The sequence below is a fragment of the Poecile atricapillus genome, chromosome 8 (assembly GCF_030490865.1).
Source record: "Poecile atricapillus isolate bPoeAtr1 chromosome 8, bPoeAtr1.hap1, whole genome shotgun sequence".
NCBI lineage: Eukaryota > Metazoa > Chordata > Aves > Passeriformes > Paridae > Poecile > Poecile atricapillus.
The window spans coordinates 5779427-6027620 of NC_081256.1; the positions used below are offsets into that span (position 1 = coordinate 5779427).

General features: G+C 48.0%; 8 protein-coding genes across 18 annotated transcripts; 5 read left to right on the forward strand and 3 right to left on the reverse strand.

Annotated features, from left to right (window-relative positions):
- Positions 1-1247: 1247 nt before the first annotated feature.
- On the forward strand, positions 1248-74931 carry FARP2 (FERM, ARH/RhoGEF and pleckstrin domain protein 2). 4 transcript variants are annotated; one of them, XM_058843794.1, is made up of 28 exons: positions 1248-1341; positions 6135-6358; positions 20653-20757; positions 22176-22218; positions 25716-25794; positions 27486-27583; positions 29594-29708; positions 37168-37315; positions 38069-38158; positions 39244-39407; positions 39539-39607; positions 41046-41103; positions 41771-42011; positions 52660-52838; positions 57026-57115; positions 58686-58819; positions 59674-59755; positions 61574-61811; positions 62627-62757; positions 63541-63609; positions 63980-64069; positions 64446-64466; positions 64726-64808; positions 66908-67026; positions 67813-67976; positions 70601-70708; positions 71435-71586; positions 72714-74930. In XM_058843794.1, the coding sequence occupies exons 2-28, from the start codon at positions 6155-6157 to the stop codon at positions 72799-72801; spliced, it is 3162 nt and encodes a 1053-aa protein (XP_058699777.1). In that variant the 5' UTR covers positions 1248-1341; positions 6135-6154; the 3' UTR covers positions 72802-74930. The 4 variants fall into 4 exon arrangements, with proteins under 4 accessions (XP_058699777.1, XP_058699778.1, XP_058699775.1 ...); XM_058843792.1 differs by lacking the exon at positions 1248-1341 and adding an exon at positions 1634-1928 and having other exon boundaries at positions 72714-74931; XM_058843795.1 differs by lacking the exons at positions 1248-1341; positions 71435-71586; positions 72714-74930 and adding exons at positions 1629-1928; positions 69886-69998.
- Positions 74932-76510: 1579 nt separating this feature from the next.
- Positions 76511-98428, reverse strand: STK25 (serine/threonine kinase 25). Of its 2 annotated transcripts, none has more exons than XM_058844126.1 (12): positions 98272-98428; positions 97306-97418; positions 90902-91132; positions 89733-89789; positions 88585-88693; positions 87187-87344; positions 86754-86939; positions 86078-86223; positions 85114-85228; positions 84757-84828; positions 81292-81428; positions 76511-78664 (listed from the first exon to the last, which is right to left on the reverse strand). In XM_058844126.1, exons 2-12 carry the CDS (start codon positions 97333-97335, stop codon positions 78625-78627), a joined length of 1281 nt encoding a protein of 426 aa, XP_058700109.1. In that variant the 5' UTR covers positions 97336-97418; positions 98272-98428; the 3' UTR covers positions 76511-78624. The 2 variants fall into 2 exon arrangements, with proteins under 2 accessions (XP_058700109.1, XP_058700108.1); XM_058844125.1 differs by having other exon boundaries at positions 98268-98426.
- A 162-nt stretch (positions 98429-98590) lies between these two features.
- BOK (BCL2 family apoptosis regulator BOK) lies at positions 98591-131979 on the forward strand. Of its 3 annotated transcripts, none has more exons than XM_058844151.1 (6): positions 98591-99139; positions 111422-111872; positions 112684-113062; positions 116833-116961; positions 125989-126152; positions 130868-131002. In XM_058844151.1, exons 3-6 carry the CDS (start codon positions 112840-112842, stop codon positions 130886-130888), a joined length of 537 nt encoding a protein of 178 aa, XP_058700134.1. In that variant the 5' UTR covers positions 98591-99139; positions 111422-111872; positions 112684-112839; the 3' UTR covers positions 130889-131002. The 3 variants fall into 3 exon arrangements, with proteins under 3 accessions (XP_058700134.1, XP_058700131.1, XP_058700132.1); XM_058844148.1 differs by having other exon boundaries at positions 98594-99139; positions 130864-131979; XM_058844149.1 differs by lacking the exons at positions 98591-99139; positions 111422-111872; positions 112684-113062 and adding an exon at positions 114595-116729 and having other exon boundaries at positions 130864-131979.
- Positions 131980-147745: 15766 nt separating this feature from the next.
- On the reverse strand, positions 147746-161018 carry ETV5 (ETS variant transcription factor 5). Of its 3 annotated transcripts, none has more exons than XM_058844232.1 (13): positions 160876-161018; positions 160192-160328; positions 159947-160034; positions 159752-159799; positions 159591-159641; positions 154574-154703; positions 154210-154461; positions 152298-152557; positions 151557-151616; positions 151079-151147; positions 150552-150721; positions 149692-149793; positions 147746-149539 (listed from the first exon to the last, which is right to left on the reverse strand). In XM_058844232.1, the coding sequence occupies exons 2-13, from the start codon at positions 160234-160236 to the stop codon at positions 149318-149320; spliced, it is 1497 nt and encodes a 498-aa protein (XP_058700215.1). In that variant the 5' UTR covers positions 160237-160328; positions 160876-161018; the 3' UTR covers positions 147746-149317. The 3 variants fall into 3 exon arrangements, with proteins under 3 accessions (XP_058700215.1, XP_058700214.1, XP_058700216.1); XM_058844231.1 differs by lacking the exon at positions 160876-161018 and adding an exon at positions 160641-160705; XM_058844233.1 differs by lacking the exons at positions 159591-159641; positions 159752-159799; positions 159947-160034; positions 160192-160328; positions 160876-161018 and adding an exon at positions 159027-159031.
- Positions 161019-162961: 1943 nt separating this feature from the next.
- LOC131581786 (diacylglycerol kinase beta-like) lies at positions 162962-187691 on the reverse strand. 2 transcript variants are annotated; one of them, XM_058844446.1, is made up of 25 exons: positions 187583-187691; positions 182373-182628; positions 180193-180269; positions 179108-179273; positions 178175-178414; positions 177290-177460; positions 176953-177002; positions 176299-176373; positions 176086-176205; positions 175107-175224; positions 174727-174815; positions 174251-174367; positions 174040-174138; positions 173755-173868; positions 173594-173667; positions 173400-173474; positions 173226-173311; positions 172938-173027; positions 172446-172606; positions 171424-171488; positions 170422-170512; positions 167599-167800; positions 166384-166504; positions 166240-166300; positions 162962-165818 (listed from the first exon to the last, which is right to left on the reverse strand). In XM_058844446.1, the coding sequence occupies exons 2-25, from the start codon at positions 182437-182439 to the stop codon at positions 165720-165722; spliced, it is 2628 nt and encodes an 875-aa protein (XP_058700429.1). In that variant the 5' UTR covers positions 182440-182628; positions 187583-187691; the 3' UTR covers positions 162962-165719. The 2 variants fall into 2 exon arrangements, with proteins under 2 accessions (XP_058700429.1, XP_058700430.1); XM_058844447.1 differs by lacking the exons at positions 174727-174815; positions 175107-175224; positions 176086-176205; ... (6 more) ...; positions 182373-182628; positions 187583-187691 and having other exon boundaries at positions 173755-173899.
- A 13069-nt stretch (positions 187692-200760) lies between these two features.
- PTTG1IP (PTTG1 interacting protein) lies at positions 200761-209980 on the forward strand. The gene is made up of 7 exons (XM_058844500.1): positions 200761-200887; positions 203345-203397; positions 204339-204447; positions 207067-207175; positions 207261-207326; positions 207682-207728; positions 209212-209980. Exons 1-7 carry the CDS (start codon positions 200809-200811, stop codon positions 209253-209255), a joined length of 507 nt encoding a protein of 168 aa, XP_058700483.1. The 5' UTR covers positions 200761-200808; the 3' UTR covers positions 209256-209980.
- A 7941-nt stretch (positions 209981-217921) lies between these two features.
- LOC131581535 (small ubiquitin-related modifier 3-like) lies at positions 217922-220789 on the forward strand. The gene is made up of 3 exons (XM_058843935.1): positions 217922-218079; positions 219406-219477; positions 219788-220789. The coding sequence occupies exons 1-3, from the start codon at positions 218056-218058 to the stop codon at positions 219848-219850; spliced, it is 159 nt and encodes a 52-aa protein (XP_058699918.1). The 5' UTR covers positions 217922-218055; the 3' UTR covers positions 219851-220789.
- A 620-nt stretch (positions 220790-221409) lies between these two features.
- Positions 221410-240779, forward strand: UBE2G2 (ubiquitin conjugating enzyme E2 G2). 2 transcript variants are annotated; one of them, XM_058844023.1, is made up of 6 exons: positions 221410-221543; positions 227401-227436; positions 227523-227568; positions 232810-232928; positions 235471-235611; positions 237461-240779. In XM_058844023.1, exons 1-6 carry the CDS (start codon positions 221501-221503, stop codon positions 237571-237573), a joined length of 498 nt encoding a protein of 165 aa, XP_058700006.1. In that variant the 5' UTR covers positions 221410-221500; the 3' UTR covers positions 237574-240779. The 2 variants fall into 2 exon arrangements, with proteins under 2 accessions (XP_058700006.1, XP_058700005.1); XM_058844022.1 differs by lacking the exon at positions 221410-221543 and having other exon boundaries at positions 227310-227436.
- Positions 240780-248194: the final 7415 nt, after the last annotated feature.

Consider the following 248194-nt stretch of genomic DNA (forward strand, 5'->3'; position numbering starts at 1 on the left):
GGAGTTGTCTAAAATGTTGTGTACACTTTTGCAACTTTCCCATTTATGTTTTTTTTTCTGTATCCATGAGATTCTTCAGCTCCACATAACTTTTTAAGGAGAACAAATCATGGGACATATTTTTTAAAACCTTGTGCCTTTTGCTCTTTTGAAGAGATGAGAATGCTGCTAGTCAGGAATTACTCATTAAATTTGCAAGTTGCCTTTCGGTGAGTGAGAAGTAATGAAGCTGCTTCTGTTTGAAAGGGCTGTTTTGCATAATTTATGTGTTTTTTATTACCAAAAGTCATATGCTACATTAATATTTTGTTTTCCATATTGCTGTGAAAAGATCAAGTTCTCAGAAACAAGGTGGCTCCATGCATTTCTCATGCTATTGGGCAATAATCCATATCTAGAGAAACCCAAGAATTTCTCTCATTCCTATTGCTTTTTGATTTGAAGAGGAGACTGTAGTAAGCTGTGGGTGATTCAGGGGGTGTCAAAGGTGGCCCTTTTCAGGAAGAGCTCTTTTCTTGGCTATCCTGTTATCTGCTGGCCTTGGCCTTAGCTTTAGAGCTGATGAAATCCAGACAGTGCAAAGATCTGTTTGTCCTGTGCTGAATTTCCTAGTGGTTTGCTCTTGTCTGTGTCAGTGAAGGATGGGCTTGCTGCCTGGGGAGTGAGGAGGATGATGCTGCTTTTGTGGTCTTGGGCTCCTTTGGCCAGCAGCACTGCCCAATACCTCTGTGCAGCACCCACAGTTTCTACTATTCTGTAGCGCTCAGTCTGTTTCTATCCCCATTTAAAATTTATACGTGAAAAATTTAACTAAGTGGAGACCTAAAATGTTCATTACTTGGCCTGGGGCTGGTTGCTGGCTGCCGTCCCCAGGGCAGTGTTTCACTGAGCAAATGAGGTCTGTGGAGTGTGAGTGATGGACGTTTGGGGTGTGCACGGGGGGATTTCATGTGACTCCTTTTTGGGCTGCAGGCCTTGGGCAGCAGCCTGTAAACGGGCTGTCCTTCAGCTTCGGTTGGAAATAGTCTTTTAAATCCTTCCCCGGGCTGGAAAACCACACCGCGGGTTTCACTTTGGTATAAAATCATCCTCAGAGCTCGGCGGAGCCGGCCGGGCGGTGGGGCAGCAGGAGGGCTCGCTCTGTGTGCCGCTCTCCGCGAAGAAGCTCGGTGCGCGGAGCTAAGGCCCCGCGGACCCGCCCCGGGCCCCGTTACCCGCCCGCAGGGTGGGGCCGGCCCGGCCCGGCCCCGCTGCCCACTGGCGGCGGGCGGGGCGGGGCGGGGCGGGGCGGTTCGGGGCCGGTGTGAGCGCGGGCGGCGGCGGAGCGGGCCCGGCCTGGAGGTGAGCGCGGGGTGGTGGCTCCGGGGCCGAAGCGGCGGCCGGAGCGCCGGGAGCGGGTGCGGGGAGGGAGCTGAGGGGGCTGGAGCGGCGCCCCCGGGCAGGGGGCTCGGCCCGCCCCGCCTGCGCGGCCGCGCTTCCGCCGCTGCCGGGCGGTGCGGCCCCGGGCCCGGCGCTTCGTGTGGGAGCCGCGCCGGGGAAGGGATCGCGGTCTGCGGCCCGCGCTCTCTTGGCCCCGGGACGAGGGCTCCGGCTCGCCGAAATCTCCCGGCGGCTGGCGGGGCCTGCGGAGCGGCTTCCTCGGGGTTCAGAGAGCGCCTTCGCTGGGGGCTGCCGTAGGTCGGGCCTGGGCGGCTTCGCCACTGCCCTCTCGGGCTGGGAGTGTATGAGCACCCGCGGCCCGGCACAGCCCGTCCCCTGCATCCGCCTCCATGCGAGGAACCTGGCCAGAGAAGCGCTCCTGAAGCACCGCTCACCTGGCAGGGACCGGCTGCGGACATTCCCCGCTGTCCCCGCCCATCCAGCCGGTTCCAAGCCAGCCGTGTGGCCGTGCAGCTCTGCAGGGGAGAGCCGTGAAACCCTTCCAGCCCGTAAGGAGCAGCGGTGGTCGTAGGGCAGAGTGAGGTCGCAGGGGGACAATTTGCTCCCTCTCACAGCTGGGCCCTCGGAATCTTCATCCCTCTTCATTGCGGTGGTGGATTTCTGGTGCATCATTTGTTGTCAGCTCAGTGTTGCAAGGCTAAGGGGTGGCTATGGCTTAGTGAGAAAGTTAAAAGAGGAAAGTTTGCTTTTTTGTACTTCCTTGCTTCTCTGTGTGTAGTGATCTCTTCCCATGGAAGGTGGGGACCACTTGGCAACTGGGAAACTGGCTTCACTTCAGATCTGCCTTCTGCATGGGTGAGGGATGGAACACAGATCCTGCCACTGTCCAAAAGACACCGTGCTCAGAGGATCTCCTTTGAAAGCTGCTGATATCATCCAACTGGGCAAAGCCAGATTGAATGGGGCTTGAAGTAAACTGGTCTAGTGGAAGGTGTCCCCACCCATGCAAGGGGTTGGAACATGTTTGCCTTTAAGGCCCCTTCAAACCCAAAGCACTTGCTGTTTCTATGATCTTGCATATCCTCAGGTATAAGGTTCCTTTCCAGATTTGCTGGTAGCTGAGAATGCTGTCTTGCTTCTGAAGAATAAGTCTATTCCGTCCATGCAGAAGATGAAAGTCATGGTGACTTAAAGGCTATTTCAAAAAGTACCTGATACAAAAAGTAGAAAAAAAAAAAAAAAGATTATATACAGCTACCCAATTTTTTAAAATTTTGTTTTGCTCCTTCATTTTGGACTGAAAGCAACACTCATTCAGTCACTGTGCTTCAGGGAATAGATTTAAGCTTTACTGCCCAGTCCTAGTTTGTAGGAAATTATCAGGATAAGCACAAGGTGCAAGCAAGTTCAGGAAGAGGCAATGCAGGGAAGATTTTTTTCCCCCAGAACACCAATGTTGTGGTAATATTACATTTTAGTTTTGCATTGTTGAGCCCTTGTTGTGGCTCACCCATGGCAGGAGGCTCTCGGTGTAGTGGGATGTTGTGCTCTGCCTGTAGAAATTCTGTGTTCTTGGAGCTTGCAGCCTGTCTATAGTTCATTTTCCTCCTCTTTCCATGTAGTCAGCCCCTTGGACTGAAGTATTTCCTAAACCATGATGTTATGGTTTTTGTCCAGAAATACCATATGTAGTCAGAGTACTTAAAACATGATATGTAACTCTGGTGATGAAACTGGAAATAGTGCTCGGCTTGGTTAGCTCTCCTCACACATTGGGTGTTGAAGGCAATGGGAACAGACTGGACTGTTTGGGGATTGTTAATAGTTGTGATGGCATTATGGGGTGCCTTGGGAGGGAACAGGATGTGGCATGGGGGAGATGCTCCCAGCTGGCACAGCAGGCCACTGCTCTTCTGGAGCAGAGCTCCTTGCTTCTGCACATCATATGCTCTGCCTAGCGCTTGTTTCGTCTTTAAATCTGAATATTGGCCGGCGTAAATATTTTTAGGAACATGTCATCAGTAGGACACAAGGTCAAGCCCCACTGAGTTCACTTTTCTGGTTACCACCTGTGGGGAAGGACTTTGACATGTGCAATTTCTGTTTGATATGACTTTGGTCTCTCCTGGCTGGTGACCAAAGCTAGAGAGATACCCAGGAGCTCCTCATGAGTCTGGCCTTGGGTGGCCTGCCTGCCTTGCCTTGGGGAAGCAGCTGGCTCCAGCTGGAGAGGAGGCTGCTGAAGGCTCTGCTGCAGGGCTGTTCCTTGTGCTGCCTTGGCTGTTGCTGCTTGCATTTTTTTCCTTTTGAGTAACTGCTGTATGTGTCTCTTCCAGGAGCTGTTTATTCAGAAGTGAGTGAGTGCTCCTGGAGCACTTGTTTTAAGAGCATGTGGCTAATAAAGAGCCTCGTGAGGAGTATGGCTGATCATGGGCTGCTCCAGTTGCTCACGGGCTCCTGAATGCCAGCAGTAAAAATTCACCATGCAATTAGCTGATAAGGGTCACAATATCAAGGGGATACAGATGACCAGATCAAGCTCTGGTTTCTTTTCAGATTAGCAGTCAGAGGTGTAACCTGGATATCTCTTTCCCTTGAATTTTGTTGTTAGAGTGGTTTTAAAATTCATGACCTGAAAATTTTTCTCCTTGGCTGTGTGGAAACACAAACCAAGAAGTTCAATGAAAGAATATGCACAAAACACCCCAGGAAAGAAACTTTCTGATTATTTGTCACCCAAAGCTGGGAGGTTGGCACTGGGCAATGTGTGCCCACTCTTAAGGTTAAGCTCATCCTTCATGCTGTATTTGGCTTTGGGTTCCTGCATGTGCAGAGAAGGGCAGTGAAGCTGGGGAAGGGTCTGGAGAACAAGTCAGATGAGGCACAGCTTGGGGGACTCAGAGAACAGGAGGCTCAGGGGGAACCTTCTTTCTCTCTGTAACTCCCTGACTGGAGAGTGGAGACAAGTAAGGTTCGGGCTCTGCTCCCAGGGAACAAGGAGCAGGACAAGAGGAAATGGCCTCAAGCTGTGGCAGAGGATGTTTAGAATCAATATCAGGGAAAATGTCTTCACTGAAAGGTTTGTCAGGCATTGGAACAGGCTTCCTAGGGCAGTGGTGGAGTCCCCATCCCTGGAATTGTTCAAACGTGTGGGTGGGGCACTTGGGGACATAATTTAGTGGTGGTGTTGGCACTGCTGGGTTAGGGGCTGGACTTGATGATGTCAGAGACTTTTTCCCATCGTCATGATTCTGTGATTGTCGCACTTCCTCGCTGCATGTTGCCAGCTGGGAGGCTGGCAGTGTCTCTGGGTGGTCTCAGCTGTGCTGCTTGGGCAGGGCTCTGCAGGGACTCAGAGGCCACACAAGTCTTGTGGTGGGTGAGATTAGGTGGGCATCTGTCTGCCCTTCTGGGATAAATTTATCTCTACAGGGATCTACAAGTATAAAACTAAAACCCCCAAAATGTTAAAAGGTAATGGGCTGCAAGCTAGGAAGACATTTGACCAGTCTTGATGTGTGTGCATAAACCACCCCCAACTAATTTGTAATGACACATGGGGCTGGCTTCATTCAAATCCTTGGAGCAGGCTGCCTACCTCCTCTGAGCACAGAGAGACAAAGGTGTGTTTTCATGAGATCTCTCTCTTCTTTTCTGACAAAACACATTTATTACAAAACAATAACCTATCACTCCTTTGCATGTGGAGCCATGTGAAGGCTGTCCCACTGCAGTACCCACATACTCTGGACTGCTGAGTCACAGTGTGGTGTTTGGGTAATTCACCCAAGGAGCCTCCCTGTGTGTTCCTGCTGGGTGCCTTGCACCTTGCTGTCAAATACTCGGTGCCAGCAGTGTGCATGGGGCAGAGGCTGTGCTGCATTTGGAGCACACAGGCCTCACCTTCGTGTACACCCCACTGTGACTCCCTGTGCAAATATCACCACTGCTCTGGTGGCATCAGAGAGCTGGGGAGAGCTGCATGGGACTCTTTCTCCATGTCAAATGAAACATTTGCTCTGCACAGCTGCCAGCAAGCCGTGACAGCAAGACTCATGCTGTAGGAGTCAGCCTACCTTCACTAGTGTCCATCTCTGTAACTGAGATTTTTGCCCACTGATTTAAACTGGGTGTAGATTTGCTAGTGAGGTGATGAACTGTTTCCTTGTAGCAGTGCCTGATGAAGGCTCTGAGCTGCCAGCAGTTAAGGTTTTGAATGAGTCATCATTTTAGGGATGCAGGAAGTTAATAGTTCTCGTTATCTGGGTGTGCAGTCAATGGGATGGTTGGGTATCCTGCGAGGTACCTGCCTTACCCTTCTCTGTCCCCAGTGCTCATGCTGTTGGTGGTAGGCAGCAAAACTCATCAGAAACTCAAATGTTCATGTTGGGAGGGCAGAAGGCACAGGTTTGACTATCCCATTTCTTAACCATGCTTCAGAATTTTTAGGTTTTTTTCCTCCTTCTTCCCAGCTGTTGGATTTTAGCCATTATAGAGTGGTTTGAGTTGGAAGGGACCCTAAAGCTCATTTTGTTCCAACCTCTCCCATGGGCAGGGACATCTTCCACTAGACCAGGTTGCTCCAAGCTCCGTCTAAGTTTCATTAACCTTATTACTGATTTTGCTAGTGGAATTAAGAGCGTTAAATAAGGATTTTGTGGTAGTGCTTCAGTGGGTAGTATTTTCATACAGAATGTCTGGAAAATCTTTCAGGCTGTAACCCTAACCATCTATTTTCTTCCATATTTCTACAGTCTCTGCCTGCTGTTGGAAGATGGGAGAGATAGAAGGTACATACAGAATTCTGCAGACACCAGGCTCTCGTTTGGGTGCCCAGAAGACCTCAGGAGTGAGTACCTTGGAGCCAGGACAGAACCTCTTGACTGCCATGGCATCATCACCTGCCAAAGTGCACGAGCGTGACCTCCCCATCAAAATAAAGATGTTGGACAACACAGTGGAAGTACTTGACATTGAGGTAAGAGATATTTAAACCTGATTCCAAATACACTGAGCCTCTGATAATTTAAAGCTCACAAGGATGTACCTCTAGAGAGCTGGGACATTTTGAGGCACCATCTGAATGAAGATTCCTGTTGGGATTTTACCTGCTTACAATGAGTGATATCAATTGCATGGCTTGTTTTTTAAAATATTTTAACAGATGTTTTGTATTTTTAAGACTTTAAATACAAGCACATACTGTAAGGAGAGTCTTTATTTGTTTTTTGCTTTGGGGAAACACCAACCATCTCCTGCCAAAATGTTCTTGCTTCCTGAACCACATGCAACTTTGTCAGTTTGGCAGCTGGGAGAGCAGAAGAGCTTTGCCTTAGTTACTGATTTATATTAATTATTTTAATGGTTTGTATCCTTTCCAAGTAAACTTGCTCCTGTTTCAAAGTCTTTGCTTGCCAGCACACTTTCAGAAGGATGCACCGAAGCAGTGTCAGTTCAGTGTTTCTGAAAATGTTTATTTAAAAGTATGCTTGGGGAAATCTGCCATAAGACATAGGAGCCATGCACAAATTAGAGAGATTCTGCTTTTAAACATTTTTTTTTTCTTCCAATTTTTGTTACATTTTCAGCATTAACCTCAGAGTTTAATTCTAGTTCGCCCGAGATCAGTTGTTATCAGATATTCTACATTAGTATCAAACTGTAGTCACTAATTTGTAATTAGCACTTGGAGCCTTGATTCGTTGCATAGACTCAAAAAGGGTTTTTCATATAGAGTGAAAAAGAAATCTGTGGAACTCTGAGGAAATAGTGGATTTGGGGATGTCTTCTACAGATTCTCTCCAGCTGTTCAAGTGTCAGACATGGAATCTGCTTTTTTTTTTAAGACTGAGGCCATGCCTGTATCCTTCCACTTGAGTACACAGTGTATGATACTGCAAGCCCACCCATCCCTCATGTACTGCATAGAACACAAAAGCCTCTTTTTTCCCTTTACATTATGTTAGAATATTTTTTTAGAAAATCCACTGACTTTGGTTCTTTTGAAGTATAATTTTATTTATTTTTCCAAGTTGATGTAGATGGTGTTTTTGTGTTTTGATTCAAAGAAGGAAAAAAAAAACCCAAGAAACACCCTCAGCTCTATAATTTTGAAAGACAGTGCAAAAGCAGGTTTATGGGGCTTTCAGCTGGTTATGTTGTATGTGTTTCCCATAATTAGGAGCTATCTTAGTTTTTTTTTAACCTGCAAAGCTCTCTCTGATTATGGCAACCACAAAAACACCCAAATTTGGGCACCACCATGCTGCAGCCATAATTAATATTGTGCTGCTTTTCTTTATGAGATCAGTTGGAACTGAAGAACTTAGAAACCTCATGTCTGATGCTGTGAGTGATGAGGAGAAAGGGTCAACCTTGGGTCAGCTTCAGAGCATTGAGCACAAAAAGGTCCAGAGTCAGCAGCTGTGACATTACAGTCCAGCTATCACTGCCTCCATTGCCTTTCAGTTTTGGCTAAATAAGGTAGCAAATGATAGAAAATAGTCATGAGGTATTAAACTGTGACCCTCTGCCTGATTTCTTTGGTGAGCTGTTGGGGTAGCAGGAGCTGCTGACTGCTGTTTATCATGGAAAATGGGAATTTTTCACTTGGGATGGAGGGCAGGAATCAGGAAAAGGCATTGACATTGCTGAATAGGTGGTGTGTGCTAGCACAGTAATTTTTCAAAAAGCAGTTAGAGAAACTGATGGCCAAGCAGCTGTCCTAGAAGAGTGGAAGTTCAGATTGCCATGCCACTTGCTCACTTCTCTTTGCTTTGGTAATTTTTATCACTAAATGTGGAAACAAGATGTGATGTTGTGGGGTTTATGTTTGATTCAGGTCAGCAGTAATTTGTCAGTGCAGTGGGACACAGCCTTTCCCATGGGGTTTTGGCACTGCCTGTTCAGGGAGATGTAGGTATGACAAAAAGTGACTTGGGGTTTTTCCCCCCACCCATTCAAAATATTTTCTCTTCTATCTGTAAGAACTATGGCAAGTGACTTTTTACTGGGAAAAATGGTGTATCAATGGAAGGACAGACAGACTGTAGGATCAGTGCCTGGAGAGAGCCTTCCCTGTGCAGTGTGATGGGGGAACCTGATGCAGTAGCCCTGTTTATTGTCTCCCTGCCTAAAATGAGCCAGAGTAGCATTTTTAACCACATGGGATAAACAGAGTAGCCACAGTAACAACTTAATCCATGCAGCTTTACCTTGTCATCCCTTCCTTTCTCCAAGATGTGTTTAAAACAGTTGCTTCTCTCCAGGCAGGAGATGATGGTTGCCCACTTGATTTTTTTTAACTTGCCAAAGAGCAAGAGACGAGACTGGCAGAGTGATGTAATGAATGGAGAGAGAAAAAAATGGAAAGGACAGTCTTTTCTATGTGTTACTGGTGTACCTGGAACAGTTTGCTAAAAGTTCCACATAGCTGCATCCTACCACCTTTTAAGTTCACTGTTTCTGTCCATTTTCCCCATCTGTTTTATAAGGCTTGATTTCTAAGTAAGAATTTTATTAATTACTAAGAGGGAATTATTCTTTAAAGTATGTTGGGCAGAGCCTTTCTCCAGTGAATCTGATTTGAATGTTAGGGAATGGAGAAATACTCAGTGTTTTCTAGAGTTTAAAAAGCTGAAAATGGGCTATTTATGGTTTCTCCTTTCTCTTCTAAAGCAGAAGAGAGAATGAAACATATCCATTCAAAGCTAGGCTGCAATATTCATTATTTTAATGAGTTGGTTTCTTTCCCTATTTATCAGCTCAAATCTTGCATGATTTTATGGGGTACCTGGCCTCTTTTCTCCACACTAAGTCTGTCCAAAGGGTGGTCTTGCAGTCTATGAGATAAATGACTGGCAATTTCAATTTAGTTCAAACTGTGGGCACACTACAAAGTAATCAGAGTTTTACAGTAGAAGTTCTGCCAGCTTTCCAGATTTTCTGAAGAGATTAAACTTGGAGGCTTTTGATCAGCACAAAAATGTGGCAGACTCTTAAGTAGAAGGGTCTGGGCTGGGTTGAATTCACCAAAATGACATTTAATGGAATTGCTGCCATCACATGATGTTTAATATTTGGTCTATGTGTTGGTCCTTGTGTAGGAAATATGTGTCATTTGGGAAATTATTTTACATTAATTATGCTCTATGCTATGAGGAAATGCCCCAGAAAAAGAAGTTTACAATATTGCAATTCAAGTTTACTGAATTGTCTGGGGAGTACTTGGTGCTTCTTCAGTGGCATATACTTCCTCTTCTGCTTGGATGGCAAATGAAATTTGGGAGTCTGCCTGCCTGCTCCACTCTAAGGGAAAATTTAACCTGGAATTTTTTTCTTTTGTGCAATCTTTGTTGTGTTGTTTTGAGAGCAGGTCTTTTTAATTTTTTTTTTAATGTAGTGAAGTAATGATGCTCTGCATCCTTGCCACACTGAGGTGTCTCTCTCCCTCTGACACTAGTGCACAGATAGTAGGGAGATGCTCCACTCCACTGCCATTCTTGAGAACAGTCTAGTTAGATAAGTTTACACTGTAATTCCCCCCTTTATAGTGCCCTCTCACTGCTCATCTACTTTGGTGTTCCTTGATGTACCTTGCAAAACTATTACATTACTACAAAACCAAAGTGGCTTATTCTATACTAATTGAAAATTGATGATTACTCTGATAGTGATACTGTCTTTGCTGGGCACTTCCTTGGCTTATTGAAATTTATAAATTGCATTAATAAAAGTGCAAAGCTACTCTCCATCCCTATGTTTAGAATGGAATAGAATAACTCTGATTTTTCTGGTTTCTGTGCAGTTTGCACTTATCTGTGATTGAAAAGGTGCAGTGAAAGTGACTTCGCTTTGGATGCCCATTGTTTTTGACCTGGCATTGGAGACCCTGAAATCAGGAGCTGGGCTGGGGCTGCAGGAGGTTTTTGGGATGGTAGAGGAAGCAATCTGACTCCAAGATCCTTCCCATGGTTTGGAGAGAGTGTTTCCCACTCGTGCACAGAGAAAAATGCTGCTCTCAGTAGCAATGTTTTGTTAGTGTTACTGCCCCCTAGAACTTTCATGGGGGTGATGCAGAAATTATTTTAACAGCACTTTTGACTGCTGTTAAAGAGCAATTTGAAGTAAGAAATGTGTGTATATTAAAAACTGTGATAGTGCTGTGGGCACTGAAAAGCACTTGCTGTGTGCCGTGAGGAGCCTTGGGTGCCCAGTCCCAGCTCTGGCACTGCCCTTCTCTCTCTGCCTTGCTCTGCCTGTGCCTGCTTAGACCTTCCCTTCATGAAAGCTTTTCCCCTCTGTGCTGTGAAAGTATTAACAGCTTAAATATGTGAGGAGTCAAGGGATAGTCTGCTGCTGAATCCTATTAAGTGCTGTGCTGGAGGAATTGAGGTGCTGTTGGTCAGCTCATTGTTTTTCTTCCCTAGCCAGGAAGAAATAGTCAAAATTCCAGAAAGAATCATAGCCAGATGTTTGTCATTGCTTCGGTTTGAGTCTCCTAAATATGGCAAATAAGCTGCCTTAGGACTTATTTTTATCTGACCTCAGAAGAGAAAGTTAGTAATTCACTATTTTAAATTTGCAATTATTATAGGGTTTAAAAAGAAGGTAACTAAAGCTTTGCATTTTGTGTACCATTTGATTCCACTATATATTTTTTAGGCCTGTTGTGTTTGGAAGCTTGACTTTTTTGATGCCATGTAGGAATGTGGTATTGGGTGGGGAAAGGTGAAACCACAACCATTTTATTGACAGACATTTAGGGTGTGTGTTTTGTTCATTTGAGTTTTTTTAGGAAAAATGTGAACTTAAACTGTATAAGCAAAAGTTATTATTTTACAGTTCTCTTGACCTTACATGTCATATTATATGTAAAGAAAATTGAGTTGTACTGCAGTATAGAAAAAACAGTCTGAATATCCCTTTACAAAAAGTTGATTATGTGCATATGTCTTAAAACACAGAAACCATTTAGGAAAATGGTGATCAAGTGTTATTACAGTCCTTGAAATATTAATGTAGTGGATTGAGTTAATAACAATTTGTATGGATAGGCAGGTTTTCCTTTCTGTTTTCATAATCTAGTGATGTAGGACAGTGAAAATCAGTTGAAATCAGTCTTATGCCATTCAGCAGAAATAACTGTAGGAAATACTGTATTCCACAAAAATACCGAAAACAAGAAGTCCACTGGAAACCTTTTTAACCTTGTTTGGGTGTGGGTGACATTCAAGGTTGGGCCCACATATGGGTAATTCTATAAAAGATATGAAGACTGAAAGGGAAGAAAATCCAAAAGAAAACCAAGAATCAACCCACAGGCAGCTAAAGACAGCTACATAAATTGTGTGGTAAGAGGCAGATCAAAGAAATTTTAGGTTTGTGCCTACTGGAAAAAGGGACTTGGAATTGAGCAAAGATGATGTGTCAAGGAGTTCTCAGGGTTCAGAGCAGCAGACTTGGGGATGTGCATTTAGCTGAACAGGGTTGCAAAAGCACACCTGTGTGTCAGCCCTTTCTCCTTGCAAACAAATTCATGTTTGGAAAGGGCAGCGCTGCCTACTTGGCTAAGAGAGAGACTGTATACATTGAATATTTAAAAAGCTGTGCTATGGTGGCAATACCATGAGAGATTTACTGTTCAAGGCTGGAGTGTTGGATATGGGAGGGGGGTGGGCCTCTCTCTCTGACAGAGCAGTCATTCATTAATAAAAACAAGAATTAGGAAAGGGAAAAAACCACAAAGCTTTGTAGAGACTCTATTAAAGCTGTCTGACATGTCTTCAACTGAAATAATTAAAGAAAAGTGTTGCTGTGCCCTCAGGCAGTTAGCCTGAAGCCAGTGGTGTAGGAAACGCCTGCTGGCAAGGGGGAAGTTAGAAAAGCTTGGCCTTATCTAATCTGGCCTGTAGGTATTTATTAACCCATCACTATGTTATCAAACCTCTGCTCAAAGTACAGTGGAGAGTGATGTTAGGGACAGCTGGTACAATTTCAGTTTTGCACAAAACAAAAGGGAATTTTGGCCTTTTCTGTAAAAATTTGTATTTGTCTTTTGTGCAGTCTGTCATAACTGTCTTCTAGATGTTTTAAACTATTTATTTTGGGCAGATTTCCTCAAAGCAGTGTGTCAGTCTGGAGTAGCCTAACACCTTGCAGGGGAAGTGCAGTACCTGGGTGCTGTAACACCTCTCCTAGGAGAGAAAGCTGGGAGAATTGGGATTGTGCATCCCAGAGAAGGAAGATCTCTGGGGAGACCATATCACAGTCTTTGAGCACCTAAAGGGGCTCCAAGAAAGCTGGAGAGGGACTTGGGACAAGGTTCTGGAGTGACAGGACAAGGGGAAATGGCTGCACACTGCCAGAGGGCAGGGATAGATGGGATATTGGGAAGAAATTGTTCCCTGTGAGGGAGGTGAGGCCCTGGCACAGAGTGCCCAGAGAAGCTGTGGCTGTTCCATCCCTGGAAGTGTCCAAGGCCAGGTTGGACAGGACTTGGAGCAACCTGGGATAGTGGAAGGTGTCCCTTAGTGGAATGATATGGTCTTTCAAGTCACTTCCAACCTAAACCATTCTGTAATTCTATGCAAGCCCAGATCAAATCTGGTGAATGGAGGCATGGATGATGGTTTTGAGGCAAAAGCATAATAAATGGAGAAAGACTTGCAATTTTATTGAGGTGTTGGTTTTTTTTTTCAAAGAACAGAGGAAAAGAAAGTACTTTCTGTGTTTAAAATTATTTAAAAAAATAGAGTTTTATGAAATGAAGCTGTGCAAGTTGCCAGAAGCATTGACAGTCTATGTGCGTGGAGTGGCCAGGCCTGTGTGAGGGAATGGCTGTAGAAAGGTTCAGGGGTTTGTGCAAGTAATGAAGTTCAAGGGGGGAAACTGAGATCAGTCTCCTGACTTCCAGTTCCTTCTCTTTATTAGCTTGTGTCAGCAATGGAGGTGCTTGGATTTTCTGTTATGAACCTGAATTTGGGATCAGCTAAGCAGCTCCTCTCTGTGATACTGCCACTGTTGTCACCTGGATGTTCAATTATTAACAAGGAGGAGCTCTGGTGCCACCATCCAGCAGTACCTGTGAAACTCTGTCCAAGGATGTGGCCCACGGTGTTAATTTATGCGATTTCCTTCTTCCCCAAGTAACCTACAGCAGTTTTATTCCAAATAGTCCAGGTATTTCAGCACAGCACCATTTCTAAAAACTTAGGACCATTTTTTCTCTCTACCTCAGAGATTTTCTACGTTTTCCAATCTCATTTGTGTAATTCCCTCCCTTTTGGGAATGCTTTCCCATGTCAGCCAATTGTTGTGTTCCTACTTTCAGGCACAGCAAGTCCAGCTGCTCTGGAAAAGCTTGTTTGTTGGGTAGAGCTGGTTCATTTGGCAGTGATATGCTTTGACACTGCCTTAAATGATCCTTTAAATGATTGTAATTTTAAAGCTAGCCCTAATTAAATGAGCCAGAGGCTTCCATTTCTGGAATAATTTGTCTGGCTGTGGATTCTGCTAAAAAAACACCAACAAACCCACATCAAAAGCAACCACTGAAATCTTAGGACAAAAAAAAAAAAAAAATCATGGGGAGGGAGTCTCAGATTTTTTTTTTTTTTCCCCTAAACAAAAAATGTATTAAACTTCAGTATGGAGTGTAATAATGGAACTTAAAATAGCTCTGAGATTTTTATTTGGGTTTGCAGCTTCCATAGTTGAGTAAATAGTATTTCAAGGCTGTGTGGAAATACTGTAACACAATAATTCTTCTTTCTGTAACATAATAACTTATTGTTCAAAAAGAAGAACCTTCAAGAAAGTGCATTCTATCTCATTTTGTGATAATGAAGCTGCATCCTGTGCTCTATAAGATGTTAAATGCTCTGCAGATTATTCTTGATGTGGTTTTAGTAAAGTAACCTGAGTTGGGACCTGTCAGTATAGAAAGGTGGATAAAATAAATGTATTTAAAATACCATTTTCTTCACAAGGAGTTAAAAGAAGATTTGAAGCTTAAAGTTATTGTTAAATGTTCAGGTGATCAAAATAAAATAGTATTTAAACAATTTGGCTGAGCACATGGAAACAGTGTTTGACAGAGTTGTTACCTGGTCCTTGTTTTTGTGGGAAGTATTTTCATTGGAGTTACTAGTTCCAATCAAAATTGAGAAAACTAGTAAAGTACTTTAAAGGAAGGCAGTTGTTTCTTGCTTTTCCAGTCTGCAGATTGAGTACTAGATATGGAACTGTAAGGTCATCTTGTTTTAGCCATGAAAGCACAAGGTTAATGACTCTTATTCCTTGCCATCTTAGATTATTTCCTTCTTTCTATTAAAGATTCTAATGTCCACCCTGTATTCAGAAATGCAGTTTTGTTTATATGTGGCATTAATGATGATTATTAACAGGGAGTTTGGAGGGTGTTTTTTCTGTCTCATGCTTCATTTGGACAGAGATCTAACAGATTACAAAAGGGTTGGAGATAAACAGAGCTATAAACTCACGAAAGTGTTTGCATATTTCTGATTAAGAAAGGAAATAACAAGTCTATGTTTAGTTGCAAATTGTCTATGTTTTTTTAATTTTCAAAAAAATGAAAAATCACTTTTTTATTAGGAAGACTTCTAAAGTGCCCAGAAGCAGAAAAACCAATAAAAATCTGTGTTGAAGTGGCCTTTATCTAAATCAGTTTAGTTTGCCTTGACCATTCACAGGGTGCTCCATGTTGCCTCTGTGTTGGCTGCTTGTGAGTGATGATGTCAAATCTAAACTTCTGCCTCATGCACATCCACTGTTAACTAGAGAACTTGATCTCCTGACAGTCACAGATTTTTATGACTTAAAATCCAAGGTGCTGGTGCTTGGGTCCAGTGGCTCTGGCTGCACAAGAGTTTCCATTGTATACCTCAGCTTTATAATGCTTTTTTTTCCAAACTCTTGACTTCTGGTCTGATTTTCCCTTCCAGCTTATCTGCTGCCAAAAGTGGATTTCTTTTTTGGAAAGTTGGAGCAAGGGCAGCTTGCCAGTTTTGGAAGATGAAAATACTACTCCTTATGAAAATACTGAGGTTTTTTTGGTTTTTAAATTAAAATATGTGGAAGCAGAAAGTTAAGATGTTCTGGAAGACAAGTTTGGGAGATAGAGAGGAGGTGTTGATTTTGATAATATTGAGCTATGGTCTACTGAAAATCCTAGACTATGAGTTTGTTTTTCTCTCTTCCTAAGCTCTGACATTATTGCAGAGGGGGAATCTGCCATGAGTGATATTTGAGAAAATAGCAAATAACACATGGCTTGATTCTCCCCCTCTGCTCTGCTCTGGTGAGACCCCATCAGGAAGACAAGGACCTGCTGGAGCGAGTCTGGAGGAGGCCATAGAGCTGCTCCAAGAGCTGGAGCCTTTCTACTCTGGAGCCAGGCTGGGAGAGCTGGGGGTGCTCACCTGGAGAAGGCTCCAGGGAGACCTGAGAGCCCTTCCAGTGCCTTAAGGGTCTCCAGGAGAGCTGGAGAGGGACTCTGGACAAGGGATGGAGGGACAGGACAAGGGGGAATGGCTGCACACTGCCAGAGGGCAGGGTTAGATGGGATAGTGGGGAAAAATTCTTCCCTGTGAGGGAGGTGAGGCCCTGGCACAGTTGCCCAGAGAAGCTGTGGCTGTTCCATCCCTGGAAGTGTTCCAGACACCAGGTTGGACAGGACTTGGAGCAGCCTGGGATAGTGGAAGGTGTCCCAGCCAATGGCAGGCGGTGGAATGAGATGAACTTTAAGGTCCCTTCCTATCCAAACCATCCTGTGATTATATGGTTCTATAAAACAAAAGTAATTACTGTTATTACTTTTTAAAAAATTATTTATATTTCTTTCCTCTGTCTTAAGCATTCCTATTATTAAATATGTTTATTCTTCTTATAAAGTAAAAAATACAGATATCTCCTTGAAGCAAGAAACTTCAGCTGGGAATGCTTGTTCCTGTTTGGTGCTGTCTTAGCACTGAGCAGGGTCTGAAGGTGTAGTTTCTCTTGCCATACAGGGCTCTCCATGCCTTTACTGCCTGTCAGGGTATCCTGCAGGCACTTGCACAGCTCTTGAGGGAAATTTTAAAGCTTGATCTCACTAGAAATCAATTTGAAATAAATCTATTCTACTGAACAGTCTCCTAATGATGACTTGTTAAAATTATCTACAGTACAGGTGGAGCAGGGAAAGCTGTTGTTATCTGCCTATTTAGTATTTTTACCCTATTTTTTCTTCCTTTTTTTAAATGTGAAATAATTCCGTAATATCAGTAGTCATTGTCTTGGCAGAAAATAAAGAGTAATTGAGAGGTTTGGAATGCAAAGTATGCCATGTTGTGAATTTGTATTGAAAGCAGGACCTTCATGAAATGCATTCATGCAGCTGCTTGCCCTGATGTCAAAATTACAGTAATTTAGAAATTACTTCAAATATTTTGCTTTGTGCTGCTTTTATGCAAATTAAACAATGACATGGAACTGCCTACTATGTTACTTTAATTTCTGTCTACTTCAAAATGTTCATCTCTTTGAAAAGGATGGTTATAAATGTAATAAACAACTTGAGGAACCAAATAGTTCTAGGAGGAGTTTTTCCAAAGAATTTGAGGCATAATAATAAAAGACTATGTTCTGTCTCAAGCTTTTGAACCCCATTTTTATTTTAAAATAAAATGAATACTGTTCTTTCAAAATGTGACATTTGTCTTTTGAAGGATGCAAAATGATACAGAGCTTAAACTGGGGTTTTTCTTTGCTTTTTATTGTAAATGACACCCAAAATTACAGTTGATAGTCAAAGCAAAATTATTTTACTCTTTTAACATTTGGATGGCACCTTTATAATTTAATCGGTTGCCAAGTACTTCCAGCTTCAGCCATCTTAATTTCTTCATCTTCAGTTTCTCTTGAAGGAGTGTGGACTTGAGACTGGAAGGAGAGAAGTGCCTGGGATCTGTGCCATACAGTCTCTTTTTTTGGGAGGGATGAAGGCAGCTAGATTGTCTTCAGGCATGGAACTTGATGGAGCTAAGAGACGTGGCTCAGTTTAAATGAAAGAAAGCTGTTTATTACAATCCAGTTGGGATAATTTTAATGCCTGTATGCAGATTCTTTGTTTTATCCTGCACACAGATTCTTTGATCAGTGCAGCACACAGTTTGATTGTAAAACGTACCTGATTGTTATCAGGCATCTTTCATGAGTTAATCCAAGTGCTTCAGTTCTAAAAGGTGGTTGGAACCAGAATCGCTTCTTGTTTCATGAATGAGAACTCGGGGATCTGGGTCACAGCACAGGTCCTGTTCAGAGGCTTCTAAAGGTTTGTAGGTCTGTCCATGAAAAGGCAAGGTTCATGTCCCATCTTCTGCACATGAGGTTGGTCAGGGTATTGCTGCCTCCCCACAAACATTGCTGGCTGAAAAGTGTTTCCTTCTTAGATCTGTGGGGTTTGGGAAGAGGAGGGGTACAATAACAGATGTGTGGGTATGGACCTTAAAAAACAAGGGTCCTACTATATTTGAGGATATTTTCTTCTGTTACTATTTGAAGATTTATGGACAAGTCCATAGCAGGAAATGTGTTTCAATTGGAATTAAAAAATTGAATTTCCAAAATGCTCCAATTTCTCCAGGCGTTTATGTCACCTTTGGCAGTCTGTAACCTGCATGGGAAATGTGCAGGAGACAGCAGAGAAGGAATGTAATTTACCAGAGATGTGGCTTGCCATTACCTGTATAATTCCTTATTTCATTGTCATCATTTAAAAACCAAAACCCATACCCACACAGTCTTCTGCAAGCACAGATTTTGGCTAAAAAAGTTCAATTGTATTCTTTCCAAGAAAATTCTTCTTTAGACATTACAAGACTTGTTCAGAAAAGAGATGAGTACTCATGTTCATGTACCATGTCAGCACCCAGCCTTGCATCTCTGTACCATCTGCAGTCACTGAGAACTGGATCATTTCTCCTGACTTCCAGTTGTATTTGGGGGTTTCAGCATTAGTGGCCTGAGCCAGTGTGATACCAAGAAACTTTCTGAACTACTGTTTTTACCAGATGAATTCACCTGTCTGAAGCTGTGGTTGCTCTTACAGGTACCATGGCTGGGGAAAGGCTGAGTGAGAGGTACAAACCCATCTTGTGTCGTTCTCTGTCCCCGCTTCTGTGCTTTTCTCTGAGGTTACAGGGTTGGATTCAGTCAGCTTTGCTCACACCATTGTGGATACCAAAGCTATTTCTGATTTCCAGTGCTGCAGGACTGTCAGACCTTTTCTCTATGAAATTCTGTGATTTTTTTTTAAGGTAGAGGCATTTGTACAATTCTAAAAACAGCGACAGTTTTTTCTTTTTCCTATAAGAGGCAATTACTTTTGAATTTTTTATGCATCTCAGTCATGTGAAACTATTTCCCCAATGTTCACCTTATTTTTTTATCTTTTAAGGTTAAAATAGCACATTCTTGCTCTCAGATATTTTAATTTTCATTGTATTAAATTATTCTAATTCTATAACTAATTTGGCTTTAAAATTAAGAAGGGTAGATTTAGATTAAATATTGGGAAGAAATTCTTCCCTGTGAAGGAGGTGAGGCCTTGGCACAGGGTGCCCAGAGAAGCTGTGGTTGCCTCTGGATCCCTGGGAGTGTCCAAGGTTGGACAAGGCTTGGAGTAAGCTGGGATAGTGGAAGGTGTCCTGCCCATGGCAGAGAGTGGAACAGGATGAGTTTTAAAGTCCCTTCCTACCCAAACCAAGCAATGATTCTGTGATAATTTATTATAATGCCTAATACTTTTATAGATGGTACTGTCCTGAGTGTATAGAGTATTACAAAATGTGCCTGCTTTGATGGGAAAATCATAGAGTCTTCCATCTGTTCCAAATAAACAAAACCCTGGTGGCACCAATGCTGCCAGTGTGTTCTGCTGGATAACCTGGCCAAGCAGAATGCTGCCACGCCCTGTCACCACAGCTGGGGGACTGCTTCATGGCCCAAGGTGGAGCTTGGTGGCCACAGAGCCTCCCACTGCACTCTGCTAGGTTTTGCTTGTTGCTGGAACGGGCTGTGCCAGCCTTTTGGATTCTTTCCTGTGTGATGCAGATGGATTGATGTGTGGGTTCATAAATGCTGTTTTTCTCCTGGTGCCTCACACAGTGAGAGTTGCTTGAGAGCAAGCTGGGTGATTGAACCAGCAGCCCCTAGTGTCGCTGGTTTGGGTGTGTGTCACACTGTATTAGGAGCAGTGATAGTGATGACACAGACTCTCAAGCTTAGTTGCAAAGAGAGACAGTTTTGTTCTTCCAGATCCTCTTTTATAGACAGTTCTGAGAAGGTCTGAAAAGATAAAGCTTTCATTGGCTTTCATCAAACCAGCACATCACCATCACTGGATAGTTAGGAACAGCACCCCTGGACTGCTTCTTGCAAGGAAACAACAAGGAGACAACCAACACTGCAAAGGTTGTTTTCCTTCTCCAAGGACTGTTTGAGTTCCTCACAATTTCTCAGGCCACACTTTCTCAGGCCAGTGTGACAAAGTTACATGACTTAGTTTCACACGGATCCTGTGCTACCTGCCTGATCTCTCGCATTCAGCATCCACAGGGTGTGTTGTGGAAGTTTCCTGTTCTCTTCTGTGTTGCTGTTGCTGCTTTCTGCTGATGTTTGTGGCTGTGCCCCTAACTTGGCTCTCAGAAAGGGTTAGTGAGTGAATTTCTTGAGGGAGAGATTCATAGAAGGGATTCCCCAGCAAGCGTGGTGTGAGAGGAGGTTTGGTTGGGTCCACAGGCATTTCCAGCGTGGTTGATGCAAAGGCTGTGTGTGGCCCTGGGGTTCCTGCTGTGGGAAGGAGTGAGGGGTCTGTGTGGAGCAGGGATTTGGCAGCTCCTGCTCTGTGTGCTGCAGCTGAGGCAGGCCACAGCATTCAGCTACACAAACAAATGTGTGGGTTTATTGAAGGAGCCGCAAATAGCCCGCAGCTGCTCTCCTCAGCTCTCTGCTGACCCTGCTGTGAGCAGGAGACTGGATGTAGGTGACCTCCAGTGGCCCCTTGCAACTTCAGTTCCTCTGGTTCTCAGAAGGATTTTTTATGGAGTTTTGCCTGTATGTTGGATATTTGTGTTACAGTGACAAGAACAATGTGAAAGATCTTTGTGATACTTTTCTCCAGTTTATAAAGATGCCATTTGTTTTTGCTGTAAACTTATTCTTGTTTATTCTTATTAATCTCACTGTAACTTCTTTTTATTACTTCCTTAGTCAAAATGTTATGGCCAGACGTTACTGACGGAAGTTTACAAGCATCTGAATTTGATTGAATCAGATTACTTTGGAATTGAGTTCCAGAATATCCAGTCATATTGGGTGCGTACAGTTCCCTGACAAATCTGCTCTAATAAAAAGGTTCAGTGAATGCAGTTCCTTGAGTGACAAAAATTTCTCAGTCTGCTGCAGTTTCCTGTAGTCTCCTGTGGGATTATCTCTTGGATCCTTGTAAATCTGTTTCACTCACCAGAATGAGGAGAGCTGTTAAAGCAGAAGGGAGGAATCAGATCCTGCTTCTTGTTAAATCTCAGAAATTGTAAAAAGCAGTTAAATAGATGCTGATGTTACCACTTGCAGGGACAGAAATAAAATCCTACTTTACTTTGAAAGGAGAAACATGAACTCAAAGCGTACTCTGCAGAGCACTTCTAAAATCAAATTATGGTGTGTAATTTTGGTAGTGTTCATATTTATCCTGAGTTAATTCAGTCTTCAATTAATTTTCCTGAAGAGCCATTACAAAAGTCTTTCTAATCAACACAAACCTCAGCAGGCACACAGGCCTGCAAGCTTTTTAAATCATTGATCTAGATCAATGCTGACACCTTTAAGCCTCCTATTCACTTATCCTTGCAAGGAGGACAGTGTGACTTCTAAACTAGAGAATGTTCTCCAAACTTTCCTTTTATTTTGTTTTGGTTTGGTTTTTTCAACTTATTTTAAAATTACTTTTTATAGTTTTAGGACTCACATGCAGAGAATATGACTGAGAACATAGGGAATGCTAATGGCAATAATCCATGCTGCTCTCAAGATGAGGAAATAGACTAAAGCTTGTTTTGTTTCTGTTTCTTGTGCATGATGCCCAAACTGTTTCTGCAGCTAGTAAGGCTCTTAAAATCCTCAGCTGTCTCACAAACAGAGCATTAACTTGTAAGGACCAAACGTAATTGTCTTGTAAAAATTTTCTGTTTGGAAGAGTGGAGAAAATAAAAGGTTGAGCTTCCAGAATATTTTGCATTATCTTTATGGATGTCCCTTTTACTAGAACAATAGTCTTTCTTTTAAAGTATGATTGTCAAAAGAGAAAAAATGGTGGGAAGTTAATATTGAATAAAAACCCTTAAGTAGGTAGAGAAGAGTGACAGAAATAGCATGGAAGGGAAAGAAAACATTGGACCTTTTCGTGTTCTGCAGACTTTCAGTAATTCTGCAGCCTGGCTCCTGTCAGACTGTGAGTTTTGGCACGACTCCTGCCCTCTTGGCACTGGGGCTCTGCTTTTGCTAACTTGACTGTTCTTCTGTCCAGATGAGCTTTAAGCACAGATCAATGGCTTTTCTATTGATGCATGAGAAATGTCAGTTCAAGCAGACAAATACACTTTTTGTAAAGCAAAGGAGTTACTGCATTGAGGAAGAAAAGCTACTCATAAATTACTGTTTAATTTGAATTTACTTTTGATGTTTTCATATTAAATAAGAATGTAAGTTTGTAATTTTTTTCTCTTCAATTTCAGATTTGGCTGGAACCTATGAAACCTGTTATTAAACAAGTACGGAGTAAGTAGTTTTAAAAAAGGAAGTTTTCCTTAATTTGCATCTTCTTTATGTGGGTTGCTTTCACAATTACTACTTGATTTACTGGTTATGCTTCCCTGTTAAATACACATGGCAGGGGTGAGAGTGGTTCCTGCTGGGGCATGCTAACCTGACATTTTAATAGGTAGTATGTGGTGGGTGGAATGGAAACTTCCTGTGGGTAGGGTTCTTTCTCTGATAAATATCTGGATAGGTTGGGTCAGCTGGTGTTATGTTGAAGTGAAATATAACACTTGCTGTGTTAGCTTTTGGGAGTTGTGTTGTCATACCGTGAGAAGAAAAAGGAACCTTTTGGCTGATTCCCATGTCAGCTCTTTCCACATGCTCAGGAGCAGCTTTCCTGGAAGAGCAGAGGTGGGGATCTCCCACCTGGGTGGTGGCTGCAGTGTCAGAGCCTCTGCCTTGGCTGTGAAGTGTGGTTGTGCTGCCTGGCCAGGAGGATCCTACAATAGTGATGCTGTCTTTTCTTTATACCACCTAAAAATTGTTAATGTGACAGGCACTTTAAAGGCCCAAATTAGTTGAAGAATGCAGGATGCTGGTTGGTTTTTCAGATGTTGAAAGATTAGATCCAACTTTTTGTTTTTTCTCCGTAGAACACAGTTAAGCAATTTGTTTGTTTTGTGGTTTTGATTGTAGAGGCTTTGTGGAAGAACAAGATCAGGAGGATGTGGTGAATTCCTACTCCTTTTCAAATCTTGATTGAAATATGTTGAAAATAAGTACTGGGAAGTAGCTTTTAGCTACTCTTCTGTCTAAAATTGATTGCCAGTAAATATGAAGTTATCAATTCTAATTTTCTAACTTTAAGGTCATGGTTTTTGACTTTTTTTCAACATTGTTCTTTAAGCAGAAGAGCCAAATTATCCATAAAATAAGGCTCCCTTAGGAGAGTACAGAATATTTTTACTCTGTTTTCCCTGCCAAAAAAATGCTGGGAGTGCTGTCTTTTTATATGCTCCTGGGTAGAAGGAATTAAAGATGTAGTGGATCATAGATCTCCTGCTTGGTTACTCCTTCTGTATCCTCTCCTGTACTAGATAAATTGTGGAATTTAGACCACAAAAAGACCACAGTTCCCTGATGATACAAATACTGTTCTAAAATCATTTGGAGGTACTAAGATTTATGATTGCTTTACAGTCTACCACCCATGTTGTGTTGCCAGTGAAACTGAAAGATTTACTTATTTTTTTAATTCATATTAGTCTGTAAGAGATACCAGTAAGTTGTCTGGCAAATGTTCATGTTCTGAAATCAATTTTAAATTGACTGAAATGTCCTGTTTTCTATGTATTAGGGTTTTTGTTTGGTTGTTTTGGGTTTTTTTTTCTGTAGAACGTAATGATTTTGAAGTGAAACTACTAACTTTTAGTCCAGTGGCAGGGAAACACAGATGTTATGGGCTTTAAGGTGATCTTGCTCAAACTTGTTGGTTGATGTTGCTGGTGATTGCTGTCTACCTGCAGAAAGGCACTTCTGAGTCTTTGATGTCCTCTCTAAAAATAAAAGTTATTGTTTTATTATTATATTTTTAAATTTCAAATGAATGCAATCAGTTTTACTTCTGAACCACTCCAGATGGGAAGGAGTTTGGATCCAAATTTTCAGCTTCCTAACAGGCACACAGTGTCAGGTTGACATTTGGGTACCTTCTCTGAGGTGCTACCACTTTATATAGTACAGTGCTGTATTCACCATTCCTGTCTGGGTGATTTTTCCTCAAATCCTTTTTGTTTCTTGCTTTTGCTCAGACTTGGCTGCTTAAAATAAATTCTGCATCTTGGTTAAGAGTGGGCAAATGTTCCTTTTCATCATTTGAATGGAACTTGTTCACAGAGGAAAGTCAAGACTGGCTAAACAAAAACGAAGGTTGTGCTACAGAAGCAAATATGCAGTATTATGTTTTTAATTTCTTTATATTTATTATTATTTGATGTAAGTGATGCTTAAAACACTTCCAACATTGCTCTCACTTCCACTTCCACTTGATTGGCATCAGTAATGTGCAGGACTGTTCTTAACCTTGTGAAGGTCTTCCAGAGGCTCAGAATAGTTTCAAAAATTTGATGTAAAATTTTGGTCTTTTAACTGGAATCATTAAAACTATTTATTTTCTCACTTGTTCTGTCTCCAGAACTGTAGAATCCTTAGTCACTGCCAAATGTGGGCTTTCTGTGTTATTATAGGGTGTTATTTCCAGCCTCCTTTCATTTCTAGATACTACACTGTAATTAGGATGTGGATTTTAGTTTTCTTTTTTTGCTCACCAAAGCTTTGGTAATTTTGGAATTGGAGCTGCTTTTGTCACAGCTGTGATAGTCTGTGAGTTCTCCCAGCTACTTGTCAAAAAGCAAAGTTTGTTATTCTCTCATTAGCAAATGAGAGCATGAGTGAGGGAATGTTTGGTCTGTGGGAATCAGGTATTCCAGACAGCAGAAATCAGTGTACTTTGGGGCTGATGGGGTTAAATTGGACTTTGTTAAGCTTTAAGAGATCTTGATGCTTAAAATAAATTAAAGCAGGCTGCTTGTGCTCCAACAAGTTTGATTTATTTACAATTTGGCTGTGTTTACTTTGAAACAGCAGTGACATGGGGAGTCCCAGGGGGCACTGCCTGGCTGTGGTCCAGAGGGTGCCTGTGGACATCAGGTGGATGCTCAGCAGGCTCCTGTAAGCACAGGCTGGCCAGTGCTTTGCCTGCCTCTAGAATACTTGGCCTCATTTGCTTTCAGGCAGGAAAAACAATGGAAAAACAGTGGTGCCCAGTCCTGGCATGGGGAGAGACTGTTGCACCCTGTAGTAATTCCTTCAGAAATCCAGGTGAAACAGGGATTGTGGTTCCACAGGCTGAGTTGTGATGCTGGAACTGTTATTTAGAGCATTGTGAACTGTTCCCAGTAGTGACCAAGGGTTCTCTTTAATTTTGAAAGTTAAATTAGTTTTCTGTCTGTTGTTGAGATGTACAAGAATAGTGTTGAAAGTGGGAGGAAATGGGTATTAGCAGGCAGGGAGCAGGCTGCAAACACCCTTTTATCTCTGTGGGGAGCCAGCCAGGTCTGCTGGCATCAGTCCTGGTGGTGGAGGTGGGTGTTGGGAGCCTGTGGGATGTGTCTCCTTTCTGAGACCCTGTCCCTCAGTCACCTCTGATGGTCTTTTATGGAGCCAAGTAGCTGCTTTGGTGTGTTACAGATTTCACGTTTTTTCCAGATTCCACTCTTTTTCCAGCATTCAGACTCACCTTTTCAATGGTATCCAAGTTCCTCTAGAATACAGCTGCTTTGTCTCACTTGACATGAACAATCTGCACCAGAGCCTGCTGTGGTTAGCTGGGGTTTGAAATCTGGCTAGAATTTCTTTGTCTTGTTTCTCTTCCTGTTGGCAAACAGAATATGCATGTGTTTATGAAGAACACAGGGTTTGGTTTTTTTTTGTGAAATGACCACATTTTCTTCTAGGACCAAAGACTACAATGCTTCGTCTGGCTGTAAAGTTTTTCCCTCCAGACCCAGGTCAGCTGCAAGAGGAATATACTAGGTAAAGTATTTTTAGAACTATTGGACTTGCTTTATGTACTGAATTAATGGAGTAGAAAGGCAGCAGAGCTGCTTCCAAGCAAAACTGAGGCAGAAGATGAGTGAAAGAGCACTTACAGTGAATGTTACAGTTTCAGCAGACATGTGTTAGCAGATGAATGTTATCAGAAAAAAATACTTTTCAAAAAAAGAAAACAGCACAGATTAGGGCTTTCCAGCATCATGGTGTCAAGGGAGTCACAGTATATAGAGAATGCTAATGTTTATAAGCAGTGTCTATAAGAAAGAAATATAAAATAATCTGTATATGCTTTAATAAGTGATTTAAACTTCCCAACACACTTCACTTGCAAACACAATTTACTGTTCACAATTTTAACCATGCTCACTGTGGGTTATTTTTGTGCATTGCTAATTGATCTGTGGTCAGTTAAGCAGCCATATCCACCTGCTATCACCTGGGGACCTGGTCTGAAGTCTGTGCCTCTAACAAGGACATTGATGTTGGTGTTTAAAGAGCTCATTTAGTGCTTTTCACAGTTTCACTACTTTTATTTGGAATTCCTCTTGGAGAGGTTCCTTATTGTCTTTCAGATGTGCTTAAGAACAAACCAGCATGACAATGGTTGCGATTGTCTCTTGTAAAGATAAATACTATCTAGATATTTCCTTTGCACCAAATTTTCTTAAATGATGTTTCATATAGGAAATTCATTAGGAATACAGATGTTTAGAACATTTTGTATTTTGCCTATTTTTTGAGTATTTATGGTCTGCGTTTAGAACATCTGGGTAGTTAATGATGCTGTTAATGATATTGTGTTCTTTATTGTGAGTGTACTGAAGAAACTGAGAGAGCTCATCAGTCATGCAGAAAGCAGAGCATACTTTTTGAGAAGCCTTTAATTCATATTTACAGGACTTAAAAATAAAAAAAAACCACCCTGTCATTCAAAATTTATAACTTTTAGTATTTTTTACTTTAGGAATAAAGTTTTAAAATAAATCCTTCTGTTAAAAAATCTTATTGCTATCTCTCAGGGTGCAATTCAGTAAAGAAAAAGGATCAGTCAGTTTGAGGGTTTATAGTAGTGAGTTGTTGCTTGTTTACTGTAGTCCTTACTGTACCATCTTCCAAGTAAAAGGAAATGATTCCTCTTTAACAGTTGAATGGGAAATATTTTAGTTAAACTTATATAGCATTGTAAGAAAAGTAAATTGAACTTCTTACTGTCTTTGTAGACTGCTAATATAGTTCTGGAAAATACAACTGCTGAGTAGATCAGTTGAGTGCTAACAGAAACGCTTATCAGTTTTCCTAACAAAATACTGGAATCAGTGATGTTCTTCATCTTTTTTTTCTAATAGATAATATCACTTGAAGTGATCTTTAGGTTTCTTTCCAGCAAAAAATGACAGCTGCTGTTACGGCACAGACAGAGACTGCTTAAAAAATGGTTTTCCTTCTGCTTCCTTGTTCCTTTGAGCCTTTTTGTGCTGATAAATTGCACTGGAGTAGTCACAGGTTATTCTGGTTTGATTTGACACTCCTTGGTGGCCAGGCTGTTGTGTTATTTGGAGAGCAGAAGGATCAGGAGATGCTGCTTTTATAACCTCCTGCTCAGTTGTTCTGTTGTCCTTTCATGTGTCAGGATGGTCTGTGTAACTCCAGCCCTTTTACTTCTCCTCCAGGTACCTGTTTGCATTGCAAATCAAGAGAGACCTGGCAGAGGAGAGACTGACCTGCAGTGACAACACGGCTGCTCTGCTGGTCTCCCACCTTCTGCAGTGTGAGTATCCCAGCTGGGCTGACACTGCTGACGGTGCCAGTGCTAAGCCACATTGAATCTGACATAGAAGCTTTGGTAACTAAAAGAGGTGTCTGTCTCTCACGGTATTTACTTCTCCACACACTCTAAATATGTTGGTTTTCAACTCTGGGATGGTCATCAGGGCTGTATTTGGGAGGAACAGCTGGTACCTATGTATGAGCTCAATTTGGCTTCAGGGGGGTCAGTACAAAACCATCCCCTTGCTGTTTCCCTGGTTCTGCAAGCTCTGTTGCCAGCACTCCACATCTTCCAGACAGCTGTTCCCACCTGTCTAGGTGCTCCCTCAGCTTCACTTCTCACTTTCCCTGTGCCTGGGAGGAGATGGCTGTACAGGAGCTGGGCTGAAATACAGCTAAGAACCATGCTGGAACAGGTTCTGCAGTGGGGCTGTCAGCAGCTTTCCTCCTCACTGGGACTGAAAATGGAAATGGGAAGCAATTTATTTGGAAGCACTCCATGCTGCTGCTGGCTCAGTCTGTACATGCTTAAAGGCCTAAAATGTGGCCTTTGAGACAGGAGGAGGTTGGAAACTTTGAGTGAGTTCAGACACCAGATTGCTGGAGCAGCAGCTGAAGTGTTCACAGGTCTGCATCTCAACCTGGAGACAGGGCCTTTGGTGACTCTTTGCTGGTTGGAAGCAAAAGCTGATCAATGATGCTTCTTCACATGTTACTGTTTGTCTAATTCTGCAATGCAATATAATAATACAGTTATAATAGTATTACTTCTGGTGATTTTATTGGGAGATCAAATCTACCTTGTGTGTGTGCCATCAGTGAGTGACACCATTAAAACCTGCTCATGATTTTCCAGCACTGTGGAGCTGATGAGCGAATCTCACCATCAGGCCTTGCTTAGCCTGATTTTGTTCTTCTGGAAAATGGGCTGTGAGAAAGAACAGATTTATTTTCAACAGAAATTATTTTATAAAAGCACTTTTCAGTATTTTTTACTTGCTGTTTCATGTGCTGGCTAGATTTTAAATACAATTTGCTGTGTTCTTGCTAAGAACAAGCCCTTTCCTTTCTCTGACAGTATCTGATGGCAGATGCCCTCAGACACAGAGTGAGCATATAGCAGGTCTTCCTTTGCTGCATCCATCCCATAATCACTGCACACACAGCATCACAGACTCACTCTGCAACCCTGTTTGGTTGCCCTTGTATTTGTCTAATTTTTGAATTTGCTTATATTTTTGGCATCCTTCCGCAGAGATGAGCTTCACAGCATCGTTTTTGGGAAGTTTTTTGGACAACATATGTCCTTTTATCTTTTGAAACCTTTTGGTTTGGAAATTTAATATTGGAACTTTATACTTTTTATCAGAAAAAGTAAATGGCTTCTTAAAATTTATTTATTCAACTTGTAATTTTAATACACATTTGCCATATGTTCTGCCTGCCTTGTGCTTTTGTATTCCAAGCCAAAGACTTCTGATCATTTCGTTTTGTATCAGGTGGAAGCTGTTCTGCACTTCACATTGATGCTTTTTTCTTCTGTAAATCTTCTTAAATTCACAGCATTGCATCTGAAAGACGTGGATATGTGGAGACCAAAATCCCAGATGTTATTTGCCATCTTCCCAAGTAGCCTTGGCTATTACTATTTTACATATATAGTGAAAAATAAATTGAAATATGCTATTTGGTATAAGGTATCTGTAAGGAAGAAATGTTCAGACCACCTCACAGGTCTTCTACAAGTCTCACACCTTGCACCCTTAAGAATTCTAAATTTTCCAGAAAATGTTTGAATACTGCTGTAATCCCCAGGAAATCAGCTTGGGATAAATGTGAGTTTGGCAAAATGAATGTGCAAAGCATCATGCACAAATTTGAAGCACTTAAAGGCTCTTCTGGTCTCTCTAATTCCTTTTTTTAAATTCCTTTTCTAATTCCTTATTTTCTGTCATTGTTCCTTTTCTGTTATTTCTTCTTACTCTAACATTGTTTTGTTTTTCTGTTGTAGCTGAAATAGGGGATTTTGATGAATCAGAAGATCGAGAACACCTTAAAACAAACCAGTATTTGCCAAACCAGGAAAAACTTGAAGGAAAGATCCTAGAATTTCACAGGAAGCATGTGTAAGTGAGGATTAAGGTAAACCCTGGGCAGCAGATGGGCTTGCCTGGGGGAGGTTGAGCAGCTGTGTGATGTTACAAGTGTGTAAATGAAACACCATTTACCTCGAGCAAGGAACATTTGGTGTTGCAATAGTTACATAGTCAGGATGGAGTTGTTGGACAGGAGTTTTTCTCAAGTGATTTTTGGCACCTTTAATAAGGCACCAAAGAAAAAGCTATCATTTAATAATGGGTTAAGGCAAAATAATTCTTCAGAATTTTCCATTCCACATAGTTTAAGTTCAGTTTTGCCTGCATATGCAGAGCTCTTGCTTTTGTCTAAATAATTAGAAATCAATTGCATTGTATTCTTTTGCTACACATTAAGCATAAGGGAGATGGAGAAGGATGGAGGGAGTGGGGAAGAAATAACTTCCATCAGAATTCATGCAATACCTTAGAGCTGGGTATTTTTGAAATAAGGGAAGATGATTGGTGACAAAGAAACACTGCCACAAATAAAAAATTAGTTCCAACATGGAGTCAGAAACTGCAGGAGCTTATTTTTCTGTAATTTTTGAGACCTTGCATATCAGGATTTGGCAATTTGAAGTTATTTTATAAATTGTGAAAGTCCACACACGCATTTTATTTGCATGGTTCTGTGTTTTAATCCAAACCTAGATTTTCCTTTGCTCTCCATGGGTGAACTCGTGGATTGTTGCTGATTTCCTTCTAAGACAGAACAAAGGTTTTTCAGGGCAGCATCTGTGTTTAAAGACACATCCTGTAGTGTTGGAAAATTAGTTCCTGAGAATTTCAGTAATTAATTATTTGCTGTTTATGATCAGTCATTTTGACTTGTTCTGAAATTATTGCTAATGATGAAATTTCAACTTCATCGATTCTTCATGAAATCAGGTGGTTATTTTTTCTGCTTTTGAACCTTTGAGGTGCATGTGGAAATGATGAAGAAACAAAAGAAATGTTTTTAAGTGATGTAAAGTAATTTTGAAGCAAATTTAAATATATGCTAGGATTCTTCACCTTGGGAGAAGGTAGCTGGAGGAGGGAAACCATTAATTTCATTATTTTTCTCTTATCTGAAGAAAAGTGGTGAAATAATTAGTAATTTCAAAGCAAATTTAAAGGGGGAACCTTTTCACAGAACTGGTAGTGACAGTGTGATACTGCTGCAAGGTGCTGTGGAGCCTGAAGCTACAAATGCAAAGCTTTGATGACACCATGCAGGGTAGGCTGATGGCTCTCAGATTTGAGGTAAAATGTGGGATTTTTGGATCTAATCCCCAGAGCATGGACAGAACAGCCCAGTGTTAGTCATGTACCAGGATTCTGTTGAGTTGCTTCTGCTTGTGGGGAATTTTCCTGGTTTGCTTCTCTTGATGGAAAGGTTGTGACTGTCTTCTGAGTCAGGGACTGGTAGTTTTTTTAAATAGATTTGAACTTATTTTTCAAACTAGTTGCTTCTAATCATTGGCTACAGTATGGAAAGTTTGTATTTTTGCCTGTCAGGAGGGAGTCAGAAGAAGGTTAATAGGTAAAGATTCTTTGCTTCCTAAATGTGCTTTTCAAAATTAGTTTAATGAGAATTGCATTCAATGCAGCCATATTATTAAAATGATTGTAAATCTTATTTTAAGGCAGTGTTGTAGAAAAGTACATACAAGCCACATTCAGATTAACAGCAGAGGCACAAAGTTAGAAAAGGTTACCTTTGAATATTAGCAATACCTGGGTACCTTGAAGGCACGTCTCAAATTTCCCCTGCGCCTTTGGAAACATTTTTGTTAGAGAGATGGCATTTTGCAGGCAGTGCAGTCTTAAAATTAGCTGTGGTTTCTATGGATAACCCCAGCTCAGCCCCATGCTGCTGCTGGCTCCCAGTTTGTGGGTTGAAGGAGAGATTTGGAAGGGTGAAAGTGGGAAAATTCATGGCTTGAGATGGTTTAAATAGATGAAGTAAAAGCCACACACACATGCAAAACAAAACAGGAATTCATTCCTTACTTCCCACTGGCAGGCAGGTGTTCAGCCATCCTCAGGAAAGCAGGATCCCATCACGGGTGACAGTGACTTGGGAGAACAAAGACCATCACTCCAAATATCCTCCCTTTCTCCTTCTTCCCCCAGCTTTATATGCTGAGCACGAAGCCATATGGGATGGAATATCCTTGGGGTCAGTTGGGATCAGCTGTCCTGGCTGTGCCCCCTCCCAAGTCCTTGCTCCTTTCCCAGCCCCTCCCTGCTAGAGCTGTGTGTGGAGCAGAAAAGGCTCTGGCTGAGCTTTGCTGGGCAATTAGGAAAACACCCCTGGGTTATCAACACATTCCCAGCTCAAACAGAGATCTCAGCCTGGTACCAGCTACTGTGAAGAAAATTAACCTCAGCCCAAAATAGCACACACATCCTTTCCCTCTTCCCCTCCTCGGGGAGTATTGACCACCCTTTCCCATCTCCAGTAGTTGAAGAGGGTTCTGAGTTTTCTCAGTGTAGACACGTTTTTCCTCATTCCTGTTCCAGTGAGCAGGCAGGAGCAGGGACCTGGACATTTGGCTTTTTCCTGGTGATGCATAGTGCAGTTGGACAGACAAAAATGCTTCTCTGTCATATTATCCTGGTGTGTCATATTTTTTACTTTTTTCATTTATTTTAATTTTTTATTTCCTTTAATTTACCTTATTCTTCCCCCACTTGCCTTTAGTAGACTAATATTTTTGAGGCCAGGTTGGGTGGGGCTTGGAGCAGCCTGGGATGGTGGAAGGTGTCCTTGCCCACGGTAGGTGGGGGGGACTGGATGATCTTTTAGGTGCTTTCCCACCCAAACCATCCTGGGATTCTGTGATTTTTCCCCTGATGATTGCTCCTGACAGAGATTTCTTGTACAAACCAGGTGTCCAGGCAGAGAAACCCACTTCTGACAGGATGGCTCATCTCCTCCAGATTGTTTCTGTGGCACTTTCTTTTCTCCCATTTTCCCTTTCTTTTTTTTTTAATTGCTTCACTGTAGCTATTAGAAGTGGTAGAACGTCATCACCCTCAATAAAACAGAACCTGTGTATCCAATCCATTCAGTAAATAGAGAATGTTGTAATTAGAAGGATGGCAATTGAATGATTATTTTCTATTAAACATACTTTTTTTCTTTTACATTTGTAAATACTTTCTTTGACTTTAAAAAATAATAGGAATATGGTTTCTATACTTTGCATATGTAGTAATGGTAAACAAAATCAGTTATATTTTTGGTGTAGCACATTAGTTATTGCTCCGGCAAGAACCTGAATTAACTTATTTTATTTCTATGGTTTATTAAAAATAAAAGATGTATATTTTGTAGATGGTGTATTGGTGCTGGTGCAGTTAATTCCTGACACTCAGACACTCAAAATACAATGTTTTCTGCCTTCCTGTGAGTAGTAGAATACTTGCTGTGAGGTGAGTGCAGGATTCAACATGACACATATTTCCTGTGTTCACATCTGTGGTTTGTTTGCCTGTACATACATAAATCAGGAAAGAAGTAGAAAATTTAATAGATTGATATTTGCATTTACTGTTATCCCTCACATCCTTTCACTCAACTAAGTTCTTGTTAGTTTAGTTGTCCATGAATTTAAATCCTTTAAATTGTGTGTAAATTAGAAAAACTCTAACTTGACACTTCATCTTTAAAGTTCTATATTAATCACTAGGTTTAAATGCTCTGTAAATCACCTGACACTTGACAGCATTTATTTTGAGTCTGTTGCCATGGGAATCTTGTATCACAACCAATATTTGTCTATCTGGATGGCTGTAAGGAACCTCTACACTAACACTTATTGCACTGACAGCAGTTTTTGCTGGAAATACTGATATTAGTGTGTTGTCCATTGACCTGGGGAAGATTAAGTAGATTTATCTGCTTAATGGCTGAACAAAATTAGAGCAGATTGTTTTGGGGCTGGGCTGTGCAGTTAAGCCTGCAGGCAGCATCTGAGGGCAATTTCTGTAGCTGCTTCTCTTTGTACTTGTCTATGGTACAGGCAGAGCTGCCTGGCTCTGCTCCCAGCTCCTCCACACCAGGCTCAGCCTTCTCTGGTGGGTACAGACAGGTTGTGTGCAAGTGAACACTCTTAAAATTGGCTGGTACCTTACTTTTATTTTTTTTTTCCTAAGTTGTGCTGTGCTTTGGATCATATCTAATGGTACACAAAATAACAGTCAGTGGTTCTACATCAGTTTCACCAGACAGTTCATGAGGAATTTTTAGTACTGTAGAGCTCAAATTTTCTAGTTGCCATTTTTTGTTTTTGCCTTCCTTCCCTTCCAACCCTCCTTCCCAACCTCAGCACCCTCTTTAAAAGACAAAGCCCTGCTTTCATTCTTAATGTCGCTGTATTCAGAAGAATTATAGCAGGAATTAGTGTGGGTGGGAGTTGCACACAGTGCTCTCAGAGTGTAACTCAGGAAGCCCTGGCCAAAAGTAGGATTTATGATCTACCTCTTTTGTCTTGTATATATTTAATAAATAGGAACTATGGTACTCCAGCTTTTTTGACGTAGTTAAAGAATCTGTGGTGGAAATGGAAGCAACAGTTAAAGTTAATATTAAAAGCACTTACTCCAGTGTTACTTGTTTCAGTGAAGGGAAGAAAAATCTGCTTTACCAGTTGAAGCTCTTAGACATAACTAGTACACATAGCAATAACTCTGGTAGAAATGCAGCTACAAGTCTCTATGGTTTGGCATTTCTGTTTCCATTTGAAATCAGGTTTTTGTGCCTCTTGTGTTCTTCCCTTTATATGACATGGTCACAGAATACTGACCTTTGGATAAGGGTGGATTACAGACTGAGCTTGTAAAGTCAGGAATGTCACTGAATCCCTGCCTTCTGCAGCTGGCAAAATAAATTTGTGATTTCCTGCTGTAGTGTTTTAGATTCTTCATTTTCCCCTCCAGAATGAACAAGGCAACAGAACTTTGTTGTCAAACATATGTGCATTCAGGCTTACTTTCTCAGGGCATTTTGTGTACATGTGTATTTTACACTAAAGAGAATTTTAGTAAGTATAAAAGAAGCATTGCTTTTTCTAGCAACTTCAATTTTTAAAATGATAGCATATGAAATAAGTTTCATAATTGTATTCTGAATTGTAGAGACAGTTCCTACTTGGAGTTAATTTGTATCATCCCTAGTTCTGTTAAATTCAAATGGAATAATCATTGACTTCAATATTCTCTATTTGTATTTTAAAAAAAATCTATACGGTGCTAAACAATTGTTTAACACATTTCTCTAGGTAGGTAGGAGGAGGTATTTTTAAGGAGTATGACTAGAAAAGCCACCTGAGGAAGCAGGAGAATTTATTTATTACCTATGTTGTGGTTGGCACTGTGTAGTACACAAAAATAGGTAATGCTAAAAATAGTTTGTCATCTGTTTTACTAAAATGAAATGCAGGTTTATGGAAGGAAGGCCATTATCTTCTTGAAAAAAAAGGCTTGTAAAATTTGCTTAGTCTGTGTGTGCAGGAATCTAATCCGGTTTCAGCACTGGCTGTTTGTAAATAGAATAATAATTTTTTAGCATCTGTGTCTTCCTTGTATCATTACATTTATCCTGGTGAACTTGCACATGAAAGTAATTTGTTATTTATTATTTCTAGTCATTGTCAGTAGTGATGTAGGGGGTCAGTTTATCCAGCTGTGGCTGATGCAGCCTCACTGCTCTGAACGCCCCAGCAGGTCCTGTGCTGCTGGTGTTTCACAGAATTCCATTGTGGTTTGGGATGGAAGGGACCTTAATCTTGCTTTGACTTGCTGCCATGAGCAGGGACACCTTCCACTATCCCAGGCTGCTCCAAGCCCTGTCCAACCTGGCCTTGAACACTTCTAGGGATGGGGCAACCACAGTTCCTCTGGGTAATCTGTGCCAGGGCCTCAGCACCCTCACAGGGAAGAATTTCTCCTAATGTAATCTTAATCTCATCTCTTTTAGTTTAAAACCATTCCCCCATGTCCTATCACCTTCTATCCATATAAAAAGTCACTCTCCCTCTTTTTAAAAAGCCCTTGCTAAGAACTGAAAGGCCACAATGAGGTCTCCCCACAGCCTTCTCCTCTCCCAGCCTGTCTCCATAGCAGAGGGACTCCAGCCCTTGGAGCATCTCTGTGCCGTCCTCTGGTCTTGACTCATACAGTGTCCACTTATGCTGGGGACCCCAGATCTGGAGGCAGTCCTGCAGTGAGGTTTCCTTGTGGTTGGCATAGGAGAAGGTTCTCCTGCTTGTCCTGGTTCTCCTGGACCATATTATGCTTAAAACTGGGTACTAACATTTTCTTGCAAGGTGTTTGTAGTTCAGAGACCTACTTGGGTGACATGCTTATGTTTGTGATAAAGACTTTTTTGCTTTGTAGTGCAACTGAGGCATGATCAATAGCAATGGTTGGACTTGATCATCTTCAATGTCTTTTTCAGCCTTAATGATTTTATGGTTCTATGATTCTAAGAATTCCTTTATTTCCACAGCACCATTTGCTCGTTCTTGGAGGATCTTGTCAGGACCCATGAACTTACAGAGTGTTTTGACTTACAGGGAAAAACTTTTGTCAGTAGAAGTACCCACTGAAAATGCACTACAATCTAATACACTCCCTCTAATGGAAAAAAAACCAAGGAGTATTGAGGAAATAAAAGGAAATGTTTAATAAACATTAATGTTTTATAAAATAAATGTTTTCATGCAGGAGAGCAAAATGTTAGTGGTTTGACATCAGCTAACCTGGGAAGCAATCAGTGAGGGCTGAAACTGATAGGTGTGTGCCAGAGTCATGACTAATCTCTCTGTTGCTGTTTTGGACCTTGTGTACCCTTACAGAGCAGTTGCTCCTGTCTGTGTACAGCTTTCTCTTGTTTTTAGAGTAATTTTGACAGCAAATGAGATTTCATTTTAAAGATCCTTCTCTGGATTCCTTGGCAGGGAGGGAATTATCCAGCCAATGGCTGGTGGGGGAATGTGTTGCACCTGGTAGTGATAGAGTAATAATTTTGTGGTCCCAAAACCTGACCTGAAAAGGGTCATTCTGTTGCAATATTTGCATTGTTTCTGTTTTGCTGGCTATGCAACTTCACCAGTTCTCACTCCTTATCTTAGTTAATGCTGATGTGTACACAAGCAAGCAGAAGGAGGAGCACTGGATTGAATTTGGATTTGTTCAACTTTATAGTTTCTCAACTGAAAAAACTCTGAGCTAATTAATCTCTCAGCATTTGTCTTGGGATGCACTTGACACTGGCCATCAGCTGTGTCATTACAGAACTTTCAGTGTAACACATGACTTGTAGTGAAACCACCCAACTAGATGAGACAGAAAATTCTAATTTAGTGCTCAAGTTCAGACTTAAGTGTGTTAGCCATGTTGGCAGTGTTGTAGAATCAGATTGTTCTTAAAACTTTGTTTTAATTCCTCATTATAGGAGTCAAACTCCTGCTGAATCTGACTTCCAAGTGCTTGAAATTGCCCGGAAACTGGAGATGTATGGCATCAGATTCCACCTTGCCTCCGACCGTGAGGGCACCAAAATCAATCTGGCTGTTTCACACATGGGTGTGCTGGTGTTCCAGGTATGGCAGGGATGGCAGACTGACTGTCCTTTAGCATGTCTTGGAGTAAGTCTCTCATTTTAACATCAGGTGTCTTGAAAATTTAATGTGTTCTGTGCTCAAGAAGTGTCATTTAAGCCCCCAGGGAATACTGTTTGATGCAGCTTGTTCTTGTGCAGAGGGCAGAACATCAAAAGCAGGTGACAGTAAAGTAGAGGGGCTTTGTTTGAAGTTAGGTATGTGATCAGAGAAAAACATCAATTCATTTGGAGCAGCCCTGGGACAGGTCTGTCATCCTGGAATTTTGGTTTGGTTTCTCTTCCTTTAATGTTCCAGTGGATTTTTGCTGGGATATTGTTGCTGTTATTATATAGGAATGCTGATTGATTGGGGTGATTGGACCAAGTAGTGTTACTTTGTTTGTTGTATTAAAGAAGCAGCTCAGTGCTCAGAGTCCTGTTTATGAATGCAATGGTAGAGTTTTTCTCTCCCCAAAACACAGAGGCTGCTGATTTACTGAAGTATTTCTGTTTGGCTGCTCAGCTGTGTCTTACCTGTTCTTTGGTTACTTTGGGGCAGCTTCTTTTGGAGGTGGATCAGCCCCTGCAGTCCTGCAATTTCTCTCAGACTGCTAAGTGGCCTCTCTTGTTTAAGGGAATATTGTCACCAGAACTAAAAATCCAGCTGGATGTGTCCACATACACATCTCTATACCCACAAGAGAATTTTGTTTGAAACTTTTGCTAACATTTGTTCATTCTCATTTTAATTCAGGGTAACACGAAAATCAATACCTTCAACTGGTCCAAGGTCCGTAAACTGAGCTTCAAGAGGAAAAGGTTCCTTATTAAGCTCCACCCAGAGGTCTGTGTAACTTTTACTGTAATATAGACTGGTCTGTTGGAAAAAATACCTATGCTTCATTTTATTATGAATGTTTCTGGAGTTTGTGCTTTTATAGAATAGGCTCAGCAGGCAGGCTTGGCTGCATCATTCAAGTGTAAATCTTTCCTTTCTCTCCCCACAAATTAGGATCTTTAGGTTTTGTGTTTCAATATCAGCTTATCCTTGACACAAGCTTACACATGTATAAATATAAGACAGAACCAAGTATTTGGTGCACCCTGTCTCAGTACTTCTACTTTGAAAAAGTTGCATCCACTTTCTTGATTCAAATGAGAATTACCTGATACATCTCAGGTAGGAATAGGTGGCTGAAGCTAAATTGTTGTAGCTTAATTTTAAGGATGGTGTAATTACTCTTGCTTCATCTTTTCTATACATCTCTATAGCACAAGTGTTATTTTTCATACTTAGCTAATTTACAGTAGATGTTTTTGATTGCAAATGTCATCAAAATCGTTGCTTCCATGCTGAGTGACTAAATTGCATTCCATTTAAATTATATTAAATTTATATTAAAATAGAGGAAAAAACCAACTTTGCACATAATTTCATGTATCAAGGGTACCTGAAACAGGACACACTGTCTGCTCATGTAGCAATGTATCTCACAAAGAGACCCTCAGAAATGTAATGTGATAACTGTACTCTGACATATGCAGTATTTTCCAGCTTTGTCTAGATTTCCAGGAGACAAGCATCAGAATTCCTAAAAAAAAGAATAGTATTTTAAAACAGATCCTATTTCACTTAAATATTTAAATTTATTTGAACTTTCTAAAGGTGGGTTATATTGAGCATGTTTCTAAATTCAAGTGATTTTTAAATATTTTTACAGTTTCAAGGTAAGAAAGCATTTTTGACAGCTATTAAATATTTTTTAACTGCATTCAGAATCACTCCCATTGTTTTAAGGCAGATGAAAAGTGATTTAGCAAAATCCTGAATCTTGCTGGAGTTCAGCTGTTTTGTTGGCACACATTTGTGCCTTCCTATTCTCTTTACTGTCATTTTAGGAGCCACTGAACTTTATGTTTTTTCCCCAGGGCCCATATCAAGATACATTGGAGTTTCTTTTGGGAAGTAGGGATGAGTGTAAAAACTTCTGGAAAATCTGTGTTGAGTATCACACGTTCTTTAGGCTCTTTGACCAGCCAAAGCCAAAGGCTAAAGCAGTGTTCTTCACCAGAGGCTCATCCTTCAGATACAGGTAGGGAAAAACAGAGCACACTCATTATGTCTTAGAAAATGAGATAAAAAGGAAGAAGTATGCTAAAGACATTCCATCTCTAATGCTCATCCCCTGTGTTTGATAACCTTTGTACTTCTGTGGGTTCACAGTGGGCGAACACAGAAGCAACTAGTGGATTATATTAAGGACAGTGGGATGAAGAGAACTCCATATGAAAGGTAAGATGAAATAGCTTTGTAAGGCAAAACATAGCTGAGACTTTCACAGTGCCCTTATTGCCTAAATTTCAGTGTTTTAGTGCTGCTTGGAGGAAGGCTCATTCTCAGGTACCAAAGGTAGCTAAACTAAAACGTTTAGCTAAAAAATGAAAGTATTATTTTGTGATGATATAAGAAGCTTAGGAAAGTTTTGGTACCATGTTTTGATGTCTGTGGACAATGTGTGGCTTAGCTGTCTGAAAGTTCAGCATGTACTGAAGGTTCCATAATGTCAGTGAGGACCTGTCTGTGCCACTGTAGCTGTGCCATCAGCAGAGCACATAATGGAACTTGGGATCTGCAAGCTTGAAACTATGACCTTAAATACTCAATTTTTTCTAAACATATAAATATATAAATTAAGAATATGTTTTTTCATTATAAAATTGTTTTTTCCTTACTTGACTCCAAAGCTGACCAGTCTACGTGTGGGAAACTCCACCTACTCCAAATCCTAATCCAAATGATGTGTGGGAAACTCTTACTCCTAATCCAAAAGATTATAGGGATTTAATAGGAATTTTAAAATTTTTGCATTAATCTATTATTCATTTTATTAATGTCTCAGACTCCAGTTGAGCTCCTTTTCTATTTGAAAATTTGATTTTCTATTTAATTATTGACATGGAATTAATCTAACCATGAGTGTAATGAAGGATACCACTTTCTGGGGTCTAACATACAAAATTTTATATGGTTGAGTGAATTTGTAAAATTGTTGCAGATTAGCTCATTTAGCATCATTTATGTTGCATCATTAGCATCATTCTTCTGTTGATGTTTATCATAATGATGCAGTTAAACTAAAATGTGCTGTTTAATATTCAGTTAGTATTCAGCCCCAAGTTGTTCTTAAAGTCTCCTTCAGTGGTACCAAGAAACCCCCACCAGCCCAGTGGGGGTCAGTCTCTACTCCCAGGTAACAAGTGACAGGACAAGAGGAAACAGCTTCTGGTTGTGCCATGAGAAGTTTAAGTTGGACACTGGGAAAAATTTCTTCGCTCTAAGGGTGGTCAGGCACTGGCACAGGCTGCCCAGGGAAGTGTTGGAATCATATCCCTGGAGGTGGTCAAAAAACATGGAGATAAAGCACTTGGGGACATGGGTTAGTGTTGGGGGAACAGTTGGACTTGATGATCTTAGAGGCCTTTTCCAATCTTAATGATTCTCTGATTCTGTGAATGATCTGGATCTTTATTCTATTTTTGTACATTTCTTACTCATGCATCATTTAATTTACATCTCTTTTGACCTTTTAAAACTCAAACTAGTTATTAACAAAACCCGATAAAATAGAGCTTGAGATGTTTCTATTGGCTACTGGCACAGCCATCAGTGGTGGGGGAAGGAATGAGGCTGATGCATGTCTTGGATGCTGACAGGCTGCTCTGTTCCACAGGAGGCACAGCAAGGTCAGAGCATCCACTCGCACCTCGAACACAGATGTGCCAAAGCAGGTCAGTTCTGCAGCACTCTCGGTGTTGTGCTCAGGGGCATGGACAAACAGCTTTCTGAGCTCATAGTGGAGGAGTCAACTCACCAGAATTGCTGCCACTGTTTGCTCTTTGTGTGGCTGCACAATTTTTTTCATTGGTGTTACTGATTTGATAGTTGTAGTCAGTGGAGTGTGAAGTGAGTAATATTTAACTCAAAGTTCCACTGAACCGAAAAGGAAGTGTTGGACTTTCTAGGATGTTGTTATTTTAGAGGATTAGTTTATCTCCAGGTACTCTCTGCTCTCTGGCAGTCTCAAAGCTGTTGTAAGATGCCTTCTGCAGGACGGGGCAAGAAACAATCCTTTCACTGAATACTCTTGTGTTACATGGGAGAGGTTAAGGAAGCATCACAGAATTTCACTGTCATTTTGTTTTTTTTCTTTGTGGATGCTTGTACAGCTATAAGATATATGCTTATAACTTTCCATCCAGTTATCAGAATTAAAGGAAAAAACCTCTGCCTTTTACATGGGCTGCTGGATCAGGTTCTGTACAGTGTCTGCTGTAAAGTGAGCTCCTGTGAAGGGTGTACTCCTTCTGCATATGGATGTAACTGAATGTTACATTTGTTTTCATGTATTCCAAAAACCTTTTTATCTGCTGTGTTCTGCTTTTTTTCCCCTTTTAGAGTGTCCCATTCACTGAGGGCTTGAGAACTCCAGGGTCTCCTGCCTCAACAGCTGCCCCTTTCCACTCGGTTCACTCTTTGGCCAGTCCCGCTTCTATTCTGCCCATGTTTGCTGAACCCAGCCCTTCCTCCTTGGACCCCCGAGCAGCGTACACGAGGATTCCAGACAAAAGCACTGCAGCACCAGTGGAAGAAGCGGGGAGGAAGCTGATGCAGCAGCCTGGATCTCCTGTGCTCCAAGGTGTTGGGTTTGGTAGTGTTGCAGAAAACTGTGACCCGTCTTGTCCTGTTGTTGAAAGTGGTTGCGGTGTAGATGTAGATGTAGAGAGGAGTAGTAAGGAGAGCAGGGTTGCTGGTTGTAAAAATGACAATGATGAGGATGACTTTACCACAGGTGTATTCATTGCTGAAAAAGAGCAGCAGCATGGCAGCCGAGGTGCCCCTCTTTTCACACTGACAAATTCCCCGTTACAGGTGTCAGAGGAGTTCATTGATGATGACCCAGCAGAAATGTCCTTTTTTGCTGGGGGTTCTGAGGCATTTTCCTTTGTGTACAGTGGGTTAGAATTAAAGGGTTCTGAGTTTTCTAAGTGTCTGTCAGAGTCAGCTGGTTTAACTGCACATGCCCTCCAGCAAAACACAGTCTCTGCTCAGTCGAGCCCTGACAGGTACTCAACCGAGGCCGTGGACATGAACATGGAAGAGTTTGAATTTGAAGAAGGGAGCGATTTCAACGGCAATGAGAGGCCATCAGATACCTCAGAGCTGTTTGAGGTGAAGGCCCAAGCCAGCAGAATGCAAAGCCTCCTGAGCCCCTCAGAAACGAGCTCCCTCATCAACAACCGCTCCGAGAGCAGCTCCCTCAACAACCTGCCGCTGAACGGGACCTCCTCGCTGCACACCTACGGCTCTGCCAACCATTCCGAGGCCAGCTCCATGCTCAACTTCCCCGCCTACTCCGTGCGCTCCGAGTCCAGCTCAGCCTTCCAGATCACGGACATTATCGACCAGCTGGAGCAGCTGAGCTGTCCACCCACCACCACAGAAGACTCCAGCAGCACGGACACCGACTCCTGGGACTCAGAAACAGCTGCACCTCCAGATGTGAACCTCTTCTTTAGTAACCCCTTTGCTCAAACCACAGGTGACAGCTATGCCTTTGACTTTCAGAATAATTTAAAAAATCTCACGCAAGAAGACTGGACAGAGAAGACACAAATCAATTGATTAGTCTTGATTTTTGTGATGGATCCCTCTATGCTTTTCAGGCTTGGAAGTCAATAGGGTGTGATATGAGTCAATCCAGTGGCTGGATTTAAATCAGATAACATAGTTGATTTTTAAATTTTTTTTAAATTTCTGTGCTTCTTCAGTGTCCATCGAAGTTTGGATGCTGTGTTTCTGCATCACACTACATCAAGAATGCGTTATAATAGGCTACAATGTTGGAAAATACTACATTTAGGAAAAGAACCACTGATTTCAGGGAATTGTAAGTATCAACTGGCTCATGCAGACATCACAACTTACAGTCTACTGAAGGATTTCTTCAGCTGTAAATATATCTGTAAGAGTCTCATATAATACGCTGTTCCTCCAAAATCCAAATAAAACAGTCACTTTTGCACATGCTTTTTAACCAGCAGCTGCATCCACTAAATTGCCTGTTTTCCTGTGCTGTAGCAAGATCCTCATTTTGGTTTTTTTTTTGTTTCCATAATCAAAAAAAACCGAACAATCTTCAAATCATCTCTGAAGGACAGTTTTAAAATACCAACCTATGCAAAGGTTCTACCTTCAAAACATCTGTGGTATGCTTTGAAGAATAAATTGCCTATACCTACCTTGGAAGGTAGTTTGGAAGAGGGAATGTGTATACAACCAAATGGAAATAGCAGTTTCCAAACTTCTTGTGAAGACAAGTTTATTTGCTGACTTCCAGGTGTCTTCAGCAGTCCAGCAGCAAACATTTTGCAGCACTTTGGAGATACACAGAGACTATAAAAGCACTTAATCCCCATCACATTTCCCTTCTTTCTCATTATTAATCACTCTGCATAAAAATCCTCACAAATTAATTCAGAAAAGTTTCCTGTATCTGTGGAGAACAGCTGGTGGTAAACCTGGTGTAGCCTTTAACTTTTTCTTTAAAATATGGACTGTATTCAGAAAAATACTGTAATTTTTCTGAGAAATTGAGTTGTTAGGAGAGGTAAATACTATAGACAACAGTCAGAGCTTCAGGGCTTTTGTAAATTCTTTTAGACAGAGAACTTTGATGTGAGGCTTGAGCTGTAAGTTTGGAAGTGTAATGGAAAGACAATTGAATTGTTGCTTAACTGGTCACATTTAATTTAGCAACATTTATTGAAGCGAAACAACAAAAGTTGTGAAATGACCTTCCCAACTGCCATGGATTGTGGGGGTGAAATTCTGTGCTTGTAAGAACATTTTTTACACTATATACAAGCAAGAATGGGAAATCCATAACACCTGACCCAAATCTCGTGATGGAAAGCATCATCTCCTTCAGCCACTTGGTTCTGGGGTTCCCTTCTGCCTGGTGTTCAGTCCTGTGCAGAGAGAGTGCAGTACTAATACAGCTGATGCCTCCAAAATAAGCAGCTTAGTTACAAACATAACTTTATGGTCAATATTATTGCTACCACTTTAAATATGGTCTTGATATATCATTAAAGACCTTCACTGTTTACTCAGACATTTAAAAATATACTATTATTTATCAAAAATCTGATCAGTAAAACTTTGATGGAATACTTTTCAACATGAGGCAGAACTCGAGGAGATAAAACCTCCTTTAGTCACCCATTTCTTCCAGGTTAATTTTACCAAGGTATAACTATTCTGCACAGTGCTTGCTTTTATCTTGTGCTTGAGTGGAATGTGTGTTGTCCCATGGGAAGTCTGTCCCCTTTGCCAGCAGCACAGAAAGACAAAGCAAATTGAGAACAAAATATTAGCTCAGACCTCCAGTAATGCACTACAAGATGCTTTTTTTTTTTTTGCTGTATGTTACCTCTATTTTATTTCTTTCCTGTTGAATGTGTGTTTTGGCTCTTTGTGGGACTTTATTCAGGCCTGTGGAGATGATGTTGTGGGTGTGTGGTGTGACATTATGAAACAGGACTTGGAGGAGGTCTGCAGTGGTATAGAGAGCCTTTATGTTTTTAGGTGATTTGTCTGATTTCTTCCCAGAATGAACTACATTGTGTAACCTAAGGAAGATAAAGAAAATCAGCAAAAGTAATTCTGTCTGCAAATTCTATAACAGGTGATAGCATAAGGGACAAGTATATAGCTGAAGATGTAGAGAAAGGCTGTTGATATCTTTGATCTTTAAAAAAAAGAATCAGGATTCAGCTATTACATATAACTGTGTCTGCCTCTGTTTCATGTCCTGTGCCCCAGTCACAAGCATTCCTTTAAATGTGTTAGAATGGGGAATAAATCCAACTAAACTCCCTTAGTTTTCAAAAGACCTTGGGAAAAAGCTGCCTTTTTGCTGTATTTTCAATGTACAGGCTTGCCAATTTGCCTTCTTGCATCATAGTTAATTTGAAAAGACATCTTCAATGTTTTTCTTCCTTTTAAATTTTAAACTGTGCAGATCTTTATTGGCAGTTCTAACTCTCAGGGATTCTTTTTTTCTCAAAGAAAACAATAAGATTTCTAACACAGTGCCCCTTTTGTTTTCCAGAGGAATGGTAGTGGCTAGGATTTCAATCTTCTATCTTAGGGCAAGCTGTGTGGATCTACAGGTGAGGAAGAGTTGAGAGAAGCTTTGACCCTGGTACAGATCTGTTTAGATGAAGGTTTTAGGTACAGAATGAGAGTTCAGAGCTGCTGCTGTGCCTCTGTTAGTTCTATGTGCTCTGGCTGACTGAGAGCATAGAGCTGTCATGGTTTCCTTCTGTGCTTCACTTGATTTCCAAAGCCATATGGCCTCTGATGATATCTTTGCATGCTGAGCTGTGTTGTTTTGTTCAAGGTTTCCCAGACAGACAGAAAATAGCAGAAAAATTGGTTCATAAGTAGAGCTTTTATTATAGCAAGAAAGCTGTGAGCAAAGGTTCTTCATCATTTCCTTCAGAGACATAAGTTCAGATTCACTTCCCAGCAGAGATGGAGAGAAAACCAGCTGCCCTCAAGGGAGCGTGGCAGCTTAGACCTTCTCAGGGAGCTCGAGTCCCATGTGTGGGTTATTTCAGTGCAGTGGAGCTGTCCTCTTCTCCCCAGGCTGTCTCCTGAGGTGGTAGAAGATGAGACAAGGAATGTCTTTCCCTGCTCTGTCCCCTTCATTTACTTTTGTGTAGCATGAGGGGAGTGATGAACTGGAGAGCAGTGTGGAGTCCTGGCAGTGTCACTTAATCCAGTGTTATTCCCTGTGGTTTGTTTTATTTTCTTGTTACGGTGTTGATACTAAAGCTTAGTTCCTGGTACTGATTTCAGTTTATTTCCTGAGAAATAGGAAAAAAAAGCTCTCCTTTCATGAGGGTGAGTGGTGAGCTGGCAGTGTGAGAGGCAGGAGCCTTGCAGACCCTAGGCACTGACCTCTGCTGTGGGAACCACAAGGGCATGGAAAACAACAGAAATGACTTAGGAAAAATGACCAGATCAAGAAGATCTTTGTCAAGTATCACATGCAAGAAAGCAGCATTTGAGGAGCTGTGGTAAAGCAGATAAAACCGAGGTGTAAACTTTGTGAGTCTGTGGCCAGCAAGGAGTCATCCCCTGCCCCTCTGCAGCTACATCCTTGCACATTTGCTTTGTGCCTCCCAGCCCTTGGAGAGATGGGGACACACACAGGTACAAACATTTCGAACCAGTGCAGAGGTTTTAGTGCTGTGTTTTTCCATTAGGAGAACCACAGGGCTTTCCAGGTGTGCTTTACACAGTGCACCCAGCAGCTGTTGCAGCACTGGCTCAGCAAAGGGAGTGTGCCAGGAATCCACAGTGAAGCAGGACTCCTTTCCACCCTTCCACGTCTCTCTGTTCAGTTTTAGCAAACACAGGCAGCTGTAGGATGCATGCCAGTATTAGAGGCATTTCCCAGTGAGTCAGGCTGCTGGGCTTAGCTCTCTGCAGTGCTCAGCTGAATGTTGCAGTGTGACTGAAAGAAAGCAAAATGGGTTTTGAGTGAGCAATTTAATCCCCACCTGTACTTCTCTGTGTGTGTACTTACAGCCCTTCTGATGCTTAAATGGAAAGTGCTACATCAGAGCATTTTTGTTCATCATCTATGCAGTTAATGAAACTTAATTTGCACAAAAAATGGGTCATGGAATATTCTCTGACCTATCCACCACCTGGTTAAGCTTTGTTAAGTTTACTAACCTGTGTTATCTATTTTGCATAGACTTTGTAATTTTAAAGTATTCATTAGTAAAATAATACATGCTGTATATTCCCAGGACTTGCCATATTTTATCTTAGGGTGGAATAGGGCAATATATCAATCTACCCTCAACTTTCACTTTAATTTCCAGTAAATTTCAGAATTGCTGAATAATCTGGATAATACCAAGTATTGATCTCCTTTTTCCTGTGCTTATTTGTATTGTGGTCATAGGTGATTTTGTTTAAGGGATTTTTATTTTGGTGCTTTTGGTGGCTTGGTTATGGTATTGGGTGTTTTTATTTGGTGGGTTTTTTTTGGTGGTGGTAGATTTTGTCTAGTTGCAAGTCTTGGTAGGGGTAAGATTTTGTGAAGACACTCTTAAAAGTTGTTATAATTTTATGGTTTTTTTGGTGCAAACCTGTCGGTAAGTCATTCCCATTATTGTCATTTTACAAAATGTTCTAAGCCATAATTACTCAGTACTGAATGAGTGTAATCACAGGTCTCAACATAGTCCTTTAGCTGTCATTGCCTGTCATTTTTAGAGACTCTTACACCTCACTTGTCACAAGGGCTGTGTGTATATGTATGGCTGTACATATACATTCTCTGTCTGAAGATGGGGAGACTTTACATTTCCAAATGCAATCATTAACTACTCTTAATTAATTACCTTCCCATGGGCTCTCATAGGATTATTCCAGTGGGTGAGCTGGAGGTTTGGAAGCTCAAATTTGGAACATGATTAATTGAACCTGGTCTGTGGGAAGGTTTCCTGTACATTTTCAAAAGTCATAATGTTCTGCAGTTGCTCGAATGCCAAATTTCCTGTTTATCGGTACATACAGGGGTACGTGTGCCTTGGTTAGAGGGACTCCCCAGTTCCATAGGTGCTATTCTTGCCAGGAAAAGATTACATTCAAACAAAGAGAGCTGGAATTTTTTAATTGATCTCTTGAACTTTTATCTTTTATATGGTAAATGTTTATTGAATTATATGTTGGGGTTTTGAGTATCTTTGTGTCTGTTCAGATTGCCAATTATGAACCTACAGATTTGTACTAATTCATAATTTTAATTGTTTATGCAATAAAACAAGGAAAACTTTGATATAAATGACAACATGGGCTTTTTAGCTTTATTTTCATTACCTTTACCTTTGAAATAGAATAAATACTTGTTCTCCTAGCCAAGGCATCTTATCTGTTTTATTCCCAGCTTTCTCCACACAGTTTTTCACCCTGTAGCACTTAGTTGAAAATAGAGCACAGTAGGCAAACACTGGTGTGTGGGTTTCAAATTCCTGGTTTGTTCAGATCATTTGCTTGGGATACAAACAGGACTAGAAGCTCAGATTTCTTTGTAGGAATTATATTTATTGTGGAGACCTTTTCTTTTAGACTGGATATATCCCTTGAACTCTCTTTCCTGTATATCTGATTCCATTGGAAGATTGTCCTTTTCTGCAAACATAGCATGTGAAGGTGATTGCATGTTTTCTAGCTGGCAGGTTCTCCTTCAGGTGTCTGTGGCCAATGTTTAGGTAGATCCTTTTCCCTGCAAACAGGGATTTTACAAGGTGGAAAGGTGGCAAAAGAAGGGTGGTTGGTTTGGATTGTTTCAGCTGTTTTATGGGCATCACCATAAAACGGGGGCCAACCTTAGGATTCTGGTAGGTTGGAGATGTGACTTCACAGGTACACAGCACTGGGGCACACACCAAGTGCTGTAAATGTGCTTTAATTTTCACTTTTTTTTTTTTAGGATAAAAAGAGACCTTTACATTTAAAGTCTCTTGCATAGGTTCTTTAGGTTGTTAGATAATTTTCGAGATTCTCTTATCTCCCAACTATTTCTCATCTTTTTAAATGGAAGATTTTTGCAGAGGGGAAAATCTGCTAGTTGTGATGTTTTGAAATAGGGAAAATATCCAGGATTTTACTTGTAGTCCATCAGCTTGCTAATGACTTCACTCTACTGTGTATTTTCACTCTAGAAATAACCATTTGGTCTGTGCATGTGATGGGTTCAGCAGGGCATTGGGTGGAAGGAAGGCTCAGAGCAGGCTCCCATTGTCCTCTCGTCAGCCTCTGCAGGGCTTTAGCCTGAAAAGCGTCTCAGCTTTTGAAGCAGTCGTAATAGCAATGATATAATAATAAAGTTGTATCTCTAAAGGTTTTCTGTGACATGCAAGAGACACTCCATTTGATAAGGAGCTGTTGCTGACATTTAACCCTCATATAACTTTTGTTCATCCCATAATGTTCAGTATTATTGAAGTACTATTTTAGTAGTCTAAATTATATAAAGAATCCAGGCATCTAGCTTACAGAACCTGTGTTTTTTGTTTTGGCCAGCCTGTACACTCAAATCTGGCTTTCTGTGTAGGAATTGAATTTAGATTGAAGAATGGAAATACCTGCTGAAAAAATAACTGGGAAGTGATGCCAAAAGCTTTTTATCTTATTATTCTGCTTGTTACTCAGTGAAAATTAAATGGAGCCTGTTTCTACATGACCAGTATTACACAGTAGCTGTGGAGGATATCCTCAGCATTCTCACCAGATTCTGTAGCTGTGCTCTTGCATACTACAGAGCTTTTGGAATGTTTTATTGATTAGTTTTTATTTTTTATTTCTATTAGATGTATGCTGGTCTTTATGAAACTGGGTTTATTTGCTTAAGGATACATTTCTAACTGTGTGGTGTGACTAAGAAGTATTAGTATATTTGAAGATCTTTGAGTATGTGGAATATTATACCAAACTGATGCAATTTTGGATGTTGCCTTAAGTGCATTTTTGTGTGATGTGGAGGCAGAAATTTCTTGTGTACAGGATTCAGCCATGTCTGACTGTCTGGGCTACAGCATTGAATTCCCACGTCATTGCATGGAGGCCTGGCTTGTGCTTACAGCATTTACAGACACCAGTTTGGGATGCTTGTGTGACTTATAGAGAACAAATTTCCACTTCATGCAGAGTATTGAAACACAGAAATATCCCTCTGAAAGAATAATCCATTTTAATAGAACTGGAGGATGCTGCCTGTGGGGAAGGGAAGACCTTGCAGTACCAAGGTTTGATGTCAAAGGGAATCATTCACATTTTTTGATCTTCACATAAATATTTTTACCTAATTAGGAGTTTTTTACATTGAACAGCTGTTGACATACCTTCTCCCTTTGCCATCCTTCTCAGTGAGAATGAGGAATTGCTGTACATCCTACCTTCTTGCCCTGATTTTTCCTGTTTCACTGGTGGGAGAAGACTTGGGTTATGAGAATTAAAATTGCACTCCTCGCTTGTAATACCATCTGCCAAGACACCATCACACTGAGCTTATATCAAATATTTCATGAAGCAAATGTTAGCCAAAAAGCTAACTTGAGCTGCTCTGTGACTTCTTAGAGCCTCTTCTAGATAAAAAAAAAAAGAAAGGAAGTGACAGGACAAGAGGGAATGGCCTTAACCTGAAGGAGGGAAGTTTTAGATGGAGTAAATTGTTCCTTGTGAGGGAGGGGAGGCCCTGGCACAGTTTGCCAACCAAAGCTGTGGCTGCCCCATCCCTGGAAGTGTTCAAGGCCAGGCTGGACAGGAATTGGAGCAGCCTGGGGTAGTGGAAGGTGTCCCTGGCCCTGGCAGGGGGGTGGGACTGGGCAGCCTTTAGGGTCCCTTTGCACTCAAACCATTCTATGATTCTGTGAATGTGCCTCTCACTTCCATTAGGCACTCTGGCTCTGGGGAGGGGTTCTTGCTTTCAGATTCAATGTTTGCAATTAATTTACTGGCCATCTTCTGTTGGGAGAGACAAAAGGTAGAACAACCCAATCAAAAAAGCAGGGTAGTTTATAGCAAGTTATATCCCATTTGCTTTCAGGCTGTCTGGAAGCAATTCAAGTTACAGATTCTGGAATTTGTTGCTACTTCATGTTAAATTCCAAGAACTTAAAGAAACTCCTCACCCCTGCAAACTCATTTGTTTGGAAGCTGTTTTTTCAGCATTCCTGGCATTTAAAAGAAAGTTGAATCCTGTGCCTGGATAGGTGAAACAAATGATTTTTTTAGTATTGCTTTCCTGGGGTGATATTAAAAGCAATGTGAATGGACAAAACGCTCAGAGAGAAGCAAAAATCTGCTCCAGAACTGGTGCTGGACTAGTGTACAAATAGTTAACTCAGCAGCCTGGATGATCTGAATCTCTTCCAGGTGACCGAGTGCAGCTCTGTTTAGCTTCCTGCGTTTGTCCATGTGGAATTACAGGCTGGGGCTGCCTCGCCCTGGGTGTGCTTTCCAAGCCTCAACAGCTGGGAATCGAAAGCTCCCAACTCCTCCTGCAGCACCCATGATGGTGTGAGGAGGTACTGGATATCTGTGAGGGCTGATATTTTTAAAGCAATATTTTTATTTTTTTTTTGCAGTGATTTCTAAATAGTCTGGGAAATGATGATTTGGCAGTTTGGGGTTGGCTGTTGATTTCCCCATTTTTCTTTAAGTGGGCGGTTTAGCATTTGTGACACAACAAATCCTGCTGGGGAGGCTTGGGAAGGTGTTTAAGTTGTAGTTGCTTAAGTGCTGATAGCTGTTTAGTTGACTGATAGGAGAAAACTCAATTATTTATGACAGGGAAGATCAGAAAAATAATATGTGAGGTTAGGAGGAATTCTGTGGGTGTAGTGTATCTGTCACCTTCCTTTAGTCCAAAAAAGCTGAAAAGAGAAGGCTTAAATTCACTGTGATGTGTGAGAAATCTGGAAAGAGTCCACAAAATAATAATAATGATAATAATAATGATGATAATGATGATGATGATAATAATAATAATAATAATAATAATTTAAAAATATGTTTAATAATCTAAAGCAAAGTGGTACCTGTTGCTTCTAACTGGAAGTTAGATTGTGTCCATCCAGTTAATACTCAGTACTGAAAAATTATTTTCCTTGAGATTATTCTGTTTGTATGCTTAGAAAAGCCAGGAATAGAATTTTTTCCATGTTCCCTCTGTATAGCAATAAGCTTTCCTTTCCCCTTGGACCAATTTTGGAGATACCCTAATTTCTGACTGTATTTCTAACATACTTTGTCTTCTGGAGTGGCAAATCATGGAATAATTTGTCCTAGCTTTTCCCTGGGTTGAAAAGTAACTCTTATATTGAAAGCAAAAATTAAAAGCTGTATTCCTGTCCCTGCAGTATAACCCTGTGTTGTGAACTGTGCTGCTACTCAGCAGCCTTTTTTCCTTGACAATAATCAGTTTATCCTTCCCTTAGCTGTGGTTGTTGCTGTGTCTGTCCTTACTGCATTGCCCTATAGCCCCTGGGATGCAGGGAACACTCCCTTTACTTTCAGATACACACTGAAGCCTTTGGATTTGTATGCCTTTTTGCTCTTTTTCTTTTATCTTTTTAAAAATAATTGAGATTGCAATTCTGGTTTGCTGTAACAGTGGATAATCCTGTTATTTACACTATGTTTGAAATAATTTTCTCTCCTTTTCCACTCCATTTTCTTGTTGTCTTCCCATCCAGGCCTCCCTGTGGACCAGCCCCAGCTGTCCTCCCTTGTGCTGAAGAGTCCCCTAGGCTCGAGCCCAGCCTTTCAGGTGAACCTGAATGCAGCCACTCAGGGCTCATCCCCTCTGCTGAGCCCCGTCCTCAGCGATGCTGGTGGGGCCAGGATAGAAGAGGATGATGAGATGAAAAGGAAGGTAAGATCATGGAGCTGGGGAATAATGGTGCCATGTGGGAGCTGTGCTGGGCACTGAAGGTGTGAGGTGGGAGCTGTGCTGGGCACTGAAGGTGCCAGGTGAGGAGCTGTGCTTGCTGGGTGCTGAATGCCAGTTGTGTTTTATTCTGTGATGGCTGTGGTCAAACTCCAGTGGAGGTTGGGTGGATGTTGTGGCAGGAGTCCCCAGTGCCCTCCTGGCATCTTCTTGTGTCTTCTTGCCATGGCCACTGGGACCACCTCCCTCTGTTTTAGCAGGAGCAGTGAATTAGGCAACTGTGTTCAAAATCCACATTTTGTACCCCAGAATGAAAATGAGTTCAGGTTGGTTATTAGGGAAAGGTTCTTCATCTCGAGGCTGATCCCTGGAACAGTTCCCTAGGGCAGTGATCATGACACCAAGCCTAACAAAGATCGAGGAATATCTGGATGATGTCCCTGGTCACATTGTTTATTTTCAGGTGGGTCTGGGAGCAGTGGGGAGCTGGACCCAATGATCCTCAGAGATCCTTATTTGTTAATGTGTACGGTGTTTGTTTCCTGGGTTCCTTCCTTCCCGTGCAGTCTCTTCATGGTGTCATTGGTCCATCTCACCATACGTTGTTCCTGCAGGTCGTGCTTTCTGATCATGACAGGACCTTTAGAGGGGTCCTCAGGTGTTCCCCTTGAACACCTGAGCTCAGTGTGAATTCTCTCACATCCATTTCATCATGGCCTTGCTCAGCAGAGCTGGCAGTGTTGTTGAAGTTGTCCTCTCCATAGCTGACCCTTCCGTCTGGAGAGTGGTGGGCAGTGCTCTGGCCTTGCAGAAGCTTGATTCTCACTTTCTGGAAAGAGGGGGACAAAAATGCCCCAGACTTTTCGAAAGTCCAGTGAGTCTCAAACCAGGAACAGCTTTGGGTATTCAAAATGTGCTTATGTCTGGGTACTGCTCCATGCCTGGGCTGCTTTCTTTCTGCCTACCAGTGAGCACTGGTTGCTTTAACCAGGCACTCCCCCACATGATGTGGGGTTTTCCTCACCCCCATGCAGAGCTCAGGATTTGCTGCATTTCTTCCACCAGGATAAAGAAGTCCACTCCAACAGTAGATTGTTTTTTCTGGAAGACTCTCTGCTCTCCTTTCCTTGCTTGCTGAGAGGTTTGTTGGCTCTGGTGCTTGAGAAGGATCCAGGATCTTCCATTAGAGTGCAAGGAAGGCTCCACTGTCCAAACTCCATTCCACACAGAGTCAGTAGCACACTGGGATCTGCTGTTTTCCAAACAGCCACAAAGAAGAAACCACTTTGTGTGGTTTTTGCTTCTGCTCTTCTGCTTGCCCCATCCAGTGCTCTGGTTGTCCTACCTCTGTCAGGATCAGGATCCTCAAGTAAGGAGGTCACAGGCCCCTGCTCTTTGGTGTTTTTACCGTGTTCTTGGGCATCTCCAGGCACTTCTGTGATGCTGTTGAGAAACACCCATGGTGTAGACATGATCTAAGTGCCAGAGAGAGGGAGGTTTAACCGGTAACTGGGAGCTGAGCTGCAGACAACCCACCCAACTGGCAGCTTCCCTGTCTCATTTAGACTTTTTGAAGTGGAGTTTATAGCTTTGGCTGATCACTCTACTATTAGTTTCCATAGTTATTTTAAAAATAACTCCTGTCATTTATCCTTATAGCTTGGAAATTATGAGCAGAGACTGTGTTAGCTGACCTAAACTTGAAGCCCAGCCCTTTCTGCCACATTCTGCAAGGTCTGGTGTTTTGGCAGCTTGTGTTCTTCAGGCTGAAACTGATTTATGAAAGTGAGACTCCTTAGAAGGGAACTTCTTTTTATTATATTGATCTTAAGCTTGATCAACTCCTGAGTATTCCAAGGCTTTGGTGTCTATTCAGAGATAATGTTTTAGGTGAAACACATGCAGGAGGAAACCAGTGTTAAATTGGTTACATTTCACAGTTACATCTTTACAGCTTTGTTGTACAAGAAAAGCGTAATCTTGCACTATCTCTCTGACTAGAGCTCTGATTTGAAGGTGATAACTGCTCTAGTTCCACCTGGTTAATCAGGGCATGTTCTGCAAACTCTCCAGCCCTCACAATGTGTGCTGTCTGCTCATTGCTGCCATGGTGTTGCTGGTCCAGTACTGCTACCTTGAGAAAGATGAGGTTTTTTTCTCTCTTTTTAAATCTCTGTGCTTTTCTTTCATCTTACTGGTAGACTTCTCCCTGTTCCTTTTCTAATGGAGGTTGATTGTAGCAACCCACTTTAAAAAGGGCTTTGTGGGGGAGTTCCTCCTCTCAGAGTTATTCTTAACACTTCTGAACCCTGGTGTTTGAAGTAAAAAGTTAAACATTTTTGGCCATTACAAGTTCAGAGTAGAGCTCTTCACTCCCCACAAGCTGGGGTTGCTGCATCTGGTGAGTGTTGAAGGTTTCCAGGTGGAATTGTTTGTACATTATATGGTGAAATACCAGTTTTTCCAAATGGGGATATTTGCCTTGATGCCTGCTATGGTTGTAGAAATATTTTCTTTGCGTTCTAGAAGGAGACTGCCACCTCAGAGAGTTCTTGTGTTTGGCTTTTGAGGCATGAGCTGATTTTCTTTCCCCTTGCAGAGCCTGAGCAGCAGTGAAGGTGTTTGGCAGGGCCCCTGTGCACTGACAGCCTTTCCACTCCTCTGCCCAGCAGCTGCTGCCAGCACTCAGCACAAGGGATGCAGTTAGGACTGGTGCAAGACTGAAAAAAAAGCAAGTTAATGGCACTAAATTCCACCAGGAAGCAATTTGGAAAGAGCAGGAACTTCTGAGAATAAACAGGGCTGATGTGTTGGGGAGGGAGAAAGGAAGAGGTGTCTGGGAAAAGAAAAGCCCTCTTGTACCCCAGGTTAGCACACAGTCAGCTGGAGAATGAGGCAGAAACCTGCAGAAATGCTCAGAGGTGGAGAAAAACACGATTCATGCAGGCTATGAGAAGTGACAGGTTATGACCATGGTGTGTTTTTAGTTTTTGAAAAGGTTCTCCCATCACTACCTGCCTGTGTAAAAGTCATGCTCCCATGTTTTCACACACCTTAATGCTCTGTAAGATTTCAAAGAAGTGCAATAAGACCCTGGACATAGTCCAGAAGGGGACGTAGCCAGAGCTGTGTAAAAACATCCCTGATAGCAGAAACTCTCCTGTCATGTAGGGAACTGCTGAGGGGAAGCCCTCAGTAGCTGTGCTGACAGCACTGGAGGCATCTCAAAGTGAATCTATAAAGAGATTTTTTAATTAACTCAGAACATACAAGGAAACAAAAGAAAGAATTTTCAAAGCAGTGTTTCCCTCAAGAGGGGCAGAGATGGAGGAGACTAAATTTTGACATAACTCAGTGGCATTTTGCATGGAACTGCAGCACAGCATAATGAGCTAAGGAGAAAAAGCAATTCCTTACCTTGAAGAGTGATTAATTCCTTAATATTACGTATTTTTTAGTAATATATGTTTCCAGGCTAATCCTGATTTTGTGTTGCAACTGCACAACATCTCTTACCACCACTGCATTCCTTTGTTCTTCCATATCCATTCTGTCTTCTCTTTAAAGAGTGGCCCAGAGCAATCATGCAGCCAACAACTGCTGTGGTTTGATTTTCTTCTTTTCTTAGTTAATATGGTCTTCAAAGGAGCAGCTTGAGTGAAAGCTGTAAGTGGAAATAAACAGTTTTGGGAAAGGGCTGTTTGCAAATCTGTTGGGCTATGTTTGGTTAGAGAAGTGTTTAAAATCTAGGAATCTTGGATTAAGTGTTTCCATGTTTCTGTAAAGTTCTCCCTTGATTTGAGGTGGAAGTTCAAGTAATGGAAGTGTCCAAGGCCAGGTTGGACAGGGCTTGGAGCACCCTGGTGTAGTGGAAGGTGTCCCTGCTCATGGCAGAGGGTGGAATGAGATAAGCTTTAAGGTCCTTTCTAACCTAAACCATCTGTGATTCTATGATAATTGACAGTATTTTTTAGTACTCTTGCAATATAAAGAATATTTTATAGTAAAGTCAGTATTTGAGAATGTGATACTGAATAAAAAGATGTCCTGTTGGTAATGAGCTGCTCCATTTGCACACAGCAAGGGGAAGTGGCTGTGAGGTTTGGGCTGATGCCCAGTAGGAAATAGAGGTTTGTGTTTCAGTATTTACTGATGGCTGTGTGTCCTTTCAGCGCTACCCCACCGACAAGGCGTACTTCATAGCAAAGGAGATCCTTGCCACAGAACGCACCTATTTAAAGGACCTGGAGGTTATTACAGTAGTAAGTGGGTTTGACTTTATTTCTTTTCCCTTTTTTAACAGATTTGTGATTGTTAGGTTGGAAAAACTTGGAATTTCTTCTTGTGATGTAGCATAATCCAGGAGCCAAGTAGCTGTCCCCTTCCTTGTTCCATAGTTTCTTCTGTGGGAGAGCAGATACCTTCTCTGGACTTCCATCGTTTGCTCCAGCAGCTACATCCTGTGCCATGCTGATGACTTTTGGTCTAAAAACTGTGAACAAGGAAAGCCTAAAAACGTTTTGCATTCAGTTTCAGTGATATTTGCCACCTCTACTTATAACCTGGCTGTCTTCTCTGTGGTTTTCCTTGGGAAGCTTTTATCCTTGTGCCTTTGGATCTGTGAGCAGATGACAGCTGCAAAGGCCATTGAACCTGTGGGGGTTTGAAGAGATTTTTCTTGTTTTGTTGCTTCTGTTTCTGCCTCCTCCTTTCACCCAGAATAGACAAGTGACTCCAGGTTTGGAGGGCAGCATGAATTTCCAGTTCATGTGCTTCTAAAAGAGCTTTTTTGTTCATGAGCTCCATGTTTGAGCACTGTGACTGTTGCCTTTATATAAGCTGTTGTTTTAATTTCATCAAAGAAAAGCTTGAGTCCCTTAACACTGCATGGCCTCAGTGGAGGTGTTCTCTGCAAGCTCATTGAGCACCATCTCACTCCAATTCCTCCTACAGGCTTCCCAGAACTTCTCCTAACAGAAGGGGGAACCTCAGAAAAATCTCAGAGGATTTTTGTAATATCCCCGTCCCCGCCAGAAAGCGGGGAAGCGATAAAGTGTGGAGTGTGACCTGCAACGAGATGTCTTCAACTGAGGGACTTGCACAGGGCTCCAGGCCTATGACAGCAGTTTTATCTGTGTGGAAGTGGAAGCAGCTGGGGCAGCCACTGGGTAACTGATTGTCACTCAGCTGTCCCCAACCATCCTATCATTGCATTCAGAAACAAGCTTGTGCCTAGAGCCAGCCATGAGCCTCATCTTCCTCATATCTTATAGATGCTAAATGCCAGCAGCAAGCAGGGAGCACAGTGCCTGTGCAAAAGCAGGCTGCATGACTTTCTCAGACTCTCCTGAGAAATCATAAGGAGGAATCAAAACAATCCTCAGAGATAAAAACCAGCCTTGCAGGTGCTGTTTGTCACTTTCTTGTTTTCTTGCAAGAGAAGGTCGAGGGGTGGTGTACCCCACTGACCAATGATGGTGATGTGTTAGTTCACTGACCAATAAGAGTTTTACCTTTCTGGACTTTCACGTATCTGTCTATAAAAGAAGATCTGAGGTAATAAACCTTAGGAGCTCTCCTGTTCAACTCACAAGAGAATCCATGTCATACTGCCTCACCACACCCAATATAGTGCGACAATATCTGGCAAAGAAAAAAATCCCATCTTTTCATTTTTCACAAATTATGTCTTCCCTAAATATTTCTTCTTCCTTCCTGCTGTTTCCCCATGCATACCTTCTCATCCCCCATCGCTGCAGGAGCAGGAATTTTCTTTCTAACGTTGAATTTCTGAAACAGAGAAATTGATGAGAATTTCTGGTTTTCTGGCAGTGGTTCCGCAGTGCCGTGATCAAGGAGAATGCCATGCCAGAGGGCCTGATGACACTGCTCTTCTCCAACATAGACCCCATCTATGAGTTCCATCGAGGCTTTCTGAAGGAGATTGAACAAAGGCTCTCACTCTGGTAAGCGAGCAGGGGGACCTTTTTCTCCATCCTCACGTCAAAACCAGACTACAATTGGTTTCTGCATCATTAGAAGCAAGGAGAAATCTTTTATGATATTAATGCTATTAAAAAAATACTAAAAAGTATTAAAGCCCATTTTCCAATATCATAATGTCCTGTAGTTGTATGACTTGTGCACCAGACCGAGGGTTTTTTAACCACAGAATCATTTAGGTTGGAAAACACCTTGAAGATCATCAATTGTTGATATAATCTGACAGTGTCTCTCAAGCCTTAGAAAAAGGAAGGAGCACAAGATCAAAAAGATGATGTGTGTGTTTTTTCCACACCTTCCACTTAATGAATGTCCAGATGAAAATCTAGGAAACATTTTTGTGATTAAGGTGGGAGTGTGGTTCTTGCAATGCAGTTTATATCACAGATGATGTTTTTAGTCTTTTCAACTTTGTATTATTTTCTCCTGAGGTGACATGTTAATATATTACAGTATAACTACCTTTCAAAAGGAGGTGGTCAACATGAACAAAGTATGAACAAAAATAAATTCACAGAATCAGGTGGGGTCGTGTTATGACATTTATGTGGAGGTCTGAAACTTAAAACTCTCAATCAGACCTTCACACAAGTTCCTTTCTAGTCCTTTCTCAGTTTTTTAAGCATGCCTTTATGTTTGCTGTTTTGTAGAGGATCCATATTTAATGTACCAAATTTTCAATTTGAACAGTGAAATAGGAATGCCAAATGGCTAAAGATTATCTCCTGAATTACAAGGGAAGATGGAGGGAGAAAACAGGAATTTCTTGATCCCCCATGTATGTTGCCTTCTTCTTTCCTCCCTGTGTGTGTTCCAGGGAAGGCAGAACCAATGCTCACGTGAGAGGGGAGTACCAACGCATCGGAGATGTCATGCTCAGGAACATGCGCACTCTGAAGGTAGATACAGGATTCAAGACGTGGAATTTGGGGATTATTGAGGTGTTTTGATTTGTAAAGGATCAGTGCTCAGGGTTAATATTTCCATTAATCACAGAATCCCAGGAGGATTTGGGTTGGAAGGGACCTTAAAGCCCTTCTCGTTCCACCCCCTACCATGGGCAGGGACACCTTCCACTGTCCCAGGTTATTCCAAGCCCTGTCCAGCCTGGCCTTGGACACTTCCAGGGATCCAGGGGCAGCCACAGCTCCTCTGGGCACCTTGTGCCAGGGCCTCACCACCTGTTACAGTCTGGTTCATAAAATTATTAGAAATTATTAGAAATGCCTCTGCTTTCATTAAGGTGCAAATGAGACTATATGCCAAAGTCAATAGTATGGGCTTTGTTTAATAATAAATATCAGAGAAAGAGAGAGAAAAGGAAGAGGAAGAAATAGAAAAGAGGTGGGGGGACAGAAAGAGAGGAACAGAGACAGATTAAAGAAAATATCACCACTCCATGCATCCTACCAGCATCCTGATGATCCTGTCCAGCTGGTCTTCTTGGTGGTGAGGGTCCCCCAAAAAAGCATAGAATCCAATGGATTAATATATGTTCAGGCCAGGTGGAATGCCCAGGAGCCTCTCCTAGAGGGGGGGCAAGTTTTACACAGTCTGTTGCAGCAGACTGAATCACTTTGCATCACGTGCAGTCCTGTGGTGCAAAGCCACAGGAATAAGTCTGGGGAGCACTTTTCAGGGGTTTTTGATGGATTATGCCACTCCCTCCCACATGCATGTCCCATGGATGTGGCCTTCCCAGGGCTGGGGGGGTTTTGTAGCTGATGCAGTTTGTGTAAGGGAGGATGGGTGTTCACTGTCTCTGACCGGAGGTTTTGCTGCACACCCAAAACTCTCCTCCTCTCCCCTTTGTTTTTGGGGTTCTGTGCAAACCTGGGCTCTTTGCCTATGTCCTCCCCCACCCAAACCCAGCCAGGAATGCTTTTCTGCTGGGTTTGACTTTCTTGGGCATGCATTCTTTTCTCTCTGCCTTGTTTGCTTCTCCCTAGACCTAAATGATTATTGAATAATAGTGTTCCCTTTATCTTATCAAGGCATCTTAACTCACAGTCCAAAGTTCCAGTCAGGCATCTTCAGGAAGGGCTGGACTTCTGAGGTTGTAGCTTCTTTATACAGTTTTGCCATAACAGGCAAAAGTTTCCTAACAATATTTAAGCCATGAACTATCAGATTCTAGTGGCTGACATCTTCCTCACAGGGAAGAATTTCTTTCCAATATCCCATCTAAACATATCCTTTTTCAGTCAGTCTTGAAGTAACTTGCAAACAGTTATTGCTGAGAAGGAATTTAAAAAGAAAACAGTAAAATAATTGCAGGAAGGTTTTGTATCACTGTTGCTTATTTAGTTACCTGCATTTACCTTGAGAAAAGGTGCTTGTTGGTTATTCAGCAGAAAACAAAATTTATTTACCTCCCTTATTGAGACCTTGATTCATAAGGTTATTTAATTAAAAAATATACATATTTTTTAAAGGCAGAATACTTTCTTCTGAAATGAAGTCAACTTTATTTGCAGCAGAGTGCCTATGTGGGACAGTTACATTAGTGCTGCAGTAGTGGAATAATTATTTAATTAAAACCAGTGGCTTGAATGGGAGTGCAGGAGTGGGGGACTGCTGTTTCCACCACCATTTAGTATTCCCAGCAGGCACAGGCACACAGACACCTACTTTGACCTTGGCTGGGAGCTGCCTTTCCTTTAGTTATGAAAGACTGTTTTCCTATGATCTAAGTAACTTTTTGTCCAATTCCACAGGAGTTCACCAGTTACCTGCAGAAGCATGACGAGGTCCTGACGGAACTGGAGAAAGCAACCAAACGCCTCAAGAAGCTGGAGATGGTTTATAAGGAGTTTGAGCTGCAGAAGGTTTGCTACCTGCCCCTCAACACCTTTCTGCTCAAACCCATCCAGAGACTGATGCACTACAAGCTGATCCTGGGGAGGCTGTGCAAGCACTACACAGCAGAGCACCACGACTTCGCCGACTGCCGGAGTGAGTGAGCACCCAGCCATGTCCTGCTGCCAGCGCCCCTTTCCATGGGCATCCAAAACTCTGAGCCCTGGGAAGACAAGAATTATGGAATCAGAGAATACCAGAATGGTTTGGGTTGAAAGGGACCTTAGAACTCATCTCATTCCCCTTCCACCATGGACAGGGATACTTGTACTAGACCAGGATACTCAGAGCCTCGTCCAACCTGGCCTTTGAATACTTAGGTTCACTTATGTTCAATTATGTCCATAAATTCAATGTAAGTGCTTCTTTTTCCTGGCATTCCAGGAAGTGGTTTTCTCATGATGGATCCCAGTGCTTCAACCAAAGCTGGAAAATTGGTACTATTCTTGTCTCCTAGCAGGGGGGAAAAAAAGAGTAGGTTTTTTTTACAAACTTTTTGTCATTTAGATGTAAAAATGTGACCAAAAAATGCTTGATTTGTAGCAACAGAAGTGTGGGTACTAAATTCCATTCATGACAAAATAATCTTTGGCAGAAATAGTTTGATTTGATATTTTAAATTTACTTTCAGCTACATGGTAACACTTTTTGTTTAAGCAAAATCTGACATTGACAACAACTTCCAGAAGCATAGGAAATGCTGTGAAGTTGCTTGCTTTATTTACCCTACTCTAAAATACACTTAAAGAAGTTGAAAGTTGAACTGGGTGATTGTTCCCTTCCATATAAACCATTCTGTTCTAAAATTTGCTATAAATTTGAGATCTAAATTTCAGATTCAGTTTTCCAGGGGTGAAATGGGTGGCCTGGGTTGCTGTGCTCTGCTCCCATTGCTGCTGTTCTCCACACAGATGCACTGAAGGAAGTCACAGAAATGACCTCACAGCTACAGAACAGCCTCATCCGCCTGGAAAATTTCCAGAAGCTTACGGAGCTGCAGCATGACCTGATTGGGATAGACAATCTCACAGCACCTGGCAGGGTAAGTGCCTCTGCTTAGTGTTTAGAGACTGTACTGGTTTTATTTCCATCCTTTGAAGCATGGATTTGCCATTGCTGCTCCCCCAGTCTATGGGACAGCTGTAAAGGCTTCATGGAACTGTCTCTTAGTGAATGCCATGGATGATGGGATCATCACCTTGGTGATATTCTGAGGAATATATCAGAAATGCTTCTGCTTAAACTCTGGCTGCAGTTTTGTGTTTCCAGTACAGATTCTGGGTATGCTGGGGTATGGTGCTCTGTGTGTGAGTGGGAACTGGTGTGTCCTACTGGAAATCCACTCCCAGCTCTGCTTGTGTCTGCCTGGTGCAAACTCAGAGAATGGAGGGATGGCAAGAGCCACAGCACTGGGCTAAACTGGTGTGGGTGCCTCTGCATTACAGGAGTTTGTGCAGTTCCTGCCTGGTTTTTTGTTTCTTTGTTTTTGATAGATGTACTGGGCATAAATACAGGAGCATCACATGTGCTTTGGGGATGCTATGGCAGTCACTACAGTGGGATGTAAGTGTGATAGGTGAACTGCTGGTGTCCAACAGGAATTCTACTCCTTTCCCTTCTCTTTCTTCACTGATTTAAATGCTGGCTGCTGCAAGGAGCTGATCCATGTCACAAAAAAGAAAGGAAAGTGTCATTGGGCCTCTGAGAAATCTGTTAGTGATCTTTGCTGGGCACCAATCAACATCTGTGTACTCTGGGATGAAAATAAAATTCCCTCAAGTCAGGAAAGATCAAACATTATCTAACTTTTTCTTTTCAACTGCAGGAGTTTATCCGGGAAGGTTGCTTGTACAAGCTCACTAAGAAGGGCTTACAGCAGCGGATGTTCTTTCTGGTGGGTGTTGCTTCTGATTTTTAGAAACCCAAAGTCTTCAAGAGACAGTTGTTGAGGAAGTGTGTTTTCTTGTTCTTGTGCTGAAAATCAGCAGCTGAGACTGAAAACTCACTCTAAGCAATGCTTTTAGAGAGTGTGGCTTTATTCCATAATGGCACAGAGTTGTAACAGAATTAAAAAAATTAATTTCCTGTCTTATAAGTAAACAAAAGAGAGGTTTGAAGGCTAGTTGGCCAAACTGACTGAGAAATCACATTTTTCATGTATCTACAGTGGCCTTTAAACAACAGATTTTTAAGGAGATATCAAAAAATCCTTGGCCCTGCCTGCTGCTTTCAGAACACTGATTGTTCTCTTCCTGCCTTTCCAGTTCTCAGATATGTTACTGTACACAAGCAAAGGGGTCACAGGGACAAATCAGTTCAAAATCCACGGACACCTCTCTCTGCATGGCATGTTGGTAAGTGGTTCCATGTTGCATCACAGGGTTAAGGAAATGGCTTTGCCTAAGGCAGGTTGAGGAATTCCTTCAGGGCACAAGGACCAAGGCCACAAATTGCTCCAAGATTGGTCTCAGCAGCAATTGGACCTTGAGTGTGTCAAACAGAGCTTTCTTTATCTGCAGGTGAGGAGTCTGTTCCTTCCACATTAGCAAAACAGCTGGAGCACATCCTGTTTCCCATTCATTTTCACACTGCTGTGAGAGGCTGATCTGGAAATAGGGATTTATTTACCCTGGTGTTCTGTCCCCCTGCACACACCTCGGCATGTAATCAATCCTTCTGCCTCCCCACACCTTTTCTAACAGGATTGTTCTTTCTGTCTTTGGTTTGCAGCTGATAGTGCTCGACCCTCCGGTGAGTAACGAGCCAAATCTGCTCCTGCCCCTTCCTTTCCTTGCCCTGTTGTGCCCCTGCAGTAGAAACACACCATAGATTTTCATATAGAGCCAAAATAGACTTGAAAGTAAGTGGTATTCATCAAAGAGTTGCTGTTCTGCACTTCCTGCTACCAGGTTGGAATCCTGTTTGCCTCCAGTCCCAGCCAGCACACGACAGTTTCAGTATTTATTGGTGACTGAGCACTGATAAGAAATAATCTTTTCTTTTCCTGCAGGTGGAGGAGAGTGAGAATGAATGGTCTGTCCCACACTGCTTCACAATCTATTCTGCACAGAAAACCATAGTGGTGGCAGCCAGGTAATCCTAGTTTTCCTGTGGCTTTGATGGATTCCTTCTCCAGAAAGTTACTGCTCAAGTGGTGCAGAGCCAGAGGGGTGTTTCATGCATCCTCTGGACCTCAAAATAAGCCCAGGACTCTTAACAGCTCCTTTTTCAGTGTTGAATTTTGGGAAAGAATAGTTTATCTTGGGCTGATCCCCAGCATGGGCAGCAGGAAAGGGATTGGGATTCTGCCCCTGTGCCCCTGTGCTCAGGTGAGACCCCACCTGCAGAGCTGCCCCAGCCCTGGGGCCCAGCACAGGGAGGACGTGGAGCTGCTGGAGAGAGTCCAGAGGGGGCACCAGGATGAGCAGAGGATGGAGCAGCTCTGCTGGGAGGAAAGGCTGGGAGAGTTGGGATTGTTCAGCCTGGAGAGAAGCTTTGGGGTGAGCTCACTGTGGCCTTGCAGTGCCTGAAGTAGCCAACAAGGAAGATGGAAAAAGACTTTGGTCAGGGGCCTGTAGGGATAAGACAAGGGGGAATGGCTCCCCACTGCCAGAGGGCAGGGATAGATGGGATCCTGGGAAGGAATTTTTCCCTGTGAGGGTGCTGAGGCCCTGGCACAGGGTGCCCAGAGGAGCAATGATGTGGCTGCCCCATCCCTGGAAATGTCCAAGGCCAGCTTGGACAGGGCCTGGAGCAACCTGGGATAGTGGAAGGTGTCCCTGCCCTCATGGGGTAGGATGAGATGAGCTTTAAGGTCTCTTCCCACCCAAACCATCCTGTGATTCTGTGGTTCTTTCTGACCCAAAACACAAACAGCAGCAATAAGGTTGCCATTGTTTTTGTTTATTTGGGAGTTGCCAGTGTCATCCTTCAAACCACTTCAGGAGACAAAATCTAAACAGAAATATTTTAGAGACTCAAAAGAATTAAAGTTCAGAACATTCAAATTGGTGTGAGGAGGGGAGAGTTCCTACAGAATCTCATGGAGGAAGCTGGGGAGAGGAAAAATTAAAGGCTGACTTGGAAATAAAAACAATCCCTTTTCAGCCTAAATTACCCCTGTACAGTGAGTTTGGTGCCTTTTTGTAATTAGGATGTCTCCTACACCTGGTGTCAGGATCAGCTTTAGGAGTTTTTGTCTTTCTGCTAGTCTGCTGTGAAAAGGCAGCAGGAATCAGGAATGCAAACAATGCAGGGTGGAAGCACTAAATCTCAACCTTAAATCACAGGGGGTTTTACTGCTTGATGACCTGTTCTTGAAAAATAACCACTACAGTATATTTATAAATCAGATGTGTAATGGCACAGGAGTCAATACATTTGGTATGCAGATGTATTTTTTTAAATTCCAACCTAACACCTGAGAATGCAACTTTTTTTTAAGATCAACCACTTCTCAGCAGCTGTGAGTCATAAAGTGCTTGAAAGATTATTAAATTTGGAAAAATAAATAGAATTTTTACCTTGTCATGACTTTAAATAGCTCCAAGGTTACCTGCCATATATAAAAATTGCTGCTAGGCTTAGACCATGTGTGGAATTTTCAGTCTAAATTAAAAACTTTCAGAAAAAAGAGATGGTTACCAAAACAAAGAAATGTTTTGGTGTGTCTAAAGCCAAACCTTCCACTGTTGCATCCCCATGGATACAGATACACCTTGAAGGGCTATGAAGGGCTCACCTTGTAGTGGATCCTGGAAGGGGGGAAGGAATCTTCCTATTCCTGCACTCTGGGTTTTATTTGCTTGTGATGTCAGGTACATCTCAGATGCCCTTTAAAATACGGGCTCTGCTTCAGGTTGCCAATAATCATTCAAAAAAATCATGGCTCATTTCCTCCATCTCCAGAATTCCTCTTCTGATCCCTGCCAGCTGTCTGTTCATTATATTTTCTGTAAAGTCCAAGTGTTAAATTGTTAGTTTAGTCTTGTTTCAAGGCTTGTATGTAGAGGTGGAGGCTGTATGAGGTCAGTTTCCTCTCTGGAAAGCTCCTGCTTTGGAGGAATTCTAAATTTGGTTTTATTTATCTAATGGAAGGATTCTGTCCCTTGTTTTGGGCAGTGACCTGTGCCTCCAGCACACGGGCACAGCTCTGGGCTGGCAGATCCCCATTCCCACTGCTTCCCTTGCAGTACCCGCCTGGAGATGGGCAAGTGGATGGAAGACCTAAATGTGGCAATTGAAATGGCCAAGAAATCTACTGAGAAATCTGAGATGCTTCTGGAAAACTCTGTGTGCAACCGCTCCAACAGTAAGTGGTGTTCCCTGCCTCCTTGAAAAGCAGCAGCTGTCCTGTCCTTTCTGCTTTTCCTTTTGTGAGTTTGATGACATAAATGACATATTTTTATAATTCATATGATAATGGAGAATTAATTGGGCTTTGGTTTTAATCAAAAGAGATATGCTTGTCTTCCTAGATTGATGTTCAAGGTAGCTTTAAATGCAGCAGAGATTCTCCCATTGCAGAGTTGTTAATTTTATAAATAATGTCCTTAGTCACTCTTTACATAGATTTTTCTCAATTTAACCATGTGGTGAATATTTTTGTCCAAATTGTAGCATCTCTGGAGATCAGCTTTTACAGCCCAGTATTCCTGTGCCTGTCTGGTGGTTTTATGGCTGTGCTGAAACATGGAGTATTTTTTCTTGGAGAGCTCTGTTCTGTTTGTTGACTCAAGATGAAGTGTGGTCATTTTTGTTTGTTTGACACAGCACTGTCTCAATCCACTCTGTACTTTTATTCTAGTGGAAAGTGCACCTGCCCATGGCAAGGGGTTGGAACCAGATGATTTTTAAGGTCCCTTCCAACCCAAACCGTCCTTTGATCCTGAGAGTCAGCTGCCCCAGGCAGGAGTGGGTCATGAAACCCAGACTGATGTGCTTAGAGTGGTCATTGGAGCTGTGTAACCAGTTGAGCTTGACATACTTAAAACTGCACCATGGCAAGAGAAAACTGCCTTTCTCAGGAATCCCAGCTTCTCTTGCATTTCTGTATTGCACAGTTTTCTTCAATCACTACCCAATTCTCCTCCCCCAGGATCCTCTGATGAGGTCTCTGTAGAACAGGAGTCCGAAGATGACATTCACTCCTCTCGTAGCTCCCTGGACAGGCAGAGCCACCACCGTGCCAACACAACCATGCACGTGTGCTGGTACCGCAACACCAGCGTCTCCATGACCGACCACAGTGTGGCCGTCGAGGTACCGAGGGCGCAGCTCTGGCCCCACTCTGTCCATCCTGCCTTGGCCTCCATCTCCCATTTGGCCTTGGCAGTGGTTCTGTGTCCAGGGAGAGCTTGGGCCATCCAACACCACTGCATGCTGTCCTCTCTGCACCTGTCTGTGTGTCCGTACTCACGCTCCGCTCCCCGTGCAGCAGGGCTTTGCTTCTGCAGCGGGACCAAAGCAGGGAAGGTTTAAAGGAAACCCAGGATATCCTGGGACTGAATCGCTCCTTTGGGTTTCACTTTGCTTGCTGGAGGACTGAGCATCCCCTGTGCTGGGCACTGCTGATGTGCCTCAAATCCTGGGGTCAGTTTTGGGCTCCTCAAGACAAGAAGGACATTGAGGGGCTGGAGTGACAGTGTCACTCTCTGTCCAGAGAGTGACAGTGGAGCTGGGGGAGGGTCTGGAGCACCTGGGAAGGCTCAGCCTGGAGAAAAGGAGGCTCAGGGGGGACCTTCTGGCTCTGCACAACTCCCTGAAAAGAGGGTGCAGCCAGGTGGGGGTCAGGCTCTGCTCCCAGGGAACAAGGGGCAGGACAAGAGGGAATGACCTTAAGCTGCACAGTGGAGGTTCAGGTTTGGAAGCAAAAAGAATTTCTTCACGGAAAAAGTGGTTAAGCATTGAAACAGGCTGCCCAGGGCAGTGGTGGGATCACTATCCCTGGAAATGTTCAAAGAATATGTGGATGTAGCACTTCACCAAATTGTTCAGTGGGATTTGGTCAAAGGTTGGACTTGATGATTTGGAGGTCTTTTCCAGCCTTAATGGTTCTATGATTATAAGTTCTCTAACCATGATATTTTCCTTTAGAGATTGGCAGTGCTGTACTGAGCTCTGGTTAGCTGCTGTACTGCACCCAGAATTAAGAGGAGATTCAGTTGGAATTTTCTGTCTTTCCATTGCGGACAGGACTGAGCATCCAAGTGTCTTTTCATGGCAGCATCATTTTATGCTGAGCAGAGATGTTTATTATGTGCCCATGGAGGTGTTCAAGGCCAGGCTGGATGGGAATCTGAGCAACCTGGTTGAGTGGAAGGTGTCTCTGCCCATGGCAGAGGTTGGGACCAGATGATCTCTAAGGTCCCTTTCAACCCAAACCTTTTTGGGGTTCTATGAGCCACTGGTACCTCTGGTCTTGCTGTTACTCACCGTGCAAGGAAACATTGGTGGCACATTTGGGCACTGAATCCTGCAGATTTTGAGACTAATCAGCTCAGCACTCCTTACACTGCTTGCACCAACTCTACAGTTTTACTTTAGGCAGTTTGGCAGGGTAGGACATCTTCCTGAAGACTGGAATGCTTGGAAGAGTTCCAGAAGCAGGAAGGACCTAAATAACATGGAGAGAAAAAGGAAGTCACTAACCTGACAAAAGCAATGGGGCAGGGGGCTGTAGCCTGTGTCTGTGCCTGCCTGTCCTGCTCTGCTCTTGAGGCACTTGCTTAACTGGAGTTAAAAGGTTGGGCACTGGAGCTCCTGTGTTTTTCTGATAGAGAGACCGTGTTGATCAGCTTGGTAAGGGAAGTGCTGTAGGTGTGACCTGGGCTTGAGGTACAGACATGAGGCACTTGAGCTGGCTTCTGTTGCGATTTCTGTTGGAGAGGATGTGCCTTTCCCTGCTGACACCCTGGGAAAGACACCAGTTCACAGTTCTGTGCATGGATAACAAGCCCATCCTGCTACAGGTTCTGGGACTGAATGTGTGAGTTCTTGCACTCCCTCTCACTCTGATCTGTTCCATGTTCTAACACCATCATTTTTTTCACAATCCATTTTCCTTTGACAGCCACCTTTCTTGCATCACTCCTCTCACCCTAATGTTCTGTTTTTCTCTTTCTCTCCCCCTTTCTCTGCTCAGTTTTCTGCTCTCTTGCTGTTTCTCCAGAGCTTCCTCCTCGCTATTTGCTGGGCCAGGCCCAACGGCCCAACACAATCACCCATGTTTGTTGGTACCGGAACCAGAGCCTTTCCCTGTCTGATTACTTGTGCATGATCCAGGTAAAAATGCCTCTCACATTTTGTGCTGGTGGGGAGGAGCCATGGGATTCCCAGGAAAATGTCCTGCTTCTAACTGCTCATGTGAAGATCCTCGTCCTCAGAGGCAGACGTGTACCATTGCCTTGTTAAGACAAGATTTTTTCCTATTTATGCCTCAAAAAATGGTTTTCTCTGTAAATCTGCCATATATCTTTCTTTTTCTCAAATGTTGAATGTCATTTTCTCAAATTACAGAATTCCTGCACTGTCATGCCATAGGTTTCCCTATCCTACTGGCTGACTCCAAGGCAGTGGCGTTCCCCTCCCTGCAGCCCCCTTCCACGCCAGCTTTGCTTCATGTAGCTGCCACGTGTTGTTTATCTCCCAGCTCTGCAGTCCTCTGTTTCCTCTCCTGCTTTATTTCCCTTCTCACACAGTGTGTTCCACGTGGGTTTTCTGCATGTGAGAAAGGGTGGCTGAAAGGGATGGGCCCTGGTGGCTGTCACCATGGCTGGGAGGCCTTTGACAGCAGGGAGCAAGCGCAGGAGCAGTGCTGGGCTCCTCACCTGCAGCAGGATGGCAACCTGTGATTTCATGGCAGTCCTCTTTTCCTTCTGTGCCAGAACCAGCTCTCTGGGTACTTGCTGAGGAAGTTCAAGAACAGCAATGGCTGGCAGAAACTGTGGGTCGTCTTCACCAACTTCTGCTTGTTCTTCTACAAGACACACCAGGTGGGCAGGTGTATGAGGGGATGATGGTCAGGGTGCTGGGGGGGACCTGGGGAATCCTTGACTTTCAGCTCCAGGGGCAAATCCCTGCTGTTTGAAGGAGATCAGCAAGGGGAAGAGGAGGTAGTTCATAATGAAGCTGGTCTCTAAAAGGCTCTGGGCACTTCTTGTGGAACTTAATCAGAATTTCCAGTTCAGACAATACTGACCTTCTGTGGGTAAGGGGGAAACTTCTCCTCATGCAGTGACTGAAGGATGTGAGTGACAGCAGCATTTGTATCTTCTTTGCCCACTTCTCTGTGCTGGTGCGTTCAGCAACTGCTTGATAATGAACCATGGTGCAGTGCAGTCTTTTCATCTTATTAACCAAATAAACTGTGTTTATTAACCCAGTAATTGGGTTATTCTGCCTTCTTGCCTTGAGGGCACATTTCTTTTGTGAGAGTTACTTTACCGTTTTTTGTCAGACCTGTGCTTCAAGTTCCATAGAAAGGGTGCAGAGAAGGAGGAGGGAGCCCAGGAGGCAGCGTTGGGCAGAGGAGCAGAAGCAAATAACTATAAAAAAAATTAAAGGAGTTGGGGGAAGGTTTAATTATAAGCTGTTGGTGGCCTTGCAGAAGAGTTCTCCTGTTGTCTCCTGAACAAGAGTGCACAGCCCTCACCTGTGCTACATGGGCTGCATGGCTGGGGTGCCTTGCACTCAGGGCTGCGCTCTTGGGTCTCTTGCAGGATGATTATCCCCTGGCCAGCCTCCCCCTGCTTGGCTACATAGTCAGCTGTCCTGTGGAGGCAGATGGGATTCAGAAGGATTATGTCTTCAAGCTGCAGTTCAAGTCCCATGTGTATTTCTTCAGGGCTGAGAGCAAATACACCTTTGAGAGGTAATTTTCTGTTTTCTCTGTCTTGGCTTATAACCTGCTCTAAACTCAGTGGTTGGTCATCCCACCCTCTCTTTCCTCCTAGTCTGAGTGATCTTCCAGCACATTTTCTGGAATAACATTCCTTCCTTCTCCCCACTGATGATATTTGGAGTTCCCTCCTCTGACAGAACCCTCCTCTGTGTGTGGGAGAGCTGAGGATACACCTGGAGCTGTGAGCTGTGTGAGCCCCAGGAGTCTGGGGCTTCCTTGGAGCCAAGGAGGAATGAGGGAGGGGAAGGGCTGTGGCCCCACCAGCTCTTGGGAGTCAGATTTCCAGGTTCTGTAAAGAGTTTTTTGGTTTTTATCTTCCATCTCTGGGAGCAGAAGTTATAACACAAGGCTGAGAGTAACAAGTGCAGGGTTCCCTTTCACTTGTCTGGTTTCTCTGTAATTACATTTTATTATTGTCCTCTATAATTACAATTAATGGCTCTTAGGGGCTTCTGGAGAGGGTCCAAACTGTGTGTGAAATGCACCATGTACAAAACTCTGCTGCTATGTTGAGAACCCTGCACTTGGTCCTGCCATGCAGGGTTGTATTGGTTGTTTTGGAATGTGGTTTTACTGAGGTGTCACATGTTCCCCTTCCTTGGGAGAGTGTCACACACTTGTAAACAGCTGAGGTATCAGCTACCTGAGCCAGAAGTTGTGCTCTTTAATGCACTGGGCTCATGCAGGGATTTCAAGGGAAAAATATCCAATTCACAGTGGATTTGTCTTGCTTTTTTCACTGTTGCTTTGCTTTCTTCCACAAGAGCAAGGCTGTTACCTATTTCCTAATTTATTGTTAAGAAAAGCAATACTTATTGTCAGCTTGTCATCCTTGATAACACTGAGGAAAGAACACAGTGAGCTCTTGTGAGAGTTCTCTGGAGCTCACAGCACTGTAGACTTGTTACTTGGACAGGCAACTACATTCTGCAGGGTATTTACCACATCTCAATCTTTGAAGAGTTAATTTTCCAGAAGACTTGTTAAAGAAAGAAAATGGCTGTTTTGGGAGGTTTGGGAAAGGGGTACAGCTCATAACAAAGGATAAGATTACCTGTGAGTGAGGCTTAAGCATTTCTCATGTCTTTTCTTGGCAGGTGGATGGAGGTGATCAAAAGAGCCACCAGCTCCCCGGCCAGGTCGAGCCTGCTGCTTCCCAAGGAGAAGGACACTCACACAGACTGATGTGAGGCAGAGCTGGATCTCTGCTGGCAACACCAACAAAAGAAGCAGGTGGGAACAGGAGTCTCTGGAGTTGACAAAGCAAAGACCCAGGAGGCTCTTTTCCCCCAGTATGGAAAGTGGGAGTGAGGGGGCTGCAGACAGAGATCACATCCGTTCCCGATGGTGTGGAAGAGGGTCAAGTCTGTTCCAGCTGAACCTACTTAGAGAGACCCCAACAACAGCAGTGCTCCAGTGCCCACACATCGTGGAAGGGTTCTTGTTCCATTGTTCCTGTACAGTGACACCTGACCTGCCCTGAAGGCAGGTGCCATCCTCTTTTTACATTTTGACTGGATGATCAGCACACATGGGAGAAAACCAGCAGCTTCCAGTAGTGTAGCTGGCTGGGAGCAGCGGGTGCCAGGGCTTCCAGACACCCCCTGTCCCGGCTGCTCTGTGAGGCTGGTGGCAAAACCCATCCTGCTGCTGCTGGAAGCATCAGCTGGCACAGCTGCCTCTGACACACAGGAACACACCATGTGTTGGCTCTTTCTGAAAAGACACTGCAGCTCTCCCAGAACAGCTCTGCTCCTCAGGAGCTGCCAAGGCAGCAGTTTTCCAGGGAAGAAGGAAGACTGAGTCTCTGCTGAGCTGTTGAGGTGTTGGTGGATTGGTGCAGAGGGGTGCATGGTTTTGTCCTCTGAACTCAATCACTATTGTCATATCACAGCTCCAGTTTCTTTATCCTGTAGTAGGAGTTAAGTAAGGCACAGGATGGTAAACACTCTCCACTCTGGTGTGGGTGTTGTTTTCAAGGCATTTAAGCACTGTAGGAGAACAAGCCTCTGAAAGTCACTGTTGCTTGTGCTTTTGTCATGCAAAGACTTCTGAAAATCCCTCATCCTCTATTTCAGTTCAGGGTGGGATCCAGCTTCTGTTTCTCATGAAGGTGTAAAAGTCACTGGATTCCAGATGGAGCATTAGTGTCTGTGGACTCTATTAAATTTCTGTATTAAATCTGAAATGTTTGCAGCTTGTTCTCTTTTGTAAAGCTGTCACTTTTGGGTGCCTCCACAGAAGGACTGACAGATGCTAAGTGCCACAAGATGCTGTTGGACGTGGCTTTGATGGGCTGTGGGGACTGATTTATATTAGATAGAAAAGTGTTTGTGTACTAACAGAATGAACAATGCAGTGAAGCAATGAAAGCAAAAGGAAAGTGTTGCATGCTGTGAGGATGGAGCAATGTGGAGATCCCATGGAACAATGGGAAGGACAGAAGCCAGCAGGGGTGTTCAGTTATGGTCTCAAGCATATGCAGGATGAGGACTGAAGGGAGGGGGAATCCAGAGGGATTTTCTTGCTTGGCATTTGCATCCTAGAGGAGTAACTGCAGATCCAGCCTTTGCCACTGGTGACACGAAGACCATTGTCCCAACTAAGTTAAATGTACTTAATTTATTAGTGTCTTCATTTATTATTTTTTTAATTACCTGTTGTAGGTGTATCCATGTGGATTGATTAGACATGTTATACTGAATATGACTGTTCAAAGTAAATAGCATCTTGGTATAAAACTCTCTCAGCCTCTTATTCACCATCCCCATTCCTGGGCCCACCATCCCAGGGTCAAGTTACTCAGTAGTTTTCCAGGACTCTGGCTCTCAGCTCACCCTGTACCAAGAGCTCTCCATCCAAAGTGGGGATGGTGTGGAGGAGATGGCAGAGCTGCCTTTGTGGAACTTGAATGCCATTTGCCCCACAGTGAGCAAGATTCTTCCCTTAAAGTTTGTGGGCTGGTGAGTGAATGATCCTTCAGTTGCTTGTGCTGAACCTGTAGCTCAAGCTCAGCATCTCTCTTGAAGATGCAACTGCTGAGGTGGGGACTCTAGACCAGGAGCCTCTGGAAGGACAGGTAGCAAAAGTTCCTTCTTGGATTCAGAATGCTGAGCTCAAATGTCTGTGCATTTAAAGTGCAGGAGCTCAGGCTAGAAAAACCAAAAACATTGCTATTCCTAGCAACTTACCTCAGTGAACTTTAAAAACGGTGAGGATTTCAGTGATGTATGCGTTCTGTGAAATATTTTCTTTTTCCAGAACTCTCCAGGAGTATTTTTGTCTTAACTAAAGGCATAAGAAGTTTCCTTAACAGGAGCATTAGGCAAGAACAGAATTAAAACAGGTCCTTACACATTAGTTTCTTGCTATGGTGCTAAGGTGTATGTAAGGGGGAGATGCAGTTGGGACTGCACAGCTTGATAACCATGGTCTCAGTATTTCAAAGACCATCCAGTTCTACCCTCTCCCCTTCCCACCATGGGCAGGGACACCTTCCACTATCCCAGGTTGCTCCAAGCCCTGTCCAACCTGGCCTTGGATACTTCCAGGGATGAGGCAGCCACAGCTCCTCTGGGCAACTGTGCCAGGGCCTCACCACCCTCAGAAGAATTTTGTTCCAGTATCCCATCTAACCCTGCCCTGTTTGTGTGAAATCATTCCCACCTTGTCTCACCCTGGAGCCTTCTCTTCTCCAGGATGAACAACCCCTACACTATGAGTTTGGCCTCTTCATGCTTGACCTTCATCTAGGTTAACAAAGTCCTGCTTCATTGCTTAAGAAACCAGACTTTGTGCAGTAACTCCTGCCACATTTAATGTAACAGACTGGAGCTGTTCTGGTGATGGCTCCCTTCTCCTCCCTGGTCAGAGAAGTGATTCTGTTACACCAGTGAGGTCTTTAACACCCACAACAGCTTTAGCTCTATGAAGCAGCAGCAGGCAGGGGCTCCAGGCGTTCTGTGCCTGGCAGTGCTCGCACCATGGCTGTGCCAGTGGACAAGGGCTGCTGTGCCAGGAGCCAAGTCCTCTGCTGGGCAGGGTTAGTGCCTGATTGGTAACTGATCAGACTTTCATTTTCATGAGGTATCAGGCACCACTCCAATTAGAAGCTGCACCCACCTGCAGAGCTCTGCATTCTCACCTGTACACTGAACCTTCTGCACTCCAGCTGCAGTGAGGCCAGCTCATCACCACTGTCCTGGCAACAGCCTGCTGAGCTGAGCACATGGCATTTAGCAAAACTGCCCCCAAAAAGCACAGTCAGAAGTATATTAATCTGTTCTGCTTCTTGGCTCCAAGAGAAAAAACAGACAGGAGCACTGCAGAGTTGGTCACGGCCTCAGTTGTGCCCTTCACCTCTGTTCCTGCCCAGGAAAGGACAGTCACAAGGGTTGAAACACAATTAAATTGGCATCTCTAAAGTGTTCATTCTGTCCCTGAGGTCACACAGGCTCAGGGTTGCCTGGTTCAACCCCTGCAGGGCCACTGTGCAGTGGATTATCACCACAGATGGAGACTCCACCACCTCCCTGGGCAACCCGTGCCCCACCTGGGTCCCCTCCCAGCTGCACAGAGACAGAGGAAGGCAGAGATACCCTGCTGCCAGTCAAGCCTGAGTCTAAAGACTGCAGATAATGAACAAACTCCAGCAAAAAACTTCAGTGCAGTGTGCTCCAGTGCCCAGCTATACCTCTGCCAATAAGTGTGGGCTGCCTGGAATGCCAGCAGAAAAGACTGATGTGCCTGCAGCTGTCATCCTTGCACACACTACTTGGCCTTGGGGTCTCTGTTAAAGACACATGAGGAAGATGCGAGGGAAGAACAAGAAGAATGCAGAGAAAAGCAGCTGGAACCAATCCTTTTCCCCTAATAACACAGTTACACCAGCCTCATTTGTTTTGTTACTTTATTGAAAGTGGCAGATCCCTTTCAATGTTTTTGAAAACGAAACCCATTGTTGCTTTGAATATTGGACAAAGGGTGTGGGGATTGTTTCCTTTAAAAAGTTTACTCGTTACACGGCAGAGCATGCGAGTAACGACACAGGTACCTCATCAACAGGGTTTGCTACTGCTGTGAACAGCAACTTTAAAAGCAGCAGGGGCCCTTGTGCTGGCCTACAGCCTCTGCCTTCACCCTCTCCATGCATCTTGTCTATACATGAACTTCTCCTCCTGAGGGAAAAGTGGGCTTTTTCTGTTCCTCCTAACTGCAAGCTCTGAGCTGGCTCTCACCACAGAACACTGCTCTGCATCAGAGAGCCAACAGCAGCACCTCTTCTCTACTGTACAAGTTCATAGTGTTGCTGAGCCTGCATTTATCCATCAGGATAAGTAAAGCATAGTGAAACACCATACACCAGGATCACGGAACCTATGGTCCCCCCTGAACTACTTGCAGCCCAGCACTTAAAATCTGCAGGTCTGAATTTAAGTACCAAAAATCAAGCCTTGTTTCTAACCAAGTGGCCTGTCATTAAAAAAAGTGCTGAACAGCTGTGTGGAAACCACTGCAACAGCTCCAGCCTTTGTTCTCAGTGGCTCTGGGGTGAGCCATATCATCCACATACAAACAGCCAGACAGAAAGATCTGGATAACTGAGTTCTTGCTGACTTCATGGGAATCTCTTTTCAGTTAGAGAGCAGCTCTCTAAGCAACCAGCTATCAGGGGTTATTTTCCTAAATCTTGTTTTTCTAGACCTTTAAAATGTAGTTTTAAGATCTGTGTGCTTACCTGAATTAAAGATTTGCTTTATAAACTAGCATGATACAGAAAACCAAGCTCCTGGGGACAGCTCTTCTGGAATACCTTAAACAGCCAACACAGCAGAAGATGCTTTACTTTCTCTGCTACCAAACAGCACCCCAGCTTGTTAACTGGAGCAGAGCCCTGGCTGCAGCAACTCTGCATCCCAGGCTGAAAGAGGAGCCAGAAAGGGAAGGTTGAGAAGGAGAGGGGGGCCTAGAGCACCTTTTGGAAATCCCCAGCCCTACCACACTGCTGTGAGCCAGCCAGTTTTTGTCTTCCTGTAGAGCACAGGTTCTTGCATCAAAAACTGCTATGTAGTGTCCCTCTGCCTTGTGAGCCAAAGCCCTGCTGATGTCTGCAGCTCTTGTGTTCCCCCCACTCCCCTTTTTAACCCTTCTGCCCCATGTGGGCCTGCACAGCTCAGACCAGCACTGCCCAGCCTGCCTGTGGAACTGCTTCAGCTGCCAGGAGCGCCAAGGACAGGAACTCCACCAGCTCCCACAGCAAACACACACGCTTTGCCTTCTGCTCCCTGGAGACCCAAGGCAAGTTCTGCTGTTGCTTGAAGTAGATGAACTAAGGCCTAACACAAAATGATATCCCAGAGCCAAAAAAAGAACAATCAGCAAAACCCATCCACCTATGGAATGACAGGCTGGGAAAGAGCAACTGTGTATCAGCTCAGTTGCTGCAGCACTGGAAAGCGTTGTTACTTGTGTGTGAAGGGCTTGAAGTGATCCTCCAGAACATCTGGAGAGCTGGTCTCACTCTCCCAGAGGCCCTACATGCCTGGAGAGCTTCCCAACATCCCTGAACTCACACATGACTGCTCACAAACACTTCTTTAGGAAGGGCAGGAGACTAAACCCATCAGACTTGCCTGTGAAACATATATCAATGGAAGAGAATCTCCCTTTTTCCAGCAGCCAGGCATTTACCAGAAACAAGCTGCGAATCAAACCAAGCCAAAATGGACACATCCATTGTAGGAAAACAATTAAAAACTGCATTGATTACATTGTAAAAACAATTAGACCACCCATCTCGGGTTCTGCAAAAGGTCTAAATTGTACTTGCATTGCAAACGCCACCCTGGGTTATCATGGAAACACGGCTAACATGAAGGCTCTGAAATGTCCTGGGGTCCATCACAATGTCACATCCAACGGCAGATGGTGGTCTGGATTAGAGATGTAGTTCTTATGAAGCTGGAAAAAATCCTTCCCCCCTGACAACAACAGCAGGGAATGTGAGTGTCAGCGGGCAGAGGTCAGGTGGTTCCGACTGTGTGAAAACCTGCAAGGAAGAATTAACAAGGCAGAACTGGTCAGCACCGGCTGTTTGAAGCTCTCACTTGGAATGGTTTGACACCTCTTCAGGCTTTCAAGATTCAGTTTTGACCTAATAAGTTTTCAGCGCTAGTGTTTTATGGTAAGAAAGCAACCACATCTTTGAGGTTTTGCAAGCCCCCCCTCCTCCCAAACCAAGTACCTTGTGCTTCTGCCCTGTCCAGCAGTGTAATTTCTAGGCTGACAGAAATGAATGATGCTGAAACAACTACCTGTCTGCAGTCACCCACACATATCCTCCTGCTCAGTCAGAGGCTCAGGTTTTACAGGTATCACAGGACACCTTCTGTGACCTCTATGGGTCAGCCAGAAGAATGAGTTTTTTCCTCCTGGCGTTACGTGATTATTAGGTGAGGGTTCTACTCAGTCCCACACATATTTGCTTGGAAACTCCAATGACATAGAAAGAGAATCCCTCTAGGGTGGCCATTATATTTGGTCCTTAATATCTACAGCTCTTTTTTCCTTTACAGCAGAATGTAGAGGCCAACCAGGGGGTCAGATCCAGACTCAGGGTTTAGGAAAGGTGGGTCCTGCATGACCACAGTCTGATCTCCTGTGACCAGGTGACCCGATTAGTGACAGAGGGGAAGGCTCTGCATGTGGTCCACTATCTCAGACAGCATTCTCCTGGAGAGGCTGCAGCCCATGGCTTGGACAGGTACACACTTTGCTGGCTTAAAAACTGGCTGGATTGGCTGAGTCCAGAGAATGGTGGGGAATGAAGTTACATCCAGCTGGGACCAATCACTATTAGGGTTCCCCAGGGCTCAGTTTTGGGACTAGTCCAGTTTAATGTCTCTATCCATTATCTGTACAAGGAGATTGAGGCCCCTCTTAAGCACATTCACAGGTGACACCAAGTTGGGTGGGCATGAAGGCTCTGCAGAGGCACCTGGACAGGCTGGCCCAAGACAAATGGTGTGAGGTTCACCAAGGCAAAGTGCCAGGTCCTGCACTGCAGTCACAACAATCCCCTGCAGTGCTACAGGTTTGGGGCACAGCAGCTGGAAAGCTGCCTGGTAGGAAAGGACTTTGGGATGCTGCTCAACAGCAGCTGAATATGAGCTGGCATGTGTGCAGGTGGTCTAGAAGGCCAGCCATTGGCCTTGTGGCAGCAGCAGTGTGGCAGCAGGACCAGGGCAGTGACCACCCCCTGTGCTGGGCACTGGTGAGGCCTCACCTTGAGTGCTGTGTCCAGTTCTAGGCCCTCATGACAAGAAGAACATTGAGGAAGTAGAGCGTGTCCAGAGAAGGGAACAGAGCTGGAGCACCAGGAGAGGCTGAGGGAGCTGGGAAAGGGGCTCAGCCTGGAGAAAAGGAGGCTCTGGGGGGACCTTCTGGCTCTGCACAACTCCCTGACAGGAGAGGGCAGCTGGGATGGGGGTCAGGCTCTGCGCCCAGGGAATAGGGACAGGACAAAAGGGAATGACCTCAAGCTGGACCAGTGGAGGTTGAGGCTGGTAATCAGGAAGAATTTCTTCACAGAAAGGGTTGTCAAGTATTGGAATTTGCTGTCCAGGACATGGTAGAATCACCAGCCCTTGAGACATTCAAGAACAGCTGGATATTGCACTCAGTGCTCTGGTCTAATTGACACAGTGGTGATCAGTCAAAGGCTGGATTCAATCTTGGACATGTTTTCCAATCTTAATGATTCTGTTCTCTTCAATAGGTACTTGAGTTAAAGGCACAGACTTTAACCCACCAGAAAGAAATGCTTAGAAAGCCTAAGTTCAAGGGTGTAAAGATTGTATAGTTTGGGTTGTGTTTATAGGGGCAGCCAGAGCACAGAACAGCTTCTCTTGGTGTGGTACAACACTTCCAGCCTGCTAACCAGGGAGGAGCCAAATGTTAAGCTTCTCTCTCGGTAAGGAATGGGTGAGATATAGGATAGGCCTGCTGTGAAAGGGAGAAAAGCCAAATTCTTGTTAAATAAAGCCTGATAAATCTGTGACCAGGTTAGCTGTGTTGGTACCTGCAAAACATGGATATGACTGGACTTGGTGCCAGCAGTGGAGCCAAGTTTGACCCAGCAAAGAACTGAATTCTACCAGACTACATTCCTTCACGGTTTAATTAATAATTCTTGTCAGGAAAAGTACACTTTTGTGTATATCTCAAGGTGGGCAAGCAGTGACTAGTTGCACAGTGCTTTAAAGCACATTCCTTGCAATTAAACAGATATTTAGTAACAGAAACTTTCTATCCCAGAAGCGATCCCAATGAGATTTTGCATACTCCTTGCTGCCTGGGTAATGGGACCAGAAGGACATCATATGTGTATAGATGTATGTGCAAAATTAAGGTGAACAGCAACATCTTTCTGTGCCCTACAACATACATCTACACTACAGAAACCTCCCCAGTGTAAGGAAAGACTACTGAGGCAAAAGAACTGTTTCCATTAAATGAAAGCAATTAAAAGAAGTGTCATAGGAACTCATATATCATCAATATCCACTGTTGTCTCTCTTGACTGCTCGGCCCTGACCTTTGCACAGCGGTGGAGCACAAGAGACACATGGTTCAGTGCCGGCTCTGCCCCAGCTCACACTCAGGACACTCACTCACCTTTGGACCCGCTCCACCATGTGTGCTATCAGTTTATCAGAGATGCCTGGGCAGGACTCCTCGGCCAAGCTAAAGGCATTCTCCAGCTCCTCCATGGCTCCCACATTGCCTCCAGTCTGCTTGTGCTTATCTTTGAGCTGCAACCCAGAAACAAGGCATTAGGTCCTCATTTTGTTGCACAAAGCACTGGTCAATAAATGCAGCACTGACATTAAAGCCCTTTCCCTCTTATTATGACTCCACCAGGGTGTAGGAGGACACACACATTCCACTTAAATAAAGAGCTCATTTGTAGGTCAGGAAAGTTGAAGTCCAATGTCTGGGGTTCAAATTTGCCTTCAGGTACTAATGGCAATTGAAGCCCTTACCTATCGGATGTACTCTAAAACTAAACATAATAAGAAATGGACCCACAGCCCTGAAAACTCATCAGTAGTAACAGCACAAAGAACTCCAGGTGTGTCTGAAGCAGTACAATCACCTTTGCTGCTAATGACAGCCCAGCACCCAGACACACACAAGCTCACAGGCAGGTTGGGCAGAATATATCCAATGCCAGGAGTTAGTCACCACCACTTTTAATAACCACAAAAAAAGACTTGGGTTGCTTCTAGTGACTGGGAAAGCAGACAACTGCCACACCAGGGATCCTGAGCCTCTTGGCCTCCAACACTCCTCTCTAAGAGAGCTTCACCCAGGGGGGCAGGGGAAGAAAGCCCACACACCAAGACCTGCACACACAGCACCTGCCTCAGTTTGCATCTCTCATGGCCAGTGTGCTCTGACTTGGCCTCTACTTGCACATGTTTCCAGCTGGAAATAAAGTTGAAATAGCTACAGCTCTGTTGAGAAGGAATGCCTGACAGGTGCTGAGCCTGAAAGAGTCCCTTGTTGGAAATCTTACATTTCCACCCCCCGCAGCAGTTCCTCCCACAAGCTGCTGATATGACAGCCCCTTCCCCATCACACAAGGAGCTGAACAATCAAGCATCCTGTTGAACAAGCAACATCTGCCAGCTTACCACTGTCCAGTTCAATTAAGCTCTCATTAGGCCCTGCTGATTAAAGGGCTTTACATTATCCCCAATTGTAGGATCAGCCCTTCCTGTTGTTGGAGCTTACCTTTTCTTGGAAAGCAGAACAATGTGAACGCTAATCCCCAGATGCAGTCATTCCTGTGCACTAAGTCCCCTGGTGGGAACAGACAGTTCCCAGCCAAAAAGGGCCACTGTCTCCTCAGTGGGGCACCCTTTCCCTACCACAAAGCTGTGAGAACAATCCATGCACAACTCTGCTCAGTCAGAAGTGGCACAGTCATGGAGGGCAACTCAGTTACACATTAAGGATACAGATTTCTTAGGCCAAAAATAGTTGTGATGCTAAAGCCAATGATTTGATGTGTACCTACCAAAGGCTGCTTCACCTCAGAATAAGCACAGGGTCTGTCCTGAAGGTAAGATGTCAGTTTATCATCAGCCTTTGATGCCAAGCCCCTGACCTCCAGCTTGCCCAGCAGCCTGTGATGGGAGCAATGTGTGCTGGGCTGCCTCTTCCCACTGCAGAAGAGCTCCCTGGAGGCTTGCAGGAATTAGAACACTGCACTGAGCTCAACCTTACCAAGCCTAAATGTCATTTTACCTCCCTGCTCCACCATGTTTCCAGATTTGCAGCTGTCCACACTTGCTAATGACTCCTCATGGGCCATTTTCAATAACACACATGCAGGGATGGTAGATGAAAGATTACAAAGTCAGACTTCCATTCACAAAGCCCAGCTTCAGCTCCTTTAGAGAAAGAGGGGATCAAGCCTAGCTGGTTTAAGATGCAGTCATACAATAGTGAGGAGGACAAAGTTTTCAGTACTACTTTTCTACCAATAGCAAAGAATAATACATGCAATCAGCAGCAAAGCAGATTTCCAACCTGGAGAAGTCTTTCAAGTCCCCTCTACTGCACATAAAAGTCAGGTTATTTCAGACACTGCCCAGAACCCTACCTGCTCCCAATTTCATTCAGTGAGATCTGCAGAGCCAGCAAATGTCTAATCAAAGGAAAGGGGGATCAAGAAGCTGGGGCAATGGAGTCAAACTAGCAGAAATGAAATGTCTGAGAAGCCACTTCCTCCCTGGAATTGGTGCAGTAAGATGAGTAAGGAAAAGCACAAAAATGCATTTATAGTCACAGCCCTGAGCACTTTGCCCCAGGAAGCTCCCAAACTGAACGGAGACCCAGGCATCAGTGATTGTGCTGCACAAACAAACTGTATCACAAACCAATGTGGTTTTAATGCGGTTTCATCTCATAGCTCTGGGCCTACAAGAGCCAGGTCACTGGCCTCATGCTCCAACCTCAGAAAGTCAAGCCCTGTGGAGCACAGAAGAGGCCAGTTGGATAAATTCTCAATTTCCAAAGCGGAGTGGTCTCAAGAGCCTGCTTGTCAGCATGACCTCTGCTTCCTGCCATGCAGCAAACCCTCTTTCCACAAACTCCACATAGCAGTAGACCTGAGAAAAGAGACTTAAGCCTGGAAACTGTCCCTGGAATAGCACAGCTCCCTGTTGGGCCATGCCATCAGGATCCAGAAGAATAACTCCTCAGGACCACAGAAAGGGTGTCTGTCACCAGCATCGCAAGAACAGAACCCTGACATGCAGCATCTAATTGATTTCTTCTAAAGCATAACCTCCTTTCCTACCCTTCTGCTGGAAAGAGCAACCAGAGCTCATAGCCAGCAGCCCCCTTATGATTATCCTCCTCTTCTCTGACATCACCACCCAGCTGGAAAGGTGAGCTGTCACCTCTCTGCTGATACAGACACCATCCTACTGTTAATGGCAGCTCTTACTTCAACACCACATCCCCATCCAGAACACAAGTCAGGGGAACTAAATGTGTTTCTAAACACATTTTCTCTGCCTGACTTCCAGAAGCTAGGTGGCAGGGAATATCTCAGTCTTGGCATTCTACCAATAGCAGTCTGTACAGACCAAGAAATGGCCTAGTAACCAGCAAAAGCAATTCCTACCCTAACCCACCTACCTTCCCCTCAGCGACTCTGCTGTGGACATGCACAATGACAGGTCAGCTCAAGCACCTATCTGCTCTAACAGGAGCTGCACTTCAGCCACAGACATCAGAGTCTGGAGCTGGCATCAACAAGCCTAAGATACAGGTAAGATACTTCTCTATCAGATCCTCACCAGAACACAGAATACCAGAAGGATAATACCAGAATACCAGCCTTTCTTCCAACCACAAATGTTTTCAGGAGGACACACCAGGGACACGCTTACTTTCCCCATATATGGTCTAGCCTTCTGAACTGGTACAAATGCTTCAGAGTCCCTTAACCCTACTAGACACCTCACCACACCTCCCTTCTCCAAATCCTTCACATTTATTTATCTGTGTCAGGTATCTCTCTTCATCTCCAGTCAGCAGAGACACCAAGAAGGTTCTACTCACCTCCCCAAAAACTGGGTGAACAAGTGTGGAGAGACACTGTGACCGTGGTTGCCGCTTGATGGGCTCAGTAGGCTGGAAAACAAGGAAAGAAGTTACAAGCACAGGCACAAGCTTCCAGGGCACATGAAGCCTTTGGTGAATTCACAGCACCTCCATGGCAATCCCATCACCAGATCTTGGGTAAAACCACGAGTCACAGTACCCTGATCACGTGGAAGAGGCAGCTCTGGAGCACCAGCCCTTGGTGCCAGACTGAAGTAAATTTCAGACAGAAGATGAGTGTCTGGTGGCTTCCCCAAGACACCCAAAGCTCACATTAGTTCAGTCCACTTCAGAAAGACCAGACAGCACACAGACCTTCTGGGAACCATGAAGAGCCATTCCTTTGTGCAGCTTGCTCAAGGAATTGGGGCGAATGGTTGGTGGGAATGTCCAGATTGGACCCTGGTCTCCATCCTCTGCATCTCCATCACTGCAAATGAAAAGTGGAAAGTCAAGACAAAGCCCCAGCTCCATACACTGGGGGTTTGCCCATACTTTCCCAGAATCACAAGTTCTCCCCACCTGACTGCCATATTGCTGCAGGCCTTCAGGCTTTTCCCTATTCCAGAAAAAGTTCTGAACAGAAACCACTCTAGTCTCTACAGCGCATATACAGCATCAAAGAGATCTGAGCTAAGTACTAATCACGTTTCCAAATCCCCACATTCACCTCTCTGATCCAGCCAGCTTAAAGAAGTTTCTAGTGCTAGTTAAATTTAGGAGAATTTCAAGACAACCCAAGTTCACAATGTGAAGGGCCAGTCTTAGATGTTATAAGCCAATCTCCCTGAGTCCTTGGTCACTCGAGTTGCTGCCACTACAGGTGAAGAGCAGCTCTGTGACACTATTCTGGCCATGAAGTGCCCTTTCCACACCCAAGGCCCATAACTTGACTGTCCTGCATGGCAGTGCAAAGATTTACCCCTAAGTACACATACACACCAACACAGCCTGAAGCTCTTGTAGTTAATGAAAGATGCATAAAATACAGGCAACAAGAGCCCTGTTCTACTGGTTACACACAGACGAAATGTTTTGTGTCAGTACTCTGATTCCTTACACTCAGCAAAGAGGCTCCCACATGTTAAGACTAGAACAGAGAACTGAGTCCCACTGAACAGGAGGTAACAGCTTGGCTCTTCAGGCAGCACTAGCTTGCACAAATGAAAGCTCAAAGGTAAGACCTCAGGTGGGGAAAGGACGTGAGCTGTTTGCAGTAGGTTACCCTGGGGCAAGCAGGGGCAGCAGGGGCATCCCTCCACGTAAAACACGTACGTACATATCGGAATCACCAGAACTGGAATCTTCTCCATGGCCCTCCGACTTCCAGCGTTTGAATCGATCGATCAGCTCCATTAGGAATGAGGTTTTCTTGGTGTAGCGTGTGATGAACTTGTGCTTTAGCAATTCTTTAGCTGTCGGCCTCTGGAGCAGATAAGGAAAAGCACGTCACATCCAACCATCTCACACATGCAACTCACTGACTTCAACTGGAATCACAGAATATCCTGAGCTGGAAGGGATGCACAAATCCAACTCCTGACCCTGCATAGGACAGCCCCCAAAAATCCTACCAATCCCCAACAAAGTGCCTGAGAATGTTATCCAAATACTCCTTGAACTCTTGGCAGCCTCGGGACCATGACCACTGCCCTTAGGAACTTGTTCCAGTGCCTGACCACCCTCTGGGGGAAAAGCCTTTTCCTAATACCCAACCTAAACTTCCCCTGACACAGCTTCATGCCATTCCCTTAGGTTCCATTGCTGGTCATCAGAGAAAAGTGATCAGTGCTCGCCCCTCCACATCCCCTCATGAGGAAGTCCTGCCAGGCTCACGTGTCCATCCTGTAAGCTCGGCAGTTCTCTCTCTCCAGGATTCTGGAACTTTCCTATTGAAGGAATTTTTGACCTCTGCTGACTTTTACCCAAATTCACAGGTAGGCAGCAATACTCACAAATCTAGGATCCTTATTGAGGCAGGCTTCCACAAACTCCTTGAAGGGCTTGCTGTGGTGACCCTCAAGTGTTGGAGGGTTGTTTTTGGGGATCAAGAAGAGAACCCTCATAGGATGCAAGTCAGAATTTGGAGGTTCTCCCTTTGCTAGTTCAATGGCTGTAATCCCAAGGGACCAGATGTCTGCCTGGAAAAGAGAAGAACACAGAACAGCAAGGAGCAATTCTACAGCATGAAACCACAGTTTTAGGACAGCTAATCACATAAATCAAATGAGGCATTTCATGTCTGATACACAAACTTCTCCAGCAGACTCTGCATCGTAACAGAAAAGAGTAATTCCTGCAGTAACAGCACCTCCAATCCCTGTTTCTGTCCTAGCACCACCTCATGTACAGCAGCCCCAAGCAGCAATCCTCCTGCTCCCAGCTTACCTTGAAGTCATAAGCAGACTGTTTGATGACCTCTGGAGCCATCCAGAATGGAGTCCCCACAAAGGTGTTTCTCTTGATTTGGGTGTCTGTCAACTGTCCAGCCACCCCAAAGTCAGCCAGTTTCACATCTCCTTGTTCTGAGAGCAGCACGTTGGCAGCTGTACACACAGATAAGCAATTAAATCTGCTGGCCTCTGAATCACCTCCAACCCACACAGAACTGAATACTGAGAAGAGCCCTCCTGTGGCACTCTCCTTAAACCCAGAGATAACTCTCAGCCTGGATTTCCAGCTTCAGACTCATTCTCATGCTTTGAGCTCCACTGGGTAACAGGGAGCAAGCTCATGCACTTTGCTGGATCAGAAGGGAAACATCACTAAGGAAGCAGGAAATAGATGGGAATGGCCACACCATCGATTAGATGTGATTCCTGTCCACATAAAGAAGAAAGGGCAACACAGTCTCTAATACCCTTGATTTTTTTTTCCCAGGGTAGCATTCAGCACAGGTCAAATAGCAGCTCCTTCTAAAGAGCTCAAGTTCCACTCTTGGACTAGTTCCCACTTACTCCTAAGACTGTAACTTTGTGCAAGTTTGGGAATGGAGGTTTTCCACAGGACTGTTCATTCTGAGACCCTACCAAACAGCTTTCAGCATTTCCCCACCACTGGCAGCCAACACCCCTACACATCTTGCAATGCTAGAATTGTACAGTCTTACATACACAATGAAATCTTTTCACCCAATCTTCATGAGGTTTCTGGTAGCCCTGCCTGCTCACACCCCCTCCAGCAGTGGGTACTGAGCACCTGACACCGGCCCAGCTCCACAACACTGTCCTCCCATCCTCCTGCAGTACTTTGATGCTCTGGGCTTGCTGGGACATTGCTCTTTGAGAGGCAGATGCCAGCTCTCTCTACACTACACACGTGGCCAGTGACTATAAAAAACACCGATAGGATAAGCTGACAGAAGCTGCCCTAATTTTCTAGGGCTGCGAACCCTGCATGAGGACAGCTCACTTCTGCTGAGCTACAACCACAATAACCAGCACACACACCCTTGGAGTCCAGCATCAAAGCAATGTTCAGACACAAGTCAGCTAATATCTGAGCATGCCTTTCATTGACTCCTTTGCTTTAGCTCCCTGACTGTCCAAACTCCAAGTGCCAGAGGAGAGCTACAAATCCTGACTGTTACTCTAAACCATAAAGATATGAAAAGCATGAATTGTGATACAGTGACAAGCATCAGATTCAGGAAACAGCAACCCAACTAGAAAAGCAGCACTGAGAAACAGTCTTTGAAACCTTGCAGATTACAGTGAATATAATATCTCTGAGTATTTTGTTACTAACATCCCTTACAAGAAAGGGAGCTGAGCTCTCCAGTCTTACCTTTGATGTCTCTGTGGATCTTCCTCTCTGAATGTAAATAATCCAAACCCTTTAGGATTTCTCTCAGGATAGTAGCTATGTAAGTCTCCTCCAGCGGTCCTGGCTTCAGCTGATAAAAGGCAGAAAGATGACTTAAAAGAGGGTGACTGATGCCTTGGATTTTCCAGGCTCTCAGCTGGTTACTTGGAAGCCTTGGCCAAGCAGGTCATACTCAGCAGGAAGCACCTTCTTGCACACCTCATGCATGTGCTACAAGCAGAATGCTAGCGTTTGCAGCTGGCAGCATTCAATGGAAAAACTTTGGGCAATTTTCTGCTAGTCTATCAGTCTGTTAAAGGCTTCCCAAACCAACAGAAGTTTATCTCTCCCTCTGGCCTGGAAATACATTGGCCAAGAGAACATTTTAACAGTTTTTCTTGTTCAGGTCTCTCTGCTGGCATGCAAGTACTAAATTTCAGCCTCTGAGAAAGCAATACTCAGGCTGTGGAGTAGTGCATCAAAGCTCTTCTCCCTTCCATCAGTTCTCCTCTAATGAAGTCCTGTCTTCTCAGTGCAGTAGCTGAGGTTCTGACACTCAGATAACTTCTGCTGATGACAGCCCCCCACTACACCTTCCTCCAAGTCACTGCAAGCTCAGTGATGTTTTCCCTACATCATTAGTTACCTCTCTGGAAAAACGGACCTTATTGTCCTAAAGAGAAGGGAAAAATGCTGTGACAGAATACAGTGCAGCAGACCTTTGCCTGTGGGTAGATTCTGCATTTGTATTCTCTCAAAATCTGGGGTAACTTAATCATAGACCGTGTCTTTACTGAGCTATGCGAGCACTGAGCAATACCATGACTGATGAGGTGCAGTCCAGATTTGCAATGCTCAAAAACAACTGCCTGTGCTCACTTTTCAGTTCACTGGCTCTTTCCATCACAGAGCCAGCACAGCATGCTGGAAAACAGTGCTGGGACAGCTGAGCTCCATGAAAACATTCCCTCTGTCCTGGGATAAGCATAACCAACATGTCTGTCCTCCTTACCCCTCAGGCACAGGGCTGCCAAAATGATGGGGTGTGCCAAGTGAGTGTCTGGCTTATGGGCATTTCACAGACCAAGTCTTCAGCCAGTATTTTTCATAGTCCAGAACTTTCCACTTACCAAATCCAGGGCTGAACCTCCTCCCAGGTACTCCATGATTATCCACAGCTTAGTGCCCTGCAAGCAAAAGCACAAATCAAGAGCAAAGATAGTAATAAAAGCAGAAAGAAAAGTGAAACACTCATGAGGCAGCAAGACACAAGAGTACTCCCGTACACAATCCAAGAGATGCTGCACACTGCAGCTCTCAAAGGCTTAAGGAAGGAGCCCCAAGCTCCCTCTTTTCTGCTGACACAGCAATTACAGAGGTGGACCTGCCTCCAGCACATTTCTAACTCTCAGTCTGCACTTTTACCTGGACAAGTGCCCCTACAGGCACCAGGCTTCCCAGCCCACAGGTAAGCTTATTCCCAGGTTGGACCCCTTTAACATCTCTCCAACAGCTCATCCAGCCTAAGTCCTTCTTGGCAATGGCAGGGGAGCACTGCAGCCTTTGATCTCATTAGAAGGGCTGCCAGCTTGTAGAGTACAATTGGCAAGACACTCTTACTCCTCAGAGAAGAGAGTCCATGCTGAGGTTCACAGGGTCCCAACAGAAGATAAGCAGTAGGTCTATGAAACTACAGCAGAAGGCTGAGAAAATGCATTACGGCCTTTGAAAAATAAGGGAGGAATATTCAGGATCCAAAGAGCTCAGGCATTGTTTGCTGCAGTCCCACTGCTACATTCATCTCCAGCAGCCAGCATGCATAGGCCACTTCTGCTCAACACTACTTCCATTAGGGATTCCTAAACCTGTTCTCAGTGGAAGCAGTATTAACACTCCTCCATAGACTCAGTTCATATTCTTTTCATCACTTCTGATGAAGTAGTTTCAACTTCCTCTTTTTTTTCAGAGGCATAAATCCCTCAGTGGTACTGCCTTAAGACTGTGCTATTCTAGAAAAGTACTCCATCAACTTCCCTTCCAGAATTGTCAGACCAGGGAAAGTTCAGTCTTCAACAAATAATTTGCTCTCCAATGAAGTGCCCTTTCTTGGTACCACAAAGTATAGGGCACCTCATTTCCATGTGCTGAGCAAGTGCCTTAAAGCCCAGTCTGCTATTAAGTGCACATCAATGCAGTGGGCAGAGACACCACTGTTCCTGCTGCCATGTGCCACCATCCACATTGATGAGCCCTCCCCATTCCCAAACTACTGGCAAGGTACCACCATGGTTTGTCCTACCTTCAAATAGGAGCCATAGTACCGGGTAATGTAGGGACTATCACACTGGCTGAGCACTGTGATCTCCTGCTGAATGTCCTCAATCTCATCCTCAGCCTCCTCCAGATCAATGATCTTGATAGCAACCACTTCCTTGGTGCGGTTGTCGATCCCTTTATACACTTCACCGAATGATCCTTTGCCGATCCGCTCCAGCTTGGTGAACAGCTCCTCAGGATCCACCCTGGAGTGCTAAACCATGAAGCAGAGATGGGAAAATTCCATTAAGTTCCTGGGCTGCAGAGCACCACACATACCCAAACAGCTCATTTTCATATCTGTGCAACTAGTACATTGATAAATTCACCTGAAACTCATGTATCCTAACCAGTCTTAGAAACTTAGCACAGAATATATTCAAGATTAGAACTAAAGAAACCTTTTCCACAGGCTTTCCAACCCCGCAGACCACAGCGGGGGAAGAAAAGGAGGGAAACCCAGCATGAGAAGGTCAGCAAATATTGCTATGGAAAGTGTCATCTCCATGTGGGACAGGGCTGCTCAACTGCAGGCACCAACTGGTGCCAAAGCAGCTCCATGAGCAAGCATCTGTTCACACTTCAATACAGACCAGCAAGGGGTACCAAAACCAGCTTTCTCTTGGAGATCTGCATGAGAAAATGGGCACAAGAAAGAGGCCATAAAAATGTTTCCCTAGTTAGTCTTCCTGCAGTCAAATACTGAAATGATTAGAAAGACCTGCACCCTTTCCTACTTGTCTGGAGGGTGAAATATTACAGTTATATGAATTCACATTTACTGTCCTCTCTGCTGCAGCCTGATTTCCAAGCAGCACCCAGCCCAGCTCTCCTCAGACATTTGCAGATGGAGCCTCACATCTTTTGGAAGGTCAGCAGCAAGGAGGAGGCAGGAGAGCAGAAAGGACACTTCCATCTACCTGACCTGCTTTTCTGTACCAGCCTCTTCTCTGGCTGACAGACCCAGATGCAAACAGCATCTCCTTCATTAGATAAGCACATCAACTAGGCAATTATTAACAGAGAAATACTGACTTTTTAACAGCAGCTGCACAGTTAATTTTTTATTAAGGTGAGTATGGGTAAGAAAGGGAATAAATCACAGTCACTTTCTTATGCTACTTAATTCAGTCCACCTGCAACCAGGAGGTCCTTCATGCTACTAAAATGCTCTTCATAATTAGTTTTCCTGCTTTTTCTTTTTTTTTTTTTTTAATAGTTTGAAAAAAAATAAAACCCTGGAAAATATGACCTGACCTTAGGAAGCAGCCAAGCCATTAGAAGGAATTTTCCACATCCAGAACTTCTCAGTCTCACCTCCAACACATCGCCCAGTGAGAGTGTTCTCTCACAAGGGTCTTGAGTTGGCAGATTTTATCAGAGAACATGGAAGCTGCATTTTTCCATCTCACACCAGGTTCTAGCAGCAGGCCATCGTTGAGCAGCCTAAGGTGTTGCTTAATGATTAAACCAGCCTGTCATCACAGGTTGTTTGCCTTCTGAGCATTGCTCTAAGCCAGGCCCAGGTGAGCTTTACAGGCAGCTCACCCAACAGGATTTCCACACAAACTCCAGTCCAAGATACAGAAGGATAACCAAATATCCTTTTACATCCATAGCAACATCCAAACAGGCTGTACTTTGAACAAATGCACTGAAACAGACTAGAAGGGATATTCATAGATAAAAAGAACTGGAGATACATAGCAGAGACTGGAGAGAGGGAGGTGGGGGGAAGAGGATTTGAGCTTGAGAAATGTTAGGGGACAACATGAGAATGACGACTGCAGGCAGGGAGAACAGTCTGACTAGTCCAGGCTCACTACAGACCAGGAGCAGTTTCCACCTCTTGACTAACTTGGAAGAAGGAGCAAGAAAGTGACCCAGACATTACAGTGACCTACTGCACCCTAAAAACGCCTATCAACATATCAGCCACTCCCATACATCAGAGAGAAGGGAGAGAAGGAGGATCATCTCTTAGAAGCACCTGCTCAGCTCAGGAAAGAAACACTACCCAGATGAATACTGCAGGGAAGCAAACCTTCAAGAAAACATTCCTCCCCTCCCATTTAACTTTTCCATGAGGTAAGAAACAGCAAGGTGGAAGTAACTGCTCCCCCTTCAGCTTGGTATGGCACATAAGAGAATCAGGACTGATTTCTCTAGCTCAAGACATCAAACATAAAGGCACCAGCTGTGGCAGGCAGCTTTTGAGCCAACCATCACTTTATGTGGCAGGCTCTGTAATCATGGACAGCTTCTGTAAACAAGCTTCCAGACTTGGATGTTGGTTTATCCTGTTTTCAGTAGAACAAAGAAGTTCAGGTAGGTGCGGTGAAGGAGACAAAGCTTCCTGACAAGCAGACAGAAATTTTGCCTGAGGGGCTTAGGAAAACAATGTAACTGATGGGCAGATGAGACAGGCCCACCCCCATTAGGGTGGAAACATTAGGACACTTCGTTTGTAGGTACTGGATTTACCTTCCCAGTCCTGACCTGGAAATGCTTTAGAGCTTGCAGGTGACAGAGCAAGAGTCTGACTCTATGGAGGGCCTGAGGACAAATATCCCTTGAGGCAATGGCCAAAACGGCAGAAATCAGACCCAGCAACAGAAAGAACCCAGGGAGCCAGCACAAGGCCAAAGGGTACAGAGTCATTCCAGCCACAGTTACAGTCTCTGGACACTGCTGGAGGAACATAGTTTGCTGATTAATTTCTTCCCTTTCTGTAAACAGAGAGGAGGAAACAAGCCCATCCCCAATTCAAGCAGGTCAATATCTGCTCAAGAGAACACCTTGTGAACTACTATTGTGAACACCACAGAAGAAATTGCCAGGTGGCATTTTCAGGAACTCTGAATTTCCACAACAAACTAAGATGACCTGTGTACAGAACATGGTTCTAAAGCCCTTGTACATTAAAAAAAAAAATCCATTTTGAAACACCATATGGTGACCTGTGCTGACAAACAAAAATGTTCAGATCTGTGGGCATAAAAGCCTCAGCACTTATCAGAGAGCAGTACAAATGCAGTTCCACCAAGAATGGAGAACTATGGAAGTGCACTGCTCTGCCAGGAGAGAGAAGGATGCACTCCATGAGCCTGACTCTCCCCTTCCCCAACACACCTGTACTTGCAAATCAACACGGTGAGAGGGGTAACAAGCACCATCCCTCGCACTCCTAAATACGAATTATCTCAGTACCAGTCATCTTGCTAGAAAACCACCCTGGCTGGAAATCCATCTTCTGAAACTGCACTGCTACAAACACCTTGAAAACTTCATTAGTAGGAAGCAACAGAATCCAGATGAAATGCTTTATACCTGCTTAAATGAGCACAGATAACCCAAAGCAGCTTATTAGGACCTGTCACCTTTGCAACTGCTCACCAGCTTGGGTTCCTCCCATTTTCCTTTCCCGTTCACAGAACCCATCAGAGCTGAAAAATGGAGCTCCAGGTCAGCAGCGGCTGCTCCTTGTTCTACTACTGCATGTAAAGCCATTAGGGGGTGGTCACTACCTTGTAACTTTTTGCTTGACTGAATGCTTGTTACACAGCAGTTCTGATGCAAAAAGCACTGAGAGCAGTCAGTCAGGCACTGGAGATGGCTCAGGCAGGCCTGGGCAGGCTTTGGAAGGAGAGCACACAATGCACTGTCTCAGCTGTAAGTGCCGGAAGGGAATAAGTATGAGAAGGATGATGACAATTTCCTACTAATGTGCTTCACTTCTGCCCTCCGGGATCCAATCTCACAGCACAGGAAAGAAGGATGCTCTGTCCTGACAGGTGTGGGAGTGTTTGCCATCCTGACTGATGATACCATGTTTCAAAATGGACCAATTCACTGCAGCCATCAGCAATTAGGAATCACAGTGCGTTATGAGACAAGCCTGACAGTAATACCAGCTGCTTCATGGGGAAAGAATGGTTTTGGCAGCTCTGCCACCTCCAGCTGTGGAGACATGATATCCACAGTCTTTGAGAAGATGTGCATAAGTACCAGAGAAGAAGGGTAAGTATCTGCTCTCATTTCGAAACTACTGCCTGGAAAGATAAGCTGCATATTGGGAACAGAAGCAAACACCACTTGAACTAGCTGAAGATCTTCTCTCTGGGCTGTGTCCAGCTGGATCTTACTCTCAAAATATTCAAGAGCAAGAATCATGCCTGAATTTGTTGCATAAAACACTGAGGGGTACTTAAACCCTTTTGGAAATGAGAAGTCCTTAATGTGGGGCAGGCTGGAATTGGAATCACTGCTCTATATGGGAGAGGTCTATGGGAGAACATTGCCAAGGCCACCATACTTTATGACCTGAATCTGACACAGAATATGTTCAAAAGGTTTATGTGGAACTACAGCTACATTTAATGTTATTTCTGACTGGAGCACTCTCCAACCAAACAAACATAATTTTACTTCTGCCAAACACAGTGGAAGAAGGAAGTTGGTTTTAATAGAACTCTTCTGCTCTTCTCTTTCCCTCATTGCCTCCTCTGCTCCCCAGCTTCCCACCCAGCATGCTGAACACTCACCTCTGGGCTACCAACAGTCTCTTTGGTGAAACCAGCTTTGTATCTGGAACCATCTGAAAGCTTCCCTGTCTATATGAAATCTGTGCACAGCTCTCTGCAACTGCCAAAACCTGGGATAGTTTTGAATTTCTAGAGTACAGAAAATAAGGAAGTTTGTGTTCAACACTTTGAAACACACGTATCTGTCAGACTCCCAGCTCTCTTCACAGACAGTATTCTTTTGCTTCAGGAGGTGAAGCATTACCTAGCCAAGATAACCTAAATGGCTTCTCCAAGGTCACATAAGGAAGAGCAAATCTAGAAACAGAGCTCAGATCAGACCTTTAAACACAGTAACTAACACAAATACATCACCTGGCAGATAGAGCCTCAGACCAAGACCAAAGCCCTGCAGCGCTGTATGTTCACAGCACAAGGGAGCCAAGGAAAGAGAAGAGACAGCCAGCTGAGGCGGGGAAATGGAAGCACAGAGGCAGAGCAGCCTGGGCAGTGGCCTAAGGTAACTCTGCTTATCAGTACCAGAACTGAGAATTAAAAACAAGTCAAGCTTCTGACATCCCAATGCAATTCTTAGTCTCTTGATTTTCACATCACCTCCCACTACTCCCTAAATCCCAGTGAAGAAAACTTCAGGTCAGTTCCTACTTCTCTCCCAGCAAGCCTCAGTTACACAGATGATGAGGTTCCACCAAGGATTCCTGGAAAGACTGGAGGAATGGACAACACAGATTGGTTTCCTATTCCAAGACCAGACAGAGAGTCAAGGGATGACAGGGTTTGAGAATGCCTAACATTTCCATAACAAATTCAGAGCTGAAACCACTAGAATGCTGATAAGCTTCATGAGGGAATGCTGTGTACAAAAAAAGCTTCAGAGCAACCTCCTCTGCAGCTACAGAACTCAGCTTTCAGCCCCAAGCAGACAGCATCCTTCCCTTTCTCTCCCTGTACAGTGACTCAGCCAGGCATTATATGTACATTTAATTCCATATACACTTTGGGGAAACAGTTGATGTGAAAGACAGCATGCAACTAATGTGCATGGCAAATCAATTTTAAATCAGTAAAGGTTCAAAGAAAACATTAGCTCAAACCACTAAAGCTTTTAGTAATTCTACACCTAGGAGAAGAACAGAATAATGCCCCAAAACTCACAAAACAAAGGTTTAAGAAGACCTATGTTCAGTATTGACATCTGCCAATAATCAAACACACCACACAACCGAATTCAGAGGGAAGAAGATGCAAGCCAATATTATTAAAGCGGTTTAGCTTTTAGTCACAAATCCTGGCATCACCTTTCCACTCTCCTCTTATGAAAATGTCATCACAACAGCAGCATTTAAATGCATCCATGAAGGCTGAGATCTCTTGGAAGAGTTATGACCCGGTATCAAATATCACTGCCTATTATGCAGCAAGGTTACAAGAACCATTTTTCTGAGATTAATGCCATGAACACTTTAGGAACATGTGTCTGGCAGAGCCAGTATACACAGTTTTTCTGTTCCCATTTTTAGATTTTCCCTTCCAAAAATACTCAAAAAGACAACGACTCCTGACTCCCTAAAAAGAACAGTTAATCCTAGAGAAAGGATCCACAGTGGGTGAAGAATTCACTTTCTGTATGGCTGGCAACACAACACTATCAGCCCAACATCAGGCACAGAGGGAGACATAGGTCAGTCAGCTAACAGGAGTAAGCTGAGACCTGTGCAAGAGAGATAAAGAGTGGCAAAAAGTGATTTTCTGGTTATTTGTTTGAAATCCTTGTATCAAGAACAAACACCATTATGCAAACCCTTGAAGAGAGTTTTAAAACAAATTTTTAATCACCACTTACCTGGCTAGCAAATTCTCTCAGGTGAGCCATGCCTATAGGATGGGTTTTTTTGCAGAATCAGGGAGGATTAGGATGTTGCAGCACAGCAGGAAAGTGATTTCTCCACTGGTCAACTGTGATAAGCAAGAACACATAGCTCTCAAGTGAGGTTCTTGGAAGCTGGTTCATTCCCCTGAAGATGGCCTTGATCTTAAGTGCTCCTTGAACCTGCCAACACATTCTAAGCATGCTAGGCCCTCCTTGCACAGCGCATTTCTCAATTCTTTAAAGAAATGCCTTCCAGCTGTGTCAAGGAACTTCATTCCAATGTTATACACTGACCAAGTCCCAGGCTCCATTTTCCCTACCATCACCTCAGCATGCTCCCCGGTATTATAGCTAACCCCACAGTTCTATTGCCTCACCACCACTCCCAGCATCTTCCCCAGCACAGCCCACAGCATCGTCCTCAGACACTCCTTTTCTCCTGCTCCTCCTCAGCAATCCTCTCTCTGAGAGCACTCCTCCGCTCCCCCTGTCCCCGGTACAGCCACTGGCAAAGCTCAGATGCTCAGCACACACCTTTCTCTCCAGGGAACCCCAGCCCTGCACCACCCCGGCCGCTCCCTCTCCGGTGCTCCCCAGTTCTGTTCTCCTCAGCGGCCCTTCCCTCCACCCCAGCAACAGCTGAGCCCCAACCCAGCCCGGCCCCCTCGGCCCAGCCCTCCCCAGGGCCCCCGTCCCCAGCATCCCTCGTCATGGTGCGGCCCCACAGCTGCCCTCTACTCCCATTCCCGTCACGGACACCTAGTCCCACCTCACACCTCAGAGCTGTCGCCCCTCCCGCCCTCCCCTCGCCATCATGGGCAACTCAGCGCGCCCCCCCCCCCCCCGCCCCGCCCGGCACCCTCAGAGTCCCTCCGTGGCGCATCGCCGCCCCGCCCGGTTCACGCAGGCTCGCCCGGCCCTGAGAGCCACCGCACCTACGGGCAGCGCTGCGCCGCCGTCCGGAGCGCCATACCGGGCCCTGGCGCACGGAGCCGCCGCCGCTCCGGGCTGCCCCGGGACACCAGGCGAGGCGCAGGGGGAGCGCCGGGCCGGGCGCAACAACAAGGCGCGGCGGTGGGGGAGGCCGCACCGCCGGGAACGCTGGGAGATGTAGTTTTCACGATGCGCCACCCGGCAGTGGAACCTAGTTCCTGGACTGCAATACCCAGAATGCTGCGCGCGCAGAGGCGGGGCGGAGCCGTAGGGCGGGGCGGGAGCGCGGGGGCGGCTGGGGCGGGGAGTCCTGAGGCGCGGGCGCTGCCCGGCCCAGCGCGGCCCCGCGACCGCCGGGGAGGAGGTGGTGGGACAGTCGCTTTTGTCCTCCCAGCCGAGTCTCACGGAGCTTTCCTCTCGCCAGCCCTTACGGGGCTGTTCCCGGGAGCCCTCCGCGTGAAGCCAGGCAGGCCCGCCCTCAGCTCTTCTCCTGGCCGCTGCAGGGTGAGGGGCTGCCTCCGCCCCGCCGGGGCCTGCCCCTGCCCTCACCGCTGGACGCCAGGCGCTCGGGGGAGCCGGCAGAGCGGGAGGAGGAGAGGGCAGGAGACTGAAGCTCCCTCATGGCCTCGTTCTCAGCGCTGCATCTGCGGGCTTGGGTTTTCCTTCACGTGCTGTAATGTCAGTGGCTGACTCACGTTTTTCAAAGGAAGAAAAAAACCAAAACCATTTTCTCAGCCTCTTCCCAGGCAGCCGGTCCTGCATTTCTTCCCTGAACTGAACAAACCAGGCACAGCATTTCCCTGGCGCTGACACACAAGGCCTTTATCACAACCTGCTGCGTGTAATGGTGAGCTGGTGCTGCTCTGAAGCACAGGTGAGCTGTAGCAAGAGGAGCAGCTCTGGGAAGTGTCGCTGCATGAACAGACGGAGCTGGGCAGCAGCCAGCAGCTCCCCCACATTACCCTTCCCTCCTGCATTGCCTTCCCCATGTATCTCCCTTCCTTCTGTTTCCTTGATCAAATCAACCAGCACTTTGAGGTACTTGAATGAAAACATCAAATAGATAGAGTATGAAATCCTGTTTTTGTATTTAAGTCAACTGTACCTCACAGAGCTCTTGCCTGTAGGATCCTTGGGTTGCTGTAGCTTTGAGTTGATACCTGCAGGACCAGCCTTCTAGCCCCACAAAATCAGACCACCTTGTCTCATAACCTTATTCCAGCATGACACCTTTACTCAGGAGATTGTGAACAGACAGAGAAATCAAAGCTACATGTGAAGCAGGAAAGGAAGGAGGATGAAGTTCTGCTCTGGTTCCACTGTAGCAAGGACCAAGGAGTGAACTGTCTGACTTCCTGTGTATGTTACTTAATGATCATTTGTCTATGGTGCCTCACAGACACCTATTGTCACATGAACAGTCATTAGTTCAGCCACTGTCGACATGAAGCCAAAAGGCAGAAGTCTTACCAAAAAAAGCGCATCTTAATTAATGTGCCAACTCTGAACATACACAGGAGCAGCAATTAGCCAGCTTAGGGTAAGTCTTTCATAAGGGTGATTGTCATGTGGGGTTAGCATGGCAATTCCGTCTGAAATTGCCAAAGCTGGCTCAGGAGCACAGGAGACAGAGGCGTTCAAATGTGGGCTGGTGTAGCTGTCAGGGGACACTGATGTCTCTGGGGCAGATAAGAGCTTTTGGAAGACAACCCGGTTTTGCTCTGTGTTGGTGCCAGCAGGTGGCAACAGCGCTTTACGGCCCCGGCTCCTTGCAGCACCCGGCAGCCCCACTCGGTCCCTCGCAACAATCGGCTGCGCTGCTCCTGCCGAATCCCCGCTGCTCTGTCACTGCTCATCCCTTTCCTGCGTGGGTCATGCAGCCCTTCGTGCCGGTGCATGAAGCAGTGCTCAAAGCCAGGAACTCAAAGCTGTTCGCTCAGCCTTGGAAGCGAACATCTCCCTTCCAAAGGAGGGAGCAGCAGGCTGGGGAGAAGGGTGGGCTCTCCCTGTACCTGGATCTCTGTCCTAGGACTCTCAGCTTTCCTGCTGTGTGAGTGGAGCTGTTATAAATGCATATTGTGATATTGGCTTTTCGCAAGTATTAAGATGAATGTTTTATGTATAATGTTAGAATAGCCTTTGCTATGTTTTTTTCCTTTTTTCTCCTGCTATTAGCTAGGATTTAGGCATAGGTCAAGAAGAATTTTGGACGTCAGGGTTAGGTCCTACCTGGACAAGTGAGATAACCTCCAGTGAACAGACGAATGGGGCCCAGGCTACCCAACTTCACTATCAACTCTCACTGCCTGTAGAAGAAAGAACCCAAGCCCAAATAAAAAAGATGATAAAAGAGAAATTAAAATCAAATGTGTGTGCTCGAAGAAGGTGGACCTGAGGAGTGGCCATGCAGAACAGTTCCTGGAAAAGTTTGAATATGCACGAATCCATGTGGCAGGAATGGTATATAAAGGGTGTTTCCAAAGCACCAGGTGTGCTCTTGGCAGAGAGCCAAGCACCTGGCTGTTTTAACCCTTTGCTTTATTATCTTTGTCTCCTATTGTCTTTTTGTTGATATGAAACCTTTTGAAATTTATCAGGCTAGTGAACATCATTTTTCACAGGGCCAAGTCTGGTTCAGCTTCCTCTGTCTACCCTGGGTACCACATTAAAAATTCAGGCACAGTGAGGATAACAGAGGGTGGAGTGGATCATGGAGGGTGACAATAAGTGTGCAGGGAGATGGGTACAGCCACCAGGTGACTCGGGACATGGTGGCTGATATTAGGTCTGGTACCTTTGCTTTGGAGTCACTAAGGGACGTGGCAAGGGGGTTGGAATGAGATGACTTTTAAGGTCCCTTCCAACCCAAACCATTCTATGATTCTACAATTATTTGCAGCAGCAGCTTAGGCACCTTGAGCCTAGAGAGCCCTGAGAAGTGGCAGCACTTTCCTAGCATAAACAGTTGTGGAGCAGAGTGCTTAACCCGAGAGCAGGATTTTGAGTGCTCTCCCTAAAGGTAGAATTACCTAGCAGGACAGATGAGGGTCAAACTTTCCTGTAAAATGTGCTGCAAGAACAACTCTTTTAGTGCTGTGGTGCTTGTTTGGAGAGGAGTCATTTCTGGCTCCTTTTGGATACCAAGAGGCTGGAGTGGTTTGTGGCTGGAGTGGTACTGGGGAGAGCACTGATGTGGAAGAGCACTACTGCTGCATTATGCAGTTAAGGAGTACCACTACAGGAACAGAAGGCAAGTTATCTTCTTGACAAGAGGATCTTTTTGAATCTGTAATGTTCCCAGGGCATATGGTTTTGCCCAGTGCAAAGTGAAGCTTTCAGACCGTAGGAAAGAATGCGCTTGTACAGAAAGAAGCAAGAGCTGGACTCACTGGCAGTTTTACTCTTTGCTTTGGTTTATAGTTTTTGTCTGGACTTGGCCCCTGAGCTTCTGTATAGCAGATGCTACTCAAGCTCATGCCAAAACAGTCTCTGCCTGAGCTTGCAAGCTACATTGACAGTTTCAAATGGGGATGTTCTACCTAGTCACCTTTCTTTTTGGTGAAGATTTTGAAGTACAGCAGTGCTTATCTGCTCTATTTGGGTGCATGACAGCTATTGATAATAATAAAGTGATTGCTTTGTCTTGGAAGTAACATCCTTCTCCAGGCCTTAAATGGTGTTCATTTTAGGAAAGCCAGGGAGAATTCAAAGATGACCTTACAAGATCAGTCTGAGCTGATACTGTGGAAATCCACTGGTTCTGATGACGGCTCTTCAGATCTACGCTTGTATGGAGACTGTAGCAGACTGTTAAAGCTACATCAGTCTCATTCCTGCTTTCAGATTGTATCACCAGAAATCTTGCAATATTGGCTGCACAGGGCTGATTTTCTGCTGATAGTGTGGCTCTTAAGGCTGTCTTGAGTGTTGAGCGAAGAAAAGAACCTTTATCTCTCAATCTTGCTGGCAGAGTGGAATGAGCAAGAGTGATGCTTGCAGCTGTAAAGCTGAGAGTGCAGCTGGCACTCCTGTTGGCTCAGCAACCCCTTGCTTCCCACAGCGACTAATTCCTAAATTAAACGATGGTTCCTCCAAGCTGAGAGCATGGAATGCTTGTTTTTCCAAGTCATGTTTCTGGGTAGCGGTAGCAGGCAGTTCAAGAGGATTGAGGTGAATTCTGGGTTCTTGCAGGCCTCTATGCTGTGCAGAGGCAGGAATGGATGTGACTCATGTAATTCTGGAGTGATTATTGTTTTCCTGCTGGCTTCTTCTGGCTGTCCTGGAAGCTGTATGCAGGTCAGTGGGGAGACTCCTGTTTAATAGAGCTCTAAGGGATACTTGCTGGCATGTACTTTATCTGGGTGATGGAGCTGGCACTCACTGAGTACTTCAGGAGTGGCTCCTGTCTGGTACCACGTAATACCTATGAAAATTGTTGTAAAGGCTCCTTGAAACAGAGGAAAAAATGCTCTGCTGGAACTGATAGTGAGGCATTGTGCTTCAGTGGGTCAGACTTGCTTTTAAACTGGAGCTGCTAAATGTGGTTGAATCCCCTCTGAGTTATCCTTAAAAGTAAGGAGAAAGATAGCACTACCCAAAACTGCTGAAGAAAATAAGCCTGTTTTGATTGCATGCCTATTGCCTGGGCAGATTGGCCAAACACCTATTCTTCAACTCCTGTCCCAGTTAGCAACAGGAATAGTCAGCTGTTGTAGCGTTGGGTGTAGGATTGCACCAAACTGGGGCCAACAGGGGAACAGGGAAGGGAGAACTTTCTAGGGAAGGGACATACAAAGTAAAAAGGGGAGGGACAGCCAACAACCTAACTGGTTATATAAACTGGGGTACAGCAAAATGGAGGTGCAAGCACTATGGGAAAAGCCCTTCCTATTAATTTAAAATGGGGGAAAATCCTTCCACACCATGGTAGCTTTTGGCTCCGGAGCCTCCACAAGCTGTAATTCTGGTAAAACAACAGTGTGTTTACAAAGATCTCTGCAATTCAGAATAATCACCTAACTCATTCTAAGGTGCTTCTGACCCCTCTGACCCCTCTGTGTTCCAGGTTTCTCCTGTGAAAATTGCATGGCACTTTCTGTACTTCCACTGCCTTAATTGACACTTTGTGAGGCCAGCACCAATATGTGAGAGCCATTTGGAGACTCCTGGAAAAGAAACTCAGGGTTTCTACTGTCTGTGGAGAACCACGGTAGCTCAGTGCCCGTATAGTGCTGATCTCTGGGTCTGAGTTCAGCATGCAAGGTTTCATGGACAGAAACCTAGAGAGCTGATATTCCCCTTTCTGACAGCATTTTTTCTTACCAAAACATGTTTTTCAAGCCATTAAACTAAAATATAACACTAAATAAAACAAATTATTCATATTCATGTACTTCAGAGGAAAGAACTGAACTAAACTGAACTGAGTCCATGCTCCCATTAACTCCCAAAGTACCTTGTGGAAGGGAAAACTAGAAAGAAATGAAAGACTCCTCTTTTATTTCATGGAATAGTTAGTATTGGATAGGACCTTTTAAAGATCATCTAGTTCAACCCTTCTTCAAGAGCAGGGAGATCTTCAACTGGATTTGTCCAGAAACATTTTGAAACAGGAAGATGCAGTTACCTGCTTGAGTTAATAGTTGCTTGAATTAGGATTCTGAAGAGCTTTCTTTCTGTCTTCTTGTAAAGCAGGGAGGTGCAAAGCTACCTGCTCTTTTAATGCCTCTTTGTGTTGGGGGACTCAGTGCCAGCATCAAACTTCATTAATGAACACTTCCTTGGCCTCTGCTGTCTGGGCCAAAGCCACCATTAACAGCTCTATCCCCTGAGGTTCTGCAAGGTTCACTCATCATTTATGTAAATTGCTCCAGGCCACTGCAGTGTGAGACTGATGAACTCATGGCTTCTTCTAGAACCGAAGTCACAAAGATTATATTTCTAACAAAATACTGTGTGTATGTTAATGCCAGCAAGAAATTGTATCCTGCCTTGGCTTTTATCCAGAGAAAGTGGTCTGTGGTTTCCAGGATATGAGAAATTGATGGGAGTTGATGAGAGATGCAGACTCTGTGCAGGGCTGCATGAAGCTGTTTTTGCACTGATAACTCAGGATGACCAGCATCTACTTCTCCTATATCAAGATTGTCTATTAAATTACTCATGCTATACATTCACCCTACTTTGAGGCTTCTACTGGGGGCACCACCATACCTTGAACAGCAAACAGATGGCAGGAAATGTACAAGACAGCTCAGCGGCTGCTTGTCTTCCTCACAGAGGAGATATGTTTGTCTGCTTCTAGGGTCTTGGTGGCAGTGAAAAGCCAACTGGGAGTGTTTCTCTCATAGCTTGCTCCTACCCAATGCAGCAGTTCTTAAATGTGGGATTTGATTGTGTGTTATTTCTCACTGTTTTTGCCACATGTAGTGATGCTGAACAGCACTGACTCCCCCTTAAACCACTAACACTTCACTTGCAAATACTGAAATAACTCCACACCTCAGCTGAGGCTAGTCATTGGAATGAGATGCCTCTCTTCCCCAGAATTGTTGTTTTATGAGTTTCTGCGTCATTCTTTGAAAACACTTCCCCTAATTCTATTTTACTTATTAACCTCTTCCTTGCTGCTGAGAGACTTCAGATTTAACCTGTCTAGAGTATTGCTGGTTTCTCCCCCAAATCACCTGTGGGACACTGCACTCTTTGCCAGTTCAGGCAATTTGTGGAATGCAAAAGGGATTGTTTAGTGCAAATTTTCACTTACAGTTTATTTATGTAGGTAAGTAAATATTTCATAGAATCATTTAGGTTGGAAAAGACACTTGGAATCATCAAGTCCAATTTAAGCCCTTTCTTTGCTGTAAAACATAAATATCAGAACTATGAGGATTTGCTGAAATTCTGAAGTGATGGAAAGCATGGCATAAAATTAGAGTGATTTTTAAAATATAAGCAACCAGCATTGCTTATGGTGAGGTGGTTCAGACTTTTTGTAAAAAGTAATTAATCTTGCCTAATATGTAGCAGATTTTTTTATCCTCTGCCTCTCTGGCTCCTCATAGTGAAAGGACAAACTGGATTAGCTCGGTAAGAAAGACTTCTCTGAGCTTGCAACATCTCAGAAGTCTTGAATTTGTCCTCAGAACAGGCTTTTGGTCTCCAGCTGCTTATTCATTTCAACAGTTGACTCAGTTCAGTACCTGTATAAGAACAGTTGTCTTACAGTTGTTTTTGGTCTTGAGTGCTTTTCTGCATTCCAAAATGCAGAAACCCTTTCTGACTTCATGTTTGGTAGTTTAATTTAGCACTTAAAGATATAATTTTATTTCTATTTTCCTTGCATTTTAAATTGCATTTTTGTTATTGTTCAAGGGTGCATATACTAGCAACAGGAAGTTAAAATAGCATAAGTAGAAAACACCCTGGACACATTCAGATTTCTGATCAATATCAGCTGTAAAATTATAAATACACATCACTTTTCTCCTTTTTTTTGCTGAGAGAGGAACCATAGCAAAGAGCTGTGTTCAGATACCAGTAAACAGGTGAGTCTGACTTGCCTTCTCTTAGAAACAGATAAAATTAGTGGCTTCAAACCAACATTTCCTGCTTGCTGATTCCTAAATACGATTAAGATTGATTTGAATCACTTTGACTAAAGTGGGTCCACCCTGAGCACCTTTGGCAATACTTTTTTAACATCTGGCCAGATGTTTGCTGTTGTCATGCCAGTGCAAAGTGACACACTGGAGATGTGCAGGCTGGGAAAGAATAATAGCACCAAGAGCTTCCTAGCTCTTGCTGAACTGATGGTCCAAGACCTGTAGCAGTTCTTTTCCAACCAGAATGCAGTAGGGAGCCTGACAGTGGTGAGGTTTTCCTTCTCCCCTGAGCATGGGTGGGCATGTGGATCACCTGATCCCAAACACTTAGAGCAGCTGCTGCACCCAACTGCCTTCCAGAGTCGTGGAAACACTCCAGCCCAAAGTGCAGTGAAGTAAGGGAGACAATGAATTTGTGGTCAATAAATGCAAGTTAACCCTGCTTTGTACACCTGCTTGATCAAGCTCATGTTTCAGCCTGAAGGAGGGAATTGCTTTTGTCTCAGCTATTTTAAGTGCCAGATTTGGATACCTTAATGTCAGGTAACAAAATGTTGCCATCTCTTTTTTTTTTTTCCTTTTTCCTTCCCTCTCCTTCTGGTTAAGGTCTCTTCCATCAGAAGCCACAAAAGCTGTCATAAATGCAGGAAAACGCAGACATGCTGAGCTCACAGGAGGATCTGTGATCTTTTCTTAGCATTTCTCTGTCTTCTGCAGTGGACTAGAAAGCTCCAGATCACCACAGCTGCTTTTTTAGGTGGACAATCAACACTAGTGTGATTACTTTCTGGGCATTTTTCTTGATGGAAAAGTTGAATTGATTTCCTTTTGCTTGTAACTACATTGCTTGTACTAATGCATCTCTGCAGATGTGCTCTGAATGCAAGGTTTATCACATCCAGATGAAAAATAACCAACCAGCTCCCTGAACCAGTCCACAGTGCCAGCAATCCCTAAATTATTGCAGTGCAATTTGGAAGGATGATTTAGGAGCTGGTATGAACAGCTGGACATGAAGGTTGCTGTAGCTGACCCTGCTGCTGTGGAAAACAGCCCTATACTGTTCCACAGAGTAAGAGGGGTCACTCTTGTTAACCAGTGCAGCCTTGAAGAAAACTTTTGCCAATGTGGAGTTCCACAAAGTCTAGAGGTACATCAAGTGTTTAAAAATGTTTTGCTGCACTCAGAGTGGAACTGCATCCTAATGGAGGTTATGCAAGGTATAATGCTGGGTATGAAGCAACCATGCATTCTGAATTTGATCTGTGCAGACTTGAGACATCAGTCTTACTTCCTTGTCTCAGACCTTGAAAAGACAGGGTTTTTAAGGCTATAGCTGCTGCCCTGCCCAGCAGAAGAGGCTAAGACTGAAGAGCCTGAAGAGACTTTCCAAAAGTCACCAAGAGCTTAATTACAAGTAGGGTTACATTCTGAATATGCAAAACTTGAGTCTAAATCCCTTGGAGGATGTTTAGGGCATGAAGATGTGTACAGGGTAGAGTCCTGCCCAGTGTTATCAGATCCAGCAATCCCTTTGCCTATGTAGGACACGTCTGTGTGCCAGCACACGTCTTGCCGGTCCAGATAAATGTGTCAGGGCTCATAAATGCTGTTGAACCAATGCACAAGTGCCTGTACCCACTTCAGGCTCTCTGATTTCAGGATCACTGCAGGCAGAAGCACCTGCCTGTCCATGTCTTTACCTGTCCATGTGTATGTATCCCATGTGTGAATGTGAACTGATTCCCAAACCTTGGTGGTCAACTGCTTGTATGAGACAAAAGTTTACCCTCTGCCTTTGTTGATTGGAGCTTGAAAGGGAGGAGAACTCTGATCTCTTGGGGACAGTGACCTCATTAGGTTTTTTCTGCTTTCTCCCTTTTGGTGGCAAATATTTGGGTTTCAAAACAAAGCTATAGCTGTTGAATAGCCTAAAACTTTTTATTTCTTTGTGTCTGCTGCCTTCTTGGCTATGAGATGATTGATCCACTCAGTAAAATGTGTCACTTTGAAGCAAATTAGGAGATAGGAGACAAGCAAAGCAGTTATATTTACTGAAGTAGGTTCTGAAGCAGATGATGCAGCCTCATCAAAGTCCTAGATGTAGCTAGAAGCTGCTGTCTTTCAGTGAGCAGCTGATTGACTTCTATCTGAGCAGCAGCAGTTGGTTAAACTCAAACAACATTAGCAGAATAAGATTCAGGAATATAGGTAGAGATATTCTATGATTCAACTCTGAAGCTAACATTAAACTTCTGCTACAGTTTCCCCTTAACCCAGTTTGTACACCAGTTCTGGAGTGCACCATATCTTTAGAAATGTATGGATAACAGAAAAGTTGTGTCTACAGTGACAGTGGGCATGGCAGTGGGTTAAGAGATGAAACCACTGGGTATCAGTGCTAATATACATCAGAAACCAAAGTAATGGATTGGTTGTTAAACTTGATTCATTTAATTCATTAGACTTCTATCCTCATGAAGGAGAATTGTCTAAAGGCTGTGGAAAATAAGTTAACTGTGACACTCCAAGGTGATCCCATAAAGCAAGTGATTGAATTTATTGCATGGCTTTGAGAAGGCTTTGAATCAAGGCCTTCAGAAACAAGAAAAAGGTTCAAAAAGCCTCAGTGGTTTACTTGGGTCCAATTAAGCTGCTTCCATGTATTGTTTTCCTATTGCAGCTGGCAAAATATTTCTATGTAAAAAGGAATGTTTTGTCCAACCTTCCTGCCCTCCTATACAGCTTTGCAGCACAAAGCCCAGCATTGTAAGTGTGTTTGCAGAGGTGATAACTTCACAAACACAGACTCGAAGTATTGCTGCAAAAATCAAATGAGATTGTACATTAATAGTGAGAGATACAATGCAGAAGGTGGTTCAGGCTTGGTTTGGTAGAAGGAGTTGGTCTGGCTATAGAGTTTTTCCAGAGCATCTTGTCTCTGAAGGGACACTTCTTAGAGGAAGCTGGCAGGTTTGGTTCCCAGACTCTCTGAAGATTAACTGGAAGTTTTGGCAGCTGTCTGCTTCTCAAAGTTCTAGTTCTTATAATGTGGGATCTCTGTGTGTAGCTTCTGCTGGAATTGTAGGCTGTGTGAAGTGGCTGGGATAGGCTCTGCAAGATGAGACACAACCATACCTCCTGTCAGAGCCAGGCTGTGGGATCATAGTATTGAATGACCTCCTTGGCCTTTGGGTCTGTTCTCATGATCTTGCAGGCATCTGTGTCGTGCAGACCCTCTGCAGTGTGCTCACAATTCACTGGCTGTTTTGCTTCAACTATAGCTGCTGAAAGGCCTTCCCAGAGACTTCCTTTAGCAGTCAAACTGTTTAATATTGAGCAGAACCTGTTCACAATTAAACTATCTCTTGTTCTTGCTGATGTGGCTTCTCCAAGGTTTGTTCCTACTTGACATGTGTATAAAATATATCTTTGTGGTCCCCTGGTTTTGCTAGAAGAGTGCTCCAAGCTGTTTTGGTCACCCCACCTGAGACAGGAGCTGTGGTATGGAGCCTGTTGCAGCCAGAACACTGTCATGCCAGGAACTGGAAACAGTGTTTTGGGGTGATAAAAACTGATTTTGCACTGTCATTGCTTTACCACAGGGGTTTTCCCATTACAGATCAAGTTCCTAAGCTTAAACATTCAGTGGAAAAAAGGGCTCTGATTACACTGACAGCATCTTGGATTGTAACACTCTCTTCTTTTCTGGTCACCTGAGCACTGTATGCTGTGGTTTCATCTGCTTTTACTTATAGAGGCATCAATCAATGTGAAACTGCATTTTTAGTACAAATATGTAAATAATACAGGTAGAATACCACGCACTATTGTGTGGGGGTTTTGTAATACAAAGGTTGGTTTTTTATGCACAACCCCCTCATGCTTCTAGTTTTTGTGTCTTTGCTGCAGGGTGGAAGTTGAGGGGGTGCTGCATGCTGTGACAGTTGGGCAGGGAACACATGTGGGATGAGATTGGCATTCATGGGGAGCTGGGAAGCACTGTGGCACTTGCATATTTGCCAGATTTCTGGGAAAAAATATCATTAGTTAAGCAATTATTTAAGCATTCCTCTTCATTTCATAGCCCTACTGAACAGGAATAGTTTAGATAGGGCCCCTGTGTCAAGCTGTCAGCTGCTGCAGGAAGCTAAGGCATAATTTTTAATGCTTTTTCAGCCATCAAGGTGGCAAAGGCAAAAATATGATTTTCCAAGACACTATCAGGTGCACTCTGCAGGGAATAGGTGGGTTAAGGGTAGGCAGTAGCACAGAATCTCTGGAGTCTTGATTACAGCTTCTGTGGGACAGACCTTTGTCTATATTTAAATTTTAGTAAGGCTAGTGGATAAAAAGAAATTTCTGACAGAATTTTGGAGCAAACACATCTGGTGCTGGGGATGCACAGTCACTCTTGCCATCTTACCCTGTTCACACTGAGCTGAGCTGGGGTCCCAGCTGATATCACTGTATGCATGTATCTCTCCTTAACCCTTAGTCCTTTCCCTGAAAAACCCAGCTCAGAAAAAAAAGATCTGTTGCTGAAGGATATGAGGTACTTCAGCCCTTTTCCAAGACATCAAAGCAGACTCCAGCAATCCAGTTAATGGCAGCCAACATGCTTTGTGTTAATCTGTGCTTGAGCTGTGTGCTGGATGCTGGCCAGGATGTTCAATCTGTCACATAATAAGAGTTTTTTTCATGCTGTTCATTTATTCCTTTTTATCCCTCGATTTGGAGACCAGCATTGGTACATGTTGTACTGGAGGGATTTATGTGCTCAATGCCTTGGAGAGGTGTACTTGTTTGTCTTTTCTTGAAGGCAACAAGATGACAACTGACCTCCTTTCAGAAAGTTTGTGTTTCAAACGTACCAAATACCCAGCTGCTAATATACAAACTACTATTGGGGAGAATTTTTGTTTGGTCTGATAGAATTTCTTGGCTGCAGGAAACTTCTATTATTAAAACTTCTTTTGTTTCAAATCTTAACACAGAAAGCCAACATTTGTATGTGGTTTATTGAGATGAAATGGTATAATACATGCACATGGAAGAAAGCTGAACATTGTGGCATCAGTATGATAATGTTGCAACAAGAAGTTGATGTTGAAATTAATTTATAAATATATTTGAACTCATTGAAATGTTTTTCATAATACATTGAGATAAAGTGGGCAAGTTCCTGCAATACACTTCACTCTGGATAAACTATTTCCTATCGACAAAGCCACTTCATTTTTTTTAACCAGACTACTCGTAGTTCGGGGAGAGTTGCCTTAGCCCTGAGCTGTGGCTCTCTGTGTTAATCATAAAATCATCACATAATCACAGATCGGTTTGGGTTGAAAGGGACCTTACAAATAATCTATTTCCAACCCCCTGCATGGGCACGGACATGATGGAGGTGATTGAATTGGTAGGATTAACCCATGGCTGAATATGACAGTGTATAATTCCCCTACTTGGCTACAGTATGAAAAAGAAAAGCCAACATCAACTCTGCAAAAGCCTCTCTGGAAATCCAGCAGGAATTATTCCTGTTTCAGCAGTGCATTTATCACTGCACGTGTGGTACCCTGGTCCCGAAATGATGCTCCTGCCCTCACCATGGAGTCCTTGAGCGAAGCCCAGCGAAGAACAACAGAGAGCCTCCTTAAGAGAGAAGAAAGGGGAGGAGAAAGCGTCTCTCTTTGGGTATAGCAACCCCACCTCCCGGTTATTTCATCTTCCTTACAAGGCTAAAGCCAGAAGCTTTCCTCTGCGCCTGGGTCCCTTAAAAGCAGGAGAGCAAACCCCAAGGATCCCGGTGGAGCGCAGCCGGCATGTGAGGCTGACAGAGACGGGGAAGGAAGCAGAGTAGAGCAGGCTGGTGCTCTCCAGAGAAGTGTGACTGTTACCTATGAATCCTAAACCATGTGTCCAGTGATGCAGATCTTCTAAAGAAACATGAAACCAAACCCAAAAAGAAATCACTGAGGGGGAAAAAGTGCAACATGAGAGGTAAATATATTTTTCCTTGGGCAAACTGAAATAACTGGCTGTATTTTGTTTGAAAATCGTCATTGTAAGGTGTCTGAAACTGCAGGCTGAAAAATGCATTTATTAACATCTGAATAGACTGGTCTGACTCTGACTTCAAAAGCGGCACTGGGTTAAAATCTCAAATCAGCAGATGAATTCAGGTGCTTCTGAAGAAATTTTGACATTTCCCTTTAGGCATTCACAACTTAAACTTTTCCAAAAATTTTTTCTATTTTGCTTTCTCTACTATTGCTAGAGGTTTTCAAGTGGTAATATGCACATTGCTTTGGGGAAAAAGCGTGGCACAACCAAAACCTGAGAATATATCTCAGAAAACTGTCACCATCAAGATATTTCAAATGCTCCCATACCCTTGTTCTCTGTTGACATCTGGTTGAGGTTACTGTAACTTGCATACTTGTATTTGGGGTTCTTTTTTAAATTTTTTTTTCCAGTTTAATTGAAACAAGCTGAGATCGTCTGCACATTCTATGAAGTGTTTCCATACTCTGGCTGTCTAGTCTCTCTGATGGGTAATTTTAGAGCTGCCACATCTGAATGGGAAAAGAGGGAACACCTTGAGAGTTCCAAACAGCAGCCCTTCTGTGGACCATGCTGCCAGGGATAGTCAGTGGCTGAAAGATGCAAGACTTTGCCCCCTGTCTGTAAGATGGACTGAGACAAATATTTTCCAAATGTGATACCACTGACTTCAGCATAACTGTATTTTTGAGCTTCTGATTTACATCTTTGCAATGCTAGGGGGCTTATAGATGCTTTTATTTACCAGCTAAAACGAAAAACTGGGCTGTGGAGAAGAGCTGCTGGGAACTCTGACAGACCTCGAGGGCAGAGGATTACTAGGCAACTCCTGCAGATTCTCATTGAAGACTTTGGCTCAGCCCTGCAGTCAGCACATGCAGAGCTGTGGGTTCAGCAGCTGAAGATGGAGGTGCTACGTCGTTCCTCAGTCTTTGCTGCAGAGGTGATGGAGGTTTTTGACAGGTCTCCCACTGACAAAGAGCTTGTGTCCCAAGCCAAGGCTCTCTGCAGAGACTACATAAACTCAAGGCTGATTCAGGCAGGTGTCAGCTGGAGCAAACCCGAGTACAATGCCCCAGTGCCTGGGGGTAAGCTGGCCGAGGTGTCCACCATACTGCTACGACTTGGTGAGTCCTGCTGGGATGGGGGGAGCTCACATTGCATGGAGCGATTCAGACCAGACTAAGGCTTCTGGAAGAGGCTTTTCATATGATGATACAGAGGTTTTTCTTTGCTTTTGGCATTTAGTTTTGGTTTTTGTGATCTTCCCTAAACTCCTCCTTTGCTTGAGTTTCCTCAGTCTCTTGGAGTACTGCTCAGCACAGGGTTTCTGCAAAGTTGCCTTTTATTGAGGACTTGCAACAGCTCAAAATCACAAAGCAGTCTAAGAAAGCCCAGCAGTAACTGATTCTGTGTGCACAGGTCTCCAGCTGTGTAACAATTCTCACAGTTCTTAGAGCAGTCTTTCTCAGCTGGGCATTTTAACCAGTCTTGCAGTGTTTTCTCCTGAGTGAGTGCCTTGATTGCCACAATGCATCTGGCATCTTCTAGGGCACTGCTACCACTGGACTTGGGCTTCAGCAGTAGCTCACCCAGCTTTAATTTGGAGTAGCTGCTTAGAAAATGTGTTGTTGGAGATTTTCTAAAAACTGCTTTTTAATGACAGTATGTTTAATTTTGTCTACCTTAGTCATTCAGCAAGACCTGAGTTTTCTTGCTTTTTGCTGGAGCAAGAAGGAGTTGGTTGATGTTGTGTGGCATACACTGCCATTCGGTGCCACCCACAGCACAGCAACTATGGGGGCTTCAGGGACAGCAGTTTGAAGGTCCTGCCTGGAGGCTGTGACATGAAGATATTCTTTAGAGCTTGTACCAGGAGCACCCTCTAAATGTTTTGTTTTGGGTTGTGTAGCATCCTGTGTGCTCAAGTCTGGCTGTTTGTCATTTGGGAACCCAACAACTTTATTCTTGGAAGCTGCTTCCAACATCCCTCTTTGCCTGCAGGGTGGTATATTTGTTCACATCTGGTTGGAAGCTACCACCAGCATTTGCACCTGATTTAATTGCATCAGAGTTCAAACAGGTCTGCTGAAGTAAGCATTAGCTAGGCCTAACAAAGTCAGGACCAGGGCTCATGTCCCCACTTTCTCCCCTGTCTACCAGTTTGATATTATCCCAAGTTTCTTTTTAAGGCATAGCTGTGTTTCTTTTAACTGATTTTTAAAAAAATCATAATTCTTTATCACTTTTCTATGCTGATTTTACTTCTGCTTTTGTTTCCAGTGGTTGTTTGGTCTTTGGGGGATTTTTTTTTTTTTTTGTTCTTCTGTCAATCTCACTGTCTATTTGTACTTCCTTTCTTCTCCGCCTGCGTTGGGGGTTGAGATTTTTGTGCTTTCAACCCAATCTTCTGTGGGTGGCCAGGAACATGTTAAAGGGCAAGCAGGTGGCGCACTGGATCTGAAGGCGTCTCCTGAATTGTCCAGATGGAAAGATTTGGCTGAAAGTCCCAGGAACCTGGTGCCTTCTCTGAGCAAATCTGGAGAGCACCATGTGGTACCCATGCAACCAGAAAGGTGAGCAGTCCTCCTCATTAAGACGAAGAACAGTTTCTGTCCTATTTCTTTAGAAACTCCACTTGTCACATGGCCCATCCCTTTCTTTTCCTCTTTGCTGCTCTAACTAGCACAAGGCCAGCTGCCATCCAGCCACCTGCCAAGAATGGTAATCCTTAGCCACTTCCTAAGCAGTGCAACAAGCAAGACCAGTTTTTTCCTTCATGATAATGCTGAGAAGCCTGTGGAGATGGGAAGTTGAAGTATTTCCTAGCCCACTTGCACACAGAGATTCTGATGAACTGCCTGGTGGGCCAGCAGAAGCCCTGGGCACAGGCAATGCTGTTGGAGATCATAAGGGAGGGAGACTCCATCAGCTCAGTAAGGCTTAGCAGCTAATTAGGGCAATTAATGAGTCAGACATGGTAAAACCTAATGGTATAGCCAAATGAGGCTCCCCAGACCAGCCTGCTGTGTCTGTCATAGGCCTGGTTTATCTGAACTTGTATTTCCTCTGGCCAAGGCCCAGGGAGGTACCCGTTGACCACTGCAATGAGCTGCTGCACATGGAAACTGTCACTGCTGCCCTGTTAATTCCTATATAATCAGGAAGGAGGAGAAGCCCCCAAATTGCTCTAAATGTTGCAAAGTTGGGCATCAGAACAAGGACACTGGAGACCAGCACCAATGGGGCTGCTGGGCTGGGAGGCTCTCCAAGCATGGGAATGCTTTCCTGTGCTTTCCTTCCCTGGATGCTCCTGCCTGCCCTGTGTCTTGCTGCAGAACAGGGCATATGTGCCTCCAACCAAACTCTGATCTCATCTGGGGCCTCCAGGCACTGCTTGTTAGAAGATGTATCAGTGGCAGGCTACCAAGTGCTGATCACAGCCTCCTCTGCCTCCCTCTCAGCTAACCAGGGCTATCCCCATTTCCTTACATTTACCAGGAAGCCTGTGTGCTGCCTGTGAGGAGAGAACGGCTGTTGAGTAGTCCAAGGAAGGTTTCCTCTTATCAGGGCTGACCATGTGTTGGCAGATTTCCTCTTGCTGTCAAACAGGGACAATCCCACACTCAGAAAGGGCTGGGAGAGCTCAGCTGTGGAATTCTGTAGAGCTGGGTTTTGCCTGTGCTGAGTGCCAGATAAATGAATTAAGGATCAGTATCTAATGGCTCTGTAACAAAATCCTGATTGCAGTGACATCTTCCTTTTTACCTCTCATATAAATGAAATTTTGAGGAAGATCAGTTTCCCTCTGGCTGGGCCAAGTCACCTGAGTCTTGCAATGGGGTATGAAGCTCTTGGGATAACTCTTCCCAGAACACCCTTGTGCAGGAGAACAGCACAGTGTGTCCTAAATCTAAGCCAAAAAGGGCTCTCCATGCACAAAGGACCTTGGTCCCATGCAGTGTTTGCATTGTGTCATGTTCCTACAGCAGCTGTGCAACCTTCATTTAATATCTATGAACATCTACAGAGAGAAATCCCTTGGAAGCTTTATTAATACGGGCTTTGTTAATTCTACTACTCAAAAAATGGTTTGTTTTGCTACAAGGGAAAAGCTTTGCTGTTGTTTCCCAAGCTCCATAGCTCAGTCATTTAGGAGGAGGTTTTCTTCTTGTCCTTGGTATTTTTGTCTTGGTCTTTTTGGCCTAACACCTCCTGCCATTTCCCAGCTGGGCAGAAAGCGCTCTGGAGGTGAAAGCACATGTCTGTGTGTGTCAGATACCTTGCTTCTGAGCAGTCAGCCATGCAAATAAACATCTCTTTAACCATTTGGAGGAGAGAAAGAACTCCAGATTGACTCTCAAGTGCCTGTCTGAGCATAAAATAGCTGAGAGTCTCTTTGTTTAATTAATGTTGTGCAGCTCTGGGTGGATCCTTGGCTTTCATCAGCCTTCAGCATTCTTGAGTTGCTCTCTTGCACTTTAGGCATTTTTGTACAAGCCTGATGGGGTGCTGAGGAAGGGCGTATCTCTCAAAAGCTTACATGGATGTACATGCCTCCTTCTCACTTGTGAAATAAAATGACAAGGCTTTGCTTATCTGAGGCCTGTCTCCTGTGTTGGAGGAAAGGCAGGCAGCAAGCCTGGGAACAGCATTTATGTCAGGGATTACTGCAGCCAAACCACTGGTACAGGACCACTGCCTGCCTCTGCTCCCTTTGGGAGTCCCAGGGTACAGGTGGTGGGGAATTGCATCTAAGCGAGCCTAAGCACTCTGCTGCCTGCCTAAACTCAGGTGGAGCTGGGGTTCATCCCTGGAGTAACCCCAGCTGTAATTCCTCCATGATGAGAGCAGGGCTTGCTGCTGTGCATGCTGACTCTTGGCTGTTCATTTGCAGGGGATGAGCTGGAGTACATTCGCCCCAATGTCTACCGGAATATCGCCCGCCAGCTGAACATCTCGCTGCACTCAGAGACTGTGGTGTCAGACGCCTTCCTGGCAGTGGCTGCACAGATTTTCACTGCAGGTACGGTGCTCAGACAGATACACAAACAGGGCTGGGTGGAAAGGAACAGGATGGAGCCACCTCTCTTGGAGAAGGCATCTTTCTGGGATAGCCTGCAAGGTGGGGCCTTGCTTTCTGAAAGGGCTGTGGGCAGTTTGGCAATGTGCCCTTCTTTAATGATTTAATGAGAACTCCTCTCTGCTGGCTTGTGACAGGAAAATGTCCTGGGTTGTAATATCCTCTCAGTAGGTTCTATCTCATTCTAGAAGGCACCTCCTGCCCTTCCTCATTACAAGGTGGTTGTTACCTCATTGCATAGGGAGGTCACTCATTCCAAGCTTCTTTGCTCACCGTTGGCAGCTGTAGAAGATTCATTGCTTGGGAGCCTCCCTTGTTCCAGCTCATGCTGCAGATGCTGGGAGCCAGGATCAACTCATCACAAGAGAGCTCCTCTCCTCCTGGCTTCCTTTCCCACAGCAACACCCAGAATTGCAATGGGACCTGCTGCTTTCTCCTTTCTCATGGTGTGGGAGTCTTGGTCCTTAAGGCTGTTCCAAATGAGCAGGTGCTTTGAGCTTTCTCCCTGCTTAGATGTGAGTATTCTGCTGCTGCTGTTAGACTGGTTCCAGAAATAATGGTCAAAAGCAAAAATATATCCTGTGCTGCGTTCAGCTTTTCCTGGAAACAATCCCTGCCCACAACTGGAAAAGCAGCCTGTGGGAATTGAGGGAAGAGAAACCTTCTAGAGGGATTGCAGGTTCTGACACGGTTATAGGTTTTCTGCAATGTCTTGTTGTGTTGTGGAAGGGACAGTAGATGTTAAAGATTGGAAACAAAACAAAAAAAGGAAAAATGAAAACAACAAAGAAAGAAACTTGCTGGCAGCATAGCAACATGAAACCACTGGAAATAGTGACAATAGGATGGGAAGTGTCACAGGATACAGGGACTCTTGTCACTTTGGCAATAGTTGCTACAGGATGGAAGTCCAGGTTTCAGTTGTACTTTCAAATAGGCTACCTCACTCAAAACCTTTTCATCCTCACAATCAACTGTGCTTCTTTATCTGGAACCACTGACACTCTGGAGAAGCCCTGACATGCAGAAGGTCTGAAGAGCTGTGGTGGAGAGCGCAGATACTCCCTAGAATCATAACAGATGGCAAAATAGATCTCTGAGAGGGACTGCCCAAGCAGGGCTTCTGGCAGTTCGAGCAGGGCAGATTTTATTCCCTGGGCTAGGGAAATTGATGCCGTGTCATTGGAAATGGATGGAACTGGACTGTGTGGCTGGTACAGCAGCCCTCAACAGCCTTTCAGAGCATGCTGGGTCACAGCTTGCCTTTGCACTGGGCTGGCTTTGGAGGGTCTGTGAGCTCAGAAAGCAAGAGCTGGGAAAGTATGGCAGGAATGTCTCAGCGTGGCTGTGTAGAAAGGGAAGGTGCCCTGTCTTGTCACTTAGTGCTGAACTGTACTGGTGTCAAGGCTTACAGGAAAAAAACGGTCAGGTTGGCAGGCTCAGGTGCAGTTCACATTGCAGGTGAGTAGGGGATCTTAGATGACTACAGGTGACTGCATTGGGATTGGTCCACCTCCAGAACTGAAGTGACACACAGAGCTAAGCCAGGAATGCTGCAGGTGGAGCAGACTGTGTGTGCTGTGATGCTGCATAACCATGATGCTGGGGAGAAAGCCTGCTCCCTCCTGGGAATTCTGCTCTCAGTGTATATTGACAAATTCACGGAGAACTGCATTTTTTTGTTGTTCTTCAACTTCTCAGCTCAGGAGCCAATTGTGTGTGTGGTTTAAAATTAAAGTAGAAATCATATGCCGTAGTTCTAAACCTGGGTTTTCAGCGTATTAGGAATAAAATCTGGACTCAGCCCTCTGAGGCTGACAATGCTGGAGACTTTGGACTCTGTTGACAGTGCTGCCCCTCCTCCAGAGCCACCCTGCTGCAGAAATGCCTGGTAGTGGGCTGGTTGCACAGAGGCTGATTCAAACCTTCCCAGAGCTCTCCATTCTCTGTTCTTAATTCTTTCTCATCTGTCCTGGGAGTTGTGTATTTAATTTCTTTTATCAACTTGTTATTGTAATTTCTCCTAGGTAGAAGGTTGCTGAGTGGCAGAGGGATGGGAGCTTGCTGTTTTTTAACATTCCTGGATCTCACTGCAGTCTCAAAACTCAGCATTTAACAATAAATCCAGCAAATTGGAGTTGGCTATGGCAGCCAGACATTCATTCCTTTTTTTTTTTTTTTTCATAGTTCAGAGGAAAGAGGCTCTTATTGAGCAAAGGAAACCAGACACTCAAGTTCAATCTTAGTTTTCATGCCAGTTACCAAATTTATTAAGAAAACAGCTACAGTCTGACACTACAGTGCGTAGACAGCTTGGGGAGCCCCACTAGTTACTTACAATGCCTTTCCAGCAAGGAAGCAGGGGATTTTGACACTTTTTTTTGCTGGAGAGGTTTTCTCCTTAATCTTTTACATGTCTGTCTTCCACATTCTGGTCTGGTTTTGAATCTTCACACTATTGCTCTGTCTGTGCTCGCTTCCTGTCCACACTGTCTACAAGTCCTGACTGCCCTGAGGACCCTGTTTCAATGTCTCTTCTTTCAGTGAAGAAATTTTTACTAATACCCAATCTAAACATCCCCTGATGCAATTTGGGGCCATTTCCTCTTGTCCCATGGCTTGTCATCTTGGAGAAGAGACTTTATGCTCAAGCTGTATTTTGTTCCCCTGTTTCCAAACAACTCATTAGTTATCCAGAGTGAGGAGAGCCCATCTGTGTGGAGACAAGCACTGCAGAGCCCTGGTCTTCTTTTGATGGTAAAGGATCTGCAACAGCATCATCTCTGTGATGTTACCACTACTTCTCATGTGTGGTCCAGAGCTGCTCTGCGGGTAGCAGAAGACTTTCCCCTGACTTGAGCAAGCTTTGGTTTGGGGCCTGGCTGAGATGACATTTACCTTAGATTTTAAAACAAGTGCCAGAAGGAAGAGGTCAGTTGGTGGAAAAACAGAGGTAGAAAAGGGAGAGGCATTTTCCTTTCCTAAAGGGAGCAGTTCTGTCCTGTTGGTAAGAGCTGTTAGGCATGAGGGGTTTTTAAAAGCTTCCAGCCTGGTTCTTACTGGGTTTGGCTTTTAATCAAGAGTGCCTGGGCTGAAGTGAACCCTGTGTAACAGGAGTGTAGGGTTAATGCTTTCTGAGGAGAAGGCACTTTCTCGGAAGGAGCAAATGGATGTAGATGACACCAACCTGATTGGTGCGGTTGACACACTTGAAGGATGGGGTGACATCCAGAGGGACCTGGACAAGCTTGAGAAGTGACCCATGAGAATCTCATGAGGTTATACAAGGCCAAGTACTAATGCTGCATCTGTATCAGGGAAACCTCCAGGATCAGTCCAGGCTGGGGACGAACAGATCAAGAGCAACCATGGGAGAAGGACCTGGGGATGCTGTGGTGAGAGAGGGATATGCCCCGGCCCTGGGTACTGGGACCCAGAAACCACCCATGTACTGGGCTGATCCCCCAGCATGGGCAGCAGGGGAGGGAGAGATTCTGCCCCACTCAGACCTGTCTCCAGCCTGAGGGTCCCAGCACAGGAAGGACATGAAAGTGCTGAAGTGAGTCCAGAGGAGGCACCAAGATGATCAGAGAAGTGATGGAGCAGCTTTGCTGAGAGGAAAGGCTGGGAGAGTTGAGATTGGTCAGCCTGGAGAAGAGAAGCTCCCGGTCACCTAACTGTGGCCTTCAAGTCCCTGAAGGAGCCAACAAGGAAGCTGGAGAGAGACTATTTACAAGGGCCTGGAGTGACAGGACGAGGGGGAATGGCTTCATACTAACAGGGAATAGGTATAGATTAGATATTAGGAAGAAATTTTTTCCTAGGAAGGTGAGGCCCTGGCACAGGTTGTCCAGTGAAGCTGTGGCTGCCCCTGTATCCCTGGAAGTGTTCAAAGCCAAGTTGGATGGGGCTTGGAGCAACCTGGGCTAGTGGAAGGTGTCCCTGCCTGTCAGAGACAGGAAAAAGTAATCTGGTTTGAGACATCTTAAGATGTTTGGAATATGTGGTAGGGGGTGGGCCAGACCTTGCTCTGGTGAGATGGTACCCTGGCCCCTGTACCCCCCAACCCTGCAGTGTCTTTCAGCCATTGCACACTGAAAGGTCAGAGCCCCTAGGATTGCTTGACCCAGTGCCTGAGTGTCTGCAAACCCCACCTGGGAAGAAGGCCCAGGATGGGCCAAAGCTTTAAGAAGCTTGACCACAAGGCAAGCACATTGTCCTTTAACCCTACCTTCATTTCTTGGAGTTTTACATCACTGGAACACAGAAGTTGGTAGCTATATGTCTGTTTTTCTATATCTTTCCTGTTTTTCTGTTTTTCTCCCTTTCTTCTCTTTTCTCATGGAACATGACATTGAATGGGTTTAAAGGTTTTCTATGTTCAGTGTGGTAAGTCTATGCAATGGTAAGTGATGTTATGTTGCATTTATTCTTTTGCTAATGTTCCTTAATTTTCTGTAGTTTGCCAGCAAACTTTCATGTGTTTTTTACCTCTTGAGAATATCTGGCTGGGATTTTCTCCTTTGCATCTATCCAGAGCAAAAGAGCCTTGGTTTTAACCCTGGAATTAAGTGACTGGGGTGTAACACTGCCCATTACAGGGGATTGGAATAAGATGAACTTTCACTTCCCTTCCAACCCAGACCATTCAGGATTTCTCTGAAATGCTGTTAGAAATTCATCCCACTGCTCCCTCATAACTTAGGCTTTATGACTTGAGCTTCCTGCCTTGTGCACACCCCTTTCAGCTTTTCTCTCTACCAAAGCCTGTTGTGTCTGGCTGCATTCTCCCAGCTGTTGAAGTGTAGCAGTGGTTTGTGTTTCTTTAGGGTCTGATTTGTGAGTGGGACTTTGATGCTGAGTGGAGCAGAAGGAAGTTTATTTGAATAACCTCAGGTAGGTTTATTTGAATAACCCTGAGACTGCACAGTCATGTCTCATGGCTTCTTCATCACTCCCCTGGGGCAGACAAGCTCATATGAGCAGGAACACTTTCAAGAGCATTCCTCTCCTGATAATTCATTTTACCCTTGGCTCAGCAGTGTTTACATACCTTCAGCTCCATGGCTGGCCTAGAGAGTGCAACTTGTATTTCTTATTTTTTATAATGTTTTCTAAGCAGCCCTTCATTTTCTATATCCTTTTGTTCCATGTCTGTGAGCAGAGGTTTCTCTCTTTTGGCCATTCCTTTTTGGACCAGCTTTCCCTTCCCTGTTGTTGTTAGCTCCTGTGCATGTTAATCCACGCAGTGGGAAGCTGTGAATGGATTGTCTTGCTTGGTGATGAGTGCCTGTTTTACCCAGTGTGGATGACAGCCAGGCCTTTTGAGGAATTTGGAGCAAGGCAATGTGGTTTTGCTACTCATGTACACTGGCCAGATTCAATTCCAGCTCATGCTGAGTTGTATCACACTAGTGTCACTTTGACCCTGGCCTGGATATCCTGGGGGACAGAGGTACTGCCCTCTCAGTAATTGTGCTCCCCTGTCAAGGGAGTCCTTGAGAGGGAAAAGATAATGGAGCTGGTGTCCTGGGAAAGTGCAGAGGAGGGCTGCTGGGGTATGTTCCCCTGCCCTCTCCTGCCTGTGGCTGGGTGGTTGCTGGAGCCCTCCTGGGCAGGGGGCCCAGCCACAAGCATGGCTCAGGAGTTGGAGGTGCCTGCTCTTCCCTTGCTTCCTGCAATATCTAGGGAGAAGAAGAGAATAAACTGCACCCTGGTGTTATGACTGAGAAGCCCAGCCTGCTGTCTCCATCTTCTCCCTCCAGCAGTGGCAAGAGGACTTCAGATCAATGGAAATCAGGAAGGGATTTCCTCCTCTCCTCCCCCATGGACTGACTCTCCTTGTAACAGGAAAGACAGATTGAAGGATTGGTTTGACCTTATGGGCATGCTCTGGAGAGAGGATGTGACCCCTGAGCCCTCCACATCCATCACCATTATAAGAGTTTACCAAGAACTCGCTCTCTTTCTGCTGTGAAAGGGAGAGGGGTTCTCTCCATGTGCCAGGGAAGAACTCACCTCGTGCAAGTCCTGCAGCAGGTACCACTATGGAACAATCTTGGCAGGGAAGCTGGAGCTGAAGGACTTCTTCTCCATCCTCTCTGGACTGACATGTCTTAGAGTAAACTGCTTTCCTTGTGTGCTGGGAAAGTCATGGGTCTCTTGAGCCTCTATCTTTCACAGGTTGTGGATGCACTTTTCTTTGAAAAAGATATTTCTTTCTTTTTTCTTTGAAAAGCAAAACTTGGGTTCAAAACAAAGTTAACCAAGACTGGAGCTGTCTTTCTGTACCAGAGCGACTTTGGTCCTGTCAGTCTTTGTTACTGCCATGTAAATATCTCAGAGCTAATGGACTTGCTTCAGATATTTGGAGTGCTGTCAGCAAAAGCTTGGAAATAAGCCAGTAAACTCTTCCCTGGAATTTTGGGTAACTTTTGTTATGTAACACAAGATGCAAGGAACCACATTTCTGCAGGGATGGAGAACTGTAAAACTGACTTATACTAAAGCTGAATATAAGCCAGCTGAGGCTCTGTTCCTGAACATATAATCAGCAGGAGTGTAACCCCTTAAAGGCTCTGTCATTAGGTAGAACTGTATTGACCTGCACTTGGACAGCCTCTTCCTTGCAGGGAGAACCCCTCTGTCTAGTTTTCTGTGGTTTATCATAGCCTCTTCCTGGCTTATTCTGCTGGCTGTCATGGTGACACACAATGTGAGAAAGGCAGATAAATAGTGTGAATGCCAAACAGGCAGTGAACTTCCTGAGTGACAGCTCTGGTGTCAGGGACATCACAGGGTCTGCTCAGCAAACAAAACCTAAAGAAGAAGAACAGTCATTTAGCTACATTAATAACTTCCTCTGATCTTACAGATAGTTCTGGGGAAGAACAGAGTATCACAGAGGATTTCAGCTAATGCTGTTACTGTTGCTGCAGAGCCTCACAAAAGGTTCATCCGCAGATTTTATCTTACATTAGTAATGAAAAATGTTCTTTTTTTTTTAACACTGAATGGATTTTCTTCAGTGTAGCAAGGTATTCCTGTGGCTAACATTTGAATAGTTCCTCTAAAGTTTAGTTCTTTTTTTCTATTTAAGGAAAAGAAAAGCAAGCAATTCCTAAAAGTGTTAGTGTGAATGTCCCTTTTGAAGCACCAAGTGTAAGAATTACAGAAATGCTCTAAAACCTGCATGTTTTCTAAAGAAATATAGGGCATTCTGCTGCAATGAAAACTGCTGTGAGGAGGCTGGAGCTCCATCCCAGAGCTGACACAGGCTACCTGGGGATCTGCAATGAAGGAAAGAGGGAGGCTTTACCCCATTTAAATTGTATTTTCTCTTGCTGAGCACATCCAGTTTTCTAATGGTGTGTTTAACCCCTCTGGATCCATAGATCTAGTATTGCACACATCTTTTCATCCTCTCACCTGTTTTCTTTCTTGCAGTAACCCTGTGAGAACAATTCTGTGTGGTTTTTAAATGTTAGAACTTCACCAGGCTTCTGACTATGTTCGGGAGAGCCTTTGGACAGATTCCATAGAGACCCAACACTGTAAAATACTTCACAATATGCTTGATAAATATGGTTATTAGAGATAATAAAGAACAGGGGGGATATGCCATTGTGCAGAGGTAGTTCTGCATAGGAGTGAAAGGGTTGTGTCCAGGTCACTGGTCCTGAGAAAAGCCTGATGAGGGGCAGCTGACTGCAGTGTTTGAGCATGAAGGATTTATGACTGCAGTGTTTGAGCATGAAGCATTTATGCCCAGTGGAGTGGGTTAAGGTGCAGAGGACCCCTGGGAGGCTGGCTGGTACCAAGAGCTGAGTTCCTGTGCTTGTCACTAACACCAACAGGAAGATGACTACTGCTGGGACAAATTCTGTGGAGCGCTTGCTGCAGGCAGGTCAGCCTGGCAGGAAGGCTGTCTTCTGGGAGATCAGATAACTGACTGACTCTCCACCCCTGCACTGTCTTCAGTGGGGTAGCACAGGCAGTGTTAAGTAGGCAGTGGCCAAATCCTTGAAGCTACCTGTTTTTCAGGTGGAGACTGAGGTCTAGTCCTTACATAAAGAAGACACCAGCCCTTATGAGTACAAGTGGAGGGGTAGGCACTCTGTTCCCTGGTGAGCAGCAGCATGACCCAAGGGAATGGCACAAAGCTGTCATGGCAGTTAGATTGGATATTAGGAAAATGTTCTTCCCCAGAGGGTGCTGGGGCACTGAACAGGCACACCAGGGAATGTCACGGCCCCAGGGCTGCCAGAGCTCCAGAAGCATTTGGACAATGCTCTCAGGCACAGGATGGGATTGTTGGGGTGTCTGTGCAGGGCCAGGAGCTGGTCTCAATGATCCTTGTGAGTCTATCCAGCTCAGGATTCTATGACTTCTCTCTTCCAACTGTGATTCTGTGAACCATCTTGGCCCTGTAACTTTACCTTCCTTTGCTGTTTTTGTGTCATTATAGAACTAAAGATGTTTATCTTGTATGCTTTGAGTGTCACATTTGAACAGTGATTAGAAAAAAACCAAATGCTTTGTCCAGGGGTGTTTAAGCTTTATGTTGAAGACAAAAGCCCCAGGTTGTTCAGACTATTTGAATTCTATCACCTCCTATGCAGCATCTGCATGGCTGAGAGCTAGTGGCAATACAAAACATTGTGGTGCACATCTTCCCTATCTCGATGGTGCCTTTGGGCTGCTTCTTTTCCAAAGCTGTGCAGCCAGTGCTGAGAGGCAGTCAAACCATACCAAGGCCAGATTAATTCATTCTACGTCTCTATGTGGAGAGTTTTCCCTCATTCTGGTCCCCTACTAGTTCTTTTCCCCCGTGAGGAGAGCATACAGAACCGTGGCTGCGCGCAGGCAGCATGGGCACATGTAATGAAACAGAGTCATTTCTTTTGATTATTCAAGACTGAACTGAGTGTGTGTGTGTGTAAATATGAATGGCCTTTTTTCTTTTCACAGGCATAACGTGGGGCAAGGTGGTGTCTCTCTATGCCGTGGCAGCTGGGCTGGCGGTGGACTGCGTGCGGCACGCGCAGCCAGCCATGGTTCACACCATCGTTGACTGCCTGGGAGAGTTTGTCCGCAAGACCTTGGTGACATGGCTGAAAAGGAGAGGAGGCTGGGTAAGAAATGCTGTCTCACTGAATTTGTTTCTGCATGTCCAGACTAGAAAAGAGCCCAGTTAATGAGAGTGTGCTCTCTGCAGCTTTATGCAGAAAAAGGCTGTGTGAGATTCTCTTTCACAACGCTGTGGCCACCTCAATTCCACTTACACCTGTGCTAGACTTATATAGCTCTGTTACTGCCTCGTGGTCCTATCCTCAAAAACATCAGTTATTCTTGTCCTCAGCTTCCTGCATAGCTGAGACATAATAATTCAATCCTGACCCACCAGTACCTGTTGTGTTCCTGATCTTCTCCAGAGCTAGCAGCCAGTCACAGTGGGACACTATAGAGGTCATTCCTCTGAGGCACTGCCATAGATTTCACAGAAAAGCTGTGGTTGCCCCATCCCTGGAAGTGTTCCAGGCCAAGTTGGATGGGGCTTGGAGCAGGCTGAATTTAGAGGAAGGTGTCCCTGCACATGGTAAGGGGTGGGACTGGATGATCTTTAAGGTCTTTTCCAACCCAAACCATTCTTTGATTCTGTGATATTCTTGTCCAGCTGTTTTCTAGAAACTGGCAAAAAATAAGGCCTGCCAGCTTAATTCTCATTTCACCTCTAAGCACTGGATTTTCAGTGTGAGCATTGGTTCCTGTGGAGGATTGTTCATTAGTAGAACTTTATTTTGGTGCTGTGGCATAGCTAGACACCTTTCCAGTGGCTTCCCCAGCAGACTGGGGAGACTGGCTGGCTGTGTTAGTGGCTGGCAGATGGGTGATGTGTGTATGTACCAGGTTCCATGTGCCTGTATAGCAGGGACACAGGCAGTCCTTGGATCCTCTAATGTGCTGCTGGGCAGATGCTATTTGGGCAAAATATTGCCCTATGGCACCACTCAGTTCATAGGACATCTTATTCCCAAGGCAGGCACTCTTTCCAGACTAAGCCACAGTAGCAAATTACCTTTTCCAAGATGTGAAATTTATTCCTAAGCCATTAGGAAATAGGCTCCTCACCCATACAGATCTGGAGAGAGGGGGGTGTCTTTTCCAAACTGAATATTGCTCCTTTATGCTGAGACTTCCCAACCACGTCAGTAGCTGGTTCAGTTCCCTGATTTCTTCAGGAATGTGAAGAACTGGGAAAGTATCACTTATCTGATTTTGGATCCCTTGCACTTAATAAGTACCAATCCTACCTTAAATCATCCCTGCCCTCTCTAAAACTGGGTCACCTTGAGGCCAGCTGACTCAGGGAACTGTTTGGTTGGGCTAAAAGTAACCTTTTATTTGAATGCCCTGATCTGTTTCATTTTGCATTCCAAAAATTAATTGTGCCAAGGCAAGTGAAGAGGATATCCTGGGATTAAGTAACACTGTTCCTGCCTGTGAATGCCAGTCCCTGCCTCAGTATCATTTGAGGCTTACTTTAACTGCATACCTGTAGAGCTGCTTGAAATGTATACTCTGAAACATTTTCTAAGATCTAGTTTCATTAAAACAGAAATGTTGTGTAGGAATGTATCTCTTTCTAGTTTCCAACTATATTTTTCTTTGTTTTGGTAAAACTTGCATGCTCTGGTAAGTTAGCATCTTGTTTTAATTTTTGTATTGCTTCATTAGAGTTCCAAACAGAGTGTTTGGTTAATTCCAAAAGGATATTTTTGGACAATTTTTTGCATAGCAAACAAGCTGCAAAACCCATCTTCAGACCAGAACTGGTTCCGTGAGGAGCTAAGTCCACCACTGGCTCCTTCTGCCAGCTTCTCTTTTTAGATGGACAGGACATTCCCATTGGAGTTGGCTAAATCCATGCTGATTGCTCTTGGGATCTGGCCCTAAGGAAGGGAAACCAACTTCGCTGCCCCTAATCAAGCACAGGACTGAAGGCTGCTGGGTTCTGATACAGCCAATTTCCAACACCCTTATCAGCAGCTCTAGGCTGTGAAAAGGAAATACTTTCCCTCTAGAAACAAAGGAAAGTCTGGGAAAAGGCTGCTAATCCCATCTTGTGCTGTGCCTCCCTGAATGTTCTTCCTCTTGATCTAAGCACTTCAGCAAGGAATTTCCCAGCCTTGTTCACTCACAGGCCAGACCAAACAGCTCTTTGGTGGAACCCTCTCACCCGCTGCCAGGCCTAGCTTGTGTTGGTTTGTCCTGGCATGCCATCCTTGTTCACATGGCCCTCATCTCTTATGCATCAGCCTAGGCTGAGGCTGCCAAGAGTAACCCCCATGCCCTGAGCTGGTCCAGAAAGACACCATGGAGGCTATGGAAAGGCATTTGAAATTCTCCATTCAGCAGCAGGTTCCCATGCTGCTTCCATGGGGTGGAGAAGACCGCAGAACCCAATGCAAACCTCACAGGAAGAGCAAGAAAGAACCTTGGAGACATCATTTCTTCCTGGCAAGAGTTTGCAGCCTCAGTAGTGGCTTTACAGTAGAATAAAAAGATTTAATTTTTTTTTTTAGCAGCTTTTGCTACAAAGCAGTGTATGTGACTTGGATTTGTTTGAATAATTAACATAGAACATCAAACTGCCATTGCAACAGTTTATCAGTGCCTGACAAGGCAAAAAGCCTTAAGTAGCTTTGAAGTTTTCAATTCCACTGCCTTATCAGATAGGCTTGATTTGGATAACAACAGCTAAGACAATTATTAAACAGGTGAGCAATTTTGCTTATCTAAGCAAGACCTATACAAATTTCTAAGTACTTCTGAGTGCAGCTCCTCTTGGTTAGAGCAGTGAGGTCGTTACCTTTGGGAGAACATAGCAGGGCTTTAAGAAGTTCACCTTTTCTCATCTGGCAGTTAACCCTCTACAGCTGTAATCAACCCAGTGTGTATGGGCCTTGTTCTGCCTCACATGAGGCACTAAAGCCTATTAGAGCTTATATTTCTCAAGGATAAGGTACCCTAACATGTGTGTTCAGACAGGTAACTGCATGCCATGACTCCTCTCAACTAAAGGGACAGTTCGACACAACTGTGTTTTAAACATGACCCCATGCAGGTTGCTAGAATCTGACAGGTTGAATCAGTTCAGACTATTTTCAAATGCAAATAGGGTGAGTGTGCTAAGCATACTGGAAGTATTCCAGTGTAAGGAGACCCACCTTGCTTTCCTCCACAATACAGATCAAGTACCTGTAGCCACTGGGATCACCTTGCAGCACCTTCTGGTAACTGTCTTGGCTCTGCTTGCTATGTTTGCTTGTATTTTTTTGGTATAGGCAGCACTATTTCCACATCTTGGTGCTGACTCAGCTTTCTCCTGCCGTCCTGTTTCTTCCCATCATTGCATGCTCTCTATTCCTTCCTTCTGCAGTCTCATCTTGTCACTTATTCATGGGCTTTGCTTCTCCTGATGCTCCCAGGAGATCAGCAATGTGGTGAGGTGCACCGTGCCAGCCTTCTAGACATGGTAAACAAGGAACTGCTGGAATGCATGGGAGGCTGCTGGCAGCAGAGCTTTGGTCTGTAGGTGATGATAGGGTTGGTTTGTGTGGCTGTTCTCACTGACCAGACTCTGGGATTTGTCCCTTCAGGCCCCTTTTCCTTCTAATGATGACCAGGGTTGGTCAGGCAAGGCTCATGCATGTCTTGAGCACAAGCAGAAGGAATAGAGAAGATTATTGGAGCATTCATCATCTCTTATGTTCTGTTTTGGGGAGGAACACCTCAGGGTTGAGAGTCTCACTTGTCTGTGCTTGGTCAATGAGAGACTTTTGTCAGAAGGTAAATTTGGAGGATTGCTGAGCTAAGCTTGTAAAAAAAAGACTTTTGGGACTGTGAACCCTTCCTTGTGATGTGATTCTTGTTCCCATTTCCACCCAAAAGCTGATTCTGAAAACCACATGGGGTTGATGTGCCAGCAGTGCACCCTCTGTTATACAACCACAGTCCACATCTTGTGCTGGGCTTGAGTTCAACCAAAACTCAGTTATAGCAAAACTTTTAATTTTGATTCCTGCACCAGAAAATTCATTTTTCTCTCTACCTCTGTCCTGTTCACTTCACCTTCTCAATATTTTCCATTTTCTTCTTCCCATGCCAGCTGAGAGAGAGCCTATTTCTATCAATTTGACAGGGTGTTTTTTTTTTGTTTTTTTGATTTTTTTTAATCATCACAGGCCAGCTTCTCTTGTTGATATTTGAAACTAGCTGCCCAAGCGATATTTAAATCTGGCCCACACATCTGGGAGGCATCTCTGCTGGCATATATATTTCCACAAACAAAACTACAAGCATGCATTGCTTTAGATTTAAACTGGGGGATGGCTTGCTTGAATGTCTTCCAAAGAAAGCATTAAGGCAAGAGAAAACGTACAAGCAACCTGAGCTGATATTAAACAGGACAACCTCTGGGAAGCATCTGGCTTTACAGAAAAGGATGGGAATGCTGATAACTGCTAAGGCTTCCTAGACCTTTTAAACAGGGAAAGAAAGTTGTATTTAGCTATCCAAGATGGAAAGTGCTGGATAATCTTCCTGTAGCATTTCTTTCCCCAGGGGTGGCTGAAGAGGGGACACTTTGCCTCATTGGTGGGAAATTAAGAAAGTGTATTTTGCAGTGCTCTGGAGCCTGATTTAATAACTTTCAGTGTGTGGAAGTGTCAGAGCCAACATCTGGTGCTGCAGCAACGGTGATGCTTGTGGGGCTGGGACATCCTGCAGAAGTGGCTGACATGGGGCATCTCTCTCTGACGATCTCTCTTCCCTCCTCATTAGGCAGACATCACAAAATGTGTGGTGAATACTGATCCCAGCCTTCGCTCCCACTGGCTCGTGGCTGCTGTTTGCAGTTTTGGTCACTTCCTCAAGGCCATCTTCTTCGTCCTGCTGCCTGAGAGATGAGTCTGAGTTGTCAAGCACAACTCCCTTGCCCCATCTTCTCTCCCACTCCAGAAGCAACCAGAAGTAACTGGAGAAGTAATTCCAGACTGGTAATGAAACTCTCTGAAGAGGAGGAAGAGAAGAACTGGGACAAAAAAATAAAAAGTGGGAGCAGATGATCAACCATGGTCTCCTATTTGCAGCCACACGAGCCTCTCTCACCATTAATCCTTCCAAGAATCTTGTTTCCCCGGATAACTTGCATGTGTGGCCTAGATGTAGCTGGTCCCTGGGCACGCTGATGGCAGCTGTGTGCAGTGTGGGACTGTCAGATGGCTGCTCCTTACGGCTGTGTTGCATGCTTATGCTAGCACCAGGCAGAGGGGAGGAGGAAGGGAATATTATTTGAAATGGGATCAGAAAGTAGAAGAGGAGAAGAGTCCCTCCTTCACTCCATGTGATTTCCCTTTCAGTCCTCAGACTTGCCTTGTGTTGATTCTTGTTGTTACATTTGTGCTTAAACTTCATCTCCCCCTTTATCCCTAACTCACTTGCTGGGCTCTGCCCCAGCAGAGCATGGTGGGTTTTTAACAAGATAAAACCAAATAATCTGTCAACAGTTGCTTCTCCCTGACTTGTCTTGGAGATTGGTCTGAGTAGCTGTGAGGGGCAGGATGAGAGGGCAAAGTGTGTTTTGTTTACCCCTCTCACTACACTCATCCAGTCAAACAGGAGAGCAAGGGGCAATGCCTTCAAGCAACAATTTGAGATGGAATTTCATAATGAATAAAAATGTTTTTGCTCCTGAGATTCTGTCAGAGCTAAGCATGTAAGTAGGAAAGGCTGGGGAGCACAGGCAGAAATAAAGAAGCAGTAAGTGAACTGGCTGGCATGGTAAAAGCAGTGAGCTGTGCTGAAAATAGCTGATGTATGTTTCTCCTTTAATCTCTTTCAAGTACAATTCCTAGTCTTCTTTGTGGCAAACAATAAAGGAAAATAAGTGGTATTTCACTACTGCAAAGGTTATTGTATTTGTTTCCAGACCAGAGTTAACAATTCCAAAAAAGGCCAGAACAGTGCAGAGACAAACACTCCAACCATGCTAAAAATACTTCAGCTTTTCCCCTGGTAGAGCATGTTAACATGTTAAAACTACAACTTGCCTGGTTCATGCCTGGAATTTAACCCATGTTGTCGCCATGTCAGAAACATGCTGTTTCTACCAACAGATGCAGGGCCTCCCTGACATCATCAGGGAAAGGCTGTGGAGCTTCTGCTCTGCCAAAGCCTTCTGGAGACTCCCTGCTCAGTGCCCTGCTCCCAGAATTGTGGCACTAGGCACAGAAAAAAAAATGAGGATTAAGAACATATGGCACTCTAAGGGTTTTTTTGTTTTTTTTTTTCCCTGATTTCCCTCCCAAACATTTAGAGGGGCTTTTACTCTCCCTCCAGGAGTTACAAAGGGGTCTGAGAATAAAGCAAAACCTTTACTTTTGGGTACTATCTGTGGGCCAGGTCTGTACTTACAGTTAGTGCTGTGCTCTGACCAGCAGAAACCCTAGCAGAGGATGTGTAGGAGTTAGATCCTTGCACATTCCTGCTTTTTCTGCTCTAGCCTTTTGCACTTTGGCTGATGCCTTGACATGTAGGGGCCAGGCCCAGCTTTACTCCTAGTGCTGCACCCCCAGTGAAGAGTGCTGTGCCAGTTTGGTCTAGGAGTACATTTTCAGTAGTAAAGCAATTCTTGTGGATTAAAGCCCTTCAAATGCAACCTCTCCCATTGCCAGTCTTTCAACAGAAACACTCACTGGGAAAGAGAGAGCCTCCCATTCCACATCAGAGCTGTGTGCTGCCTTGGACAGTGGCTGGGGAGACTTTGGGCTGGGTTATACTGATGAGGTTGCCAATGTAGATGCAGCTGATGGTGCCATGAAGTTGGGGCATTTTTATGTGAGTAAAGCTTGCATCAGTTCCCCAGATAAAACCAAATTGTCAGAGGAATGTTTAAATTTTTTTTTTAATTTCCTGACATATTGACATTAGGGGTTTTGCTGGCATCACTTACTGTTAGGATTTTCTTCCTTAGATTCTTGGTAGATCTGGCTATGGAAATCTAGAGCAGGTACAGAATACAGGGGGAACTACACTACCCACCTTTGAGCAGCAGAGAGAGGATCCCTTCCAGTCTGCAACAGAGGCACTCAAAGCTTTATAATCCATAGCAGGGGGGGTACAGATTTGTTGTCCTAAAGGAGCTGGTGGAAAAGAAGACTTTGGATTTCTGGAAATACCCTGGCTGCGTGCAGACTTTGACTTGGACAGTTTCACAGGTCATCAAGTCCAGCTTGCCTTGTATCTCATGGAGTGAATGGGAGTTACTGCAGCAGCAGAGTTTGACACTGGGACTGGCAAGACCTGTCCCAATTTAGATGCTGTTTTGAAATGTAATACTTAAGGCTATGGTTGTTGGGGTTTTTTTCAGTAAACAAGTGATATCAGAGGATCTATTAAGGAACATGAAGAGTTAAATGCACCAATTAAGTGGATTTAACAAGAAGATAATGACAAGCCAAATAAAGCAGCATTGCTGGAAAGGAATGTGTGTGGGTGGGAAGGGGGTTACAAGAGGCAGACAAAGGCTCAGCCTGGAAACTGCTGATAATGAAGAGATGGTGGAGCTCCCCTCGAATAGGTTTCAGACTTCTCTGGCTTCTGTCTGTCTTCTTGCATTTAGTAGTCTCTGCAAAATCAATACCAGAGCTGAACAGTGTGCTGCTCACCTTGCACTTGGTGTTAAAGGAGGGTCCTTCAACCCTTCTCACTTCTGTAATAATCACATCACCACCAGCCTCGTCACCAAAATAAACAACAAAGCAAAAAGAATTGCACACACCGTGGTGCAGTTAAGAACTGACAGTATTGAGCATGATACAGACAAGTGTTTATGTCGTGTTCAGTCCTATCTGTAATATTTAGTCATTTTGGAGTACTTCCAGGGGTCCTTTACAATCTCAGCTATTCTGGGGCTCTGTGATTTTTCTATTCCCTCTCCTCTTTTCACCAGTCCTACCTGATGAGAGACATCAGAGTTGGTTGTTTATCACCCTAATAAACATTTTCCTTTTAAATGATTGCTGAAGGTCGAAAGGAGTAGATCTAATTCATTTAGTTGTTAAAGAAAACCGAGAGAAAAACAAGTACCAAGGTTATTACTATTGTGCTCCTCCATACCAAAAGCCTGTCTGTTGTTCCTCTTCTAGCATCAAAAACTGAAAACCCCAAACTAACCACCTCATTCTTTTCCCCCAATGTTCCCAACTCTCTGCTTGAGAAATCTGCTTGTAGTAAAAGCTGCCTTCATATTTTTTTAAGCTGTTTTCCACACACTGAATGTTCTAAGTGAGACTTACTTACAAGCTGTCTTGGTGGGGCTGCTCCCTGTCCACAGTGACCTTTCAATCCACTGCCCGGTTTCATCCCCTTCTGCTGAAGGTCAACAGTCATGGTGGCAGGGGACAAACTTCCTCTCAGCACAGAGAGACTACTGCTCACCCTGTTAGGCACTCACAGAATCCAGCCAAGCTTTAGCTGTCTCCTGCCTTTCTGTCCCACCAGAAAAACTGGAGGCTCAGTGAAAAGGTGAGGAAAGGTTAGGTGGCGGCATGGGAGGTGCTTTGGGAGAAGCAGGAGGAGGAAGAAAGGGTTGGATGGAGGTGGGAAAACGGCATCTTAAGTATTTTTGCAGCTGTGGAGTGTTTTGCAGAGGAGAGTTTTGCCTGTGGTTACAGCAGAGCTTGGAGGAACTTGAGCCTCATCTTGCCTTTGTTCACAGAAGAACTTGCTCCACTAAGGATTATCCCACCATCCTCCCCCTCCAACACCAACCTCATTCTCTGTTTCTTTGTAGTGACCCTACATTCAGTCAACAGAAATATCTTTATCACAAAGGAGGGAAGCAGAAAAGCCCACTTGGCTTGGGAGTTTCAGTGATAAGCCTTTGAGAAATGCTTATCATTTCCTAGACATGGCCTTGCCCCAGCCACAGCCTGACTTGTGCCTCTCCCATATCAGACACCCACAGCAGGTTCACCTTCTTCAAAGCAACTATAGAAAGTGATTTCAGACTCAAAGCCGATGTCACCTTTGTTCCTGCACTGCTTTTTCTCCTGCAAATGGAAAGAAAACAGTCTGTGAAGCCCGTAATTTATCAAACTTGCATCTGTATTATAGACCAAAGTACAGAACAATAGTGATAGGGAGTGAGATTTGAGGTTTCCCAAGAAATTGCAACACCAAACTTCCTCATTTTCAGACTAATTTTATAGACCCTGAGAAAAAGCTCTGTTTTTTTTTAAATTCTCCTTTTAATGTGCAAAGTCTGCAAGTGGGAGTTTTTTTGTGCACAGTTCAACTGAATATGAAGCAGATTGCAGTCCCTTAGATGGGTTTCTGAAAAGATCAGACCCTGAAGGCATTCCAAGAGCTTTGCCATGAGCCTTCTTGATCAGGCTCTCATCAATATTTGTCCCCTTGTATTTCTTCACTGTCATTTTTTTATTTTTTTTCAGACCTGCTATTTATAGTTTTATAGGCATAAATTTGCCACAGATTAATTATTCTCTTATGGCAATGGGAAAACAATGCATGCTACTGGATTAATGACAAGAAAACAGCAATTTAATGTACTGCTGGCTGAGTCTACAGATTTCTTCTATGCAAAGATTTGACAGCTGGAGTTTAAATACTCCCTCAGAAAAGCCTGTAACCTCTTTAACTCTAAATATTTTGACCCACTGGGATTATGAGCCCCCAGCACAGCTAAACAGAGCAATCCTCAATTGAACTTTACACTGTCACCAGGACCTGGAAAGGCATTGCATGTTCAAGCAGAGTCTGTGGGAAATGGAATGCCCTGGGTCAATCACATCACATGCAGACCACGTCCAGGCAAGGTCAGATGAAAAAAAAGCTTTGCCTCTCACAGAAGGAAGAAAATAAGGAGCTGTGTAGGGAATTTCCAGCTTCCTTACAAGCATATTTATTTCAGAGCTTTAACTGAGGAGAAATGTCCTCTCTTTGCCCATAGACCAGCAGACAGGATTGGAGTCTTCTCCATCACCACAGGAAGACTTGCTTGTCCTTCCCTACTGGTGTCAAATACAATCCCCTGTTGTTTCAAATTTCCACTTCTGTCCCTATCTTGTGACCTTCTCTCTTGCTTTTGTTGAGCTCTGTGTTTAAGCAAGATAAACTTTTATTCCCCATTCCCTGCTGGAGCATGACTCAAACTGGGCTTGCTCTTGAGTCCCTTTCAGGCACCTCAAGGGCAACTGGTTTGGACTTTGGAGGACTGTGGGCAGCAACAAGGACCTTCAGCATCACTACTCTGATGGGAACTGAGAGGAGGGGCTGCTTGGTAGGACCAGCCCTCACATTGTCTCACCCAGCTCTCATTAGGCAGGTTCTGGAGATCCTGCACTGGTCCTTGCCATGCAGATCCATTCACTCAGCTCTGTGACACTGTCCAAGGAACATAAAACCACCTGAAAGTTGACCTTGAAGCCCTCTCAACATGGTGGTGTTGACATTTTACTCCTGTTGTGGAGGTGTGAGTCGGGAGCTGTGCACTGGTGACTGGGTACAGCTTGTACCTGTTTCCCACCACAGCTGAGCCAGGATTTTCTGGTAATCTAAGAAGGAGATTTAAAAAAAAAACCAAAATAGTCTTTTATTTTGATCTCCTTGTCACTTCAAAAGAACAATTCAATCACCGCTAAGCTGCTAGAACATACTTTGCTCTCAGTTCCTCAGCCAGAAGTGGCCAGACTGCCCTTTTTAAGCCTGGCAAGTTTCTGCCAGCTAACTCCCTTGCCTTATGCTGTCAGCTTTCCCTCTCAGCTCGCTGGCATTGGACCCGGGTAAAGGTGTCTGATCCCCATGACCACCTGACCCAGTAGGTTGTTTTCTCCCCCAGACAAAGCAACCCTGTCCAAACCATCTGGGGGCTGCAGCAGAGCTGGGTTCTGCTCTGAATGGCATTGTGCCCACCCCATTGCCTGGTGTGTTTTCCCTTTTGTTAGGACTGGCACATGGTGTTTCTATGGAGTGGAAAAAGAGAGAGCACAACTGGCTTTTGAAAGGGAGCAAACTCCAGGGATTGTGTTCAAAGCCTCTCCTGCTGCTGCCTTCAAGGTTTGGGTACACACAGCAGTGGCTGGTGCATGCCATGAGCCTGTAATCTGTGCCTAATGGTAGATTACTTGAAGCTGGGGAAAGATGCTTGGAATATCTGTGCCCTTGGGTTTTACGGTGTAAGTGGAGGAGGAGAACAGCACTACTAAAAATACTTACGTGTTCAAGATAGTGTTTTGTCCCTGAGGGGGAGCAATGAATTTGCAGAGTCAAGCCCAGGCTGTGTATTATTACAAGCAATAAACCTACTGGAGGTTGGAACTAGCTTGAGCAAAATTATGAGGCATCTTTCCCAAACCCTGCAGCACATCAGGGGGAAGATTGGAAAAATTGCACAGCAGCTTTGCTTAAATTTAAGCAGTTTAATAAAAGTAAAAAGTTAGTAGAACTTGTGTTAGCTTGTGTTGACATTGGATTCACAGCCTTGAGAGAGTTTCTGTAGGGAAGAAGACTGGATGGAGCAAGAATGTGTGAGGCAGCTGAGTGGGATGTTCTACCACCAGAAGCTGGCAGAAAGGTTTTCCTGTCAGTTTTAGGCTTCAGGTCTGGTTTGAGAACTGGAGCTGGAGGAGAAGGAGCACACAGACATCCAGGGATGGGTAAGGGACAGCAGCTGGGAAAAGGCAGCCTGGCCCCCACACCAGGGCTCTTTGGATCACTGCTGTTTCTCATGACTGAGGGCTGTTTCTATTTGCTGTCTCCCACAGCAAATACAGCTCTAGGGCTGAGCAGAAACAAAGTCTTGAGGACACCAGGAGCCTGAACTGTCTAAATGCCAAGATTAATGTGCAGCAGCTTAAATCAGCTCATTTAGGAGTTCATAAAATGTAAAGCACTTAAGGAAAAGAGAAAGGAAAGCTGTAAGGAGAGCATGTGATCCAGGAGTATCCCATGGATTCTCAGTGTACTTTCCAAAACCCAGTTATCTTGTGGAGACAGCTTCCTAGCAAGAAGCATTTGTTGACTGCATATATTTCTGTCTGCAGACATAAAAATTTCACTCAGCCCTGCATTTAAAGGGAAGAAGAGCAGCTGAGAAAACATTTGCCCTTTTTCAAAGAGCTTTATTTACTTTGGGATCAGAGTGATTCAGCATGGAGGCACCAGCCAGAGCTGGAGGCAAAGCTGCACTTCCCTTGAAGAGAGAGTTAAGGATTATATCAAAAGTGGAATTTAATCCTGCTATCTTTCACTTGAAAGATTTAGCAAAGTGCCTCCAATTTACTCCAGAAACTTCTCAAAGTGATGTCCTCAGGCTGTGAGGGAGTGAAATACTGGGTGTCTGGTCTGAAGGAAGCAAGACATGTGCATGACCCTCCCTGCCCTGTTACCATGTGTAGAACTAGACCTTCCCATCCCATGAGCAGAAACCAAAGGAAGAAGGAGGAAGAGTGGAGCAAGGGACTGAACAGGGTGATTTAACATCCTAGACCCAGCCTCTTGGGATAACACAGGACAGCACAGCTGGCCACTGCATTTGCAGGGCGTCACTCTCGGGCTGACTCTGTAGAGGGAGGCTCTTCCTTCCCCAAGGGCTTGGTGCTCATGGTGATGACTTTGGCATAGGCTGGCACTGGGAGAGGGGTTCCTGACAGTGCCAGCTCTACAGGAAGGCAGGCAGGATCCTGAGCTGCTGCAGTGGCATTGCCAGTGCCAAAGTGAGACAACAGCCTCTAAGCACAAACCAGTTGCTTTGTCCCCCACCTTAGCAGACTTAAAGTTTAACTTGTGGAACACAATTCTGGTTTTCAATGCTTGGGAAAAAATAGTGAATCTCCAGCCCAGGCTCTCAGTGCCAGATTGCATGGGTCCATCTGAGTTTGTGTGTCCCTTGGGTGGCCAGGAGCCTCAGACCAAGGGGTTGGACCAGGCCTGTGTTGAAGCTGCTCAGAGGAGAGTGAGAATGAGAAGATGCTGGCACTCACTGGTGCTATCACTGCGAGACAACAAAAGACAACTCTGCCAGAGCCAGTCCAAAACTCCATGGCTGTGCTGTGTGGTGAAAATTAGATGAAGCTGGGGCTGTAGTGAGGCAGTGGCAGGCACAGAGCTGTGTAGGGGGGGTCAAACACACGAGTTAAAGTGCAGGGGAGTATCACTGCGTGTGGTTGCAGCAATTCTGTACAAAAACGATAGCACAAAACAGCCTTTCTGATAAATCCTGGATATAAAGGCCAGGTTGGATATGGTTTGGAGCAACCTGGTCTAGTGGAAGGTGACCCTGCCCATGGCAGGGGATGTGGAGTGAAGTGGGCTTTAAGGTCCCTTCTAACCAATCCGTGATTCTGTGATTCTGTAAATTGGTAAAATGGTAAAATATGCAGAGGACACCTAACCCCCAACATATGCATGGGTTCTTCCATGCTGATTTTTCATCCCTCTACAGAGGACAATCTCCCCTGGGTGCTTTGAGGGAGCTGCTTTCTCCACCACCTATTGCTGTGCAGGGGAGATGTGAGGCTCACAGGAGGGTGGGACATGCTGCAGGGACATGGCTGTGTTAAACCTCTAGGTGATGCTGACCAATCTGTTCTTCTGTCTTACTGCTGCTGAGTGCCCTGGGCTGGTTTGCCTTGGCAAACAGGGATCTCTGGGCTCAGAGGGGCACTTTGGGAATAGTCACCTATCCAGGTAAACCAACCAAACTCATGTTGGGTGGGGTGAGACCAAACAGCCTATTCCTCAGTGGGAGGGAGATGTTTAGGTTGGACATTAGGAAAAATTTCTTCACTGGTGTTCAAGCATTGAAACAGGCTACCCAGAGCAGTGGTGAAGTCACCATTCCTGGAGGGTTCTGAAACAGGAGTAGATACAGCACTTGGAGACACAGGTTAAGGGTGGCCTTGGCAGTGCTGGGCTACCAGTTAGACTCAGTGATATTAGAGGGCTTTTCCAGCCTTAATCATTCCATGACTCCATGATTAATCCCATTTTGCATGGTTGACAGCTCCTGAAAGTGGCCATTGCCAGATCATGAGAGGCAGAGAGAGCAGAGCAGTTAACCTGGCCCCTGAAAATGTGCAGGTTAAGGGAACAGGCCTTTGGCTGCTCTAAGAGCCCTCTCCTGGGGAGGCTGTGGGCAGCCTCCAGTGCTGATTCCCACAGTCTGGAGCTTGAGGAGGTGGTGAAAATCCCAGAGTCATGTGCCAGACCTCTCATGCACATCCCCATCTCAAGGGGCCCCTGGGTCCCAGACAGAGGTGTATATACACAGCACAGACAAATGGGATTTACAGGTGCCAGCTTCCTGGCTTTACTTTCCAGGAGCAGGAGGGTCAAGAATGTATGGAAGACTGAGAAAAAACAGCTCTAAAAGGGGTAAAATATTTGCAAATTTGCCTGCTCTCCAGGCATTCCTGGGAGAACATAAGGAGTAGGTTTGGAAAAAAAAAACTGACACCTTCATCTCCTCCTTTAGTAACAGTTCAACCTGCTGAAAATACATTTTTTGACTCAAAAACAGTCTGGGAACTTCAACATTGCCCTTATCCCTGTAGCTCCAGCCTCTCCCAGCCAGCTCTAATGCACACAGGTAGGAAGGCCTCCAAGGCAGCCACATGATGCTGAGGAGACCCACCACACAGTGAGATGGTCCATTTTCTGCTGAAATGTTTGTAATTAAGAGCTTGGCTCCCTGATGATGTGTGTCCTATAAAGTACTAAAAATAAAGCCATTAAATAAAGGAGGCACTGTTGTGACTCTTGAAAAATGAAAGAAACCAGAGAAAAAAGGCACTTTAGAAGGAAGGAGAGTTTGGACTGCCTTTCCAGGCCTGGGATGCTGCTTCTGCAGGTACCAACATGGATTTGTGAATGCAGCTGAAGCCATGGGGTGGAGTTATCCACTCAAACTCTGAATGGAATCTGGTGTTTGTGCCCTTTGGATGCAGCCACACTGCTTTCCCAGCCAGGACCATGCTCCAGAAAGCAAAGTGGATGTGAGAACGTATTTGTGTCCATTTTTGATAATTTCCACTTAGGCTTTTCTTCCAGTTTTTCTCTGCCACCACTCAGCCAGCACAGCCTCAGGAGTGGCTGCTGATCCTCCAGCTATGTCCTCCACTTCTGCCCTCTGCCCACCCCGTTGGGACACTGGGATGTTGGGATATTGGGATGCTGGATGTTGGGGTATTGGGATGCTGGAATATTGAGATGTTTGGATGCTGGGATATTGGGATATTGAGATGCTCTGATGCCAGCAGTGGTGTTGCAATGGTAGCAGCCACTGTCTCAGGTTGCTCCAAGCCCCATCCAGCCTGGCCTTGAACACTTCCAGGGATGGGGCAGCCACAGCTTCTTTGGACAACCTGTGCCACTGCCTCGCCACCCTCCTAACATGAAATCTAAACTCACCCTCTAAGTGATCCTTTCCCATCCTGTAATCCATGAAATATCTTCTGAAGACTGCTACAGAGAAGATAAGCAAGGGTGCTATGCAATATTTCCTCATGAAGGCAACGTAATTGGACCCAAACCTTGTCAGCTGGATCTTAAAGTTCTTTCATTTGCAGTAATACTAAATCCTTACCTTCATTTGAGGTATTACTTCCAGACAAAGGGAGATCCTCCTAGTTTAGGAGACAAAAAAATATTCCAGACTGTATTTAATTTTAATTCCTACTGCATGCTGAGTTCCACCAGGGAGGGAAGGATGGATGGATGGATGGATGGATGGATGGATGGATGGATGGATGGATGGAAAAGGCTACCCTGACTGGCTGAATAGTTTTCTGAATGAGAGATCTATTTTGCAGGAGTTGTGCACACAGTGGTAGCTCCCCTAACAAGCTGCTAGCTTGGTACAAAACAAAATGTTACCACACCATGCAGAGCTTCACCCAAAAATGGGGTACAAAGGGCTGGTGGTCTGAAGAGGTGGGAATAATGCAGGAGAATAATGCAGGTGGGAATAATTTTCTCTCCAGGCTCTGGATGGAGGCTGGTAACAGTGGATGCAGGTGGGTTGAAGCCCAAAGGGAGGAACAAGCTGTTCTCTGGTGCCATTCAATTTAGAGAAGCAGCCGGGCTGTCTGGCAGAGTGACAAAGCTCCTTGTTTCATGACTCATTTCAGGAGGACAGCTTTGGTAAGCAATAATTTTGCACTTCTGTGATTTCAGAGGGTGTGAACTAAAAAAAAAAAACAACAAACAAATTTTAAAAAAAATACACCACCAAAAAAACCCATGAGTTGAGCCCTACTGAGAACAGAGGCCACACAGCTGAGGGTTTAGCTGTGTGCTCTGAACCAGGAGTGGGGCACGCTGCTGCCTGTGTGCCTCGGGGCAGGCCAACCCAGGCAGAAATGGAACTGCCTCAGCAAAACCCAGGCTGGCTGTTGTCAGAGCAGGTGGTTAGGAATGCACTGTAGGAATTCGGTGTAAGGATGTTCTCCTCCCACTCACCTGCTCTGTGATTCATGCCGGTGAGCTCATCAGGAAAGGCAGGAGGATGCTGCCAGCCTGGCTGGGTGGAAATGCCACAGCTGCCCCAGGAGATGCTGACCTACACCTGTAGTGCTGCCAGTGGAAACGGGGAGCCCGAATTTCAGTGTTCAGCAGTGCACCGAGCTGGGGAGGGAGCCCTTGTGTGGGATGCCAAGGTGGACAAGTAGAAAATTTCCCTATTTCCAGCCTGCCCTTTCCTGTTCCTTCAGGCACAACAAAATCAGCAAGGGCAAGGCAGCCAGCATGCCTGTGCAGCACTGGTAATCTTGTTTTATCCCCCTGGAGTGCTCTGAGTGAAGCCATAAGTGTGAATCTCATGGGCTTTTAGCATCTCTGCAGCAGCATGATGGGCACACACTGCACATACTTTCCTCCCACCTCCATTGGGAGCATTCCCAGTAGCACCACCTTACATTTTGGTGCCATGACAAGCATCCCTAGGGATGACTGATACCAAAAGAAAGAAAGAATGCTATGGAAAGCCCTGGCACTCTAATATATTTTCAAAGAAAGATTGTTTTCTTTCCACTTCCATTTTGAAATCAAACAATTTTGAAGCCCAGGAGGGTACCACTAGCCCACCCACTGGGTTTTTGCTTTTCACTGCTCCCTCTATACACTGCTTTTCTTTTTCTTTATCAGCTGAGCAGCCTAGGAGATGAAGAGGAGCTTTGGAAAGGGTAGCTGAGGCTGCAGCCTGGGCTGCTGCTGCCCTCTCCTGGGTCCAAGGTGGCCAAGAAACCAAGAGATTTCTTGCAAGCCTGGGTTCATGTCACGCTTGGCAGATCCTCTTTCATCCTTGCAGGGAGCAGCACTCAGAGGGTGCCAGGCCCAGGGATGCTGCCCAGGCTGGTACAGGGCTGGCCTGGCTGTGCCATTTGAAGGCCTGGTATCAGGTCCCTTCAGGAATCCCGGCAAAATTTGTGGCAGGAGAGTGGATGATCAGCTTGGAGTGCAGGGGTACAGCTGTGCTGACCCAGTATCGTGGGAGCTCAGGGTTTCTCGCCTCATTTACTGCCTGCTCTGTCCAGGGTGGTTTTATTTATATTAAACTAAAAAGCCTTCTAAATAAGATGCTATGGCTGATTCCTTGTACTGCAGATGAGCTCCCAGCTCTGCCCCTCACCTTGGTTCCACTGTCAGCTGAAACAGAACCTCATATTGCATTTTTTGCCCTATCTTACCCCTGCCCAGGACCTCCTCCTGGCCAGAGGGCTGCCACCAGCCGGGTGAGCACCCAGCCCTTCAATGCAGGAAGGATCTCCTGCTTCTGCAAGGAAGTGGGGACACCCTCCTTCCAAAATATGAACTTCTGGGGTCCTGTTGCTTGCCTTTCTAAAAGGTGGCCAAGAAATCATAGAATGTTAGAATGATTTGGGGTGGAAGAGACTTTAAGGAGTGTCTAGTTCCACCCTCCTGCCACGGGCAGGGACACCTTCCTCTAGGCAGGAAGCCTGCCTCAGGATTTCAGGTGTCTCAGGTTCCCCAGACAGAAGAACCCATGTAGGTGACCCATGGTTGGGAATAGTCCATGGGGCACCTACAGAACACAGGAATAACACAATTACTGCCATAGTTAATGATAAGAGGATGATGGAGCCTCCCCTGTAGCTCTGAGAGCCTTTAATTCAGCAATTGGCTCATGGTCTCAGAAGCTACTTAGAGGCTTATTCCAGTGTTAGTGCCTTCTGAGAGGCTGGGAGCTCAGTGTTGGAGGGCTCTGAGGCTCTGGGGTGTTAGTGGAGCCCTGGCTCTCTCCTCAGTACAGCACAGGAGAAGGTGTGGTCAGTGGTCTCCCTACAGTCTGCCGAGCAGTGGGAGGCTTGGAGTCAGTAATACAGACCCACAGCTCCCAGGAAAGTCAGCACAAAGCAGAGAGAAGCCCTGGGAAACAAGCTGTGGCTGAAGTTCTCCCTGACACAGTGTCCAGCCTGCAGGTATGAACCACATTTGGATACCAAAGACCTGTGCAGATGTGCTACCACAAAACCCCGCGGTGGCCAGAAGCAGCAGATGGACATCCACGAGGTGGTGCCAGACCAGTGTGAAGAGAGCTGGGTGTCCTGAACACCCCCAGGTGGAAGTTCCTTACTTTTCCTTCCTCACCAGCCCAGATCTTTGCTTGCTTTATGTATTTTTTTTGGTTGTTGTTTTGTTTTGTTTCGCTGTGGTTGTTTTTGGGATTTTTTTTCTGGAGCTGACTCATATTGAAGTTTTCTCTGCACGTGGAGCCACTCATGTTGCTCCAGTTGTTTAAGAGCCAAATCATCCCACTTATTGAAAACACTGAGTGTTTGAAGAGCTGTTTGAGGAGCTGCTGTGATGTGACCTCCCTCCCCCTGGCAGAACCAGCTGCCAAGCACAGGCACGAGGCCACCACGGTGGGCAGTGGGACGTGGGCCAGGGGGGAGCTGTGTCTCACTGCCCATGGTGGGCCATGCATCACCTCTAGTCTCCAGTGCTGGCCTTGTCAGCCCTGCCAGAAGAACAAGCTGCGTGGGCAGTAATTCTTCCCCAAAATGCTCTTCCAGGCAGCAATGGAAAACTCCGTCATGGGCTATTAAATATGAAGCCCCTGAGCCACAAATCCTGCCCCAGTCGGAAGTGCCAGACTATTTATACACTCCCATGTAAGAGCCATAGCAGGCCCTTGGCTGCCTCTGTTGCTTTTTGAACATTTTCCAGTCCTGCTATATGCTTCCGAGACAGGGGGAGCAGAAATGCAGTCCATGAATTATGGATGTGTAAAGGGTTGTAATGGTGCTCTCCCTTTTACAAGCTCCTCTTTTCCAAATGATTTTTAACCTGTGCCTCTTGGACCATCTGGTAACTCCAAACTCTCATTCCAGGGAGGGGGTAACCTGGGGCACATTATAAAGACTGTGAAAAGAAGAAAATAGGAAAAACCACATTTTTCCCCATTCAATACCAGCTGCCATTTTATTGTCTGCTTACCCAGTGTCACAGATTGTTGTTCACCCTGAACTACTGATGGGCTTTTTACCACAACAGCCACTCAGAGGTAGAAGCTGTGAGCTGGAGGATTGGAGACAGGGTTGGACACCAGCACCAAGGTTTTCTCCCAGTATGGATAGCTGAATCCTCCCCAAAATTGTGCTTCATCGTTCACCAGCCTCTCTGCTTGCTCCTCTTCATCCTCCCCAGTGGCTGGGAGGAGTGGGAGGAAGGCAGGAGGCAAATGGTGTGGGAATATGGGAGGAGAGGACCAAGGTGGTCAGTCCTGGGGGTGGAGCAGTGGTAGCCTGGGCCATTCCTAGTCCTGGGGCAGTGGTGGAAGTTGCAGCAGTGCTCCCCAGCTAGGCTCCCCATCCCATGGCATGCTGGAGCATATCCTAAGAGGGCACATCCCCATGCCTGGAAGCAGCATCTGATGGGGCAGGAGGCGAGAAGGGAGCACGCATGCTTCCCCACCTGCTTCCTCCCATCTCCCCAACTCCTGGCAAATGCCAGGCCAGCCCCTGCTCCACCTGGGAGCTCTTGCCCCTATCCCTGGCAGGCTGCAGGCAGGACACTGAACAGCTGTGGCTTGTCCCTCGCCCTCGGGGTGGGGACAATTGGGATCAGGCACCCAGGGCAGCTCCATCCCCTCTGCATGGAGCATGAGGAGTGGGAGGGGTGATGCACAGCAGGCTCAAATGAGGAACAAATTCCTCATGTCCCACGTAATAAAAGCCAGCGTGGTATCAAGGGCCTGATTTAGGGCCTGAACCCTTTTGTTCTACACTGACAAATTGGAATAGAAAAACACCTCTTTCTAACCTCTCCCATGGGTAAGAACAGCGTGAGAAAAGCCCTTGGGGCCCCAGCCCTGCTCACTGTAAGATTTGCAGGGTCAGGGTTGTGGTGTGACAAGATGTTTGATGAAGGCTTTGAAAGGCTTTGTGTTATCTGCTCATCCTCATCCTCACCACCCATAATTGGTCCCACATCTTTGCACGGGGTAGAATCCCAGCACCCTTGGCCATCTGCCGCCGGCCCCGCTACCGGTGGCCCCATTTTCCCCATCTTGAGCACCAGGACTCAGCCTGCTGAAATCCCCAATGAGGTGGGATTACCAGGCACTGTCTGGAGCTCAGATCACCTGGGTTTTGCAGTCTTGGGCAGGGGACAGAGCTTTGTGGAAAATAAAAACGGGATGGGATTGGGAGTGCAAGATGGCTCTTGAGGCTTAAACAGCTGATTTAGCTCCTGGAAGGCTTCAGGCCAGATGAATTGGTTTTGCTGGATGTTTTAGATCCTGCTTTGCCCTGCCTGGGCTGGGAGACAGCCACACTTCTCCATGCAGCTTAATACATCAGGCATGATGGAAGAGCAGCTTAAGGACCCATTAGCAATGTGGCTGGCAGCCAGGAGTGGATCCAGGTGAGGTGGGGGGGATGTGTAAAAAGCATCGTGGCACCTAAGGACCTTTCATCTCTCCACTGCCACATCTGGGGATGGAGTTTGGCTGGGCACTGAAAATAAGCTGGAAGAGAACATGTGTCAGAGTATCTGACATCACACCAACCCCCTGCACAGGACGGGCTGGAGGTCCGTGGACACCCTGGCTCAGCTCAGCTATAATTGAGGAAGTTCTGGGTGTTTGAGTTTTTCTCCAGCCTGTCAGGAGAAACACAGATCCTTCAGCTGAATCAAGTTCTCACAGAACAGTCCTTGCCCTCCACCCACCTAAATCTTTTTACAAATCCTGAGTTTTTCCCAGCCTGGAAATAGAGACAATGGGAAGAGCACTGCCAGTAGCTTGTGGACAGGCTTTCCTGAGAGGTCCCCACCTGCTTGATGGAAGGTGCTTGGGTTTCTGGGGGAGTGGAGGACTCACTGAGAAACCCTGGGAAGAAGCAATATTAAATTGCACCTACTGGGCAGAAGAGACCCACATTCCAAAGGACCCTCTCATAGGATGTGGCTTTGTGAAAGCCATGGCAGTATCCACACCCAGGAGCAACAAATCCAGAACTGGGGAGAGAGCAGCCCTGGTTCCTTGGTCCCAGCTCCAGACACACCATGCTGCCGGCCCCAAATGATGGCCTGGACCACTACAGACCCCACAAGCACATCCAATGGCTCCTCCCAGCCCAGGCAGCATCCCATGGCGCAGGCAAAGCAGGAGCCCAGGTACTCAGGGAGGAACAGGAAGCAAGATCCTTTATTGTACACAGTACAGAATGTAATGCAGCTTTGCAGGAGATACATAGCCCTGCTTGAATACAGATATTTCAAATCAGTCCTCAGATTAACTCCTTCTGCACTGCAGACCTGCCACACCAAGCAAATGGTTAAAAGCCTGTCCCCAAGTTGGGGTTCCCAAAACCAAATGCTCCCCATGGGTGCAGGCCACTGCAGGCACCACGGGGAGAGCAACCAAGTCATTGTAGAGTTAATCTTCATACTTCCCAAAAAAAAAAAAAAAAAAAAAAAAAAAGGAATGAGACAAAAAAAAAAAAAAAATCACCAACCCCCAAAAAACCCCAAACAAACAAAAAATTCCAACCAAAGCTAACTAAAGAAGAGAAAAAATACCTATACAGCATTTACAACAAAACATGTAGCCTGGTGCAGGGGAGGCAGGTATGGATATATGAGTGGTGGAGGAGTGTTAGGAGGTACAGCAAGGGGTGGGAGGAGCTGGAGGGAAGTGGGGTATTGAGGAAGGGACCCCCATCCCTGCCCACCTCAGCCTTACAGCCCAGCTCCGAGGCCATGCCAAGCAAGGGGAGCGCAGCTGAGCCAGTATCAGGATTCAGCCCTGGCTCCCCTGGGAAAGAGGACTGGAGCAGTGAAATGGAGTGGACCAGATCCTTCGGCAGCCATCCCAGGAAGCCGTGGGCATTGAGGGCTCCCCCTGCCACCAGGAAAGCCATGGCGGCGTCCCCAGAGGCTCCAGGGACAGCAGCCGAGCTGCAAAAAATAGCTTTGCCTTAAAATACAAAAAATCTACAAAAATCAGTTTAGAAACCTTTAGTATTTTCCTAAAACATCCCAAAAAAAAAAAAAAAAAACAAAACCAAAAAAAACAAACCCAAAGAGGGAGTTAGTGTCAGGGTCTCCTCCCCCAAAATGCAACCCATGGCCCGTAGCCAGAGCTGGGGAGGATTGAGGGCACGGAGAGGATGCAGGAGGTTCTATGGGAACAACAGCTTATATGGGGAGGGGGCTCGGGAAGAAGGCAGAAGACTCCTCAGGGTTGGGGTAGGATGCTGCGCACATCAGCCCCGGGGTGCTGGCCCAGGCGGCCCCCCCGCATTCCTCCTCTCTGTGCAAATCAAAGCCCTTTCCACCACACAAGGCAGCTACGCGGATTGTGCTCGATGCAAAGCAGATTGTCGTGACAATTGGCTCGGTAGCCACGCAGCCCAGCCCTGGGGCACTGCCAGAGCTGGGGCCTGGGGAAGAGACTGCAACTTTAGGCTCCCGGCGCCCCAAGACCTCACACTGATGCATGGCAGGAGGTGCCAGCCACGGGCAGTCCTGTGCACTAGCCCTTGGAAAGGAAGGGTGGGAATTCGGCAGCAACACACGTGGGGCGTTTTAAATTCCTCAAATTTGTGTGTGCACCCATGCTGTTTGTCGTTGGGTTTTGGTTTGGTTTTTTTTTTTTTTCCTCCTTACGGACAGCCAAAAATATTCTTTAGAAAACCGTGCTTGCCCCAGGTGGATGCGCTAGTGCCAATGGCTCTGCCAGCCGGCCGAGTCAGTAGGCAAAGCCTTCCGCGTAGGGAAGGCTGCTGCAGGGATCCATCTCCAGGAGGAACGCTGGGCTGTCCTCAAAGTGTGTCAGTGGCACTGTCTCCTCCTCCGGCACTGGACAGTCCGGCTCCGTCTTCAGGAAGGGGCGCTGGTTGTCTGGATAGGCCATGGAAAAGAGGGCGTCGGGGTCACAGACGAATTTATAGACGTACCGCTCGCCGGCGACCTGCAGGGAGGAGGGAGGGCGTGAGAAGTGCCCTGAATGTTACCCCTGCCCTGGGGAAGTACCACACACCTCACATCAGACCTAATCCCCTCTCCTGCTTGCACCCTGGGACAGCAGGGGATGGTCACACCCTGCTGTGTGGGGTCACTCACCTTCTGCATGATGCCCTTCTCATAGTAGTAGCGCAGGGAGCGGCTGAGCTTGTCATAGTTCATGGCTGGTCGGTTCTTCTGGATGCCCCAGCGCCGTGCTACCTATGGGGAGAGAGGTGGCAGCCATCAGGGTTCCAGCCAGGGCTTGAACAGGGATCCTCAAAGGAAATCACAACTGAAATACAGGCTAGAAGCTTGTTTGAGGGGGCTGGGGCAGCTGGAGCGATGGTGTCACCGTGGTCTGGGAGTGGTTCCCCACCTCCTATGATAAATACTCTGTCTGCAACCACACAGCCACCGCCAGATCAAGGGCCAAATCAGAAGCCATTTCATTAGGGAGAGCCTGCCAAAAAAGTGGCTTCAAAATACTACAATTTCCATGCACGGCGCAAGAGATCTCGTGGGTAATTACCCACAGTGCGCAGCTCAGTGCTGGCTACAGCTGTTCCCAATTACTCCCCAAACAGCTTCTTCCTCTGTGTCACCCTCCTGTGGAGCCGCGTGGTTCTGGCACGGAGCCGCTGCTGGAAACCCAGGGCAAAGGATGGGAGCAGCTTGGGAAGGAGGGAGCCATGGTGGAGCGGCAGAACTCAGCAAGGCACAGCACAGAGGAAACACCACCACAGCTGGTGACCACTGCCAGCTTCAGGAGCCAGCACATGTCATGCCAAGAGACAGTGGAAGGTACTAAAAGCAAATTTCTACAGCTGCCTGGTTAGCAGAGATACGTGTCCTGCCTCAAGGGCGAACGGGAAGGCTTGTTGCATGGGAAGGATCCAGGCTTGTTGCATGGGAAGGATCCAGCCTGCTCCTGCATCCCCCACAGGCACTGCCCAGCTCCGGGGCAGGACCCCTCATACCTCTTCAGGCTCGATCAGCTTGAACTCCATGCCCCGGCCGGTCCAGGCGATGAAGTGGGCGTTGGCAGGGTCATCCAGGAGGGTGACCAGGAACTGCCAGAGCTGCAGGGACCCGCGCCGTTGGTAGGGAGGGCCCTCACGGTACAGGGTGGGCTCCTGCTTCACTTTACCTGCTCGCACAAAGACACCTGGTTAAACACTCTGCCCCTCTCCCAGGCTGTGTCACCAGCAGGAGACATGTACAACAACAGTGGTCATCCCCATGCTGAGACACCTGAGCAGGATCAGGCCATGGGATGGGAGGGGAGAGGTGCTGGGATTGGTGCTGCAGGCGGGTAGGCATCAGAGGCAGAGATGGAGCATGGCAGTAATGGCCAAGTTGCCATGTGGGATGATGCTCAGCAGCTCTCAAGAGCACTGTGCCAGCACTGCTTGGCTTTATCAGATCCCAGATCACAGCATTCCCACATCTTACTCTCCATGAACCCCAGTTCCCCTGCAGGCCTCCTGTGGGGTCAGATTCTTACCCTCCAGCCTCTCGGGTACCACGCATGTGTCATCAAAATACAATCTTGTGTCCTTTTCATATGAAAATCCTGTGGGGAAAAGACTCTTCATGAGCATAGGACCCCTCATAGGACTACCCTGGCTGGACCCCAAAGAACCCTGGCTTGGCTGAATCCAGCACAGGACCCCATCCACAGCTCTGGGAGCAGCCCGGTTCCCAGTTATTTCAGGGGCTGAGCCCTGTGCAGCTCTGCCCCCCTCACTGCTCCCAAACCCTATTAGCAGCTCTGTTGGGAGCATTATCCCAGATTACACGGCGCTGCCGTGCCCTTACGGCACGCTCACAGGGGCTGCTGGCTGCTTCTGCGGCCGGTGCCGGCACATGTGGCTCTCCCGGGCCCCACGGTGCCCCCATGGGTGTTTTCTGGGTGCCCAGGGAGTGCTGCCTGCCACAAGTGAGGGGTGGGATGGGGCCACGACACGGGGAGAGTCACTCACCGTCATGGCTGTTGGGGAAGACGTTCCCCCGTAGGTACGAGGACTGGCAGTTAGGCACTTCTGAGGGAGAAATGAAATGACATTAAAGTTGTAAACCCTGTGGGTGCCACCATGGATTTGGCAGCATATTCTTTACCCTGAGCACATCCTGGAATCTTCCCCCCTCCCTACACTCCCTGGTCCACTACATACACCCTCAATATTGGGGAAAAAAAAACTCAGTATGATTTGGGGTGGCACTGGAACTTAGACTGGAGCATGGGCTAAGTCAGCTCGAGTTTTCACATGAAGGGAGGCACTGCTGCGCCTCCCATACCATCTGCTTGGCTGTGCCACCCTCCATCCCGAGGTTGGGGTATTTTTAGGTGCTAAGGCGATTAGAGGATTTTTCCGTGATGCTGGTAGGGTCCAGCAGCCAGCAATCACAGCTGGCCCTAAGCCAGAGCCATGGGGGGGTCCCACCAGGCACTGTGGCACCCCAGCCTGTGGCTATGGCACTGACCACACCACTGGCATCAGGTGAACATTTGCTTTATCCCCTGGCTTTGGAAAAGGAGGAAAGGGAGGAAAGAAAAAGGCAAAGCAACATCTCAGCCCCACAGGGGCTCCAGGATGATACAGCATCCACCAGCTGAGGCTCAACCCTGCCCCTGCCATGCTGATGGTGGAGATGCTCTGCTCCTTGGAGTGGCACTGGTGTAACCCCAGCTGGCACCTGGCTGTCCCCTGACCCACACCCACCTGAGTCAATGCAGTAGTCCCGGGGCTCCTGTTTGATGCCCATGGGGGGCTGGAAGCTGTGGCCAGGGGGACCGGGCAGGCCAGGGCCGCCATGCTCATAGAGAGGGTCATGGTACTCCTGCTTGAATCCCTGAGGGGGGCGGGGGGCAGCAGGGCCCAGGGGCTCCGACAGCTGCCGGTGGTAGATGGGGCGGCTGTCCCCCGGAACCCCGGCCTGCGGTGGGAAGGGGTGGCAGGGCTCGGACAGCTGCCTCTGAAACCTGGGGGAGAAGGACGCGGCGTTACTGAGGAGTGAGGGTCAGCCCTGCCGCCAGCTCCCACCCCAAACCAGAACTGCTTGACAGCTGGGTGCCTTCAGCCTCAAGTGCTCCCAGGGTTTACCCACAGGAGGCTGGGATGGTTCCTCAGAAGTGCAGCCACCTGTGGGGCTCATCCCATGGGGACACAGTGAGGTGCTGAGAAGCCATGTGCCCCTCTAAGCACTGAGCACCCCAAGACGGAACAGCAGGATAACACCTGGGCCATCACAGGAAAGCACTCTGGCCTTCAGGTATCTGGAAAGGAATGAAAAAAGGAACAAAAAACACCCCACAACATTCACATCTCTGTGAACCAGTAAAATCTGTCCCCAGCGTGGGGGGCAGGGGCCAGGGATGCTGCGCATGGGTGGGTGCTTACGCAAAGCCAAATCCACTCCGCAGCTTCAGCCGGCTGCTAATCCGCCTGCGCAGCTGGGATTAAACCTTGAACTCGACAGCAGGGAGCACTATTTTCGGCTCCATGGCGCTGCCACCGCTGCTCTGAGAGCACGGTTTCTGCTGGTGGCGATGCATGAGGGACCATCTCGAGGGGGTGCTGCCACATCCCCTCGTCCTCCGGCACCTTGAAAGGTGATCTTGGATCTCCGTGCCGGCTCCTCTCAGCCGGCCTTGCACCATTTGGCTTTGTAACCGGAGCTCTCCCAGCTGCCGGGCTGGGATTACTCCATTTCCGAGCCATGTCCCTCTGCCCTTCCTGAATGAAACCCAAGCCCCATGCTGGCACAGTGCTTCCCCAAGGGGTCGCAGCCAGCCCCCTGCGCAGCCTGAAGGTCACACGGAGCCCCGCTTTGATGGGGAAGGATGCTTGCCTGCTGTGGGCACATTCCAAGGGCTTCCTTGGCCCCACTGCATGGCCTTTGCCAGGCTGCCACATCTTGTCCCATGCCCATAGGGGTGACACAGTGGCTGTCACAGCAAAGGACATCCGGATGCCATAAGCAGAGCATCTGCTGAGAGCACCCATAGGAGCAAACCCAGGGTGAGGAAAGAGACTGGCAGAGCCTCCAGGGACATGGGAGTGATGGGGAATGGAGCCACAGCTTGCAGAGGAAGAAGGGAACAGGGGTCTCCACCCACAGCCCACAAAACAGTGGTGATGCCACGCAGTGCATGGGGGAGTTCAGGACCACCCCCAGCACATGGGCACACGGGCAGGTCAGAGATGGCCACAGCTCCACAGACCTGTGGGGTTTGGCTTGGGAGGCAGAGCTACAGCAGAATGAGGAGAGCAGAGCCCTGACTCAGGACCATCACCTGTTGGAACATGGGTGGATGCAGGAGTCAGCCTCTGCCTCCCTTGCCTTTCCCAGGAGGGAGGCAAAGGCTCTGCACAATGTTCAGGGACTGGAAGGAGCAGCTCCCTGTTAGCAGGAGAAAGAGCCACAAAATCCCAGTAGGAAGCGGCAAGTTTTGCCACACGGGACTACAGGCAATGACATTTGGCCCACCAACTGCAACCGCAGCATGGGGACGAAGGCAGGAGCATTTCTCTTTCTCCCCCACCCTTTAGGACCACCCCACCCACCCCAGGAGACCCCAAAAAGCCCCCGAGGACTCCTGTGTTTGCTGCTGGGGGGTGGGGGCTGCCTTACCTGTGCTCTGCGGGGTACTGGTTCTCAGACATCATCTTTGGCATGTGAACAGGCGGGTGCGGCGGCCGCGGCACGGCGAAGGGCGGCTGCTGCCGCTGCTCCTGAAGCGTGTGGGGGCCCGGGGCAGCCCCATGGGCAGCTGGCACGGCCGGGGCCGGCAGTGGCAGGGCCGTCCCGGGCTGCCCGGGGGACACCGGCGTGGCGGGCGGCGTTAATGGCTTGAACCCGGCGGGGGGTTTCCTGTCGTAGGCACTGCCGGGGGAGATGGGCCAGGGGCTGACGGTGGTGACACCGATGGGGACAGCACCGCGTCGCACAGAGTCCCTGAGGGCTCTGCAGGCAGCAGTGTCCCCCTGCTACCTACCAGCAATTGTAGAGGCACTTGTCCCCATAGCTGGCACAGAGAGCCTGCTCGTGGCTGCAGGATGACAGCTCCGAGGACGGGCTGGGCAGCTCCCGCTTGATCTTTGCCGGAGGTGGGGCGTGCAGAACCACTGCAAGGACACCGAGGAGGATACAGGCTCACCCACAGGGGAGAGGGTGATGGCAACATCACCATTGCAAGCATCAGCTCTTTGCTTGGGAATAAGGTGCTGAATTATGCCCTGGGAGCACTCAGCAACTGAACCAGGGTCATACGGTGCCCTGCCAGACCCCTACACTGGTGCAGAAGTGAGGCAGGGGAGGGCAGAGTGGGGACAGTTACAGCAGCCCAGGACATTGTTCTCAGAAGGGGAATGGCTCCTGTCTGGGATCCAAGAGGGCCAGAGCAAGGGCTGTGAGAGGGGACCAGGTAGCTTGACAGCAGCCTTAGATGAGACATGTGCTGTCCACCAGCTCCTCAGCGAGTGGAACAGAGCCCAGGTACCAGCGGCTGCCTCCCTGAGACTTGGAGCAAGGGGTGAAGGGGCTTGACAGACTGGAGCTCCAAGACATCATAACAGCAACCCACTCACCCCCACAGGGCCATACCCACTTCCAGAGTTTTTAAGTGGGATCCACTTTCCCATAGCCAAGGTGGCCCAATGGGATCTAGTCCTAGGGTCCCACAATTGTAAGAACTCAAGTGACAAACATCCCATTAAACCCAAATCCTCTCCACCCACTCCCAAGCTCACTTGCTATATATAATTATAAACTGAGTAATATACACTTAAGCTAATTAATTTCTAAAAGCAGGCGCCCTAGGAAAGGGAAAGCGCCTCAGAGATCTGTACCTAAATAGTGCCTCAGAGGAGAGCCAAGACTAATCGGAAGTGGAGTATTAGCTTCATGCGAAGTCTAAACACAGCCCAGCTACACTGGAGAGGAGCAAATAGCTCCAGGACAACTGTTCACAGCTTGCCAGGTAATTAGCTGCTCCCCTAATTTGTCAAAACCTTTAAAGAGCTGCTGACTCCCCTTTCTACCCATCCCCCCCTCGAACGGCCTCAGTACAGCTGGTACCAAGGGCACAAACCCCCCCCAGGAGAAGGATTTGAAACACAAAGCCCAGCGCTGAGCCAGCACAGCCCCCCCACACGCCTTCCACCCGCTCCCAAGCCGGATTTATCCCACTCCTCCTTCCCCCCTCCCCAGCGAGCTTTTGCCACTCTCAGCATTTCCAGCCTTAAAAGGGGGCCACAGGATGGTGGCGGCAGAGCACAGGCACCCCATGAGCCATGGGAAAGCAAAGGGGAACTGCCTTTGGAAGGGTTCCAGCTGCCTAGTGCGGGCATGGCTCTCCCGAACAGGCTCCGTGTTGTTGGAGCGAGTTGTTTTTCCACCAGTCGTACAATGGGGTCTGGTTATTCATTGAAGAGGAAAAAAAAAAAAAAAAAACAAAACAACAAAAAAACCTCCAGTCCCTGAGCAGGCACCACCCTCCATTCACTAACACTTCGTAGTGCTCCATTCATGTGGCTGAGGGAGGGAAAAAAAAAGAAAGGAAAAATTTCCCCAGAGCTTAGCACTGCCATTCAAAAAAAAAGGGAAATGAGCCTTAAGATCCTAACAGAGACCAGCTGTCCAAGCCTGGACTCCGTGCAACGTTTGGATTCCTTGCACAAACACCACGGGGCTGGCCGGCACTGCTCAGCATGACGTGCTCCTATGCCAGGCTCACAGCCAGCGGGGCTGGAGGAGTCTGGGGGGCACCAAGGCCAGTGGTGCAGCTTTTGGGGGAAAGACGCTGGGTTTGGGTCCAAGCAGTGAGCAGCCAGGTTGGAGGAGCTGCCCTGACCTAGCACCCAACACCTCAAAGGAGCACTGGGTGCACAAACACTTTTACCCTTTCCGGTCCTGTCCTCGGCACTATAATTAAAAGCTAAAAAAATATATAAAAACACTTGGAGGGAGCAGCTCAGCTACAGACAGGGCTGGAGAAGATGTGTTGGCAGATCCACAGCAACAGTGAGGACACCCATGGGTGCCTGACAGCCCCTCTGGGATGCTTGAGCCTCTAGAGATGGAGGGACCATGGGGCAGGGGACCAGCCACACGTGTCACTGCTGTGCCCAGCCAGGAGGGGAGGTAGGGGAGACTCAGACAAACCCTCCAGTGCCATACAAGCAGCCAAACTGGAAATGCCCCTAATTCCAACCATCAGATGTCTCCCATGGAAAAGGGTGACACCACAAAGCCACTCAAGTCCTTGAATTCCCAGTGAATCCCTTGGTGAAGAACAGGGCAGGTTACTCCCACTCTCCAGCATGATTGGACTTCCATGAGACTAAGCTTGGAGAGCACTGGCTTCCACTGAATGAGGCAAAGGGAAGGCGACCAAATCACCACTCCCAGCCCAGAGCCACTGGCACCCACTCAAGCTGTCACCTGGGAGCCGAGCGCCTGCCCCTCCATCCCCCAGCGCTACAGGACACACCCAAGGTCACAGCAGGAGAGGAGTCAGAAATAGAAGCCAGGATCTTACTTTCTTTTGTTTAAACAACTCTTCCTCACAAACAAACCTCCCTCTTTCATTTTGGTGTGTAAGAAACTCCCGTGCCCTGCCTGTGGCTGCTGCCACGCACTGCCTGAGCAGGGAGGCCACTAGGAAAAAAATAAAAATCACTTCTTGTGGTGCTTGATCTCCTCAGCATGATCCCATCACTCCTCAGGTACTTAATCAACCAGTGGAAACATAGCACTGTATGTACACCCTTGGCCACAGGACCACATGGCTGGTGAATTCACACCCATGCCCAGCCAGGGGTGCAGTGAGAGCCAGCATGGTGAGCTCTGGGGAGTCACCACGGCCTCCTCACTCTCATGGATGGAACCACTTCCCTGGGCAACTTATAAGCACCAAATCTGGCCTCTTGCCACTTGGTCCAGGGCACCAAGAACAATGCATCCCTCATCTGGAGTAGCCTTGCTTTCCTTACAGTGGGATTTCCTCCCCAGCACAGTGAACCACTGCCCTCCGAATTATTTTGCTACCAAGTCCCAACTTTAAGACCCTGTCTGCCAGGGATCTTGGCTACAGAATTGGGAACAGAGAGTGGGCAGCAGCAGAGCTGCAGGCAGCTATGAGGGGGTTTTAGCAAGGCAAGAAGGAAGCTGCAGTTCTGAACATCTCCAAGACTCCACGTGGCACATGCGGCAATGCTCCCCATTGCAGCGGGGTCCAAATTGAGCTTGGTTTGTCCCTTTTTGCTGCTGTGCCTGGGAATGCAAGATGGGGCACAAGACTGAGGCTTGCTCAGGATAAGAGAGCAGCAGTTTCCTCAGGGAAAAGGCATGCAGCCACACAGCTGCAGAAACACAGTCCAACACGGGTCCACAAACATCCGCAGGGACTAAGAAGGGATTTACCTTTCCCCAGGAGCCAACGGATGCTGAAGTCCAAAGTGACTGCCAGCCCAGGAAAGGCAGCATGTCCCTGCTAGTGAAAGCTGGATGCAGACTGCAGCTGCACCAGAGACATTCTTCTCTCCCTCTCTACGTGGCACACGGTTCAACACCGGAGTTTCTCTCCTCTGGAAACTCTCTAGTGCCGGGTTGCAAGAGCTGTGCTTCCCATTCCCCCCTGCTCAGTCTGAGTCCCCCCACAGCCAGCACTGCAGTAGCAAGAGAAACCTTTGCTTTCTCTCCCCAGGAAAGTTAAGGAAGGTTATTGCTGCAGGGAGTCATGCAGGCAGATCTTTCAAGTGACAAAGTTGTTTCAACACCAAGTCCACAGGCGGAGCAGATCAGTACATTTTAAGAGTCCTGACCAAATAAACACCTTTTTCTTCTCCTCTTTTCCCTGCATCACCCAGAAAAGTTTGTCTCTCCTCTCTAAGCTCTTCAGGTTACAAGGAAAAAGAGACTGCCAAAAGGCACTGGAAACAGCTTCAGCTTCAAGAGCCACCCTCCCACGCACACTGCAGTTTCTACTGCTCCGAGCAAGAGCTGCTGGGCTGTGCTGGGGATGTCAACAGACCCTTGTGTTTCTGACTCCGGGCTTGCCTTTCATCTCAAGGGAGACAGGGGAAAAAACACATCTGAAACTTGGGCTGTCTGGACCAGCTTAATGGCAAGTTTCCCACTCCGAAGTAACTAAAGAGCAATAATTAACATGCATTTGCTGTCGGAGGAGATACCCCGCTGCATGCTGTGACAAAGCTGGAATGAAAAATCTGTTCGACTGCAGGCTAAATTTGATTTCCTTCGAGTTCTGTAGCTGTCTGGCTCAGCAGCAAAACCCAGCCACTGACACCAAGCTACTACTTGCGTTTGCCAGGTAACAACTCAAAACATCCTGATTCCACCCCCGTTCTGCTCCAAGCGACCCTTCGACGCCCCGGAGCTGCACAAGCCCCACACGCCATTTCCCAGCCCCTGCCCTCGCCACTAACCCCAACACAGCGCGGCTCAGAACCAACTCTCGCTCTTATGCAATTCACCAGGGACTGCATTTTCACTGGCCTCCTTTTAAAGACGCTCGCTTGCCAGTGATTAATGCTGCTTAAAGCGGCTCAAGTTTCACTGCTCAGGCTTGCTCCTGCCAGTAGTGCTGGGCCAGGACTCTAAAAAGCTCTAGAAACTGCAGAGATTGTGGCTAACCAAGCAGCCCACCACGGGTTATCTCTTCCACTTGAAAAGGAAAAGGAGTATTTAGAAGCTAACTAATCCACCTCACTGCGAACAGGCATCACGTCTCAGAGGAACCCAGAGAGCAGTTTAGAGATATTTCCATGCATTTGGCCATAATTTCCCCCATTAACCAAAGACAGAACATTGCACATTTCACCTCGATGAACCCAAACCACACATGCTTTCTCCCAAAAGCCCATGATTTCACGTTTCAGCCCCAGGAACAACTGCTTTCCCAAGGAAGCAACTCCAAAGCCAGTGCAAATGTTTGCACAGGCACCCAAACATCTACCCCCAGAGAACAAAAACCCGGAACAATCACTTACAGTTGTCAGACTGGAAATCTGGGACAAACTGTTCATCATCGGGGACCTGAGCTAAAAAAAACAAACAAACAAACAAAAAAGTGGGTTTATGGTGTTTTCAGTTCTCAAAAGGATGCTCGAAGAGAGATTTTACATGCCAAAAGGTGGAGGTGAAGACTTGCCTTCAGCTAGCCAGGCCTCTTGGAGCTGGCTGAGATCCTGGAAGAGCTCTGGAACAGAGTGAAAGACTTATGTGCTCCACAGAAGAGTAAATAGAACTGCCATTATTTGCAGGATTATTTCTAAAACAACGAGCTCGAGGCAAGTGATCTCACAGGGCCGTAGAGGCCACGGCTGCCCGGGCCAGCCCTGCCTACCTTCCGAGTCGTGAGCCAGGTCAGTCTCCAAAAATTTCCTTTTCCTATCGGACCCCGGCCGTCCTCGGCCCTCCTCTGTGCAGGACTTCTGCAAGGAACAGGGTGACAGCGGCCCATGAGGGTGGCAGCCCCCAAGGCTGGGGGTGTCCCCAAGGACAAGGGGGGCAATCCCAAGGATGAGGGGAAGGGGTGCCCCCAAGGTCAGGGAGGAAGGAATCAACAGGGATCAGGGTGGGCAAACTTACCCTGGGGCCCATAAAGGGAACCTGCTGGTCGTAGAAGCCGTCCATGGTGCGGGCGAAGTGGGCAGTGCCCCCGGCCCGCTCAGCATCGACGCCGGCCCGGGAAGGGGGGTCCCGCCCGGGCTCCGGCAGGTGCGCGGCTGGGGGGCGGAGGGGAGGGGGAGGGGGTCAAACTCTGGCCCCTGCCACCCCCTGGGCTGGCTCGGTGCGGGGCCGCCACGCCTCCCCGGGGAGCCAGCCCGCTCCTCCCGTGGCGGGTCGCAGACCCCCGGCTCGTGATGTCACCTAATTACTATAGAAACGGCCGTGACATCACGCGCCGTGGGAGCGGGAGGAGGCAGCGGGGCGGGCCGCCCTTCCCTTCCCTTCCCTTCCCTTCCCTTCCCTTCCCTTCCCTTCCCTTCCCTTCCCTTCCCTTCCCTTCCCTTCCCTTCCCTTCCCTTCCCTCTCACCGCGCTCGGCGCTGCGCCGCAGCCAGGCTCGTTCCCACGCCACCCCGCGCGCCCCATTCATAAACTCCGCCCCCCCTCCCCCCAGCTTCTCCCCCGAGCGCGCGCGCGCTCGAGCGCCAGCTCGCGCGCGCCCCCCGCCATTCACACCGCGCGGCCCGCGCCATTCATAAACACCGCCCCCGCCCCAGGCCCGGGCCCCGGCCGCGCTGCGCCCCGCCGCCAGGCCCCCACGTACCCGGCCGGGGCGCCGCAGCCTCAGCGGCAGCGGGGCAAGCCGGGAGCGGGGCCGGGGATGGCGCGGCGCCTCTCCGAGCCCGGGCACCGCGCTGCCGCTCTGCGCCGGCCCGCAGCCCCCGAGCCAGCGGCCTCCGCCGCGCCCCGCCCCGCGCCGCTTGTTTACCCTCCGCGCTGGCCAATGGGGTGCCGCCGCTCTGCCGCCTGCGCCGTCTGATTGGCTGCAGGGTCGCTCCGCGCCCGCCCGCGCGCCGCTCCGCCGAGCACCATTGACACCGGCTGAGAGGGCGGGGGCGGAGGCCACCAATGGGCGAGCCGGGATTTGCCTGGCTCCGCCCGGAACGTTTTTCATTCATAAAAAAATAGAAGGGGGAAAAAGACTGACGGGTGGGGCCGGGGCAGCGCAGGATTTAAAGGGGCCGCGGCCCTTTGCAGGAGCAGGGATGGGGGTTTAACGGGCGGCCTTGGGGATGGGAGAGTTGGGGCGGGGGAGGGAACAACCCTCGGATCCGAGTCCAGGGTGGCGAGCCAGGACCGGGTCCAGGCACGACGTGCCCAAGAACCTGCCACACAGCAAGCCGTGCAGATCATACGGACCTTGGGCCTCACAGGCCGTGGGGTCCCCTCTGCTTTCTTGCGAGGTGGTTTCACACAGGCGAGGCAGCGTCACACGAGACCCCCTGCAAGCCCAGGGTTAACCCATGCCTGAGTACTGATTTTGGCAGCCTTCCCCTGCAGGCACCCTGGAGCCAGGGTTACCTTTAAAAAGGGGAATGGGAAAAATAGTTCCCACCTGCAAGAGCTTTGGGGCCACATATCCCTCCAAACAGATTCATGCACACACACCCTTGAAGGACACCAAACATCCCAGAGGTTTGGGAATGAATTTAGGACACGATGGTGCTGCTGGGTGCCTGCCAGGCCCCCCAGCTGCAGCATTTCCCTGCTAAGTGCCTCAGTTTCCCTACCTGTAACAACACGGTGAGACCTGCCATGGGGACCTGGCAGTGGCTGCTCAGGGAGGACACAGCAGTTTGCACAAAACAAATGGGCTGTGTGGAGGCCTCACATTGTTGTGGAGAGACACTAGGAAGTTATTGCCGGAGAAGGCAAAAACAAGGTGTTTGGTTACATACTGCACATCTCAGTTCAGGAAGGAGAGGAACCTTCTGCTTGGATCCTGGGAAGCTGCCCAGGGATTAGGAAGCCTGTCGGTACAGAGATGTCCTGGCCAGCTTGAAATCCTCAGGTTTGTCAATGTCCCAGGCGAGCTGCCCAGCATGTCTTTGGGCTGCTGGTGGGAACTCCTCTGTCCATGCTGGGTTCCTAAGGAGCTGTCAGAGTCCTCCAGGGCCACCTCCACCCCCGGGGCATGGCAGGTAGCTCATCTGGATCGTGTCCCGGGTGGAATGATGGGGTGGCTGGGATACCCCTCGTGCTGGGGGCAGGAAGCACAGGGGGCACGGGGTGTCCTTGCTGCCCAAAGCCCGGGGGGCTCTGCGGGTACTCGTGCTCTCACTTCCCCTCTGCACAAAGGCAGCCGGGATTAAATCACCGCAGGTAAAATTAGCAGGTGACACATGGGCGGGTGGGTGCAAAACTCGGGCCGGGGAGCACAGCGGACGGGGGGGATGAGGGGGGTCACTGCAGAGCTGGGGGCACAATGGACAACCAGGGTCAGCTGCAGGTCTGCACCGTCTGGGGGCTGCTCAGCACCCCGGGGACACAGAGAGGTGATGAAGCTCAGTGTGGCCACAGGACAGGCTGGTGGGAGATGACAGGAAGAACCAAAACCCCTGGAGAGCCAGGGCTGGGAGGGGGGGACGGTGACCGGTGCCTGCTAAATTTAGACCTCACTGATGAAAAAAACAAAAAGAAAGAAAGAAAAAAAAAAAAAAAGCAGGCTCCAAATTTAGCCGGATGCAGCTCCCACTGAGCACCGCTCCATTGTGCTGCTGCTGCTGCCAGCACCCCTTCAGCCCCAGCATCCTGGAGTGGGCACCACCTCTTTTAGTCCTCGTGGGTGGGGATGCCACACGTAGCCAAGAATCACCCCCATGCACCCCAGGAGTTAATTAGCATCTTTATTGGAGGCAAGCTCACGGCGGTCCAGGTGTACACAGCAACACGTGCTACGCTACGGACACCATTCCATGCAGGCAACCACAGCTACACACACAGAGGGAGGAGCGGGCTGAGGCTCCCGTGGCACTGGGATTCCCCAGCTCTCAGGGGTCCCCCAGTGCAGCACTGGCACCAGTGCCTAAGGGCTTGTTTGGGGATTTGGTTCCATCCCACGCACTTGGGATGAACTGGGAGACACTGGGGAATGGGGGGATCAAGGCCTTGAGTGCCCCTCAGCTGCATGGCTTATTCCTGACTGGAGCCAGGGACAGCTGGGCTGAAGTCCCAGCTTCTGTGGGTCCCTCTTGGGCTCGGGACCTTTGCACCATCAGACAAAGGAGGTCAGGAGCTGGCAGGCCTGTTGAACCATGCCTTTGGCAGTGTGGGAGCAGATTGGAGCTGGGTCCCCTGGCACAGGTGGCAGGGATCATCTCCCTGGCCATCAGTCTGGGTTGGAGCCTGGCAGCATGGCGCTGGTGCATCACCATCCCACTGGCCCAGAGCAGTGGCCCTGGGCTCCGTGTGCCCTGCAGGACATGGCTGAGTGTTCACCCCGGGATTTCAGCTGCTCTGGCACTGCCAGACCCAAAGATGCAGGCACAGGCACAATGGCCTCCTGCTCCCCTGGCTCCACCACCACTGACAGCAAACCACAGCAGAGACCCCAGTGCTGCTCTTTGCCCAGAGCTCAGCAAACTGTGATGGGGGCAAGGAGCAGGAAAACCACTGCTGATCCCATGCAGGCTCTGAGATAAAACCCTGGGTTGAGGCTGAGTGGGCAGGGAAATGGAACCAAACCTGTTGACCTCGTGTGCTGCCATCCCATGGAACAAACCTGTCACCCTCCTGCTGGCAAAGCTCTGGAGATGGCAGAGGTGGCTTTTCCACCCTCCCTGAGTGTGGGGCTGTGAGGCACTGCTACCATTGGCAATGGACTGGGGAAATGGAGGCAGCTGGTTCCTGGGACCTGGGGTTTGTTTGGCTTTGCTCCATCTGCTTTCACCTGGCTACTCATAAACAGCCACCTTGGGGGACAAGGAGGAGGAGGAGGGTGGATTTATGCCCTGCTGGTGGCGTGTGCCTGTGTGTACACAGGTCACAAACAGTTCCCTTCCAGCTCACTGTTCACTCTGGAACAGTGATGGCAGCACCCTCTGCCAGGGCAATGCTATTGAATGGGGACCTGCAGCATCAGGAGGGACTGGGTGGGCTCTGGGAAACTGGGGAGGACAGGGTGACTTGTCCCAGCCCTGTGGCAAGGACACAGTGGGGACAAGCAACAGTTTCCCTGCCTGTGGTGACATCCTTGGGGCACACACCGCTCCCAGCCTGCTCCCAGCAGCAGAGGAGCCTCCACTAGCCCCAAGGGAGCTGCCTGGGGAGCAGGGCTGATTCAGGATGTGGTGGTATCCTGCATGCAGGCCCACTGCTGGAGGCAGGGGGTGACTGCAGAAGCAACCAGCAGTGCTTCCCAAGGGCCAGTCTTGCCAGCTCCTGGCTCCTGGGAGTACATTCAGACCATCAGAAACTCCTTGCATTCATCTGTTTTCTGGTCCCTGTGCATTCTGGAGAGAAGCTGCATCCCCCATAAGTCCATCCATGCCACCAAAACCTGTGCATCCCCGTGGGCTCCAGCAGCCATGCAGAGAGCAGATTCTGTGAGGCTCCTTGGATTTGGAGAGAATTGTGGGGAGAGCTGGCCATACAGAAACCGAAGTGCAGTCACTCTGCCCCTCTCCCTGCAGCCCAGGAGCGTCAGAGGCAGCAGCTGTCACACAGGGAGAGCACCAGCCTGGCAGAGCACCTCAGGAGATGTGTAAAATTGCTGGGGACACTTCCAAGTGAGAAAAGCTTCTGGATGTCTGTCCCCAGGGTCTCCAGCCCCCAGCACAGGCTGGCAGGCTTTAGGAGAGAGGAAAAGTCCATGTGGAAGGAGGTCCCATGGAAGATAGCCAGCAGAGGAGGGAAGTGATGTCTGTGTCCAACCTGGGCTCTTAAAAAGGTGACCTCCAGAGTCCCTTTTTTGTCTAAAGTTTGCTAAATAAATACATAAATATGAACACAAAGCCCGGAGCTTGGGCTGCTCCCCCCCAGAATTCCCTTTTTTTTTCTCCCTTTCCCTATAAAAACACAATTTCCTCCCATCCACCCCACGCTTGTCCCTGTGCAGTGTCTGTCCCCAGCCTGTCCCACACCTCGTGGCTCACTGGGCTGGCAGCAGTGGTTCTTTGCATCTCTCTTGAACCCCACAGTACAGAGGTGAGTGGCTGAGATGGCTTCTCTAGGCTAAGGAAATAAATAATTGCTCCCATTGCAAGGATTGGGGGACAGAAAGCCAGTGCAGTGAGTCATCAAGTGGTCTTCAGGAGAATGATAAATAAATAAGTGGAGCTTAGCGCTGCCTCAGGAGCACATTCACTGGCACCTTGGCTGGAGGGTATTTAAATAAAGGGGGGAAAAAATTCCCAGTCCTAGTGCTGCTCCAGCAAATGTGCTCACGGCATGCCAGCCTCCCTTCTCCCCCTTCTTCCATCCCAGCTTGAGAGGATGCTTCTGGTGATCAGGAAGGAGCCTGCAAGACCTTCCCAGGATAAATAATCCCCACTGGGCATGGAGGGGGAGTTTGTGTCCCCACCACAGGATGGGGATTTGGGGACCCCTGCATCAGGCAGGTGGCTGGGATGCTGAGTGCCTCCAGGTTGTGGATCCTGGGATGATACTTTAATCCCGAGCTCGGTTTCTCCTCCTCAGGAAAAAGAAGCTGCTCTTCTGGGGGGGCCCCAGCAGCATGGGCACCTGGCTTTTATGTGTAATTTTGACCTAAAAAGAAGTGGAAAACCCCAGCTCAGTAAGAGGGTCCTGAGCCCTCCGAAGCACCCTTCAGCCCCAGGACCCTCAGGAGTGACCCCGTGGAGCTGGGAGCACCAGGGTGAAGAGCTCTGGAATCATGTCCAGGTAGTGCTGGGATGGGAAGAGGATTTCTCCTTTGTGCAAGAGGAGAAATGGCAGGAGACTCTCCTGCAGCTCCCATGAATGCTGCCGTGCCCACCCATCAAGAAACGGGCATGTCATGACTCCAGGGCCCTCACAGGCACAGAGGCACAGCTGGTGGGGCTCTGTGGCCACCCACCAGCAAGCACAGCTCCTCCTTTGCCACCAGGAGCCAAGGCTGTCCCAGCCTGCTGTGCTGCCAGCCCCTGCTGTCCCCTGCCAGCTTCCTGCCCCCTCCCTGGGCACTCACGGTGCAGGATGGCTGCATCCAGGGCTCCCCATCCACCTGCATGGGCAGCAGCTTGGACGTCCTGCAAGGCACAGAGAAGAGAAGGTGACACAGGTGTCAGGTTTTGCTGCTGGTTGGGCACTCAGCTGTGAAGGGGGCGAATACCTGATGATGACAGAGGAACACTGGGCCAGTCTCTTCCCTGCACTCTTCAGCCCTGTGTAGATCTGCCCCATTTCCATGGCGCCTTCCAGCCCCACCACCTCCAGGAGATGGTCGCTGAGGTCTGCAAGAGAGAGGGATCTGAGCTGGTCCCCCATCCCCCTGCCTTCTGCCCCCATTTGAAACCTCAGGGCCAGCACACCAAGGCTGCTGGCTGTCCTGAGCAGATTTATCCTGAGGGGATTTATCCTGGTGTCCTCTGTGTCCCAAGACCACCAAGCTGTGTGTTTCCAGTGCTGGGTAATGCTGCTATCCAAGGAGAAAAAGTAGTCCTGGTCTGAAACAGCACCTACATGGTGCCAGCAGCAGATCCCCACCAGCCCTTGGACTGTTTGTTTGCAGTGTATGAAATGATGACACCCCTTGCCTGGGTGCCCTGGCGTGCTGCAGCTCCCCAGAGGCCAGCACACGTGGCAGAATATCTGGTCAAATCCCAGGGTATTGCCTTTTTCACAGCTCATCCTGCTCTTCTGGGCCACCAGCGAGGACACCTGACAATGGCACAGCTCTCTGCTTCAGGGTCCTCTCTCACATACACCCCCTGCTACCTCTGAGAAATCCTCTGAGCCTCCCATGCCCTCTTACCCACCCACGAGTGGGGATGTCCCCAGGGTACCAACCCTGCTGTCCCCTGCAGCCCCTTTGGGACTGCCTGGCACTCCAGCCCTCTCCCCACTGGCTCACGCAGCAAGGGACAGACAGTGACAGTCTGGGATGTGACACTGCTGTTCTGGCAGCCACATCACAGGGGGCTGATTCCCACCCCAGCCCCAGGCTGGGTGAAAAACCCAGGCACCTGGAGTATTTTGCTGGCTGCTTTCTACCCCGCTACTCCCTGCTGGGGAACGCTGCCAGCACTTTGGGCTGTCCCCACCAGTGGGTGTGAGGTACCAGCTGGGCTCAGCGTGGGTCCTGCTGCTCCCAAACCCCACATCCAGCCTGGCAGCGCTGTGCTGGAGCCTGGGAAGGTCCTTACAAAAGCCCTTGGCACCAGCTCTGCAGTTGGGTCCCAGCTCTTCCTCTGCCGCACTGTGGGCTCACCCCGGCACGCCGAAAGACACAGAGCTGATAACAACCCCTGCAGTGCTGTTGCTGCAGAGCTGGTGAGTGCCCAGTGCCCCGTGCTGACCCTGCACTCCCCCATTTCCCTCTGCTCACCCTGCACGCAGAACTTCAGCTCCTTGGCGTCGGTGACCACCGTGCTGGGCGGCTTCTCCGGCGCCTTCTTGCCCAGCCGGTTGTACCCACGCTGCTTCTTGGTCTCGCCCCACAGGTTGGAGCCCCCGTACATGCTGGGGATGTTGAGGACGGCGATGCCCTCCAGGGATGTGGTGCTCAGGTCTAGCAGGGTCCCGTCACACTGCCGGGCACATGGGCGGTGTCAGGGGGGCTGTGCCCACCACATGGAGCTCCCCTCATCTCCCCACCAAAGCAGTGCTGATCCCTGAGCACAGAGTGACGCTGGATGGGCTCCAGGGAGCACGGGGCTCCAGAGTGGGGCTGGAGATGCAAATACCCTCCCACTTTGCTTTCCTAGAGCTGTTGTCAACTCCTTGTGCTGCTCTCTCCCCTCTGTTTCCATAGGAGTTTTACTACAGGTCCAAAATGGCAGTTTCAAAAAAGTAAATTCCTGGGAGACCACATAAAACCTTGGCTAGACTCGGTGCTGTGACCCAAAAAGGGAGGCAACACCACCTTGACCCTAAAGCAGCTTCCACCCAAGGAGCTCCAACACCTGCTTTCCCCCCTGTCCTTATCCAGACTGACTCCAAAGGACTGGAAAGTTTGGCTGCCCAAAAAGTAGCTCAAAGCAGTTTGTCTTCAAGTGCCATTTGGAAACTAGAAATAAGGCTGGAAGGAAGTTAGGGAAAGGTGTCAGAGGGAAAAATGTTGGGTTTTGGAGAGCAAACCACAGTGCAGCACACAGAACTGGCATTCCAAGCTTTGCTGTCATGCAGCAGGACTGTCTCAGCTGAAAATTCCCTGTAAAAGTTAAAATATCCATTGCCTGCAGCTTTCCCACAGGATTGAAAGCAACAGCCATGGAAATGGGTTTCTTAACTTCAGATCTTCTCACGCTACCCAGACATGGATCCCCTTCCTAAATACATCTGGTGAAAGCAGCCACTTTTCCATCCAACTTGAATTTCTATATAGCATTCCTATTTTCCTTGAGGCATCTGCTCTTTACTTGCCACTCTGTGCTTCAGCAAATCCCAGCACAGCCTTTTCCTTGCATTTTGGTGATGCAAAAGCATCTCTGCCCTCACTTCTTGTGCTGAGAGGAATGAAATGGGCTAATAAGCCTGTTCTGTTGCTCCAGTTCTGGTTGTTTTCTTTTAACAAAGGTCTAGAGCTTGTTTTTACCTCCCCCCTCGGCCCTGCTGAGGACACCAAGCCCGGATATGTGGAGCTGGGTGCTCACACGAGCGAACGCCTCAGTGTGTCAGATCCTTTCTGCCTCCCTGGTGCTGCGAGATCTTATTTTTAGCCTCACATTGAAAGCAAAAAAGCAGGAATCTTCTGGTTTGGGAGGGAAGAGCTGTCTCTCCAAGGCTTGGAAAGGATGTTAATCCTTTCGTTCTCAATACGCCTTAATGATATTGTGATTTGTAGGAAGAGAAAAGACCTTAATGCTCTGAGCAGTGATACCAAGCCAGAGGGCTCTGATTCCTTGGGGGATGGACACAACACACCTCGAGCATCATCCCCAACCACAGGCACCTTTCCCACCTGCCAGCGAGGCAGCGGGTGCCAAGCCAGCCACGGTGGGATGGGAGTGAGCTGGCTGCCAGGAGTGCAGGATGCTGGGATGCTGCAGGAGCCCATTCCTGCCCACAGCCACCCACGCCTGCCCACAGCCGCGGGCAGGAGCCATTCTCCCCCCAGAGCCCTCCCCAGCCCATGCCAGGGAGCTACAATGGGCCCTTTGAGCAGGGGCAGCTGACGGCGTGCTGGCAGCGAGGCTGGAAGGAGAAATTTGCAGCTGGGGGAAAAAGCAAATTCATTTCCAGGAGTTGTAAGAGGAACGAGTGCCAATTTCCAAAACAAAACTGCTATTTCTCTGCAAGGCTGACAGTTGCCTGGGAGCTGGAGGGAGGACAGGCGGCTGCTTTCAACTTCAAATGCTGCGGGATTAACGCTTTCTTGGCGCTGGGCTCAGCTGGTGGGGACACACGCTTGGTGGGGAGCACCCTGAGAAGGAATGGGGGACACCTCATGCCCATCTCCAGCAGCATTCAGTTCCACAAACATGGACTTTTATCCACCCTGGGACACTGCTGCACAGATGGGAAAGGAGGTGAGATGGTTGTGATGCTGGTCCTGCCCCTTCCCACAAGTTTCAAGGGTGCAGCTACCCACTCCAACCTTTGGGAAGGGAAGAAACTCCCTGTATAGAAACAGGCATCAAAATCCCTCTGCCCATGGCCACATGCCTGCAGGGCCAGCTCTGCTCCCTGCCCACCATCAGCACCCTGCACCCACCACCTGCTCTGACTCCCACCACCTCTTGCAGCAAGTGCTCTTTTCTCCCCTCACCCTCCAGCCTAAGTTATGAAAGGGTGGATTATCCAGAAATAGGGAGAGACGGAAGTTTACAGCCCAAATCCCCAGCGCAGAGAAGTGACAGCGCTCTTAGCAACCACGGGCCCTCCTCCCATCTCTAATTAAAGGCTGTTTCCATGTCATCCAATGAGGGCTGGGAGCAGCGCAGATTTTACAGGGACAATGTTCCAGGCATGCTCTCAAATGCAGCTGGAGGTGGGGAATACAGGGTTATTCTTCTGCCCACAGCTGGCTGGCTATGTAGCAAGTGTTGTGTGGTGGAGTAGGGGCCACCACGACCTCCTGCCACTGTGAGGGGTCACAGCCATGTGGTGGTGGCACCCTCTCCCTGAGACAGCTGAGGGATCCATGGGCAGTGGCTCCAGAAAGCCTTTGTGCCATGGCTAGAGCCAGGGACCACCCCAGGAAACCCACCTCAACCTCAACGTAGTCATGAAGCTTCTTGCAGGTGGCTGCAAAGGTCTCTGATGTCCCGAACTCAAAGTACCACAGCTTGTTCTTCATCCTGGGGTACAGAGACGTGTCAGTATCCCCCTTGGACACAGCCTCTTGCCCCAGTCAGCAGCAGGATGGGCTGCCAGAGACTGTCTGGAGCTGCTGTGATGGGGACACGAGCCATGGATGAGGCACAAGCCATTGTGGAGAGGGACCACGGGCATCCTGGCCCACGGGAGCTGTGTGGTGGGACAGGGGCGTGTCTGGGGGTTGGGGGGCTGTCGGAGGGTGGCTCAAGCAGACCTGGCTCTGACACCCATCAGAGGGGGAGGATGGGGGTGCTGGGTGCTCCCTAGGCACGGGATGAGCTGTAAAGAGACAGGGCACCCTATGGAGGGGATGTTTCACACCTCAGCAGCCTCCCAGCACCCTGCTAAGCAGCCCCTGACCACAGCACATTCCCTGCATCAGCTGCTGAGCCAGGCTTTGAGGGGGAGCTGTAAGCTGTGAGAGGCTGGAAGCCAAGAGGAGCTGAGCTTGAGGGCAGAGCCAGATGCTTTGGCCCACTCAGGGATTTTTCTAGCAGGTATTTCTAAACCTGGGGATGAGGGTCACAGGCCACAGCTCCTGCTGCCATTTCCATGCATCCTGAGCACAGTGGGAACGAGCTGCAACCTGCTGTCTGCCCTGCCCTCCCTGCCTGGCCTGCTCCTGCCTGTCCTGGAATTCCATACTAATTATAAAGCATGAATGAACCTAACTGGGTGTGTGGCCAAGTTGGAGCAGCCTGACACACCACATGGGACTTGAAGAAGCCTCCCAAACCCCCACCATGCCTGGTCCTGGACCCCCACCACAGCAGGTTTGTACCCTGCCTGTCCCCTAAGGTTGGCCCAACACCAAATCCTCCTGGTGTGATGCACAGCAGTGGCAGGGAGTCCCCCACACCCAGCTCTTGGGGGGCCCTTGGGAAGCCCTCACCTGCTGTTGAATTTCTCAGGGTGTTTTTCTCGCATGATGTGAAAGCGGTGGGCGATGGAGGCGTCCTGTGGGGGGCACAGAGACATCAGTGGCACAGCAGAGAAACAGAATCCCCACCTTGTGCCCCCTGTGCCCCGTGGGGTGCTCAGCTCTTCATGCTTGTCCCTGTGGCACAATTACACGTTGGTGTCATTGATGATGACATTGATGGTCCAAGGTGATGGAGGGACCCTCAGACAGGCTCTTCCCAAAGCTTGTTAGGTGAGACATAATTAGTGCACTTGGCCTCCTTCCCTCAGCACAGGGGCTCTGCGTGGAGGGGATGATGAGAGGGGAGGAAAGGCAGCCAGTGGAGCAGTGGGGTTCTGGGGACACCCCAAGACCCTGCACCCTGACAGCTCCCCTGGCAGGATGGCAGCTCTCCTGAAACTCATGACAACCTCTGCTTATGCAGAGTGGGGGTGTTTAAGCCCAACTTAGAAGCTGTCACCAAATGCCACCTGCATTAGCAGGAGCCTCTGTGAACCCAGAAACATCCTGCAGTGCTGCAGGTGAGTGACCTGTGCCATGGTGGCACCCCTGGCACAGGACAAAAATGCTGTGAGCTCCTGGGAAGAGAAGGGCTTTCCCCAAAACACTCCTGCTCTCAGGACTGACCCCCAGCATTGGCACAGGGCTGTCACCCTCCCCAAGCTCCCTACCCTCTCTAGGTCAGGAAAACATGGGGGAACATGGGTCCAAACACCAAAGCAAGGCTTTGCTGATGTCTTGGCAGGTGGGGTGTCCTTGTCTTTGGGATCACAAACTTCCCTGAATTCTGTTCAAGCTCCTTTCACACTCGCTCTTGCAACATTCCCATTGGGAAGATAGAGATCTCATGCCTGCTTATGTATCTTGGTGCTGCCTTTACAAATGACAATAAAACCAGAAAAAAAACAAATTCCAGGAGATGGAGGGAGGTTGGGAGTGTGAGCAAGGAGGAGAAGGAAGGGAGAAACCAACTCCTGCCCCATGGGACTCACCACCCCAATGGAGAAGTAGTTGTTGATGATAGTGGATGGGATGGGATCTCCGTTGGCCTCCCTGTCAGTAGGGATGATGTCTATGTGCCAGCGGTCCAGCATCACCTCTGTGCTGTGCTCTATGTCCTTCAGCACCTTCATCAGGTTGCCTCCTTCATAGCCTGGAAGGGAAAGAGGATGAAAGAGGACCAAGGGGAGCATAGCCAGGTGCCAAGCACTTGGGGGCTGCTGCTATGGCACATTCTTACAGCAGTGGCAGAGATTTTGGCTAATGGCAGGGCTCTACAAATGGAAAAGCTTGGGCAGGACTTGGCTGCAGAGAAAAAGCAGTGGCTGCTCTTTTTGGAAGGAGTTAAGAGTTAGAGTTTTTGGAAGGAGTTAGAGGCACTTGAGCTCTGAACTGCACCCCAGGAGTCCTCCCTGCCCTGGGGATGGCCACACTGAAGGGGTCCCAAGGCCAGCCAGCCCCTGGGCGATGTCACCTGTCCTCACCTCCTCCCCAGCGCAGGCACCGTGCGAGGTCATTGCCCGTTCCCAGGGGCAGGATGGCCACCGGTGGGTGCTTCACCAGGTTTGCCTTATCTGCAGTTCAAGGGAGAAGAGAAGTTTGGGGCTCATTCCCTGCTCCTCTCCATGTCCCTCCTCAACCAGCAGCCTGGAATGATGCTGCTGGCAGGATCACCACCCCACTGTCACTGGAGGGATATCAGGAATCTCTGGCAGATCACCAAGGATGAAGGTGGATGATGCTCTGCAGGAACACAGCTGTCCCTTGCTCACCTATGCAGTCCAGGATCCAACCCACCGTGCCATCCCCTCCACAGGCCAGCACACGGAAATCTGGAGTGTCCCGAAAGAAGTTCAGCCTGGAGAAAGCCAGGAGAGACAAGGGGTGATGTGGGACAGCAGGGCCTGGTGGGAAGGGGCAGAGGATCACCCGCAGCAACTCCATACCCTGGCGTGGGCCCGCCGCGGTCCAGGTTGTACACTTGGCGTGGGTTGAGCAGGTAGTGAAACTTCCGCAGGACCCTGGGAAGAGAGAGACGTGAGGAACGCCATGAAGGTGATTCCCACACCAGGAGTGATGCCCGAGGGACCAGCAGCCCCCAACCCCAGGAGAAGCTGTTCCCAGGCAGGACCCCACCTACCTCTCCCCTTGCCTTCCTCCACTCTTGGGGTTCACAAACACGAGGAGTGGGTGTGTCCCGGGCTGAGGGCTGATCTGCAGGGCAGAAAACGCAGCTGTGAATTCCTGCCTGCTGCTGAGGTCAGTGGCAGAGGTCACCTGCAGCCCAGTGCAGGAACCTACCTGCAGCACTTGCCCATCCACTGTGGTGGAGTTGTACTTGAAGCCCTGGCTGTCCTCGGGGCTGGTGCTGGCAGGGGAGTCACTCTCTGACCGTCGGCAGTGGGACTGCCTGTCCTTTGGGGAACCGAGGCATGGATGCCCAACACTGCCCAAGAGGCAGTGCCAGCAGCCAGGGGAGGCAGAGCAGCCTCAGCAATGCCCTGCTGGGTCCTTAACACTGGCAGAGAGGAGGGGGACACTCTCCAGGACAAGGGGGACACTTACCAGGACAAGGGGGACACTTACCAGGACAACTGGGCAGATGTAGGATGGGAGCAAGATGTGGTCCTGCAGTGGGCCCCCATCACACTCTGGCTTCACATGGGAGGCACACTTGTTGTGGAGCTGGAGGGGTGGGAGGAAGGCGTGTGGAACAGAGGACACCTGTCCTCTGCTGCTCAGGAGCCCAGAGCTGGCCGTGCAGGCGCTGTGGATGTGCCCCAGCCCCGGTACTCACCGTGACTTGGCACCAGACACAGTGCAGGCCAGTGATGCCTTGGTAGCACTTGATGCTCTTGTGACACCTGTCACACTTGGCAGGTGAATTGCCCTCGATCCAGGTGTGCTGCATCACCTGCAAGGCACGGGGACACAGTGGCACAGCACCCACTGACCCGCAGGCATCTCCCTCCTGCCAAGGGTGTCCATCAGGATTTTGGAAGCTTGTCCTGCAGGGATGCTGCTGATCCAATCCAGCCCCTTGCACAGCCCCTGTGCAGAGCCACAGCAAATCTTGGAGCTGGGGGTTTAGTGGGTGCCTGGGGACTGGGCATGGGGCGCATCCTACAAGGCTTTGGATGCTGGGAATGCCCATGAGCTGCTGCCCAGGGTGCAAGGGGCAAAACTCAGAGGAAGAAGCTGTAGGGAAGCAGAGCAGGAGACCAAGGGGCCTGGACACCCACTGGCTCAGAAATGCACCAGCTGCCTACTCACACTTGTGTTTCTCTTGGATTTGACATAGGTGCTGATGCAGGAAGCAATGTCTTTGGACACACACCTCTCATGGACCGTGTACTTGCAGACTGGTGAGAGAGAAAAATCATAGAGCCACAGAATCATTTTGGTTTGAAAAGCCCTGTCACACCCTCGAGTCCAGCTGTAACCCCAGCACTACCAGGGCACCACTAACCCAAGTGACACTGAGAAGGGGGCATCACTCCCCAGCATGGGAGCTGCCCCCTCCCCACTCAGCCTCCAGCACCCACAGGGCTCAGCACTTACAGGGACCAGTCCTCCCTCCCCAGGGCACCACTGGATGTGGCAGGAGCCACCAGTCTGGGAGTACAGCATTCTGGCAAGGGTCCAGGACTCACAGGAGCAGCAGAGGCCCTGCTTGCGGACCCCCAGCAGCATGGTGCGGCAGAAGTTGCAGTAGGCAGGTTTCTTGAAGTGCTTCAGCCTCCAGGCATGTTGCCCATCATCTTTCACGTTCTGCAAGGAAGGAGAGTGAAGGGTCAGGGGGTCACTCCTCTGCTGCCAAGAGTCCCCTCAGCCCATCATTTCTATCAACTTCTCATCCCCTAAAAACCCCGTGGTGTTTCTGGGACTTTGCTCCCAGCAGGATCATGGGCTCCCCCTCCTCCCCGTCTCCCTTGGTGCTCCCCAGACCATCCCTGCCACCTCATTCCCCTGGCCATGTCCAGCTCCACCTCCCACGGACCCTTTGCACCGCCCAGCCACGGAGAGGATCTTGGCAGCTGACAGCAAGGTGACTCCACATTTGGGGCCGCCACTGCCACCATGGGGTGACAAAAGCACAAACCTCTTCATGGTATGAGTGCTTTGCAGGAGCCAGTTAAAATTCCCTGCTTTCTTGATTTATTTTTTTTTCTGCCAGAAAGCCTGTCCCCCACCCCACCTCTGCTGGGGAACCATAAGCAAAACCATCTTTGCCTGCAAATTATTACCTGATGGCCAGGGATGCACTTGAAAGAAAGGAAGGCCAAAAGGATTAAAAAACAAGACAGAGAAAAAAAGGGGGTCCCAACAAGCTCACCTTTGCTCTTTAAACCTCACTCTACAAGAGGAGATGCCATTTTAGGTACTCAGGATTTGATTAAATGTTCATTGAACTGGAGTGTGCTGTGATAGCAAGGAGCAAGCCCAGGCTGCTTGGGCACAGCAGCTGGCAGAGTGACTTCAGCTCAAAAATGAGCTTGGAAAGGTTTGGGGGGTGAAGGGGGCAGGGTGGAGGTGTCAGCAGGGGCTGGGGGCCAGTGTGGGGCTGTGTGGTGCCATAGGAGTGCGTGGTCTGTTGGATAGTCTGGAGCAGGTGCCTCCAGGGACACTCACTGTCTCCATCCCCAGAAGGACCAGCAAGGGGATGGTGGTCATGCCCCCCCGGATCCACTCCTCCAGCGTCACAGTCCCATCGTGGTTGTAATCGATCTCCTCCATCATAGCCTTCAAGATCTGGGGGACGGACAAAATGTGGTGACACAGAGGTGTCATCTCAGGCTGAGAGCCCCTGCAGCTGCACCAGCTGCCTCCAGCCCCAGCACTCACAGGCTTCAGCTCAGTGGAGTCCCACTCCAGGTACTCGGCCACGTGCACCATCTGGTTGATGATTCGATCCAGCTCCTAAGCACAAAGCAGTGGCCAATGTCAGAGACAGCTCCAGGCACGAGCAGAGTGCACAGCCCCTAAACCCCAAGCTCTACATTCCCAAGAGCCTATGGCTACCCCAGTCCCTACCTACATGGGAACACCCCAGTCCTCAATGGGTGCTCCTTCTTTTGTCAGGCAAAAAGAAAATCTGAATTTCTACCCTGAAAATCTGCAAGAAAATCTGTAAGGGGTTTTCCTTGGGAAAAATTATTCTGATAAACCAGATTTTATTTGCAACGGGTTTCAAGGGCAATACCCAAAGAACAAAGAGAAAACATCAATAGGAGAAGGAGCTGTGCACGATTTCTTTTCTTCCCTGAAATACCATGACCTGATGCAGAGCTACAATTCTTGGTGGGTGGATTTTTTTCTTGCTCCTGCTGGATGCATGTGATCCCCAACTCCGCAATCCAGCTGCTGCTTTCCTCCTCCCTTCCCATATCCCTGCCCCTTTTTGGAGCACCTCACCAGGGCAGTGGGCACCCTAACAGTGCCCTGCACGTTTCCAGCCCTCTGAGCACTCCCTGATTTCTGTCCCGAGGGAAGGCTCACCGAGCTGTCAAGAAGGCCATTTCCATCAGTGTCATAGAGGCGAAACATAACTGCAGGGAAGAGAGAAGCTGCTGATAATTAGAGCCCAGCCCCAGGGCACCCTGGGGTGCCCCAGGCTGCTGGAGCTTCAGGGTGGGAGCAGCACTGTGCTGGCTCAGCCAGGGTGAGATGTGACCCCAGGGCTGTGGAGTATCAAGGCCCCTTGGCCAGACACAGGCAGGAGCAGAAGGGGCAGACGGGTGATTTTCCCAAGGAGCATCCAGCCCTGCACTCAGGCAAAGCCCCCTGAGCCCCTGGTCCCCCTCTCCACACAGCATGGCCCCAGGGTCACACTTACACTCCAGCTTGTCTTCTGCTCGTCCCCTCTCCAGCAGGGACAGGTAGCAGACAATGTCCTTCAGGTGCACCACCTGGGCCAAGGGGGTGGGAGGAGGAGGTGGGGTGGCTTTCAGGGAGCTGGGGCCTTTCCGCAGGCTGAAGGGTAACCTCTTCTCCACGCCCCTCGTGCCTGTGGGCAGGGAGAGAGACCACACACAGGGGTGACTTTGGACCAGGAATTGTCACCAGGTGGGACATGGGAACTCTGGGGCAGGGACCCATCCGGCGTGGGACCGAGTGACACCTCAGGGCCAGGGCTGGGACCCAGAAGGGACACAGGAATGGGCATTAAAAGGGCACTTGGGGCTGGAGGCACGAAGCAGATGTGGGGCTGGTGCCATCACAGGCGCAGGGCTGGACACTGAGGCCACTCAGTCCTCGGGGTGCAGACTCCCACACCTCCATCACTGCAGCTATGGGTGGGATGAGCAGTAGGAGCCCACAGAATCGTGTCCTGCTGGGAACAAGCACCGACCCAGAAGGAGGAAGCTCAGTGGGCAGCAAGACACTTGGACATCACAAGGACAGCCCATGCTCGCTGATGGCCGTGCTAACAGCAGGAGGGATGGTCCTGGCAGAGGGGCCCTTCCTTGGGAGCTGGCACAGCCGTGACTCATGGCCCCATTTCCCCCTCCCTACAAAATGCTGCCAGGTAATGAAGACATTGACTGATGGGGGCTCTGTGGGATGGGATCGATAGCTTCAGTTTGCCAGGCAAAGGTGTGGAGATGGCAGGAACCCAGCAAGTTTGGGAGGTCACTGCCACCATGCTGGGGACCTGAGCAGAAACTGGGGAGGATTTGTCACTGCCTGTGTCTCCCTGTGGAGCCCCAGCCAAGCTCACCTGGTGACTGAGGGCTGAGCAGAGACCCGGAGGAGATCTTGGAGGAGCCTGACGAGTTGTGAGCAGAGGTGGTGCCCGTGGTGGATTTCTGGGAGGATGATCTGGACCAGCTGGGGGAGGCATTGGGGATCGATGCCAGGGTGAGGGATGCTGGCTGTGGCTCAGCTGTGTTGCTGTGGCCGCTCTTGGGCTCGGGGGTGTGTCGTCCCAGAGCACTCCGAAGGGTTTTCCCATTGATCCCTGCAAAGCAGACATGCCCAAGGGCAGCGTGACACAAGGGTGTGTCTATGCCCCTTCCTCCAGTTAGTGCCTGCAGGAACTGGGGTTGGGTGCTTGCCCTGGGTCTTCTCTGCTAGCCCCACGCCTCTCCACTCTGGCATCCCAGCCCCAGGGCTCCCTGAGGGGCACCACGCCCTCCTGCCTGGCCCAGGAGCTCCCAGCAGTGCTCACACCCCTGGATGATGGACACCACAGTGCTCAGGACCAGACAGGGAGGATGTGGTCCTCCATCAGCAGCCAGAGCTGGAGGAGGTTCTCCCTTTCCCTTTGCAATTTATAGTCCTTTCAGCAGATGTCTCCACAAGCCATGAATCCACCCAGGAAGGGCTGGGGGAGGCAGAGTTGGGTGCCTGGCACACACAGCCTGCGCTGGGTGGAGCTGAGTGCTTACACCAGTACCTGTGACAGAGGCACAGGCCACCTCAGCCTGCCTGGAGCTGCTGTCAGAGTGACTCTGGCTAAAGGGCATCTGCCACTGCATCCTGGAGAAATCCCTGCCTGGAGCAGCACAGGGCTTGGGAACCCATCTGAGAGATGGGTGGCCCCGATGCCACCCCCTCCAGGTGCCACCCCCCACCCTTCACTCCTGTGAGCAGCAAGCCCATGGTGCCACGCTCCCGTGGCGTGCCTGGCTGGGTGGCAGGGCTGGCTCACCGAGGGTGCTGTGCTGTGGCACACTGGGGCTCTGGTGCTGGCTCTCAGGGGAGGCTTGGCATATCTTACGCTTGAAGGAAGTGAAGAGGTGCTGGCAAAGCTCCTCGGGCACATCTGCCTCCAGGTAGGTCTTCATGAAGAGGCAGAAGCCCTCGTAGTCGATGGGCTGGGGAGAGGACAGAGGAGAAGGAGGAGGATGGAGGTGGCCCAGGCCACCATGAGAGTTCATGCCCTGGGCTCCCCTCACTGGGTACATCATCTGCACAGCCCTCCCCAAAACCAAATCCCAATGGTTGGAGGTAACCTAAAGGGACCCAGAGGCAGCAGGGCCAGAAATCCCCAGGGCCAGTGAGGCTGAGCCAGGTGAGCAGTGCTGGGAGCAGGGACAGCAGCTGGGGGAGCAGCAGGAAAGGGCAGAGCAGTGGGATCTTCCAGCCCAGCCTCAGCCCTATGGGGACTATCTTCCTCCTGAGGACTCTGTGCCTTCTCCTTCCCTGCTGGGCATTGTCACTGTGTGAGGACAACATCTTCTCAATGGCTTTTGTGGCCCCAGCTGGAGTGAGGGTCCTGTAGTGCCCTGGAATAACAGGGTACCTTTGTGCCTCTCCTTGCTGTGTTCAGCCCACTGATTTTTCTCATTTTGCCTTAATTCTACTGATTACAGCCCCCATGGAAAGGCTCTGTCCTGCTGGCACATTAATAGATGCCTCTGGAAGCACCGCTTGGAAAATATAATCCCAGCCTTCTTTGGAGGAGTGTGAGAGGGCACAGAGCTGTCCCATCCCCATGCTGGCCAAGTCATTTGCTTTTAGGGGGAGAGTAAATTGCTCCCAGATTCTGCCTGGCAAGGCAATGCCCCAAAAAGCTCTCAGCAGGATGAGGTGGGATGGCCATGCGGTGGGCACGGTCCGGGGATGGCCGGGGAATCAAGTCCTGGGAGCAAAACCATGGGGAGAGATGGGGGCCAGGCAGGCAGCCCTGCCTTCTCCTGGCTGCTTCCAGCTGGGGGAGCTGGGCTGGGGGATCCTGCAGGGGCTGGCAGCTGGCAGCAGCACACAGGGACAGCGGCGGGCACGGGGCCGTACCTGTTCGGGGTTGTACCTCGAGAGGACGCCGTCCCCGTTGAACTCCTCCAGAACATCCTTGAGCTTCTTGGTGGAGTCTGGGGAGATAAAGGTGCCCTGTTGAGCATGGCCCCACCAGGCTGCCCTCATCATCCACCAGCAGGATGGTGCAGAGGGGTTTATCTGCTGGATATACAGTTTCTGGATCCTTCTGTGCCTGGAAGAGGCCACCCACGCCCTGCTTCCCCTTCCACATTCAGAGGGCAGGGCAGATATGGAAAACTGGCCTGGGAGTTTTACATATATAGAGAACTTCCTCCTACCAGCATGAAAATAAACACAGACCCCGAGCAAAGCAAGGAAAGCATGGAGCACACTCCAGTCCCAGCTGCTCTGGTGTGCTAAGCACACCCCTGCAGGGCCAGCCATCCCACAGGATGCCTTAGGCTGCCCACTGCTATCTCCAGGAGGTGCAAGGAAGGAGAAATAGAACTGGATTCATAGAATCATGGAATCATTTAGGCTGGAAAAGCTCTCTAAGATCATCAGGTCCAACCATTAACGAGCACAATTGTGTTCACCACTAAGATAGAAATGTCTCACATCTCCATGGCTTTTAAATACCTCCAGGGATGCTGACTTCACCACTGCCCTGGACAGCCTGTTTCAGATCTTGACTACCCTTTTGGGGGAAGAAATTTGCCTGAATATCCAATCTGAAGCTCCCCTAGTGTAGCTTGTGGCCATTCCTTCTTGTCCTATCACTGGACTGGTCCATGCAAACTTCCACACAGGTGGTAAAGACTTTCCCTGGCTGAGAGTCCTTAGGGCTGGAGTGTCTGGAGGGACATTCATCCTTTCAAAATAGATAAAAAAGGGAGAAGCAGAAAGAAAGATCAAGGTGGGTGAACATTCATCCCTCAGCTTCACACACATCTCTGGGTGTGTGCATTTAAAAGGTTCTTAGACACAGCAGCCTTGTTAATTACTGTGAAATCCTCTCTCCACGTGGGGGCTGTGCTGGCTCTGTTCCCCCCAGCCCTCTCCTGGGGACAGAACTCGGCACTGGACCACAACTGTCTGGGATGTCTGGGGCACTCAAGGAGAGGGATCCTGGCCTTCCTCACAGGATACCCAAATCCTGTTCCCCAGGGAACATCCTACAGGGGAGGAGGCAGCTGCCCATGCTGCAGCCTTGCTGGCCACACTTTAATTAATGAAACAGAGATGCCATCAGTGTTCTGAGTCCAGCGTTACAGATGGTGTTTTACAGTCTGGGATTCAGGAAAGCAAAGCCCATCATCCTCCAGAGATGAGATACTGCACACACACACCTCTGCCTGCTGCCCTGCCTGAGGTCTCTGGCTGCTGGGGAGGAGCACAGCCCCACTGGGGAACACGAGGAACTTGTGTCAGCCTCACCCTTTTGATGCACAGTGTCCCTAAGCACGGCCTCAGAGAGCTCACAGTGTCCCCTTTGCCTCTCAGCCGTCTCCCATCCAGCCTGCTCACCCCAGGGTTGTGCAGAACAGCACTGTACACCCTTTCTTCATTCTCCCTTCTCCCTTCATCCTGCGGCTCTCCTGCCCCACCCTGCCCTACCCTCAGCACCTCCATGGGCTGCACCCATCTCCATCAACTCCATCAAAAAGCACACCCACACTCCAGCTCTCAGGACCTCAAGGACCTGGTTTTGGACCCCTGGCCTTTGCCCAGGCTCTCTCTCCAGCTTCTCCCAGCTCCAGGACCCCTTCGGTGCTGCTGCAAATCTCCTTTTCTCGGCAGGAGCTGCAGCAGAGTGTTGCTCTGCAAAAGCACTAAGGAAAATTACTGCAGAGGGCTGGCAGCCCAAAGCACGCTGTGGAGCAGCTCTGAGTGTTTGGGAAAAGCCAGTCTGCTTTCCTGGTTGGCATTTCACTCTGCTAAGGAACGTGGGAGCCGGCCGCCTTCAGACGGACTGAGCCGTGCTCACGTGTCCGGCCCCCAGAGCTCAGCTAAATCCTCCTGGGCAGGCAGGCGTGGGGACCCCAGCCAGCTGGGGTTAGAGGTCAGGGACTTTTCCAGCCTCTCCACCCAAAATCTAAGGAATCACCAGGTTTTCCAGGAGGACACTAAGGAGAGGTAGGATACCAGTCCAGCACAGATCAACAGGACTTTTCAGTCTGCTCTTCTGGTCCCAGAAGGGCGCACGGGGTACTCACAGTCTGTGTACTGCTGGAGCTGGGCAAACTCGGTGGGGCTGAGTGAGATCCACGTGCCATCACTCATCTTTAGGAGCAGGGACGCGGCACCAGCCGCTGCCTCCGTGCCAGGCTCGGTGCCACAGGTCCCAGAGAGCGCTCGGTCACGTCGGCACGGCCAGGGGCACCGGGGGCTCTCCCACTGCTGGCATCACACCGCTGAGCCTGTGAGAAGCCAGCCCCAGAGCTTCAGGGCACCTGGTCAGCACCTTTCTCCCTGGAGGGGACAGAAAGAGAGGAGGGGGTCAACAACATGGCCCTGCTGCCATGGGGACATTCACCTTCAGTAGCGGGGGTCTGTGGGAATTTCCCCACTTGGAAATGGGGTGCCAGGGTGCTCTCCCATCCCTGCTCCAGGGAACAGAGTGTGTGGGCTGCAGTGGAACAAAGGAAGAGCACGGGGCACTTCACATGTGAGCATTCTCAGGGCTTGGTGTCCCTGGGGAAGCTCTCACAGCCTGGTGGCACCCACAGCAGCCACAACTCTCACTGGCCAGAGGATGGGGCTGGCAGAGGTCAAGCAAACACCTTGGGCAGGGAAAGGAACTTGTCACCCCCAGCATTTCCCAGGGGAACCCAGCATGGGGAGCAGAAGGAAGAGCACGATTATTTAAAGAAGATTCAAAAACTGAGGCAGGGAATACAAGATAGTAGAAACTTCCAGCTTACTCCTGCACCTTCAAAGCTGGTGTTTACTTCCAGAGAATCAATGTAAATGAAAATCTGCAGTCAAAACTGGAGGCAAGGGAAAAATCTGTGCCACAGAAAAACCCTGACCAAAGGGCCCTCTCCAGCCCACCCATTTATAGGCTTCAAAATGTATTAGATTTTTTCATTTAACTGAATTGGTCATCAAGCAAAGGGCAGCATTTGGAGGAGGTGGTTTTTCTCCAAGAAGTTTGATCTCCATTTTAGGGTTGTTTCCCCGCTAAATGTTGGCTCCCAGTTTCCACCAGGCTGAGCTGATGGACTGGAGAAAGCAGAGCAAGGATGAGCTGGGAGAGATCACGGGACTTGGGATGATGTTTGGGGAGCACCCACATCCCCCAGGCAGCTGCACCTTTCCATTCACAGGAAAACAACTTTGATTAAGACAAGTAATTTTGGGGAGCCATCGGGTCCCACATGCCACACCAACTCCACTGAGAGTCTCCAGGGACATTCACATATGATGGGGGTGCACCAGGAGCAGTCACTTAACCCCTCATCCTCAGCACTTTGCTCACATTTCTGTACTAATGCTATTCTGGCTTTATGTTCAGCTGCTGAAAATGCTCCAGGACGAGATGTGGTCCCAGGGGCAAAGCCTGGTGTTGGCAGAGGAAGGAGCAAACCCTCTTTGGGGCTGTGGGGAGGATGGTGACCCCTGAGGAAACAGCACGGGGCTGAGCACCTGCCCAGATGGTTGCCAAAGGGTTTTCCAGCTGCAAGGAGTGACTGCACCCCAAGAGAGGAGCCCACCAAACCCTGGCTATGCATTTGCTAGAGCTGAATGTCACAGCTCTCCTTAGTCCTGTTCAGGCCTTTCCTCCCAGGAGAACAAAGTCACTGAGGTCTTGTTCCACCCCTCCATGGGACTTCTTGGCTGCTTCTGAGGCTGCCTGAAGGGCTGTGGGGCTTGGGGAACCCACAGGACGCTGTTCCTGCCCAGGGATTGAGCAATGGCAGTGCCAGGACAGGGAGCTCTGTCCCAGGGCACTCATGGTAGGCCAATAAACAATCCTGGGGAAAATCTCACCTTCCCACCCCCACTGGGGCCCTGCAGCCCCAAGATAACACATCTCCAGCCTGTGACTATCCCAGCTCATCCCAGCAGCTCTCTGTCCCCATGCCACCAGCTGGGGACAGGCTGGAGGCAGCAGTGGTATGGTGAAGGAAGAACTACCCAATGTCCTCCCACACTGGCACTGGTTTTGTGGGGATCTTCATCTTGATGAAAGCACAAGCAAGAACATGGTGTTTGCTCCTATCCTGGATGATGGGTTTGTCCCAAAGTACCCCCTAGGCTGGTCCAGAAGAACTCAGTCTGTAAGAAATGCCCAGGAACACACACAGACTTCATGTTTCCTGGCAAACAAGCCAGGATCAGATCAGAACCTCTTTTTTATCCTAAAGTTATCCAAGGAGAGACTGAGACTACAAAACCAGCTAGAAGAAAAGGAAAAGGGGGGGACCTGTCTGGCTCCAGCTCCCTGAAGGAGTTTGGGAGCATTGAGGCCTCTCACAACAGAGGAGAGGGAAACAAAAATATCCCTCATTTCTTTTAATGGCAGGTGACAGGGCAGCACAAAGCACCAAAAGGAAAGCAAAGCAGAGCTAATTGGGCCATCCCAAGGGGCTTTCCCCCAGCAATTGCCGGAATAACACATGCCACTTCTGGCACATCAGCCTTGGATTTCAGGAAGGGCAGGAAAAATCCTCCTCAGGAATCCAGCTGCTCCTTGTTTGGCCGCCCTCTGAATTGTCAGCGGCAAATTATGTTCTATTAAATCAAATTTGCCTCTCGCTAAAAATAGCTCCCTACTAGTGTTACAAATAACACCGGGTTACCCTGCCTGGAGGCGCTCACCGGGACACGGCCCCTCTTCCCCGCCGCGCGCGTGGCCACCGGCGTGGGCACCGGCGTGGGCACCGGCGTGGGCACCGGCGTGGGCACCGGCGTGGCTCAGGGAGCCTGGCAAAGGACGGACACTGCGGGCACCTCAGAGCCTCCCAAACCTTCCTGGGGGGAATAAGCAGTGCTGGAGCTCTTGGGAAGTTGCAGGGAACATGCTGGAGCCACAGTGAGGACAGAGGTGCTGCCGGGAGCATCGATGGGTGCAGCTCCATGGGAGCCAGGGCTGAACCATGTAGGGCCTGAAATGCACCAAGAGGGAAATGCCAGGCAGGAGTTAACCATGGGCCAGCTCCCAATGGGAAGCAGAGCCTGGATGTGTGGCAGGATCAAGCCACAGGCAGTGGAATGCGTCAATATCCCTTAGAAAGGGCTGTTCGTGGGCACCACCGGTATTCAGGGATGGGGGACTCCTGGAAGCAGCAATGGGATGGCAGAGGAGTTGTTCTTCCAGCCAGACATCCCTGTCACAACCCAGCTCCTCCATCCTACAGCACAGTGCTCTGGGGGTCACTGTGGGGTTGGGAGGGCTTGTTCCACTGCCACCAGACCCCCAGGACCACAGCTGATGGGGACCTAAATGTCCACACTGGGGCAGAAAACCAGAGACAACAGGTTGGCAGCTTCCAGGTGCCTCCAGCCTCAACTGGCTTCGAAGGAATGCATGGATGGGGCTGCAGCACATGCCCCGCAGGAGATTTCTGCTTCAGATGCCCTTTGGGAAGGAAAAACATCAACTCCTTGAGCTGCAGGAGGTGGCACGAGGAGGCAACACTCCTGCTGAGCGCACGCACACACACGTGCAGAGGCTGTGGCTCCCTGGCAGCAGAGGGACACAGCACGGCAGGATGCTGGGCTCTTCCCTGCATCCCTGCATCCCTGCCCGGGCCTGCAGAAGCCACAGTCACGTGCAGCATCTCCTGGGGCAGAAGCATGGGCAGGTCCCTGCAGGAATGGCATTTTCCAGGCCTCCCCCATCATCTTTTGGAAAGATCAGCCTATTTTTGTGTTGGATGGGGAGAGGCCCCTGAGGCGGTGGGTGGAGTATAAATCCCTCCTGTCCCACTGCAGCAAACAAACCCCAACCAAGTCACGCTCAAACTATTTTCTGCAGCAACAGGAGAAGGCGCTTTCCTGCATTTTGCCAGCCCAAGAGGACACTCAGGCTCGGCTTTTTCCATTCTCCAAACCTGTTGCTGTCTAAACATTTCCCCTGACCCTTTGACCACTCACCCTCATGGAGCAAGGCACGCTGTCCAGGTACATCCCACCAACTTTGCTTAGGATACTGAGCACCCTCGTGGCACGAGGGTGATGAAAGGCGCTGGCAGGGATGCCCGGAGCATCCGTGCTCTCCCCCACAGTGACACAGGGACAGGTGGGTGGCTGTAGCCAGCCCTCCAGCCCCAGGGTTGGCTTGTGGCTGGACCAACTCTCAGATGGGTGCTGGGAGAGCTTGGCTCAACCTTGTGACAGCAGGGACCCGGCACAGCCTCCCTTGGAACTCCTCCACCTGCCAGGAGAGCTCGGCTCATACCCCAGAGACACCAACAACTTCCTCACTTACTACTGCTGGATTTTTAGAGAATAATTTTGCTGGCTGAGTTCGGAGCAGACTGGATCTGAGCTAGGATACCTTCAGAGCAAGACCCTTTCAAACCAGACCTTGTCACACGGAAAAACCCTTTCCCACACAAGGCAGGGAAGCAAATGCTGGCCCTGCAGCCCAAGGACCGGAATCCTCCTCAGCATCCCACCTCCACCACCCTGCACCTATAAGCCCAGGACTTCAGGACACCCAGCAGCCTGTCAGACGGAAGCCCTGGCTCTGTCTCTGCAGGAACCCTGTGGCCACGGGTCCCGTGGGTTATAACCACACCTTGTGTGAGGGAGCGCTGCTTCCTGGTAGCTTTGAAATGCGTTCTTCCCTTTCATTCCCCAACGCAACCTGCACAACAAGTCACATCCAGCCCCCTTTCACAGACCAGCCACACCGAGCACCGCCTCAGTCCTCCCGTATTCCAAAGCCAACGACCCCGGCAATTTTTACTTAACTAGAAAGACACTTAACGAGCTTTTCCGGCTTGGCAGCACACAGGAACAGCTGGATTGGGCTGTTCTGCCCAGCCAAAGGACGGGTGGTTTCATGGCCAGGCTGAGAACCAACACATGCTGAGACACCGGTGAAGGTGGTGTAGCCCCCTGGGCTGCTTTAGGGGCTGTTTGCCATCCTCCTCACGCTGGGGACAAGGCTATGCTGCCCTCTCCTTTTCCCACCCTTCGGGAAGCTTTTCTCAGGAGTGGAGACACGCCTGGGACCCCCGATTCCCCATCCCCAGCGCTGCCCCGGTCCTCCAGAGCCCGAACCGCTGGGGAAGGGCTCGGGGCTGGCCCGGGAGAAGGTCGCGGACTCCGAGGGGAGCAGACGGGCTCCTGTCCCGGTGTGGGGTGGGAGATCCCGCGTGGATCGGGGGGTGTTTTCCCACTGACTGAAAGAGGTGAACCCCCAGGCATCCCCGCCCAGCCCCGCGTTCCCCCCCCGCCGCTGTCCCCTTACTTGGCGGTGGCAGCTCGGTGCCATCGGGCGCTCCGGCGGCTCCGGGGCTGGCGGTGCCCGGGAGCGCTGCACAGCCCGGCGGCTCCGGGGCGGGGATCGGGGATGCGAACGGGCCCGGCCCGCCCCGCCGCTCCGCCCGCCTCCGCCGGCACCGGGAGGAGGATGATGAGGAGGAGGAGGAGTTGGAAGGAAGAGCCCGGCGGCCCCGACCGCGCCTCCGCCCCTCCCCGGGCCCGGGGCAGCGCCGGGGAGCACCGGGGCGGGAGCAGCCGGCTGCGGGGGCGGTGGGAGACGTGTTTCTACGCTGAAACTCATTTATGATGAGTTCCCACCAACCCACAGCTGCAGGGTTTTCCCCGCTTTCCGATGACCGCGCACTCTGCCCCGCTCACCGTCCTTGTCCCCGTGCCTATCTCCATCCCCAACCTTAACCCCATCCCTGTCCCCATCCCCTCTCACGTCCCCACCTGCACTCTCGTTCGTGTTCCAATCCCCTTTCATGTCCCCATCCCCGTCCCTGTCCCTGTCCCCATCCGTATCTTCATGCCATCCTCGTCCCCATCCCGGTCCCCATTTTACTCTTCCTTTGGCCTTCCCTCCCCCTACACCTCGATGTCTCTGTTTCAGTTTCACCCATAGCAAAGGTTGCTCTTTGCTCAGGAACAGAACAAACCACTGAAAACAAACAAACAAAAAATGCCAAAACAGATAAAAAGCGTTTTTATTTTCTTTCCATGACGCGTCTGCCTGCCTGCTTGGGAGTGACACTATTTCAGGCATGTCTATTATTTATGTTTCGCTATATTTATATTAATTAGAGACGTGATCCGTGCACGTAGTTCTCCAGCTTCAAAAAAAGCAGGAGAAGGGGACTGACAGCTGGGACTGAACTTGCTCGAGAGAAGCAGGAGCAGGTTCTGCAGCTGTAGCTGTGCACTGTGCACCGGTCCCAGATGATGTTCCTGCTCTACACGGGGGATCTCTCCAGTCCCAGATCCACTTTCCCTCCCTCTCTTATGGCTGGGACCCCGGAGAGATGGGTTGGGGCTCTTGGCTGGGATGCTGAGAATGACGGAGTCCCCAGAGCCACACCAGTTTTAGGGAAGACAGAATCATGGAATAATTTAGGTGGGAAAAGACCTCTAAAGACTGAGTCCAACCAGTAAATTTTGATGGTGGCACTTGTCACCTGTGCCTGGGAAAGAGGAGCATCCTTTCAAAGAACCAGCTGGTGTCTGATGAAGCACAGAGAAGTCTCACATTCCAGAGCAGTGGGAAGGGACCCTGAGCTCCCTGCTCCCACCCATGCCAACCATCTCCCTCAGTAACCTGTGTCAGCCCTGAGCCAAAGCAGGTGACATCTCCTCTCCCCTGAGTGTCCCAGCCCTGCCCTTGTCCTGTCTGGCTTACTTCTCCATCCCAGGGATGGGGATTGCGTTGGGGACCAGGATGAGGATGGGGAAGTGTGGCCTCAGGGCATGGTGCAGGGCTGGCATGTAGGGAAAGCCCAGCCACCATGAGGGAGGCAGGGCAGGAAATTCATAATAAATGAGTTTTATCAACTATTGCATGGAGGCAACAGTTTGTCAAGCACATGGGTGAGAGGAGGAGGAGGATGAGGATGAAGAAGTCTCCTGGCCTGTTGCTGTCTGCATCCAGGGTGCCAGGGCACACGGTCTGTGAGCTGGGCAGGAAGAGACCTGGCCAGGCCTGGTGAAATTCCTCCTGCAAGGGCTCAGCTGGTAGACACAGAGCCCTTTTCCCAAAAGAAAACTCACATCTGATGATGCCTTTGCCAGCTCAGGGTTGATCCCAGCCCTCATAGGAGCAGCACTCTCAGAATGCATTATTACCTCCTGCCATAATTTCCAGCCAGCAGCAGTCTCCCAGGGCTTTCCAGATGGCCAGGAATTCTCACAGGTTTTCCAGCCATTGGAATGGAAATGGAGTGGGGCATGAATATTTTTTCCAGTCAGAGTGGCTGGCTCAATCATGAAGCTGCTGGCCCAGTGAGATGCTGGGTTCCTCTGCTCTGCCTTTGCTAGTGCTCTGCCAGGGCTATTGGTGAAATTCTCAGCACTCCCAGATGAGAGAGTTTAATTCTTTCCCTGCATCCGAGTAAGTATCCCTTCCAGGGATTAATTAGTAAATTAAAAGGGTAGAAAGACCAAATTATTATGGTTAGGCACAAGCCCTGGTGATGATGTCTCTCTTGCAGCTCTGTATTCTGTGTCCTGACACACTCCCACTCCCTAAAAGGGCTGAAGCTGCAGATTCACGCCCCAGATTGATTCCCTTCGGGGGACACTGGGGTCAGCTTTGGGAGGAGGAGAGCCACTGATATCACTGATATCTGAGCCTGAAAGCCCTGACTGTGCAACCCACAGTGCTCCACACCCGAGGGAGGAGCAGGATCCCTTTGCTGGTGGCAGTGACCACGGGCCAGGGGTGCTGGCAGGAGCTGTGAAGCCTCTGAGCACTGCCTCATGCAGGAGGAAAAACCCAGTTTGGAGAAGCAGGAAGGACAAGGTGCCAGAATGGAGTTGCCACCCTGAGGATTTGTAATGCCTCCCTGGTCCCTGCCAGTTTCCCAATATTCTCCCTGCTCTGCCAGTGGCTCCCTGGGATGACCCACCAGGCACCAAACACCCCACAGGTGTTTCTACAGGTGCCCCTTGGCACAACATCTTTGCCAAGCCCTGTGCCTCAAGGCCAGGTCTGTCCAAGCCTCGCTCTCCAGATTAAGGTAAGTGATGGGTTAATGAAAGCTGCAGCCCCATTTTCTATCCCTGTCCAAAAAAGCTATTACATTATGCCTGACAAAAACTGTTGTTCTTAAGCCTGAGTCACTTAGGATTCTTTGTTCTGACGCTCAGTGATTTCTTCTTTTTCTTTTTCTGGTTGCTCCTGGCAGAGCCCAAACCCAGCAGGGATCAGCAGAGAAGGGGCTGAACCTCCCCTGACCTCCCTGGACACACAGGTTCCCATGGAGGTGATTGCTCTGCAAAGGATGGGCACAGATCCAGCCTTATTTTGAGGGTACTCAAAGGGAAAAAGATGCTTTCTTCAGGGTGACAAGAGAAGGAGAGGTTAAAAATGTCTTTTCATCACCTGGGCAGATTTGGGAGATGTTTATCAGCTCTCTTCTTGGTTTAACTCTGGTTCATTTTCTCTTGAAATGCTGGCCCAAGGCAATGCCAAGGCTGGCTGCTGACTCAGATGTAGCACTGCTTCCCCTCCTGGGCTCTGTGACGTAGGAGAGAAGGAATCCCAAGCAATTATAACTTGATTATTTTACTGAACGTGTGATTACAAATTGGAGCTGCAGAGCAATGAGCACTGCAGTCAAGATAAAATCAAGATGAGCCCAGGCTCCCCCAGTCCCAGCTCTTGCTCCAAAGACAAACAGCTGCTTGGGAAGCCCTTCACAGCCCAGTTATTTCTCAGCGACCACAGGAAAGGTGATAAAAACCCCACAAACCCAGAAGAAATTTCCAGGATGATTTTTTGTACTAGTTCTGCTCAGTAGAGTTCTGCTCCCTGGGAGAAGGATGAGCTCATGGGTGGATGCCAGTGTTATATTAAGTCTCAGTGAGCCTGGAGAGAGGTAGATTAGGTTGGAAATTAGAAAACGCTGCAGGGATGGGATGTCCCCTGAGAGGGACCTGACTGAAGAGTCAGGAGATGCCAACAGGGCTGAACTGGCCCTTTCCCAGCTGTCAGTCATGGTGACATGGGTGTCCCTGGGCACTGTGCTGAGGCTCCTGCGCTCAGTGAGATGAGCCAGCGGCAGGGCAGGGCAGACACTCGCTCTCTCACTATCGTGGATTTTCCCAGAGAACTTGGTGTCAACCCAGCAGACTTCTCCCAAAAGTCTGGGGGTGCTGAGCATCACAGAGGAAACAACAACTTGGCTTCTGGCTGCCAGCTGACTCCATCCCTGCCTCTGCACCTGGGAACAGCCTGCATGGCTCTCCCACAGAACACCACTTCCAGGCAGGGTGGCTTTCTGGAGGGTGAAATAATTTTAATATGGGAAACCATGGGGCTGGCAGGGAGCAAGAGAGAGTTGCAGCAGCACTGTTGGAGGGAACATCTGTAGCAGTGCCAGCAGCAGCTCTCCAGAGCTGCGTGGCTCTTGCCCAAGCCCAGCTCCACTGCAGAGCCAGCCTGCTGTCAGGGAAAGACGGTGTGAGTTCGGGATTTTGGTGAAGCAGCATCCTCCTGAGGCTGGAGGAGGACTCCGTGCTGGGAGCATGGAGCCTTGCAAGGCATGGAACTCGGTACAGGCTGGGGAAACCCAGGAGGGAGGGAGGGAGCTGGGAGACTGAGAGTGGTGTTACGGGGTGAGTCAGAGCACCCATGGGTACTCCACATTTCACCCCTGCCCTGTTTCCCCTCGAGTGACCTTGAGCCGGTAGAAAGAGGTTGTAGAATTGTGGAATTGCTGAATGGTTTGTGTTTTAAGAGACCTTAAAAGTCATCCAGTCCCAACATCTCATCCTCACAGGTGGAGACACCTTCCACTAGACCTTCCAAGCCCCATCCAAACTGGCCTGAAACAAAAGAATTACTTCCCCAAATCCAGTCTGCCCTCAGTCAGTGTAAAGCCATTCTGCCCTGCCCTATCACCACACCTAGCCTTGTCCTTGTCCAAAGTCCTTTTCCAGCTCTCTTGGAGACTCTTTAGGTACTGAAAAAGCACAATAAGGTCTCTCTGGAGCCTTCTCTCCCTCAGACTGAACAGTCCTCAGTATTTCCTTATAGGAGAGGGATTCCATCCCTCCAACCAAATTTGTGGCCTGTTCTAGACTTGAGATTGCCACAGTGATAAAGCAACAGCTCAGAACATGAGGCTGTCACAGCATCACGACATCAGAACCCATTGGCAGAGAGCACCAGGACCTTTTAGCCTAGTGAAAAAAAATCCAAAAATGTAACAAAATACATGGAAACCCCCTCCTGCACAGAGATCCTGATGCATCATCTACAACCTCAAGCATCCAGTGCTGGGGGTGACCCCTCACTGCACACCCATGGGTGCAGCTGGGTGCCTCCATCTCCAAGAAGGGAGGTGGCAGGAGGAGGGCAAGGGAAGAGCACGGAGCAAATTTGGGATGCAGGAATCCACTCAGAGCCCCAGCTCTGTGCCCTCGGGGCAGGCATGGGAACAGAGGGATCCTGCCTCCTGTCTCTGTCTGTGGCTGCTGCCTCTCTCACACACTGAGGAGAAGAGCAGGGAAGGGAGCACAGGAGCTGTCAGATGTTGTTACTGGTGTGACACCTCTTAATAAGGCCCGTCTGTCTGGAAGGCAGCGGATCCTTCAGACCAGATTCCTGCAATCAGGAATTCCAGGCAGATTCCTGCAGACCTGATTGTGAGTGCTACTGCCAGGGTTTTACAATCAGCACTAATAAACATGCTGGGGCAGCATTTGGCACCACGAGCTCAGACATCCCAGGATGAGAACGAGAAAATCAGGATTGCAACAAAAATCCTCACTGCAGCACAGAGCTACTGGGAAACTCGTGGCATCTTCTGGGATGTATTGATCCAGCTGTGGGTCACTTCTGCTGGTGTACCTGGTTCCCACAGACACCCATCTTACCTGGGAATCTACATGTGGATCCTTAATCAAAAAACTAAACAGGTTTTCCACTGACCTTTCACCCGTGAAAAGGCACAAGACCTTTATCCAAATCTCCATCCTGCTTGTCCTTCATTGCTGCGCCCCAAGGGATGCAGGCAGTGAGACAATGACTGTGAGAAGGAAATCCCTGTCTGTGGGAAGAAGGATTGTGGGGAGAGTGTGGGGATAAAATCTGCTGTGACAGACCCCTGTGTCATCTCAGGGCAGCACGTGTCGTCAGGCAGCGGGCACTCAGAGCCTGTCTGGGAGGGAGCAGCTGGGCCTGTAGGTGTGGAATAGCAGCAGCAAAAGCCCATGTGATTTGGGAAATGCCAGATTTGGGGATGATGAAAGGGTAGAGCTGAGTCAAGTGGCTATCGATGAATCACAGGGCTGTAGGGAACGCGCCGGTGGGTGTTGGAAACACTCTGCAAAGCTTGGCTTGGCTGCACAGACATTTGGGCATGCAGGAACGTGCTCTGCTGCCTCTTCCAAGGATTTTCCCACCAGGGCTGGGGATACCTTGTGGGATCAAGGGGAACCAAACAGCAGGGTGTCCATGGGGGTCCCCTGCACACTGCCACCCCCAGAGCAGGGGAAGGGACCTGGGGATGGGTGCTTTGGGATGGAGCATGTGGTTCCAGCGTGGTGCATTGGTGAGAACTGAGCTTTGCATGACAGCCCTGCCCAGGGAATGTTTGGTGCCACCTGCAGCTCCTGGGCCCTGCAGAGCTCGCAGTGCTCCCTCAGATGATTTGGTCTCTCATGAGTGAGGAAAATTAAACAAACTTCTTTAGAAACCCCATCATGTTGAGCAGTCTGGAGCACCAGGCTGCAGGGGACCGTGAGTCTTCCCTCTGCCGGGTATGGAGGTGGAGGTCCCCAAATCCAGGGGGCTGATCCTGTGCATCTCCACAGACTTTGCCCTTTATGTTATTGCCTCAGCCTGTTGTCCCCACCGAGGCTCCTCTTCCCCAGGAAGGGAAGGTTTGTCCCCAAGCCTGCCCCACTGTCTGGGAGGGCTGGCTGAGGAGCTCCTCACTGCCAGCGATAAGAATCGCTCTAAGTATATACTTCCTTAAATCCCTTGAACTCCTGAATTAAAATACGGATGTGGGATTTAACTTGGAAGGTTTTTGAAGGAGATATTTTTGTTATACATCATCACGCATGTCACGAGACTCAAATATTTGGAAGGGCTGTATAAATAAGTGTGTGATCACCTTTTCTCATCTGGCTTCTGCCTCTCCCTATCCCACAGCTGCCAAGGAGTGGGGAAATGTGCACAGCACTCAGCAACCTGCAAGTTTACTCTCGGTTACTTTCATGAGAGGTTTTTTGAGTTTTCATGAGATGTGTTGTCACAAGACTTCTTCCATCTGAAAGAGAGGAGAGGAGAGGAGAGGAGAGGAGAGGAGAGGAGAGGAGAGGAGAGGAGAGGAGAGGAGAGGAGAGGAGAGGAGAGGAGAGGAGAGGAGAGGAGAGGAGAGGAGAGGAGAGGAGAGGAGAGGAGAGGAGAGGAGAGGAGAGGAGAGGAGAGGAGAGGAGAGGAGAGGAGAGGAGAGGAGAGGAGCAGGAGCAGGAGCAGGAGCAGGAGCAGAGTTCATGAGGATGCTGCTTCCTCGAACATCTGTCAGACACCTGAAAACTGTCAGGACAAAATTGTTGACACTGAAACACTGTCTGGGACAAAACACATACTGGGAACTACAGCATGCACTGGGCAACAGGTGAGTCAATCCCAGAACTACTGGCATGTGAAATCATAGAATAATGGATGGGAATTTTTATTACATTTTCAGTGGAGAGAGAGGCAAAATAAGCCAGAAACTTTTTCCCACCTTGACAGCTGAACCAGCCAGGGACACCTGGAGACAAGACTTGGCATGTCCCACATCTTCATCCCCATCACCCCAGAGCAGCAGCCAGAAATGGCCCAAGGCCTGCACACCAAAAATGCTCTCCTGGCCCTGGGGCCTGGGGTAGGGAGCACCCTGAGTGATTTTTTCCCAAAGCTACACCAATAAGATGTTGCTATTAAAAGACTTTCTGGGTCTACAATGTGAATCCTCAGCCAGCTTATCTTGGGTTCAGCTTAAACCCCTCCATGCCAGGCTGCCTGCCGCAGTCACTGGGAGAGGAGAAATGTTTGCCATATGCTGAGGGATTACTGTATAAAACTGAGATGCTTGGCTGCATGCCAAGGCACAGGGCTTCCAAATAGAGTCTGAATCCTGGACAGAAAAGTTCCAACTAAATATAGACATGACAGCCTCAGAGTTGACTTCTTTTTTTTTTTTTTTTTTGGTTTGAGATCACTTAAAATAGCATGTTGAGGGTTTTGTTTTGCCCTGCTGAGGGGGCAGGTAGAGGCATGTTTACAAACACAGTTACAAACCCAAGGACATGGTGAGATGGGAACCTCACCCTTCCTCCTGCACAGCCTTGAATGGTCCTGAGGGTGGAGCGGATGCGGGTGCAGAGCTGTCAGCGTTCCTTGGGGAGGAACCAGGCGAGGTGTCCTCTTCCTCACACCCTGCCCAGCAAGGTCTATCAGCCTAAAAAACATTGCAGGGAGCCAAAAACTTTGGGGCCCGTGATGACATGGGACAAGATGAGTGGGTGGCACCTGTGGAAACTCGCTTGCACACAGCTCAGCGAGGAGAAGCTTTGCTGGGTGGTTTCAGAAGAGCCAGTCCTGCTGCTGGGAGTCTGCAGTGATGGAAAGCTGAGAAAATCTCAGCAAGGAGATGGTGCTTTCACTTGGAAAAGGCAGTGTGGATTTTCTGAGCTGCCAGCCCTGCTCACACCTTTTGGAGATGTGGGCTGGATTACTCAGCCATAGAACTACTGGCAAGTGCAGCAAAAAAATTGAAGCCCAGAACCAGGATGGAGCAAGAGATCTCAGTGGCTTTGGGATGCAGCTGCTCTGGGTGCAGTTAGTGAAATACTTTTGCAAAAGCCCATAGAAAAAGCATCAAAGCCTGAATATCTGGGATGGGCAAGCAGGTGTTGGATGTGCTCCTCACAGCTGGCTTGAAGTGCTGGGAAAAAGCTTTGGTGAGGAATTAGAGAGAACTCATCCTCATGAGCTGGCCATGTGTGCTTGAGGCAGTGGGATGCTGGAAGCTCTTTAAATGTTTGGAGAAGAAAACTCCCAGAAAGCTGTAAGTCACTGGCTGTCCAACATCATATATATGTAAAATATAGTATTGTTAATAGGCTTGATGACACAAAGGAGGTGAGGCAAGCCCCTGCATGCATGTTGGCTTGCACAGTATCCACAAAGGGCTGCCCAATACTTTTACATTCCAAGCTGGAATTTATTTAAGGGTCCACAGCTCCCAGGACAGCTGGTAAGGATAAAAATTAAGCAGATGTCTGAGACAGGCCTTAAATGAGGGTGGCCCTACAAAACATGGGATGTCTTAGTATCAGATAATCAGTTGCCCAAAAGGGAAAAAAATGGTTTAAAGTAATATAAAAAGGCAGGAAAGTGGCTGAGGTGAGATCCCACTTCTGAAGAGGAGCTTCCAGGAGGAAGAAGTCTGGCTCTGTAAAATTCCTGTTCCTAAACAATGGTGCTGGGAAGGTCGGTGACACGGGGGAGGTAGGGCTAATAATAACAAATACCATTAGAGTTATACCTTACATAGAGAAAACTGCACTGGAACTGGCTTTCCAAGAGCCCAGCAAAAAGCTTTTGTTTAATTTATGGGGCTCAGGCTATTTTTAGCTGGCAGATCCTTGGGGTTTTATCTGGGATCACTGCTCTGAGCCAGCAGCTGGAACATTTTAATTGTTTGCTCTGGATTTAGGGTGGGTTTTTTTTCTGAAGGGAGAAAGAGAAAAGCAGGTGCTGAGGTCTGACCTTGCTGGTCTCCAGATTTCCTTGGCAGCACCTTCCAGAGTGGGGAGAGCAAGTGGGTCTTGGAGCAAACTCTCTGCCTCCTGGGAGACTTTTTGGGGTGGTGCTGGGGGGTCTTCAGGTGGAAGCCCTACCCTCCAGTCCAGCCAGGACCCCACATTCATCCCCAGCCCCTGCCAAAGGCCAGCAGCCAGCAGGTGAGAGGGTGGCAAGGGGACACCGTGTCTCCCCATCCTCTGGTTGCTATGGAGGTCTAAAAATAGCCTGGGCAGTCCAACAAGGAGGGAGCATCTCCTTCTTCCAGGAAAGCCAGAAGCGCTCCAGGCCTGTGTGCGGCTGTGCTTTATTTGTCAGGAAAGCCCTTTGGTATCTGCCTGGAGCGTGGATGTGAGAGGAGCCATCTGCTCAGGGACAGGAGGTGTTTATGCCAGCCTGGGCAGAGACAGCCTCTGTGGAGCCTCGGCCCAGCTCCTGCTGGCACCTGTGCCCTGCTCGGAGCTCGGCCCCAGTGACGAAGGCAGACGTCTCTGTTTAGGAAAACACCGGCTCCTCCACTCTGGGAGCTCCCAGGGCAGCTCACAAATCCACCCTGGCTGGTGGCTGCTGAGAGCTGGGGTGACAGTGGGACTGCCACGTGCTGGGGTGGTGTCCCTGCCGTGCCAGCAGCATCTCCAGAGCTGTGCCCTAGGGCTGAGCACGGTGCAGCCAGAGGAGCCTGGCTGGGCAGGGGCTGCAGGGGCTGCTGGGCTTCAGCCCATGGCAGAACCCCTGAGCCTGTAGAGTCCCAGTGTGGGGACACCACAGCACGAGCTTTTGGGGTATTTTGGGGTTTCCTGTTCCACTGCCTACGCTCAGGGCTGCAGGCAGACACCTCTGCCTGTGCTTGTGTGAAGGTGTCAGTGAGTTGATGAGACAGAAAGGAGGAAATTAAAAGCAAAGCAAAACCCCTTGGCCTTGAATATGCTCACAGGAGAGGGTGAAGTACTTCAAGACCCCCATCTGCCTGCACTGACCCAAGAGGATGTGATTAACGGGAAAACTTTAAGAAGTTTTTTTGAAGAGCAGCAAAAAAACCCCACAGTTTTCAACTTTACTTCCCCCTCAACTTTACTTCCCCCCCACTTACTTTTTTATTTCATTTTTGTCTCCGTACAGAGTAAGTCTTTTTTGTTTGGATCCCGCTGATACAAATAACCACAGGTTTTGGGTTGAAACATCAGCAGTCACCTCTTTCCCTTGCCAGCTGGCATGGCAAGCTAATTTTAACCTCCCAAGCTCCCTCCCATCTCCTGGAGGTTGCCCTGTTGCAGCCAGGGAGTGCTAGAAAATAGTGCATCGCCCACTCATCCAGCCTCCTTCAAGGGAAATATTTATATGATGCCAAAGAGAGGGTTTCCATGGCAGTGATGACTCGAGCACCGTCGCCTTGGAAACCACTTGAGGCCATCTTGAAGGGTTTGAAAATCCCCTTCAGAGACAAATAAGGAGAGGGAGAAGAAAGGCCACTGAGATCAGAGTGGCGTTCTGGTCTCCCCTGACTTCCCTGTCAGCTCCTTGCCTGCTCCTGCTGCCTGGGTCCCTGCCCAAACCACTGGGATGATTTGTAGTCCAGGTGTTGCTTCACAGATAGACCCAGGACAAAGAAATGAAGTGCTTTGCAAACATAAATGGTTCAGTTGATGCTTCCTCCTGCTTCCCAAACCATCCTGCAGTGACTCTGGTGTCAGGGCACTGCTCAGCCCCAGCGGAGGCTTCAGGGAAACTCCCGTGCCCCAGCGAAAGCCGGGGAGATTATTAGTGCCTGCCCAACTTCAAGCACCAGCTGCTTTTAGAGCAGCAAATGCACAGGTTCTTTGCCAGCCTAAGTCCCCTTCACACGTGTAGAGCCCCGTGTTTCTCCTGAGGAGCTGCCAAAATCCGAACCACAAGCAAGAGGCGGCTGCTGGCACCAGAGCGCTCGCCTGTGGTGGTGGAAGGAGCACCTCTGTGTCACATCACACACACCCCAGGCTCAGCCCTGCACCCCGCGGCTCAGCTCCCATTGCCGTGGCTCAGATGACCGAGTGCCTCTGGCCACTTCGGCTCCCAGCCTGCAGGAGCTCTGTCACCGGCAGCCAGTCCATCTGGCTCTCAAGGACACCAAGAAGACGGCAGGGAAAGCAAAGATTTCGGAGCAGATGGATGATGGGCTCTATGATGCAGCTGGCAGCAGCAGGGTTGGCCAGTGTGGCTGCTTGTTCAAGCTATGGGACTGCCTTCTTTGGGGTTTTGCTGAAAAATATTAGTTATCTTCTTTATTTTATGGTACTCTAAAATATTTTCTTCCTTGTCCCTCAGCTGTCTCCATGCTGAGGAGTCAGTGATTGTCCAAGCCAGAGCTCTTCCCTGGCACCCACACTGCTCTGCAGAGCTGCCTCCCACCCCCACCTATGGGTACCTTCACACCACCTCACCCTCCAAAACCCAGACAGCTTCACCACACAGAAACACCTGTGCAGTGCTTAGTCCCTCCACCAAAACCCAGGGGAGGGTCTGGCCACAGTGCCAGTACCAGGTTAACTCACTTCTCTCCATCCCACTGCCTGTGCCAGGCTGCCTGCTCCTGCCTGCACCTCGAGGGGGCATTTAGGGGTGCAAGGGAGCGCCTGCTTCACTCTTGACCTACAGTGCGTGAAAATCCACATTTATATTGATGCAGCTTCTCACGTGTTGAATTTTGAAACACATGGGTATGAGGCCAGGGGTGCTTGGCTTTGCCCAGGAGGGAGCTCATAGCACACTATGTGTCACAAAATTCATGCCTGGCCAGTGCTGACCCAGGTGCCAGGTAAATAATATTTATTCATGGGCATGAGATGTCCCAGACAAATCAGGGCATACAGATATGGTTTTTATTATGTTCTTACATGCATCAAGCATTCAGGTAAAACAGAACCTGACTGAGCACTGACAGCCACACTAACAGATCTCCAGTCACAGTGAAACTTGTCAAAGCCGCTCTGTTTCTGCTTGGCGATCGATCCAGGAGCCCTCGAGTCCCTCTGGCTGCAGTGACTGACCTGTGACACCAGACGGGGCTGGGAGGGTCTCAGAGCCTGGGGTGCTGTGGTACCTTGCTCATGCCAGGGATAAAGCTGTTCTTTATCCCTCGGGGACTGCTCTAAAAGCAAAGTGCTTCTCTCCAGGGCCGGGCTGTTTGTTTTACTTCAGCACGAACAATATCGGAGTCTGCAATAAAACTCCACTACCTCATCACATCGCGGTGTGTCATGAGCACTAATAAATATTTTATCATTCCCGTGCTCCCGTGCTATAAAGAGTGATGAACCGGTGCGGGAAGGGATGCGGGTCCCTTTGAGGTGGGTTTGCTCGGAGGCAGGCGGTGGGTCTGCCGGGAAGATTAACCCGGGGAGGTTGTGGAAAGGCCGGTTCTCTCCCCTGCTCCTGCTCCTGCTCCTGCTCCTGCTCCTGCTCCTGCTCCTGCTCCTGCTCCTGCGGGGGTCTGGCCCCCTCCTGCGGGCGGCCGCGGTGCCCGTGGGCTCCGGCAGCCCCGGGGGTCTCTCCGCCTGCCACAGCTCCCGCAGCCGCCGCCCCCCGGCGCTTGTCCCTCCGGCGGGTGGGGACGGCAGCCCCGCTGTCCCCCCCGAGGGGCCGCCCCCGGCCCGCCCCCGGCCCGGCCCTACAATAGCGGCGGAGCCGCCCCCGCCGTGTCCCGGCCCCGCTCCGCCATGGCCCCGGCGCTCCGGCTCTGCGCCCTGGCCCTGGCCCTGCTGCCCGCCGCCGCCGCCGCGCAGGACGTGGCCGGAGGTAAGCGGTGACTGCGGCTCCGCCAAGGGCTGGCGAGGTCCAGCTGCTCCTCGCACAGCGCCCCAAAATCCCGGCCCGGTTGCTTTGGAGCCCATTTTTGTGGGATGTCCGGTGCTGCGTGCCGGGGGTCGCTGGCCCGGCGCTGTGGGCAGTGAGAGCTGCGAGGGAGTTCCGCAGGGTGGGATCCGGGACAGCCTGCTGTGTCCCTAAGAGTTCGGGAAACTTGAGTGCGTGCTGGAAGTGGAGCTTTGCGAGCCCCTTTTCCAGCTTCCATTGCAATGGATCTTCCATGCCCAGAGGAGCTGTGGCTGCCCCATCCCCCGAAGTGTTCAAGGCCAGGTTGGACAGGGCTTGGAGCAACCTGGGATAGTGGAAGGTGTCCCTGCCCATGGTGGGACAAGATGGGCGTAAAGCCCTTCCTGTCCAAACCATTCTACGATTCCATGATTTAGTGGTGATAGCAGCTCGGGTGAGAGAGCTGCTTCCCTTCCCTGACCAGGGGGCCCAGCCAGGCTCTCGCTGATGGCCCTTTGGAGGGGGGGGGAGACTGGCAGACCGGGAAGAGGATGGGTGTTGTCGGATATGGATGGGTGGGGAGCAGCAGATGTCTAGCTGCTCCTCCTTAGAGAGTGGGGGATGGAGCATAGCCCCCAGAGGTTCTGCACCAGATGGAGGAGAAGCTGTAGCAAAGGGTGGGGATGACTGCCTTCAGAGTGCCCTAAGAAGTCTTCCCCCTCTTCCAAGCCAGTTCTCTGTGTGATGACTCTTGCATGGTAGCTCTGGCAGGATGGAAGTTGAGGACCAGCATGTTTCTGCTCTTCTCTCCACCCCAAGCCATTCACTTCACTCCTCTTGTAGCACAGCAAGAGCTGCTGTCCTATCTCTGTCCCTGAGGAGTACAGTGCTTCCTGTGCCATCCCATGTGAGCTTTCTGGTCACCTGAAAGGGGACATTTGGACAAACCAAACCCTGAAGGGCTGTGGTGTTCTCGAAGCAGCCCATTCCCAAACAGCTGTAAGTGGGTGGCTTTGACTTAATGACTTGGAGGGTGATCTCCAGCTGTAGATCCCAGGGGAAAGCAAAGCCCAGGTTCTATTTTGCCTACCACTGGCCTCCTGTGGTGTGGGAGGGATGTCTTGTGACTCCTGGTAAAGAACAGTCCCAGGGCAGCACAGGCACTGTTGTGCTTTTCCGGCCTCAGTTGAAGAAATGGAGAAGATGCAGCTTCAGACTGTTTAAAATCTGCAATCTCAGCCTCTCCGGGTGTGTAAACACCCTTATCTGAGCTATGTTAATCAATTGCCCAGTTGTTTGGAGGGCTGCACAGAGCATGTGACTGCTGACAATGGGTCATAGCTGAGGGTTCCTGCCAGCTGGAGGGAGAAAATACAGCTTTGCTGATTGTGGGACTGGAAAGCAAGCACCTCTGGGATTGATTTTTTCCTGATTATGACACTGCAAAGCAGTGATCCTTCATCCAGCAGTGAGTGGTCAGGCAAATTGATTTGAGTTTTCCTTTTAAACCACTGTCAAACAAGCTGCTGCTTAGACTCTTAAGCAGGAGACAGTTTTAAATGGCTCATTCTCGAGGGCTTGGCAAACCACCCTTCCTGAAGATCTGGGGAAGCACTCCCATGAATTGCAGGTGAATATCCTGTAGGAAGATGTTTTCCAAGAGCACTACTGGGAGCTGTAGCTAAGCTCAGAATGGGGGCTGGACTGAGGCAGCTTGTCCTCTGTTCAGGTTCAGATCTGCCCAGCTGGATGCATCCTGTGAGGATGCCATCAGCCATGGTGGCACTGGTACTGAGAGCCACCTGTGGCTATAGAACTGGGGTCTTCCTCTCCCAAATAGGGGTGGAAACAGGTTCTGAACACGAACACAGGTTTTGGCTGCAGTGCTGCTCCCACTGCCTGGACTGTGTCCTGCTGAAGGAAGATTTGGGTGAACTGGCTGGGGTAGGGTATGGCCCTGATGTAGACCATCCCTGATGAGGAGCCCTCCTGCAGGATCTGTAGCTCTGTGTGTCCCTGTGTGCTCCTCTGCTTCTCCTAGTAGCAACTTCTGTGTCTGGGGCTTGTTTGCTTGAGCTGCTCCATCATCTGCTGCTACAGGACTGTACCAACTACCCAGTGCTTGCTCTCATCCTCATAGGGTCCCTCCAGATTGTCCCCTGGCTGCCCTGCTGCCATAGCAGATGCTCAGGCTTTTAGGGAAATAAAACCCAAGAGAGGAACTCACAGCTTCGGGCTTTGTCAGCAGGGCAAGGCAGATGAACTTCCATTTGTGTTTGGGCCTCTTGCTGTGACACGGAGCGTGGGCTGAAGCTGGTGGCTCTTGCAGCAGCATGCATTGCTGCTGGTCCAGTGCTGGGTAGGAGCAGGCTTGGAGGAGCCCAGAGTTTTAAACCACTGAAGCTCTTCAAAGTCCTGAGGTGTCTTTTTTCCTTCCTGCAGATTGTCACCAGTATACGAACAGGAGCTGTGAAGAGTGCCTGAAAAATGTCACTGTGAGTAACAGCATGAGTTGAGACTCGCAGAGTTGAGACTCCCAACCTCTCACCATGCCTGAAAACGTTTCCTTCCTGGAAAGGGGGCTGGTCCCCTGCCCTTGTCCCAGACACATTGCAAATTCCACCCACTTATGAGGGTGAGAGGGCAGTCTCTCTCTGGTGCTCTGGAAGGAGGTTGCTAGAAACTGGGTGGGTTTTGTTGTGTGCTTTTTGATTAGAGTAATGGAATTGCTGAGCTGCTTCCTCATGGATGGGCAATGTGCTTGGAGAAGGGACTGAGTGGGCTGGACAGGCTGGTCAAGTTCCCCTCCACCAGTCTGTGCCATGGCACTGGGTGGATGCAGGATGTGAACTGGTGTCCTGCCAGTCTCCTCTGCCTTATCGCAGATATCAGCAAACTTGAACTTGAGTCAGATCGTGCAGCTGATGTCGCCAGAACCAGTTTGACCAAACCCCGCTGAATGCTGGGGTTGGAGTAGTGGCTGGGCAGACACACACACACACACCCATCCAGCTCATCAGCTCTGTGTGTTTAGAGTGCTTTGTCTCAAAGGTTTTCTTCTTATCCCAAAAATAAAGGATTTGTGTTATTAATTATGTAAGGCATGGTGGGATTCTTAAGGCTGTCCTTGGCAGGGCCAGTAATTGGCTCAATGATCCTTGTGAGTCCCTTCCAACTCAGGATAGTTTACAATTCTAAGCCAGGAGTAGGATTGTCAGCATCTTTACTTGTTTTAGAATTCTGCACTCCCCTCACCTTCCTCTTCTGGTGTGATCTGCACTGACACAGCTCTTACTCCTGAGCGTCCTGTTGCTGCTGGGTGCTATCTGGTTCTTGTGAGCTGGCAGCAGTGGCCCTGTGCTGTGGCTGCCAAAGCAAAGCGTGGGTCACTGGCAGTGCACCAGTAACGCTGTGGTGCCTGGTTCCTGTGTTCTAGTGCCTGTGGTGTGCCAGCAGCAGGAGGTGCATGGAATACCCCGTCCGAAGAATCCTTCCTCCGGCCGACCTGTGTGAGCTCCGCTCTGCACGCTGGGGAGTCTGCTGGGGTAAGTGCCAGCCTGGGCTGATGATTGTGTGAGTGCCTGCTGCTGGTGGGAGGTTCTCCTGCCTCCCCATCTCTCTGCCAGTGTAGTAATGACAGGCTGAAGTCAGTCAAGGTTCTGCAAACTTCCTGAAGTGTGGGTGGGGAAGCGGAGTATGAGCAGTTCGCTGCCTTCTGGCAAGTAGGACCCGTGAGGATTTAGCTAGTCCAAAATACATCCCTTATGCTTTGGTGTGATGGAGGCTCCAGACGTGGCTAGCGCCTGGGAACAGGAGTGGAAGGTTCTCTGTGGGCCTGTGCAGCCCTTCCTGGTGTCTGAATCCCAGAAGATCTCTCCACTGCAGCTGGCACGTCACTCTGTGCACTGCTTCTGGGTTTTCATGTGGCTGCTATCCCAGTTGGGCTCCTGGAGCCAGAGGTGTGGTGACTGCTCTGGAAAACCTGTGAGTGCTTCTAGTGCTGAGTGTACCATAACCCTGCTCAGCTCTTACCCACCTAAGAAAAAAACCTCTTCTGAAACTACTGCTGCATGTGCAGGGCTGCTCTGGGAGGTTTCTCTGGTGGACAGCTGGCTCTTGGCTGTTTCTCCTCCCAGTTGCTCTGTCTTGTGAAGGATTTCTGGAGAAATTGGTGCCTTGTTTAGACCAAGCTTAGTGCATGTTTATGCTCAGACAGGAGCCAGCTTTTGGGGGCTGGAGCAGGAAGGAATCAAGCTGGGGCTTAGTTGCTCTCACCCACCCCCTTGATGAGGAGCCTGGAGCTGAACTGTCATTGCCTGTCATCTGTTGTGCTTGAGGCTGGGCTCTCTTGTCTGCCCACAAGAGTTCAAACTGCTCTTATGCTTGTAGAGGAAGAATCTCCTCTTTGTGAGCCCTGTGGTATGCTTTTCTGAAACTTCTGTAAGACCTTGAAATACTAATTTTAATGTGAGTAACTTCACAAAAGGCTTCATTATTGAACAACACATTCCTTAGCTTACAAAGCTTGCTATAGAGGAGATTAGTCCTGTGGGAGATTAGCTCTTACGTGAGTCTGCATTTTTGGTGTGTGTGACTTAGCCTCTGTCATCAGCTGGAGGAGTGCCTGGTGCTCTGCCACAGACCTCTCCATGTGGGAAAGGGGGAGCTGAACCCCAGGCTCATCCTGAAACCCCAAAAGGGTTTCAGAAGCAATGACGCTGCTGCAGGCTTTGAAAACAATTTCAGTGGTGGAGTCAGCTCAGCCTGGAGTACCTAAAAGAGGATCTATTTAGAACAGATAAAAGAAAGAATTTTCTTACAATGAGGGTAATGAGGCACTGGCATAGGTTGCCCAGAGAGGTGGTGAATGCCCCATCCCTGGAAACATTCAAGGTCAGGTTAGATAGGACTGTGAGCAGCCTGGTCTGGTGAAAGATGTCCCTGCCCACTGCAGGGAGTTGGACTAAATGATCTTCAAAAGTGCTCTGAGCAGGTTCAGGCACTCTGATATTTCTGTAACCTGGCTGTTGTGTGCAAAGTGGCTCCTAAACAAATATTTTCACAGGCTCAAGTCTCTGAACAGCCTGATTCATACTTGGAAGAAACTCCTCTTTGTTGTCGCCTGAAATCCTTGGCATCTGGATGTGTCAGTTTTGGCTGGTGTCTCTACTGCCATTACTGCAGGAGCTCAGTAGGATGAGCAGGGACCAGGGCTCATGGCTGCTGCTTTACCATATTCCAGCAGGTTTTGTTCTGTGTGTGGGCAAACAGATCCCCCCAACCCTGGGGAGATGTGGCAGTCAGGTGTAGGAAGCAGGACGTGGCCTTCAGCTGCCTGAGCAGCACTGCTGGCCCCAAGCTGATAAATCCCAACAGATCTTGTTTCAGTTTATCTCTTGCCCAAGGTCTTCAGACACCTATTAGTGCTCTTCTCATCAGAGATTACTTCTGAGACTTGCTCCCATGGACAGTAACTGCTCCCTGTCAGAGGTTGGCCCTGAAGCCTTCAGTTGCTGGGTTTTTTTCCCTTGGTGGTTACTTTTTACCTGGATTAGTGATTAAGATAGCTTTGCTCCTGTTTCTGCCAGAGGAGTTTGACCTGTGCGCGTTTGTCCTCACCTTTCTTCATGGCCAGTAACTGAGCACTTCTGTTAGCAGGTACATGTACTCAGCTGGTGTTTATTTGTGGATACCAACACTTGGTGTATCTACAGCTAACAATGTCCACGTGCTTTCCCAGGTGGTTACACATCTCCAGCCCAGTGACTGAAGCTGCTGGTGACAGTAGTTGTATGTTCATAAACAGGACAAGAGAAAATGGCTGTAAGATAAGAGGAAATAGCCTCAAGTTGCACCAGGGGAAGTTTAGGTGGGATATTAGGAAAAAATTCTTCACTCAGAGGGTGGTCAGACTGTGAAACAGGCTGCCCAGGGCAGTGGTAGGTAGTCACCATCCCTGGAAGCATTCAAAAAACACAGAGCTGTTGCTCTGGGGGGGGGACATGGTTTACCAGGGAAGACCTGCTAGTGCTGGGGGAGCAGCTGGACTTGATGATCTTAGAGTGCTTTCCCAACATTAATGATTCTGTGATCCTGTGATACTGTATTGTAACTCCAGGCAGCTGTGTCTGTTGTGCTAAACACGTTTTTTTCAAATCCTTCAGTGAACTTTGAAGCCCTGATCATTGCAATGTCTGTGGTGGGAGGAACACTTCTGATCATGTTGGGAGTATGCTGCTGCTGCTGCTGTTGTTGTAAGAAAAAGAGCAAAAAGTAAGTATTGGGAGGGTCAGCAGCTCAGATGCAGCCATGTGCTGCTGCAGAACTGAGTGCTGAGAGGGGCTTTTCTGTCTACCAGGCCAGACAAGGATGATGAGAGAGCAGCCAGGGAGCGGGAGAAGAGACGGGTGCGGCAAGAGGAGAGGTGAGTTTGTACCTGAGGCCCTGAGGCTGCAGAATGATTTGGTTTCTGCCAGGAGGCACGTGGGGCTCAACACATGCAGTCAGTGGCTGCTTCAGCCCTAGCTCACACACAAGCCTCATGAGGAATGTCATGCTGGGCTGACTCGTGGATGTAGTATCACGAGTATCGTGTATGCAACTCCCTGAGGGCTGCTGACGTGTGTGGGCTCTGGTGGTCCCCAGAGCCTCCAGGAGGTTGAGCAAACCTGCCAGCCTGGAGCTCCCTTGGTTGGGAATAAGCAAGGAACTCTGGCTCCTCTTGTTCCGTTTTGTATCACCAGTTACTGACTCACAGCTTTTCTGTTTGCTTCTTGCAGGAGAGCAGAGATGAAATCACGGCATGATGAAATCCGAAGAAAATATGGTACAGTGCTGACATGAGTGATTCAAACTAAGCTTTAGATGAAGCAGCCTCAGTAACTATGCTCCTTGCCATGGTTACAGCTGTAGATGAGACCTGGCCAGCAGGGAAAACATGGTCCCTGCTTCTCTTGGCTCAGAGCAAGTGTAGAGATGCTGGGGTCATGGTGTATGAGCCCACACAAGGGCTGTTTTTCCTGGGCAGGCAGGAGGAAGTGTATAATGTTGCCCAGAATGTGTCCTCCAAGCTTACCATGTGGGAGAAGCAGACAGAGCCTGGCTGGAGGGGAGAAACAGAAGCTGGCAGACACAGCACCATCATAATGCTGTTACCCTTCAGGCACAGCCCTCCAGTAGCCCTGTGGTGAGCAGGTGGGAGGGGAGCCAGCAGCCTGGGGAGTGGGGCCAGGTAGTAATCGGAATGCCCACAGCTGCAGGAGCACAGCACAGGCACCAATCCCACCCCAATCCCACTAGTGCTCTGTGCTGGCAGCAGTTCCCCAGGAGGTGTGTCTGTCCCCTGGGGATGGGAGTGCACAGCTTCTCTCCTGGGGCTGGACTGTCCCTCAGGTGAGTCCCATGGACCTGGGCCAGATCTGGAGCTACCTGAGGGGAACATCAGCTTGGAAGGAAGCAGGGAACAACCAGTTGCTCTGTGCAGGGGAGGGTCCCTCCAGCCTGCGCATTGCAGCTTCCGGGGCTCTGCGAGAGTCTGGCTGTGGAGTAGGTGGGTTCGTGCATGCTGCACTTGGTGGTCTCTGGCTTTGAGGGGGCTGTAGGGAAAGCTAGAGACCTTTCCTCAGATCCAGGTTAGGCAGGAGATCCCAGGGCCTCTGGATGGGCTGGGTCCTTTGGGGAAGAAAGAGCAGGCAAAGGTGTGCCTGAAGGAGCTCTTGGTAGGGGAAGCACCTGCCTGTGGAAGAGCTGTCCTCTGGGACTGTCTTGCCATGTCAGGGCTGTCTTGCTGCAGCCTGGCCCCAGAGTTTGCAATCTTGTCCTTTGTGGCTGTTCTTCAAAAGTGTTGAGCTGGGAAAGCAGCAAACAGCATGGCACATGGCTTGTTGCTAGCCTAGAAGTCAGCCTGTGCCTTGCTGTTTCCCAGTCTCAATGCAGGAGCAGGGAAGCAAATCTAAGAACAGTTCTGGTTTAATTTGGGTCTGGGCTCTCAGCTTTTAAGTCCAGTCTGACAGAAGGGTGTGCAGAGGGAGCAGTCTGGAAGATTAGCTGGGCTCTACATGGACTGTCTGGGAGAGGAGTTTGCCATCAGGTCAAATTTCTCAATGGATGTCTCCTCTTGTGCAGAAGGGGTGAGTGAAACAGAGCCAATTGTGGGCACTGCTCAAGTAAGAGCAGGTGTTCTGGGAGAACTGCAGCCAGGAGACCTGAGGATGCTCAAATGACAAAGAGTTGTTTCCCAGGACTGGTTTTATTGCTGGCTGTGACCAGTGTGGGAGCTACTGTCTGAACAAATCTCTCCTCTCTTTTAGGCCTATTCAAGGAAGAGAATCCTTATGCAAAATTTGAGAATTAGCATCTCCAGATCCACCCACCCACCCTGGTGAACAGTGCCTTCTGCAAAGCCAAAAGTCTCCAGGCTTCCCCCCACCACCATGGTGCCACTTCAACTGCCACAGAGGATGACCCAAATGCTTGGTGACACCATTGTCCCCACTCCAGGTGCTTGGTTTAGCCAGAGCTTTGCTGTTGGCCTGCTGGTGTAAGAAACGATGATGGCAGTACTGGAGGATGGTTCATTTCTTCTCACTCGCCCCTGGGGTGGCTGTGGTGTCCAAAGCAGTGCACATAACAGTCCTTGTCCCAGCCAAGGGCAAAAACAATGTCACTTATCTCCCTCACTCCTGCCTCACCAAGAGCACTTAATGCACACAGGGCTCTTCTGCTCTGCCTCCCCTTTTTTTTTTTTTCTTTTAGTATATGCAAAAGCCAGCAAGAGTTTCCTGACATATGGGTCAGCAGGAGGCTTTGGCTGTCACTCCAGGTGCCTGCACTTATCCCAGCACATTAACAGTCCTCTCAAAGAGCACAAGTTTTTGGTGATCTGGTGCTTCCAGGAGGAAGGTCTTATGTGCACCTTCTCACTTGCAACTAATCTGGGGAAATGCCCCAACTCTCCTACCTCTCTGTACCTTTCTAGAAAGGTGGTCTTGGGCTCAATGGCCACATCTCTTAGCAATACTGTAAGTTTCAAGTGCATTTACATTATGCAAACTGTATATTAAACTGATTCAATTACTGTTCTAGTCTGAAGGAGTTTAATTCTGAACGCTTTCACAGCAGGCACAGGTTGGCAGTAGTGGCTGACGGAGTTGTCGCTGTTACATGGCTCTGACTCATTGAGGGTAGCTGTGGGAGACAGAAGCAAGGCTGCCTCAGGCTCTTGCTGGGCTTGAAAGGCGTCATCTGTTCCCAGAGATGTTCAGGTGTTAGGAGGAGCTTGGGAAGTAAGGCTGCTCTCTAAGCAAGGAGCTGGATGTTCTGGCAAGAGTTTGGCCTTTTGTCCCCTGGCATCTCCAGGAGAGAGCCCTTGGGGGCTCGGCTGCAGCCCGAGCTGTGTACGGGAGCTGGGGTGGGCAGGAGGCCGGAGCCTGCCCAGGGCTGCCACCGCCGCACCTGCGGAGTCTGGGCTGAGGAAAGCTGCCTGTGGCCTCCTGCCCGCCGGGAGGGCTCCCCGGGCTGCCGTGGGCTCGGAGGAAACGCTGCCTCTGCACGGCCGAGCCTGTGGAGCTCAGCGCAAGCTGCTGAAGCCGAGGAGCCCAAGCGGCCGGGAGGCCTCGCTGCTGCCGCTGCCCGGGCTGTGCCGGCGGCCGGGCCCCGGCTGCTGCCAGCACGCTGCGAGGGCAGGACTCGCAGGTGACTGTCCCTGCCCGAAGAGACTCGGGTGCGAGGAGCCAAGGGACTGACCCTGCCGAGCTCTCGGGGTGGCTGCTCTCCACCTTCTGCCCGAGGCAGCTGCACCGGCCGGGCCCGGGCTGCGTTCGGTGCTGACAGCGCCGTGTCCGGCTGTGCGAGGCAGGGAGGTGATGATTCAAAGAAGATCCCCGTGTGGCTGGAATCTCCTTGTGCATGGAAGATGAACTGCGGAGCCCAGTAGCGAGAAGGGAAAGTGCCGATAGGGGTCCTGCTTGTGCCCTGGGCTTTCCTGTGAGCGCTGGCCTGAAGGGGGCCAGCCAAAGGCACAGGGAAAGCTGTGGGAAGCTTTGAGAGCCAGCAACGTCCAGGGCCAGCTGGTGCTAAAGCCTTCTGAGCTGCCTTTCCCCTGCTGGGCTGCACCAGGCTCCAGTGTCCCTCCTGCCCTGCCACTGGGACCAGTAAATTCATTTGGGCTTCCCTGAGCACCTCCACTGGCCCCACACCCAGCACTAAGGGCTGGTGCCTCCAAAGCCAGCAGGGATGGGGACCCCTGCAAGCAAGTTCCTCTTCCTGAGCTCCCACTTGTGACTGGCTCTGTCCTTCTCTGCTGAACCAGGGCAGCAGAGACCTGCTGGGAGCCAGGCCCTGCCCGGGTGGAACATGGTCATGCCCTGGGGACAAGCAGAGGCCATGCCATGCTGTCAGGGCAGCACCCAGTGTCCCTGACACAGGCACTGTGTCCTCTGCTCTCATCCTGAGCTCCTTCTGGCCTTCAGCATCCTCATCCCAGGGGCTGCCTCCCATAGCCTGGGATGGAGCTACTCCTGATGTTTCTAATTCCCCCTGTGTGCAGGGATCATATGGCTGATGCACTGGAAAGCTGATGAACCCTTTGGCTTAGCTGGGCCGTGGTGGGGAGGTGAAGCTGTGTCCTTGGTGCCTACTCAGGCCTGGGAAGAAGCATCTGCAGTGTAGCCGGGAGCAAAGCCCAGTAGCTAAAAAGACAATTCATGAGAATTAACTGGTCCTTTGCAAGCCTGCTGCAATGGAAAGCTGGGATGGGGAAGCAGATATGATGGGACACCATAGCTGAGGAGTGGGACAGTGCCCCACCACCTACAGTGAGTACTAGGAAGATGCAGAAGGGAACTTGGAAAGGAGGGGTTAACAAGATGTAACAGGGAACTTGGCTTTAGGCTGCAGGAGAGCTCAACAGCCCTGCACATAAAGGCCACAAAAACGCTGGCACTAGGCCAATTCTAACCACCATAGGAAAGGTGGGACAAACAGCCAACACTGAGAGGTAAAATCCTGGGGATAGCTTGAGCAGTGATCACAGGCTTCCCAGCTGCAGGTGCATGACTGTGCTGGGGAGGTCTGCTGTCATGACAGCCTCTTCCATTCCAGTCACAGCAGGGCGATGGTGGCAGCAGCAGCAGGGCCCTGGAGTGCCTGGTGCTGGAAAGTCTCTGCCAAACAACCTCAGTCTCTTTGCAGAGCGCACAAAATGATTCTAAGAGGTGGCTTCTGTGTGTAGTGCTACAATAGTATTTTTAGTAAAAGTGGTGGAAGAAGCAAACAATTCAACAGATCCTATGTTGTATTCCAGAGCTGCTATATTTGAAGGGGAAAATGCTCACTGGGGCTATAAATGATATATAAATGATATATAAATGATCACCCAGACATTTCTCATGAGTTTGGAGAAAGCAGGAGGCTTGGGGGAGGTGGAACTTTGCAAATAAACTCTGCCCTGTGAGGAAGTGGTTTTAACTGTGGTACTGTTTTTTAAGTAGAGGTTGTTGATCAGCAGTATGACGCTGAGATAGAGGCTGATCAGCAGCAGTGTAGCCCATGCATCAGTACTGGGATCAGTCCTTTTCCTTCTTGATAGTGGCCTGAATAATGGGGCCCAAGGCACCCTCAGCAAGTTTGCTGAATTTCCTACAGTGGGAGGAGCTGCTGAGACACCAGAGGGTGACTCTGCACCCACAAGGGCCTAAACGAGCTGGAGAAATGGGCTGATGGAACCTCCTGAAGTTCAACCAAGGGCCAAGCAGAATCCTCCCCCTGGGGAGGTGCAGCCCCAGGCACCAGGACATGCCATGGAAAGCAGCTCTGCAGAGCAGATCCTGGCACATGTCACTGGCACAGCCCCACCCAGCAGGGACCTGGAAGGGAGCTGGGCAGACACTGAGGTGTGCAGCCCACTGCCAGATGGGCTTGGTGCCACAGCATGGGTCTCTGTGGATGGGGGAGTTCCTGGGTGTGCCCCTCAGAGCCCGGTGATGTCACCACTCAGCATCATTGTGACACCACTCGTGTAACCATAAACAGCAGCCCTGGGTAGTGCCGCAACGCTCAGACTGCCTCACTAGCAGCCGAGGAGCTTCCGAGTGCTGCAGCGTCCGAGGAGCCTCTGTGCTACCGGTGTCCGAGGATTGTCCGAGTGTCGTCAGTGACCAAGGAGCCTGAGTCCTGCCAGTGACAGAGGAGCCTCCAAGTCCTGCCAGTGACCAAGGAACCTCCGAGTCCTGCCAGTGACAGAGGAGCCTCTGAGTCCTTCCAGTGACTGAGGAACCTGTGAGTGCTGCCAGTGACCGAGGAGCCTCCCAGTCGCACGAGAGGTCAAGAAACCTCTGAGTGCCACAAGTGGAAGCCAAACCTTCGAGTCCTGCCAGCAGCTGAGTCAAGTCCGGGAGCAGCAATGGCACAGGTCAGGCAAGAGCCATCAGCGCCACGACCCGTCAGGTTCTGCCGCATCTGCGTGGATTTCCTCCAAAGGCCCGTTGCCGTGCAGCCCTGCGGGCACGTGTTCTGCCACGCCTGCATCCAGCCCCAGGGTGCCCCCGACGCCAATGCCACCTGCCCGGTCTGCCAAGGGCCCATCGAGTCCATCCGCGTGCTGCAGGGCCAGGAGAACCGTGCCGGGGTGGCCCCGCGTCGGCGCCGCCGCCTCCATCCCTTCGTGGTGCGGTGGAGGCAGCGGCAGCAGCAGGAGGCGCAGGAGGATGCAGCTCCTGGAGGTGGCCGGCGCCGAAGACTCGCCGATGGGGACAGACCACCGAGCCCAGTGCCTCGCCAGCGTCCCCGGAGAGAGTTGGATGACCTGCAGAGAAACGGGCTGGGGCAGCGTCCGCCGAGGGGTCATGAAGCAATGGCCGCAGGCGACAACCAGCACCGCCCCGCCGTGATCTAATCTGATGAGCAGCCTCCATGGCTGAACTGAGAACCAGGACGCCGAGAAGAGCCTTGCCTGGTTTCTTCTGCCCTTTTGCACATGAATGCAATGTGCAATGGCGGAGTGGGAGTTGTGGGAGGGAAAGCATATAGTTGTAGAAAGTTGGGGAGAGAGTAGGATATTGATATTACGTATTGATATTAGATATTAAATAAAAGTTTTTTTCAAGTTCAAGAATTAAAAAGCAGGCATTCTTTATTACATAGGCTGGTCACACAGAAGAATACCTCCTTTAATCTGATGTGTGTGGTGAAACTTCACAACAGGGTATTTATTCCGTCCTGATCATATTCATTACAATGTGCCTCCTAGCTAATACACAAACCACCACTTTCCTAGAACTAATTTGCATGCATTTGCCTTCTACTGGAAGTCCTTTTTTGGTCCTGGAGGTCATCTAAATGGGTGTCTGGTGGTGATATTCACTGAATGCTTCATGTGAAAAACAAGGTTCACATAATTTTTATAGAATTTAAAAGTTTCATAAAAAAGACAATTAGGAGAAAAAAATAAAGTATACAAATACGACCGGCTGTCTCTGCATTCAGCCAAGAGAGCACACCTTACTAACAAAGGATTGTCCCTTAAAAACAGAATCCTACTACATATTCATAAAATCTCATACATATTCATACATTCTTCTTAGGATCTTTGGTGTTCTTCTGTTTAGTTTTCTCTTGCCCCCTTCCCAATTGATCAATCTTCTTGGCGCCATCGAGATTTACATTCCCTGATACCATAAATGCAATAATTTCCTCCCCCGGAGTTCTGGTCACTGCTGTCTTCATCTGGATAAGATAGTTTACAAATGCAGGAGTTCTCTAGCTATTTTTTTTCCTCAGTCTTTGGGTTATACAAACAAAAGCAGTTTTTATTTTAATACTATGCCATAGCCTAACATATATGTATTATACTACTATTTCTAAATTTCATCAATAACAGAAATAAAGAAAACTATATTAATACAACAAAATTTCTCATTCTTATACACATAACATTCATTTTAATATTTGTGAAAAGCCAACAATGTAAAATCTATAACACTTCAATACTACAGGTGACTTTTATTTGAATTTCTTCTTTAGGCACGCACTTTCGTTTTTTGTTACGTAACTTAAATCTCTGTAGTCCTCTTTATCTGTTTCTTCACTGGTTCCAGCTATGTTTATCCTCCTTTGTGTATACCTTTACATCCTTTTATCTTTTTTTTTGCTAGTTAGTCGTAAAGCTCTATTTAGCAACTTGAGGGGAACTGAAAATTTCTATTCTCTGTGTTACTTATCAAGTCCCCCCTTTTCTTGAGACTCTCTTTTAGACAAGTCTCAATAGTTCATTTTCCAGCACGAAGTGCTACAACAACTGTAACAGTTAATACAAGCAAGTACACACAATGATTAGTGACTGCCACGAATGCATAACAAGACATATAAACAACCAGTAGCTATGGCAGGAACAAGAAAACAGAAGCAGGAACACAATCACAGCTTTCTCTTGGCTGTCAGGCACGTTCCCCTTCCGTGCAGTTCCGGGCACAGCCGGCAGGGGCGCTGGTGACTCCCGCTGGGCAGGGCCGGGCCGGTGCCGTGATTCCCCCGCGCCTGCAGGGGGCGCTCCGGTGCCAGCTCGGGGAACACGCGGAAATGGTGGCTTGACCGAGATGGACAGGGATGGAAAAAAAGGTTTGCTTTTAAAAAAAGCGGTAGAGGAGATGTATCATAACTCCACAGCTGTAGCGGGGACCGCGGGACGTCTCGGCATGCAGGGAACGAAGAGCTACAGTGCAGCGAATGCTCGGAGCAGTGCTGAAGAAGCGGCGGGGACAGGGCAGTGGCGACCCGGCTCCGGGCAGAGCAGGAAAAGGCGGGCTCGCGATGCCGGGGTCTTCCCCTGAGGCACCCGAGAAAATGGTGAAAAGTCCCTCTTTTAGTGAGGACAGGTGTTGATAAGGTCCCAATGCGACTGGGAAATTGCATTCTGCTCTTAGGAGCAGAACTTCACTCACGGTAGAAGAAAGGCAGCAAGGAGGCAGAACCCCGCAGTGGTGACGAATTCTCTCCACAGCAATCGCAGCTTCTCTCCTCTCCCCTCTTGTATCGAGAACACAAGAGAGGCTGCACCCTACGCCGTTTTCCCAGCCCAAATCTTGCAGTATCTCTGCCCTCCACGGGAAATAACAGGTAAAGAGAGAGTAGCCAGCTGCCCCCCTCCCTTGAGCTGGTAACTTCTGTCGTCTCTCTTAAGTATCCAGTCATTATTTTGTCCTAGCAACATGTATTGGGGAAAAATCCTAAACAGAAAAAAACCTCACCCTGTGGATGCTAAATGCAAAAAGAAGGGAACAGAGCCTGTGTGAGAGTTAATTCACAGGCTTCTCATTTTAGCCTGAGAAAGCACAAGAAAGAATCCAAACAGTTCTTGGTAAAGGACAACAATCCTTGAAGGTGGTGTTTAGGAAAACAGTCAAGCGCTGATGTTATGCTTAACCAATGATGGTAATGTGTTAGTTTACTAACCAATAAGAGTTTTACCTTTCTGTACTTTTGCGTATTGGTCTATAAAAGAAGATCTGAAGTAATAAACTTTGCTCTCCTGTTCAACACACAAGAGAATCTGTGTTGTTTTTCTCACTGTTCCAAATAAAGCAACAGCACCCCAACTCCTAAGACCCCTAAATGGGCCATTCCTGCTTGCTTCTGTGCCACTTAGCTCATCTCTGAGGGGGCATAGCCAGGAAAGGGAGTGGAAAAGGGAAAATCCTTTAAGACTCTGAGCATATTCTGAAGGGACCAGTATCTGCTTTCCTCATGGCCAGGCTGAGATGGAGGTTTTGGGGCAGAACCTCCTCCTCCCCTCTCCTGGCCCCACAACACCCGCAGGCTGGAGGAGGCAGCCTTGGCCATCGGCTCAAGGGCTCTGCCTGTGGGAGAAGTGGACTCAGCAGGGATGGACCTCATATTTAGGGAGTTTCCTCTGAAGAAGTCCAGAGCCCTTTCTGCCTCTCCCTTGCAGGGACACCTCCGTCAGCACTAACCTCTTGTCCTGCTCTCACCTGCCCCCGTGTAGTGAATGAGTAAAAAGTCAGGAATGTTTTTCTTCATTGTCTCTTCGAAGAGTCAAATTTGAAAATTAAAGTGTTACCCTGTCTCTAACAAAAACTTTAGTTCCTGCGGTATTTTGGAAAATAAACCCTATTTATTAACCCTGCACTCTATGAACCAGCACTGGACCCATGGTGGTGGTAACTCCTTCCCCTGTGCTTCACGTAATTATTCTTGGCCTTTTCCCACTTTTTTATCTTCTTTACTTTCTCTTTAATGAGAAAACAAATAATGAAAATTTGGATCCCAAAATTTAACCTCGTTTGTGTTTTAATCTCCCTTTTGGGTATGTTTAGAATCTTATAATTTCCTCAACTGTGGATCGAGGCAAACTTGCCTCTCCTCCCCTTAAGGGGATCCGGACACCCCAGCACCGGTCTGGACTGGGCGGGCTGTGCTTTGATGGAAGGCTTCTCGTCCCTCGTTTCCCCGCACGCAGAACTGCCGTGCGACCAGGAAGGTGCGGTCCCAAGGGTGTCCCGGGGTGTCCAGGGCAGGGGTCCCGGGGTGTCCAGGGGCTGTCCCGGGGTGTCCAGGACAGGGGTCCCGGGGTGTCCAGGGGCTGTTCCGGGGTGTCCAGGACAGGTGTCCCGGGTTGTCCGGGGGCTGTTCTGGAGTGACCCGCGCGCTCCCCTCACGGCGGCCCCCGCGCCGGAGCACAGCGCCCCCGTGCGGCTCAGCGGGGACCCGCTGCACGCGGCCCCGCCACGCCCCGTGGCCGTTAGCCACGCCCCCAGCGCGGAGCCCCTGCGACCCCCCCGCCATGTCGGAGGAGAAGCCCAGTGTGAGGCGGGGAGAGGAGCGGGAGGAGCCGGCGGGAGGGGAGGGGCTGGGATGAGGGAGGGAGCGAGGAGCAGCCTCTCCTCCGCTTCCCGGGGCACGGCAGCGCTGCGGCCCCGCCCGCGGAGGGGTGTCCCGGCCGCGAGGAACATGAGCGGGGTGTCCGGCCCGAGCGGCATCCCGGGACTCTCCCGACCGTGCTTTAAATCCGCCGCATCCTGCACTTTCCCGTCCAGGAAGGCGTGAAAACGGAGAATGAGCACATCGACGTGAAAGTTGCCGGGCAGGACGGCTCCGTGGTGCAGTTCCGAATAAAGCGGCACACTCCGCTGGGCAAGCTCATGAAGGTGTACTGCTGCCGGCAGGTAGGCGCGGCCACGGCCCGGGGGCTCCTGCGGCCCCGGGGAGCTCCCACGAGCCCCGGGGAAGCGGCCCCGTGCTGGTGGAAGCCTCGTTGCTTCTCTGCCCGCATCGTGGAACATGCTTGTGGGCAGGGCGAGGGTGCTCAGGTGTGTGGGAGAATGAGGAGCTGGGATGCTGGCAGCTCCTTGGTGCGGAGCTCATCTCGTCGCTGAATGGAAGCCGCCTCTTCCTCCTCAGGTGCTCCCTAGTGTCCCGCGGGATTTACAGAAATTCCTCCGGTTCCGACCCTGTCTCTGAAACAATTCACTGACCCTCAGTCCTGTCATCTCCAAAAACCTGATCAACTTTGAGCGCATCTTCTGTTTGAAAAACGACACAAAATAAATTCTTCTATGCCACAGCTTCTTCATGGGTTGTTTTCCTCCTCCCTTCCTGTGTCTCCTGGTGCCTATTGCACAGTTGTGACCACTGTATTGCACAGGTGTTCACAGGCTGTTCCTCAGTGCCATCCTGAACTGAACATCCCCACAGCTCAGTTCCTGATCCTGGAGCTCACAATGTCTCTGCTTTACGCATGCGAATGGCTTTGGAAAAAGAGTTGGATTTTGTTTGCCCTTGTCTGTTACTTGCAGGATCCTTTCTTCACTTATTCAAACTCTGCCCTGCTCTGTTCCTGCTGCACCCTCACACCTCTCTGGGTTTTTTGAGAGGTACAGGGATTTTAGCATTCCTGTGTGTGACAGAAGTGTGAATCATATGGATTTTGAAGGATTTTAGAGGGCAGAGCAAGGTTGTTAATCCCTGGTGCAGGGAATAAAGGCATCCTCATGTGATTAAGCATTGTCAGAACACAATTCAATAGTGTGGTAATTCAGGTTGTAAGGGTGACGCAGTTACCAGCATTTGACCATCCTTAGTGTAGACAGCAAGACAGGTATGCTCAGTGTCCTGGTGGTTAAATCTTAATCAGAGAATCACAGAATGGTTTGGGGTTAGAAGGGAATTTAAAGCCCATCTCGTTCCACCCCCTGCCATGGGCAAGGACACCTTCCACTATCCCAGGTTGCTCCAAGCCTTGTCCAACCTGGCCTTGGACACTTCCAGGGATGGGGCAGCCACATCTGCTCTGGGCAACTGTGCCAGGGCCTGACCTCCCTCAAAGGGAAGAATTTCTTCCTAATACTTAATCTAAACCTATTTTCTTGTCATCCCCTTTATCTTTTGAGTGTTAATTTTGTTAACATGTGTTCTGACAGTAAATCCATGAGTACTTAGTTTGGATTCAGAAACACAAGTGTGGTTTCTCATATAGAACTTTGAATTTGCAGGGCTTGTCAATGAGGCACATTATGTTCCTGTTTGATGGACAGCCAATTAAAGAAGGAGACACACCTGCACAGGTATGAAAAACACTCTTCCTGCAAATTGCTACACAGATATTTGGATGTCTGAGTGATGATCAAAGGGGCTTGAAATCAAAATGATACTGAAATATTTGCTGTGAATTTAGCATGTTCCAACAAATTTGTTCAAGGTGACTGATGAAAAGTGTTTCATGTCTTAGTTAATTAAAGTTATTCCTGAAGTGCTGTATTGCTGATTAGGAGCAGGGAGCCAAGTGCTTTCCTCACCACGTGTTTTTCAAGTTTTCTGCATTTATAAATTTCATATTTTTAAAATGTTAAAATAATTCCTGTGTTACTCCCACAGCTGGAGATGGAACACGAAGACACGATCGAAGTGTACCAGCAGCAGACAGGCGGAGGGTGCTAAGACACAGCATCTTCTGGAGAACAGTTTGAGGATCCTCATCACACCTCACTCTCTTGTCTGCGTGCACAAGTCAAAATAGTATCTGCAGGGATTGAGCTCTGTCTGAACTTAACCATTTGAAGTTCAGATTGTGTGTTGTCTGTTGTTAGCCTTTTTTTAAAATTTATTGTTTGTATTTTTTTTTTCTTTCTTTAAACTTGTGGTCTAAGCATTCATCCATGTGTTGGGACACTGAGTGTTCATTCCTGGCTCTGGTTGGTCTTGCCCTTCTGTTTCAACTCAAATTATATAAATAATTCAATGTATTTTCATGCCAAATGTGAGTGTAAAAGTTTCCTTTTCAGATGCACCCAAGAGAAGGAACAGAGATACAGGTTTTAAGTTTTTGGCTCATACTAAAAATTTAGTCAGTCCCTTGGGCAGCATCACACCTTTGACTGGGGCTAGAACACAATACAGTGCTTAGAATAGGGTTTAAATACTCCAGGTTTACATGTGTTCTTTTCATATTATGATAAAGTAGGCCAAAATGTACTTTTTAAATGCAGAAATGGTATTTTTTTTTGCCCTGCACAATTGCAGAACTGGAGGTAGCAGGGCAGCTGGTCCAAAAACTTAACGCTTGTGATAGAGTAGCTGTGCTTTTTTGTTGTGCAGCTTTATAAAAATCCCAGCACTGAAATTCCAGCTGTTTGCTGAGGGCTGGGTGGCATCTGTCACTTTGCCCTGCTCCCTTGACTCTTCCTCTGTGGGTACTGGAAGTCTGTGGCCTCGGGTTTCTTTTTAATACTTCTTTTTGGTAGATAAATTTGGTAAGTGAGGAGGGCAGCGGAAATGCCTTTTAATGTCACCAAACTGTGCAGAAGAGCTAGTAAGTGAGGGGAGACATTTAGGTGTCTTCAAAATAATAATGATAATAATAACAATAAACTGTTCTCCTGCCTCTCCAGCCTTACTGAGGTTTAATTATTTGTGTGGTGGTTTGGGCTCCATGAATCCTGTTCCAAAGGAGTTTTAACTCAGGTTGTCCTGCTGCTCCATGGAATCATAATCAGCCGGTTTTTTTTTATCATTTGTTCACATTAGCTGTGCTCCTGCTTGCTGAAATCTGGCTGGAAAGGCCCCTATTCCCTTTTCCATGTTGGTGGCGAGCTGGAGTGCGATATCCCGCGGCTCCCGTTGTGTGTTCCCGGATTTCCACATTACCGTGCCGCCCTTTGCTGTCACCCACAGCAAATCCAGTCTGGGACCGCGCTCCTTCCTCCCGCTCTCTGCGCCCCATCCCGGGGGAAACGCCGTGTGGAGGCTGCTCCAGGGAATGCGAAGGGCGTGCCCAGCCACCAACCCGCGCTCCCGCCTGGGGCATTTTCCGTATTCTCCCGTGTCCTCCCAGCGCAGCGGAGCAGCTGCCGCGCTCCCGCCTGGGGCATTTTCCGTATTCTCCCGTGTCCTCCCAGCGCGGCGGAGCAGCTGCCGCGCTCCCGGCGCTTCCCACAGGGAATTCCCGCTGCGCTCCCGCGCCCCGCTGCACCCGGCGGGAGGACTGAGCGCTACCATAGAGGCGACACGGCGGGATAGAGCGCCGCCCCCACCCCGCCCAGCCGGCGGCCGCTCTGGCCGCGCACCCGGAAGCGGCGGCGGGGCCGCGCCATGGCGGGGACGGCGCTGAAGCGGCTCATGGCCGAGTACAAGCGTGAGTGGAGCTCCCTGGGCCTCTCGCGCTGCCTTCCTGCCGGGATCGCTCCCAAAGGCCGGGAGGACCCGCGGGCCGGGCGGGGCCGTGACGGCCGCGGGGCAGGCCGGGCCGCGGGCCTCCCGCTGGGCGCCCGGGGCAGCTCCCCGTGTCCCGCCGGCCGCTGTTTCACCTCCTCCCCTCCGCCGGCTGCAGGGTCCTCCCTGCGGCCGTACAGAGCTCCCGGGGCGGGGGTGAGGGTCAGCGGACGGGTACGGGGCACTGCCGGCGTTCAGGAGGCGGTGGGAAGGGGGACACCTCTGGGATTCCGTGGCTCCAGGATCTTAGGCAGGCAGAGGCTGCGAACCTTGGGCAAGTGGCCAGTTATTATGATGTTTTTCCCTGTTAAGTTTTCCAGATGGAAGGGAATACAGGTATGGAAATATCTGTTGTGGAGCTCTGTTACATCAAAGGTAATTAGAGGTGTTTGTCAGGGCAAATACCTTCTGGTTGTGGCTGCCCTGTCCTTGGAAGTGTCCAGGGCCAGGTTGGATGGGGCTTGGACTAGCTGGGCTAGTGGAGGGTGCCCCTGTCCATGGGAGGGGTGGAATGAGATGAGCTTTAAGGTCTCTCCCAACACAAACAATTCTGTAATTCTGTGAAGTCCTTAATGGAAGCAGAGTGGTTAGTAAAAGGATTTAAACTCGAATTTAGTAATGAAAGACATAGACCTGTGTATTTAGAAGTCAGTGTGGGATGTGTCTACACGGGGTGGCAAGGAATGATCCTCAGCACAGGGACCAGAAACCTGCTACAGTGGGCTGGGGCCCTCTGGAAATCCCAGTTCTTCTGGGATGGCTCATCTGCTCCCTGATGAGTTTGAGAGGTGTCCAAAGGAGCCTTTTATCGGCAAGAAATATTTGTTTACCTAGGTGCTTTTGGGCTTTAAATGCTCTGGCTTTTATTTACGGCAGGGAAGTAGAATGGAGAAAAGAAATGTTGGTGGGGATGGAGGGAGCTGGGCTGTAAACGGGGAGGTGTTTCTGTCATCATTTACTGGAAGACTCCAGCCTGTGTGAAAGAGATTATTTACAGACACACTTTCTGCCAACAGTGTGCCTGTTCTCAGGCTGCTCTGCACAGCACAGGTCTCTAAGATGAATTGTCACAGGTGTTTGGGCAGCCAGGGCTCCCCACGCAGCTTGGGCTGCTGCCACTGACAGCAGGGGGTGGTGAGCTGTGAGAGTAAAGTTTGTGCTGACAGTGTGTCCTAGAAATCTGCATTTTCCCATTGTAATCCAGAGGCAGTGACCTGAAAAACAACCACTGAAAGTCTTGGCACTGTTTCTGTCTTCTCTTATCTATCCCTTAGGTCTCAAAAAAAAGCATTTGTGATCTTTTGTTTCTGAGGAGCACAGAGATCTTACTGCAGTGTCTTGTATGAATGAAATCTTTAGGAGAAACGATATTAAATGATCTCAGAAAGATTTTGACTTAATGCCAGAGGCAGACATGAGGTGAATCTTCTCTGCCTAGCTTCCCAGGGTAACACTAGTCGTGAACAGAGATAACCTTTTGTCTGTGATCTGCCTTTACAAGCACTTTCCCATGCCCAATAAAACACAGTATTGGAAAAAAAGGAATGTAACTCACAGTGGCTGACTGCACAGTGCTTTCTGGAAACCTGAGTTGCAGCAGGGCAGTAAGCCAAACATTTTTGTGTCTGTGGATTCACCTCTGCTGCATGTCCGGGTTTGTTATTTTCCTTTAGCACAAACCCCAGAATCAAGCCTGACTTACAACCTTTCCCTAGTGTTTCTCTGAAGACTGACAATTAATTGTAGCTCTTCAGAAGCTCTTAGCCCTGTAGAGATTTTCAGCAAAGGTTATTTTGAAAAATAAAAAAAGCTCCTGGTTGTAGGTAGTTCTGCTGCTTCTTTTTGCAAAAAAAAGAAAGCAAATCCTACCTTGGGACAGGGCTGGAGTCTGAGGTTCAGGTCAGTGTGAAGTTTCTCCCTCCTGATGATGTGTGTTGCTGGTGTGGATGTGGGTGCTGTGAGGCCCTGGGTGAATGTGGGAATGGAAATGGTTTTCATGACTCTCCTGACTCCTCTCCTGACTGCTCACCTTGGATGAAATCTTGTATATGTTATGTACAAAGTTGTGGACACAATATTTTTTCTTTCCTTTCCCTCTTCTCCTCCATCTCTTCTCTTTAGTTACTTCTGGTCATGACAGTGGTGTTTGGCAGCCAGTGCCGTGCTGGTGGGTGTATTTTCCTTACCAAACTTCTAATTCTTTCCATTTCTTCCTTTTTCAATTTTTCTCTTTCATCTTTTTCTGTGCACATGCGCACACACATTTAAGTCGTAATTTAAAGATTTATCGTTTCCTTCTGTGAAAAATTCTTGACATTGTGAGGAGTGACCTGTTGGAGCTCAGATATATTACTGCATTTTGGGAGAGGCTGTGAAACAGCACTGGTTTTCTTTCCTTTTGAAGAAGGAAGGGAAAGTGGCTGTAGACATCCAGATGACACAGAATGGGTTTTTTATCCTGATTTAGATATTTTAATGTTTGACTTTTTGCTTTCTCAGATTAACTGTCTACCCTGCCAGAACTAGTTTGGCTAAAGCATAAAAAAAAATCAGATGTAAAAAAGGGCATAATTTTTATTAGAGCATGTGTCTATTGCTAATTCTAGATGTATAATAGTATTAAGACCTGACCTAAGTATCTCAGTAGCTTATATCTGTGAGAATTAAGAAATGGAAACCTTCTTTTTTCTATGTTTACTGTTTCTTGATGCCAGATTTGAAGATGTCCTATGCTGGCTGAAATTTCAAGTCTAAAATGGATTACTCTGGAAGAATTAAATCTCTAGAGACCTGAGAATTGTAGTGCCCACTTGTATGCACTGGATTTCCTTCCTGGTATAAACAGACAACAGAGCAGGGGATTGTAATGCCAACAGGTTTCTTTGGAAGTGCTGTTGGGTTGAAACGAAGAGATTTATGTTAATTGTGAGATCTGGGAAATCACAGAAATAATAAACCTTCTGATCCTGACAGTGCTGCAGTGGATACTTCCCATCCTTACTGCTTGGGGAGAGTTGTGTGGAGTCAGAAGAGACTGAGAGGCTGTTTTCAAACATCTCAGTCCAGTTGTGTCAGATACTGCAGGGAGCACATGCCCATGACATTTCTTGAGTCCTAGGTTTTTAATCCTCTTGCAGGTTTGCTAAACAGCTGCAGTTTTTAGGAAACATACTGTTGAACTTTTCTTTTAAGGATGATCTCAGTCTCTTCAGTGCTTTAACAAGAAGATGTGTTTTCAGCTCTCCTGAGAACCATCTCCAAATTGTAATTGGCTGATAATGACTCTGCAAAGAGCAGTGAAATGAAAAGGAAGGCACCGATTCTGTGTGCAGCAAATCTGCCCCGAATTCCTAATAGAAGCACCACACTTGTCTAGTATCAGCTCTGTTTTAAGCTTACAAGGTTTGGCTCTGCTCCCAGGGAAAAAATAAGTTGTACCTGGGGAGGTTCAGATTGGCTGTTAGGGAAAATTTCTGCATTGAGTGGGGCTGTTTGGCCTAGCTGGTCTGTCAGAGTCCTGCTGTATGTGATCAGAGCATTGGTTTTAGCCTTTCACTGCTTTCTGCTGCTCATCTATAAAGAATTGGAAACCCTGCTCCCCCCCACCAACATTCCATTAAAGTGACCTTGTTTCGGAGGCTCTGGTGAGCTCTAGCAGCTGATGCTGTGTCAGCTCCTGGTGGTTCATGTTGTAGCTCTCTGAAAACTGGGCTTGCAGTTTTCTTTTGAACAACTCTGGAGAAATCACAGGGTAGGATGTCACCATCCTCGTGGAAAAGGGGTTTTTCCTTTCTTAATGATCAGGTGCAGCAGCAGCCACTCAAAATCAAAGCTCCTGTGCCCCTGAATGCCTAGTTTCTACTTTACCTGATCCTTAAGGATGGAAACCTTTCTTTGAGGGGATTGAGAGAATTGAACCTCTGTCCTCATGAAGACCATTTGCTCTGCAGGCTTTGGCTGTTTCTTCCCATTGCCCCTCTTCTCCTTGGAGTGCTGTAGGACACAATTCTGTGTGGCTGCCCACCACGAGGTCTGCTGCCAGCTTTTCCAGGGAAATAGTGTGAAACATCAGAGGGATTTTCTGAGAAAGAACCACAAGATGGAGTGTCGCTAAAGGACACAGAATGATTCACACAAACACATCTCAGTGGTGTGACAGGAAAAAGAAGTAACTTTATTTTCTGACTCCAGTATTTATAGATTCTCAACAATGACCAGGGATTGGATAACTAAGTTGCCACCTTCCCAATCACACTGGTCATGCAAAACATCCATCAAAAGGTGTTTCTTAGAAGGAAAGTGTAAACAACTTATATTTATAGTTACTTTCCTGGGAAAGTAACTAAAACTATGAAAACAAGATCAGAAGGTTTAGTTTTCAGGGTGACAATGGAGCAAAATGATTCCAGGAGCTCTTGCATTTGACATCTCCCCCTTTCTGTCTGAAAACATCAACAAGAAAAGCTATTGCAGACCCACTGTGAAGCTGGAAAAGCCTGCCATGGAATGCCAGGACATGTGGAAAACTGTAAGGCTGAGTTTCACTCTGCTGCTGGGCTTTGGAACTTCAGAGAGGGCTGTGCCAAGATTAAGGGCACTCTGAGCAAACAGAAGAGTTCCATGATCTCTCCTGGCAATGCATCTCAGCATCTTCTTCGAATCCTGCAATAAAGGAGCTGTTTGTAGCACTAGCATATAGTTTTCACCTACAGCCTAAACAGAAATTAGGTCAAGTGTCTCATTTATTGGTTTGAGAGTTCACATATTCCCTGGCTCAGTGTTCCTGTTTGTTTTCCTGGTGTGAATGCATGTGGCAGTTCTTGTGGCTCTGTTCTGTGTGTTACTGGCCCCTGGTGTTCCAGAGGCCATTGATTGGGAAAAACTGGGCTGGATAAGCAGCTGGGGGTGCCAGCTCCTGCCACCAGCTCCAGCAGCTGCCCCATGGCTCACTGGAAGCCTTGGGGCTGGTGTTGAGCCCACTGCTGGCCCATTGGTTGCCTGTTTGTTGCTGAGCTGTGTCTCAGCTGCTGCTGCCTCCCTGCAGAACATCAGAAACTAGAAACTGATCGTCAGTCCAATAGATAACAGAAAATCTGGCTGTTATTTTATCAGCACATGGTGTACTGGCCTTCACCAGCTTGAAGTAAGGGGCTGATGCCAAAGATTGTTTCATGAATTTGGAATTGTATCAGTTTCCTAGAGAAAGTGAGGACTGTTGGATCCAAACTTGCCTGTGCAGCCATGGCTGTTTTACTGGTGTTTCTTTTTTTTTTTAACCCACATTTTCCAGGCCATGCAGGAGGAATTGGATTGAATTTAGGGAGCAGAGCCATTTGTCAAATCTCTCATGTGTCAGCTTCTGTTTTTGTGGTGTTATGGGTTTTACACTGAGGTGCATCAAACCTGAGTGGGTGCAGAGAGGTTACAGGAATACAAACTTCAGGCTGTTATTGTATTTAGCAGATACCACAGAGGTGCAAGAGAACAGTGTTTCCCAGGCTCTGTGAAACGTTTTTGTCTTCCTTCTCAGGTTTAAATTATTGCCTCTCTGAAGATGGGGGACTCAATGATCCTAGAGGTCTTTTGCAACCTAAACAATTCTGTGGTCCCAAGGCTAGTTTTAGGAGCCTGAAAAAAATCCAAAGTGCCAAATAATTTTGTCTAGAGCACTGTCCTGCATTAAGCAATGGTGGTGGGGCCCACCATGGCCACTGAAATACCCCCTGAAATGCTTGGGCTTGCAAGTCACCTCAATCTTCCTTGTGTTTCTGTTTTTGCAGAGCTGACCCTGAACCCACCAGAAGGGATTGTGGCAGGTGAGGAGCTGAGCAGGGTTTGTGCACTCTGGAGCTGTACTCTTGCATTCAGGTAGCCCTGAGCATCGTTCTGTTCTATTTCACAGGTCCCATGAATGAAGAGAACTTCTTTGAATGGGAAGCCCTGATCATGTGAGTTACTGCTGTTTGGTGTGTGAAATGAGCAGTTGCTGTGATGACCTTCTAGGAGAGCAAGAATGTAAAAAAGTACAAATAGTTCTGTATGACATCAGCATTGGCCTGCCTTGGGCTGGAAACTCCTCTGATCCAAACAGGGAGTTACATTTGGACTTTAAACAGAGTGACAGAGGCAGCACTGCTGATGTGTACAACTTGTTATGATCACTTCTTGTACAGGTGTCATAATAATAAGCTTGCAAATTGGTCAGTAATCCTCATTTGGGCTCACTTGGATATATGTTAAATTTACAAACACTGTAGGAAACTTAACAGTTGCTTGTAGATCACACATACCTCTTGGAACATTGCCTAACTACAAATGCAGGACAAGTTTTGAGTGGAGCAAAATACACAGGTTATTAGTGACAGGAGAAAAAAAATCGATGTCTAAAATTAGTTTACTTTCTATTCAAATTTTTCCTTGAAATATTGGAAGGTTTTTATCAGAAAAAGTATTCAAATTTAAGTAAAAATACTTTTGAAGTTCTTTACACTTCATGAATTGGTTGGTGTTGGCAAGAGTTGGGTGCAGTGGTTTTGTGTAGAAAGAGATTCACTCTTCTGTTGGTGAATAGCTGTGACCATGACCTGCTGTGTTTTGGGGGTGATGAAGACTCCTTTACCAAGCTGTGTTCTTTCTCTTCCGCTCCCCAGCTGATGGGTGTGGTTGTTGGTAGCAAATTTTGCCATGAAAAGACAAAATCTTTTTGCCCAACATCTTACAGGTTGTCTTCTCTCTTGTACTCCTACTCATGCTATACCTTCTTTGGGAACTTTGAGTACATGGGATAATTGGTGACTTTTACAAAACAAAGTTCTAAAACGCTAGAGGAGAGGGGAAAAAGACTTTTGTCACTCACATCTGACAATTCATGCAAATACTGCACAATTAAAATATGAAGAAGCTCCAGACCACTGAGTCCATCTTTAAGCTGGTGGTCTCTTGTAGATCCTGGCTCTGTACTCAAGGATTCCTTTGGTAAGAATTGGTGATTTCCTTCAGCCAGGGCTGGGCTGTCCTGGAGGACTCTGGGGGCAGCAGGCAGTGGCTGTGGCACCACTCGCTCCGTGCCCACCGCGATCTGGGCAGGTTTTCCACTAGTGCTGACTGATGAGATTCTCAGCTGGTGTGGGTAGCAGAGTTTCCCTAGCTTGGTTTGCTTGGAATGTGTTGTCTAGGGATGAAAAAAGATTTCTGTCTCTTGGGCTCAGGCGTGCAACCGATACAAAAGCATCGTGAGCCGCAGCGAGTTCCCTATTCCACACAAGCTGGCTGTGTGGGTGATCCTGCTGCATGGCAAGCCAGAGCCCCCAAGTTATTTTAGACCTTGGTGAGTGGAGGTTTGGATTACCACTGCTTGTTTTTGCTCATTGATGGCAAGAGTTGGCAAATGTGCAGTGCTTATGTGCAGTGATTTCTTCTGGGATAACAGGTTGTGCTTCCTGGTAGTTCAGTCTCCTGAAAATAAACACTTAGCATGGAAATAGTTTGTTTTGCTGCCTGACACCAGAGGTTTTGGCTGCAGGGTCTTATGCTTTCTCTGAGAGGCATAGTCAGCACATCTGCTTCGTAATGGGCCAGATTTCAGGTCAGACAGCTGTGATTGCTGGGAGTGTGGAAATCCCAGAGGGTTTAATGCTCTTCTTGGAACATGGAAGGAAATTCCTGCTTATTGGTACTTCCTCCTAGCAGAGGTGGTGTGACTGAGTGGAGGTTTCCTGAGAGACACTCAGAAGTACTTCTGAATTGCCTAGAAAATACCTCTTCTGATGTTTTCTGTCACATCCTTAAAGAACAGAGGAGCTGCTTGCAGACTTGAAAGCCCTTTAAAGTGCTGAGTGTTGAGCTTCAGGTCTTTGTCAGCGTAAAATGAGAGGCGGAGGTGCTTTAATTTTGGTTTCTGTATTGTGTGTGTGTCATAATAAAGTTTTATTTTAAGATCTGCTCGATTTTGAAGCTGTGATACAATAGAAACATGTTTACCCCAAACACATTTGGTTACTTTCATCTCTTTACAAACCTGGTTAGTAGCAGTGTTTGCAGTACCTTTGGAAAGTAAGTTACATGACTTGTTTGTATTTGTCTGTGGTGATCTCCTCCAGTGTTTTGTAATCTCCAATGTGCTGTGTGGGATTCAGGGAATGAGGTGTGCGGATTAAAGCTGCCTGCAAATTTTTAGACAGATGAAGTGCAAACACTAAGAAATGTAATTGTGAAAAGAACAGAATACTTTTCTTCCTTCACCCAATTTATATAAAGCTAGAGCACATATAATAGCACATAACTTAAAAAGAAAAGAGACCTAAGAGGGAAAAGCCATTTCTCATTTATCAGTTCAAAGGTAGGCTGGGTAATGTTACATGGATTGATGTAAGAGCTTGGCTTGGAGATAAAATAATGGATTTTTAAATAATGGAAATAATAATTTTTATCTCCAGTGTTCTTGTCTGCAGCAGCAATGCTGGAAGAATGTGAAGCATATAAATGTTAAGACCATAGTAAAATAAAGGAGAGAACATATCTTACACTCCCAAAATGAGTGTGATGGGCACAGAACTGAAAACACCCATGTGAAAAAACCTTTCTGAAGACCAGAGGTGCATTGTTGAAAGTCAGATCTTTGCAACATCATTTCAGGAGAGTTTGCTTTACGTTGCTCAGTTCCCTAGCGCTGTGTGAGGTCCTTCAGGCTGTGTTGTGTTCATGGATTTAACATTTCAAGGCCAAGTTTTGCCCTCTTTGGTTGGCATGTACAAGTGTGTGTTGCTATTCAGGTTTATCCCCAAAAGACACAAAAGCACGCGATGGTTAAGAACTTTATTAGCCTAAAGATTGCTTAAAAACTAAACAGTATAAATTGAAGTCAACTTATCACAAAGCTGTGTAGAAAGGTAATTAGATCTATAATTAGGCTTATGACTTCTGTTTCCATTCCCCTTTTGGGCATCTGATGATTGTGGGGTTTGGTGTTTTTCCAGCATCCTTTTACAAATAAGCCATTTGCAAATTTATATGAAGCTGTGATTATAGAATTAGAATCACGGAATTGTTAAGGGTGGAAAAGACCTCTGAGACCATTGAATCCAACCATTCCCCAAGCACAGACAAATCCACCACTAAACCATGTCCCCAAGTGCCACAGTCACATGTTTTTTGAATGCTTTCAGGGATGGTGACTCAACCACTGCCCTGGCCAGCCTGTGCCAAGGTTGAACAACCCATTCAGGGAAGAAATTTTTCCCAATATCCAGCTTAAATCTCCCTTGTTGCAACTTGAGGTTGTTTCCTCTTGACCTGTCTCTTGTTCTCTGGGAGCAGAGCCTGAGCCCCACCTGGCTGAACTCTCCTGTCAGGGAATTGTAGAAGGATCCCTGAGGAGCCTTTTCTCCAAACTAATCAATTCCCATTAGCTGTCCTCCTCAAGGTCCTTCTCTCTCCTATTTGGAAGATACCTACCTCTCTTCTCTGCCCCTTGCATGAGTAACAGGCAGCTCTTGGAGGTCAGAGATTCTCATTTTCATGCTTTGTCTTCTGTCAGCTTTGGAATCACTGCAGAACAGGGGGGTGATTGCAGCAGTTGCCATGCTCTCACCTCCCTGGCCCTGCCAATGTCCTTTGTGAGCTAAAATGATGCTGTCAAGTCCAAATGCTGAGTGTTTTGTAGTTGCAAATGCTGTCTTGGATTAGCTTTCATAATTTCTTTGAAGTTGATCCTGGCAGCGCTGAGTGGCTAAAACAAAAGCATTTTGCTCATATAATACAGGGCCTAAAATGGAGTATGTTGGGCTGAGTGTATTTGACAGAAGAGCCCTTAAGGCTGTGGGTTTGCTCTCAAAACAGAACATAGACACCCACCAGCTTTTCAATGCCTGTATGTACATACCCTCAGAAGTTCAACAATAAGCCTTTAAAATGCAGATGGAATTAAAATGGTCGGGAAAAAATGCATTCAGTTTACTCTCAGATGTGAATTGAATCCCAGCTAAATTTAGGGAAAAGGCCAGAAAGGGAGCAAAGTGGTTGAGACGGTTTAGCTTTCATTCTTGCAGAATGTTGGTGCATTTCTCTTACCTTACCTGCCAGTGTCAATATTCATGTCTGAATCACATAGTTCTTGTATTTAGCAGCCAAGTCTTTTGAATCACGAAGTTTGTGACAGTCTTCTAGGGCTTTAGGATTTGCTGCTTTCCAACTTTAATGTTCTTTCTGGCATGGAGAATGTGTATTGGGAGGATGAGGTATGAATATATTCCTAACCCTTATTTCCCAGACAGCGAAACCTTTGTTTGAACGGCTTTTTACTAAATACATGAGGTTTCCTTGGCGACAGTTTTCAGTGCTGAAGCTTTTTTTGTCATCTTTCCAATCAAGGGAAATCATGTTTGTGTTACAACTTCCAGATGGTTCATCAAGTTTGAATAAATCATGGCTAACAAACTTGTTTTTTGCTCACTTTCCACAAGTGTTTTATGTAGGCAGGGTAAAATAGTTGTCTTTGTGTTCTCAACTTGATTGCACTTTGAACTAGATTCTGAACGCAATAAGGAAATGTTTCTACAAGAACCCTGATGAAGCCATTTGTTCTCCACCTGCACTGGAGGCAGGGCAGACTCAATACCTGAAGTCTGCAATGACACATTGTTGTCCTGCATCTCTTCTGATAATTAAGGCCTCTGAGCTGTGTTTTTATTTTTACAAACCTTTGCTGTGCTTTCTGCATCAGACAGTGATAAGTGTTTGTGTGGTTGTGCTAGATACTGCTAGTTGGGATCTCTGTGGCATTTATAAATTAATTTTGAGCTCCAGCATTTGACATCTCTGTCTTACAGAGCATAACAGTATCTTCAAAGGCACAGGAGTCCCACACCTGCCTCTGCTTTCGCTTGACGTGCAGACACTCAAATCCTGGAACATGCCTTGGAGCCAGATACTCCAATTATATCCAGACACACCCTGCTAATTAAACAGTGTTGTGACCTTCCTAGTAATTTAGCGTGCAAGCTTTGATTTCCCCCTTGCCTCCCAAGCCTCATATTTGGATTTAAGTTCATGAGGTGTGGGGTAAGAGCACCTTAACTCTTTGTTTCCTGGAGAAGATGATATAACCCATGCCTCACACATCTCTATTAGACAAGAATTTGGGGGGAAGAGCTGTTTAAAACTTTGGTGAATAACATTTTATCTGTTTCTAGGGGTCCTGAAGACACCTGTTTTGAGTATGGGGTTTTCCCTGCTATCCTGAGTTTCCCGCTCGATTACCCGTTGAGTCCTCCGAAGATGAGGTTCACGTGTGAGATGTTCCATCCCAACAGTGAGTCTGATGCAGCAGGATGTGGGGGGGAGGGGGTTTCTTGTGCAACTTAAAAGAAACTTTTGCAGCAGGAGAGCTGGCACCCTTCCCAAGGGTGGTTCTCTCCCTTTCCAACCTTGAGCAAGCAGCACGAGCATTCAGCTGCCCAGTGGTTTTGCTCTGTCTTAGGGTCCTTTTCCCTTCATCCCATTATTCCTCATAAAACTTCTTCTTATAAACAGTCCAACAAGGATTCCAGCAAATTCCATGCCTTTAAATCTTCTGTACAGGATGTGAGACTTAGTGAAATAATACAGACTCTTTCCAGAATCACAGAATATGCTGAGTTTGGAGGGACACATCAGGATCATGGTGTTCAACCCCTGGCCCTATGCAGGACACCTCAAGAATCCCACCATGTGCCTGAGAGCATTGTCCCAACACACCATAAATTCAGTCTTGTTCTATGGCTCCTATTTAGGTATTTTGGTGTTATTTTAATGACTGAAAAGTTGTTCATGGGTGCAGCTTTATTAGGCAGCATGGCTTTTACCCTGTGAAATCACAGGTTTAACATTTCTGATGGGATCTCTGAAATACAGAGTGCTCTGTCCAAGCAGACAACACATTTACAGGTGTTTAATATTAAGACTTTGCTGGCCTTTGCTCTGCAATACTGATTGAGTTAGAGATCTTCTCCAACCTTAGTGAATCTGTGATGGTGACAATATTATCTGAAGACTCTTCAGGGGGAGTAATTGCAGGGACAAGAAAAGTACAGCTAACAAGTTTCAGCCCTGGACATGAAAAACACCTTAAAGCCTCTGTTTGCAGCCTGAACCGCTACTGTCTGGAATCAGCCTTGGAATTCTGTGTAAAATCATTGCTTTTGATGTCTGATGAATCAACATGGATTCTGCAGAGGTTGTTTATTACTGCCCAGGTTTGGTGGGCTGGATCTGTGTTCAGGCTCTCAGGTCTCTGACTCTCAAGAGCAGGAAAAGGCACGTGCTGTGCTCCTGCCTAGTGCTTCCTTCAGCTGACATTCTTGCACTTGGAAAGCACAGGATATAATCTCAGCTTCCACACCCTCTGGCAGTGTCCAGCTATTGCCCTTTGTCCCAAGTCCTTCTCCAGCTCTCTTGGAGCCCCTTTGGGCACTGGAAGGGGTTCTGAAGTCTCCCTGGAGCTTTCTCTTCTCCAGGCTGAGCGCTCCCAGCTCTCCCAGCCTGTTTCCAGAGCATCTCTCTGGCCTCCTTTGGACTCGTTCCAGCAGCTCCACGTCCTTAGGTTGGGGGCCCCACAGCTGGACAGGGGCAGGTCTCACCTGAACAGAGGGATTGAAGATCCATACATCTTCCTGGAATCAGCCTTTGATGTCTTGACTGTGCTGCTGTGTTCCAGCTGTTTTAAATGAGGCACTGCACAGAAACAGGAGACTCCCTCACCAGTGAAATCTCTTCTACCAGTGGGTTCCTGACTTGCAAGAAGTGCTGATTCAGCATCTGCTGTTCTCACCTCTGCCAGCTATGGTTAGACCAGCTCCAGTCCCCAGCCTGGGGCTGCAGGAAGGACTGTAAATAAAAGTCCTCCACAGTGCTTACGTGCTTGGGCAGACATAGCTGGGTGAATGGAAGGAGCTGGAAGGAGCACAGCTGTTTCCAGCAGTCATTCCCACCTTGTTTTGTCTTGCTTTCCTGGCAATGGCACCAGTTTGGTCACCTAAGGAATAGAAGCCCTGAAATTATTTTGCTAAAGTTGTCATTCCTCAGGAGCCTGCCACACAGGAGAATTAGGCCATGTTGGTAGAGCAGTGTTTTCTTTTGTGGTGCCTCTTCAACCTTTGGTTTCATTACCAAGTCAGTAGAGTCCAGTTTCTGTGAAGACAACTTGTACTGCTGCAGACACTGTGCTAAAGGTGGGAGGGGAAGCACCTGGATCCTTAATTCATAGGTTTCCTTGTTTCCAGGTGCTTTAATGCAGCTGAGCTTTAAGGAAAAAAAAAAAAAAGAAAAAAAAAATTGAGAATTCTTCTGATTGCACCTCAGTAATGTTCAAAAAAAGATCAGTTCTACTGCTCGTAATATATTTAACATAACACTTCATTTTTTCTTATGTTTGTGATATATATAAAACATAACACTTTTCCCTCCTTTGTGTAATCCTTTTCATGGTCACAGTCCAGTGGAGGACTCCAATGTGCATTCAGTGCACTCATTTCCATTTAAGTAGGACTGGTTACCTGCTTGGAGCTGTGTCTGTGCCTAAATTCTTGCCTTATTCCACCAGGCTGCATCGTTCATTTTTACCATGGAGCCTGTCACTGATTATTAAATGACACAAGTGCTCCCAGCAGGTTTCTGCTGGGGAAGGAGTTTGTTAGATTTGCTTAAAGAAGATTTGTCCTAGGTTTCTGTCTTTCAGATTTTGTGTCCTCTTGCCTAAAGAGGAGATTTAAACCTGGATTTAGTTTTAATCATAGAAAAGCCAAGTCTCAAGGCTGATCTGGAGATGCTGAGCATTTCCACTAAGTAACAACCAATCCTCTGTATTTTTTGTGCAGTTTATCCAGATGGGAGAGTCTGCATCTCTATCCTTCATGCTCCTGGGGATGATCCCATGGGATACGAGAGCAGCGCGGAGCGGTGGAGCCCCGTGCAGAGTGTGGAGAAGATCCTCTTGTCAGTCGTCAGCATGCTGGCAGGTGAGCACTGACTCCTGTCAGCCTTTCCTGACTGAGCTGGAACTGCCTCTTGCTCTTTGCTTTGTTCACTGAGCAAAGCACATGGAAAGCTTCTCAGCAGCAACCACAGCTCTTAAAGCCCTGGTATTTATTAGTAAACCAGTGCTCTGAGAAGGGTTGGTAAAAATGCAGCTGAATTAGTAACAGGTGTTCCTGTTTGGGGGTTACTGCAAGGCTTTCTGTCCAGGTTGGTAGCAACTGAGACAGTAGTGATGGGTCAGGTGGTCCCAGAGGCTCAGCTGGTTCCTTTGCTGCTGGACAAAGCCCTCTCTGTATTTGCTATGCTGTCCATTCAGCTTTTAAAGCTGTGGATTACAGCCTGTGTTGGATTTGGCTTTGGCAGCTGAAGGATGATCAAAACTAATCAGTACAGTAAACTGGTGTCCATGGCCTCTGGTTTAGAAGCCAGCACACTCTGTTTCTCTTTGTTATTCCTAGCCTGAGAATGTGTCCCACTCTGCCATCTCTGGTTCAAAGAAAGGCTTCTTGAGAAGAGACCTGGGGCGAAAAACTTTTTGTGAAGACTTTCAAAGGGTTTTCCCTAAATCTAATGAGGACTGTGGATCAGCTCTGTCATGTACAGCTCTCTGAAAGATGGATCATTTTCCATACAGTGGACAGAGCCTCTGAACTGCCTGAAGAGGGCAGAGTCATGTCCCTTAGAACTGGTTTTGAAGAATAGATGGGTTTAGAAGCTGCAAAGTTGACCAAAGAGCAAGCAACAGATTCCTACATGGGACTGTTTTAGCTTTGGAATAGTAACCTGCAGTTGGGAAGCTGTGCAGACAAATAGAACCCATGGGATTCCTGTGGCTTCCAAGAGCTTGGTTTGTGGTGCAGCCTCACCTGGACTGGGAAGTGTGGGAGTCACCTGGACTTGTTCTCTGCCTGTGCATCCTGTTTTCCCATGGCTTTTGGAGGAATTAGGCTAAAACACCAGTGGTCAGTTTCTTTCAGGGTACTGGAAAACTCTCAGCCCTGGCTCTGCAGGTAGTGTAAGGCCAGGTTTACCAGGCTGGGTGACCTGCACACCTGCTGGTTTTTAGGTGGACCATCAGGGTCATGTGGAGAAGGATTGGAGCCTGAGATACTGCCATGAACTGGGCCAGGGTGGGTGTGGACTGGTGTGTCAGAGGAAGTGAGCAGAGTATGTTAGTGCCTTCTGGAACCCCAGGACAGTGTCCTGCTGTATGCTGCCCACAGACCTGATAAATCCTGGGTCTCAACCTAACTCCATACAAAATGGGGAGCCCCTGGGACTTCAGGACTCCATGTGCTTCATAAAGTGATCTGAAATCATCAGATGAAAGATGCTGCAGAAATGAAAGCATGTTCTATGGGTTTCCTTGGATTGTTTTGTTGGGTTTTAGTAGAACAAGCCATCCCAACAAGTGACAGCCTGTTTGGGTGGCCTGCTTGGAGGGGCTTTGTGTCTGGCAGGCTGGAGAACAAGAAAAAAAAGGTTCTGCAGGGAGAAACATGTGGTTTTAAAAGCCCTTGACAGTACTGGGGGTGCCACATTGTGTTGGCCACGTGCATGGTGGGGCTCCACTGCTGAAAGCACAAACAAAATAAATTCCTGCTCCTGTGCCACTTGTTTCTTGCCTAAACTCGAGTTTGTTGTGATATCCTTTCTCTTGTGGTTGATTAAATCAGAGTCTTTTGGGAATCCAGGAGCTGTCATTGGATTTGCTTTAGTGCTGTTTCTGCAGTCTCCAGGAGGAGAAGTGTTTCAAAGCCTTGGGGAAGTGGCATTCTTGAAGAAGCAAGAAGCTCCATTGCCCACACACCTTTGTGTTTCTTGTTTCAGAGCCAAATGATGAAAGTGGAGCCAATGTAGATGCCTCCAAGATGTGGCGGGAAGACAGAGAACAATTCAACAAAATTGCCAAGCAGATTGTGCAGAAGTCACTCGGACTTTAAGCTCACAGAGAGACTGAAGTGTTTTGTATTTCTCTCCACCTGGAAATGAGCAGTGCTCAGTGCTGGTACCAAAAAGGAAAACTTTGTAAAACTATTGGCCTAGTTCTTATAATTTGTTATTTATTTACCATCTCTTCTTTTCCACTGCTCCAGAGAAGCCTCTAGTTCACTCACTAAATTGTGTGGAAAAGGGATTTAATGGTACAGAAAAATACAGAGACAATGCTGTTTCAAAGGCTGCTTGTTGCTACCTTACTTTGTGGTGTGGAAAGCCTGGAGACTTGGCAATCTGCAGCCCTCCCTCACCCATCTGCTGTTGGAGAGCAGTGCTGGTTTGGATCGTCTGCTGGCAGAATTAGTTGTGTTTTTATAGGTAGCATTGCATCTGGAGAAGCAGTAGACAGGAATTACTCTATCCACTCTGTACTTGTTAGGTTAAGGGCAGCAGTTGCAGTCAGATCTGATTTGAAGATTATAGTTAGCAGGAGGGGCTGTAGAGCAGGGCTGTAGTCGGGGTGTGTTAGCAAGGAAAGGAACTTTAGGGAGTGAGCTGTGAGGACTGGCTGGGGATCTGGAATAGCCTGGTGTTCCCATGTAATGCTGTGAGTTTGTGCTGAGCCTTTGAGTCAGTGTTGGCTTGGCAGAAATCCCAAGAGCTGCTTTATTAGTCCTTGAAGGCACTCTGTAAGCTTTACACTCAGTTAGAAACAAGGTAAAAAGACTGGATTGTCCAACTTCCTGGCTGAGGTAGGCCATTGGCATTTGGAAAATCCAGTGAGGATGTGTTTGCTCTGCTGGGCATGTTCATAGCTCTGCAGAAATATCAGCTTACTCTGGTGACACCCGAGTGTTGAGAGGATCTGGCACTGCTTGCCATTACAACCCTGTTACCCATTTTCAGGTGAACGAGCCAAGATGAGCATGACAGACTTATAAACATGACCTGTGACCCTCTACACTGAGTGCTCTTGTGTATTAAATAGGAGCCAGAGAGGATGAGTTGTTTGCTGAGGATGGTAGGACATGTTTTGGACTGCAGTGTTGTAGCCAGTGTGAAGGGTGCAGGAAATACCAGCTGGTCACTTCCTAAAACTGCTGAGGGGCCTCTGCGGACCTTTCTGCTTTGCAAGCCAAAATGTGTAGATCCAAATTTCTCCAATTTACTACAAGCAATAACATGCCCATTGATAGCACATGGAATCCAATTTTGTTGGCAGCTTTAAACGGGCTAAATTTGACAAGGGCTGTTTTTGTTTTTTTTAAATGTGAAAAATGAGTGGAAGGAGTCACACCATGAAGAAATCTTTACAGAGGTGATCGTGTGCATGTGCGTGGTACAAGTGTTCAGCATTTCTGTCTTGCTGTCTGTGCTGCAGATCGCACTTTGCCATGGTTCTGCACCTCTGAAGAGTTGTATTGCTACAACCTGCTGATTTTACCTCCTTGTAGAAGTAATTGTGGCTTTGATGTCAGGGTGGAAGTGGGACTGGACATAGCTTGGGAGCAGAGATGATGAAATAGTGTCGTACCTAACTAGTATTTCAAGGCATACAGGAAAATGTAGCACTTTATGCAAACTGGGAGTGTTTTGTTGGAGTAGAGGGAGGAATCCTCCTGGGAGCACTGCAGCCACCTTCGGGAACAGCGCCGGAGAGCCGTGAGAGCCACTGCAGAAACAGACACGGCAAAAGTGGGGTTTGCTTAAGTGCTGAGTGTTTTATTCATGTGTGCTTGCTCATTATCTTGATTTTATGGTGGGATTTAGTCTGTATACTGAAAATAAAGTGATTATATTTTCTCCTTTTTATAGTTGTACACGAATGTATTGCAGTGGGTGTTGTATATGAGTAACTGCATGGCCAAGAGACTTGCTCTAAAGGAGTGGAAGGGTTCATTCTAACCCAGTTAAAACGTGCCATACTTCAGGACTGAAAGAGCTGACATGATTTCATGGACTTTCCAGGCAAATGTATTGTCTCTAATGCTGGCACTGGCTGGGTAATTCAAAGAAAATGATAAAAATCTGATGGTGGGCAGGTGTGGTGTAGTTTGCTCCTTACAAATATTGTTACATCCGTGTTTCTGGCCTAGGAAGTTGTGAACATACAACAGCTGAATTAATTCAGAGTGTGCTGGTACCAGCACTTGGATTTGAGGAGGACACACAGATCATAGGATCACTGAATGCTTTGGATGGGAACAGACTTTAAAGACCATCAAGTTCCAACCTCCTGCCATGGACAGGGACAACTTCCACTCAGGAAGGTTTCTCGGTTGCCCAGCTCCTACTCAGAGTTTCCATAGTCCCAAAATATCTTTCCTAAAAGTAAAACTCTTTTTTTTTTTAAGTGACTGACATGCATTAGGCTTGCTGATGGGTATTTGAAGCCACCCAGTGCCCATATCTACCTCCCAGTCTTAAAGGTGACAAAATGTAGGCAGAAGTTCACCTCAAAGGACTAAAACTTAGTCTCGAGGTGAGAACTGTCCTAGCTGGTGGCTGTTTACTCACCTGAAGCCAGTGGGTGAGCGTTTGTGTTTATCAAAAGAAGTTAATTGTTCATTGTGTTCATTTAGGAAGAAATTGTTCCCTGTGATGGAGGTGAGGCCCTGGCACAGGGTGCCCAGAGAAGCTGTGGCTGCCCCTGGATCCCTGGAAGTGTCCAAGGCCAGGTTGGACGGGGCTTGGAGCAACCTGGGATAGTGGAAGGTGTCCCTGTCCATGGCAGGGGGTGGAATGGGATGAGTTTGAAGGTCCCTTCTAACCCAACCCATTCTGGGATTCTACTAAAGGATTAAACATGGCAGTGTGGCTGGCATGTTAGATTCCCTGTTCCTATTTGCCAAAAAGAACTAAAACTTCTTAATTTTGCAACAAACTGAATGCTTGCATAGAGCATGAGGATTCAACTCACACAGCAGAGGTGTGTGGGCTTCTGCTGTGATCAGCTGAGAGGCCCTCATGGCACAGACACCTTCCTGCAGGTGGGGAACACCTGAAGGTTAAAGCTTGTAAAGCTGGTGTGTAGCTCCTGGGATAGACTTCCCTAAAAGACTGTTGTGTCCCTGAATGAACACTGATGTTGGCAGGATATGCAATACTGGCAAGTAGCAATGTTTTTTCTGAGCAGTTGTCTTTTTTCAGCCTGAAACACTTACTATTAAAAACGTTCCTTGGGGAATGTCAGAGCTCTACAGGTGTTATGCATGTAGGTAAAGTATTAAAGATTTTTTAAAAAATCCTATTCTCTGGATTATATTTGCTTTAGGCTTTTATATTAAAAAAAAGAACCCAAACCAAACCCTTCAACAAAGCTATAAAAATGCAAGCAACGTCCTCTTTAAAGCCTTTGTATATACACACATCCACACACGCTCACTGTTGTTTTTCCTTGGCAGAGGGGCTGTGTCAGAACACACACAGTGGGCTGGGAGACATCCATTAACTGGGTTGGTGTGTCTTTGAAAGTGTGAGAGGCGTTGGAGCCACATGAAACGGCTGCAGCTCGGGGGCAGAGCAAGCCCCGGGCTCCCTGCCAGCTTTTTTTTGCCTTTCTGGAGCAGTATCTCGGATGGAAGGTGGTGTTCTGCATTGGGATGGATGCAGCAGGGAAGCTGTGCCTTGGTGTCCTCCTGAAGCTGTGCCTTGGTGAGGATGCCCTGTGTGATTGAGCCCTGTGAGAATGGAAAGGAGAAGCAGCACGGATCTGAAATGTCCCTTCCCAGTGCCAGCCGTGCTGCTGATACTGGAATTGTCTGGGATTGCAGCAGCCTCCCCTGTCCTGTGGTGTGGGGCTGAGCCAGGGCAGGGACAGGGACAGAGGCTGAGCATGGGAGGTCCTAACAGTGCCCTGGCAAAGGCAGCACGGGTCACATGTCCCGTGTGCCTTCCCTTCCAAATTTCCCTGACTCAGGGGAAGAAGAAAATCTCTGTGCTTCAGGAAGCTCAAAGGCTGGAGGAGTGTGAGGGAAGGGATGCTGGGGGTCTTGCTGCCAGCTGGAGGTAGGGCTGGGGGTAGCACAGGAGGGAGAAGGTGCAGGAATCTGGAGAATTCCTCTAGCATCTGAGGGCCTGAGCTGCCAGCCCCAGCAAGGGCTCCTGATGTCCCCTCTCCTGCTGCCAGGTGCCACCTGATGTCTTGGGCACCAAAAGTGCTGTGCCAGGCTCCCTGGTGCTGCAGGGATGAACTCCTCCCTCACTGAGGAGGGAATTGTCCAAGCCATTTAACATTTGGTGGTCCTGCTTGGTGCTCTCATGGCCCCATGGGAGTGTGGGAGCTGGGAGGTCTGTGCCATCCCTGTGACTCCAGTCCTGGTGATCTTCCTGCCTACCCCAGCCTGCTCCGATGGGTCTTCTCCCAGGGTGTAGGAGCCCCAGGAGAGCCAGCCAGGTGGCTTTTGAAGGGGGCTCACACCCCCTGAGATGGGACTGGGCAGTAGGTAAGATGATGGGGTGTGTTAATAGATAATTGATGGCAGTGACATGGCCGTGGGTTATTACAGGGGAGCTGCCCGTGTGAGCAGTGTGTGTGTGAGAGTTCTCAGGAGGGATTTGGGAGCGGGTCTGTCTGGTCATGTCCCTGGCATGAGCCAAGTCCTGGCCTGAGTTCCCTTCCTCTGTGCATGGGGCATCCTGAGTGGGGGATGAGGCTGTGGCTCCATCACAGCTCTGGTGATGGAGCCGGGTGTCCCTGGCTGGAGTGACTGCAGGGGGTGGCCAGGAAGGGGTGTCCTGGGACAGAGCTCGCTGAGGAGTGAGGGCAAATGCCCCACTGCAGCCAGGGGTGCAGGGGACACAGGAGGTGGGTTCAAAGCAGCAGAAATGCAGGATGCAACATGCAGGGGGTGGGGGGCACCCACGTGCTTGGGTGCAGAGCCCAGCATGGGGAGGATCTCCACCCACAGCTGAGATGGAAGTTTGGGCCCAAAACGGTTTTCCCCATGCCAAAATAATTTGGCAGATTGAACCCAGCTGGAGTGGCATGGGGATGTTGAATGAATTGGGGTTTCTTTGCTAAGTCTGCCTGGGATGGGCTCACACAGACTCCTCTCCTGGTGTGGTGCTTCATCAGTCAGAGGAAGACCCCTCAGAGATCTGATCAGACCCAGTCCCAGTCAGATCCCTCCAAGCTTGGTCAGCAGCTCAGGTGCTGGGGTATCTCCCTCTGTGAGACAGGTGTGTTAGAGACATACCCACATCTCCAATCTGAAATTGAACAGCAGAGCTCATGCTTTGCTTCCCCTTGCCATTCATCCTTCTGGGAGCTAGGAAATGATGAAATACTGAGTATATTGGATCAGGTGAACTTGTTCTGAAGCAAAAACCTCTGGGGTTGGAGATCCTTCCTTGGTATCTAATAGGCTTGCTGCAAGGGTGGCTCCAGAGGGGCCTCACTCGGCCAGAGCTCGGCTTTTCTTACCAGTTCTTGTCAATGGAGGATGCCAGACAGGCAGGCCAGAGTCCAGGTGTTTTCAAACTCACTTTGTCTGGAGAGGCAGTTAGAAGTTGAGCTTTGTCCTTGGCCAGATCCTGCTTTGATATGGGATCTTCTTGGAGCCTAAGCATGGCCTTGGTGGGAGGGCTGGGGTTTGTGGGCTGTAGGAAGCTCCTAAGGCTCTATAGGAAGTGTGGCTTTACAAAAACATCAGTGTTATTGGAGAAGCCACTTGTCCAAAGTGTCCCCATCCAGCCTCACTTAGCATTTGAAACTTTCAGCATCTGTCCCTGGAACACCCAGTCAGTGACCAGGGGGCATTTTATTTATTTTATCCATTCATCCCCATCCAGCAAGACTCATAGGTTGAATTCTCTCTCACACATTAGATGCCTGCTTCCTAGAGAAGCTGTGGCTGCCCCATCCCTGGAAGTGTCCAAGGCCAGGTTAAACAAGGTGTAGAGCAACCTGGGATAGTGGAAGGTGTCCCTGGCCATGGCAGGAGGTAGAATGAGATGGGCTTTAGGGTCTCTTCCAACCCAAATCCCAACAGGGATTCTTCTGTAGGTGCTTCTGTTCCCCCTTGGAGACCCACAGAAGTGAATCAGGGTGATCTCCTTCACTTTGAGCCTGTGCTGATCTCACCCCTTCCTCACCACAGGCGTTGTGCCTTGGCTGGTTACAGGAATCTGGGTGTCATCATAGAATCATTTAGCTGGAAAATGTAAGATCACGGAGTCAAACCATTAACCCAGCACTTCCCATTCCTGAGCATCTCCGGAATGCCCAGTGGTGCTGTGGAGCAGGACAGGAGCTGTGGTGGGGGATACCCTGCCAAGAACGCTGTCTCTGTCTCTGTGCTGGTGGAGAGAAGGAACCTGGGCACGGGAACCGCGTCCCCAGCGGCATCTGCCCAGCTCAGAGCGCAGGGGAGCGGCGCTGCAGCCGGAGCGACTGGGCAGCAGCGTTGGCTGGAAGAGCTGCCCTGAAGAAAGTCATGGAAAACAATAGGAATTGTTCTCTGCCTTTGTTCCCTTTCCTTGCCGGATGTCGGAGGAGATGGAGCCGCGCTCGGCTGCCGGCGGGTGGGCAGAGCGAGCGTGGCTGCCTGCGCTCCCACCCTGGCACCCGGGCAGCCCCCCCAGCTCCTCCAGAGCCGGAATCATCACTCGGAGAATAATCAAAGATTGACATCAGCATACAAGCGAGCGATAAATGTGGCCAGAGAGTCTCTGTGTCTCTGGGCAGGAGGTTTTTAGAGCACAGCGATGCTGAAGCTGCTGTTTGCTGCGGGGACCTCAGCCCATGGGCTCAGCCCAGATTTGCTGCTAGCGCTGGGCTGGAACTCCTGGCACCCACACTGTCCCGGGGCGAGCGGTGTGAGGTGGACTTGTGGCAGAGAAGTTGCTGACTGGTCCCTAAGCTGGGAGCCATGGGATCATTTCAGTCCAACCAGCACTGTGCTTCCCGTTTTCTATCCCTGCCAGTCCTCAATGGGCCCCAGCACGTGGGGGCGAATCCTTGGGTTTCCCTGCTGCAGCTCTCTGTGCTGCTCACCACCATCTGCCTGCTGAGAGCTGGCATGTGTGGTCACTGCCCAGATCAAAGGGCAAAGCAAAGGCGGGGGAGGGTTTCCTCCTGCACTGCCAAGGGAGATTCCTCTCCCCATGCCAGAGCCAGCCCTGGGGCTCAGGTGTTACTCCAAGGCAGCCTACAGAGAGAGATCATAGAATCAGAATCCCCAAATGGTTTGTGCTGGAAGCAATATTAAAGCTCATCTCACTCCAATCCCCTGCCAGGCCCAGGGACACCTTTCACTAGCCCAGGTTGCTCCAAGCCCCATCCAACCTGGCCTTGAACATTTTCAGGGATGAAGAGTCCACAGCATCTGTGGGCAACTCTCAGCATGGAGCACTTGGCCTGGGGTTTGCTTGACTGAGCTGACAGTTCCCAACACAGAGCCCCTGGGTGTGAATGTGCAGCCTGCTGAGCTGCTGATCCTGATGCAGGAAAGCTCAGGTGTTTCTAAAACCCCAGCTGCTCTGCACAGCCCTGGGGTGTTGGGACAAGAGTCATCCCTGAAGGAGACTAAATGCAGGCAGCAAGCATGGAACATGAATGTTGTCTCCTTCCCCCTTGCCCTCTGGAACGCTGTTTATTCCCTTTGTGGAAAGATCTCAGCTGAGCCCCAAGCCAAGCAGAATTTTCCCATTGCAGGTGGAACAGGGGCTCCAGACAGAGTTCCTGGATCTCCCACACCACCACCAAGTGACCTGTAAGCCCCTAAAACCTGTAAAACCCTGCACTTTTGCCTCCGTGTAGACCTGAGATCTACAGAAAATACCCAGAGCTCTGTTCCCATAGTCGGCATGCTCACGGTTGCCTGGACTGAATGCCAGTTCAACAGAGCTGCCTTTCTGGAAAGGGGTGAGCCTGGTGACCCTGTGGCTGCAGGGAGGTGGCTCAGCCTCTTCAACAGCTTTGGGCACAGTGGGGGAAGGTGACAAAAATTGAAACAACTTTATCAACAAGGGGCAGGCAATAGTGAAGGGCTGTTGGTCACATGTGGGGAGAGATGAGGGGAGATGCAGCTGTGGGTGCTGCACAGCCCCATCCAAAACAGCTCCGGTGTGGAAGCACGGTCTCAAAGCCTGTCTTCCCTTGTACTGGTGAAAGTTAAGTGTCTGCTTTCTGGAGCCCTTTCAGAGCCTGCCAGCTCAGCTGCCATGTGTCCTCCAAATGCAGCGCAGGATGCTCAGCTTGCTCCTGGCTGCCTGGAATGGGCTGCAACCCACTGCCTGCTGCCGTGGCCAAAGCAGGCTGGGGGCTCCCAGCTCCTTCATTCCCTGAGGCTGGCAGTGAGTGTGGGGACATGGAGGGCTCTGGGACATGAGCAATGCTGGTGGCTTGCCACTGCCTGGCAGGGATTGCTCCCGAAGGCAGCTCCGTGCTGGGAAGCTGGCAGCAGGACTTGCTGTGTTGGGGTGGCTTTGCGCGCTTTTTCTGGTGGTTTTCCTAAAAACGGTGCCTTTTGCAATCCTCCCAGTCTTTCACAAAACTTTTCCTGGCAGAACCTCTTCAAAACTTCTGGGAATTCAGCTTTTGAAAGGCGTTGGGGTTAAAGACATTTGCGCTTCTGTACGATGCTGACAGGTTTCCTGGTGTGGAGATTTCTTGCCGGAACTCTGCTTGATGATGGTGGGTTGGACTCAGGGAGCTGAAGTTGCTCCAGGAAACACAAGGAAGATTTTCAGCCTGGGAGAAAGGGCAGAGGTGACAAGGGAGGAGCCTTGGAAACAGCTGAGGATGGAGATCTCATCCCACCATCCTGGGAAAGGCGTTCCAGTTGTTGAACCCAAACTGTGGTTTGGGGAACTGCAATCTGGGATGTCACTCTGAGAACAATTCCCCCCATCCCCTTCCTAACTGATCCCAAAGGGCTGATGTCTACCCTGCTGCTCACACAGGTGAGACCAACTCCATGTGCTCATCACTGATCTCCAGCTCTATCCCTGTGGATGTGAGTGTGGCAGGCTCTGCTGGCCCTGCTGGTGCAGGCAGGAGAGTAGAGAAAATCTGGGGACACCATGGGATGGGCATTTGTCCATCAGTTACTTATGGGTTCCCTCAAAACTTTGCCCTTGCTGATGCCTGCGCCGCATTTCAGGGGAAAATGCTTGATGGACTTAGAGGTCTTTTCCAACCTAAAGGATTCTCTGATTATATACAGATGTCAGGAAAAAAGACTGAAATGAATAAGGCATGAAGCCCTGAAACAAGGCTTTGTGTCTGCAAATAATAAGGAATGAGTTACAGCCTTGGAAGAGCAGGAACGTTCCCCCGTGTGCAGGGTCCGGCCGGTCCCTGGCATCGATGAGGTGCCCTCCTCACACTGTCCCCTGCCTGAAAGCTCTGCTTGCAATGGATTGCCTACAGATGGGTTTCTCAACCTTTCCTAACCCAGGGATGGCCAAGCCTTTCTGGTGAAAATCCAAGGATCATTTTGTTCAGGGCCACCACATGGTTTTATTTACGCCCCATGCGAATTAGGCAAACGTTTCACTGTTTTTCTCTTTTATTTCATCCCCTTGTGCTTGCTTCTGCACATAGGAATGTGTGCCTGTGTGCTTAGGAACTATTTTTCAGACCACTTCCTACTGTCCTGGGGACAGGGAGCAGGTCCTGGACCCAGTGTGACAGTGGGGAATGGTGTGTCCCTGTCCTTACTTCACATCACAGCACGGTTCCCCAGGCAGGGAGGAAAGCGCCGGGCACTGGCCAAGCCGCTCCACCATCTTCTGCCACACCAGCATCCCCAGTCCAGTGAAGGGGGAAGCCCTTGAGGACCTTCAACATCCCTGTCCTCACCTGGAGACTGTTCATTAACGTGGCTGAGCAGCAGCCTGAGCCTGCCATGCCCTCTGTGCTCATCGGTGGGGGGGCGTCAGTCTCTCCACCTTTTGCCTGGAAATCCACAGATCTCTCCGTGTCTCGAGGGGGCACCCACAGCTGTGTTCCTGTCTCTGAAGATGTCCCTACTGACTGTTTTTTTGGCCAAGAGAACACGGAAAGGTAGCTGCATCTCCTTTGAAAAACCAACGGACTCGGAATCTCTGCCAGGACTTTCCCTTCCTCCCTGGACCCTTGCAGAGCCTCAGCAGGAGCCTTCCCCATCCCCTGCTCAGGGCAGTGCTGCCAGTTCCCAAAGCCACACTTAACTTGACACATGTGTGCAACCCTGGGAAATGTGGTGCCTCTGATTCTTGTGACGCTTTCCCCAGTTCCAACCTGATGGGAGCCTCCCCTGCAATGCACCACCTCTCTGCCAGACGTGCTTGGGACACCATCTTCCTATAGCTTGGGGTTCCAGTGAGGAGACTGCTCCCAGTCCCAGCCCTTGTGGGTGTCCTCAAAGCTGCAAGGAATATCAGGAGGGACTGTGCCTGCCAGGGGAGATGGGATGGTTGGTCCTCCTGCATCCCTTGTGTTCACCTCCAGCAGCTGCCATTTGGGACTGCCAGGTGCTTTTCAGAACCCCCATTTACTATTTGGGACCCCCAGGTTTGGTCATGGCTGTTCCACTGGACACCATCCCGAGGATGAGGATGAGGATGAGGATGAGGATGAGGATGAGGATGAGGATGAGGATGAGGATGAGGATGAGGATGAGGATGAGGATGAGGATG

Bases quoted from the DNA above. Each gene is read 5' to 3' on its own strand.
- STK25 (XM_058844126.1), bottom strand. From the start codon at position 97,335: ATGGCTCACCTGAGAGAATTTGCTAGCCAG. The intron at 91,133-97,305 runs GTAAGTGGTGAT...TTCATGGTTTAG, and splicing joins TGAGAGAATTTGCTAGCCAG to CACTCCAGGGTGGATCCTGA. The intron at 89,790-90,901 runs GTAGGACAAACC...TTTTGCTTGCAG, and splicing joins ACTATGGCTCCTATTTGAAG to GGCACTAAGCTGTGGATAAT.
- UBE2G2 (XM_058844022.1), top strand. From the start codon at position 227,325: ATGGCCACTGAAATACCCCCTGAAATGCTTGGGCTTGCAAGTCACCTC. The intron at 227,569-232,809 runs GTGAGTTACTGC...ATCTGTTTCTAG, and splicing joins GAATGGGAAGCCCTGATCAT to GGGTCCTGAAGACACCTGTT. The intron at 232,929-235,470 runs GTGAGTCTGATG...TTTTTTGTGCAG, and splicing joins TGAGATGTTCCATCCCAACA to TTTATCCAGATGGGAGAGTC.
- BOK (XM_058844148.1), top strand. From the start codon at position 112,840: ATGGAGGTGCTACGTCGTTCCTCAGTCTTTGCTGCAGAGGTGATGGAG. The intron at 113,063-116,832 runs GTGAGTCCTGCT...GTTCATTTGCAG, and splicing joins CACCATACTGCTACGACTTG to GGGATGAGCTGGAGTACATT. The intron at 116,962-125,988 runs GTACGGTGCTCA...TTCTTTTCACAG, and splicing joins TGCACAGATTTTCACTGCAG to GCATAACGTGGGGCAAGGTG.
- LOC131581786 (XM_058844446.1), bottom strand. From the start codon at position 182,439: ATGAGTGATGGCACGTGGATCTCACTCAGCCCCACCGAGTTTGCCCAG. The intron at 173,312-173,399 runs GTATGGAGTTGC...GGCTTTCTCCAG, and splicing joins CGCGGCGGGCCCACGCCAGG to GCTGAACTTCTTTCGGGACA. The intron at 170,513-171,423 runs GTGAGGGCTTCC...TCTGTACCCCAG, and splicing joins CCTGAGAAATTCAACAGCAG to GATGAAGAACAAGCTGTGGT.
- LOC131581535 (XM_058843935.1), top strand. From the start codon at position 218,056: ATGAAGGTGTACTGCTGCCGGCAG. The intron at 218,080-219,405 runs GTAGGCGCGGCC...TTGAATTTGCAG, and splicing joins AGGTGTACTGCTGCCGGCAG to GGCTTGTCAATGAGGCACAT. The intron at 219,478-219,787 runs GTATGAAAAACA...TTACTCCCACAG, and splicing joins AAGGAGACACACCTGCACAG to CTGGAGATGGAACACGAAGA.
- FARP2 (XM_058843792.1), top strand. From the start codon at position 1,724: ATGAGCACCCGCGGCCCGGCACAGCCCGTCCCCTGCATCCGCCTCCAT. The intron at 29,709-37,167 runs GTAAGTGAGGAT...TCCTCATTATAG, and splicing joins GAATTTCACAGGAAGCATGT to GAGTCAAACTCCTGCTGAAT. The intron at 39,408-39,538 runs GTAGGGAAAAAC...GTGGGTTCACAG, and splicing joins GGCTCATCCTTCAGATACAG to TGGGCGAACACAGAAGCAAC.
- PTTG1IP (XM_058844500.1), top strand. From the start codon at position 200,809: ATGGCCCCGGCGCTCCGGCTCTGCGCCCTGGCCCTGGCCCTGCTGCCC. The intron at 200,888-203,344 runs GTAAGCGGTGAC...TCCTTCCTGCAG, and splicing joins CGCGCAGGACGTGGCCGGAG to ATTGTCACCAGTATACGAAC. The intron at 203,398-204,338 runs GTGAGTAACAGC...CCTGTGTTCTAG, and splicing joins AGTGCCTGAAAAATGTCACT to TGCCTGTGGTGTGCCAGCAG.
- ETV5 (XM_058844231.1), bottom strand. From the start codon at position 160,701: ATGAATGGGGCGCGCGGGGTGGCGTGGGAACGAGCCTGGCTGCGGCGC. The intron at 160,329-160,640 runs GTGAGAGGGAAG...TCCGCCCCCCAG, and splicing joins GCGGCGCAGCGCCGAGCGCG to CCGCGCACCTGCCGGAGCCC. The intron at 151,617-152,297 runs GTGGGTGTGGGT...TTTCTCCCTCAG, and splicing joins GGACTACTGCATTGACTCAG to AAGTGCCTAACTGCCAGTCC.